The 236,310-nt window shown below is 25.2% G+C and overlaps 28 protein-coding genes across 63 annotated transcripts; 18 read left to right on the top strand and 10 right to left on the bottom strand.

Annotated features, from left to right (window-relative positions):
* Positions 1-918: 918 nt before the first annotated feature.
* On the bottom strand, positions 919-10,541 carry LOC107996846 (RNA-binding protein 25). 3 transcript variants are annotated; one of them, XM_017055131.3, is made up of 12 exons: positions 10,318-10,541; positions 9,590-9,732; positions 8,370-8,694; positions 7,810-8,004; positions 7,588-7,703; positions 3,656-3,867; positions 2,767-3,385; positions 2,119-2,533; positions 1,821-2,042; positions 1,550-1,725; positions 1,306-1,452; positions 919-1,237 (listed from the first exon to the last, which is right to left on the bottom strand). In XM_017055131.3, exons 2-12 carry the CDS (start codon positions 9,695-9,697, stop codon positions 1,145-1,147), a joined length of 2,628 nt encoding a protein of 875 aa, XP_016910620.1. In that variant the 5' UTR covers positions 9,698-9,732; positions 10,318-10,541; the 3' UTR covers positions 919-1,144. The 3 variants fall into 3 exon arrangements, with proteins under 3 accessions (XP_016910620.1, XP_016910619.1, XP_028521995.1); XM_017055130.3 differs by having other exon boundaries at positions 8,370-8,724; XM_028666194.2 differs by having other exon boundaries at positions 7,588-7,700; positions 8,370-8,724; positions 10,318-10,537.
* An 899-nt stretch (positions 10,542-11,440) lies between these two features.
* On the top strand, positions 11,441-17,336 carry LOC107996697 (serine/threonine-protein kinase VRK1). The gene is made up of 10 exons (XM_062071935.1): positions 11,441-11,628; positions 12,812-12,982; positions 13,265-13,390; positions 13,484-13,680; positions 13,771-14,008; positions 14,120-14,320; positions 14,513-14,736; positions 14,801-15,051; positions 15,146-15,279; positions 15,393-17,336. The coding sequence occupies exons 2-10, from the start codon at positions 12,817-12,819 to the stop codon at positions 15,464-15,466; spliced, it is 1,611 nt and encodes a 536-aa protein (XP_061927919.1). The 5' UTR covers positions 11,441-11,628; positions 12,812-12,816; the 3' UTR covers positions 15,467-17,336.
* A 344-nt stretch (positions 17,337-17,680) lies between these two features.
* Positions 17,681-21,145, top strand: LOC107996914 (angiopoietin-1 receptor-like). The gene is made up of 4 exons (XM_017055246.3): positions 17,681-18,181; positions 18,292-18,443; positions 18,568-20,306; positions 20,397-21,145. The coding sequence occupies exons 1-4, from the start codon at positions 18,015-18,017 to the stop codon at positions 20,463-20,465; spliced, it is 2,127 nt and encodes a 708-aa protein (XP_016910735.2). The 5' UTR covers positions 17,681-18,014; the 3' UTR covers positions 20,466-21,145.
* LOC107996798 (small ribosomal subunit protein uS9m) lies at positions 20,547-32,646 on the top strand. Of its 2 annotated transcripts, XM_017055030.3 has the most exons (10): positions 20,547-22,509; positions 22,634-22,760; positions 22,895-22,998; positions 23,153-23,326; positions 23,427-23,512; positions 23,610-23,685; positions 23,761-23,886; positions 23,980-24,022; positions 24,192-24,307; positions 27,941-31,400. In XM_017055030.3, exons 1-10 carry the CDS (start codon positions 22,411-22,413, stop codon positions 27,959-27,961), a joined length of 972 nt encoding a protein of 323 aa, XP_016910519.1. In that variant the 5' UTR covers positions 20,547-22,410; the 3' UTR covers positions 27,962-31,400. The 2 variants fall into 2 exon arrangements, with proteins under 2 accessions (XP_016910519.1, XP_061927913.1); XM_062071929.1 differs by lacking the exons at positions 20,547-22,509; positions 22,634-22,760; positions 22,895-22,998; ... (3 more) ...; positions 23,761-23,886; positions 23,980-24,022 and having other exon boundaries at positions 27,941-32,646.
* LOC107996647 (probable arginine--tRNA ligase, mitochondrial) lies at positions 26,449-42,944 on the bottom strand. Of its 2 annotated transcripts, XM_062071933.1 has the most exons (6): positions 42,768-42,944; positions 41,262-42,417; positions 41,003-41,130; positions 40,713-40,936; positions 40,514-40,623; positions 26,449-27,208 (listed from the first exon to the last, which is right to left on the bottom strand). In XM_062071933.1, the coding sequence occupies exons 1-6, from the start codon at positions 42,801-42,803 to the stop codon at positions 27,189-27,191; spliced, it is 1,674 nt and encodes a 557-aa protein (XP_061927917.1). In that variant the 5' UTR covers positions 42,804-42,944; the 3' UTR covers positions 26,449-27,188. The 2 variants fall into 2 exon arrangements, with proteins under 2 accessions (XP_061927917.1, XP_061927916.1); XM_062071932.1 differs by lacking the exon at positions 26,449-27,208 and having other exon boundaries at positions 40,340-40,623.
* Positions 35,050-38,710, top strand: LOC107996797 (transient receptor potential channel pyrexia-like). The gene has a single exon (XM_017055027.3). It carries the CDS (start codon positions 35,050-35,052, stop codon positions 38,032-38,034), a length of 2,985 nt encoding a protein of 994 aa, XP_016910516.1. The 3' UTR covers positions 38,035-38,710.
* On the top strand, positions 38,187-40,262 carry LOC133665720 (small ribosomal subunit protein uS9m-like). The gene is made up of 3 exons (XM_062071936.1): positions 38,187-38,326; positions 38,869-39,031; positions 40,017-40,262. The coding sequence occupies exons 1-3, from the start codon at positions 38,309-38,311 to the stop codon at positions 40,106-40,108; spliced, it is 273 nt and encodes a 90-aa protein (XP_061927920.1). The 5' UTR covers positions 38,187-38,308; the 3' UTR covers positions 40,109-40,262.
* Positions 42,945-43,391: 447 nt separating the features above from the next.
* Positions 43,392-44,816, top strand: LOC107996801 (DNA-binding protein RFXANK). Its single transcript, XM_017055032.3, has 5 exons — positions 43,392-43,640; positions 43,715-43,847; positions 43,948-44,168; positions 44,234-44,381; positions 44,458-44,816. Exons 1-5 carry the CDS (start codon positions 43,392-43,394, stop codon positions 44,523-44,525), a joined length of 819 nt encoding a protein of 272 aa, XP_016910521.2. The 3' UTR covers positions 44,526-44,816.
* A 918-nt stretch (positions 44,817-45,734) lies between these two features.
* LOC107996800 (coatomer subunit delta) lies at positions 45,735-48,642 on the bottom strand. The gene is made up of 8 exons (XM_017055031.3): positions 48,466-48,642; positions 48,254-48,293; positions 47,637-47,860; positions 47,115-47,500; positions 46,867-47,037; positions 46,476-46,789; positions 46,038-46,354; positions 45,735-45,935 (listed from the first exon to the last, which is right to left on the bottom strand). Exons 1-8 carry the CDS (start codon positions 48,466-48,468, stop codon positions 45,846-45,848), a joined length of 1,545 nt encoding a protein of 514 aa, XP_016910520.2. The 5' UTR covers positions 48,469-48,642; the 3' UTR covers positions 45,735-45,845.
* A 334-nt stretch (positions 48,643-48,976) lies between these two features.
* LOC107996646 (DNA-dependent metalloprotease dvc-1) lies at positions 48,977-52,079 on the top strand. 2 transcript variants are annotated; one of them, XM_062071930.1, is made up of 5 exons: positions 48,977-49,659; positions 49,790-49,950; positions 50,050-50,158; positions 50,270-50,389; positions 50,461-52,079. In XM_062071930.1, exons 1-5 carry the CDS (start codon positions 49,558-49,560, stop codon positions 51,892-51,894), a joined length of 1,926 nt encoding a protein of 641 aa, XP_061927914.1. In that variant the 5' UTR covers positions 48,977-49,557; the 3' UTR covers positions 51,895-52,079. The 2 variants fall into 2 exon arrangements, with proteins under 2 accessions (XP_061927914.1, XP_061927915.1); XM_062071931.1 differs by having other exon boundaries at positions 49,377-49,659; positions 49,923-49,950.
* A 71-nt stretch (positions 52,080-52,150) lies between these two features.
* On the bottom strand, positions 52,151-59,211 carry LOC107996896 (uncharacterized). 2 transcript variants are annotated; one of them, XM_017055217.3, is made up of 22 exons: positions 58,924-59,211; positions 58,333-58,568; positions 57,949-58,194; positions 57,692-57,850; positions 57,385-57,527; positions 57,124-57,271; positions 56,857-57,041; positions 56,456-56,775; positions 56,183-56,358; positions 55,898-56,115; positions 55,601-55,817; positions 55,319-55,520; positions 55,019-55,235; positions 54,788-54,945; positions 54,567-54,709; positions 54,368-54,501; positions 54,144-54,270; positions 53,876-54,058; positions 53,477-53,806; positions 53,107-53,362; positions 52,689-52,968; positions 52,151-52,623 (listed from the first exon to the last, which is right to left on the bottom strand). In XM_017055217.3, the coding sequence occupies exons 1-22, from the start codon at positions 58,934-58,936 to the stop codon at positions 52,452-52,454; spliced, it is 4,263 nt and encodes a 1,420-aa protein (XP_016910706.2). In that variant the 5' UTR covers positions 58,937-59,211; the 3' UTR covers positions 52,151-52,451. The 2 variants fall into 2 exon arrangements, with proteins under 2 accessions (XP_016910706.2, XP_016910707.2); XM_017055218.3 differs by lacking the exon at positions 52,151-52,623 and having other exon boundaries at positions 52,825-53,001.
* Positions 59,212-59,651: 440 nt separating this feature from the next.
* On the bottom strand, positions 59,652-67,253 carry LOC107996688 (PAX3- and PAX7-binding protein 1). Its single transcript, XM_062071937.1, has 17 exons — positions 67,102-67,253; positions 66,719-66,897; positions 65,885-66,063; positions 64,891-65,050; positions 64,376-64,475; positions 64,087-64,244; positions 63,933-64,015; positions 63,517-63,716; positions 63,186-63,375; positions 62,025-62,148; positions 61,637-61,825; positions 61,269-61,468; positions 61,045-61,195; positions 60,749-60,944; positions 60,449-60,647; positions 60,171-60,289; positions 59,652-59,978 (listed from the first exon to the last, which is right to left on the bottom strand). Exons 1-17 carry the CDS (start codon positions 67,203-67,205, stop codon positions 59,927-59,929), a joined length of 2,583 nt encoding a protein of 860 aa, XP_061927921.1. The 5' UTR covers positions 67,206-67,253; the 3' UTR covers positions 59,652-59,926.
* A 213-nt stretch (positions 67,254-67,466) lies between these two features.
* On the top strand, positions 67,467-69,704 carry LOC107996790 (GPN-loop GTPase 2). 2 transcript variants are annotated; one of them, XM_017055011.3, is made up of 8 exons: positions 67,467-67,558; positions 67,645-67,723; positions 67,882-67,989; positions 68,064-68,373; positions 68,455-68,660; positions 68,729-68,843; positions 69,022-69,217; positions 69,323-69,704. In XM_017055011.3, the coding sequence occupies exons 4-8, from the start codon at positions 68,253-68,255 to the stop codon at positions 69,558-69,560; spliced, it is 876 nt and encodes a 291-aa protein (XP_016910500.1). In that variant the 5' UTR covers positions 67,467-67,558; positions 67,645-67,723; positions 67,882-67,989; positions 68,064-68,252; the 3' UTR covers positions 69,561-69,704. The 2 variants fall into 2 exon arrangements, with proteins under 2 accessions (XP_016910500.1, XP_061927931.1); XM_062071947.1 differs by lacking the exon at positions 67,882-67,989 and having other exon boundaries at positions 67,482-67,558.
* Positions 68,686-75,930, bottom strand: LOC107996789 (trafficking protein particle complex subunit 13). 3 transcript variants are annotated; one of them, XM_017055010.3, is made up of 11 exons: positions 72,312-72,330; positions 71,872-72,011; positions 71,581-71,749; positions 71,302-71,386; positions 71,026-71,153; positions 70,824-70,947; positions 70,633-70,729; positions 70,287-70,513; positions 70,112-70,212; positions 69,898-70,045; positions 68,686-69,823 (listed from the first exon to the last, which is right to left on the bottom strand). In XM_017055010.3, the coding sequence occupies exons 2-11, from the start codon at positions 71,912-71,914 to the stop codon at positions 69,731-69,733; spliced, it is 1,215 nt and encodes a 404-aa protein (XP_016910499.2). In that variant the 5' UTR covers positions 71,915-72,011; positions 72,312-72,330; the 3' UTR covers positions 68,686-69,730. The 3 variants fall into 3 exon arrangements, 2 of the variants coding, with proteins under 2 accessions (XP_016910499.2, XP_061927930.1); XM_062071946.1 differs by lacking the exons at positions 71,872-72,011; positions 72,312-72,330 and adding an exon at positions 75,791-75,930; XR_009828969.1 differs by lacking the exon at positions 72,312-72,330 and having other exon boundaries at positions 69,615-69,823; positions 69,898-69,995; positions 71,872-72,222.
* On the top strand, positions 72,351-73,621 carry LOC107996792 (B9 domain-containing protein 2). Of its 6 annotated transcripts, none has more exons than XM_062071948.1 (4): positions 72,351-72,372; positions 72,704-72,847; positions 72,927-73,187; positions 73,259-73,621. In XM_062071948.1, exons 2-4 carry the CDS (start codon positions 72,760-72,762, stop codon positions 73,435-73,437), a joined length of 528 nt encoding a protein of 175 aa, XP_061927932.1. In that variant the 5' UTR covers positions 72,351-72,372; positions 72,704-72,759; the 3' UTR covers positions 73,438-73,621. The 6 variants fall into 6 exon arrangements, with proteins under 6 accessions (XP_061927932.1, XP_016910503.1, XP_016910504.1 ...); XM_017055014.3 differs by having other exon boundaries at positions 72,372-72,446; XM_017055015.3 differs by lacking the exon at positions 72,351-72,372 and adding an exon at positions 72,377-72,628.
* LOC107996645 (tectonic-3) lies at positions 73,553-76,259 on the top strand. Its single transcript, XM_028666272.2, has 5 exons — positions 73,553-73,882; positions 73,995-74,228; positions 74,301-74,460; positions 74,532-74,728; positions 74,812-76,259. The coding sequence occupies exons 1-5, from the start codon at positions 73,553-73,555 to the stop codon at positions 75,904-75,906; spliced, it is 2,016 nt and encodes a 671-aa protein (XP_028522073.1). The 3' UTR covers positions 75,907-76,259.
* Positions 76,260-76,423: 164 nt separating this feature from the next.
* LOC107996788 (rho guanine nucleotide exchange factor 11) lies at positions 76,424-112,712 on the top strand. Of its 9 annotated transcripts, XM_062071938.1 has the most exons (28): positions 76,424-76,542; positions 76,670-76,883; positions 81,475-81,710; positions 82,561-82,610; positions 82,839-82,896; positions 87,431-87,663; positions 88,170-88,391; positions 89,017-89,265; positions 89,975-90,256; positions 90,327-90,416; positions 90,541-90,654; positions 90,742-90,840; positions 90,933-91,025; positions 91,100-91,293; positions 91,391-91,680; positions 91,776-91,955; positions 92,358-92,414; positions 99,132-99,267; positions 99,684-99,765; positions 99,991-100,043; positions 108,168-108,439; positions 108,615-109,907; positions 110,179-110,295; positions 110,396-110,572; positions 110,700-110,920; positions 111,034-111,184; positions 111,295-111,341; positions 111,526-112,712. In XM_062071938.1, the coding sequence occupies exons 3-28, from the start codon at positions 81,539-81,541 to the stop codon at positions 111,622-111,624; spliced, it is 5,031 nt and encodes a 1,676-aa protein (XP_061927922.1). In that variant the 5' UTR covers positions 76,424-76,542; positions 76,670-76,883; positions 81,475-81,538; the 3' UTR covers positions 111,625-112,712. The 9 variants fall into 9 exon arrangements, 7 of the variants coding, with proteins under 7 accessions (XP_061927922.1, XP_061927926.1, XP_061927927.1 ...); XM_062071942.1 differs by lacking the exon at positions 89,017-89,265 and having other exon boundaries at positions 76,425-76,542; XR_009828967.1 differs by having other exon boundaries at positions 76,444-76,883; positions 111,034-111,209; positions 111,526-111,714.
* A 1,931-nt stretch (positions 112,713-114,643) lies between these two features.
* Positions 114,644-116,021, top strand: LOC107996704 (large ribosomal subunit protein uL13m). The gene is made up of 4 exons (XM_017054876.3): positions 114,644-114,869; positions 115,219-115,342; positions 115,504-115,658; positions 115,744-116,021. Exons 1-4 carry the CDS (start codon positions 114,846-114,848, stop codon positions 115,975-115,977), a joined length of 537 nt encoding a protein of 178 aa, XP_016910365.1. The 5' UTR covers positions 114,644-114,845; the 3' UTR covers positions 115,978-116,021.
* On the bottom strand, positions 115,700-117,376 carry LOC107996705 (large ribosomal subunit protein mL52). The gene is made up of 4 exons (XM_017054877.3): positions 116,839-117,376; positions 116,557-116,626; positions 116,334-116,466; positions 115,700-116,244 (listed from the first exon to the last, which is right to left on the bottom strand). The coding sequence occupies exons 1-4, from the start codon at positions 116,885-116,887 to the stop codon at positions 116,101-116,103; spliced, it is 396 nt and encodes a 131-aa protein (XP_016910366.1). The 5' UTR covers positions 116,888-117,376; the 3' UTR covers positions 115,700-116,100.
* Positions 117,377-119,094: 1,718 nt separating this feature from the next.
* Positions 119,095-123,030, top strand: LOC107996644 (ankyrin repeat domain-containing protein 54). The gene is made up of 4 exons (XM_062071953.1): positions 119,095-119,491; positions 119,825-119,894; positions 120,190-120,409; positions 120,468-123,030. The coding sequence occupies exons 1-4, from the start codon at positions 119,222-119,224 to the stop codon at positions 120,898-120,900; spliced, it is 993 nt and encodes a 330-aa protein (XP_061927937.1). The 5' UTR covers positions 119,095-119,221; the 3' UTR covers positions 120,901-123,030.
* Positions 123,031-126,117: 3,087 nt separating this feature from the next.
* LOC107996875 (sphingosine kinase 2) lies at positions 126,118-149,893 on the bottom strand. Of its 3 annotated transcripts, XM_017055180.3 has the most exons (7): positions 148,833-149,892; positions 135,312-135,663; positions 131,477-131,845; positions 129,560-129,810; positions 129,104-129,199; positions 128,184-128,323; positions 126,118-127,371 (listed from the first exon to the last, which is right to left on the bottom strand). In XM_017055180.3, exons 1-7 carry the CDS (start codon positions 149,383-149,385, stop codon positions 127,183-127,185), a joined length of 1,950 nt encoding a protein of 649 aa, XP_016910669.1. In that variant the 5' UTR covers positions 149,386-149,892; the 3' UTR covers positions 126,118-127,182. The 3 variants fall into 3 exon arrangements, with proteins under 3 accessions (XP_016910669.1, XP_061927935.1, XP_061927936.1); XM_062071951.1 differs by lacking the exons at positions 126,118-127,371; positions 128,184-128,323 and adding an exon at positions 129,274-129,354 and having other exon boundaries at positions 148,833-149,893; XM_062071952.1 differs by lacking the exons at positions 126,118-127,371; positions 128,184-128,323; positions 129,104-129,199 and adding an exon at positions 129,269-129,354 and having other exon boundaries at positions 148,833-149,893.
* A 902-nt stretch (positions 149,894-150,795) lies between these two features.
* On the top strand, positions 150,796-152,663 carry LOC107996776 (large ribosomal subunit protein eL18). Its single transcript, XM_017054983.3, has 4 exons — positions 150,796-151,084; positions 151,224-151,310; positions 151,919-152,125; positions 152,262-152,663. Exons 1-4 carry the CDS (start codon positions 151,082-151,084, stop codon positions 152,529-152,531), a joined length of 567 nt encoding a protein of 188 aa, XP_016910472.1. The 5' UTR covers positions 150,796-151,081; the 3' UTR covers positions 152,532-152,663.
* On the bottom strand, positions 152,262-158,053 carry LOC107996775 (uncharacterized). Of its 5 annotated transcripts, none has more exons than XM_062071958.1 (11): positions 157,918-158,053; positions 155,234-155,348; positions 155,037-155,140; positions 154,902-154,973; positions 154,744-154,844; positions 154,467-154,570; positions 153,885-154,126; positions 153,619-153,794; positions 153,334-153,478; positions 153,065-153,264; positions 152,262-152,980 (listed from the first exon to the last, which is right to left on the bottom strand). In XM_062071958.1, the coding sequence occupies exons 2-11, from the start codon at positions 155,322-155,324 to the stop codon at positions 152,758-152,760; spliced, it is 1,458 nt and encodes a 485-aa protein (XP_061927942.1). In that variant the 5' UTR covers positions 155,325-155,348; positions 157,918-158,053; the 3' UTR covers positions 152,262-152,757. The 5 variants fall into 5 exon arrangements, with proteins under 5 accessions (XP_061927942.1, XP_016910468.2, XP_016910466.2 ...); XM_017054979.3 differs by lacking the exon at positions 157,918-158,053 and adding an exon at positions 157,081-157,216; XM_017054977.3 differs by lacking the exon at positions 157,918-158,053 and adding an exon at positions 155,648-156,228 and having other exon boundaries at positions 153,885-154,123.
* LOC107996774 (uncharacterized) lies at positions 158,037-176,339 on the top strand. Of its 2 annotated transcripts, none has more exons than XM_017054973.3 (11): positions 158,037-158,173; positions 159,166-159,316; positions 159,393-159,551; positions 160,155-160,567; positions 160,641-161,118; positions 161,206-161,546; positions 161,615-161,823; positions 161,917-162,202; positions 162,300-162,439; positions 162,787-162,933; positions 164,103-176,339. In XM_017054973.3, exons 2-11 carry the CDS (start codon positions 159,194-159,196, stop codon positions 167,255-167,257), a joined length of 5,451 nt encoding a protein of 1,816 aa, XP_016910462.1. In that variant the 5' UTR covers positions 158,037-158,173; positions 159,166-159,193; the 3' UTR covers positions 167,258-176,339. The 2 variants fall into 2 exon arrangements, with proteins under 2 accessions (XP_016910462.1, XP_016910463.1); XM_017054974.3 differs by having other exon boundaries at positions 161,618-161,823.
* Positions 176,340-192,801: 16,462 nt separating this feature from the next.
* LOC107996886 (glycine receptor subunit alpha-2) lies at positions 192,802-200,300 on the top strand. 2 transcript variants are annotated; one of them, XM_017055201.3, is made up of 9 exons: positions 192,802-193,413; positions 194,412-194,556; positions 194,970-195,052; positions 195,210-195,353; positions 195,493-195,575; positions 195,991-196,125; positions 196,465-196,565; positions 196,680-196,994; positions 197,371-200,300. In XM_017055201.3, the coding sequence occupies exons 1-9, from the start codon at positions 193,319-193,321 to the stop codon at positions 197,551-197,553; spliced, it is 1,284 nt and encodes a 427-aa protein (XP_016910690.1). In that variant the 5' UTR covers positions 192,802-193,318; the 3' UTR covers positions 197,554-200,300. The 2 variants fall into 2 exon arrangements, with proteins under 2 accessions (XP_016910690.1, XP_016910691.1); XM_017055202.3 differs by having other exon boundaries at positions 192,845-193,413; positions 197,404-200,300.
* An 8,191-nt stretch (positions 200,301-208,491) lies between these two features.
* On the top strand, positions 208,492-214,820 carry LOC107996919 (protein trapped in endoderm-1). 4 transcript variants are annotated; one of them, XM_017055249.3, is made up of 5 exons: positions 208,492-208,884; positions 211,990-212,226; positions 212,483-212,682; positions 213,305-213,551; positions 214,030-214,820. In XM_017055249.3, exons 3-5 carry the CDS (start codon positions 212,556-212,558, stop codon positions 214,676-214,678), a joined length of 1,023 nt encoding a protein of 340 aa, XP_016910738.1. In that variant the 5' UTR covers positions 208,492-208,884; positions 211,990-212,226; positions 212,483-212,555; the 3' UTR covers positions 214,679-214,820. The 4 variants fall into 4 exon arrangements, with proteins under 4 accessions (XP_016910738.1, XP_061927943.1, XP_016910741.1 ...); XM_062071959.1 differs by lacking the exon at positions 208,492-208,884 and adding an exon at positions 209,920-211,500; XM_017055252.3 differs by lacking the exon at positions 208,492-208,884 and adding an exon at positions 209,920-211,404.
* A 1,383-nt stretch (positions 214,821-216,203) lies between these two features.
* Positions 216,204-218,049, top strand: LOC107996643 (odorant receptor 47b-like). The gene is made up of 6 exons (XM_062071978.1): positions 216,204-216,641; positions 216,800-217,206; positions 217,389-217,488; positions 217,564-217,665; positions 217,740-217,898; positions 217,984-218,049. Exons 1-6 carry the CDS (start codon positions 216,330-216,332, stop codon positions 218,047-218,049), a joined length of 1,146 nt encoding a protein of 381 aa, XP_061927962.1. The 5' UTR covers positions 216,204-216,329.
* A 10,606-nt stretch (positions 218,050-228,655) lies between these two features.
* Positions 228,656-234,290, bottom strand: LOC107996876 (phospholipase D2). Of its 3 annotated transcripts, none has more exons than XM_017055181.3 (15): positions 234,035-234,290; positions 233,323-233,537; positions 232,786-233,146; positions 232,588-232,708; positions 232,102-232,525; positions 231,794-232,026; positions 231,363-231,630; positions 231,123-231,285; positions 230,688-230,948; positions 230,339-230,612; positions 230,050-230,270; positions 229,734-229,970; positions 229,409-229,649; positions 229,009-229,338; positions 228,656-228,935 (listed from the first exon to the last, which is right to left on the bottom strand). In XM_017055181.3, exons 2-15 carry the CDS (start codon positions 233,492-233,494, stop codon positions 228,834-228,836), a joined length of 3,408 nt encoding a protein of 1,135 aa, XP_016910670.1. In that variant the 5' UTR covers positions 233,495-233,537; positions 234,035-234,290; the 3' UTR covers positions 228,656-228,833. The 3 variants fall into 3 exon arrangements, with proteins under 3 accessions (XP_016910670.1, XP_061927941.1, XP_016910672.1); XM_062071957.1 differs by lacking the exon at positions 233,323-233,537 and adding an exon at positions 233,849-233,955 and having other exon boundaries at positions 232,786-232,974; XM_017055183.3 differs by lacking the exon at positions 234,035-234,290 and having other exon boundaries at positions 232,786-232,974; positions 233,323-233,462.
* Positions 234,291-236,310: the final 2,020 nt, after the last annotated feature.

The following is a 236,310-nucleotide window of genomic DNA, read 5'->3' on the forward strand; positions in this document are numbered from 1 at the left end:
TAGTTATGTGATTAATTATAAAAAATATAAAAAAGATCTGAAAATATTATTCTTATTTATAATTAACATTTGCATAAATAAATAATATTTTAGAACTTGTTATACAACATTGAAAACTATTACACATGAAAAATCAAGTTAATATCGTTAAGTTAAAGTATATTAACATTGATAAGCTAAAATAAATTAATATTAGCGAAAAACTAAAAAAAACTGTAAAAAGAAAAAATGTAAGGTATATTTATATCACAAAATATAAGATACTCAAATTCATATTTTTACATAGTATTAAATACTATATAAAATTAAAATTGAACAAAGAAAATTATTACATCAAATTAAAGTATTATTATTATTATTATCATCATCATCATCATGTATTTATTACTTAATTAATAGATTAATAGCGTAATATATTTAAATCACTACCTTATTTTTTCCAATAAATTTTTTTAAATCTTTTACTAATTCCTACTTACCTCTCTTATAAAAAAATGTATTTCATACACATACCTTCTTATATTATTATTAATTATAACTTTTCATTAATTATATTACCATAAAAATAGTTCCTTTTTTTAAATATCGTGTTTTTCATTGAATAGAAAATGTATAATAATATTTTTAATAACTACCTTATTAAACTAATTCAATATAAAACAAAGAACATTAACTTAAAAAGATTACAAATATCTTAAGAAAAATAATTATTTTTACTATATCTATGTACAAATTAAATTGCTTTGAAATTTGTAGGAATATTTATGATTTATAGGATTACATAATCATCTAATAAAATTTATATCTATTAAGCTTTTTGAAATATCTAAAAAAAAATCTATTATTTATAAACATATTAATAAAAGGTTTCTTTATAAAACTATGGATAAGCAAATTTAGAAAAACACAACTCAAATATTATAAATCGTAATTACAATTTGTATTTAACATTTCAATTGCTACACATTTAGTTTACCTATCAATCGAGCAACACCTTGTTTTTCATCTAGCGAAAAATCCTACAAATTATACATAAGTAATTGTATATTAGGATATATAATCTAAATAGTACATTTTAACCAAAGGAGTTTGATGTGTAGTATAAATTTTCAAGTCGAGTTTAGTACTTTAATTGATATTTCATTTATTTAACTAAGCCCATTTTTTTAGCTTCAACTTCGTAAATTAATAACCTCCACATTTTCACTACAAAAACTTCTGCTTCTTCATCCAATACCTATAATATATATCGTAATAAAATCAATAAATTAATATTTTACATTTGACAGAACAAAAATCATTTACCATCTGTACATCATCAAGTATGCCCTGAGGAGAACTGCCAGCCATTACTTTACTACAAATAAAATCTACTAATGTAGGTTCAGGTTCTCCAATATATTCAATAATTTTTTTGTTAATCCACGGCCTTATCCTTTTTTCCATTAATGTCTATAAAAATAAAAAAAACTTAACATATCTTATTTATTTATAATATTATATCAAAATAATGAAACACATTGTTAAAAATATTAAAAATATGTCTTACATTATCTATTACTGCCCAATCAAGTTGATATCCAAATAAAGCATTTTTATCTGTAGGTATTTTATCAATAAGGGATTTTATGTGCTTTCGTTTCTCTTCTTGACTTTTTGTACTTTCTTCTTTTCCAGCTTTAGGAGCTTCTTCATTAGATTTTTTCTTTTTCTCCTCGCCGTAATCTAAAATATAATTTGTATAAAAAATCGTATAAAATTATATAAAAAATTTAATTTAAATAAAAAATAAATTAATAATTTATCTACTTATATATTACCTAAAGGAACTAGTTTACGTTTCTTTGCATTATTAGCACCATCATCATCATCGTCATTGTTAAATACGTCTTTAACGTCAATTCGACCTTTCTTTTTATTCTGATTTATTTGTTGTGAACTAACATTAACAGCTGTACTTGGACTAGCAGGAGTTTTATTACCAATTCCATGATCACCACCACGATTTCCTCCGCTTCCCATGGCAAATGGTATAAAGTTACCTATAATGATATAAATGTGATACAGAAATAAAGAATATATCTTTTTATAAATTAAAAAATTACATTATTTACTCACTACTACCCGTTTTTTCTGGTTCACTAACAAGAGACATACGTGAATCTTCGTCTAACGTGGGTGGAATGGATTGAATTGGTGTTGTTACTGTTTGATGCGAAGGTGACGATCTACCCTTTACACTCTCTCTATCCGTTTCTACAACTTCCTCGTTTTCTTCCCCATCACGATGATGATTTTGATGATGACGATGATGTCTTCGATGATGATGATGATGCCTAGGTGGTGTTCTAGATGGTACTTCTGATTGGGAAGCATCATCAAATTGCACACATTCGTCACTATCACTTTCAATTGGTTCAGTTTCTATAGGTGGCATAACTTCCTTTTCTTTTTTCACTACTTTTTCATCTTCCTCGTCAATTATCGTAATAACCGGTTTAGGCTTATATTGTTCCTCCCTTTCAGCTTTCAACTAAAATTAAACAATAACTTTCTTTCTTTAGATCTTAAATAATATATATTATTTTATTATATAGTATAATTGTAGTAAATAAAAATTATATAATAAAATAAACAATGAATTATATATATATATATATATATATTTTTGTTCAAATAAAAAAATGAATAAATGATATAATTTTGATTGATCGATATTATAATAAATTATAAATCTAAATATAATGCTATTTAAAATTATTATACCCTTTCAAATTCAGCTGCTGGATCTGGATGAGAAGCATCAGCATAAAGTTTATCGCGAAGACGTTGAAGTTCTTGGCGCTCAGCGCAACGATCTCGTGAATCAGCTTCAGCTTCAAGTGCTCTCTCTTCCAAACGACGTGAAAGTTCTTTACCTTTGTAATATTTAGCATCATCTCTTTCATCATCATAGTCTTCGAGAAATTCTTTCAATCGTTTTGCTTCTCTTTCTCGTGCTTCCCGTTTTGCTCGACGTTTTTCCGCTTCTTTTTCATATTCTTTTTGTTTACGACGTTCCCGTGTTTCCCATGCTCTCAAACGTTCTTGATAAGCTGCTTCTTTTTCTCTTGCTCTTCTTTCGTTTTTTTTCCTTTCCTTCGCCTCTTCCTCTTCTTCTCTTTCACGCATAATTTCTCTTTCAGTTTTCCTTGCTTCTTCTCTTTCACGTTCTCTTTCACGTTCTCTGTCTCTTTCCCTTTCTCTGTCTCTTTCACGTTCACGCTCACGTTCTCTTTCACGATCACGATCTCTTTCTCGTTCTCGTTCTCTATCCCTTTCTCTATCTCTATCTCTATCACGTTCTCTATCACTTCTCTGACGATCTCTGTCTCGTTCTTTAGATCTTTAATAATAAATCATATAAAATCATTATTAAATCTGATTGTAATAGTAAAATTTTAAGTATCAATTCAATTTTTTTTCTACTTAATTATATTAAAATTAAAAATATAAATGTATAATTAAATATTAAATTTATGCATTATATTAGATAATATAATTTATTTTGTAATAAGTAATATATAATAAATATACGTTTTATATAATGCATATCATATATATAAATTTTGAAATGAAATTAATTACTTTTAAAAGTCATTATGAATATTATTACCTAGATTTAGAGCGTCGTTTATCTCTTCTACTACTTCCAGTACTACTACTACGACCCTTATGAGATGTAGGACTACCAAGATCACCGTCCTGGTCGTCTTTAGTACTACTGCCATCTCGCCTATCTCGTCGTTCTTTTTCCCGTTTCTCTCGTTCTTCTTTTTCAACAGCTTCTTTCTTCCGTTTTACTTGAGCCTTTTCCTCTTCCTGCTTCTATAAAACACAAAAATAAAAAACTAGGTGAGACTAAATAATTAATAGAAAACTTATCAGGCTGTGATAATAAAACGCAAAAACTAGCAATCGTATCCTCCTGAGTTATAAAAATTAAAGGGTAGAAAAAGGTTACTGTAAGTGTAAAGTTAGTTAATGTATATAAAAGTGGTAATATCATTACACTATAATAGTGCAGTATTATTATTTTTTTAAGTCAAAATATAGATGCCCAAATACATATGCATATTAATGAAATATGAAATATCTCATATAAAATATTCACACAAACAATTTGTTCAAAAAGTAATATATATATATATATGTATATGTATATATATGTATGTATATATATATATATATATATATATATAGATTTTGCTAATAATATCGAACTATATGAAAAGTATATTGATATTATTGACAAATTGAAAAAATTTTATTTGGAATAAAATATTTTATTATAAGGAAGTTTCAATTCCTTATGAAAAACGAGAAACTTAAAAATTTATTTTTTAAATTTTATATAAATAATTTTAATATCTAACATTTTATAAATTGCAATGTTGAACGATTACTAGTTGCACAAAAATTAACCACATATCAAGTATCATAATTCTGTTCATCTCAATGTAGTATACTCACTCCACTAGAGTATTCTCGGTCAGCAGCATCTTACACGAAATCTTGTTTACATATCAATTACCTAAGTGCAGGTATAAATTTTGGAAACAAGCATAAGAAATTTCTTAAGCTCTACTTAGATTAAGAATACCTTAATGCTAACAGACGCATTGTAGAGGCCACCCAATGTACTTACAACATTGCGAATGTGCCTGTAAATTAATAGTGTCTAAAGCTATATAAGACTAAGAGTCGAAAGGGGTGAATATTTAGATTTCTTGTCAATACTCAATAATTATTAGAAAGTATTATACCAATCAGAAGCGGAGTCATCACGAAGAAGGGATTCCACCAAAACATCTTTCACTTTTGCCAAGAAACTGTCACACGTCTGTCAACTTTGTTTTCTTCTGGCTATGCAGCTGATGCAGCAAACTGTTGGATATCAAATACACAAAAGTTTGCCCACCCTTATCGTCCCGTATTATCAACGTAACGTCTTAGAAATAAATTAATATGGTTCATCCTTATTTGATATAATAATAACAATAATGGGTTACTGCTTGGAGAGTCCTAAATCATAGACTCTGATGAATATTATTTTTATAACAAAATTAGCCTAACTCAACTTATTTCTTCCTGCTTGTAACATTATCAATGTAGCATATATACCTATATACATTTACATAAAATTATAATATAATATATAAGAAAAAACATTCAAAATTATGAATTGTTTTTTCTTATTTTTTAAGATTAGATATCCATACAATAACCCATAGTCTTTTAAACTAATAAGGATAGAGTAACTGAGTGCATAAAAGTAGATGCACATATGAGGAAAAAAACAGACTGTTGAAACATGAAATATCAGTGGTCATAGGTATTCAGATGGGCAGTTCACTAACAAAACTACAAGAACCGAATGGTTGTGTTGGCTCATGGTTGTGGAGTTTACTCACGGTGTGAAGTTGACTTGGTCAGTCAGTGTGGTGGTACCGGAGAATGGAGGAGCGCGCACCTAGGTACTACATGTCTGATCGAGACGCTGACAGAAGCTGTTTACACAAAATAAAGACAACAACTGAACAGTCGCCATTGTGAAGACAAAATCATTTCATTGTGTGTAGGATTCAGAAAGTCTCGATCCTATTAATAATCTATCTAAGAATATATTATAAAATATGTCAGCGTCAAATTTCTTTGTTCAAAATGATATTTTTTAATCCTAAACAATGCATAAAAATTAGAAATGGTACTTTACTGATCTTCTATATACTCGTACTAAACTGCTAGACTTTAAAATAAATATAAAAACGAATCACAAATAAAATAATATGCATAATTTTTAATATAAAAAATTAAACAAATAATAAAATAATTTTAAAGAATTTTATAATTTTCAAAAATAATATAAATATTCTATAATTTTATAATATAAAATTAATTATATAATAGAAAATTAATACTATCTACTAAAATTAATATCATATAATATTAATAAAATATTAATAAAATAATATTTTTTTAAATTATATGTTTATATTAAAAATATAATCTAATAGTTTTATAATTAAATATCATAATATTTATTTGTTTTCCATGACATATCTTTATCTGTATCATTACAAAAATAGTTTGTATTATTTCTATAAAATATTTCTTTTTTAAAATAATTAAAATAATTAAAATATTATAGAATAGAAGAAAAATTATATCTTTATATAATTATTAGTGCTAGCAATTTAGCACAATAAGTATAGAAGTAAATAAAGAAATTTGATTGTATGGAATAAGTTGTACTCAAAATACAATAGCAATAATGCTATTAGTATAACGCAGAATTATATGCGACGATTAAGAAAATGGAGTTCCAATAGAAACAGATATATTGGCTATATGGTGTCAGCATGTTGTAGAGTTACGATTCTCCCGTCTTAATATTGCACATTTCTTGTTTTTTCATGTTTTGTTGGTTGGATATACTCTGACTTACCGACGAGGCTGCAGCTGCCTGCGAAAATACGAGGGATGTGCTGTGATTGACTCCCTTCAGAGCCAATGAGTGAGTGAAAGAGTGGTCCCCACACACAGCATTCCTAGGCGTGTGCGTTTGCTGTGTGCGACGCACGCTGCCTGTTATTATAATTATAGCAACGAGTCACGGCTCCAATTATTTAGAGCTAACATAGCACACACGCACTTTATCACAAAATACTTAAAAACTAAAGTTTATAATTATGCACTTGTAATCCCCTTTTGCCTGCCCAAATGCATTTAATTTTTTATATAGATATGCTGCGAGTTCAACAAACAATTATCTAACATGAATTATAAATGTAATCAAAATTAAACGCATTAAATGTTTATAAATTCATATTTACATTACATATTATTTAAATTATAAAACTATCTGAGAATTTATCATGTATAAATTTTACCAATTATTATTCATCAAAAATATATTAATATTTTGTTATTTCTTTATATTTATAAAATGATTAATTTTATTTCTTTATTTGAAAAACAAAAAAAAATTCATTTATATTTATTCATATTTTTTTTAAGATAATAGAATAAATATTACAAAGTATTACAAACATATTCTTAATCATTTATACAAAACAAAAAAAGAGAAATAATTATTAATTTCTATTAACATTTAAATATTAATCAAATGCAAAAAAAAAGGATTATAATAATATGATATATATGTATATTACAGTTTTTTGTTTTAAAAACTTTTTTTTTAGAGAAAAAATTTAAAAAATGAAAAATACTTAAAAAACATGTAACATTATTATATTAAATAATAAAATAGCATATTTTTTTTAAGAAAAATTACAATAATTACAGAATAATGTTTATAATGCTTCATAAAAAATTTATATAAATAGCACTAATAATTTAACAATTATTAATATTTATTTATATACCTAAATTTTTTTGCAAATTTTTTATCTAATCCTATTTGACCACAATTCCTAATACCTTCTAATATTTTAATATATCATATTTGATAGTATGACAAAAAAGAAGGGCAGAAAAATAGGAATAACATAACAAAATTTATAAAATAATTATAAAAATAATTACCTTCATAACTTCCCTGAATTTTCCAATTTCTCGGGTAATCAAGTCTCTTTTACTTTCTTCTATTTCTGCATCATCCAAGTTTAAAGATTTTGCAACCATTTTCGTTTGATGTTCTTCTATAACATATAAAATATTTGTTATCATATACAATGTACATAAAATATATTATATAGTTTTTTAATTTAATTAAATATATTGCTACCAACAGAATGAATACACTACCAGGTGCAGCTTGAGCCATTTCTAGATCAGCAGCATGTTCAGCTATAATTTGATTAATACGTGCTAGTGCATCTGCATCCACTACTCTCATACCCTCATCCATGTAATCTTCACCTTCTTCTCCTTCTGTTCCTTCAATTGATGTTTCATCTTGTAAAGGTGACTGACCTCCCCTTAATTTTTTTCTTCTTTCCGCTGTAATGGAAAAAATAAAAAATCCAACATGTCCATATACACATATACAATAGTGCTTGCTTAAATTCCAATAAAATCATTTATTAAATTAACTCAATAATAACTCAATTTCAATATTTTCTAATATAATTTGTGCTTCAAGTTAAATATAATTCAAATATGTGATAAAAATAAGTGAAAAAAAACATTTGAATGTATTTCTGAAAAAAATTATTATTTTGTTTATTTAATTTATTATTTTATTAAATTATAATACGAATCCCAATTTAATTAATGAAAGTTTTTAAAAAAAGTGAGCACTACTGTATATCTACATAAATATTCTATCTACATATATATATATATATATATGTAAATAAATTTACCTTTAAATTGATCCAAAACAACTTTAGCTTTTGCATCAACTTTGACAACAAGTTTCTTTGTACCTATTTCCATATCATGAAGTAATCTAACTGCTCTAAGACCTGCATCAGGACCTGCATATTCGCAAAATCCAAAAGCTTGAACTCTCTTCCATGAAAGAACATGACCACATGCACCCAGAATATGTCGAATCATCACATCAGGTGCTCTTTCCATAATGTTACCAATAAATACAGTAACTGGTGGACCAGATTCTCTTTCACGACGACGATTATTGTCATGACGGTTTTGGTTACGTGCATACCGCACAGCTGGAGCTGAGGTCTGCATCGCAGATACGGGTGTTGGAATCATCTATGTTTTATAAATGGTAGTATTCTTAATAATGCACATCTCTACTCATGCAGTCCAGAACCTCCCCTCCCCCTAATAGCATATTAATTTTTTTCTTTTTATTATTCTTTATTACAAAAGCAAAACATGCATATATTAAATAGAAAGAACTGAAGAGAAAGATTTCTGTGAAAACATAACTTTTAAAAAAATAATCAATTCAATCCATTCAATTCTACAGCATAAATAGTTAATTAATATGCATTCTTTAACATTATAATTTAAATGCAAAATGTTATTATAATATACAAAATAATTGCATTAATATATAGAAAAATTTATAATTGACATAAAATTGAAAATATAAAGCTGTGTAATAATTTTTTTTATTTAACATATTCATTTATTTGCACAACATTAACAAAATTAAATATTACATGCTTTTCAATTTTATTTCTTAATATAACTAAAGATATATATTCTATTTGTTAATAAAAATTTATAACATTTAAATACATTTTTATTTTTTATTTAAAAAACAAGTTAAATAAACACGTTTAATATTATAAATAAATTATAATATATTGACTTTTAATTACATTTAATCAAATATTAAAAAATTAATATTTGACAAATATATTATGTAAATTTTTATTTTTTATTAAAATAAATAAAAATTTATATTTTCTAAATTATTTTATATTAAAACTTTAGTTAACAAAATAATTTTATTAATTTATCCCAAGTGCATAGAAAATATTTAACAGAAGATTATAAATTTATCAGTGCATAGAAGATATTTAACAGAAGATTAAAAATTTACCAATACCACGCAAAAACACGAATACCATGCTAAGATAAAATATTTAATTTTATGTTGACTTACATGTGCCATAGGCATTACACCACCAATAATTGGTGGAGGTGCGCCAACCATGTAAGGCATTGGTGGCATGCCTGGTATTCCCATTGGAGGTTGACCAGGATAAGACATTTCTTATTTTAAATAATACTATGGCAGTGTCCTCACTAAAATATATAATACATTAATTTAATATCTGATTTAATATAAAAAAAATATAAAAGATAGTAAAGATTTAATTTGACTTTGAATTTAAATTTTATTATTGAATTTAATAAATTATTATAATTTATACTAACAATTATAATAATTTAATTTATAAAATATATAATAAAATAATGATAAAGTAATGATGAAGATAAAAATTTACTAAATGTGTTAGAAACTAATATTTATATTTGTATTAAATAGTTAAAAATATGTATATGTTTTAATTATGTTATATTTACAAAATAAAAATATCATATAAAGTGTCTTAAAAATTATCGTTTAAATAACCTTTAATATATAACAATATTTCTAAGCATTCTTGAGATACAATTAAATACAAACATTAATTTAATATTATATTAATTAATATTTCATAACGAATATTTGAATTATATATAAATATATAAATATTATTCGACAAATTTATTATATAAAAACATACTTTTCATAATAATAATTATAGATACTAGACAAGACACTAATGGATGCTTTAGTATTCTAACCATTAAATAATCGTAATGAAAGACTAATTTCATACTTACATAATATATTTGAAAATAGAAATAAAGCATCAACCATCGTTTAAAAAATATTTACGTCATTTTATTAGAACTTTAGAGATAAAGAAATATTACAATAAACACATAAATTGAAACTTCCACTTTCACAATCCGTCAGCTTGTAATCACTTCTTTTCGCCCATTACGGCTTCATGCGCTGATTGCTTCTAGAAGGCTATGGTTGATGGTACATTTCCCGTGTGTTCAAAAACTCATCATAAAAAATTGTATTATACGTCTTTATTTTATTATACGTTTGTTTCATAATTTGTTAAATATTTATTATGTTATATTATGTTATATTTATTATGTTATATTAATACAAAATATATTAATATTAAATGATTTAAATTATATATATTATTTATTAATTATATTTTTTGTAAAAAAGTATACTTAATTTTAACTGAAATTTTCATGTATGTATTTTGTTATTATATAAAGAGTATCATTATAATGTAATATAATAAATCTATATTTACGTATATTAATGCCAAAGAAACCGGTTTATTTGTGCATTATAATTCATCAATCTTTTTATATAGCTTTTATATATAATATTATTTGAAAATCTATTAAATATTTATAATTGCAATTCTTTTCTTTTTTATTATTTTTTAATTATCTCTAATTTAAAATATAAAAAATAATTGTAAAAATTTTATATCATTATTCAATATTTAAATAAAAATTTTTGTATAAAATTAACTTAGAATTAGTTAAAATATTTAATTCTTTATTCAAATAAAAATTTATGTAAATATTTGATTGATTATTTAACATTATTAATTATAAATATAATTGTAAAAAAATATTCATTAAATGTGTATAAAATTTTATTATCATGTAAATCCATTTTTTTATATTTATAAAAATGAATTAAATATATCAGGAAACGAATTATTAATAAAATTGTTAATAAAAATGAATATATTATATAAAAATAACAAAATTCTGAAAATATAACATAATTTTTAATGTTCCCTATATTTAAAATCTTATAAATTCAAAACATAATTGTAAAATAAAATAGATTATTTTTAATTGTCATTTCTAATATTTAAATATTTGGTCAAAATAATATGATTTTAAGGACGCCTTCTTTAGTTGATCGGTTTCCGTTAAACACCTTAGTTCATGAAATGGCAGTGTGGTGCATTCTTACGCTAGGTGAAATCTTTTCGAGCATTAAGTTTCAAAACACAAAAAAGAAATACTTTAAATTATCGAAGATTCCAATGTGCCAGATAATTAAAGAGATTGTGTGCAATGTCCTCTAATTTCTCTTCTGAGGTATACGAGCTAAAATGAAATTGTATTGGTGTTTTTCATTAATTATTTTAGTTGACAGTTGAACATGGAATCCTTAAAATTAGATTTTTATTCTTATTTAGAAGGATAGAAAATAATATTATTTTGAAAATAAACTAAATGAATTATATATGAACTTTTGAAAAAATATAATAAATAATAATATAGTAATTTTTATAATAATATTTATGTAATTTATTAAATAACCTTATAAATAATATTTAAATAATATATATTTTCTGTATTAGTAACGATTATTGTATAATAACATAGAATGCACATTTCCATTTTTTACTTTTATATTTTAGTATTGATATTTCATTATTATATAGTAATGCATGTATTAAATTGTTATTTTATTTAATTAAAAAATAAATTAATTATAAATTTAGTTACATTTATTATAAAAAAATAAATTATTTGTTAGTATAGGATGTATTCAAATATTATTAATTTCAATAAAATATATGTTATTCTGATGCAATAATTTAAAGATTTTCATATAATTTTTTATAAAATAGGTAATAAAATCTTTTCTATGAGTAAAATTTCTAAAAAAAATTATTTTTTTATATTTTTAATACATAAATATTTTTTCATAATTGGTGATTTATATATATTATGTCTATACATACTATGTGTATATACATAAATTTATACATTACACATTCTTTTTTAATCATATTATATTTTTTTTCAATTATTGTATTTATATTAAACATTTTTATTATTATATACATATAATAAATATAAAATTAATGTAAAAAGAAATGTAAAATGTAATTTATTTTTTTTTAATTTAAATTTAATGTTTTAATTATGTTAAATAAAATGTTTTAATGTATATATAAAATAATTTTTAATTAATTATTTATATTTTATATATAGAAATATAAATGATGTGATATATTAAATATCAAATATTGAAAAATATTTTTAGTCTTTTTATTTATAAATTTCTTTTGAATTTATATATAAAATGTCATAAAGTATAGAAGAAAATTAATTTTATTTGATTTTATTTCAAGTATGTCTGAATGTCGAAACAATTTACAAAAAATACATAATCTTTTAATTTTAATAAATTCAGTTAATATTTTAATCATATGTAATGTTTAATTAAAAAATTAATGAATTTTTGAATTTTATATAAATAATTACATAGTGATAATGGCACCAAGACGAGTTGAAGAAATACCTGTTAAAAGAGTAGCAGCATTAGGTTGCAAATTACCTGATCAATTACCAGCTGGAGAAATATTAATAGATATTACACAGAAGAAATGGAGATTAGGACACACAATAGGATATGGAGGATTTGGTGATATATATTTAGGTATTATTTATCATTATAATATTTTTTTCTTAAGTAAAAATAATAATAATAGTAATAATAATGTACAAAAAATATATAATATATTTAAATAATTATTTTTTAATTATTTTTAAGTAATTATTTTTATAATATTAAAAGTTAATATGAAATTTACTTCAAATAGAAATATATAATGTATTTTGATTTTTGTTAAATTTTTTTTTTAAATATTATATCATTATATTATAAATTAAGAATATATTATATATCTTTTGCTATTAATTTTAAAATTCTATATTATAGCATCAAATAACATTAATGTTCCTGTTGAACAAGATGCAAAATATGTAATAAAAATTGAACCACATAATAATGGTCCATTATTTGTTGAAATGAATTTTTATATAAGAGCAGCTCGTAAGCATATGAGTAAGTAATTTAATTATATAATATATATATATATTTTTTTTTTAACTCATATTTTAGGTATATATTTTTATTATAATTTTATTATAATTTTAGTTGATAGCTGGTGTAAATCTCAAGGAAAAAGACGAATAGGTATTCCAACATATGAAGGATCAGGTTCTCATATGTATCAAGGGCAAAAATATAGATTTTTAGTGATTCCAAGATATGGCATTGATATTGGAAAATTATTTGTATCAAATGGAAGAAAATTACCAACTAAACTTGTTAACAGGCTAGCTGTTCAAATGGTATTTAATTATAAAATTAATGAATTTACAAATTGGATTAAAAAAATATTCTATAATTCATAATTTTTTAAATTTATCATGTTTATATAGTTGGATGCACTTGAATATATTCACAGTCAAGGATATGCTCATGCAGATGTTAAGGGATCAAATATTTTGCTAAGTGAAGAAGCTGGTACTACAAGAAAATCTCAAGTTTATTTAGTTGATTATGGTTTGGCTTATCGTTTTCGTACAAATGCAGGTATACATAAGCCATTTGTTCATGATGAAAGAAGAGCCCATGAAGGAACATTAGAATTCACATCAAGAGATGCACATCATGGAAGTAAGTTTTTTGTAAATTTTATATATATATATATATATATATATATATATATATATATATATATATTTTAAATCATTGTATTTGATGATAAATTAATATTATTATTATTAGCACATTCAAGAAGAGGAGATTTAGAAACATTAGGTTATAATATATTACAATGGTTATGTGGTAAATTACCTTGGGAAAGAGAAAATGATAATGTAACATCAATAATAGATCCAGAAGAAGTTCATACACAGAAAGAAATTTTACTTTCAAATTTACCATTATTTATGCATAAATGTTTTCCTTATAAAAAGGAACCTCCTGGTAAGTTATTAAATTATTTATTAAATATATATTCTATAATATTTTTAAATTTAATTTTATTTAAGCACAAAAAAATAATGTAAATTTATTTTATTATTTTAAATAAAATTCTATTTTAGAAATATTAATAATTTATAAATTAAAAAATGATTGATTTTAAATTAAGTATTAATAATTAATATTTTTTATTAGCTGCCATTATGGAATATATGAAATATATTACCGAATTGGGATTTGAAACTAAACCTAATTATTCCTATCTACGTAGTTTATTTCAGTCTGGTTCTAGGCAAAAAACTGATGTTCCTACATGTTTACATAATATAAGAGAATCTAACGAAAATATTTCTTATCCCATATCTTTCAAACGACCATATTTACGAGAAAGAAAACCTTGCAGACCTGTTAATGGCGAGGTATTTTATTCTTATACATTAATATTAAATTTTATTTCATTATGATAATAAATATTATTTTTAGATACGCGTGACGCGAAATACACAACCGAAATATCCAGTTGAACAAAAAGAATTTTGTTGGGAAGCTGTATTGGCACTTCATCCTGATAAACTTGCAAAAATTAGTATTCAAACTCCACCTTCACCACTTACACCACCTCCATCTCCACCTCCTCCATCCTTGCCTACATATGCCATGTTAAGAGTAATTGAAAGAATGAAAGAAAAACAATCAGGTGCATTTCGACACAAATCATTACCAAAATCTCTAGAGTAAATATCAATTTAATTTATTAATTATTTGACATTTTAACATATTAAATATAATAAAAGTATAAAATAATAACTATATATTTTTTTAAAACAGTGAACTCAAAACAAAATGGATGACACCAGCCATGGAACAAGTAGTTGAATTAAAAAAGAAAACTACTTTAACAACGCTTTCTTTACGTAAATCTTCGCCATGTATGACACGATCCCGTGGAGCTCAATTAAAACGTAAGTTTTTACGTATTTTTTTATAAATGTATTATGTAATTTATTATTTTTTTATAAATATATATATGAAGTGTGTTAATTGTAATCTTTTAATTTAATCATATATCTATTAGGACTTGGAAATGAAAAATCTTATAAACGAATACAAAGCAAGAAAAGAAGAAAATGTACATCAACAGAAGTATGATAAATTTCCTTAAATATCACATGTCTTCATTCCTTGGACAATGGAATCATTAACAAATTATCTAAATAATGGATATATAATTAAGTATTATTTCATATTAGTTTATTTAGATTTTGTAAGAATATACTCTTCATTAAACTCCTGTTTAAAGGACAAAATTTCATTTATTAGGAATGCCTCGGATGTATTTAGTACTACATCAACTTTTGTAAGACTGCTTCATTATCATGATTTGTTCTTTAATAAGCTTTTAATATAAGATTTTTTTAACAACTATATAGCGAACAAAGATTTATAAATAATTCAGCTCATAATTAGATGAATTATATTATTTTCTTTTAAAATGTAATTTCAATATAACTGAAAGATTTATTAAATAGATACAGTAATGAAACATCACTATTTCTAAGTAGTAAAAATATTACATATTTTGTACATATAGACAGAATATGTAATGTTTAATTTCATGGTAGACTAATGATCTGAATATTAATTTAAAGTTGTTTTAATTCATTTGTTTATTTTATAAAATAGCTCAAAAAAGCACAATATGCTCTTCATAAATAATGTTAAAACTTCATTAAATTTCTTTATTAAAATAATTTGTAATTTTTAAAATATTTAAATTATATTCATTTTTTTATATTATTATATTATATTATAATTATTATAATTATATTATATAATATAATATAATTATATATAATATATATTATAATTATAAATTATTTTACAAATCTCATTAATATTTCTTAAAATTATAAATAAAATATTTTGTTCCTTTATTATAATACAATATTTTAATTTTATGAATATAGTCATTTCTAAATCTCATAAAAAAATATAGACTTTGATGTATTAATCAAAATTAAATAATTTTCTTAAAATATCAAGATATATATTCAAACATAGAATTTCTAAATATTGTCTATAATATAAATAAAATTGTAGTATACTTCAATTATTGCAAAAAATTGTGAAATATAAGTAAAAATAAGTGTGAACTGTTATTACTTCAACAGACCAGTATTGAGCCTTTAAATGCTTATATATGATTAAAATATAACAATTTATGTTTGTTACTCTATAATCTAATGACAAAAAATGTGTGCAGCATAAAAAAGCAATTAATATTTTAATTTAGTTTTAGATTTTATATATGACATGTAGCTAAAAAATACAATTTTATGTTTTTAACATTTTGCAATACATCAACATATAATATTATCTTGTGTCGTTTTAATCTAATTTGTATTGATTCAGATTTAATATTTACATAAAACTTGTATATATTTATTGTAAGAGACATGTATAGATGGAAGCGAGAATTTATTTACAGTAAATTTGTGATAATTAATTTGTATTTTTTTAAGTTACATGTACCTGTGCCAGAAAAGCAGTGTTGTTAAAGACTTAAAAATGTATTGTAATGAAAAATATACACATGCATTTGTAATCTTTTCTGTTAATATTTTATCATACATTCTGGTTTATCATATGTCATTAATCTAAGATATGAGCTTTTTATGTTCATTAATATTTTTTTAATTTAATTATAGAATATGTAATTAAATATTTATTATATTAAGCAAACAATACATAAATATTTATTAACAGCACTGCACAAGATTTTTAAAGTATTGTCAACAAAATTATTAGAAAAAAAATATAATAAAATTTATTTGCTAGGTTGTATCACATTATAATCAAATGACTATTAATAATGTAAGTGAATAATGAATAAATGATAAAAATAAAATATATAAATCAGGTATAGAATTTAATTGTATGAATATGTTATCGTACACATTTTATATGTTATTGTATATTTGAAGAAATATAAAACATAATATACACATATAATAAATAACTTATTTGCATTTATATTTTATCTAATAATAAAATAAAATGTTAATTAATTTTTTAATCTAATATCTTTACTATAAAAAATATCCATAATTGATTACATTTAATAAAAAAACATTATTATACATTATTTTTTCATTATAAAATTTATAAATATTTTTATTAAATTATATTCAAATTAATTTATTTTAAAAAATTGAAATATAGAATATAAAAAATATATAGAATAAAAAAAATTTTTATATTTTACAAAGAATTAATTTTATTAAATAAAAACAAGATTATTAAATATTAAAATTAATATTTTGTTTTATTTTAAATACTAGCGCCACAAAAGAATGAATATTTAATACAGTAATGACTATAGATGACTAGTAAATAGTATGATCACGCCCATTGTGTAAATGTAATGTTCATTTATTATAAAAATTCGTAGAAATTTTCAATGATAATAAAAATGATAAATGATCAAAAACAATATTATTTTATTTTAATAATTAGAATAGAAAGTTTAGTGCACAATTAACCTCATTTATTCATTTTTTATAATGATGTCATCAGTCATTTATTGATTCAGATTTAAATTATTCTGAAAGAATGTTACATTAATAAATATTTGTACTTACAATTGGCATAAATAAAAACTAAATTGTGAAAACTGTATTATAAACATTACAATATAATGATAATATTATCTTTGCTTTTTTATTTTTCTAATTATGTACTTAGTCAAAAATACGAGGGTTGTTTTCAAAGTTCGGCATTAGATCCTGATTTACCAACCCTAATATTAAATCATACTAATTCACCATCAAAATGTATTAAAGAATGTATTTCACGTTATTATATGTAAGTTATTTTAATGTTATAATTATTATAAATTGTTATAAATATTATAAAATGTTATATATTTTTAATTAAAATTTAATATTAATTCGAATAAAAATTATTATTAATAGGTTTGCTGGATTAATGAATGGTCAACAATGTTTTTGCGGTAGTAAATATGGTAGAAAAGGTATATCTACCTCCTGTATTCTTTGTATTACTGATCCAAATAATTATTGTGGTAATAAATATGCAATAAGTATTTATTCAACTGGACAAATAGGTATTTATTAAAATATATTTTTTAAAAATTTGATGTATTTACATTGTATTTTAATATCCCAAATTTGTTGTTTTGTAATTTTACAATTCCCAAATAATTATCTTAAAATTTAAAAATAATTTAGGTCCTAGTCCACCAAGAAGTGCTCAAGTAATTCACAATGGATTTAATAGTTTACAAATTACTTGGGAACCACCTGATATTAGCAATGGAAATATTACATATTATACTTTAAAAGCAATGGTTGTACAAACATTTGCTTCAAATTCAATACCAGCTATAGAAAGTCAAATTCAAGGAGGAGCTTCAAATAGTACTATTTTACAAGGTTTACAACCAGGCACACAATATAATATATCAATCACTGCAACAAATACTCAAACAGATAGTGAATCTGTATATATTTTGGGATGGACTTTAATAGGTCCACCTAATAAACCAATAATACCAAAAGTAATAGAACAAACAAGTACTACTGTAACTGTTTTATTATCAGAAGGAAGTAGTGAATTTGGTCCAATTAGTGCTTATCAAGTATTTGTTTGCCAATTTGGTGTAATACCTCCATCAGATCCTAATGTAACTTATTACAATTATAAAATATCAATGCAAGAAGGTTTAGGATATTATATTACAGGAGAATTTGAATCTTCAGAATTTTATAAATATAAAAAATTTATAGTAGGAGATGGAAAAATGATTGGCACATATTATAATGCACCATTAAATAGTGATATAATGCCACAAATAGGTTTAATAGTAGTTTCTAAATTTCAAAGACAAATACAGTATGCTTATTCAAATTTAGTCAATAAAATAATTAATCATAATGAGAATCAAAATGATAATATGAATTCAATAACAATCATACTTTGCATTGCAATTGGTCTTCTAGGAACATTACTTATAGCTTTAATAGTACTCTATTTTATATTACAACAACGCCATGGAAAAATTCAGATGAGAAAACTTCCAGAACAACAAGAACTTACATTACAAGGCCCATTATATGAAGTTGACAATTTAGCATATATTCCAGAAGATGTTCCTGAAAGGATAAATTATTATCAAGAATTAAAGAAAAAAGTGTGGATTATACCACAAAACTTATTGACAATCAATGATACAGTAATACGTAGAGGTCGATTTGGTACAGTACATACAGGTGCTATTGAGGAAAATGGCAAATTTTCTACTGTAGCAATTCATAGTATAGCTGATAAATTATTAAAAGCATCTGACAAAAGACATATGTTACGAGAATTAGATATTTGTATTAAAGTATCTCCCATGAAATATCTTGCAGATCTTGTAGGAACATGTGAAACACATGATACATTGCATATTGTACTTGAATTACCACCACAAACCTTAAAAAATTGTCTATTAGCTGCCAGATCTGGAAATATATTTCCTGTTGAAAAAATTTTACCTATAGGATCTATGATAGCATCTGCTTTGCAGCATCTTGAAAATTATAAAATTATACATGAATATCTTTGTGCACGTAGTATAGGTCTTTCAAATGAATGGATACCTAAAATAATGGGTCATGGAATATCCAAATATGCTTTAGAAGATATGAAATATATTCGATGGACTTCTATTGAATGTCTTGATAATAAAAAAAAACATCAACCAGCAGTAGTTTGGGCTTTTGGTGTACTTTTATGGGAAATGCTTAGTATGGGTGGTACACCATATTCTAATTTGTCACTTGACAGTGAAGTAGAAGAAGCAATTCTGCAAGGAGTTAGACTGCCACAATTATCAGATATTCCTGATCCACTTTATGAAGTTATATCATCTTGTTGGAACATTGAAAGTCATGAAAGACCAACATTTACAGAATTAATAAGATTAGTAAGTATTATATTTTGTTTTAAATTCATAAAATACAAAAAAATAAAGTTTTTATTTTTTATTTTAATTATTTTAACTTTGCATTTTCAGGAAACCTTAAGTATTTGTCCAATCACTGCAATTACAGAACCATATATTCCAGAATTAGAATTAAATTAATTTTTTTCATAAATAAATTTTTATATTTTTTTATTTACATGATATTATGTATTGTACATAATAATCTTTTGTTGATTATTTTAAAAAATTTATTTTTATGTATTCTGTAGTTACCATTGTAATTTATATACATAATGTTTTATATTTTCTTTTATACTATTTTTTACACTACATTTTCATTTTTTACTTTTATACTTTTTTTAGTCAAATCAAAGTATTATATAAGTATTATTAATAAATTTTTCCGTCCATATTTTTAAGACGAAATTGACAAAATTTATACTTTTTATCAAACATATATTTGTACTTAAAAAACAAATATAGTATAACAAAATATTTTTAAACATATATCTTTAAACTTAAAAATAATGATAAGAAACATTAAGTAATTTTATAATAATTAAAAAAATATAAAAAACAATTATTTCACATATCTTTGTACATATCGTAAAAAATAATAATTAAATTTATACATACATATGAAAAGTTTTAATAAAATATGTATAAGAAAAAAATGATCTCAATTTTACATACTGTACACAATATATTTACAACTATTTACATTCATTATATGTTGATTTTATTATTTTATATTTAAATATAAAAATACATAAATTATAATAATTATATATAATTTATAACATATTAAATAATATATATTAATAAATGTTTTTTTATTTCACATCAAAACTATTTTAACAATAATATGATAATTATATCTCAATCTCAAATATATTTATAAATATTTAAATTTGTATAATTATTCTCTATTAAATTATTAAAGAAATATTAAGATTTATAATATTTTATTATATATTCAATTTAATCATGTATTAAAGATCGTTTGATTTTATATTAAAATATACATAAGAACGTAAAAATTTATCGTATAAATCGAACGTATAAATCCTTAATACATATATAGTAATTTATAAATGTACACTATATTTTGTAAAAAATTTTAATTTTTGAAAATAGAAAAATTTCATGTACAATATCTTTTCGAATTATATTTTTCTACAAAATATAAAATCAAAATTTTTGACAGTAAAATTAACAACAAATTTTTAATAGAATCGATTTTCGATAAAATGTTTCAAAGTTCCTTTCTACTTTTTTTATAAGAGCAAAACTTTAAAACACCCACTATTATTATTTTTGATTAAAACATTCGTATAATATATTAGAAATCACCAAACATTTACAATCAAAATATACTATATTATTCGTTCTTCAAAGATATATTGTAAACCGTAATATTTATATTTTTTACATTAAAGATTAAGACTATAGGTTTAAAAGAGAAATATATTTATATGATATTTCATATCTCGTATATGGTTATATATATAGCATGGCACAATTTAATATAGAATAAGAAAGCAAATAATAAAAAAAGTAAAAATAGAAATAGCAAAAATTATAAAATCAAGACATCTTTAGAATATTTCGAAACTAATATAACTAAAAAAAAGATAGAGATATATTAAAAATTATTAAAAATTAATTAAATAATTAGCATCACTTCTTTAAGTTCTTTAAAGTTAAAAATATCTTTCCAAAATTAAAGTCGCAAAATGATATAAAATAAAAATTAAAATTTAAAATCATTTTTTGAATAGTTTTAAAAACATAATTGAAAAAATATGTTTGATTTATCAAAAGATGGTACTAATTGTCAATTCTTATAATTTTTATCTCTATTTTCTTGGTTTTCTTTATTTAGTTTGATTTGCGGCACTCTGAAGATAATATTGATTCTAATTTTCGTTATATCTCTTTTCTCACTAGCAATATATAATTAATGGCAAGAGTGTAAATGAAATAATTATAAAATATGTAAGAAAAGAAATAACAAAAGGAGTTCAATATTATTATTAAGTTTATATTTTTTTAACATATTAAAAAATTATTTATTTAGAAAATTAATTATTCATTGATAAAAATGGCTGTAATATTTACACGTTCTGTAAATATACAAAATGCAATAAATAATAATAATTTTGGTTCTCTTAAAAATATATGGAATATTGTACAATGTTCGGTAAATCAAAAAATATATTTAAAATATTGATTAATTTCTTTTTAAATATTTTTTAATTATCAAATAATTGTTATAACCTTAAAAATAATAGTATTTAAATGATTTAAAAATTTAATAATTTTAGGGTGTTATTTTTAAATCATATTGTATAAATGTAAATGATGATATTTTTTTTGATAATTCTACGAAAATTAAGAAAAAAAAAATTAATAAAGTTATGGAAATGTATCTAGAACGATCTAGAGAATATAGTAAGTAATTATAAATATATTATACTACAAATAATTTTTTTATTTTATAACAAATTTTATGTTAATAATTATTAATCATTAAAATGAATAGATATATAAATTAATATTAATTAATATTAATATTATTATTTTAGAACAGTTTATGGAAAAACAAATATTGGAATATAATATTGGAAAACGAAATTTAGCAAAAATGATGGGTGAAGATCCTGATAATTTTACAAAAGAAAATATTAAAGTAAATATAGCATTTTATATTATTTATATAATAATAATAAGAGAAAAAAACTTATTAAACTTTAAAATTAACTGTTAAAATTATTAAAATTATTATTAAAATAAAAAATATATAAATTAAAAATATTAAAAATTATTTATATTATTTTTGACAGAAAGCAATATGTTATTTGTTTCCATCTGGAATATATGACAAAGAAGCTCGTCCTATGATGGCTAATCCTGAAGAATTATATGCACGTGAAAAAGAAGCAGAATTTAATGAAGATGGTAGACCACATCATTTTTTATATTATACTATTAAACCTAATTATTACGAAATACTTCATGTAAGCTTTTTTTTAAATTCTTTTATTATTCATTATCAATTTTTTTAAATTCTTTTATTATTTAAATCAGTATAATATTTTTCAATATTTTTACATGTAGAAAGTTGTAGAATCAATAAACTATTTAAATAAAATAGAAGATCACTTTCTGATAACAAATTGGAAAATTAAAGAAGAGAAAAAAATGTAAGTTATATATTTTAACTATATTTATGTTGTTACTTAATTTTAAAATTTAATTAGATTGTCATTTAATTAATTTATTTATTTATTATTGTTTTAGAAATTTGGATGGATCAGACTGGTTAGAAAAATCTAAATTAGAAAATGTATTAGTTGAAAAATTGTCAGATTCAGAAGTAATAAATAACATATAATTCTTATATTTTACTTATATTTTATTTTATTTATTTAAATCTATAATTTTGTTTTAGTATGAGTACTTTATAAAAAGTATGCAAAGATTAGCTGATCATTCTCTATCAAAACATGTAGAACCTTTTATCATGAAATATAGAAAATCATTAATAAAAATCAAAGAGAATATGCAATTGCCAAAAGTATGTATTATTATTACTTATTATTATTATTATTTATATATATGTATTTATATTTTTCTTCCTCTTAATAAAAATGATTTTATTTTATTACAGCCTGAATATGATAGTGATAATAGACCTTTTGTACTTATTGAGAGTAAGTATAAAATAAATTATCAATATCAATCTTGTTTTATAATATTTTTAAAATTAAAAAAATTTACTATTGGTATTTTATGATTATTACAATTTATTAATATCGAAGTTCTTATATTAATTTTTTTTATTGTTATATTAAATTATATATTATTGTATATATTTTATAGAATGTCAAAGGAAAACTGCAATAGGCCAGGTTAAAGTAATAGGAAATGGATCTGGAAATATTACTATTAATGGACAGGACATCACATATTTTAGCGATATATATTGTCGTGAACAGGTAAGTTGAAAAAGCTAATCTAAATAATTTTAATTTTTAAAATATAATGCAATAATTTGCTATTAAAATAATTTAATGAAATATGATATATATATTCATGTTATGTTATTAATTTTTCATATTTGAATAATCAAAATTTCATTAAAAAATTATTTTATGAAACATAAAACAAATAATATTAAAATTATAATATATATTATTCTAATACATTTTATTATACATTAAATATATATCTATATACATTAAAATAGTAAGTATCATAGATAATTATTAATCAATATTGTTTATGTAATCAAGGTAAGTATATAATTATGTTATAAATTATCGTTGAAAATAATTTTGTCTAAAAACAATAATAAATACAATATTAAAAATATAAAAATATTTTAAAATTATTATGTTAGAATATTATTATTATAAAGAATATCATTAATAAAAATATCTCTTTATATATTTTTATATTATTTAAATAGATATATAAAAATAAGATTAATTTTAATCTCAAACTTTTATTGAATTAAATTTATATTATTTTTTTTTATATTATATTTAAAATTAAAAATATTAATTACGTTATACATATACAAATTTAATCGTTAATGATTTTAGAAAAATTCGCTTAGTTAATCACTTTAAGAATAAATAATTTTCAATTTTTAAAAGATATATACAATATAATTTTTTAAATTTTTAATATTTTAATTAGTACGAATTTTAATTAATGTACGAATTTAATTTCTGTACGAATTTATAAAATTTGTTACTTTTAAAATAATTATGAAAATTTTATGATTAATTATTATCATTTTCTATTTTTCTTATATAAAAATTAAAATTATATTTTGTATTGTGACATTTCAAATTTCAATCTAAAAAAAAATAATTATTTTTATAATCATAATAATATAATATTTCAATAATGCTGAATAGAATACATTTGAATTTATTTTATATAAAGTAATAAAAATGAAAAATATATAACTTGTTTCGTATACTTTATTGTACATTTCCAAGAAAAATTCAATTTTTTATGTTAAAATTATCTATATTAAAAGAATCATTTTTATATATTTTAAATTATTTTTTTTTTTTCGATGATTAACAAAATCACATATTATTGTAGAATTATTATATCAAAACGATGTATAGAAAAATATGTATTATCATTATAAAAAATAATTTTAAGATTAAATAATTTAAATAATTTAAAAGAAATATAAATAAGAATTTAATAAAAATTTCAGTTTATCTTTTTTTTATAATTTTTTTTTTTTATTATATCTTATTTTCTTCTCTTAATATAGAAATAAGAAATGTATCGAATTTTACATTTAAAATGAATCGATAAAATAATATATAAAAATATTTATATATATTATATACGAGATATCAATGTTTCCCATGAAATTATGTTATTTTGTATTTTTCATTTTAAAAAGAAACATTAGTAAATTTTTATAAGAAGATTAATGAGTTTCATAATTCTAAGTATTCAATTATCAAAGTATTTTAAATAATCAAGATTTTATAAACTTTTTAAATAAAATTTAAATGCAAAATGAAAAAAAACAAAGATGAGAAAATCTATATTACAATAAAATGAAGTAAGTCCATACGATTTGTTGATATTTCTGATGTATAATTTATCGTGATCTTCCCGATCTCGAAACATACAATGCGTGTAAGAAGCTCGATTCCAGCTCAGTATTAATCGAGTCGTCCGATAGTACGACAGGTTTAAAGTGTTGTAATCATAACATTGACACGTTGAATTGTATGGATTGTTTGTTTAATCAAATTGATTGGATTCGCACGAGGAAAAATCGTTAATAATCGATTTTTTATTCTACATTATCTAAACTACCGGTAATAAGACAAAATTGCAAAATTTTATATTTTATATCAAATGTCGAAACAATTATATATGATGGAAAATCAAAGAAATTTTTTTCTTCGAAGCTACAGAGTCATCCTATGAATTTTGAAATAATTGAAAAGACAATAAAATAATTGAATTTGTGATAATGCAAAAAAATTTTAATACTATCTGCTTAAAGTGAACATATGTAATATTCGAATGGTGAATATTGAAAATGAATAATGAACTTTTTAAAATTTATAGATTTCTAAATAAGATTCAATTTTTGACATAAATAATTTAATTTTTCATTTAATTAACAATGAAATGACAAAATAAAATTATATTTTACTTTAAATTTACATTTTTAACATTTTATTTTAAATAATATTTGATAAAATTTTTATGTTTTTTTTCTTCTTTTTTATGATTGAAACATCAATGTGTTTTAAAAATAAATAATAAAAATTTATTATCTTATAATTAGAAATATAAAAAAATTTCAATTATTAATTTGTAATATTTTAAAGATTTGATTAATCTACATATATTAGTATTTTCATAAATACTTCATAAATTAAAAAATCAATGTTTTCGAAAAAATTATATTAATTTTATTATTAATCATTTATAGTGCTTGATATTTTTAAAGTGGAAAATGTATTATGTTTCTTTTTATCAAATATATTTATATTTCTTCAGTTTCAAAAATTGTTTCTTTAATTTTTATTTAAAACTTTATATAATTTGTGTTATATTTCTTCTATCATAATTCTCGATTGTAATCTTTCAAGAATGCGAAATATGCGGAAACGTCATTCCGAATACATTCATCATGTTTTCGAAATTGACTTGATATGTTGAAAATGTTTGTATCTTCGAAGGATTCGAACTGTATATAAATAATATCAATTTAAAGGTAACGGTGTAGTACTTTGCTGTCATCAATGTATGTGCCCGATTTTCCAATTGACATTCGCGCCTCACGCGATGCAGAATCAGAGGTCATCAAAGATCATCTTATTATTTTCTTGATAGTATTACTGAAACAAAAAATGATATATTTTAAAAATTAAATCAATTTTAAGATAATTCCATTTAATTAGAAAATTACTTGTTTTTCGAGTTATCCTATATAAATTTTGTAGATTTTTTTATTTCTCGGTGCCTTCTAAGTACTATAAATCTCTTAATAACGTAATTGAAACAATTTGTGTTTGAAATCATGATATTATTACCTTTTAACTTTCATTATACGATATCGGAGTTATTTAGATTAAGTGTATGATATAAATATAGATAATATTGAAAATTTAATATAATTATATTAAGCAAATTTAAAATATTAAAAATATAAAAAAAAAAAATAAATTTATTCGAAAAATTTATTTTAAAAAATACATTTTAATAAATTACTGATTATCGATAAAATCAAAGGATGACTCTTTATTTCAACTATAGTATATTAAAAAAAATTAAATATATAAAAAATATATATGTTAATTAAAAATATATTACAAAAATGAAGCATATCAAGATTCAATTTTATTAACAAATCTTTGAACAATCATTAAAAAATTCTCGAACGATCCAAATGATGAATGACATTTTTTTCCATCGTACACAGACAATGTGTTTGACAAATAAACTTCGGTAGATCGATCGAATAAGCGAAGTGACGTCACATCATTTGTCTACTCAATACATATTCACGAGTTCATTCATGAATTAATATCTCTCAAGCCCTTTACTACTCACGACAATACTCTTTGTAGATCAATGATGTAATCGAGTAAAGCGATAACCGAGAAGGATAGAGACGAATCATTCGCAGACCTTGAATACGCCAATAACGAAAAAGAAAGTACAAACGGAGAGGAACGTGGATATGGAGAACATAACGGTATCCATTTCGAATACTCCAAAGCGTACGACCATGACCTCTTTGCTCCTAACACGATGGTTGACGTCGAAAAGCTCGACTCGTACGAATCCAGAGACAAGTTGGTCCTCCGACGATCGAAGTTTAGAATACGGTACACCGCCACCCATAGAAGAGCCGCATTGTTACTCCATGTGTGCCAGCGAAACCTCTTGCACGGAGGAAATTAATTGCACATTGCAGGTGAACAAGGATATAATTAAGAATCTGTTAGTAGAGCATATGAGACACATCGGCGGTCGATTGCAACTTCTCGATGATTTGGAAGAAAATAAAATGGACCTAAAGAATCCCGAGAATTTCGCGAAATTATATAAGCAACACGAGATAAACGCTTTGTTACTTCACTCCAGCTTCTTAGGTCATGTCGACGCGATTAAAAGTTTACACAAATGCGGAGCGGATTTGAATCACTCGGAACAAGGACAAGGCTTAACTCCGCTGCACTTGTGCGCGTTCAGTAATTGTTTGGAAGGAGTACAATATCTGCTCGATAACGGAGCCAATATTCATCTGGAACAAACTCATACACCCTTTCATTATGCCGCTTTTGGAAATGCTTGTAAAGTAACTCAATATTTCCTTCAATTAGGTATCAGTCAGGAATCTTGTTACGGGGAGGAAACTGTGTTACACAGTGCGGCCAGATCAGATGCTTACAACGTGTTAAAGTTATTGGCACCTAATAATCCTACTTTGGATAATTTAGATTGTAATGGATACGCTGCCATACATCACGTAGCAGATAGAGGAGATCCAAGTTGTCTAATGGTATTACTAGACGCAGGTTGCAAACTAGATTTAACGACCAAAAAGAATGACACTGCGCTGCATCTTGCAGCTGCTGCCAGTTGCGTGGAGAACGTTGATTTGTTGGTAGAAAGAGGCGCGAATGTTCATTTGAGAAATCACAGAGATCAAACAGCTCTGCACATAGCTGCTCGTTCCCATTCCTTGGAATGTGTGGAGATATTGTTAAAGAAAGGTGGATGCGATCCTAATATCGAAGACAGCGACGGAAGAACGCCTTTGCACCTCGCTTTAGGTAGATCATTGTTAGCCTATGACGTGACGGAATTTTTGATCACGTGGAAAGCAAACGTGAATAAAACCGACAAATACGGTTACACACCGCTTCATATCGCTGCTTTAAACGAATTATCTCAATGCGTGGATATTTTGATCCAACACGGAGCGGATCTCAGCGCTAGAACGAAAGGTGGAACTAGTGCATTGTCCATTATCTTACGTAAAACACCGACGTCTTTAAATGTCTTTAAGCAGAGATTAGACGCATCGATAACGCTTCATCAGCATGGATCGGCAACTGGAGAGGCGGAACTTCGTCTCGATTTCCATCCTCTGCTTATGAACCAACAACAAGGCGAAATAAGATATCTTGGAACATTCGTGAAGGAAGGATACAAAGAAATATTGGAACATCCGCTTTGCCAGGCATTCCTCCATCTGAAGTGGCAGAAAATTCGAAAATATTACGTGGGCAGATTGATCTTTTACCTGTTTTACGTTCTCATATTAACAGGATGGGTAATGACCGCTCTGGCGCATAACTGTTACAACGAATCGCATGGCCAATTAGACAACGGTCAGCCACCATTGTGCGCGAACACAACCGGTATCAATGGTTTTCTTTACAGACATCCAGCTTTACTCGAGGTTGAATGGTACGCATTGATGGTGCTCACGATTCTCGAAGTATTCCGCAAATTGACCAGCATTCCAACGTATCCCTCCGTTCGCCAATTCTTCACACAAGCCGAAAACATGGTCGAATGGTGTGTGATATTGAGCGTGTTCGCCACTTCTTTTATCTACACGGGTAGAACGTATCCGTGGCAAAGTCACGTGGGAGCATTCGCGGTGCTCTGCGGTTGGAGTAATCTTATGTTAATGATAGGACAATTGCCAATATTCGGAGCATACGTGGCTATGTTCACCAGCGTTCAAGCACAAGTATTCAAACTTTTGTTGGCGTACGCCTGTCTCCTGGTAGGGTTCACAGCTAGCTTCTGCGTGATCTTTCCACGATCGAAATCGTTCAGTAGCCCTCACATCGGCCTGATCAAAGTTCTGGTCATGATGACCGGAGAGTTAAATTTCGAGGATCTGTTCTTTCCTCATGAAGAGGACGGGAAAACGATTGATTCGGGGAGTACATCTTGGATTTTGTTGCAAGTTTCCGCCCAGTTGTCGTTCGTCCTGTTCCTTTTATTCGTCACGATCGTGTTGATGAACTTGCTGGTAGGAATCGCGGTTCACGATATAAAGGGACTACAAAAAACGGCAGGACTTGCAAAACTCGTTCGCCAGACGAAGCTTATCTGCGACGTCGAGACGGCACTTTTTTTGGGTCTGATGCCAAAAAGATTAATGAAATTTTTACGATGGACCGCTCTGTTGCTACCATCACCTTTGAGAGCTGTTTTAACCGTTCGTCCCCTGAATCCGAGAGAGAGTAGACTGCCTCGCGATTTGTTAGCCGCGGCGCACAAGGTCGCTAAGGAAAGAAAAAATTGTATATCTGGAACTTTGTACAGTAGAAAGAGCAACGCCACTGTGTACACGTGTTTGAAAAGCGAGCCGTATTTGACTTTTCGTCGACATTTTCCAGAAGAAGAAATTTCCACGGTCGATGATTACGCGATTAAGGGAGAATTGGCAGAATTAAAAAAGATTTGCGAGAGAAATCATCAACTTCTTCAGGATATCGTGTTGATGTTGGTGAATGATAAGCGCGAATAAAGAACAGGATGAGAATAATTAAGTTTAATCTGGAGATTCTTTGAATCATAATCTCGTGGAAATAGCAAGGATATAAATGATCTAAAAAACTAATCGCTATATGAATATTAGAGATGTTAGATTATATTGCATAATACAAAAGAATTTTATACATATTTTGATATCATATTTTAATATTTTTTTACGCTTAAAAAGTTTGAAAAAATTATCTAGATATTATTCAATGCTGAATTTTTATTATTCATTGGGATAGTTTTAGAATTTTACATAGTATGACGTAATATTCTGAAATGAAAAATCCGAATGATTAAAATTATTGAGTAAAAAAAACGTATGCTCATATGTTTTCATATCATAAAGCAAAATTCGAAAGACATATATGAAAACATTGCAATTTAGTTTCTGAATTTATCTCATTTTCTTTTAATTTTAAAAATTTTAATCATCCTTGGCAGGTGATTTTCAATTCTTTATGGGTTAAGAACGCCATAAAGATTTATATAATTTTTTTTATACATTTGTGACAAAAATTAGAAATGAAAATAAATATTTAAATAAAAGTTTAACAATTATATTTCAACGTAATCTTTTGAAATCTAGATTTATTGTTTAATATTTGTAAAATATTGTATTATAATGCATTACATTCCGTCCATGATATGAATAAAAATTAAATACTATTATAATGATAAGCTAAAAATTTTAATATTATTTATTTTTATATTTTATATGAATGTTGTAAGTATAAACAAGTTGTAAATACGACAGAATTAGAAAATGTATATTTTTATAAAAAATTTTAATTTGTTACTTAATAGTTTGAAAGTATAATAAAAGAAAATTAATTTTTTTGAAATAAAATAAAATAAATGTAATTCTTTATATAATAATATTAATTTTAATTTTTCATATAGAAGAAAAAAATTTGTATGAAAATAACTTACATAATAAGTGCTTAGAAATTACTCATACTTAAATATATCAATAAAAGAGAAGATTAAGAGAAGATAATAACATCCTTCAGATTTACATGGAGTAATAAAGTCATAAAAAAATATAAAAATCATATTTTGAATAGTTTTCATCGATATTCTTATATTTCTTTTGCAAACATTGATATTTTTAAATTTATCGTACATCAAAAATATTATTAACTTTTAAAATAACTTATTCGACTTTAGATATTTGAAAATTTAATTTTGTTAATAATATTAAATTATAGTTTTATTTTAATTTTAATAATTTTAGTTTTATTTAGTTTTGTCCTTCAGTATATTGCAATAGGTAATAATGAAATGTAATAATGATGTGGATACCGTGTTGTATGATCGTAACTCGAACTGAATTCCTTTTGATATAAGAATCATATTGTTCATAATATACAGTCTATTGTCTTTGCAGCTTCAAATGTAAATATAATTGTTCATTGATGATTGGAATTCACGATAACATTCAACTGTGATAATATTCATTATTCTAGAAAGTAATATTACTTTTGGCTCTAATTTTATACTTGATTTTAATGACTTTAATTTTATACATGACTTTAATTTTATACATAGATTTTTATTTCTTTTTTCTTAGCTGTAGTTATCCAACTATTATAATTTAAATACATTATGTTGTTTGAATTTAAATGAGAAAATTATCCAATATAATCTTATCAAATCTTTTTTATTAATTAAAAAATGTTTTATTATATGAATCAATTAAAAAGTGAATTGTATTTCCGCTTTGGAAAAAATTGATAAATAAATATATTTTCACTTTTAAAACGCATATTACGATTGTATTTTGCATTACCCAGCAATTTCATGGAACGTGTTGTTACCCAACATTCTTGTGGATACCTTGGAGAGGCAACATTTCTATAAGCTTAAACACGTTTCGCAAGATATATAAGTACCATAAAAGAACAATTTCAAACGGAAGTGAAATGCAAATCAATATATTAATGAATATGATTTTACAGTTTTTAATAAATATTTGAAATATTTATTCTTATCATATATTTCACATCATCTTTTTTAATTCAATCCACGATATCTCTTAAAATATCAATGTTTTCAATATAATAGTGAATTTCAACTTTGCGTTGATATGAACATAAATTTTAACAACTGCTTTTTTCTTTTTTTTTTTTTTTTGATCATTAATGATTTTATCCACGAAAACATTTAACAATCATTTCTGGGAATTTGACATTTTGATTTTATAAAAAAGCAGAACAGCTTTGTTTTTTTCAGAACACGATTGACATGTTAAATCTTGTAATATACCTCGGTAAAAATCGCCGCAGGTAACGATGTGCCCACTTCCACTTCATTGGGCACATTCAAATTTAACCCATTGATATTCGCCAAATGGTTAAGAACCACTCGATGAAACCGGTTCCAATTCGTAAGAAATCGGAATCTGAAAGCCAGGTAACTACCTATATGTATAACGATAGAATACAATTCGCGGTCACGACGGGATTGAACAAGGACGCAGAATTTCAAGTGCGTAGCATCAAGATTTTACGAGAACATTTTAAAGACCGATGAATCTATGAAAAAGACTCACATCCGCACTGACTCTGCTTGTTTCAGCATTGGAAAACGTCATACGATATCGCGTACAAGCATCCATGACACCGGCTTTCTCTTTATTAATTTGCGAAAGTGTCTGAATATATTATCGGTGGACTATCATTTTTTCAATTGTCAAAAATGAAATTTGAAAATCATTTTGTGATTTGGTGAATTTTTTTAGTGAAACTTGTAACAACGGATAGAAGAATGGAAATTCAAATTTTCACATGAATGTAATAGAAGAAAAGCAAATAAAATAAATAAAATAATATATTTTATAAATAAAAAAAAAAAAAAGAAAAATAATCGATAAAGGAAAATTGATTTTATATTTGATTGTTGTGTGTTGAAATCTTATTTTGATATGAAAAATATTAAATTGACAACAACGAAGAAACAATTGAAAACATTCGAACAAGTGAAATATGTTCAGTGTGAAAAAAAGTTTGCAAGAATAATTTTATGAATAATTACTATTTTATATAAAAATAAGAAGATTGTTTAAAAATTAATAATATGCCTAAATAACTTTGTACAAAATGAAATATAAATAAGAAAGAAAGATTTAAAAAAATATAAAAATAGAATATAAATAAAAATTAAACGATAAGTTTCATAAATTTTTTTTTCTTTTAAATATTTAATTTCCAAAATAATAAAAAATTTCAATAAAATCTTTTTATCATTGTATTTCTACTTTGCAATATATTTTCTTAATGTTATTTATTTATATTCCATATTTATATTCTTTTTTTAATATTTTAATATTTAATATTTTATTATTACACCTTCTATAATCTTGACACAATGTAAATATGTACAGATTATTAAAACATCGATAATTGTTGATATTGTTATATGATGATGATAATGATGATGATGATGATAATAGTAAACAATTCTAGGTATAATGATTACACTGTTGCATAATCTGATATTATCGATAGTTGTCATCATCGGTATCATTGTAAAATAATTAGTTATTAATACAATATAATTTATAAGTGTTTTTTTCTTTTTCTTAAAAATTAAATTGAACTATCTAAAAACTTAAAATAAATTATTATGCATATGTGTATTAGACTATAAAGAAACAAGAAGAAACTCGAAGAAAGTTCTGTCAAGAATTATAAATTAATCAATCCGTTGAAGATCGAAGAGAAATCGAAAAAAAAAAATGAAAAAAAAAATTATTTGTTTAAAAATTTGGACAAGGGAAAGTTTGTTTATCGCAACGTTGGTCTGCCTCGATGTGACTCCCAACTCATTTAAGTTTTAAGTTCAAGGTCCCTGTTCGAAGGAGTACTGGCTTCTCCAACGGAAGCATGTCTTTTCCTCTGAACTTATATATAGAATGTATCCATACGAGTCGGCTAATATAAGTCACTCGGGCGAGTGACACCGGTAGTCGCGTGTGCTGCAATGACGAGAGCATTCTCTTAAAGTGATCTAAATGACTTTGGGACGTGACGTGATAAACGAAGAAAAGAGTGAGGCCGAGGTATGACGATTGGAACGTTCTTTCGAGGTGATCCATGATAGTAGAGAGTGTTACGTCGCAGTTTCTTCATCATCCTTGTTCACGGACGAATTTCTTGGACAGATAATGGACGATAAACAGATATACGAGAACTCCACCGACATACCGAAGGCTAGCTTGCAACTTCCGACAATTACCGTTGGTAACGAAAGACCGCGGCGTTACTCGTTAACCAGTTTAAAAGATCATCGTCTCCCGTTTGAAAACGAAAACGATTGCGGGAGGACGGTAGAAGGAGAAGTTGAAGCACATGAAAATGTCGACAAAACGTGGCAGTTGAAAATGAAGCCACTCGCCAATCATGAGAAAAGAACCAGACATTATTCTCTGACTAGATCAAAAAATCGTCGTTCCTATCTGTATACGGATGAAGACAGAAATTTCTTAACGAAGACGGTTGTGAACGAGACTGTCAACGATAAAACGACGCAAACGTTAAGAGTACCATTGACTCGTGAGGGAAGAACGATACACTGTTCGTTGTCGAATCTCAACGACCCGTCGAACGATCTTCTGTCCACCAGATTGACTTCTACTTTTAGATCCGTCAGATGTCGACAATCGAGTAATCCGGAGAAGATCGTGATCGATGATATTCCTCTGGCAGATTCCTCGAACGATCACGTGGAAATCGACGCCGGTACACCTCCACCGGTTGACGAATCTCTCTTCTACGATAATCTTGACGTATTCAGACAAGCGCAGATCAACAGCAACGATCTTAGATCGATCATGTGGTCAATCGTCACTACGGCTGAAATGAAAATATTACTTCAGCTAGAAAAGTGTAACGCGTTACCAGAGATACCGGCAGGAGAACGAATAAGAAATATAGCGTACATGTGGTGCTGTTATCGCAATTTGGCGCATCTATTACCAAAATTGGAACAATCAGGCGTGAAATTAGATTACGTGGAGCCTAGCACGGGCATGAACGCGATCCTAGCTGCATCGTTAAGTGGTAGCGTGGCTTGCATCGAGCATCTGATAAAAAGAGGCGTCGATATCAATTACCGGAATCCGATCAATCATTATACGCCTCTTCACTTCGCTATCTTAGGAAATTCGCCTGATACAGCCCGGATACTGCTTGATAACGGTGCAAAGCCGAGTACGTATCTTTACCAGGAGGTGGCCGAACCAGTTTTGCATTGCGCTATCAGAGCAGGGGCTGTGGAAATAGTAAAATTATTATTGGAACGAGGAGCAAGTATCGTCGAGAAAAACCATATGGGCGAGACACCGCTCCACGTAGCTTGTTTCGTTCAATCAATAAAATGCGTTGAATTACTTCTAGATTCGCCCGGTACCAATGTCAACGCAGTGGATCGGGCACACAGAACTCCTCTTCATTTTGCCGTGATGACCACTTATTCCTCTGCAAAGCTCGTAGAACTTTTGTTAAAACACGGTGCCTTGGTGAATGCAGCGGACAAAACTGGCTTCACTCCTCTTCATGTGGCGGCATTAAACGAACAATCTCATTGTGTGGATGTATTAATTTGGGCCGGTGCAGACGTCAGTGCGACCACCAGCGCGGGACTTTCCGCTTTGAACATTATTCTCAGAAAGATACCAGATTCTCTTCAAGTATTTCGACAAAGATTAGACGCCTCGATAACGCTCAGAAGGCCCGTGCCTCACAATAGAGAGTTTGAGATGAGATTGCACTTCGATTTACTCTTTCCCAGTGGGAATCAATGCGAGACCAGTTTCATCAACACTTTCGTTCAGGAACGCCGTAAAGATTTGCTGTCCCATCCGTTGGTAATGGCTTTCCTGCATTTGAAATGGGAGAAGATTAGAAAATTCTATTTACTCAGAATTCTAGTTTACGCTATGACCGTGATCTGTATGACCACATATGTACTCACCGCACTAGCTTACAAATGTTACAACCACGACGAGGCGAACAGCTCCAAGATTTGCAGCAGCAAACGTATCTCTGGATTCTTATTCAGGCGACCAGTGATCGAAATTCAATGGTATCTTTTATTAATATTCACTTGTATCTCTATTCCTAGGAAGATATTCGGTTTCATGGTATACACGTCCGCGAAGCAATACTTCTCGAATATCGACAATGTGTTGGATGGTGTTGTTATAATCAGCGTTTTCGTCACGTCATTCGTGTACACGGGACGCACATACGATTGGCAAAATTACGTCGGAGCATTTGCGATACTGTGCGCTTGGACAAACCTGATGCTGATGGTTGGTCAACTACCGGCTTTTGGCACGTACGTGGCGATGTTCACTCACATACAATTCGAATTTGCTAAGCTACTGCTTGCTTATTCTGGATTGCTGATAGGTTTCACTATCAGTTTTTGCGTCATTTTCGTCGGAGAACCGTCCTTCGGTAATCCTTTCACGGGACTCATCAAAGTATTAGCAATGATGGCTGGAGAATTGGACTTTGAAGGGCTTATCACGCAAATCGATCAAGGATTAGAATCCGATGGACCTTTTGTTATTTATCATCCGTTATCGGTATGCTCTCAGATCCTCTTCACTTTGTTCATCGTATTTGTCACGGTTATATTGATGAACTTGCTGGTTGGAATAGCTGTTCACGACATTCAAGGTTTAAGAAATCACGCTGGTCTCACGAAACTTGTACGTCAAACAAAATTGATTCTATTTACGGAAATGGTCTTGCACAACAGTTCGATTCCGTACGCTTTTCGGAAATGGATGTCCGATCATAAGATTAACGTGGAGAATAGAAGGAGAGTCTTAGTGGTGAAACCGTTGAATCCTTTGGAGAAAAGACTACCTAAAGATATTTTGAAGGCTGCTTATGAAATAGCACAGAAAAATATACCGTTCATGAATGACGAAAACATTAATTTGAGCGATCACGTAATAAAAATGCGACAACATAGCGAGGAATATTTCGACTCGAATTTGCAATTGATTATTGAGAATTTAGCAAATAAACTACAATCTTACGAAGATATGATCAAGTCGTTGAAAGAACAATTGTTAGATACTAATAAAATGCTGGAAAGTGTTGTGAAAAATCTGGCAAAGGAAAAGAATAACTGAGCTCGACTAGGTACTTGATTGATTGAAATTACAAAATAGTTTATTGAGAATCGAGGAAACTTAACTGTAGTTAGTTAATAATGTGCACGTGAACGATTGCAAATAATCGAAACTACATCTTAATATTTAATAAATTAAAATCCGATAAAATCGATTGATTTAACTTTCTATATAAATATCATTTTAAGCATTGTAACGAGTGACTTATGAGAAAAGGGTGGCGGAACCAGAAGTGAAAGTGAACGTAGAAAAAAAATACACATGTTTAGTAACGATGGTACTAAGACTAATGGTACTAATTTTTATTTTTTTTTTTATACTTTTTAGATTAGCTTCTTTCGTCATAACAATTTTTCACGTCTTTGAATAGTTATGATTTATTTTTAGGATTGTTATTACTATAATAAAAAAATAATATATACATATATAGTATAAACGAATATTCGTATTTAATAAGTTCGTATTTGATAATTTAAAAATTTAGAAATTATATTTTCGATGTTGTTCAATTTCTTAAAGCACAAATATTTACAATTCATTATGATTATTTTTAAGAAAATGAATATGTTTTCTTAATAAACATTTTACTATAGAAAATATTTAATTAGGTATTGATTAATTAATTTAATTAATCTCTTTTTATTTCTTTTTTACAAATTCTTAAGGGAAAACAAAATTATCATAATATGTCCTCAACTAAACATTTAATAGCAGTAAACATTATTTGTTTAAGCGTTATATGTACGTTTTAAACAAGTTTAAAACGTTTTAAACTTTGTTATATTTTTCAAGGAAATATTAATTATTTTTAACTGAATTTATTTTAAATTACAGGTTATATTTCCATTAATTTTTACGAATATGTGTGACAAAATTGATATTGAAGCAAATGTTACTGGTGGGGGGTTTTCTGGACAGGCTGGTGTTATACGATTAGGTATTTCATTAGGGCTTCGAAGCTTTGTCGATAATGACATGATAGAAAGAATGAAACTTGGTAAGAAAAATATTCTTTTCTTAATTATTCATTTCTTATAATTAAATTTAATTTTGAAATACAGAAATAATAATTGATTAACATTGATCATTAATATTATAAATGTAAAATCTGTTTTTTTAAATATTTTATGAAAAAATAGCATTTAATTTTTTTCAAATCATATTTATTATTTTTTTTCTGTGAAAAAAATATTTGATATCATTTTGATATCAAAACTAACTCAAAATATAATTATCTTGAAATTATTTCTAATATAACTTATCAATGTATAACTTATCAATATTATTATATTCGATAAGAAATAATGTAGAGTTAAATTATTAAATAAAAAATTCATTTTCCCAAAGTACAAATAACATTTTAATTATATTTTAAAACATAAGATGATAAAATCTACTATTCAATTATAATTTTAATACGTCTTTATTAAAGTCATAATTCTTATATTTATAATGATAATCAATTATTAAATTTATTTATCAATATTCTATAATTATTTAATTAAATCAAAAAATTGTTAAGTCCAATAATAAATATATAATATAATTAAATGCAATATACATCATAAAAATTGAGCAATTTCTTCATAAAACATAATAATGAAATCTTCTATGAGTACTTACTTAATTTTCATATTTTTTATATATAATAATATAGTAAAATATTCTTGAATTAAAATTAATTGTTTACAAATAATACTTTTATAGAAAATACTTAATGAAATTTATCATATATTTAGAGTATAATATATTAAACATTAATTGAATCTATAAAATCGACTATTTCGATAATTGAAATATTGTGAAATACGTGAATTAGAAAATATTATAAAATATTATTTTCATATAAAGAATATATATATAAACTATATGATAAATATATATACAATATAAATACAAATTAGTATAAATATTTCACTAAAAATATTTTTTTAATTGTATTTATAAAATAAAAATATAATGTATAAAAATTTATTTATTAGCTGGCCTTCTAACAAATGACTGGAGAAAGCGTGAAAGAAAGAAGTGGGGTCAGGAAGGAGCTCGTGCAAAATTTACATGGAAGAAACGTTAATTTTTCTTTTAATTTCCTGCATTTAAATTTCTATATTAAATTTGAATAAATTATATAAAATTTATTAAACATTTTGAAATAGAATGCATGTTATAAAATTCTGTAGAAAAAATGCAACAAAAAATAAATGATCAATAAAAATTATTAAATAAAATTATACAAATTATTTATTATCTATAATTAAAAAAAACATTAATAAATATATTTAAAAGATTCATTATATACATATATAACTTATTAACTTATATATAATATTAAAAATCTTTGCAATGTATTTCTATTTATTATACAAAATTTCTATTATATAATTATATATATATAATATATATATATATATATATATATATTATAAAAATTTTTTTTTTTACATTTTTTTCAAAGGTGTTAAACCAAGTAATTTCATACCTTGAGCAAGAATCATTTTTGCCACACGAAATAATAGTAATCTTTGATTTGCTAAATCACTTGGTTGATTTTTTATAGTCAATTTATGCCAAGCCACATTGATTGATTTACTAAAAAAAAATTTATAAATATATACAAAATTGCATAAAATTAATGTACTTAAAATTTGAATATTTATATAACTATATACTATACTAACCATAAATGAAAAAGATAAATTGTTAATATACACGGTTCTAATTCTTCATAAGACTTAAGTACAATTTCATCAAATTGACTAATTAATATAATCAAATTATCAACTTCTAATTCCTTTAAAAGATTTGGATCACATTTTGTTACTAATGTAGTACCACATAATTCTTCTAAATTACATAAACGACAATGAGAATATTGTAATTTTATTCCAGAATCACCTTTTATCTAATATTAAAATATATTTTTAATTAATGAATAATTAAAAAGTTTTAATTTATTTAAATAACTTACATCCAATATTGAATTCCAATGAAACACATAATTATTCATTCTATTTTGTTTTAGATCATGAATAATTACACCAGATATACCCAAAATATCAGAAGTTTCATCAATTTCATTTAAAGGAGTCTTAGTTGCTAAAATATAATAATTTAATTGATAAAATATATCATATAATAATTTAAACATAATTTTTTAGATATTTGACTAATTATTATTTGATTATTGAATTATAATTTTTGTTTTATTTATGATAATATAAACTTACTTTTTATTTCTAGTTGTTTTTGTCTCATAATTTCCTTTGCTTTGTTTAAAATATCTTCTAAAAATATTACTTGCCCTTTTCTTGTACTCATACCTGTTATTCTTCCAAATTTGACATGTTTTAATCTATCTGCCCAAGATAATTTCATTTTATTTAAAATTTGAATTAAATTTGTAAAATGATCACTCTGACCATTTTCTACAATATAATACATAGTATCAAATTTGTTTTTTTCAAATCTATCAATGGCAGCAGCAATATCTCGACTTAAATATAAAGTTGTACCATCACTTTTTAAAATTGGAACACTTTTTTTTTCATTTATATATATTACCTTTCTATTATAATTATCTAGCTTTAACAATTTCATTTCCTCCATTGTATTAATTATTTCATTTATATTTTTAATAGTATACATAGATTCCCAATCATATTGATCAAAAATTATACCTATTCTTTTATAAATTTTTTCTAATTCTAAAACAGTAAATTGTTTAATTGTTTCCCAATTTTTATGAATTACATTATCTCTTAATTCTAGTTGTTGAAATATCTTTTTAGCTTCTTCCTTCATATCTGGATTATTTTCAGCTAATTTATTAGCATCAACATAAACATTATATAATGTTTTAATAGGATTTGTTTGTATTTCTATATTATCAATTTTTGCTAGCTTCATTCCAAGATAAATATAACCAAACTGTGTTCCCCAATCACCTAAATAATTTATTTTTGTAACTTGATTATGCAAAAAACTATTTAAATTAGCTATACAGTTTCCTATAATTGTAGAACGTAAATGGCCTATATGAAAAGGTTTAGCAATATTTAGAGAACTAAATTCTACTATAATATTTTTATTATTATCTATGAGTAATGGTGGCGTAATACCAAAACAATTACTTTCTAAAATTTTCTTTATATATTTATTTCTTAATATATGAAAATATATGATATTATCTTTTATTATTACATTATCAAAAGATTTTTCTAAATTATTGTTTATATTTTTAATTTCATTTATTAAATTGTAATCTTTTGTCTTTAAAGGAAGTACAAAAGAATATGTACCAATTTCTTTGTTAAATTTAACGTATAAATTAGACATAATTTTATGTCGATATGCATTATTTTTATTTTGTAATGGTTCTATAACCTAAAACAAATTACATTTTTGTTATTTTTAAAATTTTATTTATTTAAAAAAATCTTTGTATTATAGATTCATAGGAATTTTTTAAATACAATTTATATAATATAAATACTTTTAATAAATATATTTGTTAATGTTAGTTATATTTGTAATTGTTGAAATAACCGGCATTATATATTATGACATAAATTTTAGAATTATTTAACCTATCTTAATTATACATGTTATTGTATAATTAAGAAATTTATTATAAATATATTAGAAATTGGGAATTATAAAATTCAAATTGATTTTAAATATCATATAATTTTAAACTTTCTAAAAATTAAATATATAAAATTAACATATAATACCTTTTTAAATATTATGCTTCTCATAAAATTACTCATATTATTTTTATATTATTTAAAATAAGATCTTTATAATACCTAAAGTTAATTTAATATTTAAAATGTATAAGGATTTATAAATATATAACTTTATAAAAATTTCTGTTTCATAACATATCATGGGCAATTTGTCAGTGTACTATATGTTATTTTTTTAAACAAGCATTTATAGTAAAAAAACATCTTTTTCATAAAAATTCTAATTCTTATAAAAATGTTTATATTAATTATATTTAATATATTAGAATTAAAATAAAAATTATGTGAAAATAGAAAATGTATACTAATAATGATTATATAACCTTCAAGTAAAAATAGTTACAAATCTTTTAAAAATTTTTTAAATGAATTTTAATAACACTATAATATATAGTTAAAATAATTAGGTAAAATAAATCAATTATATATTATATCATTTGAATATAATAATATTTATTAGATAAAACTTTTTAAACTAAACATAAATATAATATATTATATATATTTCTATTAGAATATATATTTTTTAATTTAAAAATGTATATATATCTTATTATTTATAATTGTTTATGTATTATTTAATATGATTTTGTGAAATATAATAAAAATATGGAAAATCAAATTCATTCTGAACTAATTATAAAAGAAGAAGAGGAAGAAGAAGAAGAAAAAGAACAAAAATGTGAAACTAAAAATATTATTTGTGATGGGGAATCAACAATTGGCATCAGACCAAGACCATTAATTTGTAAACCAGAAAATATTGGATGTAAATCCGAACCTATAGAAACCAAGTGGCATTGGGCTCCAGGAGCATGGCAAGATGCTACAAGAACTAGTGCTTTTCAACCATATAAGGTTTATATATATTGTTTAAAGTATTTAAGTAAAATATATATATAAGCACATTTTCAATTTAATATTTTTTTTAGCCTCCTACTATACTTACTAATTTACAAAGAGGTAATACCCAAACAGAAATACCTCAACTTTATAGTGGTAGTGATATTACATTTCATACATTAGCTGGTCAAGGTGAACTTACACCTGAACATATACATCCAAGTATGTTATATTATATATATAAAATATTTTTATAGGTAAAAATGATTATATATATAAATGTATATTATAATTAAATTATTGTTAATAAATTATTTTAAAGATACTATAGACACACCTGATGAAAAAGGTTTAACTGGTCTTATGTGGGCTGCGGGATATGGACAATTAGGTAGTGCACGGCAATTACTTAAAGCTGGTGCTAATAAGAATTACCGTGGTCTTAATGGAGAGACACCTTTGCATTTAGCAGCTGCTTATGGACATCATGATCTTGTAAAATTATTATTAAATCATGATGCAGATTCGAATGCAAGTGATGAGGTATGTGTTCATAATTTTTATTAAATAGAAATTTCCAAATTAATTTTTTTTTAATAATAATAAAGGAAGGAAATACACCTTTAATATATGGAGCATATGGTGATCATCCACATGTATGTTATGAATTATTATCCAGAGGTGCTGATATAACACATCGTAATATGTATAATATAAGTGCTTATCATGCAGCAATATTAAATAATTCATTAACTGGTAAGCAAAAATCAAATATTAAGCAATTTTAGCAAATTATATAAAATATTAAAAAATTATTCCAATCATTTTTCAGCTAAAGCAGTTATTGAAAATTATTTGATACAACAAGTGATAAATATACCACCAGATATATTGCAATAAAATAATATAATGCAAATAATATAAAAATGATTTTTTAATATTAACAGGTTTTAAAAGAGATTACACATAATGATATTTATAATTGAATATTTTAAGTTTTTATTTTTAATTCTATATAATTATTTATAGCAAATATTTTTAAAAAATGCATTATTAGTGAATGAAATTTATATTTTTAATTTTTATGAATAGAAAATTTTACAGAAAATTTGTCAATTATATTTATACATATTCAATGAGTAAATTAAATGATAAATAAATTTTTGCTTACTTATAAAAAGACAAATAAAATTCTTTTAAAATTATTAATATGAGATATTTTGTATATATGTGTACAAATATTTATAATATCTTATATTAATTTCATCCTCTTTTTTATTTCTCAGAAATATATAATTTTTTATTTATATTTGCAAAAGGTATATAATAATTTTGTTCTTAAACATAAAATATATTTTTGCATTTTCAAGAATGAAAAAATATACATAGCTTTCAAAGGATATATAATAATACTACTTTGAAAATAAAAAATATTTTTGCATTTTTAAGGATGAAAAAAATATAAACAATAAATGCACCTAATAATACTTGGAAATAAGAAAAATAAATGAATGTAAATATAATAATGAATTAATATTCTGTTAAAAACTTAGATTATGTCCATATAATTCCATTATATTATAATGTGTATGTATGTGTGTGTGTGTAAATATGAATATATATATATATTCATATTTACACACACACCACACGCGTGCGCGCACACCCACACACATACATGATATATGTATGTATGTATGTATAATGTATGTCTGTATGTATATATAGATGTATGAAAAAAATATTTCCATATTTTGTAAATAATATATGTACCTCAGTTTTAGTAAAAAGTTTTGCAACTACAAAACTCATAAAGAAACAGTTTGAAAAAATTAAAATAAAATTAATATATATAATTCTTGCATGTTGATAATAGTAAGTGTAATTCATAAAATCTTCGGTAATATTTTTTTATCAATTATAAAATATCTGTATACAATTTCCTGTAATAGTTTAATTAGACATGTACTAAATTGAAACTAATTGTTCAATTAATATATATATATAATTATATATAATATATAATATATATATATATATATGCTTGAAATTCATTCAAGCATCTATTGCTAAAATAATGGTTGTGTGAGAATAAAATTATAACTTGAATGATAAATAAGCTGAAAATCTTTATCTTTGAAATTCCAATGGACAGTGCTAGTTTTGTATTTTTGTACATACTTAGCACGAGCAATTATCTTATTATGTAATAGATATATTTTATACCACTTCATAATTATCAGTAAAGAAAACTGTTTCCACTGAATATTTAACAGGACTTTCATCTTCTACAAGTAAGACTTCAGTTACCTATAAAAATTATAAATTTGTTTAATTATATACATATATCAATACTGAAACTTATTTCATTTTTTTTAATTATATAAATAATATGAATAAAAAATAATTTACTTTAATATTGACATATGATGTCTTAGATGAAAATGAAACAAGAAGAGGAAAAAAATCTGCAGGAGTAGAAGAAGGTGCTGAGAATTCCATTGAACCTGACTTCGTTGTTGCATCAACCACTGGTAAAGACCATACAAGTGTATTTCGTCGTGCTTCATGTGTATATTGTCCATCGCATTCGCTTACTATAGGATTGCATCCCATAGGTAATGGAATATTTATTTGAACATCATTTAATTCTAGATTAATCTGTTCTAATTCATATTCTATATTCACATCACATCCACCTTCTCCATTTTCAGATGGCCAGCAATTAACTATTTTAAATAATAAAAAAAATTATCTATTTATTATATATTATATATATATATATATATTAAAATATATTTTAAAAAATTTAACATTGTAATTAATTTGTATTCAGTAAATAATTCCTACTTGAAATAGGTAATGCTGTCTCATCTTGAGCTTGCAATCGCCATTTTAATACTCCAACATCAGTATTTAACGGAAATGGTTTTGTAGGAATTTTTAAACCTATTTGACCACGTGTTCTAAATAATTCTTTATCCACATTAGGATGCGTTTGTACTTGAACCCCTCTTGTATCTCTATTTTCTAATTGTACACGAATTCGACCCCATTTTTCATCCGAAATATGTAATGTCACTAAACCATGCAATTCAAAATGTTGTAAACCACCATCTCGACCAATTCTTACGTTAAGACGTTCTTCTTGTCGTAAGTGAACTCTTAATATAAAAGAAATAATTATAAAATTTATTAATAATATATATCTGTACGTAAAATAAATAAATAAATATCTTACGGTTCAGTATTGATTATCTGTGGTGTAAGTGATGTTGGTTTTGCACCAGTTGTAGGTAAGGGAGTTGTTACAACATTTTCTCCTTCTTCTTTTAACTGATCTACAAATGAATCAACATCACGAGATTTTCCTCCCAATTTCATTGCACCTGGTCCAGCATTGACAGGTTTTCTGTATATATACATAATAAAAATATTTCTATAATATAATTTTTATTAAAATTATTTTCATATTATATTATTTCTTACTGTGTTGGTGTATATGAAGGTCTAACTGGTTCTGGTACAAAATTAATAGTATCTCTTGCATTAAGTGTTGGTGTAAAGTTACTGCTTCCATAAGAATTACCAAATCCAGGATTTTTAATACCACTTTTTTTAACTGCTTCCATTCTTTGTCTTTGCAATTCTTTTGCTTTTTCACGCATTTTATTTCTAGCCTCTCTTTCTTGAGTCATTCTTACAGCTTGATAAACTTTTTCTTCATGTGAATCCATTTCTACAAATGTTCTAATTTGTGCTAAATTAACACTTTCTCTGTATCCTAATGCAACTATTTCATCAAATGCAAATATCAAATTGAATGCATTTTCAGCTATTTCAAGTTCATCCATTGAATTACAATATTCTGGAATCTATAAATTTATTATATAAATTTATATATTCAATAAAATTATTTATTGATATTTATAAATCAATATATATCAATTAAATGACAAATGAATAAAAAAATAAAAAAGCAAAAAAAAAGAATTTTTATTATATACTTACAACTCTTGCAAAAAGCCTTAATGTTTCTAAATCTTCTAATATATTACTGGCTTTTGTTGTAATTAATAACATATATACTTTTTCCAAAGGTTGATAGACATATCTCACAGATTCGGTCTCTACAAATGTATGCTGTTTGCCAGAACTCATTAATTTTGGAAATGCAGCAAGTAAACCTTCTATTCTAGCTTTTGTCATTTCAACAAATTGACGAGAAATAATAGCTAAAATTTATAAATTATTAAATTTTATTTGCTAATCATAATTAACAATAAACAAAACATAAATAAATTAATATGTTAAAAATGTATATATAAATCATATGAAAAAAAATATATATTTCAATAATATTATAAAGTATTTTAAGTAAAATTATTATAAAGAATATTATTTGCAATATATAATATAAAATATCTAGTTTAAGACAAAATTCACAATTAAAAAAAATGTGGAAAATTAGAAATATGTGAAAGATTTAAAATATAATTAACAAAATATATATATATATATGTAAATATTAAAAATATATTAAAAAAATAATCATGTGTAATACCAAGCTATGAACAGATATATACATATACAAACAGGTGTGATTAGAAAAAATAAGTTTTACTTACTTTTGCCTGCTTTTGTGCAAACTGCTGCAGCAATAAGTACCTTAAAGAGTAACAAATAATTTAGTAATACAAGACATTTTAACTTTTTATGTTTTAATATCAATCACGAGAGGACATCTGTGATAACTTTTACTATACGATCTTGTAATAAATATCTTTTACAATTTAGGTATATTGTCAATGACTCAAATCATTGATAAATAAATACTTACCATTTTGCTGAATTATTTTGACTCAATATATATTGTACGATTAACCTAATATAATTTTTACATAAGCCAATCTTCCATCCACATCATATATACAAATATGAAATTACAAGCAGAGGGCGTACTGTGCTGACGTGTGGCATGACGAAGTGTTATAAACCACGAATTAGAATATTTAAAAGAATGGGACGTTTCTGATTATTCGAATATTATATGTATTTATATGTCATTATGTACATTATATTTGTTTTTTTTTAATATTATTTGTAATAATAAGATTTGTAAAAATCTTATTTTATCTTTCATCTCATTTCAATAACAGATAATCTACAATATATATATATATATATATATGCTATTACATAAAAAAACGAAAGTAAGAAATATAGATATAATATAGATAAAAATAAAAAAATAGAATTATTAAAAATTACTAAATTCACGTTTAATGTTTCTACTTAATCAAATTTCATATTATCCTAATATATATATATGCAATAATAAATAAAACTATACATAATAAAACTACACACATTATATACACGTATTTATTAAAATGATAATTCTATATATATATTTATACTATATTTTTTTAAATATTTAAATAATATAATAAAATAATAATAATAATAATAATAAAATAATAATAAATTATTTAATTGCATATTTACTTATTTTCAATTTCTAATAACATTAAGTATTATGTAAATATATTATAAATATATATATTATAATATATTATAAATATTTATACTATTGATATTTATTTTGGAAAGTTTTGAAAAATGCACATTTTAATTCTAAGAAAATAAAATAAATAATCAAAAAATAAATAAATAAATATAATAATTTTAAACAAATAATTTTAATTATAATAAATAATTGGGTATTTATGAATATTTTATATGTTAAAGGTGAAGAAGAAAAAATAACAGAAGGAAATAAACAGAAAATTTTTATTTGAAAAAAAAATATGTCATTGATATTATAGTTAAACGAAAAATTTAATGATATAAATTTGACGAATTCATTAAATATATTTTTATTTGTATCTATGAATTTTTGTATTGTTTTTATCGATATTTATAAATTACGATGAAAAAATCACAAAAATCTCGTGATTTTGAATTAGCTTATGAATTACAACAACAAGATTATTGTTTTGGATTAACAGAAAATGCAGTTTTACCAAAAAGTGTAAGTTCTTTTTTGATATTACAGTTTTTTATTATTATTATATATTAATATTATATATATGTATATATATATATATTATATATTAATAATATACATATATATATACATATTATTATTTTGAAAAATTTAGAAAAATGAAGAAAATTATAAACCAAGAACTTTAATTGATCAAACTTTAGAGTTAATTGATCCAACACCTAATATTCATACATTGTTTATGCAATTTAATGAACGTTTTTTCTGGAATGTTTTACTTTCTGTAGAAGTTAAATGGAGTCCTAGAATGACAAGGTAATTCATTTTATTTAAAAAATTTTAGATTATTTTAGAAAATTTATTATGGATTTATTATATAAATATATATATATATTTTATATTTATATATTATAGCTGTGCAGGTATATGCACTTTTCATCCTCGAAATCGACAATGTGTAATTTCACTTAGTGCACCATTATTAAAACTTAGACCCAGAAAAGATCTAGTTGAAACTTTACTGGTAAGATTTCTATAATAATAATTATTATGTAATAATATGTTTAAGTATTAACTATTATTAATTATTAATAATTAACTATTATTTTTTATTTGTTTGAAATATATATTATAGCATGAAATGATTCATGGCTATTTGTTTCTTACAAACAATAATCGTGACAGAGATGGACATGGTCCAGAATTTTGCAAACATATGGACAGAATAAATAGAATAGCTGGGACAAAAATAACTGTAATATATTTTATAATTATCTATAATAAAATGAATATAATAATTTAAAAATTTTTATTTTTTATATATAGATATACCACAATTTTCATGATGAAGTTAAATTATATCAACAACATTGGTGGAGATGTAATGGTCCTTGTCAGAAAAGAGCTCCATATTTTGGAACAGTACGGAGAGCTATGAATCGTGCACCAGGTCCAACTGATTTTTGGTGGAAAGAACATCAACAAACTTGTGGTGGTCAATTTATTAAAATTAAAGAACCAGAAAATTTTAAAGCAAAATCTTCAAGTAATAAACAAAAGATAAAATCTAAAAATGATAACTTATCAAATAATATGTATAATTGGCTTTCAAAAAGTTCTCCATCTACAAAACCATTATCTACATCCATTCTTAATATTAAGTCAAATATAAATAATCAAAATTATACAAATGGATTTCAAAAACTTGGAAATACTACAAATAATGTTCATGGTTGGGGTATAGGAGGTCCAAACAGTTCAAATAATTCACAAAAACATAATACTCCTAGTAGTAATACAATTTCTAATACACCTAAATTTTCATCTTCTGGAATGGTTGGTGGTTCTAATACAGGACAAAGTAATTTATTGAATAAATTATATAATATTGATCATAATAAAGATATGAATAAAAATACTGCATTAAAACAGACAATAAATTCACCAATTAATACCATAAGAATTGAAAAATCTATTGCAAATATTCAATCATTAAATGAAATACAAAAACTTGTAAAATGTCCAATATGCAATCATTTTATATTAAATAATAAAATAAATGAACATATAGATTTTTGTCTAATAACAACAAATAAAAAAATGATAGATAAAAATGATAAAAAAATTACAATAAAGAATTATGATAATGATAATTTTACAAAATCTGAAATAAGATCAAATAATTCTCCATTTGCACAAAAAAGAAAAGATGATTCAATTATATTTTCAAATAAACAACCAAAATTAGATGAAATACAAAATTTTAGAAAAACAAATTGTCCTATTTGTACCAAGAGTTTTGATTTTATAAATATAAATGAACATATTGATAAATGTTTAAAAACAGATAAACAAAATGATAATTTAATTATATTAGATGATATTGAAAGTAATAGAAATATAAATGAAAGTATAATTTCTATTAGTAGTACATCTAGTGATGATTTATCAATTATCGAAAATATTGATCATAATACAAAATTTAAAGAAAATGTAACTGATATTATGTCACATAATTGTTTAGTTTGTAATGAATTTATTCCTATTGGAGTATCTTTAAGTAATCATTTAGAAGATTGTATTGGAAATGTATTTAATGATGATTCATTTTTATCGGTTGATTACGATAATAACAAAGCATCGAATGTAATTTCAGAAATATCAATTGAACAATCTAAGTATCCTTGTCCTGTTTGTATGCAATTAATAATAGAATCTCAAATGAATCAACATTTAGATATATGTCTTACAATTGCATGAATAAAATAAGTTCTATATTAAATAATAAAAATAAAATAATAATATATTAAAATATAGTAAAAAGTATTGAGTAATTTGAATTTTGTTATAATATGTATTATAAATATTAAAATTATATTAATTTTCCTTTTATTATATTTATGTTTTGTACTATTTATTTATTGAATAAATTTTCTATAAAATAATTTTGTTGTTATTTTGTATATTAAATAATAGTGTAATAGAAATAAAAAAATATTTTTGATATATAGATATAATCTGAACTATTCATTTTAATTTTTAAATTCTTGATACAATATCTTTATTATTAAATTTATTACATTTTATATTTTAAAAAATATAAAAAATATATATTTGTAAATAGTAATATAATTTTCTACAATTTTTTAATTTTAATTTTTTTATAGTTATATATTTGTTAGAAACAAAAATTTCTAATAAACATATTTAAAATATTGAGTATTGAAATAAATATACATATATATATATATATATCAACATAAATTCCTTATATTAAATCCATTTTTTATAAATAAAATATTAGTTTTTTGTATAAATTATAATTTTTCATATAAATTATTAATATCAAGAAAGTCTAATACACATAAACCACAACTAAATTCTAATAAATATGTTGGAAAAAACAAAAGAATTTGTTCTTGAGTCCAATGCATATATAAATAGAGATTAGGAACTATAATATCAATAGTATTATCATCCAATCTTACTCTGAAACATATATGATTTATAATAAATATTTTTTTATTTAAAAATTTATTAATTTTTTTAATTACCTTTTTGAACCTAATGAGTGAAATATGAAGTTTTGTGGCAATGGAATATACATTGTATTATTATACAATGTTCCTCCAGTTTGATTAGGTATGATTCGTACTGTATCTATTTCATCATATATATTAATATTAATACCATATAAATCATTTCGTGCTGTTAATGCATACTTTGGATTTTCGCTATAACAATGACCAAGCAATAGAACTTCAGGCTTGTCATGAAAAGAATAAGTGACATTGTGAATTGATCTTATATAGTCAGGTGTCACAATACATGTCCCTAAATTTGGAAGTGATTAAGACAGGTAAGGTACTGTAATCAAATAGAATGAATTCTGCAGATACAAACAATGAACTAATTATGAAAAAAAAAAAAAAGAAAAAAAGAAAAAAAGAAAGAAAGAAAAAAATTACTTACCAAAAAAGGTTTTTGAAATAGATAAATCTATATATTTATGAATTCTAGTTCGAGTTAAAAAATAATCTATAAGATTATAATTGTATTCAATTATTATTTTATCATTGTTAAGTGATAATTCACCAGTATCTGATTTTTTTGGAAATATTGCTGTCACATTAAATTTCTTAGAAATGGAATCTGAAGTACTATTTCCTCCTATTAAATCATACAAAGCTCGAAATTTCCAAGCTAATCTCATTATATTTTCTGGTATCTAATTAAAATTTTAAAATTATTTATATACATATTTTGTTAAATAAATTTATATAATCTTCAATTCTTCTTCTTTTATCTACATAAATTATTAGCAATATAATATTAAACTTACATTTTCATATTGTGCAATAATTTGATATTTTCTTAAGGTTGATAATTCTCTTGAAACTTCATAACAAGCATCAGAAAATGGAATAAAACGTTTTCCTTCAGACTGTATTCGACATTCTTCATAAGGCCATTGTGATATTTTAGCATTTTCTAATTGATTTTCACTAATTTCACCAAGTAAATTTAATGTAATTGAAGATCCACTACATTTACCTTTAGCTGTATCAGAGTATCCCCAAACAGCATTTAATGCAATTTTAGCAGGTTCACTTGGCTTAATACTTAAGAAATCCCATTCCCAAGGTATTTCTTTTTCAACTTCTAAACAAAACTAAACAATAAAGATTATAATATTATTTTTATCTTTTTTCTTTCAATTACACTATTGTATATAAAATACCTTTAAAATTTTTTGGCCTGGTATAATTTTAGTTGCTTTAATTTTAATCATATCAGATGTCCAACTAGTAATTTCATAAAGTGCAGCTATATTCCATTGTTGTAGAATTTGCAATGATTCTGCATTACGATGTGTTAAAGATAATACATGATGACTTGGATTTTTAATATATTCAAATTTTACCTAATAAATTATATTTTTTCTTTATTATTTTGTTTATAATTAAAATATATAGTAGCATTAATATACTACACATTAATATACTAACTTGAGTATGTTGTACATCAATTGTATTAATATAAGCAGCTATACCACAACTACCTTTTGGTGGTACATATGTGCAATAATCTAAGAAATGAAGGGCAGTTAAAGCAAACTCCAGAAATGGCCAGATACTAAAACAATCGAAAATCAAAGTACAACAAATGATATTTAATTATTTAATAATTTTTATAATAAAAAATATATAGATTTTTTTAATATTTAACTCACGGATAATTGGCTCGATGTGAAGAAAACACATCTCGAATTATTTTTTCTCGCGATATTATATTTTCACAATCAAAAAGTTTTATATACATTTGCCCCCCTAATTCTGCTAATTCAACTTGAAATATATCTATTGTCTATAAAATAAATATAATTATTGTCTATAAATTAAAAATAAAATTTTTATTTAATTATTATCTACCTTTGGTTTATATGTTGGTGATTTTGTAACTTTAAATAATTGAGGACAAGTAGGACAAATATGATGTAATTTTGTTTCAATATTCAATCCTTTTATATTAGTTGTTGTTCTAGCATGAGCTGTAATACCCATTTTAAGATGTTCTAAAAAAATAAAATATGTACTAAATATATTATTTTTAAATAATAATAACTTCTATTTAAATATTATTAATACAATACCTCCAGGTGTATTATATGAAATAAATGGACGATTTTCAAATCCAAGAGTGATGTTGACTGGAAGGTATCCATGAATAGAGTGTACTCTTTCTGCACTATGCCATGTATCAATGAAAGGATTATAATTTTCTATTATTTCTGACTTATGAATAGATGTTCTAAAAATATCAATTGTATAAAGATAAAATATTGTAAAAAAAAAAAATACAATTATAAATTATTTTATCATACCGTAATATAACATGATTATTACGACCAATTGAAATATGTGTAAAATTGCCTCTCATGGAGAATAATGATGTTGCAATGATTGCAAGTCTAACATTTGCTCCTAGATCTGTAACCTGTACTGATTCTATTGTTAATGGAACATTAATACGTTGTTGATTAACATGAAACTCCATGTTTTGGTATATATTATATATATTATCAGGCAAAGAAGAAAGATCTAAAAAATTATATATAAAAATATAAAACAATAAATATTCAAATATATTTTAAATTTTGAATAAAAATAATTTATAAACTCACATTTAAATCCTTTAATAATATTAGTTTCATTAAGATGAAGACATAAAACTGTTTTTTCTTGAATACGTGCAATAATTTCTAAATGTACAGATCCACTTTGTTTTTGATCTAATTTAAATTTTTTTAATATATCCTTTACTTGTGTTGGACCATCTAGATGTGTTGATAATGAATGTAAAAGACCTTCAGCTTTAATATATAACTACACGAACATAATATTTAATATATTAAAAAATTAACTTTAAAATAAATTAAATCATTTTAAAATAAATATATACTTACAGATACATGATTAATATTGATTCCACTTCCATAAGTATTTAAAGTTATATATAAAACCTCAGGTATATTTGTTAATGGGTTAGCAATCACAATACCATGTATCATTGCACCAAATTTTCTATATGTATCTTGATAGTCAAATAAATAATTACCAGTAATTAAATATTGATTTTTAGTTGGATGAAGTACTCGTGTAAACTGTGCAGCTATCATGCCTCTGACATTATAAAATTATATGAGAAAAAAATATTTGGAAATTTTATTAAAAAAAAAAATATTATAAATGCTTTTACATACATATGAACATAACAGGGATGAGTGGTACGTTCCATAGATTTTAAAATAGTATAAAAATAATTATATAAATGTTGACTAGGTTCACTTTGCATGTACCAATATAATGATATTAATCTGCTTGGTGTAGGACTAGAAACAATAAGTAATGTCAATGCTGCTACCCTCATTTCTAAGTGTTCAGTTCTATTTATTAAAATTGGCCAATAGACAGGATATATCTAGAATATAAAATTTAAAAAAATAATATTTAATAACTTCTTCTATTATAATAAAAAAATTACTTACAACATCAGGTCTTAAAGGTGCAGTTGAAAGTGATGCCCATGCAGCAAGAACACGAAAATGACGCGATTCTGCATTGTTACCACTTGCGATAGGTTCTAAAAATTCAACTACTCTTCCTAATTGTATATTTGCTAATCCTTCTAACCAAATCATTTTCTTTTCATATTCCTTTGTCTCTATGAATTATTTATTATTATAAGAACACATAATAATAACAAAAATTTAAAACTTGACGAAAATGCGAAATTTCTTTAATATTTATTATTTACATACCTGTAAATTTATCGAGATATAAACGTACATAATCATCTAGCATTTCATATGGACAATATAATAAACAAGTTTTATAAATTAATGTGCCATATGTAAGAATGGCAGTATTTTGAACTTCAATAGAAATTTTTTCTGGTAAATTTAAAAATATTTGTAAGTTTACTAATAATTGAACATCAGGTTTTCGTATATGAAATGGTAATTGAGTAAGAAGTTGAATTGCAGACATATCCGAAACTTTTTTATCCTGAATTAATTCTAATATAAATAATGCGGCTTCTTTAGTACCAATTTGTGGAAGAGCTTCGAGAAACATATTTCTATAATAACATAAGAAGAAAAATAAGATGTAATATGTTTTATTATATAAATATTTAAAATAATAAAAAATTTGATAATACCGTATTGTTTCTTCTTTGTAACTTGTTCCTGAAATTTTTGTATATGCATTACGCAAATCAACAATATCTAACATTCCAAGGTAATAAAGTAATACAGTAATTGTGGTGTTATGTAAATTATCAGTTTCTGTATCTAAACCAGGATTTTCAAGTTTTTGACTTAATCGATCTAATAAACTCCCTATCTGTAATATACAAATATTATTAAAAATCTGTAATATTATTAAATATTAATTTCATATAGAAATTTAAAAAGTAATAACTTACAGATTTAAAAACAGTATTCTTATCAAGAGTACCTCTGCCTTGGGTGAGATCAACTTCTGGAAGTTCATGTTGTAGAACTTTGAAATATAAGTTTTCAGTAAGTATTTTATTTACTGTATTTTTTACCACAATTAATTTAAAAATTTGTCTATACATTAAAAAATAAATATATAAAAATAACATATATTTTAATAATGCAGAGTTATTTTTATTAAGAAAAATTTTTTCTAAAAAGTAAAAAAATTTATTTTTTAAATATACCTTGTAAAATGAAAATGAGCTTCTCCAAAACTTTGAAAAGGTTGGACATAAATACCTCCAGAGGCATTAACAAATAAAATATCATTTAAGGATCCATTTACCTTAATTTTATATAATCTTTCACTGGACTTTAGAATTGGATTCTAAGCATATATGAATTTTCTCATATTAAGTTTATTATATTATATAAATTAATAAAATAAATTAGAATATACATAATATTTTCTAATTTTAAATAATTTAATATTATTAATATTATTCTTATAAATATAATATATTAGAAATATATTTTATAAAGAATACATACTTGATCACCATTAGGACATAACATATTAGGAACATTTGACCAAGTATAATGAGGATGTCCAATGCAAGTTCGTGGATCAAAAAATTTTCTTATTAACCATTCATTTTTTTGTTCAGGATTAACAACATATTCAATATTACATTGTCCATAATGATTTCTCTATAATATAATTAATAATAATATTAATAATAAAAGAAAAATTTTATTTTTAATATTAATTTTAAAAAACTTTATAAAAATTTTTAGATATGATTTACTTCAGTTGAATGAAAAGCTGCTTCTTTTTGTAAATTGGATAGATCTAATTGTAAAATTCCTGCAATACTTCTTTTTATGTTTACAGACCATGGTGATGTTGCTTCTGTAGTAAAATTTTCAATAAGACCATTTTTGTATATGATTTGAAAAGGTTTTAGCAAATCAGCCACATCTTCAGGAATATCTTGAATTTCTCCTTGTTCTTGCATTTTACCATTCCATATAGTCATTTTCAATGATTCAAACTAAATATGCGAATATTAAGTTATAATCATTTTAATAAAATTATTTATCAATTTCATATTATATTTTTATTATATTTTTAAAAATAATGTTGTAATATTTTTTTTTATATTAGACTGTGTATCAATTGTAAAATATACCTGCATTATTGCAATATTTTTTTCTGCTTGAATTTTAAGTTTTCCATTAAAACCCCATGAGGATGATGCACCAGATGGTAACAAAACACCAGAACTTGAAAGAGCATTATATGAATATATATATTCTTTTCCTGATTGAAATATGCTATTTGTAACATGATTATTATAAAGTAAGAAAAATAGAAATATGATTTCCTTTGGTTTGTACATTACTATTTGTAATACATGATTAAAATCTGTAAATAAATTTTTTAAATTAATATAAAAACAATATTATTTTAATCTTTATTTTATTATGTAATTTAATTTCATTATTTTAAATTCAATTATATTAAATTATTTTATTTTGAATAGCATAATATTTAAATAAATATAATTAATAACAAGCTATGTTAAATTAAGCTCATTCATATTATATATAAAAATTGTATAAATTAAATTATTTTAATATATTTATAATTTAATATTTAAATTAAAAAATAAATAATTAAAATTATTTATAGTACAATAATAATAGATATTTAATGATATTATTTAATTAATTTAATTAATAATTCTAATTAAGTATAAGTAAAAATGTTTATTTTATACCTGTGAATCTCATGGTGTGCAATAATAGCTTAACAAAAGTAAACTGAGTTCATAGAAGTCAAGAGATGACCTTTGCTGTCTATCTCTGTGACCCATGAACACGTCTTTACTATCTGTGTGAGTAAAACTTATCTCCTGTCTAAATTATCTTCAATCATATAAATTAGCCTAATACATTTTCTCTGTATATTTTTATATATAAATTTTGATATATAAATCACATAACATAATTTTCTTTAATTATATAAATAATCACATACAATATATATATATTTTATTTTTAATAATGATTTAACTTATTTTTAATTATGATTAATAACTTAAAATATAATAATATTTAAACTTCAAATTAATTACATGTATATTTTTTTTAATAGATTTTAATTGTATATAATTTTACTTATATAATGATTACAAATATGCATAGATTATAATTAAATTATAAGTAGATAGATTTTAATTTTAAATAATTTTAAATATATTTTTATTTTATTTTGAATAAAATAAAATTTGTTTTTCCTACAAGACAGATAATTACATATTAATTATTAATTGGTTATATATTAATTTTTGATTTAATTATAAATTTAATTTCTATAAAAATATTAAATATGTACTATATAAATTATTATTATTTATTAATATGTAATTTAATAAATAAAATTAAATATTTATAGTAAAAATATTAATTTTATTTTCTCTAGTTGTAACAGAAAAATTAAACACAATTTTATATTTACATATTTATTTCGTCATACTTCTATTTTTATTATTTACAATTACTATTGGAAATTGTATCATATGATATCAGAATCTTATTTAATTTATTTCTATACAAAATTATTTTTATATTATATTATACATCTAATTGTACTGCAATTCTTTTCTCATATACAAGATCTTTTCAGTATGTGTATAAAATTATAGATAGGCATTATTAACGAATACCATAAAATAAAAATACCATAAAATATTATTAAGAAATGCACATATAATTAATACATTACAAAGGTTTGATTATTTTCAAAATGGACTTCGAATATTCCCAGGCTTCACTGTAAAAATGAATAATTAATTTAAAATATATTTTAAAATGCAAAAATTTATTTTTTTTATTTTAATAATAAAATAAATATATATATAGAAATAATTTAATAACGATATAGAAAATTTAAAAAAAAATAATGTTTATAATTTCTTATTCATTGATTTATAAATATATATTATATATAATAATATATACTTACTTATGCGCTGGATTTGCTTGATCTAATTGTTCACTAAGTTGCTGAATAAGTGTAGCAAACATTCTCAAATGTTCTATTGTTTCACCTTGCAACCATGCACGAGGAAGTGTACTCATTACCTATTATATAGAAATATAAATATTATAAAAGTATTTATTATAAAAGAATTAATTTTTTTTCTAAATAACGTTTAATGTTTTTTTTAAATATTTAATTATATTTGAAGATTTAAAAAACGCTATATTAAACTTATATTCAAATGAATAACATAAACATACCATGTTTGCTTTAAATAAAGCATCATTTGGTATAGACACCCTTAAACCTGCTAAAAGATATCGATTTAACAATGAACCAAGTGCCAAATTTTTTAATTGTGTGTCTCCAAGAAGACCTTGCCAACTTAATAAATTTCGTAAAAGTTTTACAGCCATTGCAAACTGTCTTTGAAAAAATTGATGTTTGGTATCCAAAACTCTAAAATATTAATATATAATTAAATATCAACATTATTATTATAGAATTTTTATTTATTATTATTAATAATCTTGAATAAAAATTAATAAAAATATACTAACTGTTTAGGAAAAATTGGTATAAAAACATCATTTTCAACTGCTGATTTAATTTTTTCTAATATGGCGTTAAATAATGTTTCTAATGGTTTGCTTGTATCATTTAAATTTGGATATTCTCTAATAAGACGATTTACTGTGCCTACAAGTCGTAATGTTTGTGATGTAGACATTGGATCCCATATTCTTTCAACTATAGCTATAAACAAAAAATTTGTAAGTTATAAATTTAAAAATTTTCAATAATAGATAATTATAATTATACTATATAAATATTATTCAATAATAAATAATCTTACATGTTAATTTAGGTATAACAATTTTTTCTACTGTAAATGGTACTAATCTAACATCTGGATCTCTTTTAAGTGATTCTTCTGTTTCCTTATTATCTAATGCATACAAAAGTAATGTATTATACCACTTTGTTCTTTCTATATCTGCACTTTCCTAAAAATGAAATATAATATACAATTTTTATTTGTAATTAGTATTTTATGAATGAAAATTTAATATATAGTACCATAATAGGATTCCATGTTAACAATTGCAATCTAATAATTGGAGAAATAATTTTAGGTATACATAAAGATACATAAGCTTCCATGTAAGCATCTCTATCAGTTTCTCTCCAAGATTCCAATTTTGAAAGTATTCCTCTTATTGTGCAATATTCGTCCATTACATCAGCAAATATTTCTTTACTTTCATTATCAATTTCGTCTGAAAATAAATATAAAAAAAAAAATATTATACAAAAGATATAAATATATATTAATATATAATGAACATATTAATTTACATTTGATAGATAATGATAAATATTATTGTATGTAATATAATTTTATTCTTTTAGTAAATTAAATTTTATGAAATTCATTAAAATACAACCTTTTGTTTGCTTAAACGCAAGATTTTGTTGCTCAGTAACTTCATCATCACTAGACATCCCATCAATATGTTTTGGTAATGTAGGAGCTAATTCTCTAGCTCTTCTGCGACGAGCTCTTCTTCCTTCTCTTTCTGTAGCTCGACGAATACGAGCTTCAACTTCTGGTCCTCTTCGTATAGGCTGTCCTCCTATAATTTAAAATACAATTTATATTTAAGTTACATAAAAATATATTTTTATTTATATTTTTAACAATTTATAATATAATCATAAAAGGAATAATAAAAATAAATAAAATATTTTGATTTTATCAAATACTAAAATTTCAAATCAATTGTATTTTATCAAATACAAAAATTATGTATATTTAATACTAAAATGACTGACTTGCAGCTGTTGTAATTTCCTCTGCTTGATCCCTTGTATCTTGACGTCTTCTTTCCATCAGTTCAATCGCACGTTCGCTATAAAGCTCTAACCAGCGTTGCTCCAATCCAACAACCAATGGCAGCTAACAAAAAAGTTTTATATTAACATTCACACAATGAATTAACTCAATGACTTTGGGAATTATTTTTATTCCAGAAAATGTTTATATTAAATTTTTATAATATTAAATATATAAGTATTAAATATATATAATTTATTTATAATTAAATAATATAAAATAATATATTTTTAATATTTGCTGGAATTTGATTTGTAATTCCATAGCCATTGGATATTTTTTGTTTAAGAATTTGAAAATTAATATCATTTTACTTACCACATATATTAATTTATCTTTTCAATTCTTATAAATACTTAAAAATAATACTACACAGTGTAAATAATTTTTTTATACAGAGAAGACACAGACCCCCGGCAATGCAAATATACATATATATTATATATATACATTCTAAATTTTTATTTTTAATTTAATATGCATTTTTCTTCTTTATTTTTAAATTATATAATATATAAATAAAATAAATACAGGAATAATATAAGTAAAAAATAAAATAATGAAAATTCTAAATAACAAAAATATTTAAAAATATATTTTTATTTTTTATTTAATAATTCCTTTAATGTTTTATAATTAAAATATATATGAAATTAGAAATATATTTGTAATATGTTTTAATATTTCAATATAGCAAATAATAATTTCTTCAATATTTATTATCGAATTATTGAAAAAATTATATGTTTATTTGAATATATATAAATTAAAATTAAATATTTAATGATTATCATTTTATTAATAGATAAATAAAAAATTTATAATACGAAATATGTAAAATTACGTAAAATATAGAATGAGAAATTATTAAGTTTAATCATATTTTAATGAAATATATTTGTAATTATATTAATTATTATATATTTTCAAATATTTAAAAAAAGCAATATTAAAAATTATTTACTAAGATAAGATTTATTAAAATAATTTATTTAATAAGAAAAATGCATTATTTTTAATGGCTGAATAATGATTGACAGCCGAAAATTGCATGGAAAACCCCAGTGCACATAAAAAAACGTGACAGCGTATAAACCCACCTTCTCATCAAGACACTCTACCAAGTCAGTGACATACCCACGCAACTCTTGGTAATATCTGAAGCGCTGCGCAAGCTGCGGTGCACGAATTTCACCATCATCCAGTTCTTTCACAGTTTGTCCTAACTCTTGCTCTAAACGGTCCTGATCTAATTGATGACGTCGGTGCACTTCTTTTAAACTATCCAATCTACAAATTATATTATTCACTCTAATTTTAAAAATAAGTAATATTTTAAATTATAAAAATTTTCAAAATATATATGAAATATATATATATATGTTATTTATTGTATTTTTTCAATTAGAATTTTAATTCAATTTTCATCACCTCGCACGCATTTTAGTCACAACTTCTTGAGGAGTAATAGGTATTATTTTTGTAGGATCTGGTGGTTGAATTGCTGGAGGAGGTGGTGGAGCTGGCATCATTACCATTTCCAAAGATATTCCACTTCCCATCATTGTATTTACATTCATACCCATTGAATATTGTTGTTGCATCATGGAATCTTGTTGTGCTGCTGCAATCTAAATATTTTTGTATATATTAAAAATATAATAATATAATTTTTCTTGTCATTTATATCTAAAATAAAATAAATAAAATAAAAAAATAAAATAAATAAAATAAAATAAAATAAATATATGTTGTATATAAATGTATCAATCATTACAATAATTATCAAATAAATATATTAATGTTAAATAAATATTTAATTATGATTTATAAATAAAAAAAATTACCTGTGCACCAGTTACACCTTTTCTAATTTGTTGAGCTTCCCATTCTTCTTCCTCATTTTCATGTTCACTTTCATCATCAGAAACTAAAAAAATTATATAATGTAATCATTTATTATACAAGTAAATTATTAATAATAAATAATTAAAAACTAACGTTTTAAAGGAACTTGTGATGCAAGAAATGCTTCTCGTCTTTTTTCTTTATCACGTGCTTCAGTATTAACAGTCATATCAATTCGGTCTTGCGAATCATCATCATCACTTCTATCATGATCTTCTTCCCTAATAAGTCTTGATTTACCTTTATCATCACTAAAAATTAATGTATTTATAAAATATAATATGCAAAATAAAATCTAATTGATGATGTAATAGTAATTAATAAAATTAAATAACATTTTATTTAAATTAAAAAATATTAAATATATTACAAAAAATAATACCTTTGTTCTTCTATAGGAATATAGTCAGTTCCTAATTCTCTTGCCTTTTGTCTGCATTTTCTAGCTGCATGGATCATTGCAGCATCAGGTATGCAACCACCTTAAAATAATATTTATTAAAATATTTTTTAAAATGTTTTAGTAGAGAATGTAGGGAATGACATCTTTTGGATCAATTCTAGAGACCAAAATAAACATAAAAAATTAGGATATAAAAATATCTATTAAAGTTTATTTATTGAAATGAGAATGCGATGCCGATATAATAGAAATAGAATAATCTCAAATTCTGCTACAATTTTAAACTTTAATTGCTTATAAGTCTCAATTAATATTTTTATATATATATAAAATTCTATTTAGATATTTTTTTCTATTTTTTTGATCTTTAGAATTGATCCAAAACTATCTTATGAATATATTATTATTTTGTATATAATAATCAAATATAGAAAATAAATATAATATATAATAAAACTTTGAATATTATATACAATAATAAAAACATCACATACTTTCAAGAAGAATTTTCATTGTATCAGCTTTATCTGTATTTCTTCTAAACTTATGACTGCGTGGTTCATCTTCTTCTTCATCAGATGTGTAATCATCCTTTCCAGCTGCAAGTGCAGCTCGCCCATTTAGAATTAAAGGTCCTGTATTTTTTATTTTAACCTAATAATAAAAAATTTTAATAAGATTTTTAACAAAAAAACTATTAATTAATTAAAAAATTACTACAGATATAATTAATTTTATACTGAAAAAATGGTATATTTATTATAATATTATAAATTTTGTAACTATTTTTAATTTTAATTTTCTCTAAAAATATAAAAAAATCTAAATAATTATATTTTCTAATTATATTCATATTTTAATAATTCATTCATAATTATTTTAATAACTTTATATATTTAATATATTTATAATTTATTTTATATTATATATATTTATTATATTAATATATTTACATTCTATATATATAATGTATTAAAAAATTTTAAAAATAGTAAAACTTATAAAAATAGTAAAGATGTAATATATATATATATGAATATAGATATTGTAGATTTATATATTTGAATATTTTTGAAAGATCAATTTTAGAGATCAAAACAAATACAAAAATTGATAAAATCTTAATTGAGATTTATTTATTAAATTATAAATAATTTATAATTTACATAAGATAAAGTGGGATAATGTTATGACAAAGAAATTGAAATTATTTTATTCTATTATTGTTTCACTTCATCTAATATAAATTTAAATTTTTTATAACTTAATAAATAAACTCTAATAATATTTATATAAATACATATAATAACTTTTGTTATTGTAGTTGTTTTGATCTGAAAGAATCAATCTCTCAATTGCATAAATATCATACAGATAAATATTTATATCATATTTTCAGTGAATATTATATATAACAAAAATTAATTTGAGAATATAATTTAAATTTGAGAAATTCTAATAATAATAAACATCATAGAGATAGCTTACTACTAGATCATCTGTCTTTATTTCTAAATCTTTTTCCTGTTTAATGGACATGTTCGCTTGCTCAGAGTCCACTTGCATTTTCTCTTCACCTTTCTTTTTTCTCCTTTCGTGATCTAGTTGTTTCATCAATTTTTTGCTCCTGGATGATTTCTTCACTTTAAAAACTTCTCCATCATCCGCTAAAAATTATTAGATTTTATTATGAAAATAAATAATATAAAAATATAATATATTATAATATATCATAATATATTATAATATATTATAATATATTTAAATAAACAAAATAGTTTAAATCTTTAATAAAATTTAAAAAATTTTACAATAGTTTAATATAATATTAAATTATTAAATTTTTTTTTTTTTTTAATATTAAATTAATATTTAATATAAATTAATATAATATTGATTATATAATGTAATATAATATTTAATTTGTAATATTAAAAATAAAAAGTTATTACAAAAAATATTTTTTTCTTATAAAAAATTATAATAATTTTATATTATTATATATATTATATTATACAATTATTATTTATTCAATGATTTTTAGAAATAATAATATTTCTATTATCCGTTTTTACTATTAATTTGACTAATAAATTGAAAATTTAATTAATTTAATTAATAACATTTTTTTTTTTATTATGATTTTAATTTAATAAATATAAAAATTTTAACATATTTTAAGTATGATATTCATTTTCCTTAAATAAAATTATTATTAATAATAATTTTAAATTACTATATATAAAAAAATCTGAAATACATATTTTATATATTTTATAATAAATATATTTATAGATATGTACATAATTTTTCAAAAATTACCTTCTTCTAGCTCCTCTCCAAAACTGAGGAGCGTCTGCTTTGGCTTATCCTTCTTCTTTGTTTTTGACTTTATAGGCTGGGTATCCTCCACTTCCATCCTATTTTCATTATCCTCATCGTCGTCGTTGAAAGGTCGACGGCGGATGTTTCTCTTCGGTTTATTAAATAATGACATTGTCCTTAACATCAACCAGTCTGTTTAAACTATTTGCACATATACTATTCTTAGGTTAACTACTTAAATGACTAATGTTAAAAAAATAATTCGAAATTTCATAGCATATAAGCTAATATAACAAAAAATATTATAAAATATGCGATTATGCCTTCACACAATGGATACTAAACTTATAAATATGAGATTGATCAAAAAAATGCAACACCTTTGTGAAATTGTGATACGAATTATATGTTGAATATGAAACGTTGTAGGATAAGTTCGAAGTTTCGAAGTTAAGCTTCTAAAAGTTGTATACATGAATTGCATTTCACTGTTTGAGTTACTGATTGGCTTTCAATCTTCTTGTACTTTATATATAATACAAGATATGTAAGTATATACTTTTAATTTTTAAAATAAATTTTTATTTTTTTTGTAATTAATTTAGCTTTATAATATTAAAAATGTTTATTTTTTCTTTATATTAAAATTATTATTTTATATTAGATTTTTAATTATTTCATATTAGACTTTATTAACAGTAAATGTAATTTAAAAAAAAAATACTAGTATTATCAGTGTAGACAACTTTTACTATGATTTTAAAATTTACTAGAACTACTAGAACAATATATGAAGAGTCATTTTATATAATAAAATGATTTAACATTTTAATATAAGTATGTTTTATTTATTTATTTACTTTGATTAATATATATTATAAAATTTTTAAAATCTATTTTAATATTTATAATTTATATTACAGATAATATAATAAATATGAAAGATCATGCGTGTGTCGATATTCACGGTCATCATACCGATATTATTTTGAAAGTTTACAGGTAATATTAATTTTTTATTTATACAATATAAATTTATTATACATAATAAGTTATAAACAAATATTTATATATATAAAAAAGACAATGAATTTAGACTATTTAACTTTTTAAATTCATAATTAAAATTATTAATATATTAATATATTTGTTTTTTTTAGTAACCGTTTATTGTTAATTGTAACACAATTTAAAAAATTTGGATCACTAATATCCATAAATCGTGGATCTTTATTTAATCAATATAATAATAGTATATATTCTACTAAGTAAATATTATTATTATTATTATATCTATAATTTTAAATTATTTTATTTTAAATTAATAAATAATTTATTTTAGGGTATTATTTGGAAAAGATGATGTTGAAGTTATAGCAGCTGCCCGCTATATAACAGAACAGATTAATACAGATAAACCATTATTAATTTCAATATCTTTGAAAAATTATGATTCAATTATTTTGAAAACAATAGTTACAATTATAAATGATATGATAGCACAATAATATTATAAAGAAATAAATTAAATATGAGTTTAATATTTGGCCAATTAGTTATAGGTCCACCTGGAAGTGGAAAAACTACGTATTGTCATGCAATGGCTAAATTTTTAGAAAAACTTGGGAGAAAAGTAGCTATTATTAATATTGGTAAAAACAATAATTATTATAATTGAAAATACAATTTTAAAAAATATTTAAAATATTTAAATGACAATATTATATTTTTAGATCCTGCAAATGAAAACATGGAATATTCACCTATAATAAATATATCTGAATTGATAAAGCATGAAGAAGTAATGTCACATTATAGACTTGGTCCAAATGGAGCATTAGTTTATTGTATGGAATTTTTAGAAGCTAATATTAAGTGGTTAATCACAAAAGTTTTGAATCTAAAAGATCATTATCTTTTATTTGATTGTCCAGGACAGGTATATTTTTATATTCATATATAAATATATTAAAATATTTCACATTTATTGTTAATGTTTACTTACAGGTTGAATTATATACACATCATAAATCAATTAGTATAATTGCAGAAAAATTAGAACAAAACTTAATAAGATTATGTAGTGTACATCTTGTTGATTCTCATCACTGTAGTGATGCTGGTAATTTTTATATTATTATATTTATATATTATTTATATTATTTATTTATATATATAATTTATTTATTTATATATATATTTTATTAATTTATTTATTTATATATTATTGAACAAACTATGAACAAACTTTTATTTTATTTTTATAACATATTAAAATACGTTATATTTTTGAATTACAGGTAAATATTTATCTTCCTTAATTCTTTGCACAACAACTATGTTAAAATTAGGTTTACCTCATATTAATGTGATGACCAAATTTGATGAAATGAAAAAATTTAAACATTGCTTAGATTTTAATATAGATTTTTATACTGAAGTATTGGATTTAAAATATTTACTAGATAAATTGGATGAAAATCCATTTACATCAAAGTAATATTTCTTATTGAGTATTTTAATTTTAATATTTATTTTTATAAATTTATATGAATAAATAAGTTCAATTATAAAAATATATTCTGAATATTTAATTTTTAGATACAAGAAACTAAATGCAGCTTTTGTGTCATTAATAGAGGATTACAGTCTTGTCACTTTTATACCATTAGATATTTCTAATCAAGCACTATTATTACAAGTAAAAAATGCAGTGGATAAAGCTAATGGGTATATATTTGGTGGAAATGAACCTCAAGATGTTCAAACTTTACTTGCTTGTGCTGTAGGAGCAGTGAGTGAAACTGAAAAAATATCTACTATAGATACATATTTTTAAAATATTTTTTTAAATTTTTGTTTATTTTATAAAAATCAATTAATTTCATTATTATATCTGCATTATGTTATATATTCTATTATTCTATTATATATTAATAAAACTTTAATATATATTAAATAAAATATAAATTAAATTAATAAATATTTTTACACTTATTAATTGTTTAACTAATCTGTTTGGCTAACAAATATTTGTGTTAAGTCATCATAATCATATATCCTATTCAAAAATGTATCCTTTAATTTTAATCCTGAAATTGTCTGAAATATATATAATATTAAATGTCAAAATATTTATAATATATATGTTAAAATATTTATATAAAAATACTTACTATAATACCACTACGTAATGCAATTAAACATAAAGGAATATCTATTGAAACACCAGGTTTTAATGTTCCTATCATTGTATTAGATATTCCACACCATGCTATAGAATTATTTGATTCCAAAATTAACATTAAATCCATACTTCTTTCACTAATAATAATGAAATAATATTTAATTTTATTAATTTAATTTTTCATATATGATATAAATACTTACGATGTATTTATTATATGGCAATTAAAATTCATCATTTGTTCAAGATAAACTGTAAGAGGAATATTTTTCATAGTAACTCGTATATCACCATATTCAGGTGCCTGCAAAATAAAAATTAACTTAAGGATTAAAAACAAAATAAATTACAAATGAAATTGTAATTTAAAAAACAAACCATTCTTTGTAATTGACTTGTTTGTAATCTTCCTCTTTCTCCTAAGTTACTTCTCCAAACAATATCTAATTTTCCAATATTTGTTGCATTATGCATCATTTTTGGATCTTTCAATAAACTTATTTGTGGCTTTAAACAATATAAATACTGTCTGCTACAATCAGTATCTAATATATTAACTGATCCATAAATAGACTCTCCTTTTTCATTTGTATTTAATGTTGATACTAAAAATATAAAAATGATTATATATATATATATATATATATATATATATTTATATGATATCATATTTATTTAAATTTATAATATTTAAAAAAAAATCATTCATAAAAATTACACCTACCACTAAATAAATGAGATGATTCAAGTGAAACTTTTTCTAAACAAATTGGACCAGCTGTAAGATTCTGTATTTGTGCTTCAAGATATACTTCATCTGACTTTAAAAAAATCAAAATTCAAGAAGTCAAAAAGTATTATTTTAAATAATTGTATAAGTAATTGATTAAATATAATATTTTATTAAATTATTACCTCTGCATTATAAAATTTTGTTTTAACATCTAATGGTTTTACTACTTGAAATTTAAAATATTTTCTAAATGATTGTGCAGTATTACCTAAATTTACAGGAATATAACTAACTTCACATACTAGTCTAGAAAATTATATATATTAGTAATTATTTACCAAAGATATTATATAAATTAAAATTTTACTAATAAAATATTCTTACATATGTGTGCCTATTTCTTTTACTTCATGATGTATAACTTCATCAACTGTATTATCAGGTGCTAAATCTTTCATTTCTCCACTATTACCACAAAGAGATATAATTTGAGTACTTGTTTGTAAGTCTGCCTGAAATAAATTATTATTAATAATTTTTATATGTATATATATTTATATAACATATAATACATGTAATAATATATGCATTAATAAAAATAATATTTATGATTATTGATTTATTAATTATATATATTTATTTAATTTGACATTAACTTACTTTAACAATAACATTTTTTACTAATTGATTGCTACCATTATGTACACAAAGGTAACTTGAAAATATTTCACCTAAATAAATATTTCTGTAAAAATATAATTATAATATTAAATTATTTTCTTGTTATTTAAATATATTAAATAAGTGAATATATAAATATTTAATATCATATTGTACAATTATCATTTTTCATATATGAAATATAAGTTGATTAAATATTATATGATTTTGAAAATTAAATGTATGAATTTAAATTTTAATATATATTCATACACATACCCAAAACTTTGTGGTAATACCATAAATTGTCCTATTGCGAGAGTTTCCATTCCTTGTAAAGCAGTACAATCATTCTTTAGTTCATTATTTAAAGTATTACCAGGAAGATCTGTTGAATCACAAGTAACTACTACTGGACTTGCAAGCATAGGTCGTGTTAATCTCATTACTAAAAAGAATACAAATAAAATAAATGTAATTATTTCATTATTATATTTATAATTAATAAACAATATTTAATAAATTTATATTTTGAAAAATTTAAAATTATATATTAATTAAATTTATAACCTTTTAATTCCAGCAAATGTTCACTTTTTGGTTTAGTTTCCATTTAGAATATAAGTAAAGCAACAAAAAAATTTATAAAATAAATTTTTATTAATAAAATCTAAGCGAAGATTTGTCAAATGTTAGAAAATTCATATAACCTATAATACATAATAACATTCTATTCGATATGATGAATTAAGTTAAATATTTAAGAAAAAATATTAATTATTAAATTATTTGTTAAAGCAATTTTTAAAATATTTTATTAAATTTTTCAATTTTTGTTTGCAAATTTAAAAACAGTATATAATTATATTACACAATAAAAGATGAAACTAAATAATATAATATTTCAAATTTTAAAAAAATTTATGACAAGAATTATATATAAAAAAAGGAATCTTTAATGATTAGTAGAAAACAGAACTAAATTTAACATGGAAAATTATATACGTAACATTAAAAAATAAGATTGAAAATTTTATAATTTCTAAAGCAATTTAAACTTCACAAGAGGGCGTACGTAATACGTTATGTCGATTGATGAGTCAATAGTTGATATACATGTTATAAACATTTGTAGCATAAAGATTGTTTATATCAATTGTTTGATTAAATTATAATAAAAATTATGATATATTTTAATATCTTTTAATATCTTTTAAATATTTTTCATTCAAGTCAATATTTTTAATTCATTTGTAATTTTCATATTCAAATAATTAATTTAACAAATAACAGGATATTATATATTAATTTTTAACACAATGTCATTGTAATGATTATATCATAATTTTTATCATAAAATATAAACATTATTTAATCGTAATATATTTTAATTCATTTATAGAAAAAGAAAGAACTCCAGTTAATATATTATTCAATAAAATGATATGATTTTGTGGAATGGCCGAATTGCATATTATAGGTCGAATTTCGTCTGCGAGAGATTTTAAACAATCACATCTTTTATGCAAGTGGAGTTTTCATGCCGGTAATAAAATATTTATCATAAAATTATCATTAAAAATTTATTTTTTTATTATATATATATTTTTAATTTTTTTTTATAGGTAGAGGATGGAAAGTATTAAATGGTTATGAAGAAGGACAAACTCAAGAAAGTTGTGATTTATATACTAATGAACCAGTTTGGGATCATCCCATAGATTTACATTATACAACACAAACTATTCAAAATTCACCAAAAATTTTATTACAAATATTTCATAGAGATACACATGGAAGAATATTATTTGGATCCTATGGTATTTGTAACATTCCTTTATCTCCTGGATTGCATTCTATAAAGTGTCACACATGGAAACCAATTGGTAACTTAAATTTTTTCTAAAAAAATAGCATAAGTTTATTTTATTCAATATATTTTATTCTTAATCTATAGGTAATTGGAAAGATAGATTAAGAGATAAGTTTTTGGGAATAAGTTTACAATTAAAATCACCAAATATTTTGGTTAATTCTTTGGATAGATTTGAATTACTTACAGAAAGTATGGGTACAATTAAAATTGAATTGTATATACTTACTCGAAATTTTGAAAAATATGGATGTCATATATAAATATTATTGCAATATATTATACTTTATGTTAATACATTACAATATGGATTAAAAATATTTTTTAATAAATATATTCTAAATTATAAAATACATATATATATATAAAACTATCAACATGTTTATAATAAAGTTTATGTTAATATCATTTTATCTTATATTAAATAAATCAATATATGCTAAGAAACTTGAAGAGATATTTACATGTGTGAATGAAACAGGATGTGATGAATTAATAGAGAAAGATATTTTGGAAGAAACTTTAACTACTACAATTGAAAATATTTATAATATAACTAATACTACTATTAATTCTATATATTCAACTCAATCTACAAAATTTCAAATAGTTACTGGACAAATGCCTCAGAAAATTAAATACAATAAAAAATCACGAAATCAAAATGTACATAAAATCTATTCTGACATATGTGAATGTGATTTAATGGTAAATTTTTATTGTATTTTATAATTAATATATTAAAAACTATATAATTTTAGATTAATTCAAAGTTTCTTATATTATGTTATATTTATGTTATGTTATTTAAATTATATAGATGTCGTCTTGTGATATTAATTGTTGTTGTGACAAAGATTGTAATGATTTTCATTTAACTGTTTTTTCATATTGTGAAAATTATCAACCTGAATTGTTTGATAAACGTTATTGTTATAACAGAAATTTTATACAACGAAATAATACTCCATTTATACTTGAAAAATTAGCGAATAATCTTTTTTGTATTTTATATGATAATCTTCCACCTACATACAGTATTAGTAATGAATTGGTAAGATTAATATTGATTATAAATTATATTCTTTATATAAGATCATTAATCATTTTATTTAATTTCATATAGGATATAAAAACTGAAGAAGATTTAAGAAAAACAATAAATTTAAATAGATTGACATGGAAATGGAATGACCAATTTTATCAACTTGAATATAATGCTTCTAATTCTTATCAAGATGGTGATGTTATGTGGATAGTACATAACAGTTATATTCAACCCTTTGGTATTATATATTATGTTCTATTTATTAGCATATTTAATATTTTATCTAACTGATTTTTTTTTTAAATTTAGAAATATTACAATCTGGATTTACTGAACTATGCTCCTTTAAGAAAACTTTAAAATATCTTCGTGAATGGAAAGAACAATGTTTGCAAACTGAATTAATTGAAACAAATAAATTTTTGTTTCCTGCAACATTTAATAATTTTACAATTATAGTATCTCCTCATTTGTTAAATGAAACTTATATTCAGATACTGGATCAGGTATATAAAAAATAATAATTTTTAAAATAATATGTAATATTTTTTACATAAAAAAAAATTACATTTAAATTTATAATTTGCAGATTTGTCCTAAAAATGTATGTTTAACTTTAAATAGTTATTATTGTAAACATTATTGGAAAACATGCAGTAATAATATTATACTAGGATCTTGTTCTAATGGCACATGTTACAATATTGTAACAGGTGTAAAATATTTAATTGTTCACAATGGTTCTATGGGAATTAATAATATTGATGTATATTTTAATATAGGTAATGTTTCTCAAAATTTTTATCAGCAATTTATAGTAACATATGAATGGGCAGAATTAGATAAAGAAAAAAGTTTTTCTCTCAGTGGTAATCCTGGCTATATTATTGGAAAGCCATTAATTATAGGTACTTTAAAAATAAATAAGACTAATAATATAGAAACTAAATATATCAATTTTAATAAAAGTGATAGTTTTTTGACATTACCTATAGCTACAAAAACTGGTGAATGTAATGAAATTAATAGGTATGCTCTTTCTTTTGGAGAAAATATTAAATTGAAGTGCTCTGTATCTGTACATACTAATAATTTTAGTACAGCATCTTGTATAGAATTACAAAATCTTATTATGCATTTTTTACTTAAAGATACTTTATTTAATGTTACACAAATAAATCAATATAATATTTATGTTGCCAAGTTAGGTAATTTTTCTAGTAATGATACTACTAATTGGACAAAAATTTTATTGGATAGAATGCCACAAAATATTATAGTAGGATGGTTTATTAATAATCGTTTATATTGTTCAGGTTTAATAACATCTATACATTTAAATATTTTATATTCTGCTTTAACAAAACCCGAAACATTAAAAAATTATAAGATAATAGGTATTAGTATTACATTTTCAACAGGATCTAATATATCTTGGTCAAAATGTACATCTGAAAAGTGTATAGATATATTAAAAACAGATGTTGTTAGTTATGTTACATTTCATGATATGTCAAAACCATCCAAATATTATTTTGTAGGAGGACCAAACTTAGATATTACTTTACCATATGATTTTTTTTATCCTTTTTTAAATAGTTCAACTTATATTAAATCAAATATATTTTTAATTAGTATAATATTGAGTATAACTTTGCATAATTTTTTTATTGATTTCAACTAACATAATTATATATAATAGTTTATTACATGTATTACACAGCACATTAAATTATATATTTTGTTAAAATATTTATTTAATAATATAAACTATATATAACAAATGGAGTGAAAATAATTTTATATTTATAATTTGTTTTGTTCACGTGTGTTTAAAAATAAATAAATAGAAAATATGCAATAATAAATTTTATTTTTTATATGAAAAAATACTTTTATATTTTAAAATTATTATTTTCAAATTTATATAATTTTATTTAATATTATAAATTACATGAAGTTTTATCACTTATTTAAATTTAATTTTTATTTTTATTTATGTATTATTAAAATTATAACGTAAAATATTCAGTAATATTTCAGAATAATAGTAAATGATTGGTTAAAAATTGCATTAAATATATTTCAAAAGAATCATATATGGAAGAAAATTCACTAATATAATCTAACCAATAGGAGCAATTTATTTAAATCGCTCGCCAATCAAAAGTGTTTCATTTCTTCTTTAAAATCTTACCATTATAAACTTGGTACGAGTTTCTGCAGCTGTCGTGATGCACTATGGGACGTTGGGTTGTGCTTCGCTCCAATACAAGATGGCTGACACTTGTTAGTAGTGTATTTTCGTTTTATCGAATGTGTAAGTATTTTATAAAAAAATCAGTGCCTTCGTATTCATGCACGTATTGTGTGTGTATGTTTGTACAAGTAGTACAGAAGTGGTCTTCCTTTTTTTATCAAATAGTTTTCTTATCATGCATTATCAGGAGTCATCAAAATGTACCGTGAAAGTGCTAGAGACAGAATAATTATCCGTCACCAGCCATATTCATATGTGTTCTTTTGTTATGACAATTGTGATATGTATAATTCCTGTGAAATATAGTGCCAAGGTGAAGTGATATCTCACTTTGTTGTTCTTCTATTCCGTTATTGGTGTTTTACAAGATTCGTTCCACTACGAAATAGATTAAATGAAAGGTATGTATTTACTCTATCTTCGGTACGCCTATTCACAAGACATTCTTGAAACCTTACATCCGTGTATTTTCTCTTTTTTTCGATTGTCTTTTTTTTATTTCCTCATGCTTACAAAGTATAAGAACCGACTGACCTATTAACCTGTTATATCGATTAACATGATGTCATGTACGGTTTCTTAGTTTTTCTCTGACATATTCTTCGAATTTTAGTCGCTGTCATTGTTTTACAATTTCTTAGAATTGAACAATTTCTCTTCTTATATGTTTCTTAATAACTATCGATGAATAATTAAAATAAATAGATAACTTTTAATATTAGTTTAATATAATTAAATTATTCATTTAAATTTTATTGTTTATAATATATTTATGAAAAAAATCTTATAGTTCAGGCACAAGAATAAGCAAACTAAACATGGCAGTAACATTGGTAATGAAATTTAATCATAGCGTGTTAAGAAAAGATATTTTGTTTTAATCCGATTTCTCTAAAATTTTACTTATTTTCAATGTTTTTTTAAGAAAATGAGAGAAATTTTAAAACACTATTGATTAAATATATAATTTATTAAATTATTAAATAAAATTATTTGTGCAATTTTAAATTATATATAATTTAATAGAAATATTGATGAGATGAAATATTTCGTTGAGAAGTAATAGTTCGTTATAATAAATATTAATAAATTTTTAATTATAATATATATTATAATTAAAATATATTAATATAAATATATTAATAAATTATTAATAAATGAATGAATAGTAGTATGTTAGAAATATTAATATTAAATATTCATATAATCTTAAAAAAATATTATATTTAATTAAATATTGTTTTTATTACTTCTAATATATTCATAACTTATAAATCTATAACTTAAATTTAAAAATCTATTATTTCAAGTGCGTATTTAAAAACTGTAATATTTTTATTTTAAAAGAAAAATATAATAAGTCAATTATTACATTTTATTTTATTTTATTTTATTTTATTATTAATATCATTTTAAATATAATAACAAACAATATATTAACAAAAAAATATATTATCAAATTAAAAAAAATTAATTAAAATATCAATATTACTATATACGATTTGTTCAAAATATGCTGTAAGATAATTCACAGTTCACATCTGACACGAAGCATGTACATCACAAATGTGATATTGAAAGATAATGTGAAATTATCTTCAAAATATTAAATCAATCACAATAAAATGATGATATTTTTAAATAAATTTTAAATAAAATCAAATTTTTTTATAGACATATTTATTACTCATGACAAATATTTTTAAAATATTCTTGAGATATAAAAATGGTTGCAGACTTTAAATAAAGTAAAATAATCTCGTAAAGTTTCGTAGAAATTTCATTTCATTTATGAAATTAATATATTATTTTTACTTTTATTGAAAAAAAAATAATTTCTAAAATATTATTCTTCGCATTTTATTAATTTTTTTTTTAATTTTTATTATTTTTATTAAATTGAAAAAGAAATTAATGAAATAGAATTTTATATTAATTTTCCATGAGATTTTGATTTTATTCAGAATATTATTGCAGAAAAAAATAATTTTTATTTTTCGCATTATTAAATTAATTATTCATTATAATTATTATAATATATGTAATATATATTATTGTAATTATTATAAACATTATTGTTTAAAACGAATAAATCGAGATATAATAGAGAATAGTAATAAAGAATAAATCCTTATTTTATGCTTTCATTTCTTTTGTAAATAAAAATGAGATATGTAATTTTAAAATAAAATCAATTAATTTAAATAGATAAATAATTTATTAGTACTATTTGCATTATAACTTACTACATAATATTTTATATTTTAAAATTTGAATTAATATATTTATTATTATGATTATTTAAGAAATAGATTTTTTTGATTTTTTTCATTAAATTTTTCAGATCAATTTTTCATTAAATTTCAATTAAATTACAATATATCATTATTTAATTTAACATTTAATCATGTTTTTATTTTAATGATATAAAATTGTTTATAAAAAGATATAAATTTCATTGAATTTTTGGAAAAATATATAAGTAAAAGAAAAAAAAATCGCATCCTTAATGAAACTAGGCAGCAACTAGGCAACTATGAACACAATATACCATTTATATAGAATTAATTATCATTTAATTTTTGTTTCACTATTTATTTAAGAAAATGTTATTTTTAAACAAATATTCTTTAAATATTTTAAATATCATATACTATTACTATTTATTTATTCATAAATATTATGGAATAAAAATAAATTTTTTTTAAAGTATAACTAAAAAAAAATTTTGTATTCTGACATACAAATTTGAATTCTAATAAAAAATTGGAATAATTTTTATGGTATTATAATTTATCAATTTTATTATGATTTATTTATATTTTTATTGCAATTGCGAAAGAAAAAAATTTGGTTTAATATAAATAATAATATAAAAATAATTGTTATTTAATCATTTATATTTTATTAAATTAATATAATAATAAGAATATTTAATTTATGGAATGTAATTGAAAATTTATATTCAACTATTTTATATGAAAACTATTATATAATTAAATCTTCAAATTTATATATATATGTCATATTAAATTTTTTTAAGAAATTACATAATTACGCGTTTCATATTAGAAAAAATGAAATTTTTTTATAAAAATTAAAATATTTTATATGATTTTATTTTATTTGTGTTCACTGAATAGATTTCAATTAGATATGTTCTTAAATAATTTTACTGGGATAAGAATTAAATACCATTATATCTTATGTTATATATATATAATATTGAATATATCTTAATGTAATTTTTTATATAAAAATAATTTTTTATATAAAAAAGTTTTCTTTAAAAAGAACGAAAAAAAGGCGATTAAATATTGGATGCTAGGATTTCATCTGTAAAAATATGAATGTAATAAATATCTCAATATCAAGGTTTTTGTTTGTAATATTACGATATACATAATGCAAATCGTTAACTCTTTTTAATCATGTTTTATCAATGTTTCGATAAGCTTTTATAGTTGTATGGTTTTATAATTAGAATATAGTATGGTTTTACAATTAGAATAGCTACCGAAATGTAGATTTCGAATCTTTTATAATGACGTACTTATATAAAATAGTTAATATAAATTTAGATAATTTATTATATAAGAAATACGAATTTTTGTTTAATGAAAATTTTGAATTTTATCTTTTTAGATTTCTAATATTGTTAAAATTTAAAATATAAAAAAAATTTGATATTAAAAAATTATTAAATAATAATTTTTTTTTCGATTGTATATTATTTAATTAATAAGAATTTCTAAAAAAATTTTTTATTTTATAAATAATTTTTTTATAAATAATAAATAATTGAAAATCATATGATTTATAAATTCGAAATATTGATGAAAAACATTACAGTAAATAATAATTAAATATCAATGTAAATTATATATGATTATAAGCTTGTGAAAGTACACAGCAATGACAGACATAATTCCTTTGATAAGGGGGACATGATTATTTATTAGCTTCATACGCGGTGAATGATCAAACATCCTGCATTCGTTAAAAAGTAATTATTCTTAACATAACAGTTGTTTTAATTGAGATTCATTTTTGTCTTTTAAATTATCCGTTCATTAAATTAAAATATTATATATTTAAAAAAATGTAGAACAAAAACGAAAATAATTTTTATTATTGTATTTTATCATAATTTTTTTAGAAATTTTATTTTATTTGTGTATATCAAGTAACATTATAATTTAATTTAAACATAAACATATCAATAATATTTAATATATTAAATAATTTCTGTATTTCATCAGTTTTGTATTGAGATAATATTATAAGTAAAATAAAATTAAAAATTCATAATCTAATAAATTATTATATAATATTAACAAAAAAAATTTCAAAGAGAAAATTACAGATTTTAAAAAAAAATTGAATTGAATATTCCTTTTATTTTCGATATTAGAAATATTTATTCAAAAATTTACAATCATTTTAATCTTTATATTTTGATAATTTTGATAATTTATTCATCAATTCAAAACTTTTTAATTTTTTAAATATTTAAAAAATCTTTTATTATTCTCATTAATCAATATCGATTTTTCAACTAATTACAAATTAAGTTATAGTTTTTGAATTTGAAATACCTTTTTTAAATTACATCTTATAAATATTTAACATCTCACGATTTGTTTCTTGGTGAAGCATATAATTCTTTGAGATCTATTTCTAAAATATTATGTTTATTTGATGATTTTATTTAATAAACTTTCTTAAAATTAGTTAAATTTCTTAAAATATTATAACTATAAACTTATATTATTATTTCCGAAAAGGCTCTTGAAAAAGTTTATGAAATCGATATTTCTCGTCAAAACTATATTTTCTGTTTTCGCGCAGAAGCTTTATTTTTCCCCATAATGATTATTCAAATTAAAAAGAAAAAAAGAAAGAAAAGAAAAATAATTGAAAAAAAACAATTGTCTATCGATTGTTAAACTATTTGAATTTCAACGCATTGTTATTTCGTTTTGCTTGCAGGTCATACAATTGCGCTGCAGCCGGGGCAGAGGTGAGGGGAGGCCAGGCGGAGATCGAAGAAGGGATGAATGGAACGGCGGCGTTGCGACGCAGCGTCGGGGGTGGCGGAGGCGCCGCCGGGGGTGGAACCGTTGAACCAGCACCCGTCGCCACCCTCGTCGTCTACAAAGACGAGGCCGGATATGGGATGAAAGTCTCCGGTGATAATCCCGTCTATGTTCAATCTGTGAAGGAAGGTGTGTTATTATATTAATAGTGTTTTAACGTCTAGTTAATTTCTTTTTTCTTTTTATTATAAAACATAACATAACATAAAATTGTGATAATACATTAATCGTGATAAATGTGAAAATCTTCTTGACTAGATCAATTGATTATTCTACAAGGTATTTAAATCTTTTAAAAAATTTCAGAGTGTGAATATATTCTGCTTTTTAATAAATAATCACAAAATTAGATATATTTTTGTTATATATTTTAAGTTGTAATTATAAGGAATTGATATAATTATTAGTATGTGATTATATTTATTATTTTTCATATTTTAAAAATTTTAATAAATTATAAAAATTAGATTTTATATGAATATTTTTCTGTTGAACATAATATATTTTTTAATTAATAAATTTCAAAATTTTTAATTTTTTTTCTTCAAACAACATTTTATAATAATATTTCTGCTACTTAAAATAGCTTGTTCTAAATAATATAAAGTTATATTTTATTGTATAACTTTTAAATTGATTACTAAATGTATTATATTTAAATAATAAGAAAATTATATTTTTATATTTTATATATTATTATATTTTTGAAAATATAATATATAATAATAATATAATAATATATAATGTGATTCAGATCATAATCTATGTTTTCTCACAATAATCTTATTCTTATTTCCCATAGTACATATTTTAAATATATTAAAAAATAAAATTTATCTTAATTTATAATAATAATTTATAACAATTTGTAATAAATATAAATCAACATATTTTTTTATACTAAATTTTACACAAAATCACAATTATTATCGTTATTAATTTATTAAAAAAAGAGTTATATAATAATAATATATTGTAGGTGGTGCAGCTGCAAGAGCAGGCCTTCACGCGGGCGATAAAATCATCAAGGTAAGTTTGTTTCGAATTTACATTATTGTAAAATAATACCAAGATATAAAGTAATAATAAGATATATTCCCATGAAATTATTGATTAAATTTAAATTATAAATGTAATTTTTAAATTTAAATAATTAATATATATATATATCATGTGAATTTAAATTATTCACGTTTACAAAATATATATTTGCCATGTTATATTTTCATTATTTATAACCATGATTGGTATTTTCAGGTTAACGGCGTGAATGTAATGCAGTCCACGCATACGGATGTTGTACAGCTCATAAAGTGTAAGTTTACATACTTTCTTTCTTTTCTACGGCCTCTTTTTTGTTCTTTTCTCTTTTATTTCCAAGATATAGACATGTTATTTGGCAACGAAACGGAATAAATGTTCTTATGCAAAGAAACCGACATATATAGAATAGAACACTGTATAAATGTTAAAATATTTAAAAGTATCTTTTTTCTTTCTTACAAAAAAGAATGCTAGTTTTATTGTACAAAGATTACTTTTTAGTAATTTTGAATATTTCAGTTTATTGATAATATTTATTATTCAATGTAATTATGGAATTTTATTATTTAATATTTTATTGATATTTTTTATTCTAATTTTTTTATAATAATTCTTTCATATATTAATAAATACAAAGTTAGAAGTAATTTTTTCTTCATGACAGAATTTTCCTGTCGATTGAGCATTTTTATACACATAGTTTCTCTAGTAAGCTTATAATATATGTACACATAGGGTGCTTCATACTTTGCAAGCTATTCTTATGTGTCATTGATAATCACAAGGGATGCATGTAATTCAATCTACCATACTATCGGCCGTTAACCTGTATTTTATAAAAATAGATAAAGAATTAAGAATGTTATATATTACAAAATTTACAAAGTAATTAAATAAAAAAGAATAATAAAATAGATATCTTTGTTATGATAATAAAAATATTTTATGAATAATATAAATTAAAATAATAAAAATAATTTAAAAAATTAATTAAATATGGAAGGAAACAAAAATAAGTAAATTGAACAAACTATTGTACATTTAATGAAACATTAATAGCATTTTAATTATAAATTATTAAATTAGTATTTTATTTAAATTAATAATTTCCTAGTTGAATTAAATTATATTTTGATAATTATTTAATAATTAAATTATAATTCATTTACTTTAGCTCTTACAAAAATTTCTTGAATTAAGCGAAATCGAGTAAAAGTAGAATCAAATTGCTTTACAATTTTTTTTTATTTTTTCATGCGCAAACTGCTTAATTAAATGTTGTCGAAGTATGTCCACATCTGGAAAGCTTTTATCGAAATTGAGCCGTAAAACTGATCGATTTGGACAATGCAATTTAATTTGAAGCTATATCATTGCGCAAAAAAAAGAAGAAAGTTTGCAAAGAAGAAAAGAAATTCTATATGTAATTAAAAATTGTTGATGTTATATCAACATGTTAAATAAACAAAATTTTATTGATTAATCTTTCTTTCTTTTTTGGTAAATCAAAAAAATATTAAAATATATAAATATAACAATATATATCATAAAATGGAAAAGAAAAAATATAGAATTTTTGTTTCTTTGTTATATTTGCGAAAAGATACATTTATAAAGATTGCAAATGATTGTCAATAGTTTTATGTTGGGTACTCCAACGTAAATGTAGCTTCTATGACGATGTTTTCAGTGATGTAAGCATGTGAGTTTATAGCGGTGACCGTTCATAGAATCTGTCTTCTTTCTTCTAACAATTCAGGTAACATAATGATTATTTCTTTGATCGTACTAAAACTATACTATAATTCATAAAATTTTGTTATTTTAAGTATGCAGAGACGAGAGAGTTATTTCAAATCGTTATCTCTTTTCTTTTGTCACGTTTTGATTAGTTGCTCGAGATGAAGTAATAAATAATAAATAACTTTCTTTATCTAAAAAGCAAATAGTTTCGATTTTACTTTATATTCTATGTTTATTTATTCTTTAATTATCATTATTAAACATTAATTAAAAAGTATTAGAATGTATAGAAAATGTATAGAACGAATATGAAAAACTCATAAAAAAATTTAAGAGAAAAATATATATATATATATTATTAAAATCATATTTTTTTCATATTAAAATGTTTGTCATAATGGCTATGTATTGGGTAACTTTAATAGAAAAACATTTTTTTTATAAAAATAGTATTTTTCAAGTTTTTGCAGATTTCTACAATATTTAGTTTCTTATAAAAAAAAGTTTTATAGTGATTAAGATTCGAATTTTTCTTTTTTTTTGAAATAATTTTAAGCGTGTAAATTTATAATTTTTTAAAGTACTAATTGTTATAGTTATAATCATTTCATGATAAAAATTTGTATTCAGATTTTATTTATGATTGAATTTATGAATATTTTAAATCCACGAAGTTCTATATATTTTTAGTTCTACAAAGATTTTTTAATAAATATAAATAATAAAGATTTCGTATGCATGCTAAATTATATCATAAAATTACAATTTACATATATTCGATATGAAAATATTAAAAACAAATCTATAAAAGATAGGAAATAAGATGATATAAGCTTTTACTGAAATAGGCTGGTTTTAATAGATATGAACCATGTTAGAATCTTATTTGCTAAAGTAAATTTTATCTTGTAAAAATAAATAAAAAAGATTTTTATGAGGAAAAGCGTACATATGCAGAATACGAGAAGATTCGCAGCTGATCGTTAAATCACAGTCACTTACAACTGAGTTAATTCTTCGTTCGGGATTTTCCAAAGTCATTATTCTAAATTATAAATGTTTTAAATATTTAGCTATTTAACTATTTTTCCCAAACTATTTTTTTATAAAATTTACTTATATTTGTCTTATTATTTATTTCATTTATAATAAAAGTTTTTATAAAAATAATTGTTTATAATTAGTATAATTTTGTAAATTTTGCAATCAAAAAATTGAAATCTAGGAATCTATAGAATAATGAATGCATAAATTTTTTTTCTTTTAAATAATTTATTTAAATAATTATTAATTCTTAATTATGATTGCATAATATATACAACAAAAATTAACATAAAGAGATATGCTTTGCCAAGAAACATGAACATAAAAGGGATCTCGTGTGTGTGTTACAATAGGAAAATCAAAACGATAGAAATACCTCCATTTCTTAGTAATTCGTCTAATCGAAATCTTTGTAAAATCTAAAAAAAATAATAATATTAGAATGGATTTACTATGTTATTGCAATGTATCGTCAAATGACGAGAGGCCTGGTCATATATCGGAGATTAGTCGTACACGCGCGTGTAAACATAAGAATCTCGTCATTCATATTAATACACGCACCTGGGGCCAAGTTTCTCGGTACGAATGTCTTTACTGTTCCTTGGATCGCCTCGGTCGTCACCGATCGTTTTACGCAGTTTCATGTACGACACGGCTCTCAATGCTTGTGGTATATGTCGCTGAGAAAATTCTAAATCCTTGAATCTTTGAAAATTTATTCGAATTGATTATTACCAATTCGGATGTGTTTGTCCTCATCGATCTGTGTATCTATATGAAGAGGCGAACCACGTACGACCTGAGGCAAGCTTGGAAGAAAGCTCGTGCAAAAGCATACTCTGGTATTTTCAGCTGCACCTTAAATATTTCATGTTCACAATTATGTAATTTTATCGTTAAGAGACAGGTTATTGTTCGTTGGAATTTTATTTCTTTTTCGAACGATTATCTTTCACAATTCCTTATAAAAGAAAAATACAAAATTGTATCTGTTACAAATTATGTGGAATTGCAGTGTTCCTTGAATAATATTTATATTTCCCTGTTCTTCAAAAATGCAAATATTTGAGAAATTTTGCATATTTTCAGAGTGCTCGTTTAAGCAAGAATGAGGAAGATATACATTTTAGTTTTCGAAATCTGAATTGCGTATTCATCTTTAAAATTTGATTAATTAATTTTTTGGCACAAACATGGATTTCCAGAATTAGAAAAAGAAGATGACGTCATATGTCTTAACTAAGAGTAGGAATGAGTCATTGGTAGTGTAAGAAGAAACTAGATTTGCAATTATCGTATAGCTATAGCATGTAAACATTATTCTATTCGAATGACAATTGTACTTTGTTCATCTTGTACTTTTATTCGTGATTGTGATCTAGTGAAAGAGTGGTTTAATATTCTCTTTTTTTTTATTGATAAGATTAAATAAAGAATTTCACAATAATTTAGATATGTAGTTTAAGATAAATAATTCATTATCGAATAGATATTTGATTCTTTATATTTCTACGTAAAAAATTTAAATTATAAAAATGATCAAGATTTAATACGATGATGATAAATTTGTTTTGATGATAATTTTACGATTTTTTAATTGTGTTAATACAATAGTATGCAAAAAATTCATATTCTTCAAATCGAATAATCATTTATCGAATACGTAAAAATAATTAAAAAGAAAAAAACATATACATACAATTTTTTTTATACATAGAAATATATAAAAAGATTTTAATTTAATTAAAAAAATTTAATTTTTTTAGAATTTTAACATGTTTAAGATAATATAAAATTTAAAAATCAAAATAGAGAAAGTATAAAATATTTCTAAGAGGTATAGATCAGAGATAGAACACGTATAGAAATCGAGAAGAGACTAAATCTTAAAAGAAAATACAAGTTGTGACCGTTCGAGCAGCTCTTAAAAGAAAGGTGGAGGGTCAAACGCGGGGGAAGGACCGGCGAAGGTATGCGAAAGGTGACTAATCATCGTCCTTGAACTCTTGTTGCAGCTTCGACGCAGGTGGTACTGACGGTACAGCAGAAGCCAGTTGCAACGAGCAGCGCGGCGACGACGGCCACAGGGTTACAAGTTGGTCTTGCGGGTGGACATCAGAGACCAGTTAGTTTATCAGCCGGTACCACAATGGTATCACCCTCGCAACCAGCGACTTCTTTACATAGGGCGTCGACTGCTCCAGGCGCGCCGTGTAATGCACGTATCACAGGACCTCAACCCGTTGATGTAAGTTTAAATTTTTTATAAAAGGAAAAAAAAAACAATCTTTCATACATTAATTAATAAATAATATTTTGATGTTTTTATAATATAATACTTAAATGAGAGTTTTTTACTCTGATAATATATAATGATGTATTCTGAAAAAACAAATTTTTTAATATATATTTTTTTTAATTTACTAATTCTTATTTTTTATCATCTATTTGATTATCTGAAATGATATAATATATGTAATAATAAATAATTTAATATATCATTATTATATATATATAATGTATTAATTATATTTATTTTCTTTATTTGTGTATTTAACATTAATATTCAATATTTAATTTTTAAAAGAAATAATATTTCTATATATTTTCTATATATCTAGATTTTTTAATTTTTTTGAATAAAAACTATAATTAAAAAAAAAGAAAAAAATATAAATATGTAATATAATGCAAATTGTAAATATTAATGTAAATTTTTATAAATAAATATTAATTTTATATATATTCTTTTAGCACGAGAAAAAGCGACAAATGGAAACTCAGCGCGTTCATACATTCCAGCTTATGTTGGAGAAAGAACAAAGTTACGTTGATAAGCTTCGTAGTGAACTTGCGAAAGCCAGCACTGGTAGTGGTAATGTTAATGTTGTATCACTACAAACAGAATTGGCGGGTGCCGAAAGAAGGGTGCGCACTATGCAGGAACAACTAGCTGCGATTACTACTAATGAACAGGTATGATATATTTTTCCTTTATAGCGTGCTTTAATAATATGCTCAAATTATTTTGAAAATTTCTATTTATTGCACTAATATCCTGCATCAATTTTATATCAGTAAATTATAGTTGTTTATGCATATATTATATCATAAATATTATGTTATTATTCATAATCTTATTCATGAATATTTGAATTAGTTTTAATGCTATATTTATTAACATTTATATCCCTATATATTTTATTGTGCCTTGCTTTTATGTCAGTGTTCGACAATTACAGTTTATGCTGTTCAGTGTATTTAATAGTTGCTCAGCATGATATTATTGAAATGTTTATTTTTATGAATAGAAAGCATAATGATAAAAGTACGAATATAAGTTTTTTAATTAATTATTAATTAATTCAATAATTTTTTATCTATATTAATTGTTCACAGTATAAAAAATATAGTTAAATAAAAAAAATAAAAAAACCTATATTCTGCTTCTGTAAGTTATGTGTACTTTTTTAAATTGTACGAATACAATTTTCATATAATATGTGCTTGCATTATGATTGAAATTTTCAAATGCAGTCATATAGGGATGTATTTAAGCTTTTGCTAACTTTATCTAACCAGCTTTTGTTGTGTCTTACAGCTTTGCTCGTTGGTAACAAACACCTCGTGTTCCCCGGGTTATTATTCACCCTTGAGTAGTTGCAGTGGTGATGTACCACCGCCTCTACCATCTCGTAAATCCTTGTCCATGCAAAGCCTGTCTCCGCCACCATTGCCTCCCAGACCTCCGCCTACTACAAATACGCACCACGTAGCCCAGTTGGAGCTGGAGCGTCAACTGTTGACTCATTTAACGCCCTCAACCACCAGTCATGGCATACCTAACTCTGTAAGTAGTCTAATCGCTAAGTCATTAAATAAATAATTTATATAAATGCATGGTAAAATGGAAGTATCACATAGTCGTGAAATGTATACTTCTATAAATAACTCTTCATTTATTGAACAATTATTTTTTTTTATATTCTTAAACATTTAAAGATGTTTTATCAACTTCATCAAATTTCTTATTTCATTTAATATATTTAATGATAATTATAATAAATGATAAATAAATATTATATGTTATATTAATATTTTATTATGCTTCATTTGCAAGTATTTTTATTTTATATGTAGCTATACCAAAAATTCATAATAAATATTATATTTCAGAAGCTGTGCTTATTTACCGAAGTGTTGCTAGACTAATTTTAAGTAATTCATTAAATAATGTTTTTTAAATATGTTTGTGATATGTATTGAATATTATAGTTTATGTGATTTTATAATGTATGTTCATGTAGTATATATCTTTAAATATTTGTTTAATAATGTTGTTTAATAAACATATGTTTTATTTAAATTATTGTGATTGCAGTATTTTTAGCAATTCTTATATGTAAAATTATATTATATATGTTAATTATGTAATGAAATTTATGTAGTATATTTTATTATATTCTTGCATAATGAATTAAATATTTATTCCATTTTTATATTGCTGTTAATAAAATTCCATTTATCATTTAATAAATATATATTTGATTTTCTTATAGCTTTCACAGGGTGCAAATTTGGGTTCCTCAAATTCACTTAATAAGCACCAACGAACAAAATCCAGTCCAGAACAACTAGGAACTACAACTATTTCTCCATCAGAAGCTAGTAGACGTTTAATAGCATCAGAATCAATGAATGATCTTTCTCCTCCAAGGCATGTAAGGCATAGTGATATTGACATAGATGAATTACCTCATATCACTCCTCCAGGAACTCCACCTCCACCATATCCAGTTGCTAGTCCAGGAAATGATACTTCTGGCTCTACTATCAATGATGTAAGATTTTTATCATAGATGACATATTTAAATAATCTATATTAGTTATCCATATATTTTCCTGTTTTAGACAATATTAAATGAAAGTATTCCTGGATTGCCAACATTACAGCAGCCAATCATGTCAATGGAAGATGATGATATGAGTGATCAAGAAGTTGTGAGTTTTATATTCATATATTTCTTATTTATATATTCATATACATTTTTTTTTATTTCCAGTATAGTAATTTATATGATTATTTTATAATTAATAAATACTTCATAATTAATTGGCATTTTAGGGGCAATTAGAAGATCATGGTCCATTTAAATCTTTATCCCGATTATGGGGACATCATGCACATCTTGCTGTATTTATTAATTATGTTTTATCAAATAGTGATCCCTCCAGTCTGGTAAATATTGCATACATATATTAAGAGTTTTTCTAAATATTTATTTTCATCATATAAATTTATTTAAAATGGTTTATATTATTTTAGTTGTTCTATTTAGTAACGGATCTGTATAAAGAAGGTAATGCAAAGGAAATGAGGAAATGGGCATATGAAATTCATTCTAGTTTTTTAGTACCTGGTGCAGTAAGTAATTTGATAAAAATATAATACATATATATATGTATATATTTTTATACGAGCAATATATATTTAATTCGAAATTATTTTTTATATAGCCTCTTCGTCTGCATAATGTAGACGAAAATGTAGCACACGAAATAGATGATGTTCTTTTGAAAGAATCTGATAAGGAAGAAATTCTACGAAAAGTATGTATTTCGTATATAATATTTATTTAATTTAATATATATACATATAATATAAAATATTACATTTTTCTTAGATTTTTTGGAAAGCACGTACACGTGCAAAAGAAGAATTAAATGAGCAACTAACAGATTTTCAACAAAAGAGAACTGCTGGATTAGGTACATTATTTGGTCCAAGTGATGCTCAATTGGATGAAAGTGCATCTGATAAGACACGAGAAACAAAAATTATAGAAACATACCTCTTACCTAAAATGGAGCCTTATTTGTAAGTTTATTTATAAAGAACTTTATTTATTATTTTTAGTATTTTAATAATGTTAGTTTCATTTAATGTTACTTACTTTTTTTAAATAATGTTTCAGAGAAGATATTGAAAAAGAACATGTAGATTTGCGACAATTTACAACAGCAGCTGGTTTGGCAACAATATTAACAAAAATTTTTCAAGTCCGACCACTATCGCTTGATCGAGTACCTACTTTTGTCGCAAAAGATAAGTCAAATCTCAAAGCGCGTTTACTTACGGGAAAAACAAGAAAAATATCAATCAGAGGTCATCATTTTGTAGCTCATCAATATTTCACTATTACCTATTGCAATCATTGTCAACTTATCATTGGTGGAATTGGACCTCAAGGATATTTATGTAGTGGTAGGTAAACTGATATATTCATAAATTAAAAAATATAAATTTAATATATATATTATAGACATGAATAGAATTTAAAAAATTTTTTTTTATTACAGATTGTTCTTTAAGTGTTCATCGTCAATGTGTTCGTGTAGTAGAAGAAAATTGTCCAGGACCATTGGTTAGAAAAGAAAGAGGTAATGATCGTATAAGCAAATTGATGGAACGTATCAGACCTGAAAGAAAACCACCATCATCACATCATCATCACCATTCTCAAAATCACATGCTTCATGGTGAGTAATTCAGATGTAATATATTCTATATGTTAATTAATTAAAACAACTTAAAATATTTTTTATCACGAACTTCTAAATAATTTTTTATTGTTAATTTTTAAAAATTTAAATTTATAATATTGAATATAAATATTTAAACAGTTTTTAAATTTGAAGAAAAAAAAATATGTTTTATATATATATATATATATAAAGTGATGAATATTAAATTTTTTCTCACTTGTATATATAAAAATTTCGCGAATCTCTAGGATCTGTAAATTATAAAAAAAACTTAAAAACACTATCATCTTAAAAATATTTTTTTTTTCTTTTTTTTCATATATACATATATTATAAATGAAATTTATAAACATATTTTTCCTACATAATTTATTTTTTTAATATTTAATGTTACAGTTGATAAAATTAAAAGAAGTGAAGAAGATACTGGTGCATTGACAGATGGCGAAAATGGTAAGTTTTATATTTTATATAAACTATTAAATCAAATAACATTAGAAATAATATTTTTTTATCCATTTTTTTATTTTATATCATATAATTAACATATGAAAATTTTAACTATACATATTATTATATTAAAATTATTATTTATGCAATTTTTATTAAATAATTTGTGTCGTATATAAAATATAACTAGTCTTATGTTTCATATTTTAATACATAATAATTTTATAATTTCAAAGTCAAATTCACAGAATATAAATTTTAATATTTTGTATCTCATAATATAAAACTTATTATTTTGTTTTTAATTATTAAATATAAATATATTTTTTAAATATATTTTTAAATATATTTTAAATATATTTTGAAATTATTTTAAAATTTTTACTTTTTAAATAAAAGTATTGATAATTTTATAATTTATTAATTTATGGAAAGTAAGTAATAAGCAATTTTTTTTATATACGATAAAAATATATTCATATTAATCCATATTAATTTGTTATGCGTACGTTATACGTATTCATTAAGCATCATTAATTGTAATATATTTTTCAAAACAAAATTTACTAATTTTATGCATGATGTATCATAAATAATTTTAAACTGTAAATATTTATTATTATACTAAAATTTATACTTTACTATTTATATTAAAATTATGCATTATCTCAAAAATTTAATCAAATAGGAATTAATTATCAAAAATAATATAATTACAATATTTAAAAAACTTAAATTATTCATTTATTGAAATTTCATTAGTTTGAAATCAATTTTCTCTTATATATATATATATAATATATGAGAATACAATTTCTTGTTAAATAAGAGTTTTCTTGATGCGACAATATTCATATCCATTTGCAATGTTTTTTTATTACATTGTACTTTGTCGCAATTACGCATGCTTGTATAACTACGTAAGTATAGTCGTATATTTTTTTCTTTTTTTCGTTATCCGTTATCTCAAAGTTTACTGTCTTCATTTCGATCGAGGCGTTCTTTAATGAACGTAGGTCACTTGTCAGCCATTGTTATAATTGTTTGTCTTGTTGGAAGCATTTAATATTTGTTTTAAATCAATAGTGAATCTCATTTTTTTTAATAAAAAAAATAAAATAAATCAAAGCAATTATCAGTTGTGAAAAAAGTGTATACGTATTAGTAAAAATTAAAATATTGAAGAAAAGTTACTGTCACGGTTTTCAGTGATTCTTATCGACATCCTCTTTTAGCTATTAGTATGCTAATTTGATAAGACTTTATTCGTGAAAATATGCATGTTTTAAAAAAATATATTGATTCGTTACAAAAATATTGAGAATTTCATTTCAATTTATAGTGGATGCATTACGAATTTTATTGCAACTAGTAATTAAATTATTTGAAATTATAAATATTAATGAAGGATATTTTTGCGTTTTTCAATATTTATTTCATTATTTAAATCGAAAGATTAAAGGGAACAGTGTCAATGTTGAAATACATAATCGATAGTTTATGTGCTTGAAGCAGAGTGTAGGTGGTTTTTATCAAGCACTATTGTTACAATAATCGCGTTCTTCGATAAGAAAGTTTCGCAAAACGAGTGTGTTGGCTGTATGCTAATGAATTTATAAAAGAGAAGAGGAAGGAAGGAAGAATAGAGGAGAGGAAATCACGAAACAAACTTAAAATCTCACTTATATAGATATTTTACATAGATTCATATTCACAGGGTGTATTAATAATTTGTTACCATATTCACATTAAATAAAATTTAAATATAATATAAATTCACTATTTTTTAATATAAAATTTCTCACTTGTGCATAAAAATTAATCGAGTTATATTATTGATATTCATTTTTTTTTTATATTTTTCATAACTTCATTGTCTAACTTTAATTTTTAGAAATTTTATAATATATTTTAAAATTTTTTAATACTTCAGAAACTTTTTACATATATAATATTGTTAGCGCAATCTATTTTTTCATTAAATACGCGAATTTTATAAAAATTTCCATTCATAAAATTAACGAGCGCACATATGAAAACGTTTGAAAAAAGAGATTTAACAAAACCAGAAAGGATTCCTCGATAATTACTCTCCTCATCAGAATTTCCACAGCCATTGAACCAATATAGAACAAAGAAGAAATCAAGAATCTGACAAGTAACACCTCCTCGTGTTGTAAGAGGAGAGCTACCCTTTAAGAATGACTTTAAATACATCAATATCTTGAACGCGAAGATCGTCCTTGATGTTCCCCGAGGGTTAAATCGGAGGGCCTTCGAAAATCAGAATCACACGCACACCGTGTACATTTGTGAATACACGAACGCGGTTAAACGTGGTTGTGAAACGAGCGGGGGATCGTTCTGGTGGGGTTTTAACCGGAAACCAACGGCAGTCTCCGCGGAAAAGAAGCGAGCGCGAGTTCGAGGGAAATTAGTGTCAGCTCGGTTGTTGCCGCGAGAAGTATAGAAACACCGTGTCGATTATCATTTTCTCGGTAGTGGAGCATCGAGGTGTGCACATGGTCGAGGTGCAACAGTTGCGTGATCCCTTGGAGGGGGAACCAGACTGCAACCCTTACCCAACGACCACTAACCCCTCACCCCTGATCTCTGGGTTTGCTAGCTTCAGGCTTTCCTCGGAGAGATGCAGGAACAGATTCAATCGGAAGCTGAAGGGTGACGGTAAAGATCGCGTGAATATTTAATAATCTGCTTGGATCGAAGAAGCTCCTGTAGACGCGTTTTATTTCAAAACAATTTAGACATTTTTTTTTTATTTTTTTTTTTATTTTTGGGGCAATTACGCGATTCTAATGGTTAAATAGTTTTCACCGAATATTCGTTATCGTCGTTTCGATATCGCGTTATCGCAACGTTTATGGAGAAATACGAAGATAGTTGAAATAGCCAATTAAAAAATTTGTATAAGTTTGTGTATTCTTATGTATTAATTGTTTGCGAAGATAAAAGATAAAGATAAATTAATTTTAGAATGGAAAATTCTTCAGGTTTTAATCCAATTGTAAATGAAAAGAAGCCTATGCTTTATTTTATGATTCGCAAAAATGAAACGATAGAAAAATATTTAATTAAATTACGAGAAATTTTCAGAATAAAATAATTGAAATAAATTTTACATGATTTTTTTTTTTTTATTTATTAAATGCGAGTAAAATTTCTTCGAATTTCAAGTGGATTATAAATGTTCGATTGCGAGAAACGGTAGAAAAAAAATGTATCTATCGGATTAGGTTCAACTGTGGTGCTCGAGAAAGTCAGCAAGGATAAAGTTGCGAAGAAAACGAAACTGAAGACGATCAAACAGAGAACTTGTGTGCCACACATGAGCAAAGCCGCCGTCAAAGTTTGGGAGACTTTTGCCGCTGTGAGAAAGACACGCGAATCAAACGACATCATAGAAACAGCTTTGATAGTCGGTTTAGATCGTCTCAATGTATCGACGTGTTGTGAAAACTTGAACGACAGTGCATTTTATGATGAGATTAATGTTTCGAGCAAGTCTGAAAATACCGGTACGAAGGAAGTTAGTGGCGTAGAAAAAGAGACAGGTTTGTTTTTAATAATTCTCTCATTTCTACTCATTTGATAAACGAAATGATACAAATATACATAGTTAATATTACATTTCGTACTGTTTAATCGTATAAAAATATAGGACTTTGAAAGATTTGCATCTTGAAAGATTCAAAATAATTTCGAAAACAAGTTTCGTTAGATCTTATGTCCATTACAAATTTGAGTAATAATATTTTTAAAAAGATTTTTTTAAATTATATATCAATCTTTAAAATTCTTCTAAAAATCGAATATATTTGAAAGTTTCGACTGATAGGACATTGGTAAACTGATTGATCGAATTTTTATTAGTAACGTCAAAAGTTTCGAACTTTCTTCAGATGTTTCTCCTGTATGAAGGAAAGTTTCGATAGAATGACAGAAAAAAAATTGAATCTGTTAAGATTTGACAAGCCAATGGAAATTTTTTACCGTCAGTTTTATATTTTCCCAGATATGTTCACAAATTTTCGTTACATCTCTTCGTACAGTTATTGATGATAATTCTCTTTACATCGTTGGGGTTCGTCCGTCAGATATCTCATAAACAGAATCTTGCGACTATACAAATAGTATATGTCTAGACAAAATTAGATCAGGATGTACTGGAAATCGCACGTGTCTATATAGATGAATTGTAAATCGTATTTTTTCTTTTTAGGAATGAATCTTTTGTATTATGAAAATATATTTTAAATTTTAAATTCTCTTTTTCCACTTACAAAACTTTTTGATTCGATAATATCGATGCAATATAGTGGTAATAAAATATACATATAAAAATAAAAATTCTGCATGATGTTATTAACATTCATTATTTTATTTCAAATATCAAATTGTAATAGTTTTGATTAAATGCACGAGATAAAATCCTCTTTCTCTCTCTCTCTCTCTCTCTCATTCTTTTTCTTTTTCTTTCTATCCGCATATTAAGATATAGATTTTTTAAAGTACCACAGAAAAATATGAAGAGAAGGATTGTATTGAAAAAGTTTTTCCAATAATTCAATCGCCGGGCTTTCTTTTCTGGCTAGGAAACTTTATTTGACGAATGATGGTTGTCGTTGCTGTAACTATATGCCAAGTATGCATTGGAATGAAAGGAAGGAAAATAAGATAGATCTCGCGCGGCACGAGCGCAGACGACAACGACAACGAAGAAGAAAACGGGAAGGAGGGGCCCACAAAACGGTTTCCGGCCTCTGCGACACGCGCCTACATCGCCCTATCTAAAAATACTCGAGACTTTAGGCTTTTCCTTCGTTGCATCCCCTCAGCATACCTACCCCTGCTGATCTATAACTATCTGTCTGCTTACGGGGTTCAAGAGCACCAACTTTTTTACGATGGTATTTTTAGGTGTTACGAACCTTCATTGGATATTTATTCAGCCATTTAACTTTTCCCCCAGTTAGTGAAATGCTGACATTCGTGGCCTTTGATGATATCATTGACAGTTTTGCTCCAATTTATCTGCTCTGCTGATCGAATTTTTAAATTTTGCTCGATCAACTGTGATTAATTCATGATATTAATATCGTCCATAATATCGTTCCTTCTCGTTGATTTAAAAAAGATTTATAAAAAAAAAGTGTGACAGTAACGGCTGAATTTATATTGTCGGATGTTAATTTAGCAAGTGATAGCCTTTTAGCCCCTACAGCTGTTGGCAAAACAATTTACTTATTATCGAATAATCGGTTATTTTTCTTCGCGCAACCGAATGGTCGCGAAATTTTCTTCGATCAATTTCAAACTGACAATCATGGATGAATGTAGAATATTAATATAAATTAGTCGTAAAAATATTAATTTTGTCAATTTAGTTTATTTTTTCGTTGTTAGAGGACGCAAAAATATAATTCCTTTGATTTACGACCTATTTTTGATGTAATAAATCGATTTTGATTTGTATATTTGCTTAGCTTGAGATTAAAATGTTACTACCCTCTCTGCATACACTCTCATGATCTGCTTTTACCCTGAGCCGCATTCCTTACCTGATAAGCCTCCACATAAGACTGGATACTTGGAGAAATGCCAGACATCGTGGCCCGTGTTAATTCGATGCCCGCTCGCATCAAATAGTTAAATCGAAATATTCGTTTCATTTCCATTATCATTGAGATAAGCCAGCTCTTTCATATTATTACGTGTGATTTTTAAATAAAATTTATACATTTGTATTAAATATATCTTGTAATTATAATTATTTTATAATCTATGACTAAGGCGAAGAAGAATGTTCTTGTTTAATTTTTATAATTACATATAATTTTATAACTTCCAACAGAAATAGAAAAAATGTCATAGTTATTTCTAGCATTAAGATTTAGTAATTAATATTAGCAGCAAATTTTTATCATTTTTTGTGTCAAATTCCAATATTTTTATATCATTAGAAATTTCATTTTTCTGTTTATAAAAGTTATAACTGTTTTTGAATCCTTTTTGAAAATATTTTTTCATTATTTTTAACGTGGAATTCTACCTTTTATTTTAAGATTGAAGTATATCGGTAACACGTCGTTCGTATATTTGTTGGAATTCGTTTACATTTTCCAAACCACTCTTTATAAATTTCATGCATTTCTAAAGAACATTCTAACCAAGAAGGGAAAGTAAGCAAAAGTATAATATCGAAAATCGATAGGTTCGCTTGTAACACACCTGTGATGGCCTTTTTGTAAAGCATTCGTGCGAATCAAAATAATTTAACTGCACTATGTCATAGATTTTATTACGGTAATTTTTTTTTCTAAAATTTTTGTTAGAATTTTTCGTTTCTTCAACAAAAATGAAATAATAATAAATCCAAAATGAAAGCAATTCTTTTAGTCGATTTTATATCGAAACTTTATCGAAATCCTTAAAATATATTTTAATATTCCATAAATGTAATGTAAAATAAATTATCGATATTCTGTTTGAAAATTATATAGAAAAAATTTTAAACAATACAAAATACAGGAAAGAAAAATATAATTAATATACATGATACTCAAATTATCATATCTTAATTTTCATTTATTCTATAAAAGTTAACCATATGTTAATATTTACTAGCAATTAATGAAGTGTTTAGAGTAGTGTATGTATTGAAACAATAACTGAATGCATTAATTTGTTTCGTGTTTTCAGGAGAACATCGCGGGGGCGTCATAGCCGGAAACGCGCGTAGTAGTAGCGAAAGAGGACGCATTTCCGCTTACAGCGGAGTCTCCGATCACGCCGATAGTATGGACAATCCTTCCTCGCGGGAAGATATTTCAGAAATGTATGTTTTTTGTATTTGCATGAAATCGTTAAGAAGAATATATATATATATATATTTTTTTAATCACTTCGTCGATTTTTTTCTTTTTTTTAATCGTAATAAAAACATACGCATCTTGTAAGAGTTTTTTTTGGATCAAATTCTTATTTTCTTTTTTATCCGTATTTTATCACAGCAATTTTTTTTATCTTGATTATTATTTCGTATGATTTTTTTATTTATTTCTATAGTAAGATTGGTTTAATTTAATACACATTATCGCCGATTAAAAAAAAATTGTTCCACTATAAACGTCATATCTTTTTCCCAAAGTATGATTTGATATTTACGCGTTGTTTTCATTTCATTTATCGCAGTTGCTTAGCTGATTTCTGTTATAGATATTAATTTACGCTTCATTAATTACGATTACTTAGGGTGCAGCAAAATATTTCCAGTAAGCCAAAGACGTCAAACATAAACAGGTCTGAAAGTTACAAGGAGCGGATACATCACAAGGTAAGAATTCTAAAAATTTCTATTCCAAAATTTCTCTAGCGTAACGTGTAAACTGATGATTCAACGAACGAATTAAAATTTCGAGACACGCGAGATATCGGTCGAGTTTCGCGAAATTTATTTTTAAATAAATTTCAATGAAACGAGGTTTCATGTCGGATAACTTAATTTAGCATTCACTATAGTATGCATCTTTTAGTATCACTGTAACTGTTTTCATTGCAGCGACAGCTACGAGAGAAGAGAAAGACCAGCGACCCAAATCTTTCTAAAACGAAGTGAGTATAGATATTTTATTTGATATATGCATGATAATTGATAAGTATGTATAGTTATATAAATTGTCTAAGTTCCTTATATATGTAAAGATATAAAAATACTTTTGTCCAGAAAAATTGAAGTAACTTATAATTTTCAAAAGTGAGGGAAGTTTTATTTTTCCTTATTTATTTTAACTTATTAATCAATCAATCAATCAATCAATAGCTAATAAAATATTATTTTAAGCTTTAATTTTTCATTATTGATAAAGCGTAGATATAAGTTATTTAAAAAAATTCATTAAAAAAATTCTTTTAATGGAATACACTCACACTCTTGTCGATGTGAAATAATAAACTATTTTTCAAACTGTTTTCAACTGCTCTGTCAAACTGTCACTGCTTCTATATTACGCAATTGTATAATTGCCAAAATAGAAACGTTACGAAGATCGGCACTATTTTCAAACGAATTTGGATTTCACATTGATGCCTACATATCGCGATGAATAATTGCCGAAAAATATGGGTTCGGTGTACACAAGATTTCATTTCGCAAAAACTATTTATAAATTCATAAAGCGATAGTTTTAATTAATGCATTATAATGAATTCTCTTTTCCCTTGAATTCTATTATATGTATTGTAATTTTTAATCTATAATTTAAAAATATTAAAAAATATCTTTCAATATTTTTGATATAACAATATTAAGATATTAATAATATAATTTACAATTTTAAACAATAGAATCAAATTCAATAATATTATTAGAATTGGATTGTTAAAAATTTATTTTAAGTATTTTTAAAACTAATTCAAGACTTTTAAGACTTCTTAAATTAACTTTTAATCTTTATGTCAAAATTCATGAATGATCATAAAAGAAAGGTTCTTTACCTGTAAATTTTGATATGTTTTTTATGTTTCACTTTAATATAATATTAAAACTGATCCACTTATTAAAATAGTATATAACACTATCATACAATCCACATCTTATACGATGAAAAAAATAAAACCACGAATACCTTCTTTTATATTATTTTATTCTAACAATTTCTAATCATTTTCAAGACTGCTTCAAACAAAAAATCTCAACACGTTTAAATCCCTCGAAAATTTAATAAAATCCGATTTTACTGATAAATCTATCTTCTTCTCCTCCGATTCGCTCACTGGTGTGTATCAGATCAACTCGACCAACTTACAATTGTTGTAACCGATCCGGCCGCGGTTCAAGAGATCAGCTGGAACGTCTATTCCCGGCGTTTCACTCGGCCCTGGAATTTTTCCGACACACCGTGTATAGATTTTTGGCAGGGTCCTACGCTTCTTAACCGGTGACTTTTCGCTTCTTGACGCTCTAGATCCCCGTCCACGTGCAAACGGCGCAGACTCGACTCGTTCCTCTTCCTCTGGCAAAGGTGTGTATGCCAGCCAGAAGGCCTTCAGTCTGACGTTAAACGTTCAATTCCGCGGATGGATATTGCGTCGCTTCGACAGTACGAAACACCCACGCGTACACCCGAAACACATCGAACACTGATCTGTCTCGTTTCGCGATTTCCTCCCGTTGACGCCGGCACGACTTCCGGTTGGATCGATCACTAGTGCTTCCCGCGAAGAACCGGCATCTGAAGCGTGTCAGCGTGTCGATCTCTCGATCCTCGTGTCTATCGATCGAGGATTCGCCTCTTTTATGCGAGACGAATTTCCAATTTTCGATTATCCTTAAACTCGTGTCGAAGAAGTGGTTACGATTTCGTTGTTACAATTGTTGGCGCTTAATGGGAATTATGATCGTTTTAATTGCAACTTTAGTCGACAATAATTAAATAATAACAACCACTGACATTGGAATATTGGAGGGAATGAGAAAAGGTTTTTCATTAATTGGAGGATAAACATGATGATTGTGAAACGTTGGCAATATTTAAATGCGCAGAGAAATTTATATAATTTTGTAATATTATGGGTTTCGCTGCGGATCTTTTGTCATTGATCGTTTAGGATATCGAATTTGTTATTGATAATTCAAGAATAAATAGTGAAAAAGTTAATTGGCAAATAGAAAGATAGAAAAAAGTTTTATAGAAAATTTTAAAGCTTTTATTAAAATTTAATTTTAACAAGAAGATAATGATTAAATGTAGAGAATTAAAATTCATTTTCCGGTGATTTCAATGCCTTTTGTTCGGACAATGAATATTGAAATCTTTTAAATGATTAGTTCTAAATTTATCGTTACGTGATAAGTTTATCGTATGTTTATTGTGTTATAAAGAAGTGAAAATTGAATTTATATTTAACTTTTAGATGATTAAATTTAAAAAATAAAACATGCATGGTCATATTTGTAGAGAGCATTAATTCGATGGACTAAAAATATGTAAATTAACAAAATTAAAGGAAGCTGAAATTATTCGTATTCTACGCATCTGAATGTCACTAGTTTTAACTGTGCATAATATTATGTCACTTGCTCGATATATAATAATATTGAAATATTTACAAAAAAATTAAATTTTTGAAATATCTATAAATAAAGTATAATATTATAAGAGAAATAATCAATTTAAAAATTAGAAAAATTTTATTAATTGCAATATTAAAATACAGGAATAAATTATACCAACTTTTCACAATCATTTATAAATAAAATAGAATTTATTTTACATTATCACATGTATTAAATTATGAATTCATCGAATTCGTTTATTTTATCATATTGTTTTTACGATCTCAAATTTTTAAAACTTATTATTTTTTTAACGATAGTATCATTGAAATTATTATCTTATAATTAACTTTTCTTTTTTCCACATTATAGTTCATTTATTCAGAATACAAATCTATTCATCCTACCTTTTGCAAAAAAATCTGAACGAGTTAAATTGTTTGTCGCGGATTATTCGACAATAGGAATAGGTGCATACGAGCGATATAGTCATTGTAATTTCACATCAGTGACATTACATCAATGAACGTGGTAATGCATTTAAGAGTAGATGCATTTTAATTTGTTCATTTAATACATTTAAATATATATAAATTATTTTTATTATTAATTATGTATTATTAGAGCTATTTAATATTTAATGTATTATTTATATAAAAAATATAAAATGATTGAAAATATAATCATCGCGTAACTTAGATCAATTTTAAATTGTAATTAAAATTGTAATTAAAATCTAATTCTTGTTTTTTTTTTTAGAATTTTTGAATTCATGCAGTTTGGGTGATGATGAAACATCATAAACATGTTTTTTTGATTGATAAAAGTTTCATTTTGATATCTATTATATGTTATTAATGATAGGATTGACGATGGATTATCAGAGTGGTTAATGATAATCGATAAAAATAAATCTTTCATGAAAGATTTTTTCTTAAATATTCCACGTAAATACAGATCAAAATATTTGGAATTTAGTATTTTTAGACATCTGAGTCAAACTTTTTTAAATTAGATTTAAAATTTATTTATTCAAAATTATTTTTCCATCAACAAAAAATGTATTAAAGAAAATAACAGAAGAACTGTGTTTATTCTTTTATAGGTTTCTTCGGTATTCTTTCATTCAGCTTTCGACAAATTTCTTCGGTGAAAAAATGTTCAATATTTAAATTGTGCATGCCAATAATACTTTCAATATTTCATTGATTTATAATTTTTCAATTTGGCAATTGGTAAAGAACAAAAATCTAATTGTTACTTTCGTCTACATAAATTCAAATTATTACTTTAATATTATTCTTAAATAAAATAACATATAAAGAAATACAAGTGCAGAATATTTTTCAAATATAGAATGACTGAAATAAAATTTTATCGAAACGCGTTATTTATTATGTAGAAATATGAGTGTATATAAATAATATAAACGAAAATATAAATAGAATTTCTCACATTGATTCAAAATTGCAACGATAGTATCTCTCGTGAACAGTAGTCTTTCAATACCAATAAAATCGGTAACAATTTTCAGTAGAAAGATGGAAGAATGACTAATGCTTTCAATTCGAATCCAATGAATCAGAGATTGATCTCGTAACGAATTATACTTACAAATTTCGTTAATCTCCTTGAATCTTGATATATTTTCAATTTTTCTTTTCTTTGTTCCTTTTTTTATTGCATTTCTTTTTTTAAATTATACGGGATTATTGACCTCATTGAGAAATTGCAAAGTTCACTTTTATTCGATGAAGCGTGAAACTGCATTGTGACTCTTTAAGCCCGGGGTTCGATAAATAAATAAATAACCCATGGTGGTAATTTCGTGATATCATTAATAATCAAGCTGCGGCATATATTCGTTCTTCTTGATAAAAATACACGTGTAGCAAGATTCGCGGCTAATGTATTGGTGATTTAATGATCTCGAGCGTGAGAGACGTAAAACACCATGTAAGCACGCGTTGGGAATAAGAATGTTATAAATCTTCTCTCTCTCGAGAAGATGAAAGTTTCTTTATTTCTCTTCCCATAATTTTTAAAAGAAGAGTAGTCTAATTTTTATTTTTCGTTTTTAGATCATCGCTCAGTGTCCTTTTTTCTTAAATGACAAAATGTTGAAATTTAATTGAATTCTCGCGAGTATAAAAATTATGGCGAATATTCTGTAAATTTATGGTAGTAAAATTGTACTCAAAGTCATTAGATTAAATGTTTGTAAGGATTTATATATCATGAATGAATAATTTTTTTTTCATTTTTTAATTAAATTAAATATGAACAGCAGTTCAATGGAAAATTTAAAGAATTTTGATCAATTCTATTGTTGAAATAATATTTGAAGATAATTCCATAGTATCGTTTAAGTGTTAAATAATAGAAACAAACGGTCCTTTTATGATTGTTCGATAGAACATGCAATACATCAATACATATGATGCTGAAAAATTTGATATTTATTAGTTACAAAAAAATGGCAATTTTATTGCATTATATAAAATTGTGAAAACTTTACATTTCTTTTTAAAATTTTATCTATGTTTTTTAAAAAAAAAATTTCATTCATTCATTTAATGATGCATGATGAATCGATTTGAGGGCAATTAATTCATTAAAAATTATCTTAACAGGAAGGCTATTGGCATAATGGAAGGTTTAGATTTCTGGGAATAAATGTGCGATCTACGTTCATCGCAATTAAAATCAATCGACAACGATTAGAAAATATACGTGGCATTGACAAATTTTCTTATCTCTCTGCCCAAAATAATTTTGAATTTAAAAATTTATATACATATTATACATTGTATTATTATCTTTCAAAGAATTTAGAATATTTTTTATATAAAATATGCTAATTTTAATCATTTATCTTATTATAATAAATATTAATTTATCTTTTATAATGATGAATTAAACAATTATAATTTCATAGTTTTTATTTTGATTAAGAAAAAAAAAATAGAAGTGGAGGAAATTATATATTTTGTATATATGGAAACTTGTTATTTCTAAAGGGTTAAAGATAAATGCAACGTAATAGAGAATTTATTCCCTTTACGCCACGTGTACATTTTTAGTGTAATCGTTAATACCTCATTGCTATTAGTACGATTCGCATGAATTAGCCGGCTAATGCATCTGGTTTTAAAAAGATCGATGCATGTAAATGGGGAGGAAAAAGAAAGCGATCCGTTTTGTATCGATCCGGTTTATAGTACGTGTACACGGGTGTAAACGGGGACCAAAGCGATATCAGGCTACAGATAGATGTCTTGCCCTTTATTTTTGAAGCAATCGATACTTTCGAATCAATACACCGGCCATAGGCTCAGCTTCTTTTGCAGCCTCCTTGTCATTGGCCAATTCTATACACGCGTCAATTTTTTGTATATTTTATAAAAATTTCTTTAATAATCCTTGATACAAATTGATATATATTTACAAATTTTATTTAATGTTATATTTTAAAGAATATGTGATATGTCAAATCACTTTGGAGTAAAATTTGCTGTGATGAAATTTCATCTATAATAGAATGTTAATATAATATTATAACCAATGTGAAAAACTTATTTAGGTAAAAAATCTAAATCTAATTCGTAAAAATTTGTTGACGGCGAAGTTTAGTTTCGTGGATCTGTTTGTAGAAAATTTCATTGAGTAAACGTTTGTTAAAGGAGGTGTCAGCGAACGAGACAAAGAAGTCGATTTTTTTACTCTTCAAAGGAAGAATACAGGTATCATTGATGGCTACGTACAACTGTATGCACAAGGCAGTGTATCAGCCGCAAGTCGATGTCTCTTCTATATCTAGAGGGTTGATTAAAGTAATGAAGGAGCGGCTTCGATAAGGTTTAGCTTGATCGACATCGATTAAGTTCTCGTTTATAGTTAGAACTTTGCTGGGCGCATTATTTTAAATAAATAAATAAAAGAAAAATCTGAAAAATCCGATGAAAATTGTTATTGAATTATTGATAAAATTATTGATTGATATTAATAAAAAGAGATTTTAATCATTTTAAAATCTAATATCGATTTTCTCGTCTCAAAATTTATTAACGAATCATTAACAATGATTTTCAATTTTTAAAATATATTTTTAAACAATTTTTATTTAAAATTCAAGAGGAAAAATAAATAAATTTCATAAATGAATTGCTAGAAAAATGTTAAAATTATTATATTAAAATAATTCTACTTGCTTAAAGGTTACTTGTTCTTCTCATAGAAATAATCGATTAACAGTACGTTGGCATTTTAGCTAGATTGTCACACAGTTATTATTTCGCTTGCACCTTTTCCATCGAGATTCAGAACGATTATAAAAAAGCGCCAGAACAAAATTACTACCCTTTTATATTAATACATTTCACATTGCTCCAAAATTTCAATAAAATTACGTGTGAATATATTAAGGACTTCTTTAAATTTAAGATTTAAATCGCACATCGTTAAATGAAAAAGAAAAAAATAAAAATCAAATGGAATTATTCGTCTCTATATTACAATATTCGTTGGTTGAGGAAATCCTCGCAAAAGCAATACGTAACGTTACGTTTGCAGCTGAGACGGCATATGTCTGCCAGCTTTACTACGTCGAGGAAGCCCTTTAGGGCTAAGGAGATATAAAAGATGAGACAACGCGGTTCTCGACGTGTCCGTCCTCGACCTAATTCTCGCGGCAACGAAAACTTAACTAGTCCGATATCCACCACGGAACCGTCTTCCTTCTTTGATCAGTCGAACGACATTTCATCGGGGTGCTCGAACGTGGAGGAACGTCTTTCGGAACTACCCGCTTCCGACACCCCGACTCACGAGAGACGCGGTGTTAATGAGCGTCGTACAAGGTCTGAGAGGTACAATTCTTCAGTTACGATATTTTTAGGTAGAAATTTAATTTTTAAATTCGTAAAATTCAAATTCGAAATCTTCTTGTAAATCTTCTCGAAAATAAATCTAAGTTTAATAAATTCATTCGGATTTATCAACTTAAATAAAAATAAATTTATATCATCGTAAGTTATTTTATATTAAATTAATCTTTATTAATCTTTATTAGGTTTTGAAAATTTCGAATGATAAAAATGATAAAAAGTTTTCGAGAAGTTCGAGAACTTTAAACTTTTTGAATTTCGAAGAATATTGAGAATTGTTTCAAATAAATGATTGAAAAATGTGAACTTTATTCATTATGTGATTTGAAGCTGTACAATATACATTACTTCACTAACTACAATGATTCAATATCGATAAAAGTGTGATGTATTTCCTATTTTAATTATGTTACATATATTAAGCCATTCTAATACAATTTTTTCGATGCGTATATTAAATACAAGTAAACAAATAATTTCCAATAATAATTAATAATATATTTTCCTTCATTTTAAATTATTTGTTACTTTTTTACAAATTATAAATTTTATATTAATTTTTTTCTCTCAAAATCGTGTTGAGCAAAACTATACTCCAATAAAAGAAGAATAAAGTGTAAAATCTAGAAAATAGATATCCTTTGTCATCTTTAACATAGTCTAATTTCCAAGGGAATCTTAGGAAGCAATTGACATCAGCAAATATATGTATAGGTATTGAAAAGGTTTCAAATGGCTGCAGTAGCCGGTACTATTTAAATGTAGAATGCTTCATTCGCTAACGATTGACTATAGGGCTGGTTTCAGTGATTCTGAACCGGCTGGGACATTTCCCGGAAATTCAGCGGGCAGTTCGTCGAACAGCAGCTTGTCGACGAGAAGTCTGGACAGTCCGAGTACCAGCCTGGAGCAGGTACATCCAGCTACCTCCGCGGCCAACACATCGACCTCGTGGGACAGCGATGTTGATGTTGAACCGGATCCTCCTGATTGGAGTCAAGGCGTTGCCGAGGATGTCCTCGCTCGGCTCAGCAATGCGGAGAAAAAACGACAAGAAGTTATCAATGGTAGTTCTCTTTTGTCCTTATTTCATAATCGATTAAAAATATTTTATTCTATTTTTTTAAATCTCTTCTTAAATTTTTTTTTAAAAAATTTTTTTTTTTAATGAAACAGAAAATAGAATATTTATTTTGATGTTAGATATATCTATAATCCTCGAAAATTTTCTTAATTTTTCAGAACTCTTTCACACGGAGCGATCTCACGTGCGGGCGCTGAGAGTGCTATCACACGTCTTCCACAAGCCGCTCCTCGAATCACAAGTACTTCCGTTAGACCAAATACAATTATTATTTTCCAATCTAGATGAGATGGTAACAATTCATTCGCGCTTCAATCAAGCGATGAAGCGCAAGAAGAAGGAGAATCCATGCGTGGGCGATGTTGGAGATCTTCTTTTAGACATGTTCGATGGCGAGAATGGAGAAACCTTTGAGAGAGCTGCATCTACTTATTGTGCGAAACAGCAAGTGGCTCTGGATGCTCTGCGAGATCGTCGTCGGAAGGATCCGAAATTGAACTCTTTCTTAAATGAAATTGAGGCTAATCCTCTTTGTCGAAGGCTACAGCTCAAAGATCATATATTGACGGGGATGCTCCGATTGACAAAATATCCTTTGCTCTTTGAAAATTTGGCAAAATACACGCCTGAAAGTAACGAAAAGGAAAGAGCTGCGGTTTTACGAAGTCTCGATCGAAGTAAGGAAATTCTCAGTTGTGTTAACCAAGCGGTACGCGAGGCAGAAGATTATCAGAGATTGGCAGAGATTCAACGTACCATCGATAGATCTGCATTTGATAAATTTGATCATCCAACTGTTCAAGAATTCAAGAATCTAGACATCACAAAACGTAAATTGATCTACGAAGGTCCGTTACAATGGCGTAGAACTGAACAGAATAGAGCAAAACCGGTCGATCTACACGTGGTATTGCTTGACGATACGATACTCCTGTTGCATCGACAAGATGAAAAGTACCTGCTGAAATTTATCAATCCAAATCAAGCGAACTCTGTATTGAGTCCTATTGTAAAAGTATCTACTGTTCTTGTCAGGCATAATGCCGTAGATAAAAATTCTCTCTACCTGGTTAATACATCGCAAAATGGAGCGCAGATCTATGATTTAGTAGCAGCCTCGCCTGCAGAACGAAAACAATGGTTTAAACACATCTCTGAAGCAGCTGAAGCATATAAGGCTCGTGATAAACAAGGTAGAAGACCTACTCCACCTACTACACTGCCAGAAGAACCTGGACCTACGATCGAAGATTCTTCTTCGACAGAACATGACAATATTCCTAATAAAACGGATCAGGATCAAGAACAAGAATCAGAAACAAAGGAATCTACGCAAGACACTAGCATGGAACAAGAAGGAGAAACACCTAATATTTCTGGACCTGAGATCTCAAGAATTGAACAAACGAAACAGCAACAGCCACAACATTCATCCGAACCTTCAAGCACAGGTAATACATACTTTGTAAATAAAAAATTAGAAATATAAAATAATTTTATATTTATTAATGAATGAAAGTAAAATTATGATAAATTTTGAAATTTCTATAAAATTTCAAGAAGTATATTTTTATTTTTACGAAAAATAGTTTTGTTATTATATTATGGAATATTTTTTAAATAAATAATTTTTTCATATATTTCTCAAATTAAAAAATAATCATGTAATTTTATAAATATTATTTAAATATAAATTTTAATGTACTACATTTTTTTAATTAGGTACAGGAGAACCATTAAGATTGGTTACTTGTACACAAGCATCGTTAATTGATCCGCTTGAAGTTCATGTAGAAGTACCACCTGTACATGTTGCAGAACCAGTGCTTACACCAATAGGTATATTATTTATTTATTTATTATTTAATGTAACGTGTATATTTTTTTAAATAAATCATAAATAAATAATTTATAAACGATTGATTATTTTATTTTGCAGAGTGTCTTAGAAGAAAGGATGAGATTATTAAGCAAGCACTGATCGAAAAACAATTATTGGTAGCAGATATATTAAATATTCCAAAAGAAGATTTCGAACATGTGGCTGATATGGCATCTGAACCATCAAGTATAGAAAAAGAACCTGCTGAACTTATACTTGCTGCTATTAGTCAAGGTATTTTTATTAATAAATCATATTTATTTTATTATTACAAAATTTTTAAAATATAATTTCTTTCAAATGTTTAGAAAAAAATATTTATATTTTTATAAAAATTTGATATTTTATTTTATTATCATAGCGAATCAATTGGTTGGAATGTTAAATTCTGCATTAAATGTAAGTGAAACGGAAACTGTTCTTGCATCACGTGGAGCATCGATATTAGCAACACCGCCAAGTTGTGAGGCAACTGGTTGTCCATCACCACGAATGCATCTTCATCCACAACAACCAGCAATATCAATTGCAAGTTTACAACCAATTTGTCATTCTTTAACTTCTCAATTGTCACAATTATTGGTAAGATTTTATTTTTTTCATAAATTAATTTCTATAATTATATTCAAAGAAATAATTTTTAAATAAATAATTAATTTTAGTAAAAATTATTTTAAATATTTTATAAATTCTAGGAAATTATAAAAGAAAGAGAAGAAGAACGAGAGACATTAAGAAAAGAGTTACGCAGAAGTAGAGAACGTCTTCATGCTCTTGATGCAGATATACAACGTCGTGAATTTTCAGAAACATGCACCGCATCAAGTCAAACACAAACAGAACCCAGTTAGTTTTTCAATTTTTTTAGAATGTAGGTTGATGTACATTTATTGATGTACATAATCAGTATATCTTTACATAAATATGATAATTAATTTTGTTTTTATGATTTTCAGGTGAAGTTTTAAATAAGGATAGCAGTATTGACGATCCCACTCGTGATGTAAGAGCTTCTAATTTACTACGAGATTAACTTGATTAATTTTTTAAGATACAAATATAATAAGATACTTTGATTTTTTTAAAAATACAATATATTTTGTTATTCATATAAATTATAACATATTAACTTTTATTTTCTCTTTCTTATATTATTTTCGTATTATAAATTTAATGTTATTTTACAGGAATTTGTAGATGCACGTGGTGAATCTGAGACAAACGAAGAATTGGAATATACAGAACACGAAACAGAAACAGAAGTAATGGGAGATAGTGTCGGTTGAAAGATGCAAGATAACGCATTAAATATTGTCAACTAGATGCATTTCACGAGCAAGATCGTTTCCGAATGCTCATACCGGAAGAAATCAAAATTATGTAAAAAATGACAAATGGCGAGTAGCTGTTTATGGAATACAATAATATTAGATACATATTTACAGAGTCATGGGTCGATGATTAATCATACCTTTGCCAAAGATTTTATGTAACTGGATTTACATGATGTAACAGCGAATGCGCGTATACATCATATAATATCAATGACTGGAAATTACATAAATTTTTTATTGCCAATAGTATAACGATGCAGTTTCTGAAATAATATGGTAAAGGAAATTTTTTTGAAAGAAGTAAAGAGAATTCCAAATAGATTACTAAATTTATTTTGATTTAATATTTCTCTTTTTTTTTATACAAATAAATATACGGATACATAAACATACAAATTAATAAATTAAATAAAAGCTTTATATGCATATAGAACAATTTTTTTACTGTAGATTATTTTGAAATCTATACTGTAGTACTCTTATAATACGTATTACTGTATAAAAATTGTTATATCATGTCTGGAATGACATCGATTTCTATAACGTTGTTTTATATACATCAATTTGTATACCGAAAATTTTTCCTTAAGATATTTTTTAAAAAATTGAAATCGATTTTATCGAAATTACTTTGAAATACTTATTGTGCATTTTATACAAAAACATTTACGTAAATATGTTATACGCGTTTAGAACAATTTAATCGTTCATCTCAAGAAACAACTTTTGTGATCTGCTATGATATATTTGAAACCAACTGTGTCATTATAATAATTCAATAGTCATGAAACATAATTTGCATTTATATATATATAAAGATATTTAATCAGAAGATGCGTCGATATTTCAATGTATGTAAAGAAATGCGAAGCATATATTAATGCAGAATAATGATTTTTGATGCATTATTATTAAATAATACGCTTTTAGATACACTTTCCTTATATTTCATGACCATATGTTCAGGATATTCAATCCAAAAATGCAAATGCCGATTGGTTTTTACTGTATGAATTAAAGAAGAAACTTTTTACATAATATACCATCTCTCTCTCTCTCTCATATCATTATTATATAAAATAAAAATCTAATATTTATTAGTTATTATTATCATCATGACTATGATTATTATAATTAAAATTATTGCTGCCTTTAAGTATTATTTTCATAATTTAATAATTTCATATATCAATTCAGTAATTACAAAAAAAACCTAAACCAGTTAAAATCTAAAATAAATTATTGAATATAAAATAAAATAATTGAATCTCGTAAAATATTAAAAATTATTCAATTCTATACTTTTATTAATATAATTTATATTAGCGGATTAAGAACAATGTAACTATCTTTGAATTAAAAAGTATATTTAATTTTAAAAAAAAATTAAATGATTAAAATTTATATATAGTGTATTAATATTGTGCAATGTGCTTTATTATCATTCTTATACAATATATTAATGCAAGATATTAGTTATAATTTTATTTCGTTGTTTTTCAGTATTTTTTTATTCAATTCCTGTTTTATCCGATATTTTTTTTAAATACATAATTTAAACAAAATTCAAATATTTAATTCATTAAAAAATATAAAGAATTATGAATTATATATGAAATTATATTTAATTATATTATATTTACGAAAATTATTTATAAATTTCATGTTTCATGATTTGAATCTCTCAGGGAAAAAAAGAATTTCTTTTATTATTGTTTTTATACGAAAATTTATACACTTTTAATGAAGATTAATTTATAAAATAGAATTTATTGGTTATAGAAAAATTAAAAAATTCGAAAGTTAATATTTATATTATTTCTAGATTCAATAATAATGCTTTTTATTATTCATTTATGAAAAATTAAAATTGCTGAAATGGCACATTAAAATTTACATACATTAAATTAAATATCTTTGTATAATTAATGTAATTACTGAATGAAATAATAATTTTATATTTATCCTATTAACTTTTTTATATTAATAATTAACGGCATTTGCTTTAAAAAAACAATCTTTGCCTCTTGGTGCTATACTTGCCTAAATGAATAATCAAGTTCCTCTTTTGAATATAATGGAATTTAAAAATAGAAATAAGAAATCAAAATACAAAAATTTATATACTATTTATAGAATCCTGAACATGACTGGTAACTTCAAAATTATTAATATTCACAAATAAGAAAAAATAATAATATATATAAAACACTTTTACAAAATGAATTTATAATAGATAAATATGTACAATCATGCATAGAGAATATATCGTAAAAAATAGTTTACCACTGTTTAATTAATGCTAGTGTTGATATGTTAATAAAATTTTTTATTAATTAGAAAACACAGTTGGAATAACAAGATGTACTATACTTTATAACAAAGGACTGATCGTGCAAAAAAGACTTACCTGTTTACATAAAATCTTTGCTATTATTAAATACTAATAATTCTCTAATAATAAAATGCGAATAATTATAAATACATTACTATGTATGTGTATAAAGTATTTAATAACATTATTAGTTGATATTATTATTATATTATTACATTAAAATACTTATTAAATTGTAAATTATCTTGTAATTTTTTTATATTCTTTTGAAGTACACCTGCACGAACAGATCCTAATGTTTTTAATTTTGCTACAATTAAAAATTTTTCGATATATATTATTATAAGTTTACATTTTAAAAATTTACATTATAAAGTATGCATAAAAACATACGAAGCGAAGATTTAAATAATTTAATTTGTTATGGCTTTAACTTTTTTTATATTTAAATATTTTATGCAAATTACTTTTAACAATTTATATATTATATATTTCGTCTATGCTAATAAACTAATTCAACTTTTCAAATATAGTTTCATTATTAAGTCATTCCTTTTAATTTAAATTTAATTTATAGTTGTTATAATTTAATTTAAAATGTATATGATATTAAACATATAAAAAAATTACTTAAAAATTAAATTCTAGCGCGCGTATTTACTTGAAAAAGATTAATGATTTTTGATGTTATCTAACAGTGTTACCAATATTATTTTCGTTATCAGAATCTCAGATTTGATATGAGAATTTAATGTTATAAATATATAATGTTTAGTTTTATTTTAAAGAAATATATTATTATTTATACATGTAAATTGAATTTTGAATAAGGATTACAATGTCTCTTCTTCGCAAAGGACAAGTATACTATTTTAAATAATTTGTTTAATTTTTACAACATTGTTTTATATATTTTTGATAATGCATTTTTTTAATTTTTTTAATTTACTTTATTTTTATAAAAATTTATTACATAAAATAAATAATTCAAGTTTTATTTGTTTTGCAAAAAATTTTAGGTTAATGAATATTCCTCATATTTCTAAAAAAAATTTTAATAAAAACGTTTAAAATATTTTTATAGAAATTCTTTTTTATATTGATTAATTAATGATAATTTTATAATAATTTTAAATAATTTGATATATGATTTTTTTATGTATAACTTTAATTATTATGATTCGTTTACTATATCCGTTTATTATATATAGCACTGGGGCACTTTTTCTATTATTTGGCATATATTTGATGCAACTTGGCAAGATCCATTTCAAAGTGCACCTTTAATTAAAAAATATCTTATGGGATTATATAAACCTATATATCATCCATTGAGTAAGTAAAATTACATGTATTTTACTATTATATATATTCATTTATCTAATACATATCAAATTTATTACTATAATATAAACAATAAATTTAACATATGATATTCTGAGATAGAATGTTATATTTTTTATTTATAAATAAAATATTTCTATATTTTTATATAGATCAATGTGGTGATCATGTAATAATTATAAATAGTAAAGATATTGCATTACGTGGCAATGAGTGGCAAAAACGGGTATATTTTCATCATAATACATACATTGGTGGTGCTTCTTGGACACTTGCTTGGGAATTACATAGTAAAGATCCTACTTTGGTACTTATCAAATTTTTATAAAATATAAATATATTAAAAAATTGTAGTATATTTTATAATGTATATTTCATTTATGATTATACAGATTATTAAGAAAGCAATTTATTCATCAATGGATGGAAATTTACAAAGAAGATATACTATGGAAAGATTACATATTTTTCCTGATGAAAATGTTCCTAAAGACATGTTACAAAATGTTAGTAACCAGATCAAGCAATTAAGACCTGTCCCTGTTAAATTATGTGACATTTCACAAGAAGAAAGAGATAAAATTCCAAGACTCATAAAATATCCTATTGATTATCAGCTCAAATAATTGTAATCATGAATTTAAAATAAAATAATTGATATTATAAAAAATTTGTTTTTGCAATTTAATAAATTATCAAATGAAATTATTGAAAAAATATCGAAAAATTAATAATAAAATTATTTACAATTATTCATTATTTATTGATAATTGACCTTTAGGTTTCAATCTACTTTCCAAAATTTTTTGTTCTTGGACTTCCTTTTCTTTGATTAAGTTAGCATGTCGTTCAACTGCATAATCAATTTCACCAACTAGTTTAACAATTCTTTTCTGCAAATTAAATATTTTATTAATTATATTATTTTTAAAATTTTTATATTATGTTTAAAATTTAAATATAAAAACTTATTTAAAAGTACCATAAAATCTTGATGTTTTTTTATACGTCTAAATTGTCCCGAACCATATGGAACAGATTTGTTATTTTTAAAAGAGTAATCACTTGAATTTACCAATAAACTATCATTATTTGGATTTGCTGATAAACCTTTCCTATAATTAATAGAATCATTTTATATCTCACATTTACATCACATACAAATTACAATTTATAAATTTTTATTTTATAAAATTTTTTCTTACATTTTTCTCCATTTTTGATTTAAATATATTATAAAAGATGTATGAAATTTATTAATAAACACAGCCAAATCTAAAAAATATAACACTTTAAGAATATTTTTAATTGTAAATATTTCAATAACGTAAAATAAACTTAACATTTCTAGTAAAATATAAATAATATTATTACAATTTTTTATTATTTTTTTATATTTAAATAAATTTTAATGAATGAAAATCAATTTTTTACAGTTATATATTCTAAATTAATTTACAAAAATTAAAACATCATGTTATACTAACTTGTAGGACGATCTACTTGAAATATTGTTTTAATCTTAAACAATAACATATTATTTCAAATATTTAACAAATATTTATAATATTTTATAAAGGTATAATACCATCAATAAGATACAATATAGATTAAACATTCAATATATTTTTCTGTACTTCATGGACATTACATTCTAATTTTAGCATTATTCTCAACATTACCGATTTGGTTCAGAAATTTAGAATCATATTTGTATTGCAACATTAATAATAGTTGAAATTGAAAATAATTTCAATGTAAAATTACAAATAAGAAATAGAATAAATATTTTATTATAGAATTTAAATTTCACTAACTAAATGTTATAACTAAATACTTTCATCAAAATATCATCATATGGCTATATATCAAGATATATTATATGTTGCAAAATCATTGTTTTAAAGAAGATATTGAGAATATAATATTTATATTTTTTAAAAATTAAGACATTATAATTTAAAAAAAAATTATTATCATTAGCATTGTAAATGCACCAAAAACATTATTCGCCAAAAGTAAGACAAAGGGTGTAGATAGTAAAAGAAAGCTAAAAATGAGTTAGAATCAGCGCCATCTTTAGAATATTATAGAAATTAATATAGACAAGAAAAGGAAATAATAGAATAAAGACAGAGATAGTGTAAAAATATTGAAATCAGCGCCATCTTCAGAGTGCCGCAAATTAAACACAAATAAAAAAGATAGAAGATAGTGGGAAAAGGATAGAGAATAAGAACTAACCGTTAGCGCCATCTCTCGGGCATCAAAGACACTTTTTCAAAAGATAGGGTAAAGTAGATTAGGAATTGAAATTCAGTGCCATCTTTTGAATATTAAGAGAACTCTGAATAAAGGTTTTTGAAATACTCGAAAGATGGCGCCATAGATCAATTCTTATTCTATCTCTATCCTTTTTCTTCTATCTTCTATCCTTTGTTCGTGAGTTTCATTTGCGGCACTCTGAAGATGGCGCTGATTTCAATATTTTTATCCTATCTCTGTCCTTCTCTATTTATTTCTTCTCTTTGTCTAACCTATTGATTGAATATCTTTATTTTTAATAAAGAACGCTTTATTTTTGGCTAAAATTTTATTTATTTTATTAATTAAAAAACAAAGCAATTGTAACAATGTTCTTTATTTTTCATTGAAAAACGTAATAAGTCGTTAATATATGATCGTAAAAAATTATTTGAAACATTCTATTTTAATAATTTTGAATTCCAAAACAAAATTAACATTATATATAATTAATATATAATTAATTAAAATCTTAAATATTTTTATTTTTAATAGAGTTTTGGCTAAAATTTTATAAAGTAAGATAAAGTAGAGTAGAAATTAAATATGGCGACATCTCTTGAATGTTCCTTACCCTATAAATAAGAAAGTTAGTTTTCACATCTAAGAGATGGTACCATTGATCAATTCTTATTCTATCTCTATCTTTTTTCTACTATCTTTTGTCTTTTTTTCATGAGTTTCATTTGCGGCACTCTGAAGATGGCACTGATTTCAATATTTTTACACTATCTCTGTCCTTTAATTATTTGTTTTCCTTGTTTATATTAATTTCATTTATAATTTTTTAAAGATGGCGCTGCTTTTATATAATTTATCTTTGTCCTTTTACTATTTGCTCTGCAAAATTTTAAGAACATAATTTCAATATCTAATTAATGTTAATTTTATTATGTATTAATATAATAATTAATAAAATCTATGAATATAATTTAATACATGTAATATATACAAATATTTATGAAAAAATGAATCAAAAACAATTTTTAAAATTTGTTAATTTTATCAATTTTTTTTAATTGAATTGAATATAATTGAATATATTCATTCTAAATCGTAAAAAATATAGCAATTATTTTGATTTTTTGCGTTTTCGTTATTGGTATTTTAGAGTATAAAATACAAAACTCTTATTAAATGTTAAAGCTATATTATATTTTGTCAATGATTATAATTCTTATGTGATATTTTTGTATTTTTATATTAATTATATATCATTTTAATAAAATTAATAATTTAGAATTTAGAAACATTTTTATAAATAAAATCATAAAAATCATTGCTTTAAATTATAATTTAAATAAAAATTCTAATTTTTTGATCAATAACTTAACATATGTAACATAAAAAAAAATTCCTATAAAATTGCTATTATTCTAGATTCTGTGATTTTACTTTGGGTTGAAAAATTGTAAGGATGGCAATAGAGTTTCTTTACTGACAAACTTCAAAACTGTTATTATTTTCGTACAGATAGTGTGGTGTGTATCTATGAACATAGTATAAGTTGGATGTGGAAAGTAGAAGATTTTGTACGTGAAACGTTATTAAACGTTCAAATCCAAAATGACATCCGTGGACTCCGGAATTGAAACAAGTAATAACTCCGACGATAGTTCGATTGCTCAAAATGAAGATATAGTAACCGAAGAAATTAGTAATGATTCAGCTTCTGCAATGATAACGAACAATCAAAATGAAGAAGAAGAGATTAGACCGGGCATTCTTCATACGAAATTTAGTTCAGATTGGTCTCTTTGTTTGTCAAATAGCAATGTCCAAAATTCCATACCAACAAGTAGTTCAAGACCACGTTTCGATGTATCTTCTAATAATGTAAGTATTGTTTTTTTATATAAATTTTATAAAATATTATTTTTATGCATTATATTTTAATTATTATATTTTAATTATTTTTTAAATTATTATTATATTTTAATTTCTTAAATATTTTTATTAAAAATATAAAATTTAAATTATTTAAATAAGTTCTTATAAAATAAATTTTATTTATTAATAATATTAATATTAATTTATATTAAAATATAATAAATAGAATAAATAATATAATAATAGTTGATTTTTATTATTAAAGATATATTATAACAATCATATAAAGGAATTGATTTTTAATGTTTAAAATATATCATTAAATGTAATTTGTTGCAGGTTTTAGAAATTAAGTTTCCTTTGAGGTGTAAATCTAAAACAGCAACAGCTAGATCCTTTTTAGTAAATAGTAAGTTATATTTATAAATTTCTTAAATATATATTATATATTTATATATAATTTATATTATATAACATTTATAAATTTTGTTTGAAATTTTTATAATAATAAATAATTAAAATATATCAAGCACATATGAATGATAATATATATAACTATTATATTATTTGAGTATGATTATATTTAATCAAAATTAAAAATATAAATTTAAAAGAAAAATGTATTAACTAATATTTAAAATTTTTTATTTATTATCTAGATATTATTCAATTTTATATTTTACATATATTATTTTTTTTTTTAGGAAATGTTTATTATAGAAAAATAAAATTTGTCAGTGGAGCACGTAAAAATCATCATCTTGTTCCTATATTTGATGTTCATACCCGTCTCATTGAACACAGAATGAGAATTGCTGCGGCAACAAACAATACTATAATGATGAGAACTCTTTTAAATTCTGGTGCTTCTCCTAATACTTGTGATGCACAAGGAAGAACTCCTCTTCATCTTGCCTCTTGCAGGTAAATGAACAATATATTCAATATTTATTATCAATTTGTAATGATGTATTTTTTACAGAGGTTCTACAGAAATGGTTCGTTTATTATTGGAACATGGTGCAGATCCAAATCTTCGGGATTCTGTAGGTAATACACCATTACATTTAGCTGCTGTAACAAGTAAAATATCTGTGGTGACACTTCTTTTAAATGCGGGAACGGACCCTCTATGTTTGGACCAATATGGTTATAATCCATTACATTTAGCGCAGACAAAATTAAAATTATTACAAAATTGTGAAGGAGAAGCTATAGTGAAAATTAAAGAAGAAGTTCAGAATATAGTTAGTATGTTGTTGGCATATTTGCAAAAGCACAAAGATTCTCATAAAAAAATGGAAACTTTGAGCACTTTATGTTCGCGTTTATCTTTATCAAACACATCCAATCAAGTTCAGGATGATGTAAAAGACTTATTGGCTAACTTGGATGCTTTATCAATAACACAATAATCTCATATTTACTTTAACAAATTATTAATTTTATAAATAAATTGAATATAATATGGAACTCAAGGAGGGATCAATATAAATTAAATTTTTAGTTATGTGATAATAACTTGATTTTTTTTTTAATTATTCAATTTATATTGAAAAGCATTTCTTTTAATTTATATATGCGCGTGGGATAGAGTTTCGATGTACAGAATCATAACCTCAATTGATTATAAGAGTGTTAAATCCATAAAGTAAAATATTGCGAATTAAAAACTATTATATCAAGTATCGCTATTTATTTCTGTATATAAATATTCTTAATAATTTTACGATCTTTACATTCTGATTCGAATGACTAAAAAATATTTTTTTTCATTTATCGTTAAATTATATTTTATATAATCAAATTGTTTATTAATTAGATTTGACACTCTTTTCAAAATAATTCATTAAAAAATTTTTAACCAAAAAACATTTAAAAAATAATTTCTACAGGTTAAAGAATAATCAACATTGGAATAAAAATTTTCAATTTCATTTTGACCTCTAATTGCTATTGTTCCATATTTTATTAGTAAGTATTGTTTTGGTTGAATGTATTTACAAAAACTAATGTAGATTTCTTACAAAAAATCAAATAGTAATTATATATTAGTAAATCAAATGTATTTATATGTTAGAAAGATAATTTATATAAATTTTAGTTCATTTTTTTATTGTATGCTAACACAAAAAGTAATTCTTTTTACATTATTTAACAAGTTAATTTAAAAAAAATATTAAGAAACTGTAAAGTACAATTTTAAAAATATATTATAAAATTTTACAAATTATGCTCTAATGAAAAAAGTATATTTATTTGGAATCACTTTAATGTTTTCTTAAAATTAAACTAATATTTTAAATTATATTTATCAAAACCACAAAGCTGCAAATAGAGTGTAAAAGTGAAAGCTAAAATATATTTTATTCTTTATAGACTTATTTAACTAAATTTATTTTTATAGACTTCAAAAATTTTGAAAGAAAAAAATTTTATTTTTTTTTTTTTAGTAATTTCTTTTCTTGTGTTAGTATTTTCTATACATATTTTTATTTAAATTAAATATTTTAAACATTTTATTTTCATACTGTTTAAATTTTTACACAATGCGAAACAATAAATATTTATATAACAAAAATAGATGGCAAATATATAATATATATTGTATTTCCGTCCAAACTAAATCTGATTAAAAAAATATAATATTATTAAAGTTTTAAATAAATATTATCACTTAATGAATAAAATATGTTTTTTAAATATATTTTTTAAAACGATATTCTTATTTACTTTCATAAAAAAAAATAGAAGGAACATTGCAGTACATTTCAATACTTTCTCAAAATATGTAAAATATTGTGCAATATATATTCTAACTGTGGGATCATATTCTAAAATAACTTAGAGATTTTAATAGTACAATTTTAAATATTGCAAGTATTATATTGTCCTCTATTTGCAGTCTTGATATTAATTACATAATAAGAATTATATAAATATGTAAATCAGTGAATAAAATATATTAAGTTCAGATTTTAAGTAATTTGCCTCGCATATATATCTTTTATATCGACTTTTAACTGAAAAAAAAAAAAGAAATATTTAATGTTTAATATTAAGATTTTATATAATTTCTAACGAAGTGTTCATCTATAAATAATATTAAAAATTAATTAAATGAATTTCTGAATAATACACTAATTTTTATTCTTATATTTATATTAATAAGATAGAAAAAGTTGGTGTAATTTTTCAAATATATATAATGTAATGGATTTTATCAGATATGCGCTAAAAAATAAAATTAAAAATTCAAATTAACAAATATCTATAATTTTTCAAATATACTTTTAAAAATAAAATTTTAGATATATTATATCAGGTTTGCTACGATAGAAATACAATTTATGATCGCGATATTTCTCTAAGAATAGGAAAAATAATCGTGAAGGATCATATTTGTATTAACTATCCATATATATTTATATAAACATGTAAACAACTTATGTAACTACTTTATATACGAACTGTAAATACGTAATTTTTTGTTAGCAGTACTTATAGCAAGTTAATAAAAAGAAAAGTATCTTGTTTTATAGGAATTTACGTTTATGTAAGACTTTCCCTTTATATAAACTATTACAATTGAAGAAAATTCTTTATGCTGTGATATATTTCAAATTCACATTTCAATTTTTATTTTCTTTTATCATTTTTATTTATTTATTTTTTTTTCATATTTAAATACATACATATATATATATAAAACATTAAAAAAAATGTCGTTGTATGAAATCAAAAAAAAATTTGATTTGTTGAATTGAAAAAAATTTGTAACTTTCTTCATATCGATATTAAAATAAATAATAAAAAATTTTATCCTTTACCTTTATTTTATTACAAACGCGGTCATGTTTTCTTATATGTCTTTTATTATTTGTATTATTTGAAAAATAAACTTCTCATTTATGATTAAAATTATATTTTATGAAATATAATTTTGTTATTATCATAAAATAAAAATGGATTAATATCTTGTAACTTTATAATACTCAGAATTATAAAAGTGATTCACTATATCTCACATTTATATTTCAATATCTTATATTGTCAACTATAAATATATAAATTTTAAACATGCTAATGTGTAAAATTAATCAGTTTTAAACAAACCAAGAAATGATAATGATTTTAGTAAAGAAATTTATTATCATTTATATTTACTATTATACTAAATAACTCTTATTATTCTCAAAAACATTAACAATTATGCTGCCAAAAATTGCGGAATAACAAAAATTAGTATTACACATCAATTTTATCAATGATAAATAATTTTTATTTCATTTCGAGCGATAATGTAACATTTTTTTAATAGTTTATAGAATATATAAGTGAGAATTTAACTCTTTTTTTTTTTATAATTATATGATTAGTCGAATTCTGGACACTATATTATATATAATTGAAATAAATTAGGAACGAAAATTATAAAACAAAGTTACATTTGTTAAAAATTTCCGAACAAACATCGAACAAAAATATCATTTAAAATATTACGCCTCGATTTAGAAATCCTTACTAGTCACATTTTTATAAGATTTTTTTTATTATGCTTATTTTTAAAATTTTGATCATTGATTAAATATCAAGTATAATAATATACATACGTGTGAAATAATTTTTATATAAAAAAAGTTAATTTAAAAAAAAATAAATTTTTTTAAAAACAAATAAATCTGTATACGTTTGAAGTATTAATTTATGAAATCAAAAACTAATAAAAATTATGACTAGAAAGGAAAAAATCGAACTTTTTGTAATAAGCGTGAATATCTCTATAATTATGAAAGATAATCATATTATTCTATTATATTACAAACATATCATTAAAATATTCTTGTAGAATTAATTCTAATCGTACATAATATACATAATATTATTTATACATAATTTATTTATGTCATAATAGATTTGATTATTTTTTATATGCTAAAAAAACAAATTGATTGTCTGAAGATAACAAATAAGACTATTTTGATATTTCTATTTTTTTTAATCTTTAAGAGATAAATTATTTTGTTATTTCTCTGATCTGTAAAGACATATTAATATTTTATAAACATTTTTGTACTGTACAGCATAACAATGATTAAAATAATAAATATACATAATTTGTTTTTTTATATCATGAAAAATTTAATTTTTCGAAATAGATATGAATGTACAAATCGATCATTGGCATTTATAACACAGGTACGAACATAGAATTTGGCACAAACTAAAGATAGAATAATAAAATCCTAAAAGAAAAAAAACAGAGAAAATAAGAATTCTATTTATAATTCTTAATTATTTTTACGCATTTCTTGGCACAAATTTATAACGCTATAATTATAAAACAATATAATTTATATAAATTATAATTATCGCAGTATATTATTATTTCTATTTAGCAATTAAAAGGATATCAACGAATTTCTTTATGAATAAATGATGAATAAAAATTCTTGGCTTCAATATTAAAGTACGAATATATAACAATACGCAAAATAATTTTTGCAATCTTATTCTAATATCATTACGAGATTTGTCTCTACATACATGATATCAAATATTTCTTTGGAATATTCCTTTATAGTACGTTCTTTTTATTTGATAATCGTACACATCAGTGAATCAAATATAATATTTTTAATTTTTCGCATATTATCTGTTAATTAACATGATATGTTCTTATGTGTAACAAAATATTAGTTAATATAATATAATATCTCGAAAAAATATCTTGTGAGTAAGGCCAAAAGATAATAACTGTGCGTTATACCGAAAGATTGACATATTTTTTTTAATTTAAAATATAGCTAAAATACAGCTACAATATTTGAGCACTATCGCGATTAAATTAATACTATATTATCGATATTTAGACCAATAACAGCCTGGTCTAAAATGCTTACAAGCTTAAAAAATTAAGATCTTTATACAAAAACGTTCAAAATTAATTCTCTTGTGCAATGGAAGTCATTATATAATAATGCATTAATTCTATACAATTATTTTAAAAAATATATCATTCAAAGAATAAATGATACATCTAATCATTGAGTTACTTACTACTTATTATATTTTTAGAATCAATATAATTAAAAATGGAAGTATATTTTATTTTGTTCTAAAAAAAAAGATGTATTATATCGAGATGTATTTTTAATAAAATAAAAAATAACAAATATAGTAATTCTGAAAATTAAAAATTAATTTATCAAATAATTCTTTTCAATAAAGCAAATATAAAATAAAAATTTTTTCAATTATATATTAAAACAAAATCTTTATTATTTAAACTTTTATTATATGAATACAATATTTTTTTATAAAAATATATTGTTTCTTATTAAATTTATTATGAATAAAATAATAATAAAATAGAAAAATCTATTAACAAACATATTGTTCTAGTGATAAGCTAACAATAATAATAAAAAAAAACGAATTCAACAGCTTTAAAAAAATCATGTTATATTATATTATATATTATATTAATTCATAAGAATTCTAATATACAATGTTTACAAAATTATTATGAATATTTATTAGAATTTTAAATGAATTTTAAAAATTAATAAATATATATTAACATAGATATAAATTATTTATTTTACAATGATTAATAAATTTAAAAAAAATATTTTTAACATGAATTTATTGATTTAAATTTGTATATAATTTATCAATTCATTATCAATTAATTACGTAAATCGAGAATTTAATATATATGTTACTTTACCAATATGTTATTAAGCTCAACAATACTATTTGTTAACTAGTATAAAGCTTATGTAATATTTTACAATTACACTATTGTGCGTTATATAGAAAACAGTCCAAAAAAGTATGAATTAAACTAATGAATGAAATTAAAAATCTCTAGTTAATCACTATTGAACAGTATTATTATGAAATGGTTCAACAATAATTTTTTAAAATTTTCAAATGCTTTAATACTTTATTTTAAAAAAAAATAACCAAATAAAAGTAAAAATTAATAATTAATGATATCTATAATTTTTTTGAAGATATAGAAACGAATGTTAAATGATTCTCATTTAATGAACTTTCAGATAATTTTTCTTGAGAAAAAAAAAAACATGAATTTTTCAAATTTTAATCTTCATTAAATGCGTTTTATTTATGAGATGCAATCAGGAATGGAATTGTAAATGCATCAGGAATATTTAAATTTTTATCACGATCATAGTATAATAGTATAATTCTATTGACTTTAATCACTATAAATTATTTTGAATACTTGCTTTGAAATATCGAAATAAATTAAAATAAAGAAAAAACAAGATTCACATTTTTATCGGTTCATAATTTTTATACGTAAAACACGTCTATAAAATTTCATAGGATAATACTGGATTATCCCGCAAAGATAATAAATCTCTATGAAGTAACAAGTTGAGCTTATATAAACTATGGTTGCATTGATCTTAATTTATACGACATTTTTTTCGTATACATTTGATGGAATGATTTAACTTCATAATCTAGAATATACACCTACCATAATCCTCTGAGCTAAAAATCGTACTTATGTATCGCGAATAAGAATATATTAATATAGTATTGTCACCAGGACCATGCTACCATAACATATATTGTATATCTTATTGAACTTAAGGTTCTAAGATTGTACCATTTGATTTCCATTGCTAACTCTGTACGAATTGTAATGCTAATTTGTATCAAGGGGACATTACCGTGGCTAAAGACGGGAATATCTCTGCTTGTAAAGGTCCATAATCTACTCTTTCTCCATCTACCGTAATATATCCATTGACTCCTTCTTCTGGTTCTATTCGAAATGCCTTTACTGGTATCATGTCGATGCCAGAACGCGTTACGTGGGAACCATTACTTAAGCCCAACAGGAACTAAGAAACATAATAAATAATTTAAAAAATTTTTAATTATTTTCAATGTATTTTGCATCTAATCTAATTTTAATTTAATTATAATATTTATTAAATTTTTGATTTTTCTGCTAATATTAGAATATTTTAATCTTATCTTATTTTATATTATATTTGGATTTCTTTTCTTCTGGTGAAATTATTTAATTTAAAATTTAAAGTTTCAATATTTCAATATATTATTATATTTAGAATTATTTTAAGTTGAGTATAATCATAATTATTTAAATGGATTAGTTTATTGACAATAACTTGATAAATTCCTAAAACAATTCAATCATATACATTTCTTATTTATCATTAAGTTAAATTATGTTATCAAACTCATAAATCAATAGATTCTAAAAATGCATTTAGTTCTAAATTAACTGCCAAAATCGTGAAATGTAACTGAATTCTAAAACTGTAAGTTTTTTGGCAATTTATTTCAACTTATATTTGATGATAATGTGAAATTACGTATATAATTTATTTTAAATAGTTATGAATTGAGAAAAGAATGAAATAAATGAGTTTAAATTTTATGAAACCTGATTCAGTTCATTATTAATACTTATTTATAATTAATCTCGATATTTTGTTCATAATTCAAATTACGAACTTACCTTTATATAAATTATCTTAAAATCAATTATTTTTATTGATATATATTTCTTAATGATTATTATATATAAATACTTTAATGAAAAAATAGATCAAAGGAATTAATTTACTTTATTAATAAGTAAATCAATATTTATGCCAGAAATATTATTTTTAATTATACTATTTACCTGAAGCAAATTGGCTCGAGTAATTCCGGCTTTCACTATCATGAGCCAAATAATACCGTCCGCCAATTTGGCACGAGGTGCAAAGAAATAATCCTGGCCCAAATGAGATTGATATGCGGCATGGACCATAACAAATTCTCCTGAAATTGAAAGCACAAATAAGATTCATTAGATCACAATCAACATTTGATATATTGAATTTGGTATAATAATCTTATTTAATTAAAAACAATATAAAAAGAGTATCATATCAATTAAAATAAAATATTTTTTTGCAAATTTTTTTGATCTGAGTTATATTTATATCGATATTTTCATATTCTTATTCACAAGTTAATGCACAATCATGAACAAATATGAATCATTCTAAGCAATATTATTTGCAACAACATCTGTCCTTATTATTTTTTTAATAGGAAACAAATATAGCAGCATTTACTTCCTACTAAACAACATTTATCATTATTTAATATCACAAGAAATAAAGTTTCATATTAATATATGATAAAATGCAAGATGTATATAGACCATTTAAAAAATTAATTAACATACATTTATTTTATCTATTTTATTATTAATGAGAATTCATGATTTGATTTCATATGTACATATATATTCTATAAATCTAATTATTCCTAATAATTTCAAAAGAAATTATTGATGAATGGACTTATTTTTATGAAAATGTACAAAATGCAAACATAAAATATGTGTACAAATATATATAAAAAATTTAAAATAAAATAATTATCATATTAATAATCAAAGAAATTTCTAGATATATTCATAAAATTTATTTACAAACATCAAATATATTCTTGATAAATTCCAAAGAAAAATATATTAATGATATAATTTTTAAATATTTCATTAAAAATTAAAATTTTTTAAATAATTGTATAACGATTTTACATAGTTACCCTGTATTTGTGTCCAGGAACTTGATACTTCTGAAGTTAGAGCCGGTAATCTCGATGAGGGACCATACATAACTTGATCGTTGCTGTCTTTTGTATCTTAATAATACATAGATTATTATTTAATTTGTATAACAATGTCCAATAAAATCAATTTTATAAGAAATAATTACTTTATAAATACTTTCAACAATTTCCCGATTAACATATTTTTGAATAATTAAAAAGTGGATCAATTTGTTTATTTCTTCTTCCTATATAAAAATTATATAATGATTTTCGTATAAAATAAATTTATAACGTTAAAATAAATAAGATAATAAGATATATAATAACATCAAAATAAATAATTAAATTAAATAAATAAATGAAATGATAAAATAATTATAATAATACACAATAAAAAAAATATTTCGTGGAGATATAAAAATTATATTAATATACAAATTGAGAACTTACCAATATTTTCATTATCAGGTTCGTCAACACTATGGTAACTAGAAATTGAACCTGTACTAAAATAAGTCGATTTCGCAGATGTCGCAGAATAAAAACTGTCTAGCCTCTGTCTTCTCTCAATTTCCGTTTCCAGAGTAATATTTTCGGTTATTATTTCGTTATCATCGTAAATATCGGACGATCCATCCAAAATAGCAGGATCTCCATCGAGCGTATCGTGAAAACTCTTTGATTCACTGATTTTACTGTACCTAAAAGAAAAATAAATATTTTATAAAGATATATTTTTATTTATTTAAAGTAATAATTTCTTAATAAAATTATTTTTTATTTTCAAAACATAAAAATATACATTACAAAATGTACGAAAATAAATCGTCTACTTGAAATCTTTAAATTGTAAAGTCGCCAAGAATTTGTTCGTTGATGAATATAGGTCGGAAATGTAATTTTTATACTCTTTTTTCTTTATATTTATACTACATTTCTGAATTTAACGCTGTGTTTCTTAATATTATTTTTATTGAATTTATTAAGAATAAATTATTACAATAAAAGAAAATATTTAATAAAATTCAATACATTCAATAAAATAAAAGAAAAGCAAACATGATATTTTAAATGTACATATATTGTATTTTCATCATTATTTTAAATCTTTGTAAAATTTTTTTAAAATTCCACAAAAATATATTTTGCTAATTTTGTGCATATATTTTTGGGAAAATTTGTAGCAATTCTTTTTTTTTCGACATGATAAAACTTATTTAGAACAAGATAAAACTTATTTTATATTTAATCGAATCTCATATGACGACTTTAATGTAAATTATATACATATACAGATTGTTCCGTGACATACATACGTATAAGTATGCAAATTAGCAATTTATCATTGATGTCTCATTCTTCTATAGACATTTATGAAGTTAACAAGACATATGCTTCTTAAGATATTAACTATGCAACATGTTAATTGATATAATTTTTTATTCTTCGAAAATGTCAAATATTTGCATAAAGATTTTGTTATTTTAAAGGAGATATATTTTAAGTTTCAATCTATGCTTATTTTATTGTTTGTATCAAAAATTAAATTCATAAATTCATTTTTAATATTTTTATCTCAAAATAAATTTCTAAGTTATAAGTTTGTAATATAATGAATAACTTTTAGATTTGTTTTATCAATAAATTAATATTTTAGAATATTTCTTGCAAATTGAAGTTAATAATTTACAAAAACTTGTTACTTTTTTAATATAATATAACAAATTATATTAATTCACATAAATGTTAATATATATATAATATATACTACTATTACATTACTATTGTACAATAGAATTTAATTATTTGATGAAATTGAATAAAAAAATAATTAAAATATTACATTATATAAAGTAATAAAAAATAAATTATATTATGAATAGTAATAAAAAATAAATTATATTATGAATATCCAATATTAAATATTCGTAAATATACGCTATTTGGCAATAAAGTCTTTAAGATTCAAGGTAATCAACTAATAAGTTTTTTAAATATCTTCTTAAACGTCCTTCTAGGCTGTATCTAGTTACGTTCACAATTTTTTATTTTTATTTCTCAATCCATTATATCATTATATTTTTAATCCATAATTTTTTTTAATAAAATCAAGATTGTTAAATATTTATGAACAATGATATGGATAATGAAATTAAAATAGATATAAAATTATAATTGTCAAGTTTTATCAAAAGATTTTCGTTGTTAGAATATATAAATACAATCGATATAAAATTGATGTAAATTCCGTATTACTTGATATAAGATAAATTCAATTATTTTGAATGCAAAGCTTATTTCACTTCTACACGAGCAATTTCCCACATGCAAATGATCGAGATAACGCGTGACAGAACAATAACGTACCGATCTAAATCGTCGCCGCAGCTCCTTGAATGCGATATCTGCGTTTCCTTGGTGTATTCATTGTAGGCATTCCCATTACCTAAACTCTCCACGGACGGTACTTTATCGCAAGGTAAATAAGACACCTTTCCTTTGTACGTTCTCAAGCCAATCAAACGGGCGATAGTCCACACAGTGAATCTCTGACCGCCTATTGCACGTAGACGTTCGCTCTCAATGTCAATGTCAGCGAGTAAACCCCATCCAACCGATAAAAATGAAAATAGAATCTGATTTCTAGTTTCAACGCGTACCAAATCCATCTGAGCTTTCTTGAATTTTACCACGGATAATGCACTGATAAGAAGAGGATTGTAATCGTACGGTTCTCTGAAACAGATTCAATTATATATTATTTTATTGTTTTAATTTTCTTTTTTTTTTATTATAAATATCATGTGTATATGTATTTGTGTAAATAAAATTTGAAAATTTTAAGAGATTCAAAAGAAAAGTGATAATGATTAAATGATAATATTCTCAACTTGTGAAAATTGTAAATAATATTTTATTATTATATATTTGTTATTTTTCAAATATTAAAGTATTAAATATTAATATTAAATATTAAAAATTCTGTTAAATGTATGCTGTAAGTGTAATTTTATAAATTAAGAATTAATAATTTTCTCAGAAGAAATTTTCAAAATATATTATTTAAAATAAATGCTTTCTTATTTATTCTTTATTCAATATTTATTCAATGTATTAAAATGCTGTATCATTGAATAAATAGCTAGAAAATTTATACTGTTGAGATTATTATTAAGTAGATACACAGTTAATTTTTACCAGTATGTTGGCAAAAGAATTAATATTCATTAGTTTTTAATAGTATTTTAAACTTAATTAGTTCCATATTGGTTTTAAACTATAAGACGTGTTTTTTTTTCAATATTCTAAAAATCTTAATCATTCCAATTATGATTCCAAAAATATTAATTTGCAAACATTTACATTATATTAAAAAAATTTTCAGAAATTCGTAATAAAGTGAAAAAAGAAATCTTCTATAAAATGAAAAAAAATTCTATTTGCTATGTGTAATGTATGAATGAGCCACAAGAAATAATTGATCATCTCATCTGATTACATGAGGAAAATCGAACCTCTTTTTTATCTTTAAGCTATAATAACTATAATCTTGTAATGGAATTTTTTTCTTTCCATGAATGTAAATGAAAACTATCTACAGGTGTTATCGCTTCGTTTTATCCAATTGCCTTCAGTCCTGAATGTAAAATCAATATTAAATTACTTAAACCAGGAAACTTTAAAAAATCTCAATTGCAGTTTCATGTTTATTCTTGACTTTTTTTATCATGATAATTTTTATTTTTCATTTGTGTTTATTCTATGTTTTTTCTATATGGAAAATTTTTATGAAACATATATATATATATATCTATATATATATATATCTATATATTATATATAATAAATTTTTAATGAAAAAAATTGAATATCCTAAGATAATTATTTTTTTCAATTATCATATTAATTGTTAAATATAATATAATTATTAAAATATATAAAATATATAATTCATTATATTTTCCAAATTATTTTATTTCTATCGTATTGTTAAAAAGATAACGTCAAAAATGTGTTCCTGAACAATGATTCGAACGAAATTGAGCAAGCCTATTTACAACTCATTTATCTTATTATGACTAAAGAATAAAGTTTGAACAAAAAGTAAGGACACGCGTACTCGGTATAATGATCGACATGTTGTGCTCGACCTCGCCAACACTTGTTAAAACGACAAATATGCAAGCGGTTGAAAATACATATTCAATATTAAAAATCTTTTCGATCATGCACATTTTATTCATTATCTAAACCTTGAATTTTTTTTGTTACTTTCATTTATCATCTCACTTGTAATTGGATATAGCAAGAATTATATATACGTAAAAAAGATATTGTATACGTGTGTTCACAAGAATAAGTGTCAAACATATCGATATTATATGTGTTTGATAAATGATGTTTTTAGTTTTACGTGTGTATGATTGCATATTGCGTTACATAAGATATATAACGTCATACTAACTAGTCATACATATATAGAACAATATGCTCTCTTATCATAATGATAAGCCAATATAAATAACGATTATCTCGTAACATGTAATGCTTATTTCCTTTTTTTTTTGGAGTACTAATAAAATTTAAGTATTTGGTTAATCCTAAGAAAAATGTGCTGATAATATTGTGAATAAATAATCATTCTCGAATTAAAATATTTTTATAAATATTATTATAATAAGATGAGAAAAAAAATGAAAATACGAATATTCGCAAGTTTATATTTATATATATCACTTTCTTATATCTCATTAATGATTAAATGTAGAATGAAATTTTTTGTAAATATTTTTTTAATTATTTGAAGTAATAAATGAATATTTAACAAATGAAAAAACTCTTACATCATTCTTTAAATAGACGCGAAACTTATAAATGTTCTGAGATGGAAATTTTTTATTAATTGATCCATGACACTTCATCTATTCATAGGAAATAATACTATTATCTTGTTACATTGTATTTAATGATATTTCGAAGAATAATATTTATATCGACAATAATATATCGACAAACACATAAAAATATAACATAGAAACTAAATGCAATTAATTATATGATTAAAATTATTATAACAATTAAAAGCAATTTTATACACGTTCATAATTGTTTTATATATTATTTTTAAAAAATAATGATAGAGAATCGGAAGTTTTTTTTATAGCGGATGAAATGAAAATGATGGGAAAAGATAAATCGAGGATAATGAAAGCAAATTGAATTTGACGAAAAATACAGGGGGTACATGTAGTCTCCGGTATATTAATGAATAAATGAAAATTAGGTCGATTAATAGTTAGTTTTTAATCAAGTTATCGTATCATTAAAAAAATGAAATTTTATCACATATTATCGTTAAATAATTATAATTCGTGATAAATATCAAATTGATTAGGATTAATTTACAACATACTGAATTAATTATCGTACATGTAAATTTAAGCCAATTATCATGTACAAAGCTGTAATAAATTAATATAAATTTTTATTTAAAATTTTTCTTTTTTGAATTTACCTCTTATCTTGCTGTGAAATATTTTTTTATTTTAAAGTTAAAAAAGATTAAAATGAACGAAATATGCACAAACATACATGTATACATACATACGTTCAAATTATAACTTGTCTGTCACGAAATCATACCAATTTATGAGATAAATTGGCAATAGTGATGGCTATTAAGTGATGTTATGTCGCGTACATTTGTATAATTAACCCTTTGCACTATAACAATATATTTGAACCAATATAGATTGATACACTCGCGTACTTTCTTTAAATGAAATTGTTTATACTTTCTCTGTGAGAAACATACAGAACAACATTCTCATTAAAGTGTATTTATAAAATTTTTTTATATTTAATTCCTAATTTCTAGAATTCTGGAATTCAAGGAATACAAAACTTCAACTACATTACCGATCTTGTATAATTACAAAACATTATCAAAGAAAAATAAAAAAGATGTTCAAAGGCACAAAAATGATCGAGAAAATGCTCTTCACGAGAATTTGGATAAAAACAAAGATCGAAATCCTTAGAAAATCCCATTGTCCAGTGAAATCGCACAAACGTATCTTCTGCATGCATGCAAATAAACCAAACGAGCCCGGTTGCAGACAGAAATAACGACTTCCTCGGGACGGCCGAGCCAGACACATAAAATAAATCACGGACCCGGATGATTCTAAAAGGGACTTACTGTTTAGCGTACGCGATGGATTTCGCCAAGCCATTACCGGAACCGCAGGGTATCACGCCAAGGGGTAATTCCTTCAGAGCTTTCTCCCAATCGGGCCTCTGAAAAAGTCCATTTACCACGTCGAACACTATTCCGTCGCCCCCGACCATCACGAGTCCGCTCCATTGATAGATGTCCCTCGTATGCACGAACTCGCGTGCGTAATTGGGACACTTGGTGACGTGAACCTCGTAAGGCCTCTCCGCTTCCGATAGAATCGGATGGATTCTTTTCTGGAACGTTTCTCGGCTTCTTCCCGGTCCAGATTTCGGATTCAGCAATACTAGTATCTTTCGTTGCTCGCCTGGACAAGCTGTAATCAATTTTCATTATTTTTTTCTTCCTTTCTTTCTTTTGTTTCGTACAAGTTTCAATATTATATAAGTGTGTTGTAATTGCGATAAGAGGAACAAGAAGTGATGGAACTATGGAGAAAAAAATAAGTGGAAAATAAAATTGGAAATAAAATTTTTAAGTAATAAATGAAATTGCTTATCGATTAGATATGAATTAATTATTTGATAGAATTAACGATTTACATTGATTTATTCGAATAAAAACAAAAATGTATTCTTTCTTTAGAATTATTTTTTTTACGAGATTAACCAATTGATTGGTTACCATGAGTAACTTTGTATATCGTAAAGTTGTCTTGATGATAATATAACTAAAAATTTATAGTTTTTTGAGTTATTAATATTACAGAAGGAAGCATTACTTATCGTTGAGTTTTGAAATCGTGAATTTCTAATTTTAGTATTTTGATGTTATGTTCTTATACATTTGAATTTAAAGTTATTTTTCTTAGAATCGTAATTTTTGAGTTATTTCATTATTATAGCAACCGTATGAGATGATCATGTAATAAAATGTTTCGAAATTTAATACGTAATCAAAAGTGTGGAAATATTGTTGATGATATCAATGATATTATCATTGTAAAGATTTTATAATTAATATTTAAAATCTTTCTACTATGTTTTTTTATTTACATATATTACTTGACAATATCTTAAAATATGGACTCGTATCAAACATGCGTTCATTTTTATGCAGATTTCTCGACAATTATTTTAATTTCAAATTTATATTAATTCAAAATTGATTTTTCAATTTTTAATGATTATGTTTTCAATTCCTTTATTTATTAAATCTTTTTTCATAATTTTAAAATTTATAACAAAAATTTTAAAATTGTATAATTACAATTTCAGGTTTATGTTTATTATATTCATTATTTCTCAGAATATTTTAGAAAATGTTAGAAAAATTATATACTTTTAATTTTAATTATGAACAAATTTCGAATGTAAAATCTGAAATTTTTATAACAAGAATTTAAATTGAAAAAATTTCTAAAAGATTTTATTCATGTATATAGAATGCAAAAGAATTTAGTACGTACATTTATTTCTATGCATTGATTGTAAAATATAGAAATGCAAATTTTACGATAAAACTTTAATTCGCATAATATATATAAATGCTATCTGGTCGAAAATGAAGAGAATTTCTACAAAGTGGGAAGTTTTTCTGGACGATTACGTGACGTGTAACGCAACGAGCGTATTTATTCTTTGGAAGACGACGTTGCAGTCGTCGCAGCAACCCCCTTTGCAGAGATTTCTCTGCAGTTTTATCGCGTTCGATTAACATGAATAATTGTAAATGTCTCTTAATATAGACTAATTCACTTATTTTATCGTGAAACATACTATTCTTCGAATATTTGTCTATGTTATATGTTTTTTGATAATCGCAAATTTGATACACGATTATCATTCAATTTATTTGTAATTTATTTACGAGGCTGATTCTTATAATTGATGAATGATAACTTTGATATATTTTTTTGCGATAAATAATTATCAATAATAACTGCGTTCTTGTTTTTTTATTTCTATCAATCGTTTATTTTTTAATTAATTATTTTTCTATTAAAGTTTATCATTTATCTATCTATTATTAATTAAAAAAAATAATTGTCAATATTTTTTATTACGCATTTTCTTTTTATCGATATTAATGCATATATTGACACATATTAAAATTTAATACTGAATAAATTTCGTCTTAGAGATGAAAAACACAATATATATAAATATCTACATATTTATATATAATATTTTAATAAAAGAAAAGCATTTAAAATTTTATTGTTTTATCATACGATAAAACATTCCGATAAAATAGACTTTATTTTGCAATAATTGAATTTATGAAAACTTATTTTTGTAAACGAACTTGATTGAAAATAAAATTTATATAATAATTTCTGGTGAAATGATCATACGTAATATGTGTAAAACTTAATGATTGTTTTGAGATCTCTAAATTTTTAAAACAAGGAAATCAATAGTTATTTTGATTTCCGGGAGAAAACTGGAAATAGGTTATCGAAATGACGCAAAATATAATGACTTTCAAACGTGAATGCAATTCCTTTAAAATGGACAATTTAAACAGGATCTACTTTCATTTACGTAGTAGTTATGCATCGTTAAACGCAACTAGTGAAAGTATAAGCTAACAGGTATAAACTAGCAACGATAAAAGATCTGGAAGTCGAGAAAAACTTTCAAAATTTGACAAACATCATTATATCATAAATCATTACGTGATTATGTTTGTACAAACACACACGTCTATTCTATAATATCTTAAAAAACATATACTGAACATGAAAAGTTATTTTACTTACATCTTAGATGTGCTTTATTTCATTATATTCTTAATTAATCAATTTTACAGAGTTTAGCATAAAATAGTAACTTATTTAATCAAAATAAGATTTTTGACGATTCAATTATTATATATTTTTTTTTATTATACATGAAATCACATAATGATTTAGAGTAAATCTCTGATAATGACTTACTTTCAAATGTACTTGCATTTTTCTTTTTTTATCAAAAAAGGCATAAAGGCACTCTCGAGAAATGATAAGCATGATTAAAAAGCAAAGTTATAAACAAGATAAAATTCCAATTAGCAATGCGAACATTGCACTATTATCAAAAATAAATATATATATATATTTCATATATTCAAATATATTTCAATTATATATTTCAAAAAATATATATATATATTTATTTTAAGATAAATCAATTTCACTTTTATCAAACTTAAACTTCATCTTATCTAAAGAACAACAAATCTACAAGTTTTTGTTCAAATAAATGAACAAATATTCGATAATCAATGAGGAACTAGTAACGATCAGGCCCTGTACAACCACCATAATCAGCAACATTATATGGGTCATTTTGTATTAATTTGGCTGACACACATACACAGCTACTTGAGAAAAATGTCAAAACACTTCTGGCGACGCGAAGACGCGACACACGCTCGACCCAATTGTTCTTTCCGTCTCGTGTACACGCGGTTTGGCACATCCGATCCATGTCCACGTCATTGATAAGATTGAAAATAACATTTTTATACGTCGAAAAAATGATATATGAGGAATAATCGCGAGAATAGTAGAGCTAAAGTTAAAATGTGCGGCTATAAACGCGTTATTGGGGAAACAATTTGGAAACGAGATCGATCGGATGTTGTGAAACTTTTATCATTTCTCGATCTTGAACCATTAACTGCGGTCAAGTTTAAGTTACGACTGGTCGAAAGTGTTATTTCGGATCCTGAAAGCTATTCTTCTTCTCGCGTCATATCTTGTGCGGTAGGGAAGAGATATAGGGGCTGTGAATGGCTGGAAATGTTTTTACCCCTTGGAGTGGTGTTTCGAAGAGCCGACGTTTCATTTCATTCCAGTATTAATATAGATAAAACTACATAATTAAAATTACATAAAAATTACATAAAAAAAATTTACGAATATTTTAATTCAAATTATTTTTTTATAATATAATAATTAAATAATTAAAAAATTAAAAAATTAAAAATTTTTCTAACCTCTCTTATATATTTACTTTCATTATAAAATAAAATAAATTTATAATAATTTAATTACTCAAATGTTAAATTCAAATATTTTTAATAATCATTGCCTATATTATAAATAAATATACAAACCTCTACGAAAACGATTTATGAATACCATCAGGATTCTGGAGGGATAAATAATAAATAATTTGAATAAAGGTAATACATTCATTTAAAATATGTATATATCTTAGAAATATAAAATGTAAAATAATTTTTTATTTAAAAAAAACTGAAGATCACTTGAAGATCACTGAAGATCACTAAAATAAATATTCTATTTTCGTAATTACTGTGTAAATAGTCGTTTCAATATTGCAACAACGATGAATGTATATTAAAGTTGTCGTCTTTGTAGCGTATAGAAATTAGGATTCTGCAAGTGCTTGGGCGTGCAGAATATTCAAGTAATACATACGCACGTTCGTTTGCGGGGGTGAGTACCTTTAAGGGGTGAACGATGCGTGACGAGTGAAAGTTTATAAAGAGATTTTAGGAAACATATGAAGCGAAGCGTGTATTTAACGAATTCAAGAAATCCACTTCAATATGGGAATTTATGTATCTATTATTATATCTGTTAAAAGTTATCTGATATATTTAGCATATAAATTCGCGTATTTTTTAAGCAATTATAAAATTATTTTTATATAAAATAAAATAGAATTCATAAGAGTATGTATGAATTTTATTTACGATCAATATTCTTTTACGATTATATATAAAATTATATATTATATTATATAAAATATAAATCTAAATTTAATATTTATTTCGTATATTTTAAAATATGCCTATATATCTATGATGTATAACTATAAATTTCATAAAAATTTGATGTATTTCAAAGTTAAAAATATTTTTAGAAACTTTTTATGTTGAAAAACATTAACATATTGAAATATGCTCATCATGTTACATCTTAATGTTTTATTTTAATATGATATAATGTTATTTGTAAATAAGATGTATCATAATATGTGCAGCAATTAATATTGATGTCGAGTATAAAAGTAATATGAGATAATGTGTTACACGAATGAAAATCTTCAAAAACTTTATTATATTTAAAAAATTAAAACGATGATATAAGAAGAAAATGATAATGATTTTATCCTGATATAATATTATACAGCAAAGTACCATACAAACAAAGATTTTTAAAAGCTTTATTAATTAAAAAATTATAATATAAATATGGAACGTGAGAGAAATATAAATACTCATATTCGTAATATAATACATAATATAAGAATTAAGAATGGATATATGATGTTTACGTTATGTGTTAATTAGACTTTCTAAACGACTGTTACGCTTGTGGAATAAATTCAATGGTAAGTCGATGTTTATTATTGACAAAAGCGAATAACTCTTTGAAAAATATATAAAATAAAGATATTATTAAATTTCTTTGATAAACTAATTTGTTCTTTGATATATTTATTCATCACATTAAACATAATATGGCACAATAATATAAAATTTAAATATTTCACGCATGAATTCTTATATATATTATATTCAAACTAATCTATATTTCTTTATATTTTTATTATATCTATTAATAAATATGTGCAATTTTAACCTTATTTAGTAAAGTTTATCCTTTGCTGGATAATGCATCAGTGCCGTGATATGTATACTCGAGGTTACTTCCAAAAACTGATATGAATTATTGAACTGCATCGATTTCAAAGGACTTTGTCAAAAGAGGTGCAGAGTAGGTGGACGGTTATTTTCGTCAATCTACGATAAATCAGAGTGTGACGTAAACGGAATTCATAGCTATAGTGCAACGTATTTATTACGAGGCCTCGACTTTTAACGAACAAACGACCGAGCATTAAAAAGCGGCGACGAAAATGTGCATTTAAAAATCGATAACTTTTACAACCGTTCTTTGATAAAAAAAAATTAAAAGAAAAAAAAAAAAAAAAAGAAAAAAAGAAAAAAATTGATGTAAAAAACGTTTTTTTTCAATATATATTCTCAAAAGCGTAATTTTCAATTCAGTTCATTTTTTTCTTCATATCTCAGTCCAAATAAAATCATCTCTTCTTGAGATTTCGAGTTTCCGTCGCAGAACATCATTCTATAGAAATGTACTTTGGAAACTGTTGTTGAACATTGTCACGTATGATAAATATCTCTTTCTTCTAACCAATATCGATTACCAACAAAGAGATATATGTATATGTAAGTTAATTCGAAATAAAAGGAAAATTTCTAAATAAAAACAAATGTTTTGATAAACTTAATATTTGAAATATTGTCTGATCTATCGATTTATAGTACAAAAAATGAAAAGAAAATTTCTTTTATTTTTCAGATGAAATATGAATAAATCAAATGATTGTTTCCATACTATTCAATGAACAAAAGATATTCAATAATTCGATATAAAATATTTCTTGAAAAAAATATTTAGTAATCTTATTGATAAATGATGATGAAATTCATAATAAAATACATTTATCTTAATCCTCGTTTCAAAAAATTTGTATTTTTATAATTTGATTGATGAAAATCCATCATTATCCATCAATAGAGCTTTGTGAAAATGCAATTGATTATTGAATTCCTAATGCTATACGTAAGATTTTGTATCGAAAGATTTATAGAGATTTAGTCAGTGCAAATAGAAATCTATAAGATTCATAATAATTATTAACTAAAAAACTTTATAATGAAACAATGTTATAATCATAATAATTTAATAATTTAAACCATAATAATTTAAACCATTAGATTTTATTACCAAAAAGTTTGCAGTAATCCGATTGCTATAGATAAATAATAATGATATATTGTTGCATTTACTCATAATAGTGAATTATCGACCTTAGCAGAGACTTTGTACTCATACGTGTTACAATAGAATGTTTTGCAACATGCAATATCAAACAATATACTACATGCATATTCTAGTACTGTGAAACTCTTTTGTTTGTAAATTAGTCACCGAAAGAATATGTTAATAACATGAGAAGTCATTTTATTTATATCAAATATTTAAGATAAATATTAAATAAAAAAAAAGAGAAAAAATGAATAGATTGACATGTCAATTAACCTTCTTCGTTCATTAGGTCATAGTTACAACGTTGAATTGTTTCATTAGCATACATCGTACAAGTATCTTAATTTTACCATAAAAAAATATGGTTATTATTTAATCGTTATTTTATGACATGATCATTCAAAATAACACTTCAAACAATAACATTTCAAATAAGAAATTAAAATAAATAATTTGATCGAAACATTGTGCCTTAATTTTAATTATTTAATTTATTTGATTTATAAAAAAAAAATTTATATTTTTATAATTTAAAATTTTAGATTTTAATATCTATATTTTAATATATAAAATACATTTAAAATTCAAAAGATGATTTAATTTTTTTTATATGTATATTAAGTATTCTAAATATACATATATAGATATGCAAATATATGTATACATACAATTACATAATTAAACAAACAAATAAAAAATATTTGATTTATGATTAATGATAATGATTAATGAATTACTAGTTGGAAACATAATTATTGTAAATAATTCGTTTCATTAACAACGTTCACCTCACTTTGCCACATTCACGAAAATTTTTTCGTTTTGGAAATAAACGATTAAATTTTTAGTGATTTTAAAATTACAAGTGAATTATATAACTATTCAAATATAAATTTTTTAATTTTTGCTTAAAAATATTTTTCAAATATTTATGTTATATGATATAAATAAAGCAAAAGTGTATAAAATTATTATTTAGAATGATATAAATTAATATTAAAAAATATTATAATACTTAAATAATTATTTGTTATGCACTTCTTTCATAATTGTAGTGTCAATATAAATTATAAATAAAATTACAATTATTATAAATAATATCAATTAAATTGGAATGTTAATAGCATTGTAATTGACACTATTTATGTATTAATTATATTTATGATATTTATATATACAATAGTTTGCGACACTATTTATTCTTTAATTACTATTATAAATATATTTAAATTTTTCATTTCAAAATAATCAAAATAATTAAGAATGTTACTATTATTTATAAAAATGATTTTTTTTATAAAAATATCTTTAACGATTAAATAATTTGACATAAAGAAATGCATAAAAGAAATCTGAAATGTAAGAGAGAGAATCGATTTATTAGTCACATAATTCTCACTATTCCACAGGTTGGTGGTGTTATTAAAGAGACAAAGTTTTGGCACTGATGCAACAATATCTTGGAATTGGTTACCTTTGAAACTCTGAATAGTAATAATCTTACAGCAGATTAATAAATTACTTGTTCTATACTTAAATTCATTGAATATATAAATATTATATATTTTTTGAAAAGAATTTCTTTTATTTATTATGATTAAATATTTAATATTTATATTTATAATAATTAATTTTGAATTATTATATATGATATCCATAATCACTCAAGTAAAAAAATTAAATAACATTGAATCATAGTATTGAGTTGAATTTTTCCATCCAAAATTTAATCCATTCTTTAATATATAAAAATGTATTTTCATTTGAAATACATTGTAACATATATGATTACATGATGCTTCAACTATATTATGCAATTGGAAACGAGTATTTAACGCATCAAGATATACCACAATACTCGTAATATCGTAGCTCGAACAACAATTATCAGTAAATACTAATTACTTAAAATAACATTTTACGAAATAATGATTTGTCAAGATATACGTAAAAAGGATAGATAAACATAAAAGTAAATACATGTATTCATATATTCTTTTTCCGGCAAAGGAAAAAAAACATTTATTAACATCATGAATTTTCATAAATTGAAAATTCTACTTATGAAAATAATGTTTCTTAAACACTCATAATTTCTTTTTTTTTTCTTTATACTAACCATAAATATATTATTTTAAATTTTGATTGTGTATATTTTAAAATATTTAATAATTTAACAATTATTAATAAGAAATAACAATTTAACGTTTTAATTAATTTTTTATTATTTCGTGAATAAGAATTTCTTTTAATTCCTTTTCGAAAAGCTTTTCTTTTCATTAAAAGAAAAAAAGTATAAATATATATCTTCATAAGTATAAATATATATCTCAAAAATCTTAAAACAATTCTACTTTTATTGAAATTTCAATATTTAATAAAAATTATAAATTTTATAATTATGAATTGATATTTTTTTTTAAACAAAATTATTAATTCTAGAATATATAAGTAGTAACGATTTTTAACACATAGTACTTTTTAAATATTTGCTAATATTAAAAGATATTTTATCTTTTATTTAAATATATATTGTTATTCAATATATAAGATCGTATAATAAATATCGATTGTATTGAAATAATTAATAGATTTATATAGTTATTATATAAAATTAAATAATATTTCTTTATATCTTTTACAATTATACCTTTATATCTTATCTTTATATCTTTTTCGATTATTTAATTCCTTTAGTTTTTAGAAAGCTGTATTTTTATATTTCATATTTTACATTAAATTTATACCTGTTCCAATGTATGAATAAATTCCAAAGCAAATTGTCGTGCAAAATCTATACAATTAAAAGTTTTCTCTCTCGAATAGATGAATAAACGTTACATGAATTCAAAGTGAATCGTATTACAGACATTAAAAATATTTAACAAATCTCTCTTGAGATATTAAACAATGGAATGTGATATAGATTACAATTGACAAAATGTTTATCAACCTCAGGTATTGCAAACAATAATATTTCATTCTTTTATATTTTGTACACATATTTTATATACGTATTGATTATGAATTATTGATTAAAATACATATATAGATAACATTTGAAAGAAAAATTTTAGTCATTGAATTATAATAAGTTGAAAGCATAAAATATAAAAAAAAATTTTAAGTTTTTCGCGTTTAAAAGATTAATTATTATAAACAAAATTTTATATATTCTCTTAAATTTTTTAATTTTGTTATTTGTTATAAACTTTAAAATTTTTTGTGTCATATTTCAAATTTTCAATATTTAATGATGTAAAATGAACATAAAATAAATGTATCATTTTGAATTACTGCTCGTAACTTGAATATATTATTATCTTAAACATATGTTATGAGAATTATAAATATATATATTTTATAAAATTCTATATAATATTGCAAGTTATATATAATTAATATATATAATACTACTAAATTATTAGAATAAATTAATTTATTGATAATTTTTATAAGATAGTTTTTTTCCATGTATTATTATCAGGTATTCTTAGAATGTTATGAACATGTATGCCAATAAAAAATGAAATTACAATTGTATGTAATTCAGTTAGCCATGAAAATAAACGATAACGTTTTTAATAATTGAAATATTATCTGGAATTCTTGAAATTTTGATTTTCACAAACGAATATAAATAATGTGTTCATCATAAATGTATAATAATTGAAATACAATAATTGAAGACAAATAATTGAAAAGTTCAGAAAGTGTTAATAATAAAAGAAAAATTTGTATTGTAATATTTTAACTTCATTAATTATGAAAAAAATTATATCAAATATATATATATATATATACAATAAAATAAGAAAACAAGTAAAATAGCAAAAATGAATTAATGAGAAGAAATGAGATGTTAAACGAAGCTGTAGTAAGAATATTATGTACATTTAGAAGATTATAATGACATTATTTAATATTACCTCGTTTAAAACTGTGCTTTTCAAGATTATAATTCACGCGCAACGCTTATTACTATCATATTGTTACATGGCTTTATATAACTTTAATGATTGAAATTGTTGTCGAATGAAAAATATCGATATCTAATAAAAAAATTAGTATCTAATAATTGCTTAATTACATAATGATAAATGCATTAACATGTTTTATTTTTTTTATGATATTATTGCACAAAGATACTAAAAAATATTTTAACGATATCTAATGAATTATTTATCTAATGATTTTAATGCTCCTTAATTATGATAATTAATTTAAAATTATTTAAAAAATTATAATTTCAAAATAATTTTTATATAAAAATAAAAAATAAAAAGATAATAATAAAAAATATATAATGACGGCATAAGTTTTTACTTCTAATGAGATAATATATACTATTAAAATAAAATAAATATTTACCTAATATTATCTTAATAATAATATTTTAATATAGATAAATATTATATATATAAGATATCTTTAAATGATTGATTTTCTCTTTATATTTGTTATATTATTAATTTATTTCATTATTTCTAATATTAATTATTTAACATCTATGTTTAGCATCAATTTTCAAAAATATTCAATAATTAAAAAAAAAAGAAAATGTTAAAAAAATATATAGCAACAATCAATTTTTATTCCTAACAAAAATAATAATTTTTTCTTTCAAGAAAAATTCAAATTTTAATGATAAATTCCTGAAGTAAAAAAAAGAAAAGAAAAAAAAAAAGAAAACACTTCTGAATCGTACTATCGTAATTTATATATTTTTTGTATTTATTATAATGAATTAGGCGATACTTATAACTCAAGAATAAACATGTAAAAGAAATTTATCAAAATACGTTTTATCGAATGCTTCTTGTCAAGTGAATAATCTTTAATTAATAAAGATAAGAATAAAGTATTAGATAGATTAGAAAACTTTTGTGGGAATGTGTTGACCGATATTTCGAAAATACAATGCGAGAACAATATTCGAAAAGTTTGAAGTAAAAAGAAAAAAAGTTTAAATTGTTCAAGAATTATGACTCGGAAACGGAGAATAATGATTTTTCTGCATTGCTCAGCTGCAGACATTGCAATATGAAATGTCTACAAGGAAAAAATCAAAGGATTATATAAGTAATTATATTGTTGTTCATTGTATAATATTTCAAAAATAAGAAATATAAAAAAACAATATTTGTAAAGATTAAAAAAAAAAAAAGAAGAAACAATTTTTTTACAATGATTATAATTTAGTAATAAAGAATATATTTATATTTTTCTAAATTAGAAATTCTATTGTAAAAAAATGATTGATATTCGAATAATTTAAAATAATTTAAAATAATTGAAAATTAATTTTTCGAAAATTATTATTCATAAAAGCATGACTTTATATTTATTTTAATTTTAATCGTAGATATTCTACGATTATGGAATAGATTAGTGAAAAAAAAAAATGGAGTAATTAATTATAACTGCAGTTATAATTATGAAATATCTACATATATTTCTCGATATAGTTAGAATATTTAATCTTCGAAAAAGGAAACAAAAAATTTATGAAATAAATTCTTTTCTAAATATTAATTTTCGATTTTACTATTTTTAATATGTTGATTGATAATTTCATATTTACTTAAATGTTTAAATTACTTTGAATCTAATTATTCACTTGTTTTTTCTGAGATTCAAATAATTTTTAGCAATGCAACGTATTTTTGATGTTGCAATGTATTTTTTATGTTTCAGAAATATATGCAAATATTGAAACAAATACAGAGAAATATATGTACGTAATATGAATTTTTTATTTTCATTTAATTATGATAATTATATAATAAACAGGATATATGAAATGTATCCTTTCTTTCTTTTTTTCCGATAAAAATTTTTCATTGAAAGTATTTTTTATTCGATTAAGAAATTAAAAATAATGTGAATTTAATTTTTTTCAATTTTTAATTTTTTCAATGGATTTGAAAATATTTATTATATATAAAACGAATACATATAAAAATTTCATTTTTTATAATTAATGATATATATATATAAATTTTGAAATTTCTTTTAAAAGTAAGCGAAAAACTTTAATGGAAGAAATATAAACTTTTCTTATACATTAATATTTCCCAATATAAAATTAAGGAAACTTTTCGTAATTTCTTTTAGTCATGCAATTGTTTCTCTTGAATTTTAGATGACTAAATCATTATGAAAATTCATACATAATATATAATACGATGAATTTTTTTATTTATTTTAATATCAGTGAAAAATTATGTAATTTTTTGTTAAAAAATAATAAACTTTTAGAAAAAAAATGATACAAAAAAATTAAAAATGAAAAGATACGTATAAAGATATTTTTTTAAATTTACTTCATTAATGTATGACTTTAACTTACTAAAAATAGCGATGTGTAAATTAAAACTTCACATTTTAAATGCACATTACTTTGACATATTCAAATAAAGAATTATTGTCATAAATATATGACGTGATATATTTTAATATATTTTCATCGTACATATTTTTATTATTTATATGTTATATGGTAAACATATAATTTTTTAATAAAAAAATAAAATTTTAATAAATTTTTTTCACATTTATCTTTTTATAATGTCTAGCATTGATTAGTTAATATCCTATCTTATACATTATACATATTATTTCGTAATATTAAAAAAAGGAATAAAACGTAATCAACGAATGTGCAATTTGTCAAATTGCTATGTAATCGTCTTGTTACAATGAAAAAAGAAAAAACTTGTACTCACCACTAATCAACGACTCAAGATTCTCGTGGCTCGGACTCATAAAGCTTTTAGGCACAGGCACACCAACAATGAGACATTTTATGGCTAATCGCCACCTGCTTGCTTCTCGTAGATTATCTTCATATTTGTCAAAACTGCGGAATCGTAGCGTGATCGTCGTCCTTTCTCGTCTCTTGACACCTTTCATGCGTGCTTTCTTCAATGTGTAAGCATATATATAAAGATAGGCCGAGGTATCGAACTCATCATAACATTGATATGCTTCTGCAGACTCGACTAGCTTGAATTGAGATCTCGAAGTACCTGGCCCACAAACACAGCTTCCCGCGCTTTTACGTTTCGAACGCATACATCTACATCCTATTATGTCGTTTAGAACGATCGTTTCAACCTTCGTCGTACCATTATTATCTTTCTCTAGGCTAAGGCCCTTTTCTGTTAGTCTCACCTTGTAGTAAGTGTTTTTTTTGGATGTAACGTAAAAGGTTTCTTCTAGAAGAGTAGAATGTACTTGACCACTGTCCTCCATGACACGCTGATCACTGTTTTTCATTCAATAATACACACAAATCACAGTGATAATCGTCCCATAAGATCATTATCATAATAAAGGCACTTGATAAACACTTTGATAAAGTTCCTTTTTCTGCCACCGCAAAATATTGTTGCTTCATATGATTCCATTTAAGGAAGGGTATTGATAATCATTTAACTGACTTAATTTTTACTCACTGTTTTTATCATTTTACCAAGCATTTCTTTGTCATTTAATTATTCAATCTATCGTGTTAGGAATTTAACAAAACACGTGCATTTTCCGACTAATTTATTTCTAACATTATCCTTATTAAAGGATTTGTTTTGCAAAAGATATTTAAGTCATATTCGCATGTATTGAAATTTTTTCTGAACCATTTATGGTAATCGAAAGAATTCTGTTATATTGACGTACAATTAAAAAAAATTATTTCACCACTACTTTGGTTACTTCTGTACTTGTACGCATTCAAACATCGAACTGTTTCGAACACACCGAAGTCACGGCATACACTGTTTATGTGAAACTTGAGATCAGACAGACCAATTGCTGGAACACCATCAGCGCTATCTTGTGTGAAAAAACTGTACTTTACTATAAACATACTTTTCGTAATGTAGAAAAATATGAAAATGAATTTATAATATATATATATATATACACACACACACACACACACACGTATATATAATATATATATATAAATTATATAATTGTGTGCGTATGTGTATATACGTGTGTGTATAAATATAATTTTTTATTAAAACATTTTTAAAAACTTCAAAAAATAATTTGAATTCGTTATTAGAATTTACTAATTAGTTAGAATTAGAAGTAATTAATTTTTTTTTACTTTATTAATTTTCATTTTTTCATATATAATATAAAGCTTTGACAATGTTAATAAATATTAATAAATATAAAACAAACAGATTCTGATTATATATCTTTAAATAATATTATGTTGTCATAAATAAATTAACAATATTATAAATCTGATATGAAAATTAGTAGAACTTTTTATATATTTTATATGTATTATAAATATATATGAGAATTAATTAGCAAACTCATAATTATTTTTTATATTATAATATAAGCATAATATGTATTATATATATATATATATATATATGATTTTATCAAATGGAATTTATTTTTTCTATAAATAAATTTGTTTTTGTTAAAATAATATTAATAAAATCAAAATTATATATAATATATAATTAAAAATTGTATTTTGATGACAATTATTAATAATAAAATATATATTAAAAAATATTATTTATATAAATTAATTTTAATAAATAAAGCATAGTATTTAAAGAATATATTATTATAAGTTACATATAAATATATATATATATATACTTTTCAAACAATTATGTATAATAATTTTTAAAATTTATTTTTTTTTTTTATTTTGGTAATTCTGAATCTGAAATGCAACAAGTGTCAATCAAAATGTAGTGAATAAAAATAATTTTTATCATTAAATTTATTTCTGCATAGCAACATATTATATTGCTATATATAAATGCAATATAATTTAAAACAAATTTATATATTTAACTTGATGAAAATCTAGTTTTCATATTTGTATTCGTTTTGTATCAACTTTATTCATTGATAGCGCCCTCTTTTATATCCGTTTTTACAAGTCTCTATCTAATCTACATGTGGTTCGCCGTTTCTTTTCCGGTTTATCAAAATGGTAGGATGTTTCAATAGCATCGATATATTTATAAAATCAATAAAGATTTGGTCCATCTGTGTCAATTAAAATGAATGAAATTTTTAATCAAATTTTAAAAATATTAAAAAAAAATTAATAAAAATTATTTCCTTTACAGGGTATTGATATAAACCATAAACACGATAGAAAGGTTCGGCGTACAGAACCTAAATCGCAAGATGTCTACTTGCGACTTCTCGTTAAAGTAAGTATTTTAATATTTAAATTTTCAAATATTTTCTTTTGTATTACATTTTTAATTTTAAATTGTTTTTATGTTTATTTTTTCTCAAAAAATTTTAAATTCTGACTTGTATCATAGATAGATTATATATTTTAATTGAGGTAATTATTATATTGTTGTCATAAACACGTGAGATTTTAAAAAAGATTTGGAAATAAAGTTATTTTGCGAACTGCACTCTGTGTCAGTTCTATTATAGACTGAACCAATTTTGATGTTCGCTAGAAAAAATTTAATCAACTTTCCTATTCCGTCTTTATATTCTATATAAAAGACGATTATACTAGTTGATACAATATAATATTAATATAAAGTTTTATAATAGTTTGTAAAACTTTATTTCGTGTTAAGAAATTATATTATTGCATTTTAATATGAAAAATTTATCAATTTTATATTCCTACTTTAATTTATCAAAATTTTTTATTTATTCATATGTTTTTTATAATTTTTATTTTAATTGTTTTTTATTTTAATAAAAAAATAAAATAATAAAAATATTTTTGTGATTATTTAATGAAAATTATTAATATAATTATATTAATATATAATTCTTAATTTTGTTATAGCTTTACCGTTTTCTGGCAAGACGTACAAATTCTAAGTTTAATAAAATCATTCTCAAGAGACTTTTTATGAGCAAGATACACCGTCCTCCAATATCTCTTGCACGTATAGTTAGGTTTATGAAAAAACCTGGACGAGAAAATGCTATTGCTGTAATTGTTGGTACAGTAACAGATGATGCTAGGATTTTTGAAATTCCTAAACTTACAGTATGTAATAATAACAATAATTTTTATTCTCATATTATAATATAATTATAAAATTTATAAATTTTATTTCTCAAGTTATTTAAAATACTTTTTTTCATTTATTAATTTGTTATTTTATATAATAATTTTTTTATAGGTTTGTGCTTTACGTGTTACTGAAAGAGCTAGAGCTCGTATATTAAAAGCTGGAGGTGAATTGATTAGTTTTGATCAATTAGCATTACGTGCACCTACAGGAAAACGAACAGTTTTAATGCAAGGTCGTCGTAAAGCTCGCGAAGCAGTGAAACACTTTGGACCTGCACCTGGTGTACCACATTCTCATACAAAACCATTAGTACGCTCTAAAGGTCGAAAGTTTGAAAGAGCAAGAGGACGTAGGCGAAGCTGTGGTTATAAGAAATAAATTTTGTTTATTTGCCATCATTTATTGTACCATACCCTTAACATGACTTATAATATTTAGGCATTTTGTCTATTTCATTTTTTTATATATTAAGTTGAGGTGGCTGGAAAATAAATGTTGGCTTCCTAATAACATTTTTACATATTATTAATTCCTTCACTTTTTATTAATTATAAAGTTGAAAGTCGCTATAATATTAAATTATATTAAATATGACAATTGAATTTCATGTTATCTCATTTTTGTTTTCTTCCGGATTTTCTAATTCTTCCGGTTTTTCTTCATCATCTGATTGTATTTCTTCAGAAAAAATAACATTCGGAAAGTATAACTTTGATTCCTCTGTACCTTTTTCTGGATTTTCACTTACATGATAGGGTCCAATACCAGCAAATCCTAAAAATGCTTCACATCCTATTTTTTTTACAACACATACAAATGTTTCATATCTAAAAATTAAATTTATATTCTTATCCTTAATAATATTGACTATATATATATTTTTTAAAAAATATTTTTCTAATCTTTCTTACCCTGTTCTTTCTTTCGTATTCAATTCAAAATCTGTAATACTCTTTGCTATAAGTTTTGCTTCTGGTGGTTTATCAGATTCAAAAATACCAAAATTAACTACTTCATCTTCAAATTCTTGTAAAACCATTTTTAGCTCGTTCTTTCTTGTATAGTCATATTTGAAAAGTACTATAGGTATCTTTGCAGTTTTATCTTCATACTTTGAATTTTAAATATTGATATAACACATGATATTTATTTTATATAAATATTAAAATTTAAAACTTACGGGATATGTATTGATAATATATGTAGGAAAAATTGTGCGAAAAACAATTGTCTTATTTTGGCAATTTGGTGGTGTCCATACAATTGGAAAAATTTCATTTTCATTTTCGTTTGTTATATAAGCAGGGCGATGTCGACCAGCGTAACTATAAACAAAGAAAAATTAATTAATTAATCCTTTTAAATTAGAATTGATATCAATTTTAAAATTTTATTATGAAATATATTGATAAGTATATTTTAAATGAATAATAATTTTATTTAGTTATTATATATGTTCACATACTATTCTTCGCTAACAATAGTTTCCTTATTGGGTAATTCCGGTTTTCCAAATAAAAGATTTAACAAATATTTATGAATATCAATCTCTGATTTCGTTTCGTTAATTTTTAATCGCATGAACATACATTTTCCATCTAAAAGCAGTTGTTTAGCATTTGGTGATAATACGTAATCAGACTGTAAAATTATTTAATTTTGAATATTATTTATATAACTTTTTATATCATTTGTAATAAAATTTTTTTTAATAATATATTGATGTATTACTTCATTAAATATCGTAGCTAGAATATCATCATTAAGACGTTTTCGAATTTCTTGTTCAATAGTGTAATTTTCTAATAATATTTCTTCAACTAATTCTATATATGGTGGACTTGATTTTTTGTCTCTCTTACGACCTTCTTCATCTTTAAAAACCCACGGATAAAGTAAAAGGCAAGTTTCATTGCTCAGAACAGTGGTTAAATGCAGCATTTCGGCTTCATATCGTCCTTTTGCTTCAGCTTCTTTATTATATGCGAAAATGTCATTAATATTATTACAATGAATTCAGCAAATAAATATATCTATTTATTTATTTAATTTTAATTATTTTAATAAAACGTACATAACAAATCATTGTTTCTATGATTGTATCTATAAAAATTAATTTAAAATTTTATTATTAAAATTAATAAATTTAAATAAATAAAAAATTAATAAAAAATAAATAAAAAAATTAGAAATTAAGTTCTAAATAAAAAAAAATTTAAATTCAGTAGAAATCATAATATAAAATATTTAAATTGTGCGAGATAATTTTTATAATAATATGCTATGATATTTTCTATAATTATCTTATAAAACCTTTTCGTGATCTTTTTGCAGCTTCTTTAGCTATTCTAGTTTCTTCAATAATTTTTAATCGTTTTATTTCTTCCGGACTTCTTTCCGATATACTTAAGGAAAACCTATATGTATATCAAAGAAGTGAATATTATATCGTTTTAATATATATATATTATTAAATAATTTCTTTTTAAGCAAGTAATTTCTAATAGTTCTTTTGTTATTAAAAATTAAATTATTCATTCTTATTTTTTATGTAAGTAATAATGCACTTTAATTAAATATATAATTATACTCATGTTCTTCGCCACTTTGTACTCGTTGCAATTCCATCGTTAATACTTTTAATAACTGTGGGCATTGAGCACCAAATACAAGGTTTATCATCCGACCATTCTACAAAAGTTATTTTGATAATACATATTCTCTAATCAACTATGCTATTAAACTTACGTGTATGAACATCCACGTTGGTTCACTTTTTCCTTGAAAACGCTCTAAGTCCGTAATATAATCACATTTTGCCTAAATTTATAATAATATATAGTAATAATTATTTATTTTTATAAATTAATAATTTACAATTACCGTGGCATAACTTAAGGCATCTCCTCCAATTTCCATTTTAATTTTTTTGAGAGTGCTTACCATTCCTGTGCAAGGCCCACTCCATTCTGAATATATATCAACCACTAAAAAAGATTATTAAAAATTTTATATATAAAGTTTCAAAAATTTTAAGAAAAGAAAAAAAATTCTAATTTTAAATAGATATTTATATTTACCTATTAAACCTGTTTTTGTGAGAAGTTTCTCCCATTCTTCGTTATTAGAAATTTCAGTTTGTAATGCCGTCGGTATTGTTTTTTTAGCCATTTTTCTTGTAGAGCCTAAACCACGCTAAAAAATTAATCATTGAAATTTTTAATATGCAAAATAAATTATCAAGTTTATCATAAAATTTCAAAAATAATAAAAGCAATTTTAGAATAATTTAAAAAAATTGTGGAAAATTTAAAAACTTAAAATTTAAATCATTGTAATATAGTCTATTAACATAATATAATTTATAATTATAATTATAATTGAATTAATTATAATTTAATTTAGTTAAAAAATTAAAAAATTAATTGTAATTCATAATAATTAAAAATGATTAAAAGAATAGAGATATAAATTCAAACGAAAACGTAATATACCTTTTTTCGCCTCATCATGTTTCTACAATACGTATATCAAATTTCGATTTAAAATTCAATTTAATATTTTATTTCTTGGTGATATTAAAATTCAATTATAATCTTGATCTATTTCGAACGAAGTACAAAGAAAGACTGAAACCGTATATTTCGAAGTCGGAAGACCATTGCCTTCCGATTTATTGTACGGGGACATCGGTGACATGGAGCACACGCAAACTCTACCGATTAAGTTAGTTTCCCGCTACACAAATACACGCACAGATAATTACAATGCGCTAAAGGATCAAGGATTTCACGGTAGGAATTTCCTATGCATTGACATGAAATATTAATCTTATACTGAATTCTGTAATTATAGCAACATATATTGGTATTATGTTTCATAAGGTAGTATGATTTATCGAGCCGCATGAATAGTTGAATGATAAATTTTCTTACATTAATGTTTCTGTCAAAAGATATAAATTTAATCGTTATATTATATATAAATTAAATCGATTATGGAACAATTGAAACAATTTTTTTCTTTTTGTTTCAATAATAAGTAGATGAATATGCATAACATAACATATTTTGTATGTTACGGGACTATTTGATTAATTCTTTATAACTTTATGACTACAAAAATTAAATTTTTTCCATTTTGTTGCAAAAATATAATTGTAATAAAAATAAAATAAAATAATTTTTTTCAATATTTAATTTAATTATTATCATATTCATTACCTTAAGTACAATGTATTTAATTTTTTTTCATTTGATTTGATATTTTATTTTGATCAAGGATTATATTTTATTTAATATATATTATTGTTACTAATAATTTAATTTAATAATTAATAATAATTAATAATATATTAATAATATAAAATATTATTATTATATTAATTATAATATACATCATTAAAATTTATATTTCTTTTAAAAATTATTTTAAATTTTAATATTTTACCATATTTATGTATAAAAGAAGAATATTCATGCTTATTAAATTTACTTCTATTTCATACATAATATCATAATTATAAAATAGTTCGATACATAGATATGCCATGTTTATTATAAATACTTTAGAAATAATATTTACTTTTTGTAAGTCATAAATTATAAATATAAATTATTTTAAATAAGTTTATTCCAAATATTATTGAAATTGTATATTTTTTTAAATAAAAATTTATAATTAGAAATAAATTTTTAAGCATTTAAATTTATAATATTTATATATTTAGAAAATTTTTTAAATAAATTTGAAGAGATTTACTTAAATATTATTCGTTAATTTTTTATTTTATATAATAAATTAAATATTTTATATAATTCTTGTCACATTAAATACATACAAAAAAATTATTTTATTTAAATATATGTTTGATCATATATAAGATTTTTTATTATTTTTTAAATAAAAAAACTTTGACGTTACTTACATGCCAATTTAAATAATACTGAAGTTCGATTGTAGATGACGCTATTATCAAGTAGTTGAAATTTACGAACGCACCATTATTTTTATGGCAATTTTCATAACAATACACTTTGTTGGAAATAATATATTGATTGACATAATTATATTTGTAATTCCCTTTAATGAAAGTTTTTTATCTAAAATGTATATAAGTTTGTAATATATTTTTAATAATAATATTATATTTTGCAATATTGTGAAATATTTAATTAAAACTTTAAAATATATATTAAAAAAAAAACTCATAAAGATTCATTTTATCACATTTAAATATTATAACATCGTAACTTCTCGAATACGTTAAAATATGGTTAAAACACAAATTAATACAGTGCTACCAATATAATAATAAGTAAAGTTATTTTTGTTTTATATTATATGTTTAATTTATTTATTAAATATATAATAATTCTTTCAATATTTTATTATATTAAATGAACTCTTATAATTTATATTTTATATAACAATAAAAATAAAGAAAAATATATAAAAATCTTGAAATCAATTTAGGACTATTTAGTTTTATAACTTTAACTCATTAAAATGAAAGGTTAATTAATCATATAATCATCAATTTACATACTTTACAAACACATTTAACATCAACAATACAAATAAAATTTAATTTTAATTTTGATTATGTCATTAACATATGTTTTAAACATAAATGCCAGAGTTCGTTTTTCACTTTTCTCTTACTCTCCCCTCCTTTGCTACCATTTCCTTATCTGAATCAGCTGATTATTGTTTTCGTATTTCCTACGAAACAGACCGTTGCCGTAGTTATGATACGTGATACCTTTTAACGAACGATCTTTTGCAACATCCCCGTCGGCGCGTCGAAACAGCCAACAGATTGGACAATCTATTGCAAGAAAGAATATTACCGACGCGCTTAAATATTTCCAACATAAAGATTGACGTTTCGCGGGCGGGGTGACATCACTATTTTCTGGTTGTGTTGTAGTTGTATCAGTCACTCATAGAATGACGCAGTAGAAGGTCGTCTCAGAGATGGCGAGCTTCCCAGTATGAAAATACAATTTTATGGCGAGGTAAATTGAAGATTATGTTTTCTATTACTTAAAAAAACTGTTAAAACATAGATATTTTTTCATAAGATAAATGATAACAACGTCAGAGAGAAGCGTTAGTTTTGTTGTGGAAAAACTGCCTTCTACCCCTTTGTTCGACGAAATGTCAGGGTCGCTGTTTTAATATATCAAAATGTTAATTTGTATACTTCATTTTTAATATATTCATATCATTCCAATAATAATCATTCAGATTTTCGTTTTATTTTTCGTTTTGATATTTGTGTTTGCTTTTTATTAATTGTCCCTAAATGTATACGACGAACAGCTGTAGTGGATTGTGTAATATTCTTTAACAGGCAAAATAGATTCTCCCACTACTTTTCTATTACTCATTTTCGTATTATCAGATATACAGATAATATTTCGTAAATTTCGTTGTATAAATAATAATTATTACAATTAATTAATTATTAATCTTTTTCACTTAATTTTTTTGTTGTATTGTTATTAATAAAAATATATATTTTATATACATTTGATACTATATTTGTAAATTAATTTTTAATATGTAATATATACAAATTTTTTTATACTATTTTTATTTTTTTTTTGATTAATTATTGCATTAAAAATATCTATTTTATATTAATATATTATTTTGATTTACATGTATTTATAAATTTATTTTAAATTATTTTTAAGTAATATTTTAAGTAATATTATTTTAGATAATGATATATTGCGAATTTATATTATTTAAATTAATATAAAGTTATTGTAATAAAATCAGCTACATTTATTTATATATTTGTTATTATATTTTTATATTAATGAATATAACAAATATATAAAAATTTTTATATAATTAAAATATATAAATTTTTACTATTATTTAATTATTAAAAAAAGAAAAAAAAATTTCTAGAATAAAAATTTTTAGTAATTTTATTTGATGTAAATCAAATTAACAAAAATAATAATATATAAATAACATTATTCATTATTTATAGGTAAAAATATTTTGTTTGGGAAGAAAAAATGTCTGCAGACTCTCCAAGGCGTGGTGTACATAAAGGAGTTCAAATTGTGTCACCTCAACCAATAGTTGATCGTTCAATTATAGATAGTGTTGCAGGAATAATTAATGATATTGTTCCACAGGTTGGTATATTAAAATGTTCTTTTGATAACTTTTTATATTAACTATTAAAGTTTTTTATTATATTGTTTAATATAGGCTTATACGGGCACACCAAATTCTGAAAATAAAGAGTCTATTTCATGGGCACGGTTTGAGTATGCAGACATTAATGATCCTGCCTTGTATCCAGATTACAATGAAGGCTCTAATACACCACCTTTATTATTGGTGCTTGGTTATACAACTGGAGTTCAGGTTTGATCTTGTTTAATTATTTTTTTTTCATTAAGTAGTTATGTTACTTGTACATTGAAAAATTTTTGTGTATTAAAATAATTTCATAATTTTTTCTGTTTTTTATAAAAATTATTTGTAATTTAAATAATTTTGTAAAAAAATAAATAAAAAAACATATATAAATATGTATAAATATAGTATGTTAAATAATTATTTTCAATTTAAGTATAGATGTTAAATGTGAAAAGATTTTATAGATTTATCATATTATTTCTAATTATAGAACACTGTTCTCATAGTAGCTTTAAAACTGTGTCTGTGTTTATGAATGACTTGAATCTTATTTTATCTAGGAGGCATAATATGTAAACAAGCACATTCATTATCAAAATAACAAGGTACATGTAGTTTGCAGAGATAATAATATGATATTTGAAGTTCGATGATATAAAAGAATTTATATATTTAAGTTGAATATCTAAGATTTCAATTTTTTGTTTACAAATCTCATATAAATACATAGAGCATAATGTTATCTTATATTGTAATGTTATATTAAAAATTATGTTAAGTATAAAAATATATGTGAAATATTATTTTAATATCTTTTATTGAATATAGGTATGGTTGATAGCAGCAACAGGAGAAGCAACTGAAGTTTTATCATGGCGACAAGGAGTTGTGCGCACTTTAAGAATTTTACCAAATCCAAAGACTGATGATGAACATGTTGATTTATTTGAATTGAAACGACCCATGGTAGCAATATGCGATTCAGCTGGACCTGGCCCACAATTTTGCAATATTAGTTTTATTTCATTGAAAACTGGGGAACAAACAAAAAGCATTAAATTTAAAAATCCTGTTTGTGACATTTTGGCAAATAAACGATCTATAGTCGTAACGTTTTTAGAGAAAATTGCGGTGTTCGATGCTCGAACATTGGAAGATATATTAACAGTTACTACCTGTTATGCCAGTCCTGGTCCAAATCCAAATCCTATTGCTTTAGGATCGCGCTGGCTTGCTTACAGGTAACAATCTTGAAAATAATAAGATATTAAAATTATGTTTGTTATGTTTTGTTTTAATAAAAAATATTTTCAGTGAAAAAAAATTATTACCTGTAAAAAGAAGTAGTGGTGGTTGTGAAGGTGAAGGAGTTCAAAGTTATACAGCAACTGTTCTGTACGCAGCAAAGTCTTTAGGAAAAGGTTTGCGTGGTTTGGGAGAAACAGTTGCATCAAGTTTAACTGGTAATTCAGTATCACCAGTAGTTATTAATAATACGGGCAGTGATGTAACCCAACCAGGAGTAATTACGATATTAGATCTTCAATCTGCAAAAGAGGAAAAAGAGTTAGATGATGCGAATATAGAGACTGTCATTGCTCATTTTACTGCCCATAGCGATGCAATCGTTGCCATGACTTTTGATTTAAGCGGTGCGTTGCTAATGACCGCTGACAAAAGAGGGCATGATTTTCATGTATTTAGAATTCAACCACATCCAGGTGGTCCCACTTTGGCAGCAGTACATCATTTATATATACTGCACCGCGGAGATACTACTGCGAAAGTGCAGGTATATAAATTAAATTTGATATCTATAATTTTAAAAATTGTTGAAAAAATATAATTTTAAATTGAAAATATATATTATGTAAAATAGGATATGGTTTTTTCGAGTGATACTCGTTGGGCGGCAATTTCGACTGTGCGGGGTACTACTCATGTTTTTCCTGTTGCACCATATGGTGGACCAGTAGGAATACGAACTCATTCCACACCTCATGTTGTAAATAGACTTTCAAGATTTCATAGAAGTGCAGGTTTAATGGACGATGGTACTAGATCTCATTCTCCCGTATCTCATACAGAATTACCTTTGTCAATTTATCCGTACTCTAATCCAAGACTTCCTCCATACCCTCATCCAACTGTATTGCATCCCTTGGCACAGATACGACAACCATCGTCGTTAAATCACGTAAACAGTCAAGCTCAACAGAGGTAATCATTATTTATCGAGTTTATTATTGTTGCATTTTGTAAATATACTTAACTCTTATATTATGTAGTAGGCCGCAGCAACGACAACGATTATATTCGGATGATAGTGGAACATTACCATTAAAAATATGTGCTTGTTTTGCACCTCCAAGAGCTTGGATGTATGCACAAAGAGAATCTACTGTGAAAGTTATGAAAAGAGCAGTTGATTCTTTGTTCATTATGGCGTGTCATGGAAATATGATACAATATGATTTAGAACCTAAACCAGTTGCAGGTAAATAAGATTAATTTATATAAGTCAAATTTTAATAAGTTTTAATACATTAAATATTATTAAATATTATTATTTAATAATAATATATTTTAGGTGTACCAAAAGAAAAAGTATGCGACGATACAATGATAGAATTAGAAGTTGAAGCTAAAGGTCAATGGCCTCTTTTAAGATCTCCGAATTCTTTAGAGATTGTGCCACCTTTACCAACGTCTAGCTCTTTACTGAGTGTCAATACTATACCAAAAGATATTCAAGATGGTGATTTAGCAGAGGATCGTTGGTTAAGTCAAGTAGAAATTGTAACACACGCTGGCCCACATAGACGACTTTGGATGGGTCCGCAATTTGTTTTCAAGACTTACAATGCAACTAGTGGGTTAGTTGCATATATTTAATATACATATAAAATATATATATATATACATTTATTAAATACATACATTTTATGTAATCTATTATATACTATAATATAGAGCTCCTGTAAATCTTGTCGAAGCTGAGGCTATTGAAATTGGCGTAACCGGTGGATCTCGTCCTGCAAGATCGAATCCAGTCAATATGCCACATGCTGCATCCAGATCTTTGGTACCTGTCGTTATCGATGGATCAGGAAGTAAGTTTACATAAAAGTATTAAATTTTCTTCATTATTTTCATATTTATTTTGTTGATATATTTGAGAGAGAAATTCATAGAAGTGAAATTTGATAATTGAAATTTAATAAGATATTTTTCAATTTGAATATTTCTTTTTTCACATTTATAATTTTATATATATACAATTTTAATTTATTTATGCACACTCAAACATTCGTTATAAATTCTTTTATATAGATATTAAATATAAAAATATAATCTATAAATGGAAATAAAAAAGGATAATATTTAATATTTTATTATGAATATTTTATTTCAAAATTAAAAAATAATTTTTGATAAAATTCGTATTTCTCATATTTAGGTAGTTACGAGCAATCTCCAAGATTCATGGAGGCATATGGTGATCCCTTAGATAGTGAAAATGCGGGTGTTGGTGGTGAAAATCAATTGAGAGAAGATCTGGCTGAAGCTATGCTGGAAACATCAATAGCTCCGCATCGTGCACCAGGTAAGTAATCATAAAAAGTGTGATGCTTTGCTTGAAGTAGAAGAATACGAATCCCGATATATCCCATTTGTCGATATTTCGTGAAATTTATATATATATTACGGCAATGATTAAGATTAACAAAATCATTTCGTATGAATTGGATAATGGAAACGTGCATATTCTTTAATAGCTGATACGCGATCTCGATAAATTCTTAAAGTTTTTATTATATAATCGTGAAAATCTTCTTGCTAAATGCAGTTAATAAAGTTAATCGTGGATAAATTGATTTTAATTTTCCCCCTCCAAAAATTCTGATTATTATATAATTTTCTTTTTTTTAAAAAAACAAATTGGAAAATGTAAAATTTTATTCTAGAATTTTATCAGTCGAATTTAAAAGTGTATTTTAGAATTTTTTAAAAATACGTATTTTTAAATACGGATATGATGCTCATGCTTTCTGCATTTGGTGACGGATGATAGATTGTAAGTTTGTGTGGATACAGAACTGGCCAGAGGCAGGTATCTCCGTTTCCCCCCCTCCCCTTTAATGATATTACATCTAATCACTAACAGCAGTACATTTGATCAACATCTACCCTTTAAGTCGAGGTAAATAGTTGAAAGGCTGCGATCAGTCTACTAACTCTGTAAGAATCTTTTTCCTTTTGAAATTCCAATAAAAGAAACGAAAATAAAATCACTATTAGTTCGAAGAAGGCAATTGTTCGAACTTGCTCTCTTTACAACGTACCATTCGATTTCGATACGTATATTGCGACGTATATTGAAGTTTGTGTTTTTGTGGTGTGCAGTGTGACGACTCGGATACAATTATCAGTCTTATTACTAGAAGTCACGATTAATATATATATACACACACGTATATATATATACATATACATATATATATTTATTTCTCTCTATTTCTCTCATGTTTTTCCTTTAATTCTGGTATTCCCTCACGATGCAACATTTGAATATAATTATTCGAATATGTCATTTGAAATCTCTTTCTTTTTTGTCGAGTCGTTATCGAGAACAATCATATCTAATTAGGTAGGCGATGCATCTCGTAAAAGAAACGAAAGAAGGAAAAGATAAAAAAAAAAAAACAGAAAATTAAAGAAAGGAGATATTGTATCTCGATATTGATACCTGCCAATGGCTTTTTCTGTTACTAGGGAGGCGATCGGTATTTGAGAGGGTGGGTCAACCGGTAACTAAAGTCGTCAACCCTCTGGGCACCGTGATTACCGTATCGGCCGATGAGGAGGACATTAACTCGAGTCAGGAGTTCGATTCCTCGGAGGAGAGCCACATGCCTGAACCACCTAGGAGCGTGTGCGCCGAAGAGGGCCCGGCTTCTCTCGGTGATTTCGAGCCGGAGAGTCAAACTCTGCGTAATCTCACCAAAATCTGCGCGGAAATGCGTTCAGCTAGCGAGCCAGCGATCGACAGTGTGCCAGACGAGAACATATGTGAAGTGAAAGAGAGAAAAACTTTATGCGTCGAGATTGCTTCCATCACGAATCCAGGAAATTCTACCATCGATTTTGAAAGGGTAGAAGCTTTCCGCGATGTACCGACCGGATTGAACCTTTGCGTGGAACAAGGTGAGATCCCTAGCAGCCCCATGACCCAGGCGAAGGAAACCGCTTGGTACAAGAAACTTAATAAGAGGGAAGATGCCCACGAGAGAAGTGTATCCGAGGCGCAATACGTGGTCAGCTGTGACGAGGATAGCGTCGTATTGATGGAGAATAAAGCGGCCCAAGGACGAAAGACCGCCTCGACGCATTGTAGGGCGGAGAGTAAAAGAGCTAGCGAGCATGAAAAAGTTGCCAAGAAATCGGGGAGGAACGGTACGAGTTCTGGGAAACGGGCAGACGTTAAGACGCCTACTAAAAGATACGTTTTAAAGGAGCACGAGGATAGTATCGTTATCGAGGATACTTGCAGCGACTCGAGGAGCAGTAGTTGCGGCAAGAAGAGGGGATGCGAGAAGATTGAAGACACAGGCAAACATTCTGAGTATAAGGGCGGGGAATCATTGAAGGAAACTGGAAAGGTTAAAGGTAGATCGAAGTCTTCCACGGTTCATAGTAGTTGCAAAGAAACGACAACAAGCGAGCTCGCGACGGAAAGCAAAAGTTCGACTAAACACGTAGAATCGATCATAGAACTGGATTCTATAACGGAGGAAACGGACAAGAAGGAAGATTTCAAATCGACTCTTAACGTAGACGTGTTGATCAAAGAAATGGATAAGTATAAATCACCAGCATCAGACTCGACCGACGATTTCAGTTGCAGCGAGTATCACATCGTCGATGCACCTTGTTGCAATAAAGATGGCACTTCGGTACAATCTGACGAGGATATCGAGCATATCCAGAGTTCGGAGATATCTCAGTTGCAGCAAGCCGAATGCATGGATGGTGACAAATGCGTGGATGTGATAAGTTGTGCGGGCTCTTCGCCCATTATGCAGAGGAAGAATAGCAAGAACACGATATCCGACGACGATATCGAATACATACATTCGTCAGAGGTGGAGACACCTGAAAAAGCTTGCAAAGAAGACACGAGATTCGAAACGAGTAAGGGTAGCAGCGACAGTGAATCGACCGGCACAAGATGCAAATTAACATTTTCTGACGATGATTTGGAACACGTACACCATTCGGACGTCTACGCTTTATTGCCTGAGAAATCTAAGGAGGTTCGTGAAAGGAGCGCGGCGAGAAGATCTCACGAGATTTCGACGGAGCAACAACAGCAAGGGTCGAGAATCAAGAGCTCGAAGAAGTCGAAAGATATCGTGGTGATCGAGAGTGACACGTCGGCAGCCGACGTGACTGTCATCTTTAAACCGGTCGAGAGTTGGAAGAGCAAGAGTACGGAGAGGAGAGACGAAAGTGAGGAGGCTGGTCTCTGTATGAAAGATATTCCGGCTAGCGAAAATCCTAGCCCGATGAAAAGAGCTAAGATTCGTCCCGTTAAAACGTCACCTTCGAATGTTGCCCCCAAACGATCTCAGGCAGGAATCGAGATAATCGACATCGATGCCATGCAAAAAGCCGAGATGGATGTATTGGCCGACGCAGCATCGGTGTCCGAATGCAAAATCCTCGCTGGACCCGAGGTGTGCGGGACACGCGCCAGAAAATCTCGAAAGAATAAAAAGGCGAACAACGAAGGTAAGGAAGCTCAGAGCACCGAGATTCTTATCGAGGCTGTGAAAACCGTCGAAGAAACTGGGAAGGAGTCGAGTTTGCAGGAGGTTGAATTTTCCTGGAGTGCTGTCGTGAAGAAAAAAAGCGGTTCTCCCGTGGCCGAGCCAGAAACACGGAAAGAAAAAGAAGAAGAAGAAGGAGGAGGAGAAGGAGGAGGAGGAGGAGGAGAAGAGGAACAAGAAGAAGAAAAGAAGATGGAGGAGGATAAGGTAAAGCAAAGTTCGTTCGAGGTCTCGCCTATCCTGGAGAAGATAGAATCTTTGAAGAAGAAGATACACGAATCTTCGTTGAGAAAAAGTCTGGACAAAAAGAGTTGTGTTTTAGAGACGTACCCCGAAGAGTCTTCCGTTCAGAGTTCCGAGATTTCATGGAGCTCGATCGTCAAAAAGAAAAACGTATCCTCCATCGATTTGGAAGCGAGAAAGGAGGCCGAGCTGGATCCGATCGTGGAGGAATCGAGTGTCGAGGAGAAGAAAACTCATCGAAAACGAATCGTCGAATCTTTATTGTCTCAATCCTCAACTATGGGGGATCAATCGAAAGAGGCAGAGAGAAGCGTGGATGAATCTTGTGATCAGAGTACGGAAGGATCGTCGTGGAGTTTCATCGTGAAGAAGAAGGCAACGACCGCGGAAACGGTGACTCGAAAGGAACACATCGAGCAGAAATCTCAGAGAAAATTGGATCTCATAACCGATTCGTTGGAGATTACCTCGGATCGTGAAACGAAATCGGTTAACGGATCGACCGCGAGTAAAAGTTGCGAGAAGACCTCGAAGCTGGAGACTGTAAGCGAGATGGACGAAAGGGGTTCGAAGAATTGGAGCGTCGAGTCGTTGCTGGTCGACCCGGTGTTTACGAAGGAAGATTCCTCGGAGCCGGAACGGGACACCGAACCGGAGAAGAGGAGTGATTCGGAGCAGGAGATCGTACCGGAGCGTTCGAGCTCCTCAGACGAGTTGAACGCGAATGTTGTGTTCACGAACAACGAGGGAGAGTATTCGAGTCGCGAGGTCACCGATAGGGGTGCGACGAACGGCTCGAGCTCGGTGTCCGGCACGAAGAAGAGCAACAGGTCGAAGAAAAAAAAACGCAGATGAGTAGAGGATTGCATGGATGTACCTAGGGCCAGCCTTGCCCTTTATATACTTTTGATGCAAGTAACCGGGGTCGATTAGCATAAACTAGCATTACGCAAATCCGAATATATAAAAAAAAAAGTTTAGAGTGTACGAACTGGGAACAAATTGCGCTTTCGATTCTCAGTGGTCGATCGAGCGATCAAGACGTAAGATCGGCTTTATTAAAGAGCGTTATCTTAGAATACATGTATCATATTATAATCACCTTGTTAGAGAATTAAATTTTCAATTCTATTTTGATCGAACGACGCGTTCTCTCGAATCTTCGCATCGAATTTGGTATTTTTAAAAACCTTTTTCTAAAATTATTATTATTGAGAAAGAGAGAGAGAGAGAGAGAGAAAGAGAAAGAGAAAAGAAAAAAAGAGAAATAAAGAGATATTAATTAGTTGATTTATTAGTACAAAAATTTTTTAGATATATTCGGTGGAATTTCTTAATTGAAAAGAGCAAGGCTGTTATTATTGAGTGTACATCCGCTGACGTTCGAGTCGAATACGTGAAATTAAATAAGAAAAAAAAAAAGGGAAACAATACACATACTCACACGCATACTTTACACACATGTAGAATTTTTCGAAATGAAACCTCTGTGTACATAGATATATGAAACAAAATCAAAAAAAAAAAAAAAAAAGAAAGAAAAAAAAAGAAAAAAAAGAAAAGAAAGAAAAAGAAACACCGTCTGTGGTTCGAACAGTTTCATAGCGATTTCTGTTTCGACTGCCTTATATCATTGTCAAACGAGAATCCGCTGTGCGTTTATCCGCGTGATGCATAATGAGAAGTGTTATAAGCTTTTTATTACGATCGACGAAATTCAAATGAAATGAACGAATCGATTCGCGACCATTCATCGATTATTTGGCAATTTTTTAGACTTTAGATAGTTAATATTTATAGCATTATAGCAATTGCCTTTCATTTTTATTCATACGGTTATGAATAGAGATTACAAAGGGATATTCAGCTTGTTAGTTCCTAGCTTTCTTTTTCAAATCAAATGAAAATAATATGGAGCGTAAAAGTTGTGGTAAATTTAATAAATTTCCTTTGTATTTATACTTTAATAGTATTGAATACTTGTGTTAAAAAGCTTATTGAATAATGCGACGAGTTATCGAATAATAACTCACTCTGAAAAGAAGCTTTTAGAAGCTTATTGAACTTCAATAATTGTCATATGGTATCGGTCTTAGGTAACTCAACTGTGTCTTGAGATTAATGTAACTTTTTTTTTTTATTGAAATTTAATTCTGTTTCTTCTCATACGTATCGTGAAAATACGTATAATAATTTTTCCATTAAATTTGTTTAAAAACAAAATCATAACTTTTCTTTATGAATAGAAGAATTTGACTAATATATCAAAGAAAAAAAAATAAAAGATACGCTAGGAACTAGTGATACGAACATCCTGTATATGATTAAATGTTCAGCACAAAGCTATTCGTCTCTGTACAAAAATGTGTCCAATCGAAATCGTCGCGTTTGTCTCTATTTTTTGTATCCGCTGTCGAGACATGCTTTCCATGAAAGCCATTCGTAATATGATTTCATGGATCTGGAGGAAATTCTTTCGAAGAATTTGCGAACAGACACTTCTGACTATATTCTGACTGTTCCGAGGTTTCCTGGAATTTTCATGGGTTCTGTATGCGATGAGTTTGTCATATCATGAGGAAAAATCGATAAAAAAAAGAAAAGGTTGAGCTTCGTTTAAGATGGCGTATAGATAGACGATTGAAAACATTTTTTCTTTTAATAGTTAAACGAGTGAATAATAATTTTTCTCTGGAAGATTGCAAATTGATTTTATAATTCACTTTATATTTATTGCTAGTCAGTAAAATATTAAATAATTTTTTTTTTCAATTTAATTTATATCATCGATATAAATTACTCCTTTCGATATTGCGAATATGAAAGGGATATATATATATAATATATGCTTTTTATTATTTTTTCTTCCATTTAAATTAAATAGAGATTGAAATTATTTATATGATAATACAATAATCTTTTATGGATTTCTATTTATTTAATGAACTTCTGGAAAGTATTTATTGAATTGGCATATGTAAAAGAATTATTCTTTAAATTAAGTTCATTTTATTAGAAAGAAGATAAAAAGTTTGTAAAATATTTCATTTAATAATTGCAATTATTAAATTGTATTTTACGATATTAACAAAAATATGGATATTTTTCTCTTTTTTTGACAAATGAATCGTTGAACGATTTAAAAATATTTTTATCTCTAATCTGAATTAGAAAAGAATTCAATACTAATATTCTACTATTAATATGATTGTATTCTTCTGCTCTGTACGCCACATTTGCATTCACACGAAGCTCACCCATATTAACATAATTGATAGTACGTCGAAAGTACGGGTATACTTTTATAAAAATTTGCAACGCAGATTTTTCTTCTTTATGGATCATAAAGTTTATTTTTCATTCTTATCGATCGTTATATCGATAAATCGAAAAAACTTCTTTAACAACCAATAGTTATATATATAAAATGAAGGATAAAAAAGAAAAACAATATATCGATATTGATGAGATATATAAAAACACATAGAAGAGTATACCTAATTTTCGTTACGTTACGTGCCACGTATTATACATATATATATATATATAAATATTTTGCAAAAGAAATAATCATGCTTTAAATCCAAAGGATTTTAATTGATTTGTGATGTAAAACAGGTGGAAATCTGTTTATCATCTACTTTATCGTTAATCTTCATATATAAATTCTAATCTAATATATTGATTGGATCTTTGTCCTGTTACGATTGATGTGTATAAAATTACAATCGTATTTCTTGCATTGTATATGAGCAAGAATTTAAAAAAAAAAAAAAAAGAAAAAAAAGAAAGAAGATTCTGTTTACACCGATTCAGAATCTCGTTTCATTACACTTAGGTAATTTTCTTCTCTTTAATTTTCATATCCTGTTTAGGTACACAAGATATGTTCTTCGTCCTCTTCGAAAGCTTTTCGAGTTAAAAATACTCGATACTCTTTTAACAGTTTCTGTTAATCTATGCAACAAATGAATTTCTCCTCGTTAATCGGTGTGAATCATAATCGATGATTACACGTAATCGCGCGTTAGATATCGCTGGCTCTAGGCATTTCGAAATTGTAAATACTCTTACATCGATACATCTTCGAAAAAAAAAAAACTTCCAGAAAATCTTTTTCGATACAATATTCTTCTTTAGCTTTAGATCAAGCTAGATCACATTAGGAAGTATAAATAATAGCGTATCGTATATATATTTTTGACACGTTTCTTCATCTGAACTATCCTATTTGGAATAATTGCATATTGTGAATCAGGCGATTTTAAGGAACTTTGGAAGAAAAAAAAGAAATTCCTGAAGGAGCCAAAGATGGATTGTGATCGATTAGTTGCATAAACGAAAAGAAAAAGAAAAAAAAAAGAAAAAAAGTTGGGATTATAGTTTCATTATCAGCACCATGATCATCTGTGCGATGAACAATTTTTCGAAATAAATCTTCTGTGCCGCAGAATTGTCCGTTTAATCTTACGGAGAAGCTATTGGTGAATAGCGAGGATATGTTAGAACAATTTTAAATAGACGCAGTATACGCTTATTGCGTGAATCGGAAAGCATCGATTTGCGATTCTCACATTTTATTTAATTAATATTTGGAGACAAGATTTTCATTGTGCGTCCTGTAATTGCACTGATTTATATTTTTTTATTTTTATCACGCAAGGTTAAATTACCTTTTAATCTTACGAGATTTAATAGCTAATGAATCGTCAGGGATCACTATTGATTGAAATATTTGGCTTGAGGAACATTCCGTTTAAACGTGAATACAAATTAAATTACGTCGTATATATCGCTTAATATTATCGAATTATAATCGATATCGAATGAAAAATTAATAATCAATAATAAAATGACCGAGAAAATCTGAATTGAAATTCAAATTGAAATTCGTGAGAAGATATATAAAGATCGGTGCAAATATTCACTGTGACCATCTTGTAATAAGAAATGAAAAGAGAAACCTCCTAAAAACCTCCAATGAAGATCTTCGACTCCGTTTCTTAGTACAATTTTCTTCTGTGCATGTTTCTCTGTTAGTTTATAAATCATCGTGCCCTTATTTATATGTTTATATGTTTCGATCGAAATCTCTGATATACTTTTTTTTTTTTACATTTATCTTCTAATCTTTTTCTCCGATCGATTGAAACCTTCTCTTTCGTGTTTATTAGAGAGTATCATGAGTATCGAGCAAAAAAATCGATTGTTCGTTTACATAGATTATATAAATATATATATTATAGTATAAATATATATATACATATACATAACTCGTTAGAGTTTGTTGTTAGTACAAATGGAAAACGACGAGATCTTTTCGATCGGACAAAGATCTCTTTTCGGAGATTTAGCCGTGAGATATTTAGTACAAAGCTTATAATCGTCACTTTCGTCCTCGTAAGTGCTGTGATTATGTTTTGTGATTTGCTGTGTTTATTCACTGCTACGTCGAGGGAAACGAGTAGCCATAATTGTATGTTTTTTTCTTATATATATATATATTTTTTTTTGGCGTTGAAAAACGATCAAAAATCTTGAAAGCATATGTTACACTTTCAATATGTGAATTAAGTTCTTAAAACGGAATTTTAGGAATGATTTTTTTTAGTTATTTTATAAAGAGAAAGAGTTTTAGGAAATCTAGGTGTTAGAAGTAATCGAATTTATTTACCGACTAATTATTACCGACTAGAGGAATAATTATTTGTAGTAACAATATTTATAGTAATTATTTATCACGTGTGCGCAATATCGATATATTTTAGAGTTAGGTTATTTGTATTCTTTATTACTACTTGGTTTTCTCTGTATTATTTTTTATTTTATTGTGTGTTTTTAATTTTTTTCCGTTTCACATTTTTATTGCACATTTTGCTAAGCATGCGGCAAAATCATAAAATTGTGCTAAAATATGGCTCAAATTTTTAAGATTTTCACTTGAAAATTGTTGATGATAATCATGATATTGAAAAGAGAAGAAAAAAATTACAAAATAACTATATATATATAACTGTTTATAGCAATTAATTATCTTATAAATAATATGAAACAATATGTTTTCGTGTGGTTTATTTAAAGTTTGTATTTCATGTATTATTAGTTTTTTCTAAAGTGTGAAAAAAAACAATTGTTTGAATGTATAGTAGAATATTTTACGTAATTGAAATTTTATTTATTTAAGGATATATTTATCTTATAGAAATTATGTACGTTTTAATATATTTTTAATATATATTTAATAATTTTCATAAAATAACCAATTGACAAATTTTACAATACTAACAGTCAATTGATTTGTAATTTATTATTTAATTAATTTTAATTAAATAATAATATATTATAAGTAACATCTTTTAAAAATAGATATAATTATATTTCTTTAATTTATTTAAGTATTTATATACTTTTTATAATTTTTCGTATTAACAAAATTATTCTATTATTTCGAATATTTATTTATATTACGTGAATGGTATATTATATTATATATACCAATAACGATTAACGTGAAAATAAATAAGATGAAATAAAAATATTAATTTTGTATTAAAACAGAGACTGTTTAGATTCATACTAATCGTATAAGAGAAAAAAAAAGAGAAAATATATGAAAAGATTATGTTTTATATATATGAAAAGTTACGTTTTAAGTGAAAATCTGTAAAATTTTGAGAAGCTTATGAAATATTTTTTTATCGAATATAGTCATGTATGTAAAATATATATTCGAACAAAATCTACAGTTTAGTAATAAAGGATTATTTCTGCCATAATAATTAATTAAAACATTTTATTATTTTACAAATAATTTAAAAATAATTTATATTAATATATTTCGATTATTTATATAAACAGAAAAAGATTTTTGTTTAGATGTATGAATTTTATGTGATGGGATGTTATAATTTGATGAAAGATTTTCTTTTACATGAATTACTATTTTGTAAATAGTTCAATTTATTACATAAAAATGAAAAAGAAATATCATATTTCTTTTATTAATTTCTTTATTTATCGAAGAGAATTTTTTTTATTCTAAATATTTTATATTTTTTCATAATGTTGAATGAAACCAATATTATTTAGTTTTAGAATCAATGAATATCGAAACTCATATTTTTTTTACGAAAAATCAATTCAATAATTATCAAGACTGCTTAGTAATGTATATAAATTCTTGCGAAACACGTGATAATATTCCAAAAATTTGTAATGTCTTTCAATAGTAATTTAAAGTTTTAGGTGCATAGACTATAACGAAGTCGAAATCTTGGAAGAATCAAATTACGAGCCATAAATATTTTTTCTCTTAAAACGAGAATAATGATTGTATGTATCATAAAGAATTAAAACGACTTCTTATAAACGTATATGATTTTCTCGACGTAGCAAATATAGTGTTATCGAGGGCATTCGTTGATATATTAAAAATGCAGAGATTTCAATAATTCTGCCAATCAGCAGAATATTCTTATTTTGTATTATAAGAATTTTGTTGGAGTCCAATATCCATAATGTATAATCCAAGTAAAAAAAAAAAAAAAATGTATCTCTTCGAATTAAAATATTTATCCCTTGAATCCATTCCTTCATAATTCTTCTCTATTTTAAAAAAAATGCTTTGTAAATGGACGAAAGGAAACGAAACTGTTCGAATGAATGCATCGAATTTGTTATAAAAACTTATACTGACATACTGATGCAAAACAAAATCGAAACTGATTTATACATACAGTAATAAAATACAAAAATTGTATTTCTAAATAGAATCATTTTTTTTTTAAAATAGAATGTATGACTCTTTTTTTATAAAGTGTTGACACACGATTATATTTTTAGCAAAGAAATAAATATTTTCAACACAAAGAATTAACAAAAATATCAATCCCAGATAATTTTTTTTTAATATTGTAATAATATAATCAATACGCAATTCGATAGCCGTTTCTCGTCTGAAACAAAAATACATTATATCTCTCTCTTATTCTATCGTTTTTTTCTCTATTCATTTATTTTCGATACATCTTCTATACCCTTATTGTATTACTTTCGAAGAAGGAATATAATACAGTATATTAAATAGTGATCATTAAATGATGTTGTGTGGATTGTAGACAATTTCGAAAATTATGTATTTTGTATGATACACCCTGTTAAAAAATCTTATGTTTATCATGTGTATTCGAGAATTTTGAAAAAAATTGAACAATTATTAATAAATATTAATCTTGACATTTTATACGAGTATAAGGTAATTAAAATTTTTTGGTAAAAAAACTTTTTGCAAAATTGAAATTAATAATTTATATTAAATATATTTATTTTTTTTTTAGAAATAAATATTCCAAGATTTTTAAACAGGAGTGTACGTTTATGCATAATGAATACGTTGACTGTTATGGGAATCATTGATGATGGGAAGTAGACGTGATAGTGACGCCATGATGCTCACTGTGATCGAAATTAATTAAAGTATTCTATAAATTAGTAAAATTCATATTAAAAAAAAATTCATTAAAATAATTTTTGTTAATGGCCAATATTTTTGTAACTACCTCTACGTGCATATATACGATAAGACGCGAAAAACTTCATCCATTTGGCAGTCAACGTGTTGATAGTAAAATTGATTAATTAATTAAATATAGTAATTTACAAGTAACCGTATATAAGAAAACAAATATTATTTAGCGTATTATAATTACGTTTCACCCGTAGCTTTGTTTGATAATGCGAGAAATGAAGAATGTAATTATTATATTTGCTGTATGTGTACGTATGTATCGTAATATCGTGTTTGTGTTAATCGTGCTATCGATTTTCGCTGATATCCTTGACAAATTAAAATAAGAAATAAAGAAAACAAAAAAAAAAAAAAGAAATAAAAATAATAACAGGCGATATTCTGCAAGATAACAACTGCCAATTAACAAATGAGAAATAAATGGTACTATTAGTTTATCATTTTAAGAGAGTTCCAAAACATGATGATTGTAATTATTCTCTGATTCTTCAGATCGAACAAATTCGACGAAGTACTTAGTTTAAATAATAATTTTCATGTGAAAAGCGTGCACTCTCGTCGATACATTTATGATTCTTTCATTATGATCATATATGTGATAAAGAATGTTTAGATAATTATTAGATTACATACGTATTCGGATAAATTTTGATTCATCATTTTGTCTCGGGACAATTTTGAGAGACTCGATCAAGCGAATTATTATTGCTATTAGAAATCTTGTGTTTTATTGGGAATGACAAACGATTAACAATAAGTGATTATTCGAACGTTGCGTAATTACATAAATTAATTGCCAATGTTCATAGCAAATTTGTAAATATGTCACGAATTGTATTTAACGTTTTTTCTTGATGAGAGAAAATAAATCGAGGACATTTTTCTGCGGCATTAATCACTGTGAACAAAAAAAAAATTAATATATAAATAATAAATAATAAATTCGAAAAAGCTGTATAATTTGTATTTAAAAATCATCTCTACGTGTTAAAATTATTTTTCTCTTTTCTAGATTGCTGTTTAAAGTGCACAATGAAGGCAAATTTTAGATTAATAGCGATTCATTTCTTTTTCCATTATCTCTCTGGTAGATAATATTATTTTTATTTTTTTAGTAGATTGCTGTGTTATAGTGCACGATAATAAACGACTCGAGACGTCAGTGATTAATGTTTCAGTTTATTATAAACATCTCACGATTTTATTGTTTAATAGATATATAATACATATCCGATGCTAACATATGTAAATTGTATAATCGGGCTGTATCGTTTCTGCTAGCGATTTAGGCGAATCTTCACACTAAAAAGAAATTATACGATTGATTGTTTAATACACACTCAGCGATAATCTTTTTACCCAAATTATCATATAAGAAAATTATTAATTATTTCGATTTTTTTATATAAACTTTTCCTGCTTTTTCAATACCTAATCTCTCTTTCTGATTTTATATTGGTTATAATTAAAGTTAATTAATCCATATTAAAAATTGATATATATTTTTTTTACTAGGTGTTTTAACTCTGATTATTTAAAACAAGTATATACAAAGTAAGATACATATCAATCGTGATATTACATGGGAAAAAATTTTTAATAATAGTAAGTAAAAATCTATCAACGAGTGTATAATAAGTATATCACATAACAAGTATTATTACATTAATTAAAATAATCTTTAAAAGCTAAAAATTGATTTTAAAATAACTAATAATGAATCTTTATTGCTTTTTATTTAACAAATTTGAAATTTTCCACTGTTATAAACCACTTGTGAAATACACGTATCAAAGTTTCAATTTCATTCAGGATCTTTCATATTTTAACAATTTTTTTTTAGAGTTCTTATTTCTAACTTTCATTTAATTTGCATTGAAACTTTGATTGAAGCGCATAATAATCTCAATCACTTTAAAATTCCAACCACTTCATAAAGCTCCACACATAATAATATTTCAAATCAAGATAGAGATTAATACATACAAAAAAAATTCTTTTATTTGTTACAGGTGGCAGCCAATCGGTTGCCAGCTATGAGGACCTAAGTTCGAGTAGCTTTAGCTCAGCTTCTAGAGCTTCCCTCGATGCAAGGGGCTCCCCAACGCCTTCTTACGGTGCTGAGAACATGATGGTCTTTCCTGGTGATAGTAGCGGATCCATTTGAGATTATTTGAGATGCGCAGCCCTGTTACCGAAATGGCTGCGCTGTCTCAGGTAAATCGTGAGAAATCGTTACAAGGCTCTGTGCCGCTGCACGTAATCCCGATATTCTGCTCAAATAAGCCGAGGACTCGCGGGGGGAAAAAATAGGAAAAGAAAAATGAAAAAAAAAAGAAGAAAAAGGGAAAAGAAAATGGAATGGAAAGTGGAAACAAAAAAAGGAAATGTATACCGCTGTGCCATTTTTTTTTGTGTAAGCTTTCTCCTCCCCCCAAAAAAAAGAAAAAAAAAAAGAAGAAAAATCAGCACGTGACACACATGCGTGTCGAATAATGCGTTTCTTTTTACCTCGAACTTTTTTTTGGAGGGATTATGAGAGAGAAAACGCGAGTCGACCGAAGCGTTTGACCGGAAATAACGAAATTGCTTTTTTAAAAAAATGAGACGAACGATTGATTGTTTTTTTTAAGATAAAGATGTAGATTAGATTTTTAATTTATGTCAATGATTGAACGAGACTTTTTTTTTTAATTTTCAACTAGTATCGTTGGATAGATTAGATGAGAGATAAAAAATGCATGTATGCATTTGATGATTCTCTAAAGAGAGAATCTCTAATGATGCATTGTAAATATTGATTTTGGCGATCAATTCTTATTTTGAAAAGAATTATTGAGATGGCATGTATCTATATACATGTGTGTATGAAACAAAAAATATCGTCAGTAATCACGAGTAGAGGTGAAATTTATATATACATATGAAAATCAAAAAGAAATCTGAATGCAGATTTAAAATGATTTTTTCAATGTTGAAGAGTTTCATCGACTGTGATTTGTTACTACATCAGACCAGTAAGAAGAAATATATTTATAGATAATTTTTAGTATCTCTTTTTCACTTAGAAGAAAGTGATATGGATACGAATGCAAAGTCTTAAAAATAATTGTAGAAAACAAGGGTTCTGATTAATTCTGATTATTCAACGATATCAGTTGATGTTTACATCGCGATGAAGTATATTCCACAAGCTTTTTATATACGAATCTTGGATAATTATCTAATTGATCTAATAGATTTAATTTAGTTGTAATTTATTGGAATGGAATTGACCATTAATATGTTTGTTGCTAAAAAACAAATCTAATTTAAAATATCGTTATTTTATATGATGCAGTGATGATTAAGTATCAGATGTGTTAGAGAAAAACATGAGCATTATCTAAAAAAAATCTAGAATAATCTTTCCTGAATCGCGACTCTCTTCCTCATAAATTAAAGATTCTTCATTCTTATTTGTCAGAGATCAGTGTTACCAGTAGAATATTTTAACATATAGTTATATCGAATAAGATTCGAGATCTTTGTAACGAAATATTCTATAATAATTACTTAAATAACAAATTCCAGAAATATTTTAAGCCCTCGTACGGGTCGCGACTCACACAGCTTGGGAATCAGAGATTTAAGGAAGTCGTCGCTTAAAAAATATCGATTTTATAACGCGTGTAACATTCTATTTTCGTACGATGTTAGATATTTGTAGAAAATTGAAGCAAACTAGCGTACGAAGTAAATCGAATTAATTTGTTTCTTCTTTCCGGTCGATGAAAACGCTTCGGTTATGCATCACATTTCGATTGTACAAAAAGTCAGTGGCATAGATGTGAAACAGCGTTATGTTATATTCGTTCTCGAATGGTACACGCTGTATTAGAACACTACGAGAAAAAAAAACAAAAAAACAAAAAAAAACAAAAAAAAAACAAAAAAAGAAAAATAAGGCGAGGTGACAAAGTCGCTGATTTTTTTTTCTTTCCTTTTTTGAAAATTTTATATCGTAACGATAATTACGCATGATAACCAATCGTTTTTAATCGTATCTTCGTATATTACGTAGCTTTTGGTAACCACCGAGTGACGAGTGTAAGGGAGAAGAGAAAAAAAAGAAAAAAAAAATGTTCTACTTCCAATGATAAAACGAAACAAAAAAAAAAAAAAAGAAAAAAAGAAAAAAATATAAGAATACAATTGCATTTTATACTCTTTAAGCGTAAGCGCGAGATTCGATTGTTATTATTATATATAGCGAGACTTGCTGCTTATTACGGAGCTTGGAAAAAAGTTCTTTGATCTTTTAAAATCGATGCATTTCTCCTTTTACGATCTTAGCATTTGTATACGCGCGAAGTGAGAGGGCATTGCAACGTGTTACGATTATTCTTCGATTTTCATTTTTTTTTTTTTTTCCATTTCGTAACACTATACGAGTTGCAGTCATGCCGCGGAAAGATTGCTTTCGATTCTCTTTTTCAAATCATTTTAAAAAATTATATACGCATTTTTAAAATTATATACGTGTGTGTCTTTGTGATATTATAAAAGATTTTTATAATAAACAAAATGGGTCGATTTTTTATTCTCGATAATAAGCGTTTTGGATACTTCGATTAATACATATCAATTTTTTGATACGGTGGATCATGAAATGCGATGAATCAATGCCGAAGATTTTCATTGAATATTAATATCCGACGATTCAATGTAAAATAAATCGAGAATGTATCGTGTTTAATTAAAGTTACGATAAAATCTAGTTGTTGGACTGATTTTGGGAAAATTTGAATGAAATCTTATGATATTTGATAGATATAAAAATATTTATCATTAACTTGAATTGCATGATCATAGCCTGGATCATCGTTTCATGTATATGTAATTAGTAAAGATGGTCCAATTAAGCATCGATATATAACATATTAAATATGTTATGCACAAAATTTACATTTTTAATAAATAGTTATTCATGTAATGAATATTTCATAATCACAGCTTTGCATTAATTCCAGGATTTCTTCAAATTTTACTCTTAAGAACTCAAATTGTCTTATTACAATTACAGGATATTATTTTAATAATATATCTATAAATATTATTATTACATTCCATTTATCCTTTACAAATATCTATAATTATATTGAAATAATATATATTGAAAACATTTCACGATCCACATTGAAAATATTGAGCACAGTATACGTTTCTCCGTTCAAGTTTCTTAACTTACGACTCTTCTTTAAATTCTTTCGATTCTAAAATCCTTTACATTCGAAAATGAAGGAGAAGATTCAATGACTGCCTCTCGTATCGTTCGACGACCAATTTCCACTACGAAAATTAAAAAGAAGAAAATAATGAGTAAATGAAACAAACGAAGAGGAAAAGAGGAAAACAAGGAGAACGAAGGAAATCGTGATGTTTTATAAAAAAGGGAAAAAGAAAAGAAAAAAAAAGTAAGAAAATCGTCGAATAGTGAACAATAAAAAACATAAAATAGAAAAAAAAAGTGAAAAGACGAAAAAACAGAAAGTCAAAAATACATTTGTATGGACGAGGTTAGTTTATACACGAGTGAATTGATTTTGTGCGAAAGAATGAGTGGTGTGAACGGCCAAGAAAGAAAGTCTCTCTCGGAATCTTTCTCTGTGTGCCGATTTTCCCTTGGTCCTTTCCAAACCACCCCCCTTCCTCCTTTTTTTACATCGATCAAGCCAAAACAATTTCCGCGTAAGATATCGAGACCGCGTTTGAAAGTATGAGATACGTCTGAAGAAATGAAGAAGAAACGAAGAAGAAACGAAGAAGAAGAGGAGGAAAATAAGGAAAAAAAAAAAAAGAAAAAAGATTTCACAACGTTTTCAGAATTTATTCTGACACAAAGCATAAAACTTTTCTTTCAGAAGGATTTCCATTCTTCAAAAAATAGAAATTTGAAAGTGCGATCGCACAATAAACTGCACGAAAAAAAAAGAAAAAATAGAAAAAGAAAAAAAAATAGTGAAAGTGTGATATCGAAATCGAATCTCTTTCTCTCTCTCTCTCCCCCTCCCTCCCTCCCTCCCTCTTTCCCTCTCTCCCTCTTTCTTTCTCTCTATTTTTCTCTTTCTTGCGTATATTCGCGCGAAATGTACACAGGGTAGAAGACTTAGCCGTGCAAATAAAATAAAAAGCTTATTCGTTTATTCGAACGAAGAAACGAATCACGGTTGCTGCTTCTTTTTCAGAATCGTGCAGAAACAGTAGAGGAACAAATTATATATTCAGGAACGTGCTCGCGATCTGCGTCTTCCGGACTCGAGAAAGCAATGTAGCACGAAGCTAAAGGACTATTCTTCGGATTATCAATCGCCATTTCATCGAGAATGCTTTTTTTTTCATCGATATTATCTTCCAAATATCGGGATTCTGGCCGATTATTATAAATTTTCAATGTGGTAATATTGTCCATCGATATTTTTTTTTTCTTATCGATATCAAGTTCATATCTATCTTAACGTAACGGCCATCTTATTATATCATTATATCAATCGATGGTAAGTTTCCTTGTACATTTATTTCTGTTTAATAAATCATTAAATGAAAAAAATATTATAATACAAAATCGTTAATACAAATTCAGTATTGATGAAAATGATAAATATTCTCGGTGAAATGATTATCGATAATCTCAAGGTAATCCCGATGACATTAATCAGTCATGATGGCCCTTCGAGCGTTGCTTCTTCTCGAAACGATTCTCACTTTCCTCTTTGCCGATGAGAAATGTGTTAGTTATTCGATGTTTGATCGATCAGAGGAAAATCATTGAATCAAGGTTTGAATCATTTTAAAAAATAGAAAAGTTTGCGAAGGAGCAACATTGGAAGAGCTTGATTAATAAGCGAAGTTTTTTATTCAAACGTGTCGTAGTCGCGTAGAAATTATAGCTGAGAATGAAAGTGGTGCTGTCTGTTGGGAAGAATTTGTTATTATATCGCGATGGACCCTGAATCGTCGATTCTTATGATTTAAAAAAAAGAATATCTTTTTTTTTTCGATTTTTATATTGGTGTTAATATTAATATTGCTGTTAACCCTTTGCAATCCTTGAGCAACACTCAATGTTTTATTCAAACTGGTTGATATTTAATTATGTTATCACAAAAAAAGAAATATATTTTATATGAAATATTGTAGTTAAATATTCCATGTTAAATATTAATACTAAAAAAAAAAATCGAAAGAAGTATAGAGTTTAAATCGCAAAGGGTTAATCGTTGAAATATATTTTAGTTGAAAATTGTGTCTTTTTGGAATGTAGTTTCAATATTATATGATGGCATTAAAATTTTTTTTTTTGATTAAATGTTTGAATCAATATGAATATGAATTTTGTAAAAAAAATTTGTAAATGTGATTATTTTATTTTTTAATTTTAATATATTTCCTTGTTTGAATATCTCACTCAAAAAATCAATATATTTCATACCAGAATATTCTATCAGTAGTGGTTCTATCTTATCCCAAGATACTGTGCCAAAATCAATGCATCTTGTACCACTTTATACTTTCAACTTCAACAAACTAAAGCGCAATGCTGGCAAAATTATTTTCTAAAAGGACACAATTTACATTTGACAATCTAATTATTTCTGTCACATGTAATTGGTCAAATTTGCGTGTTTTTCTGAAAAAGAAAAAATTTCATTTCTTTACTCAATAAATCTCTTTAAGAAACTATTTATCGAAATTATTAAAAAGTACTAAAATTCGATCAACAATTATTGAATTCAAATAATTGAAATCGATTTAATAAATTAATTTTTATCAAAATGAAATAACGTTCAATCGCTAGAGATAATATTAAAGTACAAATAGAGCGTAGAATTTAAACCAGAAGCAGGAAAATGGGGTCCATCGTGCTTCGAGGTGAGTGCAACGTGGTCGAAACGTTGAGAACTCGGCGAATTAACGGATTGTGATGAAAATCGCGCATAGGAGGCTTCGTAGAAATTGTTAAAAAAAAAAAAATTCGCATTCCCCTTTTACCACAAGTTTCGATAAAGTTCGCGTGTATCCGTGGTCGACGAAGTGTCACAAGTGTCATAGAAATCGAGGAATAAGAAAGAAGTCTTTTCAACGATACAAGTATATCTCCACGAGGCACGAGATAGGAAAGAAACTGGTAAAGCGGTGTATGCAATATATTTTTCTACCTTTTACTTTCTAAAATGTCGTCACGTCGTCGAGGGATTCATTTTTATAGGGAATTATAAGCGAGTTCGCAAGCTCCGATACGCGATGCACATTAGCAAGTCACGCTGTGTGATCATGATTAAATTATATTGTCGAAGATATCGTTCGTGTATAGCGATACATTGTGTATTTAATCCGTATATAATTATGGACGTTTTTTGCATGGGAGATCGATCGATCGAAGTGTAATCGTCTGATGATTAACAGATTCATAGTTCGCTGAGTTATATTAGAATTAATGTTCATTCAAATTTTATACGAATAATGAAATTTAATTTACAATTCTAATTAATTTAATGAAATATTATAAAAACGAGAAGAGATAATTTCCCTAATTAAAAAAAAAAAGAAAAACTATAAATTTAGATAACATATTCTTCGTTATTTAATAACGAATATTTTAAAATATTTATTCTTTAATACTTTAAAAGATTTGAGAAATTTTAAGCAGAGGCAAATTGTTTGAAAATGGATCTTTGCTAATCAAAATATTCGTACGAATTCTGCAATCATAGAACTTTGAACGTGTTAATTTAGACGAGAGCTTTAATAAGAGTTGTGTACAGGTGTTATAAGTTCCCACTTACAGACTTTCTACGACTGATTTATTATACACGTGACACTCGCAATCAGACCCTTTGCGTTTCGAGCCGATTTCTCTATTTTTCATTCCTCTTGTTTAATTGGACGCATCGAGCAGAAATTCCAAGCGCTCTTCGTTAATCAGACATGGAGATATTGAGATACACGAGGACAATAATTATTTTTATAAAAACTTTTACGCGAGGGATCGCCAAGATCTCTTTTAGCGATTTATTTTAACGTGAATGGATTAACAAATGTGCGAATACAAAAACGAAAATGAAACGTGTCTGAATAATTCTGATACATTTTGTCGAACGTTTCATTTTTTCCTTTCCCCTTGTCCGATATTCTCTGTATTTTATAATATTGTACGAGTGTAAAGGGTCAAGCTTGAAATTATCTAATACACTTCTCGACTTAAAATTTACACAATATATATTATTATGTTGAAAATGATGAAGATAAGCATATTGTATTTTTTTTTGCAATGAATAATGAAATTACATCGATGAATGTGATTTTTCTTTCGATCGGAATGTGGAGTTTTTAATCTTTTCGCATTTTATTTAAAGTTATTTCGAAAAATTCGTGCCAACGATATGGCAAAATGTTTTACGTTTACCAAAAACTTATTGGAAATTTTGGAAAAATCACACAGAGTGGATTGAGAAGCGTAGATAAGTTCACAGATAGATGAATTTAAAAAAAAAATGAAAGAAATAGTTTTAGTAATTATACTCTGTTTGCACTAAAAAATAAATTGGAAATTAAAGAAAAATTTAATAAAAAAGAAATATCAATTAAATATTTTCATAATTTTTATTAAATTTCTTAAAGATATCTTTTGCAATTATATTTTTCTAATTTAAGTATGATTGTTTTAAACATTCAATCCACACTGTCACGAAGTAATCGATGTTTCTATTTCAAAAAATAATGCTGACGATCATTATATTCATAAGTTTATTAAATGGGGATAAATATGTATTTCGATTCGATATATTGTAAATCATGAAGATTAATCGCGAACAATACATAATGAATTGAAACACTTACAAGTACTGAGAAAAAACAAAGATTCCCATTTGTATGGTTGATTTTTTGATTTTTTTACAAGATCGAGAAGACTCTACGTTTCTTTATAAGTACGATATCATACAAATAAATTTGTTAACATTGTCGCTGTAAACTCACTAATTCCTTCAGACTTGAATCCTCTTTGTTCGAGATTTTATATATTTTTTCCTTTTGAATATTTTAATCAGATTTATTGAAAAATTGTGTTGAAACATTCTCAGAAAATTTCTTGACTTTGAAGTACTAAAATTATAATTAGAAACAGCAAGAATATTTCAAAATAAATCAAAATTTTGACCAAAAATGTGATTATCATCATCAATATCATTTTTTAAACGATATTTGGATCCAAGTTCATCAAGTCTGGATGGATCACGTATACTTTTTTAACGATATAATTGCGTAAGACACAATCACACTCGATGTTCGTGGAAATATTTAACTTTCGACATGACGAACTTAAAAGAGTTCGTGAGAAGAACAAGATGATGAAGAAAAAGAAGAGGATAGAAATGGAGGAAAAAGAATGGCGGTGGAACAGAATTCGAGCGGTATTCAAAGACAAAATGTTGATAAATTTCGTTTCAGATGGAGAGATAGCTGTTTAATCAAACGCGTGAGAAAATTTTCACGAATCGATCACGTTTTTTTCTAAATATACAAGCACATTCGGACGATCGAGTCTGGATTGTATTGCGTTAAAAAATGGGGGAAAAAAAAGAAAAAAAAAGGAAAATAGAAGGTTGGAGGTGTGAATTTTTTGTATTTCTGTTATCTTTTATAAATATTAAGGATATATCGAAGTTTTTCACAATTAATTTTATTGGATGAACTGATTGTATTGCGCGCAAATGATTGTGTTTTATAAAACTTTAAGGCTGTACAGGGTTGTCGTGTGCTTGGATTTTTATCGTCTGTTTGTTTCCTGTCACATTTTTCCAGATCCTAAGTGCTCTCGTTCAATTTCAGATACGAACTTTATTTTAGATACATATTAAAGCATTTACTATTGTCAAGCATTCCTATTTCTTTCGTCTAATATACGACAAATACAAACGTTTTTTATATTTGAAATAATTATTTTCAGGAAAGTTTTTTCTTTTTTTTTTTTTTTTTTACAAAGAAATTTTACGAGAAAATGGCTGCTTAACAATAAAACGAAATCAAAATCAATATTTTTGATATTTTACGCAATTGATAAATTGATTCTATAATTGCATAAGTGTAAATAATTTTAGAAGAAAGGAAAGAAAAAAAAATGTAAAATGATTGACGCAACGAAATAATTAATTCAAGTAGCCGAGTATGCCATTTTCCGTGGGATAAACAGAGTGCATCCTCATCCCTGGGTTTCTGGGACGAGGACGTGATCGACCTCGAAATCTCGAGGTAACTGGGCGATCTTGCGCGTCATCGGCCATCGCCGACTATTTATTCGATCATTGATCGATAGTCGCTTCTTTCTTTTAAATTTCTTCTTTCCCTTAGTTTTTCATAGATCTTATAATGATTTAATATATTTTCTAATTCTTTTTAACATTTTATGATTATCAGATTACAATCTATAAAAGAATCGAATAATAATATTTTCTTAACGAAAAAGATAAAACAAAATTAATCCATTCGTTACAATTATATTAATTCTATAATAATTCCAATACTCTATCGCAAAAAAAAAAAGAAAGAAAAAAAGATCCATTTGTTTAGAAATATGTATCTCTTTGCATATGCACCCTTGCAAATATGCCAACTGCCGATAGACGACAAATAAAACGAGAGAGGGAAAATGGAATAAGGGGGTGGAAAATTCCAGGATCGAGTGGCAGCGATCGTTCCAGGAGTTGTACTATCTTTCTGCAGTAAACCGGAATCATCCAGCAGGAGCACCTACGTCGGCAGTTGCACGACAATTGGCAATCGGTCGAAAATAATAGGGAGGCGGGGGTGTCGGTAGTGGGCGAGGAGGAGGGATGAAAACCGGTGTGAGGTCAGAAGAAAGGGGAACGGGCGTGCTTATCGTGCATCGTCTCCAGCTGCCTCGAAACTCTCCTCCAACGGCAAGCTAAGCCCGACCGGTATCCCTCCACACCCGACCGTACTTCTCGACGTGCCTCGGCCAAGAGTACCTCAGCTGACGTTCGCAAAAACACCACGACGTGTGTCATCTTGTACATCATCGCAGGATCTTCCACACAACACTGTTTTAACTAATCACCACGGCCGCGTGGAATTTCGTTTTGTTTCATCGATCGATCGATCCATTTGTCGATCCGTCTCACGAATGTTTAAGGTAATAATTTGATAAATTGTAAATTCGACATTTTCCTTGTTTTCGACAATCGTTCTTTCGTTGGTTCTTTTATCGAAGATTGTTGCTAATTTGATTCTTTCATCTTGGATCAATTGTTGTTTTTTTGACAATCGTTCTTTCGTTGATCGATATTGCGAAGTTTTTGTTGTTACTTTACAGTTATAGTTCGACTTATATTTGATCTGTCGTTTTTTGACGAATTATCACTTGACGATTGATGATTCTTATGTCTGATCGTTGTTTTATCGATCGTTGTACAATCAAAAATATGTGATATTGTATTTCATATCGAGTGACGAATGCAGGAAGAATCTTCATTCAACCGAATATCGACACCTGAAAACATTGCAAAATTAATCTTATTAATTTAAGATAGAAGAAAGAAGTTACAGAGCTACTTCATTTATTAATTATAACACAGTTGATGTACTCGAAAGGCACATAATTAGAAATAAGAAGTAGCACGGTCGTAAAAACAGAAAGAATTACATAAGAGATCAATATGCTGAGCTGACAACACTGATGCTTAACCCATTGAGTACCAGTTGTCTATTTATAGGTGAAGATACATTTTATATTTTCAAAGATCGTAGATATTACGGTATTCTCATCTAAGCAATTATGTTATAATTAGAAACACGTGGCGTAATGTCTTTTTTCTCGAATGAGTAAATTACTAATAAAAATATTTTAAGAAAGGGATATTTAAAAATTTTTTTAATCCAAATGTAGCTCTATAGTAAGATGAAAAATTAATAGATATAAAAAAGTTAGAGGGGTGATCTAATTTTTTTTTTAGAATAAGGAGAAACATTATAGAAATCTTCATTTTAATACTGATTTTTATTTTTCTTTTTTTTATTTTTATTTATTCGTAGGAAGAAAAAAAAGATAATTTGATGTTTAACCTTTTCACTGACATTTTAGCTTGTTAAATGACGTCATAAAGTCTTTGACGTAAATGCTTCGTGGCTGGTGATCGAAGAGAAGCTGACAACACTTTGGCCACTTGAGACGAGTTCGATTTTTTAAACGTTCCTCCCCGCACTTTTCCTCGAGTGAGTCAAATATAGATCTTTATATTCGATAATACGATGATCTTGTTCCGATAATCGCTTTTCTTTATTCAAGAATCTTAACCCAGTACAAGAAAAAAAATGTTCAATAAAGCGTATGAAAATCTTGTTCTAATGTTACCATCATTAAGATATTCTATAATAGCAAAATGAAAATATATCTTAGAAGAAGCTTTGACAATTTAAGATTTTATTTAAACACCTAATCACTCTGATTAGATAAAATAGAACTTTCGATATTATCTTAAAAATTTAACGAGTTCTCTGTAAACCTCAGAGCTTAATTGATGTAGCATAGTATGCATACGATTCAAAAGCAAGAAATAAATAAAATTTTAGAATTTTTATATTTCCATAATAATTTCACAAATAAAATAACGATGAAAATTATTTCTTTTTATAATCGCACTATTATAACATTATCGCATCATCAGTTACACAGAATTGTATGTAATAAACAAGAAATTCAATCAATCACGCAATAAAATCATTAAAAAAGAATATTTATGCAATCTGTCGCATATCCTGTGTTGTCCTGTCCACTCAAGAATCTTTTAAACTTTCCAATTTAATTCTTCGGAGGTTCCTTTCGTGGTTCAAGATACAAATTATCCACTATTAAAAACGATTCCTCTCCTGAGGAACAGGAAAGCAAATCGTATCCAAAGTGGCGTTGTTTCCTTCTAAGGTAATACCGTAGGATGATTCTAACGATAACGAATCATCGAGAGCAGCTTCTTTTTACCTCGACAATCAGGTTATTGGGCCTGGAAGACCAGTGGGAATAGCAGAATGCCGCGAACCACTCGAACCGCTCCTTCAGCAATCCATTTCTCTCGGCTCTTTCCTTTCTAACGGCAGCCAGCCGCAGTATCGACGTCAGTGGTACGAAAAATGACGTCACCAGACGCATAGAAATATATGTAACGGATTCTGACATATGTAATGTTCGTCGTATTATTCGTTTTTTAACACATGTGGATAAAAACGGTTCTACTCTGGCCGTGTACGGAAATCCTTTAGAGATTACGACGATGCCAAGTGCGATCCCTGATTCCTATTAGACATGATACGGCGGAATGTGAATACTTATGCGAATTTAAATTTTTATGATTATAATTAAATAAAATAATATCTAAATAAAAATTCGTTTCATCATTATGTAAATATTGTAATGAATATTTTATGTATTTTTGTATATTGTATATGAATTTATTTTTTTAAGTAAAAATTCATAGATTAATTGTTTGATGAACTGTAAGACACTGTTTGATGATGCAAAAATGCAAAGTTGATACTTTTGATACTGATTTTAATAAGTTCCGTCTGAAGATCCTGTTGCAATGATTTACTATGTATTTTTTGTTCATTAAATTTTTTGAGATTAATTTGGAAATTATTTGAAAAACGTTTGAAAAAGAATTCAAAGGAATTTTTTGAACTCGAATGTATGTAAATAAAAATCTTTTCAGCTATTAATTATTAATAACATGTATTTTATTTTGGTATCAAGTATATTTTGTATATTTTAAAGAATTTTTTCTAGACGATAGATTTCTTCTAGGAATAAAAAAAAAAGATTTCATTTATTTTACACGAGATTTTTAATTTATTTTTGATAATTTCTTTCTTGAAAGAAGAAGTTCCTTATGTAGCAACGTCTGCGCCAATGTGTTGCCATATCGCATCCACCACTCGACAATTAGAAAGGCATTGTGGAAACGCGCTTTTCAAAGAGACTGGTCGATACTACGACTTAGAATCAGTGAAGGGAAAAGGAATTCGTTCTTATCATTCTCAAGGTAATGTCACGAGGTCAAGGTAAAAGTAAATACATTCACCCTGAGCAAGTATTATTTGTTAATTAAGCGCTAATTTTCCATATTTTAAACGCGTATTCCAATTAAATTTCTCTCCTACACTGTCTGCATCATTTCTTTGTAATAAATTTTAAGAATTAGCTCGAAAACAATAAAACCTTTGTTACTCTTCCATAATAAATTTTATCTATTTTAATCTTATTAAAATTTTTCCTCTTGAATTTTTTAAATCGATCGTCCGTATTATAAATCTTCAATTTCCAAGAAGATATTCAAGAGAAATCAATTAAATTGTCGTAAACGTCATCGCGATGTGAATTACGATTCAATGATAAAATATGAAGAAGTTCAAAGGAGGTAATGTTATTAATTGTGGTTGGTACTAATGAGTACGTCTTCATCTTCATGTCTCATATATCAAAGAAGTATCACTTTAAGGTAGAACACCTTGACTAGATCTCGACTGTTTCTGTTAATGATATTTATCAGCGTGATCCACGTTAATGAGAATAATTATACCCAATGACTATTTGATCATAAGAATGATATTCATAACTTGACTTAAAGATATTCTTCTAATTTTTTTATTATCTTTAACGTCAGAGAAACATTTTCTTTTCATTTTGATAATCATAAGCACTGTGCTTATTTTATTGTACAATAAGTATTTCTAATATAAAACAATTTTGTCTTTGAAATAGGGACAACACAATAGACGTGTTTTCAACAATGCAAAGTTTCTAGGAATCATTAATAAAGATCGGGCCATCTTTGATATCGAGTTACCCTCGCGAAGAAGTGCATCATTTCATAGATATACACTATAACGCTTATTAATAACTCTTTACATACCATTTTAACTTTATCTCTTTACTTAAAATTACAATCAAAAAGCGATTCTTATTTTGTCTCCATTCGTACTGTAAATTACTTTTTATTTATATATTATATTACTATTATATCTTTCGGTCGAATAAAGAAACAAAAAGAAGTATGCGCATCTTTTCATATTCATCGTTACATTCAATTTCTTCTTTGTATTATAATTTCGAGGAAATGGCTCCACACACACACATATATATACTCTTGTATTGGCTCGCGCGCGCGTTGGTCCTCGTGCGTGTATATATGTATACCTTCTCGAAGAGCGGCCACTTGACGATGCATGAGCGGCGCGAACACGTAGCATTCTATTCGCGGCACAATTTTCGAGGATCGATATATCGAGCGGCGTGTCCCGTCGGTCGACGACGATGTCTTCAAATAGCACGGTAGTTAACGTCTCTAAGAGTTACCCTCGAGAAGGGTGGGCGAGAGGAAAGACTGCAGGATCCTTTCCCCTTTCGACTTCGATTCTTTTTGCTTTCTCTTCTCCGTTGTCATCGATGACGTTCCTTCCTGCATCCCATCTTCTTTCGTCGTGCTCCAGTTCGTCTCTTTTCGTTATTTTTTTTCGATCTCGATCGTTACGTGTTTTGAAGAGTTTGAGTAGCTATAAAAGAAAATTATTATGTATTTTTTTTTTTATAAATACTAATTGATTCGAGTTAAATTCGAGAATCATCTGAGACGAAAAGAAAGATTAATAGATATATTTATTATATTATTAATTTTGCAAGCTTCTTTTTCGTATAAGTAATTACTTTAAATTAAATTTACGAAAAAAATAAAATCAAACTAGTCGGCGATTTTTTTCGTTTAATTTAATATCTCAATGAATTATTCTGTATTTTGTACGATTTTTTTTTATTAATTACATATTTTTTCCTTTCTCAATTTAGTCAATCGAGATCTTGTCAGAGAATGAGAGAATTGAGATGATTTTGGCTTCTTTAAGTTGCAACGGCAACTCAAAGAAACGCGGCGTGCATGAAAGCGGCACTTTGATATTCTGTACTCTTCACTACTCGTTACGTGTATCTCCATAGAGGATTCTAACAAATAAACACGCGCAATGAATCGTACTAATGGATCTTTCAAAAACAATTTAGATTAAAATGCGGAATTTTTTAGAAAACAATAGATTCTTATCTGATCATTGAAAGTTAATTATTTAAATTGAAATAAATGATCAACAAAGTAATTTTGAAAAGTTAATTTAAAATTTACGAAAGAATTTCTAGAATTTTTTTATATCAATAATAGATTATTTAAACAAAACGTTATATTCACATAATTTTTTCAAACATATAAATCTGACTCCAATATCCTCTTCCAAAATCTCCAATCGTTAATTTCCTCCCTCTCTCCCCTCTCCAAAAAAGCAAGTCTATCTCTCTATACATCCGATATCCTCCAAAATAACTAACTGGCGTGCGATGTCCGTTCTATCATCCCCCTCGATCGTGCGTCATTCTTCCCCTTTAGCCGTTCATCTTTAGCAATTAGCGCGTTAAATGTGTTCGAATCGCGAAGCATATCCATATCTAAAGCGGAGAATGCCACGGTGGATGCCGCATTGGGGTAAATTCGTGTCGTTGGAACCATCTCTCGTGACGCTTTACGGACCCACCGGGGATTACCACCACCTTTCTTTCTCCACGCCACGTCCTCCCTTTCGTCTCTCTCTCTCTCTCAATCTCTCTCTTCCTCTCCTTCTCACCATTTCGAACAATCCTCTGTCTTCATTCCTGTTACTGAATCACTGTGTGTGGCGAGGAGAGAGAGAGATTCTTTTTTTCCCCTTCCTTTTTCCCCTATTCTTCATCCCTCTGTATCGAGTTAAGAGGAAGAAGCGGCGGGGGTGTAGGCAGGAAAGGTGTGTATCGTTGTACGCCACCGGTGGTGTGGTCCACCACCTCCATCGCCACCACCACCGCTACCAACGAGCAACCACCTCCACCTCTGCCTCTCTACCTCGTGAGCGACGATGAGGATTCTGCAGCTTCGGCAAAGTCGTTTGAAGAAGTCAGTCGACGGTTGCACGTCCCCGCGATTCGGGGAATAACGATCAAGGGGGAAGAGAGAGAGAGGGAGAGAGAGAGGGAGATAGAGGGAGATAGAGAGAGGAGAGAGAGAGGAAAGAGAGAGAGAGAGAAAGAGAGAGAGAGAGAGAAAGGAAAAGAGGCAAGCTCTGAGAGCCCCCGGTCTTCGCGAAGGGTTGTCGAACGAATTTTTTTCCCTTTTTCGTTTTTTCCTTTTTCCCGCAATCTTATTATCGCCGCTCGTTTTCTTAAGTTCGACACGCTCCACGATCGGCTCCTTCGTGTCTTCTCCTTTATCATTTCGACCGTTTGCTCATCTGGTGCGAGAGAAAATGCGCTGAGAAGCGATCGACGAAGAATGTCGATGGACGAGACACATGGGGGCGGCATGGTTTCCGCAATCCTTTCCTCGATCGTGCTTCTTCTCCTGCTTGGACGCACCGTGGACGCTCAGTAAGATTCTTCTCTGACTTGATCCATTCTATTCCTCTTCTCCGTGTCCCCGTACCGACGACACACCGGCCATCTTTACGGTAAAGATGTGACGATTCCTCTTCTCCTCGATTTAACTTCTTTTATATATCGAGATTCATGATTTCGAGGATTTCGTGTCTTGTCTTGAAAGGATTTTTTCTCCTTTCAAATTTAAAGTGATAAAAATTTGATCGCTGGGAAGTAATTATTGAAAAAAACGAAGACATTCTTGCGGATGTAAAATTTCTTGGATTTTTATGTAGAAATTTATATTATTTTCTCGGTGTAATATTAGTAGCATTGAAGAAGTATCGACGAAAAAAAAGTAGAGACAAAATTATAAGTTCCAGGACAATAAATTTCTTCATATTTGAAATAATATATAGCATATATAGCATATACTTTAATTGTATAAATCTTCGCGATGAAAAGGAACGAAGGATAAAGCATGATAAAATCACCAAAAAAAAGTTCAGTGAAATCCACAAAGTGTTGTGTTTAATGTGCGAAAAAATTGTTATTAATTAGTGACTTTTTTTCAGTGACAAAATAATTATTCGATAATAATTATAATAAAAGTTTTATTTGTGATTTGTGTATGATCTAACGTGTCTAAAAAAAGAAAAAAAAATAACTAACGAAGAGTAACAAACGCAGAAAAAGTGTATATACAGTTTTAAGTTTTTGTGAATTTCAGTTGTGTGTTTTTTTCCCCCATTTTGTGCAAGACACGTGAAACCGCGACGAAGAAAATGCGGTATAAGCGAAACGTTTGAACGTGAATTCCAGCAAAATTTAATACAGTGTTAATTATACCAAAACGTGATCATTGTATCGATATAAATTCTATTTAAAATTTGATTTTAATGTTGAAGAGCATAAAAAGTATCCTTGATTATTGTTAATTTGCGTGAAGTTTACGTGTTCGACTAACAAAGTGTTTGAGTTTTTGCTGAAGTTTCCACTCGAAATTTCAGGAGGAGCTTGGAATTCTTCGACCTTCTACCGGAAGATCCCAAGTTGTACGACAAAATGCGACCACCAAAGAAGGATGGACAGGCGACCGTAGTTTATTTCCACGTCACTGTTATGGGTCTCGATTCCATAGACGAGAATTCAATGGTATCGTGCGAATTTTTATCAAATTTTAATTCACAACTTTTTGTTTGTCGCTTTCAAAAGGAACATAATTTTAATCTTGTCATTCAGCTCTTTCAATTTTTTCGTTTCATTTTCCAAGAAGAAAAGAAAGAAAGAAAGAACCGAACTATCATTGATAAAGACATTCATGAGATATTCAGAGAGAAAGTTAATAAAGCATAGATTTTCTTAGAATTGATATTTGTTCGCTTTAAAACGAAAAACTTATTATCAAATTCATCTCATCAATTTGTATAATAGTCTAGGCTTGAAAAAATTCTTTACATTCTTAGAACGAACTTCAAACACTTACTTCATCGTTTGGTAGTTTAAATTTTAATGAATAATTCATGCCAAATTTTGAAGAGTTAATTTTCATATATCCACTCTTTCAGACCTATGCAGCCGACATATTTTTCGCCCAAACTTGGAAGGACAACAGGCTACGATTACCAGAAAATATGACATCCGAATACAGGTACATGAAATCATCGTGATTTAATCTAAAAAATATTTTTTGTTATTTTAAAATTTATCGAATATACTTGAAGATAAGATGTATAAGTATTGAGAATTATTAAAAAAATGATTTTTTCGCAAATAAATACGAAAAGTCGTTTAAATCGTTATTCTAGATTACTTGAAGTCGATTGGCTGAAGAATATGTGGCGGCCGGATTCATTCTTCAAGAATGCGAAATCAGTGACGTTCCAAACGATGACTATACCGAATCATTACTTATGGTTGTACAAAGACAAGACTATTTTATACATGGTCAAGTAAGAAGAAACGATCTATTATTTTTTCATTGAACTTTGTGCTCAATGTTTATTTTAATTCCTATTTTATCTTTCCTTCTCCATATTTTTATATCATTTTTCACACGAAATAACATTTCTTTTTTTCTCTTTTTTTCAGATTAACGTTGAAGTTATCGTGTGCCATGAACTTCTTGATCTACCCTCACGACACTCAAGAGTGTAAATTACAAATGGAAAGTCGTGAGTGAATTTTTACAAATTACTTAACGTTATAATTTTCTTGATCATTAGTAAAATAGATGTTTAGCAAAATGATTCATCCTTCCACAACAGTTATCGAAGATCCTATTTTTTTTAATCAATGGCAGATTATTAGCGTATTAACGCACTTATCATCTTTTCCAATTTTCCATTCAATCGCGATTTCTCCCGCGCATACACATCTCGAAGCAAATCAAAGATCCATCGAGAAAGCTCCATAGATGAAAAAGAAAGAAAGAAACATCCGATATTAACAACAATCGAGTTGAATCACGCATCTAAAAGGAGAATTTACACCCGTGTCACATTTCGAAAGCGATACCCGCATGAATTATCGTTTAGTTTTGCGGGCTGAATGTGCGATTTCACAAGGACAAAACAACTCGGTCAACAGTGTCGCACACGACGGATGAAATGATCTTCCAGTGGGATCCTGACGTGCCACTCGTCGTCGACGAGAACATCGAGCTGCCCCAGCTCCAACTGGTTAAAAATTACACGGCCGATTGCACGCAGGTCTATTCTACTGGTAAGTGTTGTCGTTTTGTGTCGCGAAAATAAAAAAAAGAGGAATCTCGTGCTCATTCTGCTCCTAATTAACCGTTTCAAACCTCGACACGAGATCGAGGAGGAATCGAAATGGTTTAAAGTGAATTTGTTCTCGCGTGAATGGCCACGTTTATTTAATTTACGTTTCACGTTGTCTTCACGTGTGTCCATATTCAATATGGGTATAGAAAGTGAAAGGAATAAATAAGTAAAAGTAAAAAGATATCGAGACCGCTGATGTTTTAAAAATTTTCAACGTTTCTTATTTGTTAATTGAGAAGAATTAATTGAATTAACGTCTGAAAATCGTCTCGTTTAGGTAACTTCACTTGCCTCGAAGTAGTGTTCGTCCTGAAACGTAGGCTCGGCTACTACTTGTTTCACACCTACATTCCAACCTGCTTGATCGTAATCATGTCGGTGAGTAAACTACTGGAACAAAACGTAATTGAAAAAAAAAAGAAGATTTCGTCGAAGCAAGAAACATAATAATATATAAATTTTAAATTATTACCTTTATGAATCTGTGTGCAGTGGGTCTCCTTCTGGATAAAACCGGAAGCGGCGCCAGCCAGAGTGACGCTCGGCGTAACTTCCTTGCTGACCCTCTCGACGCAACACGCCAAGAGTCAAGCGTCTCTTCCACCTGTTTCCTATCTAAAGGCTGTGGACGCTTTCATGTCGGTTTGCACGGTGTTCGTGTTCATGGCGTTGATGGAGTATTGCTTGGTGAACATCGTCCTCGGCGATTCGGACACGCCCCCGAAACCGGCGCCACCACCTCCCCCGCCTTCCTCCAGCGGCCCCGATTCCGCCAAGCTCGATAAAATTTTCGACATCGCCACTAAGGTAACGCCTGGATGAACATCCGTACGGTTCAGACAACTTCTGTGCCTCGGGGAAAGGGAATGAGAATCAAAAGAGATGGGCAAAAAAGGAAAAAAAAAGAATTCCAAAATGTTAAATACTCACATAATTTATTGTTCGAATCAACGTTTCGAATAAGGTTATTGAACTTGGGACTCAAATTTTAATTTTTCTTCGAGCATTGCATCGCGCGTGAGTAATCGTTTCGTTCGTTGATTGAAAAAAAAAAGAGAAGCAGAGGAAAGATAATCGCGGCCATATCTCGATGCGTCGCGTCATCGTCCACGCGTTCATCTCTCCGAGGCACAGAGGGGTTGTCTGCACAGCGGCGGTTCAAGTTGTGATCGTTGTCACGCAGGAAAACGCAATGTTGTTATCCGGCCGATCGCAGAAATCGACCGGTCCACCGCCAGGCCCAACACCCGCACAGAAGGCGCGGATGCGTGCCCTGAACATCGATCGGGTCTCCCGCGTCTTCTTCCCTTTCCTCTTCGCCGTGTTGAACGTAACTTATTGGATAATGTTCGCCGAGTACATTTAAGCCGCCGTGGAAATCGATCGCGGCAAACTCGAACAGACCGGAAACGTCGATGCTGGGAAAGAAGATATCGGACGGAGGAAGTGTTTCTGAAAAAGAGAGAAAGAGAGAGAATGAATCGAAGATATGAAAAAGTTCGATCTGTGTCTTTTCGAAGCTGTTGTACTGTTAACAGGAATGATAAAATGGCCATTGAATTGGAATTTTTTTAAATGTTATAAAGGTAAAGTTGAAATTGGTATGTAAGTTTATCAATTATTGCTTTTTGATCGCTTGTTTTATTTATTAAGTGTGCTGTAATGATATTGATTCAATGGCCAGGATATTGAGGGTAATCGCGAAGAAAGTGATAAGATGACATCTGTTAAAATGTAATTAAGAGCAAGATTGGCAAGGAATGTTATTCGAGTATTTTGAAAATTTGAAAATTTTTATCTCTTTGCAATTGAATTATTTTTATTAGTTTTTCCACTTCTCCAGAGAAGTTTTTTCATTATTGCATCATTATTTTCCATATCATCTAATGAAAAGATAAAAAGATTCATTGATTCGGTTCATTGATAATGATAAAGAGATAATGATAAAGTACTTACTTGAAGAGTATTTCAATTGTATGTAATTGTATGTAATTGAATATAAACTGCGCGGCTAACATTCGTCGACTTGTCGAAAGACAACAAGAAAAGAGTGAATAAGTTGTCGTTTTCTTCTTCGATTACAAGGGAACGAAGCAAAGGAAAGAGAAGAACTAAAAATAATTGTATAAGGAATATGGAATTATTTGAATAAATCGTTTGATTCGTTCAAATAAATTATTTCACGATTGTTTCGAGTTTGTGAAAATTGAAAGAAATATCAAAAGTCTACTAATAACTTTAAAGTCTTCTATTAAATTGTTTTAAATTTATAACTATAATAATATTGTTAAGAGATTAACGTGTTTTGTCGTAAGAGACTAATTCCCATTGATGATAATTGTCGCCGAGATAATTATCGATAAATTGGTAATCGTGTAATTGTTAACGTAAACAAATTGAATTAACTAGTGAATAAACAGTAAGCAGATATTGTAAGAAGATCATTACGTGTAAATTTCTGCTCGATTATTATTGATCCAAGAGTGGATTTACTCGTAATATCATACTCGCAAATTTTAGAGTTAAAAATATTTCGATATCGCGAAAATTTCTTCTCAGAAAGCTTGATATCATCTCGATGTAACGTTTCTGAAATTTTTGCTTTTGATGATCATATTTTGCGAAATGATCATCGTATATGTTATACTACTGCTACGATATTAAAATTATAAAAAGAAAAAAAAAACGATATAAAAAAAAAAACGTAAAAGAAGAAAGAAAAGTGAAATATCTTCCGAGAAATTGGAAGAAAATATACTAACTAAAGTTGTTATAGATTCAAACTTTTAAACTTGTAAATTTTTTTTTAGCCGAATCTTATTAAATTCACGAAAGTGAAAATGAAATGTAGACTATGTGTAACATAGTCAGTTTTTTGAAGAAGAAAGGGGGAAAAAAGCAACGGAGCATTAAAAAAGCTCAGGAAAATATAGAAAACGGAATGGACGAAGTGTAAAATAAAATAACTTTTAATTAAAATCTTCGGATCAACGTGTGTAGATATTAAAAGATAATTTGGATTAAATTGGGCTGTGTTAATAATGAAGCGAAATGAAAATTATTTTTTAGATGTAATGCTATCACTATAAGTTTATCAGAATAATTAAAATTTATTCTGACTAACGATTGTCGAATTGTTACAATTAAAAAATGATTCTACGTGTAAAGAAAAGATTATCTATTATTTGAAAATAATCATTTCGATGATCTTGGATTTTACATAGCTCTAATTCGAAAGCTTTAATATTATGCGTTGAATGGAACGCACTTGTACAGTAAATAGATATAGCTGAACACTTGTTTCGTTTTAGAAAACGTAGTACAAAACTATGTATTTGCGAATCCGGCCGGACTGTCATGGCGTATACGATTAAACGCGCCGTATTTATTTTATTCATTTGTTTTTTTCACACGAGGGATGCCCAAAAACTTTTTAACTTTTACAAAATTTTATGATTCGTTCGTTCGAATGATACTTATCTGTACTATAAATCATAAGTTAATTATTGCCCTTATTAGTTATGCCCTTATTTGTTGTATATATTATTAAAGATAAATTAATTTATATAGATTAAGTGTAATATGATTTTTTTAAAGGTTAATTAATTGTATATTAGTAATTTGAAATTAAACTTTTCTTTTATTACATATATAATTTAAAAATAGCATGTATCTATAAATTACAAGTAACTGCCATTTATGCATATTATATTTTAATGCAAACGATTTATTTAATGCAAACAATAAAATATACATATGTAACAACAATACACGAAAAGGTGTAAATAAAAGTGTAAAAATATAGTGTAATGAATTAAGAGCAGAACGTATAAAATAGCAAAAAAAGTTGAAAAAAATATGAGTAATTGTTTTAATTAAAATAATTTTTTTTCTTTGAATGACGAATATATGTATGAATCGTCGACATTATTTCTGTAAAATAATTCTTTACGGGGGTGGTATCAAACTTATGATCGATAGTATACATAAGAATATCGTTTAGATCAGTTTATATAAATTTTCGAAATATTTCAAATGTATTCATTTATTTAACTTTCAATAAATGTAGAAAAATGTAAATATAAAAACAAAAATATAAAAATTATTATCAAACGAGTTTAATTTATCTTATAATTAATACTAGTTAACATGTAATGTCGAACTAGTCGAAAGAAAGAAAGAATAAAGTTATCGAATTCTATAAATCGAATGCAATTTAACAATATAAGCGAATGTAATTTTAATTAGTCGTTGTTCAAATTATACATCAATTTTCTTTTGCGTCGATGTATGTATACGTATATATATAATTATGTATCATAATACAAATACTAAATAGGATTTTTGAATAATTTAAGAACTGAAAACGATATTATTTTATTTCCTTTTGATATCTGTGCAAAAAAAAAACAGAAAAGTTTTTAATGATGATATTAATTTTGTTTCGAATAATTCAGAATGATTAAAGGAAATAGGATGTTACAGATAATATATTATGTTATGTTTAATTAATAAAATTTTTTTTTAATATCGTATTTATTTTTTACAATCATATATTAACGGCTTATTACGTTTTTCAATGAAAAATAAAGAACATTGTTACAATTGCTTTGTATTTTAATTAATAAAATAAATAAAATTTTAGCCAAAAATAAAGCGTTCTTTATTAAAAATAAAGATATTCCATCAATAGGTTAGACAAAGAGAAGAAATAAATAGAAAAGGACAGAGATAGGATAAAAATATTGAAATCAGCGCCATCTTCAGAGTGCCGCAAATGAAACTCACGAATAAAGGACAGAAGATAAAAGAAAAAGGATAGAGATAGAATAAGAATTGATCTATGGCGCCATCTCTTAGGTATAACACGTAGCTCTCTCATTTATAGAGTAAGGAATATTCAAGAGATGTCGCCACATTTAATTTCTATTCTTTATCTTATTTTGTAAAATTTTAACCAAAACTAAAGCAATTTCTATTAAAAATAAAGATATTTAATTTGTTAATTAAGATATTAATCTTGTTTCGAATAATTATTAAAAGAGAATACATCAGATAATATATTATGTTGTATTTATAATTTATAATTTTTTTTTAAATATCGCATTTATTTTTATTACTACTAACTTATTATGTTTTTTAATGGAAAATAAAGAACATTATTACAATTACTTCCGTATTTTAATAAAATGAATAAAATTTTAGTCAAAATTAAAGTGTTTTCTATTAAAAATGGAGATATTCAATCAATAGGTTAGACAAAGAGAGGATATAGATAAAGAAGGACAGAGATAGGATAAAAATATTGAAATCAGCGCCATCTTCAGAGTGCCGCAAATGAAACTCACGAACAAAGGACAGAAAATAGAAAAAAAGGATAGAGATAGAATAAGAATTGATCTATGGCGTCATCTCTTAGGCATAAAAGGTAGCTCTGTTATTTGTAGGTAAGATAGAATATCCAGATGTCGGTATATTCTTACTCTACTTTATCTTTCTTTGTGGAAGTTGTCTTTGGCACACAGAGATGGCGCCACCATGTCGATTTTTACTCTATTTCTATCCTTTTCTAATTATCTTCTATCCTTACTTCGTGAGTTTCATTTGCGGCACTCTGAAGATGGCGCTGATTTCAATATTTTTATCCTATTTCTATCCTTCTCTAGCTATTTCCTTTCTTTGTCTAACCTATTGATTGAATATATTTTTAATAAAGAACACTTTATTTTTAGCTAAAATTTTTAAAATTAGGAAAGCAATTGTAACAATATTCTTTATTTTTGATTAAGTAATAAATAATAAACTGTAGTATATGATTATTCAAAATAAATGCAATATTAAAAAGAAATTTATTAATTAAATACAATATAATATATTATCCGATATATTCTCTTTTAATAATTCTGAATTATTCGAAACAAAATTAATATCTTAATTAAAAAATTTAATATCTTTATTTTTAATAGAGATTACTTTAGTTTTAGCTATTTTACAAAGTAAGATAAAGTAGAATAAAAATTAAATGTTACGACAGCTCTTGAATGTTCCTTACCCTACAAATGACATAGTTACTTTTTTTACTAAGAGATGGCGCCACCATGTCGATTTTTACTCTATTTCTATCCTTTTCTAATTATCTTCTATCCTTACTTCGTGAGTTTCATTTGCGGCACTCTGAAGATGGCGCTGATTTCAATATTTTTATCCTATTTCTATCCTTCTCTAGCTATTTCCTTTCTTTGTCTAACCTATTGATTGAATATATTTTTAATAAAGAACACTTTATTTTTGGCTAAAATTTTTAAAATTAGGAAAGCAATTGTAACAATATTCTTTATTTTTGATTAAGTAATAAATAATAAACTGTAGTATATGATTATTCAAAATAAATGCAATATTAAAAAGAAATTTATTAATTAAATACAATATAATATATTATCCGATATATTCTCTTTTAATAATTCTGAATTATTCGAAACAAAATTAATATCTTAATTAAAAAATTTAATATCTTTATTTTTAATAGAGATTGCTTTAGTTTTAGCTATTTTACAAAGTAAGATAAAGTAGAATAAAAATTAAATGTTACGACAGCTCTTGAATGTTCCTTACCCTACAAATGACATAGTTACTTTTTTTACTAAGAGATGGCGCCACCATGTCGATTTTTACTCTATTTCTATCCTTTTCTAATTATCTTCTATCCTTACTTCGTGAGTTTCATTTGCGGCACTCTGAAGATGGCGCTGATTTCAATATTTTTATCCTATTTCTATCCTTCTCTAGCTATTTCCTTTCTTTGTCTAACCTATTGATTGAATATATTTTTAATAAAGAACACTTTATTTTTGGCTAAAATTTTTAAAATTAGGAAAGCAATTGTAACAATATTCTTTATTTTTGATTAAGTAATAAATAATAAACTGTAGTATATGATTATTCAAAATAAATGCAATATTAAAAAGAAATTTATTAATTAAATACAATATAATATATTATCTGATATATTCTCTTTTAATAATTCTGAATTATTCGAAACAAAATTAATATCTTAATTAAAAAATTTAATATCTTTATTTTTAATAGAGATTACTTTAGTTTTAGCTATTTTACAAAGTAAGATAAAGTAGAATAAAAATTAAATGTTACGACAGCTCTTGAATGTTCCTTACCCTACAAATGACATAGTTACCTTTTTTACTAAGAGATGGCGCTAGTTTGTCAATTTTTATACTATCTCTATCCTTGTTCTACTATCTTCTATCCTTTCTTCGTGAGTTTCATTTGCGGCACTCTGAAGATGGCGCTGATTTCAATATTTTTATCCTATCTCTATCCTTTTCTTTCTATTTTCTCTCTCTGTTTAACTGTATCCTATTACTGTTCTTCTTTTTTATTTTCTTATTTTTTTATTAATTTTTAATTTTTCTTATTCTTTAATTTTATTAATTTTTCTTATTCTTTTTATTATGTTTCATTTGCGGTATCATTTCTAGATGCCATTGATTTCGGAAACTTTTTAATCGCTATCTAACTTATCTAACTTATCTAAAATCTTCTTTTTTAAAAATTTATAGAATCAAAGAAAAGATATTAATTAATTAACTCTTTCTTTTGCATTTATTATTTATTATAATAAGAGTTTTTTTTGCAATATTAAATGTTTTAATTTTTTTTAATTTTAAAGATTTTAGGATATCTTGCATAACTTTATATTGTAATGTGTCATTTATTCTATAATATTAAAAAAAAACTTCGAATAAAAATTGAATAATTTTAAAGAAATTACAATTTGACATTATTAATTTTTTCGTAGATAGATACATAGAGAACTTACGAAAACTAACTTTATTTTTCTAAATTCGATATTTCAGTATATAGTATACAAAGTATGCTAAAATATATTATATTTATATTAAATATAATGTTTATCCTGTATCTCATCTGTGGACTTACCGGAAATGTGAAAGCATGATAATTGATAAAATATTTTTATTAGAAATATTAAATTTTTCATCTTGATAAAGATTCCATGCTAAAAATGTCATTTTTGTCAAAACTCTCACGAAATATAAAAGAGAAATTTATATACTATTACTTAAATCAATTTTTTTTTCTCTATCTAAAAAAACTATCGGTAACTTTGAACCTTTTTTGTAAGTTTTTCCCTTTATAAGATGAACTCAGAAGAGTTTATCACAAGAAAAACACAAAGGTTCTCAAGCATATTTTATTTCGATCGTTACATGTGTAACACGGCATCTTTATAAAAATAGTATTTGTAGTTTATTATCACAGAGTCTGGTTTCAATCTACACGTGCACTCCTGTCGAAAATCTTGACACCATGTCCCGTCTATCTGCATACGAACTTCCTGAACCGGCATTCGAACTGGATCTAACAGAGATCCTCAATTGAACAACCCTTTTTTTTAAAATTTTTGTAAGAATAAACATGATAGTAATTTTAAATTAAAAATTTTTGTAATCGAAACAATCGATCTTAATATTTTAAAAGCCATAACTTCGAATAATTCAAAAAGCACAAGTTTAAAATTGCATTATTTTTGCTGAAAATACATTTCACAGAATGTTAAATTTAAAACAATGACGATAATAATAATCGATTATACTTGAGAGATGCATAATGAGAGTTAAAGACTTGTATTTCTATGGGGAAATCTTTTTTTTTTTTAAATTTATTATTTCGAAGCATCTCGTGTTCAAGTCACCCTTTTGGCTTTTAGAATCGAGTTCAGACGCTGTAGTATTTCGTGAATAGACAGCACTGTTGAATTGAAATGGTGTATGGGCTCGTGGGACTATGCATAATGAGTTCATTCAGAACGCGGACCAGTGGTTGTCCAACGTTGCTATTAGAAACACAAGTGTTAAAAATTTCATAAACAAGATCATTTAAGTTATCGATCATTATAAAAACTATAGAAATGAAAATCTAAAAAATTTATTTCAAAGAAATAATATTAAAAGGATCAAATAATTTTAATATTAAATTGATCTCTTTCAATGGAAAAAAAATCGTTTTTTTTTTACAAATCTTGTTTTACAAAATTTGATCAAGATCAAAATACATACGAGTATTTTTAAATTCTAAAAATTCTTTGGAAACGAAATGCGTGCATGTATATATTTATAAGCCTTTGAATCGTAGATAGAAAAATATCTCATCCTAATAGTGATTAATCAAAGAATTTTTCTCGATGCAAACACAATTCATTCCTCTTATCAATGCTTGTACTGCTTTGTGAAATTTATAACCACTGATCACTTTTATTGAACGATGATTACGGCTATCTGCACTCGCGTATTAGTAACCATTATGCGTGGTCAGATTCTTAGACTTTCCGGTCGGGATGTACAATCATTTGCCATAAAGAAATCGTTAATTATCTCGGGTGCAGCGAAACAACTTTCTTCTATGAAGCCATTGTACACACCAGCTTCGTCATTTTAGCTCTTGATTATCTTATCCCGATTCGATTGTATACGTATATATTTATCGAATGTGAGAAAAATTTCGCCGATTCTTAATGAATACATTGATATTTTATAAACAAAATATTTTATACAAATATAAATGTATATAATTTAATAACAATGAAACGAATCATATTATTTTAATACGAAAATAAAAAATAAATTTGTCACATTATGTGATCTTTTATTTAGAATACGTAAAAATTCTATAATAACCAATTTTTAAAGCGGGATAAAATAAAATTAAATTTAAAATATTTTTTTTTTAACTAGCATTAAATTTAAGTTTCAATTTTCAAACTTGAAAGCACCACTGTTAATTAACTGAAAAAAAAAAGGAAAAAAAATTAATCATGAATACGAGTAAGACGAGGCCTGGTTTTGGATGTCCTATCGCAGATAACTTATCGGTAATAAATATAGACGGCGGAATTCCGGCGTTCCTGCACTAAAATTATCTGTAATTCTAAATATTTGTAATATTATCAAAAATCTGATAATCAATTTTTCAAATATAAATGAAAAATCGATAGAATATTTGTAGTAATTTAAATATACTCGATACGATGTTTCATCATATTATATCATTTCCAATATTATATCATTGGAAATGATATAATATTCAATTCGCAAAAAAAAAAAAGATTTTTAAAAATTAATTAAAAATAATGAATAAAATGTTTAAAACAGAATTCGTATTTTCGAAAATATTTGTAAAATCTAATAGTTTATTCTACACAATCCTTGTTCCATGTTGCACTTGTGTAAATTGAAAATTATTTTTCGAAAGTAGATAACCAGATGAATATTTTTTCCTTTCAAACATGAAATATTACGAAAGATAGCGAAAGATTTTAAAAGATCTATTGTATGTACAGTATGATTACACGAGTCCAAAGTATAAATTTTTGGCCTCCCTTCTCCTGAGAAACGTATACAAACAGAAAAAATATCCTTCTTCTCACGATGCATTCCTCTTCGAGACAGGTTACTCGAATCCCTAATCGGGGTTGCTTATGCAAAACACGGGGCACGAGGAATTTTCGTGCCATTTTATACAGAAAAGTTTGGATTTTGACGAAGGAATGAGACGACTATTGCATTAAAATGCATAAGTGTTGAAGAAAAGGGATGAAAAGAATAATTAGTGGATGGAGTGAAAATATTTTTTTTCAACTTAGAAAAACCTTTCGTAGAAATAATTTACAATCGTTGATAGCAATCACCAGTCGATTATTTTAGATGATATTGTCATAAACGAATACTTTTTATTTATAAATTATACATTTTATCTTATGATTTAAAAATAAATTTCTTGAATATTACAATTAATTAATACCATTGATTAACGAATCTAAGGAATACTATTGCCTTTTAATACCGTGTCAAAATTTCCTCCAAACCATTAAAAGAATAAAGAAAAATCGAAAAAATTTAATCCTATATAATTATAAATTTAAAAAATAATTTTTCCATAAATAACTAATAACGAGAATGAAACAAGAATATACATTTTATACTTAATAAAAAATTAATTTTTTTTCATTTTATTTCTAATAGATAAGAGAAACCAATATTTCTAATTCGAATTAACATCGATATAAAGAAATATGAAATACGAATAACAACAAGAGGATATATTTCTTTAATTTCTTGCCAACTAACAATTCTCCCTGATCGACGCGGGGAACGAGAATTTTCCAAGATTACCTTTAATCTTAGGGTGGGGAGCCAGGTGAGGTATCGAGGGGATGAAAAGAGGCAAGGAGGGGCAAAGTTTTGTTTGTTGGACCGTTCCTTTCCGATTGTTAAGCTCTTTGGTCTTTGTGCCGAGTCCACAGGCAGCTGGCCTACGCGATGCCAAGTCGTCCGTATGGCTATCTTTTAACATCAACGGGGGGTTAACTTGCATTGAAATACATCATGAGAAAGTCGACGCATAATTACGTTTTAGTACCGTTGACACAGGGGCCCATGCTGGGGATCAAAATGGTCGAGCAAATAACGATATAGAAATTCTGCATTGTCTTGTTATTGATAAGAATTACACCACTATTTACCATTGTGAATTATTTTATCGTCTATATGAGAAATTATCGTCTTTAAAATAATTTATTCTTAACTCTTTACACGCGAATTAAAAAATATATGTGTATTTTTCCTTTTTATTGGAACCGAATAATAAATCACGAAAGATTCGAGAAACAAATTATCAGCCTATAACGTATCTATTGCGATTGAAGTAAGTAATGTCATGAAAATAACAATATTAATTTTGTCAAAAAAATAAAAAAAGAACATTTTCATCTCCTCTTTATTTTGATTAATCTCAAAACGAATCTAATTAACCGATTCCTAATTAAATAGAAGATTAATTCTCCCTCGAATTAAATTGATCCCGAAATTAAAGGGAATCAATTAATTCGACTCTCATTGAAAGTTCAATATAATCCTTACCCAATGAAATACAATTTCACGCATTTTCTTTTTTTTTTCTTCTCCACGCAATTCAAGCGAACTTGTTCCTTTTCGTCCACTTGAATTATTACGTTTTTTATCGGATAATCAAGCGCTACTTCAATAACTCGACGGTGTACGAGCAATAACGTCCAATCGATACCACCGTGCGCTAATCGAACAATTAATGGCCCGTTACAGCATGTACAGAGGAATGCGTGAAAGTTAATATTCGCCGCCAACCCCCTTTACACCCTGTTGACCGCGTTAATTCGAGCGCGTGCCAATCGTGTTCTGATCCCCCAACTGTTTTCGACCATCGACTCGATCTCTGTGCGAGGAACGACTCGTCAGTACGAGGAACGCGTGCGAGCGAGACGTAACAAGGAGATCGAAGGAGAGCCTCGTGTTTCGAGGCTGAATCAAGACGATGTTAAAAGGAATCTAATCGTGTTTTACGTTAATCGATTGAAAGGATATGAATATTTTAGATTTCGAAAAATGTTTAAATTCTCATAAAGAATAAAATTTTATGTTTAAACGCAATATTGATTGTAAATTTGATGGAAGAAATACAGGAAAGTGTATTGGTTTGAATTGAAGAAAGATTTGAGATGTGACATTTTTTTCGAAATTAATTTGTGGGGACAGTTTTCTTGTGAAATTTTCTGTTGTTATCAAGAAATATTGTTGAAGAATTTTGATTGAGAGGCATTCTGAATCGAGGAATTCGGACAAAAGGGGTAATTATTAATGTATCATAAATATTTTGAAGTAGTAATCTGTGGATATGAAGTTAATATTATGATTTTCATCCGAAAAATTTAAAATATTTCGAATATAAACATCATGGTATTAATATTTAAATAAATGAGTAATTAATTTATAAAAATACTTGCATACTCTTTTTTTCAAAGAGATCAGATTTATAATCTAAAAATAAAATAGTAACTTGTTATTAAGGATTATTGAATCTGAAAGTAAAAGTTGATGCTAGAAATAATATTTTTTTACGTTCTATCTTTTCACAGTTTACTTTTTTCACACATGATTTCTCATTTGTTTGAACATCTATATTTGCTGCTATTTGAAGCAAGGTTACTATGTGAAGGAAGGTGTTTCTTTATATATGAAATTTCAATCTCGAGTTATAAATTGTAAAAAGAAAGAGGAAAATAAAATTGATTTTAGCATATAAATTGTATAAATAAAATAAATGTCTATTTTAAAATTTCTTAAATTGTTCTCCTTGATTTTTAATTTTAACTATCATTTTTATTCAAATTTTTTTAAAATTTTAAAAAAGATGAATCTGGATTTTTGTTTTGTATTGTAATTTTTTGAATATAAATTATCGAAGTACTTTATCGAAGTAAATGATTTATTTTTACTTTTTTCACGTTGATTAAATTCTTTTACATAATAAACCTCTATATGCCAACAATGACAGCAGAAGAGGAATAAATTAGAATATAAAATTTCACTATGGCCTCAGTCGTTTTGACCTTTCAAATCTTATATTCAGTTGCCTTCTTTCAAAATAAACTTTTATAAGAAGTTTTATAGAAAATGATACTCGAAATCTTAATTTTAAAATTTTAATCGACGTATATTTATTTCAAAAATTTCCATCTATCTTTCAAGATTTTCAACGAAAAACAAAAATTGATAAAATACAAAAAAAAAAGAAAATGCAAAATCGAAAGAATATAGAGAGAAAAGAATACATAATTAGAGAAGAAGAAGTTATCTTTTTAAAAGTGTTATACAAGTGTGAGGGGTCCAAAAATTCTCACGATGGTCACCATAACTCGAGTAGTATCATTTCGCTCGATTGTACTTGAACAGTGCTCGGTTCAACAATGATCTCCAGAGAGAGAGAGAGAGAGAAAGAAAAAGAGATTAAATTAATTACGATTCCTTGGTGGCAGTGATGCTTGGGCAAAAGAGGCAAGGGTTTAGAGAGGCGGAATACGAAAGAGCTGTAAAAAAGGCAGCGATGGAGGAAGCGAGAGAGTTAAATGAAAGAAGTGGCAGATAAGAAGTGTATTTCTCGTGTAAAAGGGGAGTAAAGCGTCGACGAATCTCGTCAGTCGAGGAATGATCGTTGTGCCAGCTAGGCGAAACGAGTTTGCTACTGTTCTAGTATTGTAAAGAATTGCGAGAAATCGCATATTTTCACGCAAAAAGTGTGGAACTTGAAAGTTTTGGAATTTTATTAAATAATAAAAAATAATTTTATTTTATTTCAAACATTTTATTTGTTATTTGCAACGCTCAAGAAGTAAAAATAATTTATTGTTGGAACTTCTTGAATCTTAGTGAAAAAGATGAATAATTAATAAAAAGAGTTAAAATTGATATAGAGAAATGATGGAAGTTTATAGATTTGGGATAAGGTGTTATCGTATATGTAAAAGTTATGAGAGTTTCTTTGGTGGTGAGAAAGAAAGAGGAAACATAGTGAAATAGAGTGGTATTCAATAATCGAGTTTCTGAACTGAATGTGACCCTTTGTGAGACGTTATCAATGATGATTTGATTTGAAGAAAGAGCAGGAAGAAGATAGGAATTTGAAGATAACAGCGATTTTTCATTATACAATAAATTACCTGTTTAATGGTAATGTTGAAAAAAGAAATAGTATGAAATAGTATTTAAAAATCAATTGACTCACAAATTTCAGATGTTTAATTTAGAATATCGAATCACGAAATAATGTAATTCAAATTTCCAAGACTTTCGTCAATAATATATTTCAAAGATTTCCAAGATCTTTACCTTCGTTTTTCAAGATTTTTCGAGGAGACGAAGAAATATCTCTAGAAAATTGGAAATGAACATATCGCGTCAATGCCAATATTTCCAAGAAACCAGCGAAAATCAATTATTTTCAATAAGGCAAGGTCGAAGTTCACCGGATTCCGATAGTTTCAAGAAAAACTCTCCGCGTCTGTCGCAACAAGTTCAAATCCCATGACCATTCCAGAGTGAACGGAAGGGCTAAAGAAGAGGAAGAGGCTTTCTTTCTTCTCGTCGAGGCCTGAAGGATTCCCCTCGGCCCCTTGTTTTTTCGATGTCGCCACGACGATGGGAAGAAAATCGGAGAACGAGAACGGATAGAACGAGTCGCTGCTAATGAACGAATAAAAAGAAGAGGAGAAGTGAGTTGTATTCGAATGGCTGGCTCGGATAAGGAGCCCTCCTCGTGCGTTTAATCGTTCCAGACAGTGGAGCGACGATTGGCATATGCAAATCTAGTGGTACAGAGTTTCAACAACACAGAAATGCGGTGGTTCATTTGATTTTCAAACTTCAATTCTCTTTATAATAAGAATAAAAAAGTGTTTGTTGTTGAGGTTCGTTCGAAATTTTTCGAATAAATACTATATTTTATTTTTCAATTTATCGTGTAATTTCTTTTTTTTTTAAGTCTGCATTTTTTATTTTCGACATCGTATGTATATCTTTTAAATTATTTTAATTTAATTTTTAGGTTTCGTTTTTTGCGAGTAATAAAATTAAAATTGTATGAATTTTTTATATCGAAACGTGACGTTAGTAGATACGTTACTTCACGAATAATTTGTCTCTCGTTATTGTGCGAGCTTCTTTTAATTAAAATTGAGATAACGAGAAAGAATATCGCGAAGGAAAGTTCTGGATTTTATAATGATTCGTTATTGGGAAAGATTCATTGACAGTGTCTGTAATAAATTGTGAAAGGGTCGATAAAGAATTCTGTTATCGTTGTTTCAATTAATAAACCAAGATTTTTTTTCTCTCTTGAGATGCGTGAATCATGGATAATTAAGTTAATCGTGTTATCTCATTGCTTTCTGTTTTAGACCAGTCAGCTTTCGATGGGGCCAATACAAGACAGTGGTAAACATTGGCTTCATTCATCTTGTCCAATTTGTGATAAAAAAGTCAACGACATTCGTCGACAATTGAAATTTTCATATCAAAATCTGAAAAAATATCGTTCGATTAATACAAATCGATAAATAATTTGAAATTGATTAAATGAGAAAAAGGAAAGAAAATTTCCACATAAAAAACACGATGAATATCACAATTGTGGCGTAAGTATATCTTAAATTGAAATTTTATTCTAAATTTCCACTTATTTTTATTTTCATTTTATATTATATAGAAAAATTGTGAAGATGCATTTTTAAATTAATGTAATATCAATATCAATTTATTAAATGTTGAATTCACGCAATGGGTATAAAAATTCTGTAAATTTCGTATAGTGATCGTATATTTGTATCGTAAATGTACAGTTGATATTAAATCCAGGTGTCCTAATGTTATCAATTTTTTCTTTTCTCAAAGCGTACGCACTTCGTTCTGCATTTCACTGTCCAAGAAAATGTCACAACGAGGAAGCACATAAACACGATACAAAATGGACGATTCTGTAACAAACGACACAATTTTCGAATCTGGAGGTGAGAGTCTCAAGCACTTTCCACGGCCAGTCACTATCGCAGCTGCGGTTTGCGCGATAATTTTCAGTGTCGTTGGAGTTGCGGGTAAAATCCAGTTTCTTTACATCTCTATACTTGAAATAAATTTCATATCGATTGCAAGTTTCTGTGAAATTCAAAATTAATCCAATTAATTAGAAATTTCTTAAAAAAGAAAGAATATTTTCATAGAATGATTACAGAATTATATTTGTGAAACTTATAAAAATCTTCCATTGTTAGAAAAGGTTTCAGAAATGGAGGAGGAAAATAATCCACACAGATGTGACTGAACTTTTAATTGTACGTTTCAATTCTGTGGTTAAGTTCTTGTTGACCCATGGGATGGTGGCCTTTCTCGGTTTAACAGCTATTAAACGCCCTTAAATTATGCACGAGGGTGTCAAGAATTAGAACGATTAATTCCTTCTATTTTAATTATACGCTTGTTTCTTTTACGAGTTTAAATAACGAAGTTTCAATTACGAGAATATATATTCCTCACATATTCCTTGTATATTATTATATATTTATTTAAATGATATCGATATGATTATTTTTATCATATTATTAAAAATTAGTATCTATGATATCAACTTGTTGTTTAATTATTTTAAATTAAACATAAAAATTATATTTGTAATTTTCACTTGTTTTTCTTTTTTTAATTATTTTTCTTATGTTTCAGGCAATTTGGTAACAGTAATAGCATTATTAAAATACACGAGATTGAGACGGCATGCTACGACCGCTTTCGTAATAAGTCTCAGCATTTCTGACTTGATTTTTTCCGCGGTAAATCTACCATTAACTGCGAGCAGATATTTAAACGAAGCGTGGGTGCTAGGTGAAACTCTGTGCAAAATATTTCCGCTTTTTTTCTATGGAAATGTCGCGGTATCTTTGCTCAGTATGGTGGCAATCACGATTAATCGGTTGGTAATTTTAATAAAAATAAATAATTGTTATAAAAATTTCAACTATTTTTCTAATCTTTCGATATTTTCCCTTAATGTTTTGACACACAATAAGACACCTGTAATAACAAAGTTTCTTGTTTAATTTATTTTAAAATATGCTGACGAATTATAGGATTGATTTAACAAAGTCAGCATACTTCAATGGAACTTAATCCATTGCTCATCTGAATAAGATCAAATGTACGCGTGATAAATCCAATACGAACAGCTGCTATTTATGTTGCATTGCAAATTATTAGCAATTATCGAATTTAAATTGATACTTTTGTAATAAAAATTATTAAAATATTAAAAATAGTTATTATTAAAATAAGGATTGTAAAACACAAAATTGTAAAATTACAAAATGAAAGCAATTAATAACAAATTAATAAATTATTGACTCAAAATTATATCTTGCAGATATTCATCTAATCGATTGACAAAATTTCAGATACATATTGATCTCGAGGTCAGAAATATACGCTCAATTGTACACCACTCAACGAATCATTCTAATGCTAATCGCCATTTGGACGTTGAGTTTCACTCTACTTTTGCCACCATTACTCGGTTTCTGGGGGACACTAGGCCTGGAACCATCCACTTTCTCTTGCACTATATTAAAAAAGAACGGTAGCAGCCCAAAAAAATTCTTATTCGTCCTAGGATTCATCGTGCCATGCGTTGTGATAAGTGTCTCTTATTTTTGCATCTATTGGCGTGTGAGGAAGAGCAGAAAAAATCTGGAAGCCCATGCCGGCCCGACCAGAAGAAAAGCGGGAGGGTTTCAACGAAGAGAGGACTCTAGAGTGACCAGATTGATGTTGACTATATTTCTGTGCTTTCTTTTGTGTTTCATGCCGCTTATGCTGGTCAATGTGATCGACGATAAAATAAAAATCCCAATTTTGCACGTGATAGCTTCTGTGCTCGCGTGGGCCTCTTCTGTGATCAATCCTTTCATTTATGCCGGTACTAACAAGCTTTATAGAGAGGCCTACAAGCAGATTTTGTGTCCAGTCTCTGCTAAAATACCAACTACCGGGCCGAAACCTACTCACTCGCATTCGAGTAAAGTGTCATCGCCTCAAGCAACTTGAAACTTTATGGTTTTATTCATTTTGGCGATGTTATATTGTATAAGTAATGTGTATATAATGGAAATTAATTGAGATAAGCATAAAAAATTGCTAATATTTTTATTATATATGTGAATTATTCAAAATAAAAATAAAAATAAAAGAAGATGGAAATAGAAATTATTTTAGACAAAATTGCTAATGATATTTTCATTATATGTGAATTTATACGATACGAATATACGATATGAATCGAATAAAATTTGTAATATTTTATTCGAAATGAAATTTATATTAATCCTTTATCGTGAAAATTATTTTTTATATATGATTTTTAAATAAATGAACAAATGCTTGCGAGCAGCAATAGATATAAAAGACTATAATCATAATTCATTGGGCATTTATTAGTATAAGCCAATTAAATCTGTAAATTAAAATTAATTATTTTTTTATACCTATTAGGAAAGAAAGAAGTATGAAGATTGAAAAAAATATAACCAAGTATTATACTTATATAAATTAATTGTTGCCAAATTAATTGTGACAATATTAAATTATTATTTTACTTACCATATACATGTACAAAATATACATCATATTGTGAAATATATTTTACTATAAAATTAAAACGACAAAAATTTGTATTGTAAATATGTAGAAATAAAATTTTATATTTCTTATATAGTGACTACAAAAAATACCTACATAATATTATATAGATTTAAGTAATCAACTGCATATTAAATTTATTATATTATTTTCATATGACTATAAGACTTTTAATTATAAAAATAAAATATATAATCTTTTAAAAAAATGCTTAAAAAATAAGAATGCAAATACTTTTTGTAGTCACTCTATACTTTATATATTATTCTATATATTATAAAATTTTTATAAAATCTGATATGAATGTGAAATAAAGTAACTTAAAGGAAAAAAATATTTATACTTACTCGATAAAATAATATCTAAAGCTAAATTTATTTATAAATACTTTTTAGCAGACTGTCAAAACTATCAAAAAATTACAATTCAACTTCAATAATTAAAATATAAATTATACATATGTATAGATATGTATATATGTAAATAAATAATTTTATCAAAATCTTTAAGGCATTTAATACAATTAATTGTTACATTACATTCGTTCCTTGCTTCGCGATACATTGTGGAATCTTTTCCATGTACTAAGTACTTATCTATAGTCTTTTTTGACGTAATAAGCATATGATACCATAAACAGTTATTGTTTTACCCTATTCAAGAAACATATGGTATTCTCACGGAGCGGTAAAATAATTACACGTATCGATCAATGTCGATTACATTCTAGCTTGATTACACGATTTTGCGTTACATTATAATTTAATCTCGAGTTCAATAGCGTATGAAGGGAGGTATATGCCGTCACTTTAAACTCATGTTAACGTCGAGTTAACATTATTAGTTGATAAAACTTTACATTTTTTGAAATCGCGTTTCTTTACATTTAAAAAAAAACAAATCAAGTTTTGTACCAATTGTACAGGATTTTATCGAAATCACGTTTCTCGATATCTCATTCTTTATGAGATTTTGAATTCTATTAAAAATAAACTTGTAGCGTAATATCAATATACCATTGCTTTAATATATCTATAATATATTGAGCTACATTATCAAAATGAAAAATCGTTTAACACCAGAAAAAGCGATTTTGTTCACAAAACTCAGCGTTGCTCTCACGTGTTCCTGGCCTCCCTCTCCTCTTGCAACCAAAGTTCAACATCTTTTCTTTAATGCATTGTGGTGCATTGCGTTTCTGACCTCTGTCATGTTATTTTTACCATTATTGGCCGCGATTTACGAATATCGTAAGCATCCTATCATTCTTGGGAAAACGGTGAGCCTTGCCGCGGCTGTTGCTCAAGTGACGATTAAGATGATAATATGTCGTTTGCAGCAGAAACGTTTTCAAGTAAGTTCATTACTCTCTCAATAAAACGCAGGAGAAATGTTTTAATATTAATTTATAAAAAAAATTAAAAGTCAAAAGTTTTCTTTTTTTATATTCCATCTTTATTTTTTTATTCTATCTCATTTTTATATTCTCTATTTCAATTAAAATAATCGTCTCGAGCAATACTCTTTTAGGTGCTATACTCTGAAATGGAGAACTTTTGCAAACAGGCCACGAATGAGGAAAAGATCATACTGCAACGTTACGTTGATAGATACAAATATTTTCATAGTTTCTACATATTGTGGAGTTTCCTTACTACGATATTCGTCATATGCGGACCATTGTACACGGTACAAACATTTCCCACCCACGCGATATATCCATTTTCAGTGAGACGTCATCCGTACAAGGGTTTAATCTTCTTCCATCAATCGTTCGTTGGGTTTCAAGTGTCTTCAGGTATGGCAATTGACACCCAGATCGCTCTTCTTTTACGATATGCCGCGGCTAGATTCGAGATTTTAGGAATTGAATTCAATAATACGAAATCAGATGGTGAGTTCGACGCCTGCATAGAAAAGCATAATGAACTCTTAAGGTAATCATCTTTTATAATCTAAGTGTTATAAAATTCCTCGTACTGATTTGAACTTATTATTGTGCATAAATCATATGTTAAAATACTTTTTCATGCATTTAAATGTATAGAATTTTAAATGCACAGTATTTATATATTGTATATTTTTATTCTGATATTCTGATTCTATCCAATTCGCACAGATGTTTAAGGGAAATTCGGCGATCTATCAAATTTTTAATTTTGGCAACAAATGGAACAACTGTCATTGCCGTGATATTCGGCAGTTTAAATTTAATTGCTGTATGTAATTTAATTTTTAAAACGACAAAATTGATTCTGAGAATCAATTGAAATTTTGAAACTTTCTGAAAATAGAATCAGCCACTAGCCTTGAAAGCTTTATATGCTATCGTAGTGTTCAGTGCCAGCGTGGAACTTTTTATGTACGCTTGGCCAGCGGATAGCTTGATGCGCATGGTAATTAAAATTATTATGATATGATACATTTCAATTGACGATGAAACATTTTCAATTTCATCTTTTATCCTAAGACAATGAAAATGGCTACAAAAGTGTACAATATGGATTGGTACGGAAGAGACATCAGAACCCAGAGAAAGATACTTTTTATAATTTTAAGATCTCAGAAATACGAAAGTTTTGGGATTCATGGTATTGTACCTGCACTTTCGCTATCTTATTACGGAAAGGTATCATGTTTATTCTATTTTTTTACTCATGATAATTGTTATTACTTGATATTTTTTTCGTATTTATCCCTTTATTGTTTTGCAGTATCTATACACATCTTTGTCGTATTTCAATGCATTACGTATTATGGTTGAAGATACTGTTAACTAGTTTATTTTGAAATTCCATGATGAGGAAATATTACATTTGAAAGATGTATGTATATATGTGTATACGATTTTTTATTTCATATTTCACATATTTCCTCTTATGCCTTTTTTTACACCTGTCTATCGTACATATATAATGCAATCAATAATTATTATCGACGTTTAAATTACCTAGCAACACTAGAAACATAGTGCTCAACATTTTGCTCTCAATTTTACATTGAATATTTCTTAAGAAACTTTTATCAGTATGTATGAATGTTAATATTTTAACGTAATTATTACTAATCTTTCTTTGCATCTGATTAATATTAGTTATGCAACATAAATGTATAATGCAATTATTATTATTCAAGAAAAAAACTGTAAAAAAATCATAAATTATTTTCAGAGAAAATGGATGCAAGAATCGCGTAGTTCTTAGCTTGGTATCGCTTTCCAAAGATTAATTTTTGAAAAAATTTCAATGAAAATATTGAAAAATTTCCAAAGATTAATTTATCGAAAATCGATACCAATTACCAGGTCTCACCGACGAGGAGGTGACTACGCATCGAGACCCACCTAAATCAAAAAAAAAAAAAAATATTAAGATTAATTTAATTAAACAAATTAAAAATACACATAAGAAATAAATATCATATAAAATAAATTTAAAATATAAAATAAATTTTCAATATAAAATATAAAATAATCTTTACAATAATCTTTACAAAAATCTTTACAATAATCTTTACAAAAATCTTTACAATAATTTTTACAAAAATCTTTACAATAACCTTTACAAAAATCTTTACAATAATCTTTACAATAATCTTTACAATAATCTTTACAATAATCTTTACAATAATCTTTACAATAATCTTTACAATAATCTTTACAATAATCTTTACAAAAATCTTTACAAAAATCTTTACAAAAATCTTAACAATAATCTTTACAATAATCTTTACATTTATTGCAATTTCTCGCTCGCAATTATTATTACATTATCCAACGCTGAGACTTAAATTTAACTTAATTCTAATATAATTTATTAACCTATTTTATTAATACCCGCTATCCAATCTATCTAATTAATCAAAATAATTAAAGGGAATTACAAAGTTCAAATTGAATCGCATATGTAGATAAGTTTTGCTATTATAATTAAAAATTAATAGTTAAATCCAACGTTGTCCGACGTTGTCCAACGATGAAATCTTAAATTAACTTAATCTAAATCTTAATATTATATCTAAAATTTAACATATATTCTAATATATACATATATATATATATAAATGTTTTCTACCAAAGATACACTTATATTTAAAACGAAAAAAATAATAAAAAATTGAAATTATTAATTATTAAATCAAATAAATATTCTAGTATATCAAAGAGATAATTCAGAAAAAGATACAAACAAGAGCAAGAGAAAAAATAAAGAAGAAAAACCAAAACTCGAATCATCATCGATAAAAAAGAAGATAAAGAAGATAAAACTTAAAAAGACCAACCCTTCTGCCATCCTCACTTCACGACTTACATCGATGGACTTACGAAAATCGATGGACAAATGATACTTTCCAGTCGTGACCAGTTAAGGGTTACGACAACGGCTTTGAAGAAGAACGATTTACATTCTAACAACACAGGAAGGAGCAAGGAATAAATCCCTGACCACCTGAGCCGAATTACCAGAAAGACGTTCGTCTACTAAACCTAACTTTGATCGAGTACTCGAAGATACCAATCGATTAAAGTGCGGACCCTTGACTGGCCACCGGAAGTAGAGCATCCATCCACCGATTCTTGCCATCGTTGCATGATATGAGATTGACGTAAAAGAGCGACAAAAAATCAATTAATAATTTACAAAACATGAGAATAAATTGAGGAAGAAATTGGAAAACGATATACAAATAACCATAAAAATGATGAAATTCGAGATGAAAGTAGAAAACGAGACATTAAGATTTATTAAGATTATATGTGAGGGAGTAAAAGAATTGATATTTCGCTTTAAATTAAAAAGTATATCTTGGTACAGAAGGCGCTTGTAATAATCTTAACTATAACTAATATAATTTATTAACTTATTTTATTGATACCTGTAGTCCAATCTGTTAAATAAATAAAATTAATGAAAAAAATAGTTAAGAAGAATTATGCATAGTTTAGATTGGACTGCAGATATGCGTAGTTCTTAGCTTGCCATCGCTTTCCGAAAATTATTAAATAAATCTTTTATTTCCAAATTTAATATAATATAATTATTTAATATATTTAATATAATATATTTAATATAATATAATATAATTTTAAAAATTTAATGAAATATTATGAAATATTCATAAAATATTTTGATATATTTTGAAAAAATATGGAAAGCGATGCCAATTACCGGGTCTCACCGACGAGGAGGTGACTACGTGTCGAGACCCACCTAAAGAAAAAAAAAGAAAAATATTAAGATTAATTTAATTAAACAAATTAAAAATATAAAACACATAAGAAATAAATATCATATAAAATAAACTTAAAATATGAAATAAATTTTCAATATAAAATATAAAATAATCTTTACAATAATCTTTACAAAAATCTTTACAATAATCTTTACAAAAATCTTTACAATAATCTTTACAATAATCTTTACAAAAATCTTTACAAAAATCTTTACAATAATCTTTACAAAAATCTTTATAATAATCTTTACAAAAATCTTTACAATAATCTTTACAAAAATCTTTACAATAATCTTTACAAAAATCTTTACAATAATCTTTACAATAATCTTTACAATAATCTTTACAATAATCTTTACAAAAATCTTTACAAAAATCTTTACAAAAATCTTAACAATAATCTTTACAATAATCTTTACATTTATTGCAATTTCTCGCTCGCAATTATTATTACATTATCCAACGCTGAGACTTAAATTTAACTTAATTCTAATATAATTTATTAACCTATTTTATTAATACCCGCTATCCAATCTATCTAATTAATCAAAATAATTAAAGGGAATTACAAAGTTCAAATTGAATCGCATATGTAGATAAGTTTTGCTATTATAATTAAAAATTAATAGTTAAATCCAACGTTGTCCGACGTTGTCCAACGATGAAATCTTAAATTAACTTAATCTAAATCTTAATATTATATCTAAAATTTAACATATATTCTAATATATACATATATATATATATAAATGTTTTCTACCAAAGATACACTTATATTTAAAACGAAAAAAATAATAAAAAATTGAAATTATTAATTATTAAATCAAATAAATATTCTAGTATATCAAAGAGATAATTCAGAAAAAGATACAAACAAGAGCAAGAGAAAAAATAAAGAAGAAAAACCAAAACTCGAATCATCATCGATAAAAAAGAAGATAAAGAAGATAAAACTTAAAAAGACCAACCCTTCTGCCATCCTCACTTCACGACTTACATCGATGGACTTACGAAAATCGATGGACAAATGATACTTTCCAGTCGTGACCAGTTAAGGGTTACGACAACGGCTTTGAAGAAGAACGATTTACATTCTAACAACACAGGAAGGAGCAAGGAATAAATCCTGACCACCTGAGCCGAATTACCAGAAAGACGTTCGTCTACTAAACCTAACTTTGATCGAGTACTCGAAGATACCAATCGATTAAAGTGCGGACCCTTGACTGGCCACCGGAAGTAGAGCATCCATCCACCGATTCTTGCCATCGTTGCATGATATGAGATTGACGTAAAAAAGAGCGACAAAAAATCAATTAATAATTTACAAAACATGAGAATAAATTGAGGAAGAAATTGGAAAACGATATACAAATAACCATAAAAATGATGAAATTCGAGATGAAAGTAGAAAACGAGACATTAAGATTTATTAAGATTATATGTGAGGGAGTAAAAGAATTGATATTTCGCTTTAAATTAAAAAGTATATCTTGGTACAGAAGGCGCTTGTAATAATCTTAACTATAACTAATATAATTTATTAACTTATTTTATTGATACCTGTAGTCCAATCTGTTAAATAAATAAAATTAATGAAAAAAATAGTTAAGAAGAATTATGCATAGTTTAGATTGGACTGCAGATATGCGTAGTTCTTAGCTTGCCATCGCTTTCCGAAAATTATTAAATAAATCTTTTATTTCCAAATTTAATATAATATAATTATTTAATATATTTAATATAATATATTTAATATAATATAATATAATTTTAAAAATTTAATGAAATATTATGAAATATTCATAAAATATTTTGATATATTTTGAAAAAATATGGAAAGCGATGCCAATTACCGGGTCTCACCGACGAGGAGGTGACTACGTGTCGAGACCCACCTAAAGAAAAAAAAAGAAAAATATTAAGATTAATTTAATTAAACAAATTAAAAATATAAAACACATAAGAAATAAATATCATATAAAATAAACTTAAAATATGAAATAAATTTTCAATATAAAATATAAAATAATCTTTACAATAATCTTTACAATAATCTTTACAAAAATCTTTACAATAATCTTTACAAAAATCTTTACAATAATCTTTACAATAATCTTTACAAAAATCTTTACAAAAATCTTTACAAAAATATTTACAAAAATCTTTACAAAAATCTTTACAAAAATCTTAACAATAATCTTTACAATAATCTTTACATTTATTGCAATTTCTCGCTCGCAATTATTATTACATTATCCAACGCTGAGACTTAAATTTAACTTAATTCTAATATAATTTATTAACCTATTTTATTAATATCCGCTATCCAATCTATCTAATTAATCAAAATAATTAAAGGGAATTACAAAGTTCAAATTGAATCGCATATGTAGATAAGTTTTGCTATTATAATTAAAAATTAATAGTTAAATCCCACGTTGTCCGACGTTGTCCAACGATGAAATCTTAAATTAACTTAATCTAAATCTTAATATTATATCTAAAATTTAACATGTATTCTAATATATACATATATATATATATATATAAATGTTCTGTACCAAAGATACACTTATATTTAAAGCGAAAAAAATAATAAAAAAATTGAAATTATTAATTATTAAATCAAATAAATATTCTAGTATATCAAAGAGATAATTCAGAAAAAGATACAAACAAGAGCAAGAGAAAAAATAAAGAAGAAAAACCAAAACTCGAATCATCATCGATAAAAAAGAAGATAAAGAAGATAAAACTTAAAAAGACCAACCCTTCTGCCATCCTCACTTCACGACTTACATCGATGGACTTACGAAAATCGATGGACAAATGATACTTTCCAGTCGTGACCAGTTAAGGGTTACGACAACGGCTTTGAAGAAGAACGATTTACATTCTAACAACACAGGAAGGAGCAAGGAATAAATCCCTGACCACCTGAGCCGAATTACCAGAAAGACGTTCGTCTACTAAACCTAACTTTGATCGAGTACTCGAAGATACCAATCGATTAAAGTGCGGACCCTTGACTGGCCACCGGAAGTAGAGCATCCATCCACCGATTCTTGCCATCGTTGCATGATATGAGATTGACGTAAAAAAGAGCGACAAAAAATCAATTAATAATTTACAAAACATGAGAATAAATTGAGGAAGAAATTGGAAAACGATATACAAATAACCATAAAAATGATGAAATTCGAGATGAAAGTAGAAAACGAGACATTAAGATTTATTAAGATTATATGTGAGGGAGTAAAAGAATTGATATTTCGCTTTAAATTAAAAAGTATATCTTGGTACAGAAGGCGCTTGTAATAATCTTAACTATAACTAATATAATTTATTAACTTATTTTATTGATACCTGTAGTCCAATCTGTTAAATAAATAAAATTAATGAAAAAAATAGTTAAGAAGAATTATGCATAGTTTAGATTGGACTGCAGATATGCGTAGTTCTTAGCTTGCCATCGCTTTCCGAAAATTATTAAATAAATCTTTTATTTCCAAATTTAATATAATATAATTATTTAATATATTTAATATAATATATTTAATATAATATAATATAATTTTAAAAATTTAATGAAATATTATGAAATATTCATAAAATATTTTGATATATTTTGAAAAAATATGGAAAGCGATGCCAATTACCGGGTCTCACCGACGAGGAGGTGACTACGTGTCGAGACCCACCTAAAGAAAAAAAAAGAAAAATATTAAGATTAATTTAATTAAACAAATTAAAAATATAAAACACATAAGAAATAAATATCATATAAAATAAACTTAAAATATGAAATAAATTTTCAATATAAAATATAAAATAATCTTTACAATAATCTTTACAAAAATCTTTACAAAAATCTTTACAATAATCTTTACAAAAATCTTTACAATAATCTTTACAAAAATCTTTACAATAATCTTTACAATAATCTTTACAAAAATCTTTACAATAATCTTTACAAAAATCTTTACAATAATCTTTACAATAATCTTTACAATAATCTTTACAAAAATCTTTACAAAAATATTTACAAAAATCTTTACAAAAATCTTTACAAAAATCTTTACAAAAATCTTAACAATAATCTTTACAATAATCTTTACATTTATTGCAATTTCTCGCTCGCAATTATTATTACATTATCCAACGCTGAGACTTAAATTTAACTTAATTCTAATATAATTTATTAACCTATTTTATTAATATCCGCTATCCAATCTATCTAATTAATCAAAATAATTAAAGGGAATTACAAAGTTCAAATTGAATCGCATATGTAGATAAGTTTTGCTATTATAATTAAAAATTAATAGTTAAATCCCACGTTGTCCGACGTTGTCCAACGATGAAATCTTAAATTAAAAGAATTGATATTTCGCTTTAAATTAAAAAGTATATCTTGGTACAGAAGGCGCTTGTAATAATCTTAACTATAACTAATATAATTTATTAACTTATTTTATTGATACCTGTAGTCCAATCTGTTAAATAAATAAAATTAATGAAAAAAATAGTTAAGAAGAATTATGCATAGTTTAGATTGGACTGCAGATATGCGTAGTTCTTAGCTTGCCATCGCTTTCCGAAAATTATTAAATAAATCTTTTATTTCTAAATTTAATATAATATAATTATTTAATATATTTAATATAATATATTTAATATAATATAATATAATTTTAAAAATTTAATGAAATATTATGAAATATTCATAAAATATTTTGATATATTTTGAAAAAATATGGAAAGCGATGCCAATTACCGGGTCTCACCGACGAGGAGGTGACTACGCATCGAAACCCATTTAATATAATAATAATGAATTATTAAAATTTATTTATATTACATTATAAAGAATTAAAATTATTAAGAATGAATAAATTAATTTATTAATAACTAAAAGAATAAGTAAATCCATGAAAAAATATAAATTATTAAATATTTAATTATAAATCTATAAATTATTAAATTATCAAAATAAATAAAAAATAAGAAAATAAAAAAATGAAAATATAAATTAATAAATTAATAAATAAAAAGTAAAAATGTAAATTACTAAATAGAAGTGTAAATGAATAAATTTATAAAAAAAAAGTAAATGAAAAATAAATAATTAAAAATATAAAATAATAAAAAAATAAAAGTATAAATAAATGGAAATGTAAATTAATAAATTAATAAATCAAAAATAAAAATGTAAATTACTAAATAGAAATGTAAATGAATAAATTTATAAAAAATAAATTTATAAAAAAAAGAAGTAAATGAAAAATAAATAAATAAAAATATAAAATATAAAAAAAAATTAAATATAAAAAAATAAAAATATAAAAATATAAAATATAAAAGAAAAGTATAAATAAATGAAAATATAAATTAATAAATTAATAAATCAAAAATAAAAATGTAAATTACTAAGTAGAAGTATAAATGAATAAATTTATAAAAAAAAAGTAAATGAAAAATAAATAATTAAAAATATAAAATAATAAAAAAATAAAAGTATAAATAAATGGAAATGTAAATTAATAAATTAATAAATCAAAAATAAAAATGTAAATTACTAAGTAGAAGTATAAATGAATAAAATAAATAAATCAAATATAATAATTAAAAAATTTAAAACTAATTGAATTAATAAATAAATATTTAAATAAATAAAATTATGTAAAAGTAATTAAATAAATAAAATAATAAGTGAATATTAATTAAAAAATAAAATATATAAATAATATATATTAATAATATTAAATGTCAATTTAATTTTATATAAATAAACAATTAAAAATTTTTAGAAAAATTTAATTAAAGTGTTATAATATCGACCTATTCAGTACGGAAATTCGATAAGTAATGATTACTTTTCGTAACTTGGCTCGTATTTATAGAAGGTCGCGGCGAACTGTGGCGAAGTCTGCCGAATACATACGTCGTTTGCCGATTATATTACAAATCTGGTTTTTGGAATACAATGAACAATAATTTAACAATTTTTAGATTTTTATTGTTAATTTATGATTATAATAATTCATTACATCATTATAAATAATAATTAATATAAATTTTTACGAATTAAAACTAGATTTGCTGTTTTATACTATTAATTTTCGATTTATAACTGTGTTAAAGTATTCTAATTGTCATTTTACAAAAAGAATAATGACAAAACAGTCATAAATGGACTTAATGGTCAGTACTTTATTAATTTTTAAATTTTTATTTTTAATTTAAGCATCTAATTTATTAAATATTAATTTATTAAATATTATACAATAATTAAAAAATATTTTTACGAATTAAAATTAACTTTTATAAATTAAAATTATTATTAATTATTTGGTATTAATTTTCGATTTACATTTATATTAAAATATTTTAATTGCTATTAATTACTATTAAATAATAATTACAAAATAATCATAAATAAATTTCGTAGACAATAGTTTAACAATTTTAAAATTTTTTTCTTAATTTATATATTTAGAATGATAAAATTCATTTTTTACAAAATAATAAAAATGGAATAATTGATATAATTGATAATTTTTGCTAATAGTATAAAAAATTGATTTTTATATAATTTTTATAATATATTTTAAATTAGAATAACAATTTTTTTAATAATAATAATTATTTTAAGATTATAACATCTTCGAATATTAATTTAGAATTATTATTATATAAATATATATTTAATATTTAAAATAATACATTTAAAATATATATTAATAATATATATTTAATATATATAATAATATATAATAATATATATTTTAAATATATTTAAAATAAATCATAAATTGGCGGGCAAATCGATATCGATAAAATTAACGCGAATAACTGTTTATAATTTTTGAACAAATATGAAATATTTAAATTTTAATATTATATATTGATTATTAATTTTATAATTTATTGAAATCTTAATATATAATAGAATAATTTATAAAAAAAATATTTGGATTTGAAAATGTTTCTTACTTGTATGCGCAAAAAGATGCGCAAAATATGCAAGAAGATGTCCAAGATGCGCAAGAAGATGCGCAAGATGTGCAAGATGCGCAAGAAGATGCGCAAGATGTGCAAAATGCGCAAGAAGATGCGCAGGATGTGCAAGAAGATGCCCAAAATGCGCAAGAAGATGTGCAAAATGTGTAAAAAGATGCACAAGATGCGCAAGAAGATGCGCAAAAGTAAAATTTGATTTCAATTAGTTTTGTGACTTCACGCGACACGAAAAGATTCTAATAAGTGACGTCTTCATAAATTTTGTGTGAAATAAGTGATGAAGTGCTTCAAGAGAGAAAAATATCATAATAGAAAATGCTGGCTTCATATCTACGGAAAAATAACTTAAAAATTAGGTAAGTTTTTATAATATTTTAATATAATAAATTGATATTTCGAATTCCAAAAAAAACGACAATGGCGTTTTAACAAATAATTTTAGATTGAAATATATGAATCTGATTTCTTAGATAGTAAATTCGTAATGATTTAATATTTTAATATATCAATAAAAATTCTTGGTTTAGATAAATTTTATTATGCATATAATAAAATATAATAAAATTTAATTTCATCATATATTTAATTCACAATGCGTTTAGAACAGGAAGAAAAAATATAGGAAAATCTAAGAATAATATGTCATTTATTTCATGTATCATTTGATATACAAATAAATACTCATAAAATAAAAATCATAATATAAAAATCAATTTTTCAAAAAGAGGCACATTGTGGAAGTTTAAATATTAGCATAATTATTTTTTAATTTATAATATAAAATATTTAAGTATATTAAATGATGAAATAGAATTGTATTTAAAACAATTAATAATATTTATTCTATAATATTGCATTTTTTTTAAAAGAGGTAGATTTTATGGAATGTTGAAATGCAATTATAATCATTTCAAAATATGATTAATAATTTAAATATCTTTTTGATGCATATTCTTACTAATATTTAATTCATTTTTTTCTTTACTTTCAATCAATTGACAACCGTTTTTTTAAAGTGAAATTAAAATTATAAAAATATTTATAAATAACTCAACACCATGAATATCAATATAGAATTAAATTATTGCTATTTAATAAATGCTTTTTAATAAAAATATCGTATAGCAATTAATTTTAACATATTTGTATTTCTTTTGTGGATATAATAAAATATCTAATCACAACATTGTGATTGTTTGTACTTTGGTCAGTAAAATATTAAAAGTTAAATTAACTTATTTACATCTGCAAAAATATTATAATTATTGATTAACATTTCATTAGTAAAAATTTAAGTACCAATAATTTATGTCCACAATGCTGTTGGCATTATTCCTTCTACAGTACCAGCTGCTGGTTTTAAATCCTCATTACATAAAAACTTTAGTGGCATATTTACTATATGGCCCTAAAATAAAATTATGACAAAAAAATAAAATCAATAAAATAATATTCATTAATATATTTTTCATTATTTATACCTTAATTTGATCTACCATTTCTTGAGCTAAAATTGGATTTAATGAAGAAAGTGATTCTTCATCTTGATACTGCTTTAACATGGAAAAATTAACAACTTTATCTGTAGGAATACAATGAAATACTTCTTCATAAATTTCTGTGTTTCGATTACTTCTTGTACACCAAATGTCTTTATAGAATGATTTTTTAATTATATCTGTTATATCTATATTTTCATTTGTTTTAAATAATCCCAAATGTTCAGAAAATAATTGTTTTCGTAAAGATCCTGCAAATTTACCGCAAGGAAACGGAATATCATTCATTCTTCCTTCATCGAATTCTTGATCCTAAAATTATAAAATAATTAATATTGAAATAATTAAAAATTATATACTTGATATTGTTAATATTTCTTACATGAATTATTACTGCAATTTCGCTATCTCTCGTTGCTATCATGCTTCTATCATTAATATTAGCGGAACCACAAATAACAGTACTATCATCTACAATTAATAATTTGCTATGAACATAAATTAATTCTGTTACTAATGTACCATTCAACATTGCATGTGCTCTTAAGCCATGAAATGTAATATATTCACTAGGATCTTCTATTCCTGCTTCAATCAATCGATTTAAGATAGCATCTCTACCCCTATTTATAATTCAAATGATTCCGATTTCAATTTCTGTATCTTTCATTCTTATTTATTATTTCGTTTTATAATATAATTTTTACCTTGATATAGAAGCATAATTCCAATGTGTAATAGCACGTAAGGCAGTACCAGTTGGACCTCCAACTTCTCCTTCAAAACCTGGTAATAAAGGCATTACCACAAATACTCTAAATACTGCACCTTCTCGATGTGCTCTTAAGATTCGTTTGAATAATGTTTCTCCTATGCGATTTTTTACTGTGGTTCGTTCCATGGATACAAGTGTTATAAAAAATTGATTCTCTATATATATATATCTTGAATAAAAAATTCATTAATGTGTACTAACATATTAATTATTTTAAATTATAATTAATTTATAAAAATAAATTTTACCTTTCTGCTTTACTAATAGCTTCAAGATAGGCTTCTTGTATACTTTGTTCTAAAGTTTCTGAATCAAGAAAACCGGCTGACCAAGAGCTAACAGATCTTAATACTTGACAATTAACATTATGTATAGCAGATTCTTCAAGAAATGGAACAAAATTCCTACAGTTTTTATACGATTTTGGAAGCAAAAATGGATAACATGGATTTAATTTTGCTTTTTCCATCTAATAATATAAATTATAAATATGAATTATATAAATATTTAATTATTAGATTATTATTGAAAACTTACTTTAATTGCATTCCAACGTTGAATAAAATGTCTAGCAACATCTCTTGCTGTAGCACCTTGTACCATAATTCCTATATCATGCCACGGCATTCTAGGAGTAGTGCTTCTATCTATTAGATCTTGATAAGGTTTTTCGAGATCATTAAAGTCTTTAACAATAAAATTTACATAATCTTTTCCTAACCAGAGTTTAGATACAGCTGGATATTCTAAAAATATATCTCCACTATATGTCACTGATTCATTACTTTCAATTGCAGTTTGTACTGTATTACTGAAAATATGTCAATAATTTTTTTATAAGATATAAATTCTTTAATTTTTATATTTTAATAAAATATAAACTTACTTATCGATTGTATCTTCTTCATCACTACTTCCTTCATATGGATTATATACCATATTAATTAATTCTTGTCTTTTTAATTTAATATTATGTTTCATTCTATCCATAGTATCTTTTGCCATGCCAAATAAATTTTTACGTTCTGTATTTGGAGTATCACATTTCATAGTATCTGATTTTTCTAAAGGCTGCATTAATAATAAATCTCCAGCATTCAATTGTGGCAATGCTGGCGACAGTGATGTTTTGTTGCTTATCATTGGTCTAAAAGAAGAGAAAATAATAATAATAATAATAATAATAATAATAATAATAATAATAATAATAATAATAATAATAACAATAAAATATTAAATTATATTTATTAATATTTAAGTTTATTTAATTTAAAAAATACAAAATTAATAAGAAAAATACTAATAAAATAAAAAAACTTACAATACTGGTATAGATTTTGTAGTAGCCATTACAACTGTATTAGTTGCAATAGCCAGTGGCAGTAAAACATGTTTATTAATATTAGCGCATGATATTTTTTTACTGCTGGTATTGGTAAATTTACCTTTAGATGGAATATAAATACTAGACTGATGAGTATTACCTATAATTAAAAAAAATATATAATTAATTATAATTAATAATGATAACCAGAAATATTTAATTTTATGTATTATATACCTAAATCTATTAATCTATGTTCATTATTGTCCCATCGGCCGTAACATAAATCGATTCCACCAAGGAAAGCAATGTTTTGATCAACAATCACGATCTTTTCGTGATGTGCCCAGAGAAATATTCCTACTCTTGCATGATCTGGATGACGTAATACTTTTATATTTTCAGGACATTTTTCAACTAATCGTTGTTTACTATAAAAACTATTTATGCCCAATGCAACTTCTACTTCTTTGTAGATCATTATAAATACTTTGATTCCGTTAGACTAAATAAAAAATTGATTATAAATATGATAATAATAATAATTCCATAAATTAGTAAAAATAAGTAAAAATATTTTATGTTTTACCAAAAGTCCTGAATTTTAGTTAGCATTAATAGAATAACAAAATTTATTCAATATAAAAAGTTTAAATAATATAGCTTACAGCTTTTCTTTCTAATATTTTATCTAATCGCCAATAATCGTCAGAAACAGGTCTTTTCATATAAATTTCTGGCGATAACCACCAATCTGCAATGAAAATTTCTTCCTTGGCATTTTCTAATGCATCTGCAACAGCAGACATATAACTTGACCCATCAACAAACCATGTAGCTGCTATAGGCGAACGATAAGGTGCAAACGAATTGTGTGGATTTGATTGTATAAAATCTCGACCTATATAACGATATAATATAATATATTAATTTGAGTTTTTATTTTTTAGTCCTTGCATTAATTTAAAAAACTTGCCTTCCTTGTTACTGATTTCTTGTATAAATTCCATCCATTCTTTAGCCTTTCTTCTTGTCCAACATTTGATTAATATATGTCTGCTAAGATTTGCTATTTGCATACCATTTCTTAAACCTGTTGTATACATGCCAAAACTGACTCCAAACCCATTATCCATTAAAATTACTGATTTTATGCTACCATTTTTGGGCCTAATATAGGCAACAAAAGTATCTTTAACAACAAGATGTCGGGAATGCCATTTTCCACATAAAGATGTACAAAAATGATTACATCTAATACAACACATGCCTTCAAGCAAACCGCAAAAATTACATCTAGTTCTTGCACCTGATCCAGTTCGTTTTAAAATAGTACCTTCTTTGCCTTTCATTCCTAAATCTTCTATAAATGATAAATGCGAGACTTCTAAAAAATTGATCTAAAAATATTTTATGTTGTTAGTAAATATTATTAACATAAAAAAGTCAATTATTAACTTACTGTTTCTGGATGATGCAAATAGATTTTTATTTTTAATAAATTGGTCAAATATTCTTCTAATACTTTTCTTCTAAGATCTAATTGCTCATAAGGTACTAGCATATCGGGTTTATTTGGAAATCTAGACAAAAGAATATATTTTTTCATTTTTTTATTTTATTATTTGCAAAATTGAAAATTTTTAAGCAATTCTAATACCTTGGTAATGCACCTTTACGGCCTTTTCCTTCTTTTACATCTCCTAAACTTTTCAAACTAATTCTTCTTTCTTTGTGACTTTTAGTTGGAAAAGGTATATTTAAACTTGCACGATATATTTTCAATTGATTATGCAAGTTTTGGATATGTTTGTATCGTTTTTTAATTGTCCAAGTAAAATGTCCATGCCTAAATTCAATAGTGTACAAGTTTGGATTCAGAGGATGTGTTGTTACACTACGTTCATAATCTATGATGTTTACATGCACTTCTTCACCAGGAATAAAAACATCACGATGTTGACTTTTAAATTGTTTTGGTAAATCATATATAGCAGAGAAAGGTATTTTACCAGGATATACTAATATAACAAAGAAAAACAAAACACAATGCACTTCTTAAATATAGTTATTAAATATAATTAATATAGATATTATATATAAAAAATGTTAATAAAAATAACACACAAAATCACATAAATAATAATAAAAAAAATCACAACAATAAATAAAATCATAAATAAAATCATAAACTCACTTATGCTATTAGCATCTCCACCACATTCAACAGTTATTGTATCATCATTTTCATTCACAGTAATTTCTAATGAATCAGGTACATCTAATGCATCATCAAATTCAGAATCTTGAAGAACTGAATGGTCCATAACATTCTCAGTTCTTCTCTCATTTAAAATATTATTAGACATTATTAGTGAAAAATCATCAAGTTACGAAATCATCAATAAATAACTAACCATGTGTAGTTAAGTCAAATTATTTTCACAATATATTTTTATTATTAAATTATTAAATTACATAAACATTTTTTTCCTTATAATATTTAAAAAATATTTCTTAATAAGAAGAGAAATAGATAAGCAGTAGGAATCATTTAAAAGTAATAAACTAATAAAAATATACTTCATTAAAAGATAGATAATAATATAGTTGAACAAAAGAAATGCCATGATAAAGAATTGATGGATTTGACTTAGAAAATGATCTAACGTGCGCGGGAGGGTCTTGGAATGTTAGCAATAGATCAATTAAATATAAGTTACCAGAGATTGGAAAGAATTATCATAAATTCATTTTATTATAAGTTCATCAATAATAATATTGTTGATTACGAATATTTTATATATTATAATTTATAAATATATATAATCTTATTTGACGGTTAAATTAAAATATAAATGCGTGGTATAAAGTTAGAATAAAAGCTTAATGATATTATAAAAGGATACTTATTTATACATATCCTAAATGTCACATGTCACGTTATTATTAAGGTTATAAATATTAACAGTCTTCTTTCTATAAACAGTTTTAAAGTAATAAATTTCACATGATTTTGTAAAAGTTTGATATGTACATTTCAGATAATTCCATTATCATAAGAAGTCACTGTCACAATCACAATTGATTACACATGCGATTTCATCGGTGTTCATTATGTGACAGCACAAACGACGACTTACACATTTCTATTGTAAGTCGAATGAAATCTAAAAAGTATCGGTATGGTAGATATTTTCTACTAAGAAAATTTGAAATATTAGTGCAAAATAATATTTTTATATGCTATATATTTTTTAACATTTTGGAGTTGAAAGATATTTAATAGTATTATTGAAAAAAATTAAGTTAATAAATTTACACTTACATTTTATAAATGATCTATGGGATCATACTGTTTTATCGATGAAGATAATTATTTCATAAAAAAAGTATAAAATAAAAGTAGAAAAAAATAAAATTATGTACTATTTTTTTTCAATATTCGTTTATGTATGTATATATGTAAATTGAAAATTATCTTTCTCATTTTATGTTCTTTCTTATTTATAGTGCATTAATTGCATTAATTTGTTTATTTGTAAATCAAGATTTAATCAATTATATTATTTTTTCATTAAAAAATAATCTCTCACAAATATCATGGCTGAATAACATATTTACTTTTTTCAATATTATTTATCAATATTGATAAATAACTTATATTATAAATTACTCATTCATATCTTTTTCTTTTTTTCTTAAGCAAGCAATATGCAAAGTATAAATAAACTATATAGGACAAATTCGAAATTCAAATAATTGAATTTCAAGCATTTTTCTTTGAATATTATCAAATAATTTCTAGCATATAAGTTCTAGCATATCATTTCTTAAGAATTGTAAAAAATCTACATTATGTATGATTACGTATTATCTTATCAATGATTCCTTGTCATTGATATTATCAACATGTTCGTACATGTTAATACACGAAAAAATATTTATATAAAATTTGTTAAATATTATTTACAATTTACAAAATGCTATGAAAAACGATTTTTATTTTTATTTTATAAATTTTTATTCCAACTATATATTACATATACAAATATGTACCAATTCATATTAATCGATTAATTAAAAATTGTGATTATGCATATAAGTGCAATTTCTTTCGTCAAATGTTATTAACGTGAATTGCTTTGTAACAATTTGATCAGTTTGATATCGTTGAAATAGCAAAAATATTCATCGTATAAAATAATGAAATTAAATATCATTATTGTTATTCTGAATAATAGAGTTTAATGTACGTGTCATGCACAAAGAAAAGTGGAACGCGCTATAAAAGGGTTCGATGTAACCTCATTGTCCGTTAATATTACGCACTCGTTGCGTTTGCGATTCGAAAACTCGATATTCCTTATATTATGGAGTTTATGCAGGAAACGAATAGCCTTGTGATTATTAGGAAGGATAATTGTTCAGTTTTGCGATCTACTTTCGAATTGGAACGCAAACGATCGACTTTATTCCTGGATTAGAATGTCAAGGGAAAACCATACAATATATGTGCAACACAATGATAATTCGGTAGAAGCTATATTTTTCTAATTTAATTTAATTTTGACAATTGTCTGTTACTTTAGTTATAATATATTCTTATTCTATAATATTTCTTATCAAATTATAATGAATTTTTTAAATAAAAATATAAATTTATAATATTATTTATTCGTTCTATCGTTCTATTCAATATTTTCCATATTATTCGCCATTTATATATTATCAACAAATATTTTCATTCAACATTATAATAATTTATAATGTATATTTTTTTTTGATAAATATATTTTCATTATTTCATCAGTGTAAAATTCTTTTATTCGAATTTCACGTTTCTTTAACTAGAAAGTTCTATAAATTCTTTTCTTACGTCTGCTAGTATAGTAACTTATAATATTACAATAATAAAATTGTACTTCGATGATTAAACATACTTTGGATAAATGATTAGGGAATCGTTGACGATTTTTTAAAATATTTAATTAAGGATAAATAATGAAACATCGTGTTCCAAATAACGCAATATTTTTAATAATTTAATTTGTGCAATACGATTAGATTTCAAAATAACAGATGAGAATTTCTGAGCAAGAGGATTTATAATCGCTCGAGGATTTGAAATTTATATTAAAATGATATTTTTACATAATATAAATATAACGTAGGCATAAATCAC

The sequence above is a fragment of the Apis cerana genome, linkage group LG2 (assembly GCF_029169275.1).
Source record: "Apis cerana isolate GH-2021 linkage group LG2, AcerK_1.0, whole genome shotgun sequence".
NCBI lineage: Eukaryota > Metazoa > Arthropoda > Insecta > Hymenoptera > Apidae > Apis > Apis cerana.

Excerpts from the sequence above, each read along its gene's own strand:
- LOC107996846 (XM_017055130.3), bottom strand. The coding sequence starts at position 9,697 with ATGTCTTATCCTGGTCAACCTCCAATGGGAATACCAGGCATGCCACCA. Across the intron at positions 3,868-7,587 it reads AATTCAGGGAAGTTATGAAG|AAGCAGGAAGAGGAAAAGGC; the intron begins GTAATTATTTTT and ends TGTGTTTTATAG. Across the intron at positions 1,238-1,305 it reads TACTTGATGATGTACAGATG|GTATTGGATGAAGAAGCAGA; the intron begins GTAAATGATTTT and ends TATATATTATAG.
- LOC107996697 (XM_062071935.1), top strand. The coding sequence starts at position 12,817 with ATGGCACCAAGACGAGTTGAAGAAATACCTGTTAAAAGAGTAGCAGCA. Across the intron at positions 13,681-13,770 it reads ACAGGCTAGCTGTTCAAATG|TTGGATGCACTTGAATATAT; the intron begins GTATTTAATTAT and ends ATGTTTATATAG. Across the intron at positions 15,280-15,392 it reads CCGTGGAGCTCAATTAAAAC|GACTTGGAAATGAAAAATCT; the intron begins GTAAGTTTTTAC and ends TATATCTATTAG.
- LOC107996914 (XM_017055246.3), top strand. The coding sequence starts at position 18,015 with ATGATAATATTATCTTTGCTTTTTTATTTTTCTAATTATGTACTTAGT. Across the intron at positions 18,444-18,567 it reads TTATTCAACTGGACAAATAG|GTCCTAGTCCACCAAGAAGT; the intron begins GTATTTATTAAA and ends AAAATAATTTAG. Across the intron at positions 20,307-20,396 it reads TTACAGAATTAATAAGATTA|GAAACCTTAAGTATTTGTCC; the intron begins GTAAGTATTATA and ends TTGCATTTTCAG.
- LOC107996798 (XM_062071929.1), top strand. The coding sequence starts at position 28,054 with ATGGAGAACATAACGGTATCCATTTCGAATACTCCAAAGCGTACGACC.
- LOC107996797 (XM_017055027.3), top strand. The coding sequence starts at position 35,050 with ATGGACGATAAACAGATATACGAGAACTCCACCGACATACCGAAGGCT.
- LOC133665720 (XM_062071936.1), top strand. Across the intron at positions 39,032-40,016 it reads GATAGAAAGAATGAAACTTG|CTGGCCTTCTAACAAATGAC; the intron begins GTAAGAAAAATA and ends TTTATTTATTAG.
- LOC107996647 (XM_062071932.1), bottom strand. The coding sequence starts at position 42,803 with ATGAGTAATTTTATGAGAAGCATAATATTTAAAAAG. Across the intron at positions 41,131-41,261 it reads AAAACAACTAGAAATAAAAA|CAACTAAGACTCCTTTAAAT; the intron begins GTAAGTTTATAT and ends ATTATATTTTAG. Across the intron at positions 40,624-40,712 it reads ATTTATCTTTTTCATTTATG|TAAATCAATCAATGTGGCTT; the intron begins GTTAGTATAGTA and ends ATTTTTTTTTAG.
- LOC107996801 (XM_017055032.3), top strand. The coding sequence starts at position 43,392 with ATGGAAAATCAAATTCATTCTGAACTAATTATAAAAGAAGAAGAGGAA. Across the intron at positions 43,848-43,947 it reads ACCTGAACATATACATCCAA|ATACTATAGACACACCTGAT; the intron begins GTATGTTATATT and ends ATTATTTTAAAG. Across the intron at positions 44,169-44,233 it reads ATTCGAATGCAAGTGATGAG|GAAGGAAATACACCTTTAAT; the intron begins GTATGTGTTCAT and ends ATAATAATAAAG.
- LOC107996800 (XM_017055031.3), bottom strand. Across the intron at positions 47,861-48,253 it reads TTGCACAAAAGCAGGCAAAA|CTATTATTTCTCGTCAATTT; the intron begins GTAAGTAAAACT and ends TATAAATTTTAG. Across the intron at positions 46,355-46,475 it reads GACAGCATTACCTATTTCAA|TTAATTGCTGGCCATCTGAA; the intron begins GTAGGAATTATT and ends TATTTAAAATAG.
- LOC107996646 (XM_062071930.1), top strand. The coding sequence starts at position 49,558 with ATGAAAAAATCACAAAAATCTCGTGATTTTGAATTAGCTTATGAATTA. Across the intron at positions 49,951-50,049 it reads TGGAGTCCTAGAATGACAAG|CTGTGCAGGTATATGCACTT; the intron begins GTAATTCATTTT and ends TATATATTATAG. Across the intron at positions 50,390-50,460 it reads TAGCTGGGACAAAAATAACT|ATATACCACAATTTTCATGA; the intron begins GTAATATATTTT and ends TTTTATATATAG.
- LOC107996896 (XM_017055217.3), bottom strand. Across the intron at positions 55,818-55,897 it reads CATCCCTGTTATGTTCATAT|AGGCATGATAGCTGCACAGT; the intron begins GTATGTAAAAGC and ends TTATAATGTCAG. Across the intron at positions 54,710-54,787 it reads TTCATATAATACACCTGGAG|AACATCTTAAAATGGGTATT; the intron begins GTATTGTATTAA and ends TTATTTTTTTAG.
- LOC107996688 (XM_062071937.1), bottom strand. The coding sequence starts at position 67,205 with ATGCAATTCATGTATACAACTTTTAGAAGCTTAACTTCGAAACTTCGA. Across the intron at positions 64,245-64,375 it reads ATTCCTATAGAAGAACAAAG|TGATGATAAAGGTAAATCAA; the intron begins GTATTATTTTTT and ends ATTAATTTTTAG. Across the intron at positions 61,196-61,268 it reads TAACATGGAATCCTATTATG|GAAAGTGCAGATATAGAAAG; the intron begins GTACTATATATT and ends TTTCATTTTTAG.
- LOC107996790 (XM_017055011.3), top strand. The coding sequence starts at position 68,253 with ATGAGTTTAATATTTGGCCAATTAGTTATAGGTCCACCTGGAAGTGGA. Across the intron at positions 68,374-68,454 it reads AGTAGCTATTATTAATATTG|ATCCTGCAAATGAAAACATG; the intron begins GTAAAAACAATA and ends TTATATTTTTAG. Across the intron at positions 69,218-69,322 it reads GAAAATCCATTTACATCAAA|ATACAAGAAACTAAATGCAG; the intron begins GTAATATTTCTT and ends TTTAATTTTTAG.
- LOC107996789 (XM_017055010.3), bottom strand. The coding sequence starts at position 71,914 with ATGGAAACTAAACCAAAAAGTGAACATTTGCTGGAATTAAAAG. Across the intron at positions 70,514-70,632 it reads ATCATCTCATTTATTTAGTG|TATCAACATTAAATACAAAT; the intron begins GTAGGTGTAATT and ends TTATATTTTTAG. Across the intron at positions 70,213-70,286 it reads CAAGTCAATTACAAAGAATG|GCACCTGAATATGGTGATAT; the intron begins GTTTGTTTTTTA and ends TTTATTTTGCAG.
- LOC107996792 (XM_062071948.1), top strand. The coding sequence starts at position 72,760 with ATGGCCGAATTGCATATTATAGGTCGAATTTCGTCTGCGAGAGATTTT. Across the intron at positions 72,848-72,926 it reads CAAGTGGAGTTTTCATGCCG|GTAGAGGATGGAAAGTATTA; the intron begins GTAATAAAATAT and ends TTTTTTTTATAG. Across the intron at positions 73,188-73,258 it reads TCACACATGGAAACCAATTG|GTAATTGGAAAGATAGATTA; the intron begins GTAACTTAAATT and ends CTTAATCTATAG.
- LOC107996645 (XM_028666272.2), top strand. The coding sequence starts at position 73,553 with ATGTTTATAATAAAGTTTATGTTAATATCATTTTATCTTATATTAAAT. Across the intron at positions 74,229-74,300 it reads ACAGTATTAGTAATGAATTG|GATATAAAAACTGAAGAAGA; the intron begins GTAAGATTAATA and ends AATTTCATATAG. Across the intron at positions 74,461-74,531 it reads CAGTTATATTCAACCCTTTG|AAATATTACAATCTGGATTT; the intron begins GTATTATATATT and ends TTTTAAATTTAG.
- LOC107996788 (XM_062071938.1), top strand. The coding sequence starts at position 81,539 with ATGAATGGAACGGCGGCGTTGCGACGCAGCGTCGGGGGTGGCGGAGGC. Across the intron at positions 82,897-87,430 it reads TGTTGTACAGCTCATAAAGT|CTTCGACGCAGGTGGTACTG; the intron begins GTAAGTTTACAT and ends CTCTTGTTGCAG. Across the intron at positions 89,266-89,974 it reads GTCATGGCATACCTAACTCT|CTTTCACAGGGTGCAAATTT; the intron begins GTAAGTAGTCTA and ends ATTTTCTTATAG.
- LOC107996704 (XM_017054876.3), top strand. The coding sequence starts at position 114,846 with ATGTCTCTTCTTCGCAAAGGACAA. Across the intron at positions 115,343-115,503 it reads ACCTATATATCATCCATTGA|ATCAATGTGGTGATCATGTA; the intron begins GTAAGTAAAATT and ends ATTTTTATATAG. Across the intron at positions 115,659-115,743 it reads ATAGTAAAGATCCTACTTTG|ATTATTAAGAAAGCAATTTA; the intron begins GTACTTATCAAA and ends ATGATTATACAG.
- LOC107996705 (XM_017054877.3), bottom strand. The coding sequence starts at position 116,887 with ATGTTATTGTTTAAGATTAAAACAATATTTCAAGTAGATCGTCCTACA. Across the intron at positions 116,467-116,556 it reads AATCAAAAATGGAGAAAAAT|GAAAGGTTTATCAGCAAATC; the intron begins GTAAGAAAAAAT and ends TATTAATTATAG. Across the intron at positions 116,245-116,333 it reads AAAAACATCAAGATTTTATG|AAAAGAATTGTTAAACTAGT; the intron begins GTACTTTTAAAT and ends TTTAATTTGCAG.
- LOC107996644 (XM_062071953.1), top strand. The coding sequence starts at position 119,222 with ATGACATCCGTGGACTCCGGAATTGAAACAAGTAATAACTCCGACGAT. Across the intron at positions 119,895-120,189 it reads TAGATCCTTTTTAGTAAATA|GAAATGTTTATTATAGAAAA; the intron begins GTAAGTTATATT and ends TTTTTTTTTTAG. Across the intron at positions 120,410-120,467 it reads CTTCATCTTGCCTCTTGCAG|AGGTTCTACAGAAATGGTTC; the intron begins GTAAATGAACAA and ends TATTTTTTACAG.
- LOC107996875 (XM_017055180.3), bottom strand. The coding sequence starts at position 149,385 with ATGAAAAACAGTGATCAGCGTGTCATGGAGGACAGTGGTCAAGTACAT. Across the intron at positions 135,664-148,832 it reads TCTTGAGTCGTTGATTAGTG|CTTGTCCAGGCGAGCAACGA; the intron begins GTGAGTACAAGT and ends AATTGATTACAG. Across the intron at positions 129,200-129,559 it reads ACCTGATAATGAAAATATTG|ATACAAAAGACAGCAACGAT; the intron begins GTAAGTTCTCAA and ends TGTATTATTAAG.
- LOC107996776 (XM_017054983.3), top strand. Across the intron at positions 151,311-151,918 it reads ACTTGCGACTTCTCGTTAAA|CTTTACCGTTTTCTGGCAAG; the intron begins GTAAGTATTTTA and ends ATTTTGTTATAG. Across the intron at positions 152,126-152,261 it reads TTGAAATTCCTAAACTTACA|GTTTGTGCTTTACGTGTTAC; the intron begins GTATGTAATAAT and ends ATTTTTTTATAG.
- LOC107996775 (XM_017054975.3), bottom strand. Across the intron at positions 154,974-155,036 it reads ATGCCTTAAGTTATGCCACG|GCAAAATGTGATTATATTAC; the intron begins GTAATTGTAAAT and ends TTATAAATTTAG. Across the intron at positions 153,479-153,618 it reads ACTATTGTTAGCGAAGAATA|TTACGCTGGTCGACATCGCC; the intron begins GTATGTGAACAT and ends CTTTGTTTATAG.
- LOC107996774 (XM_017054973.3), top strand. The coding sequence starts at position 159,194 with ATGTCTGCAGACTCTCCAAGGCGTGGTGTACATAAAGGAGTTCAAATT. Across the intron at positions 161,824-161,916 it reads AGAACCTAAACCAGTTGCAG|GTGTACCAAAAGAAAAAGTA; the intron begins GTAAATAAGATT and ends AATATATTTTAG. Across the intron at positions 162,203-162,299 it reads ACTTACAATGCAACTAGTGG|AGCTCCTGTAAATCTTGTCG; the intron begins GTTAGTTGCATA and ends ACTATAATATAG.
- LOC107996886 (XM_017055201.3), top strand. The coding sequence starts at position 193,319 with ATGTCGATGGACGAGACACATGGGGGCGGCATGGTTTCCGCAATCCTT. Across the intron at positions 194,557-194,969 it reads CCATAGACGAGAATTCAATG|ACCTATGCAGCCGACATATT; the intron begins GTATCGTGCGAA and ends CCACTCTTTCAG. Across the intron at positions 196,995-197,370 it reads TTTTCGACATCGCCACTAAG|GAAAACGCAATGTTGTTATC; the intron begins GTAACGCCTGGA and ends GTTGTCACGCAG.
- LOC107996919 (XM_017055249.3), top strand. The coding sequence starts at position 212,556 with ATGGACGATTCTGTAACAAACGACACAATTTTCGAATCTGGAGGTGAG. Across the intron at positions 212,683-213,304 it reads CAGTGTCGTTGGAGTTGCGG|GCAATTTGGTAACAGTAATA; the intron begins GTAAAATCCAGT and ends CTTATGTTTCAG. Across the intron at positions 213,552-214,029 it reads GTGGCAATCACGATTAATCG|ATACATATTGATCTCGAGGT; the intron begins GTTGGTAATTTT and ends ACAAAATTTCAG.
- LOC107996643 (XM_062071978.1), top strand. The coding sequence starts at position 216,330 with ATGAAAAATCGTTTAACACCAGAAAAAGCGATTTTGTTCACAAAACTC. Across the intron at positions 216,642-216,799 it reads AAGTAAGTTCATTACTCTCT|GTGCTATACTCTGAAATGGA; the intron begins CAATAAAACGCA and ends ATACTCTTTTAG. Across the intron at positions 217,207-217,388 it reads AAGCATAATGAACTCTTAAG|ATGTTTAAGGGAAATTCGGC; the intron begins GTAATCATCTTT and ends CAATTCGCACAG.
- LOC107996876 (XM_017055181.3), bottom strand. The coding sequence starts at position 233,494 with ATGTCTAATAATATTTTAAATGAGAGAAGAACTGAGAATGTTATGGAC. Across the intron at positions 232,027-232,101 it reads AGAAATCAGTAACAAGGAAG|GTCGAGATTTTATACAATCA; the intron begins GCAAGTTTTTTA and ends ATCGTTATATAG. Across the intron at positions 228,936-229,008 it reads AAATGGTAGATCAAATTAAG|GGCCATATAGTAAATATGCC; the intron begins GTATAAATAATG and ends ATTTTATTTTAG.